This window comes from Centruroides vittatus, unplaced genomic scaffold (genome assembly GCF_030686945.1).
Source record: "Centruroides vittatus isolate TY-2023 unplaced genomic scaffold, ASM3068694v2 contig_628, whole genome shotgun sequence".
NCBI classification, from domain to species: domain Eukaryota; kingdom Metazoa; phylum Arthropoda; class Arachnida; order Scorpiones; family Buthidae; genus Centruroides; species Centruroides vittatus.
Genome location: NW_027122385.1, coordinates 5,145,807 through 5,434,164, shown reverse-complemented (window position 1 = coordinate 5,434,164; position 288,358 = coordinate 5,145,807). Strand labels below are relative to the sequence as shown.

The 288,358-nt window shown below is 31.1% G+C and overlaps 4 protein-coding genes and 2 long non-coding RNA genes across 6 annotated transcripts in view; 5 read left to right on the top strand and 1 right to left on the bottom strand.

Annotated features, from left to right (window-relative positions):
• The first annotated feature begins 54,174 nt into the window (after positions 1–54,174).
• LOC136979531 (uncharacterized) lies at positions 54,175–54,761 on the top strand. Its single transcript, XR_010881396.1, has 3 exons — positions 54,175–54,194; positions 54,277–54,617; positions 54,698–54,761. It is a non-coding gene; the product is annotated as an uncharacterized lncRNA (long non-coding RNA).
• Positions 54,762–75,244: 20,483 nt separating this feature from the next.
• LOC136979484 (uncharacterized) lies at positions 75,245–76,455 on the top strand. The gene is made up of 2 exons (XM_067275492.1): positions 75,245–75,394; positions 75,831–76,455. Exons 1-2 carry the CDS (start codon positions 75,279–75,281, stop codon positions 76,453–76,455), a joined length of 741 nt encoding a protein of 246 aa, XP_067131593.1. The 5' UTR covers positions 75,245–75,278.
• Positions 76,456–76,836: 381 nt separating this feature from the next.
• On the bottom strand, positions 76,837–77,952 carry LOC136979530 (uncharacterized). Its single transcript, XR_010881395.1, has 3 exons — positions 77,700–77,952; positions 77,445–77,555; positions 76,837–77,204 (listed from the first exon to the last, which is right to left on the bottom strand). It is a non-coding gene; the product is annotated as an uncharacterized lncRNA (long non-coding RNA).
• A 64,473-nt stretch (positions 77,953–142,425) lies between these two features.
• On the top strand, positions 142,426–150,551 carry LOC136979483 (glutamate receptor ionotropic, delta-1-like). Its single transcript, XM_067275490.1, has 8 exons — positions 142,426–142,440; positions 142,507–142,607; positions 142,693–142,780; positions 142,851–143,009; positions 145,182–145,332; positions 145,558–145,787; positions 145,924–146,183; positions 150,344–150,551. Exons 1-8 carry the CDS (start codon positions 142,426–142,428, stop codon positions 150,549–150,551), a joined length of 1,212 nt encoding a protein of 403 aa, XP_067131591.1.
• An 8,993-nt stretch (positions 150,552–159,544) lies between these two features.
• On the top strand, positions 159,545–280,444 carry LOC136979482 (uncharacterized). Its single transcript, XM_067275489.1, has 33 exons — positions 159,545–159,605; positions 160,540–160,589; positions 160,662–160,759; positions 160,824–160,914; positions 160,977–161,139; positions 162,454–162,632; positions 168,925–169,075; positions 171,779–171,828; positions 171,905–172,002; positions 172,071–172,161; positions 172,229–172,387; positions 179,680–179,939; positions 180,673–180,850; positions 194,166–194,263; positions 194,353–194,443; positions 194,509–194,667; positions 224,704–224,790; positions 224,867–224,970; positions 225,041–225,131; positions 225,696–225,854; positions 226,060–226,210; positions 226,933–227,162; positions 227,360–227,613; positions 228,833–228,977; positions 229,098–229,153; positions 240,183–240,327; positions 246,984–247,163; positions 247,514–247,683; positions 248,689–248,899; positions 261,865–262,083; positions 271,254–271,476; positions 274,222–274,326; positions 280,347–280,444. Exons 1-33 carry the CDS (start codon positions 159,545–159,547, stop codon positions 280,412–280,414), a joined length of 4,575 nt encoding a protein of 1,524 aa, XP_067131590.1. The 3' UTR covers positions 280,415–280,444.
• Positions 280,445–287,974: 7,530 nt separating this feature from the next.
• The window catches only part of LOC136979576 (monocarboxylate transporter 12-B-like), a 20,109-nt gene continuing 19,725 nt past the window's right edge, over positions 287,975–288,358 (top strand). Inside the window, exon 1 of the mRNA XM_067275592.1 lies at positions 287,975–288,207. Within this exon, the coding sequence (XP_067131693.1) occupies positions 288,183–288,207 (25 nt within the window). The 5' untranslated portion in view covers positions 287,975–288,182. The remainder of the gene's footprint in view (positions 288,208–288,358) is intronic.

Here is a 288,358-nt window from a genome sequence, read left to right as displayed (position 1 = left end):
ATAGATTAATTAAATATAAAGATTGTACGCGAAGTAGTCACTGTATGGATGATGATGTCTCTGGTATTGGATAACTTGTACAGTACCTATGTTTACTTGTGAAAGAAAAAAGCCCTATTGAAGAGTCCGTGGAAGGCGAAATGCATTTGGGGTAATGTGGATGATGATAAAATATTTTTCTCTCTCATAGATTGCCTGTTTGTCTTATAACCTTTTTATTTGCTGTTTTTATTCGGATTTGTTTTTTTTTTTAAAAAGCAGATTAGAATACTGTAGTAATTTTAGCCACCGAACGTCGAAAAAGAATGGAGATAAACTTTCCGTGTACTGATATATACAGTGCAAATAATATAATTTATTGTTATTGTTTAAATATGGAATATTTAAATCTATCTTTATTTATATCTTTATATGAATATATTTAAATCTATATCTATATCTTTTCCACCTACCCGTGCACCTCTCACTCCAAATTTCTCGCGAATGATAATTACGCGGGGTAATAAGCGTTAGAAACTGATTACCTGGTGTCAGGAAAAACAAACTTACAGGGGATCTTTTCAGACCCTTGTTTCTCATTTAAGTCATAAGAAGCCATCCTCATTTGACGACCGCGGGCCTGTTTTGCCAGCAGGACAGCCGATTAAGTTGCAGAAAGTAGTATCAAGACTCTCTGTCCCCAAGTAGCACCTCACAATTGCATTGATTCACTAACCAAACTAATCGTCGTAATAGTTCTTCGTATTCCACAATAAAAACTATATCAAAAGAAATTGAAAACATAATTTCGTGTAACATATGAAGTTTGAAAAAAAATTATATTTCTTTTATTGTGAAAGAAAGAAATTGTCAGAATCGAAAAATTTCTGGTTTAGTTATTGTTATTTTAATTTTCTATGTCGATTTTATCTAAAGATTATAAATATTATATAGTTTAAAAATTTTTTATACAATGCAAAGCTGGAATTGGTTTTATAAACGAATGTGTATTTATATGTAAGAGACAATTGTAATTATTTTCATAATATACTGAACTTCATCTATATTAATTCATTAGTTGAAATAAACGTATTTATTATGTCTATTTGTTATAAACTAATTTATGGTCTGCAGACTAGACACTACTCGGCATAAAATGTGAACTGTGCATATTAGAGGAAATTACTTCATAAATGTTATCTGCCTAAGAAACGACAGTAGTCATTTGGTGACATGAATAGCCTTAAAACAAGTTTGCTTCAGCAAGGATCTGCACACTCACAAATGAAATGTGAAAGAGTCTACTCAGCAGATCTGAAAAAACAGCAAAGAGCTGTAGAGTAGTGATTTTGTTTGTGTAAAAATTTTTGTGCGCTTAATTTTTTGACGAGTCCCTCTTTTATGTTAATGTTTGTTGAAAGGGCATTTAAAATTTATAAATTGCCTCAAGGTCATTTCTTAACTTCACTTTATTCTATACTGACAGCAGCAACTGCGCAAGCAAAGTCACTTCTAGTTAAAATGTCTTAATAAAAAAAACAGCATATACATATTATACAAAAAGTACATTGTTAAAATATCCGACAATATTAACAGCAGAAAGGGAAGTGTGTTTATGGTATTATAGCGAAGCCGTTAACCTGCCAGTTTACTACTCTGGAGTCTGATCAACGCTTCTACAATGATCAAAAGACCTAAAAATGTTAATGGAATGTTTGGATTGACTGCCATTGTTTAAAGTTAGCAAAACGTGAAGCGTCACGTTGTTGTATTTTAAAAAAGTGTTTTTTAAACTGTCTGGCAGTTATACACAATATTTGTGGCGTGACTGATGCATTAGCAAATAATATTAAAACACAGTAAGAAATTTTGGAGCCACTGAATACTGAACTGGAATGGCTGGAACAGATAAATAGCAATATAGTAAATTTCAGATTAAAAGTTATTAACGATTTTGACGAAGTTTTCTCAGAGTGTAACTGAAACGTTGCATGCAAGGACAATGCCTAAAAAATGCATACGCATTTCAGAAAAACGGAATTTAATATTATTTCTTGTGTTTTCAAGTAAACAATGATAGCACTGCATTGCAACTTTGCTACAATTAATGCAGCGGTGTAGTTTTGGCATCATTGTTCAAGTTTACTGAAGAATATAAGCTAACTTGACTCTAACATCAACTCATAACTTTTAAGAAAATCGCCAGTATTGCAAAAAGTTTTAATTCGGCAATTCTGAAACCACCCGGATAATGTGAAAACACACTGGCTATGAACTACAAAAAAACTACTTCAATAATAAAAAGACTTTCGAAGAAAAATGACGAACAATTTAATAACTTAAGAGTCTAGACTTTTGATTAAATTCTATAACAATTTTACAAACTACAACAAAGTAATCGGTAAAACAAGCAAAGATTTGTTCTGTAAATTAAAATGCTTTCCCAATTTTATAAAGTGAAGTAACAAAAATTGTTTAGCAAACATCATAGATTACATGTACTTGAATAACACAAAACTTGTTCTCCTTACACATTGATAAACGTGTTTGGGACATTTGCAAAACTTCTTAATTTTGATAACAAACAGATCTCAGTAGTGTAACGTTACATTGCATAGGCTACAAAAATAAAAAGTGTTAATTAGAACAACAGTAATTGCTTCTCCTTTCCCTTTGTGATTATGCGAACAATGTTTAATAATTTTATACTTATTGTTCTTAAAATACTGATGTTAACAAGCTCTAAAACACAATAGCAAAAAGTTAATTTGTGTGAGGACATCTGTTAAGATATTTTAGTTAAAAACGTTTCATATTATAAATTATTACAAAAAACAGAAGGATAAATTGTCAGAATAATGAGTTTTTCAAAATATTTTAAATGCAAATGATACGTACCAATCATTAAGTCTGGCCTCATTCATATTATGATGCGTGAATATTACCCTGTTGAATTTTTTAAAATTTAAGCGTATCGATGCCATTTATATAAAAATAATTGTGAAATTTTCGTTTTGTGTTATTTATCCCACTCTCCGATAATGAAACAGACACATATACTTATCGTGTGTGAAATTTCTTTGGTATTTTCGGTACATGGAATCTCCACACTTCTAAATTGCGAAATCCCGAAAAGTAAAATATGAATCTCGTTATAACAGCCGAAAAAGTAACAAAAAACTAAAAATTTGAAAGAATTACACACAATTCGTTTTATTTTATGACAGCCAGGAAAGTAACGATGGCATAACTACTAAACTTCGTAAGATTAACCATATATTCAGTTATTGAAATAATTACTGCATATATATAAATGTATCTTAGAAAAATTATTATCAGTTATATTGTGCATGAAGAATAACAGCAAAAGAGTAAAAAATTCAATGTTAACTAAGTTCAAAATTTTACGGAAAAATGTCAGAAAAAATATAATTTCATTCAAAATGAGATTTCTTTAAAAAACTTTAATGTTAAGACTTCAACTATTAAACAAAAAGTCGCAAATACGTAGCCAGAAAATAGAAGTAAAAACGGACTGAAGAAGTGATCAATAGTTAATGGTTGAATATTAGCAGTATCTTCAATATTGCTTAAATCTGGAGCATCGGGATTAATTAGGCCAGCCTGTGATAAACGAGAAATGCTGAGAAAAAAATTAAATTATTATTTATATTATAATTAACAGAAATTTGATAACAGTAATAATTTATGTTTAGAAATATATAACATACATTTTGCTGATTGAATATCTGTGCTTAAAGTTCTTGTTTATTGCATATGATCTCGTAAATGTTACGAAAGAATCTTTCGAAATTATGAACTTTCCTTTTCTTTCCTTTTTGATTAACGTTACAAGATTTTCTTCTGTGCTGATAAATGAACTATAACCTTTAGTAACTTTTTTCATGCCAACATCCATAAGATGAATGTTTTCATTTTTTCTAATATGATCTGCAATAATTTTAGCAGCTCCAGCTTCAGAATTCTATTTAAAACAGTAAAGTTTATTTATTCTACAAAATTTATATATTTGTATTTTTTGTTTGTGTAGTTGCATAAAATTATATTTTTATAAACTGAAACTTCAGTAAAAAAACAGCAATTTGAAAAACAAAGAAAACTTCACTTATGCGATTTCGAAAATGAACAATCATACCATATCAACATATAAATCATTTTCAAAATTGCATTAAAAACTGGTTTTATTTACAGCAAAAGTTTACCAAATTTATTGAGTTACTTTAATTTAAGTAACATTTATTTTATCAGCATTGTTTATTTTGTTGTCAGAACAAAAAAGTGTTTTTCGCTAATTAAGTTTTTATTAACTCTAATACATATAAATTATATTGATCTGTATATGAAAGTGATGAAAGGTGTTACTTACCAATACAAAAGTACTTAAAAAACTTCCTTTTACAGTTCCACACGAATATTTTCCTTTAGAAATAGCAGAAGCAAGTTCTGAAATTGTATCTGGAACTGGATCGTAATGTGGTGAAGTCAAAGATGATATCACCATGCTGCTGTAACAGAAAATCAGCACGGTAGATGAAACTAAACACGTTCCAATAAAAATTCTACTGGAAAATCTTTTTACGTTGTTCAAATCTCCACCTGCATAATTTGGAAAACTAATCACTAAAATTAATATTACTATACTTTACTGTCACTTAGGGGCGGTCCATAAATTACGTGAGGTATTTTGGGGTGGGTGGGGGTCAAGGATTTCTTACGATTTCTTACTCAGGGATAGGGGTAATAGATCTCGTCTTATGTAATATTCTTATTTTTAATTTTTGATGTCGTTGAGTGGTGGAGTTTTGAATTTGGCTTCAATTTGGCGGTTTCTACTAAGAACGCTTGTTGTACCAATGCCATCTCATGTGACGTGGTAGAATAATAACGCTAACAGACTCACACTCTACATATTTTTTTATCATAGGAAAAAGGCAGTGTGGTGGTTTCTCTCTTTTGTTTTGTTTTGTATGACGTTTCTGTTTACATGTGTAGTAGCTAGTCGATCTGTCAAAGTTTTTTGCGTCCTTTTGTGAAAATTCAAATTAATATGAAAATGAATATTATGACGTTAATTAATAATAATAATAACGAAAAGATTGTTGATAATTAAAAAATAAAGTTCTTAAAATAAAGTGTTTATTCAAATTCATTAAATTTTTTATATTTTTAAATTTGTTCACATAAAGTCTGTATAAATAATAGTACATATTAACTAACTAATTAATAATTATATATTTTGTACTTAAGATTTTTAGGGTTTCATAAAAAAATTTGTTTTGTTAAAAATTTTTTTAATTATGCCTAAATATTACGTAAGATAAGAAAGAGGAGGGGGATCAAAGAAAATATTACGGTTTCTTACACAGGGGTGGGTGGGGGTCTAGTATTGCCGAAATCGCCCTTACCTAATTTATGGACAGCCTTTTAACAGAATTTCTGAAACATTCAATATCCTCAATTTAAAAAACAATAATATAAATTTATTTTATTTTTTTGTAATTCGCAAAAAAGTGTATTTTTGAATTTAGAATTAATAGATAAAGACAATTGGATCATAGCAAATTAATGAAGATTCAGGAGAAACTTAATATTTACATAATTTTTATTTATTTATTAAATCTGCGAATTCTCTCTAAAATGTTATAATGAGTTAACTATTTTTTTTAAATATATAAATGGTAATAAATATTTAGAATGTTTGATTTGCTGGCTCAATAAAAGCCTAAATATACTGTTTATTTTGTGTTAAAGCGAACATGTTAATTAATTTTTAATACAAAAGATCTGATTCACATAAAACTGTTTTGGCGTCTGTTGTCATTTGCAATATGTATTTAGAAACAATCCAAAAACACGCTAACACCCCGTACATGAAAACTAAATCATTACGGATATAGAAAAAATTAAACATAGAATGAAGCTACGATTATTTTAATAATTACATGACGTTGAACTTATAAGTAGTATTATATATTTTGTCAACGTGGACATTAATTATTAATAGGACAATAATACTAGTTTTAAGCTTTTACGCAAGAATTGAGGAAATGCTTAAAACCAGTATAATTGTCCTATTAATAATTAATTTCCAAGTTGAAAAAAATATATATATATAATAAGGAAATAAACGACAGTAAGGCAATAATAATTTTAAGTAGTATTTTACTGGTGTAATTAATTGACAAATGTTAAAAACATGATAAAAATCATTTTGATTTCTGCTCTAAATTAATTTAGTTGATTGTGCGTAAATAAGTTATTATTTAATCTTTTATTGTGTGTACTCAGTTTTGGTGGACGGATTGACAAGTGAAGAGATATTAACATATGAAGTTAAAGGATTTGTCTCTTTATTTAATTCTAGCTGCATATACGTACTGTACAATTATCCCTGACACTTACAGCTATATAACTGAAAATAAAGTAAACTTTTTGCCTACCTTGATTACAATGGATGCCAAAAATGTACCAAAATATTTTTTGTTATTTTCCAATGTTCAGTTGTTTCGTTGAAACCAGATGCCTTCTTTTGCACTTCGTTAAATACGCAAGCAGAGATGATTATACTAATAACAATGAAAATCCATATCTACAAAAAATATTTATGCTCTTTATATATTTTGTAATTTAAGTTAATATGCAGAAAATCCAAAACATACTTCGAAAGAAAAAGGTTCGATTACCGAAAACCAGTTCTTTGTTGAAATCGACTTTTTCACTACGAATTTGATACTACAGAAATCGACAGGAGAGGAAAAATAAACTTGTCTATATCGTTCTTCTGTTATAAAAATTGGAAAGAAAACCATAACTGCTTTCTGAAGAGAGAAAAAAACTTAAATCAATTTACTTACTTGATATTTTACTGTATTTTAGTATCACAATATATGTAATTATTGCAGTTTAATTAATACTACAATAAAAAAACGATCATTTATTACATATTTAGATTTTGTTTACATTTACTACTAGATTAATTTTAATAAAATATTATTGGTTGTGTTTATAAGTTACTGATATCTTTGATTAATACAACTCAAAAAACAAACAATAAAATTATTTCGTTAATTTAACATATATAACAACAAATATAATAAGTTAATAAAATATAAAGTATAAGTAATTACGAATGATTACATTATCAATTAATTGTCCCATAGTTCCAGTTACTGTTCCATTTTTGAGTTTCTTATCAAATTCGTTTGGGATTGGTTTCACTAATTCGTATCTAAAATAAATAAAACATATATCAGATTATATACCCAAATTATATTATAACATGAATTAACATAACGTTTTTTTGATATGTTTCAAGTAATTATAGGTTAATTAAATGTCTCCATAACTATGCAAACTGTATACTCTATTATTCAGTGACTAACAGTTCGCAGATTACAGTTCCGTTTATCTCAACGTACTGGACATAGATTTTTTTCCTACTCATTAACATGGTGAATGCATAGACAAATCAAAAGTGTTTTCCTTCGAATGTGCTGACCAATGTACGAATACATAAAAGCACAAAACACTAGTAGTCGGTCGCGAGTTCACGCCTGATCAATGCGTTAGTGTCGTTTTTCGTATTTTTTCCGTATCTAAATAGGTACCATCGTATCTTGTAAAGCAGGGATGTCCAACCTTTTTGTTTCTCTGGGCCACATTGGAAGAAGACACGGAGTTTTGGGCCATAAGTATATTTTATACCATTAGCCCGGGCCGCCCCCTAGTGTCGTTCTAGTCATTCCATGGTATAAATAATAAATTCATTTTACAAATAATAATAATTTATTGTTAATTTAAAATTATCGCTAGGGCGCCCCTAGTGGGCGTTTTAGGCATACCGTTACAGATTACACATATACTGACACGAGATCAATGGCTTATATTACTAGATACTTGTGGCTCAATTTTTAAAAGTACAAAATATATTTAAGGATTAACATGTCTAGATTATAGTAATAAATATTAAAACTTTATAACGAAAAAGGATATTTTAAAAAATTACTTCTACAGACACTTTTAATTTTTACTTAGAAATAGATAAATTCATTTATTATAAAGGAGACAAACAAAAATTTATTTGAAATACACGAATATTTGTTTTATTTAAGTCTCTAATTAATAAAAAAAACGACGAAACACCATTTTAAAGTGCATTTTTATTCAACTAATATATTTATAAATAATATGTAGCCCAAACAGTAGCCAATGCGCCAAATAATATTTTTTATGCCAACTTAAAAAAAGGGTAGCCAAATTTGGCGCAAAGTAGCCAAATCTTACAACGTTGGAAGGAATATTAAATAAAGCTGGAGTTGAAGATCTATTTAAGCTTTCTTACTACTATTTATTTTTTGGCTTTTCTCTCCTTTCCCCAAATTTGGGTCTATAATCTTTTGAGCCACAATTCCAGCTTTATTTAGTATTCTTTCCTCATTCACACATTTCCAAGTATTCGAAAACTTTTCCTTTCCAGTCAAAAGTAAAATATGTATAAAGGTTTAGGGCTTTGTGAAACTTCTTTTTTGAGTTTATGCCGTTAAATTGAATAAATAAAAATAAAATTTAAAAATTTGTCGGTTTTGTTTACACGTTTAATGGGCCGCATTGGAACTTGCCTTGGGCCGCATGCGGCCCGCGGGCCGCAGTTTGGACACCCCTGTTGTAAAGTCTTTTCTTGAAGCAAACTCGTTTGTCAGACTGTCTCAGTATTGCTTTGTGTAATTATCTAGTAACCAACCAATCTTCAAACCGTTTGCATTCTCTATTGTCTTTTGCTTCAGCCAATAAAACGTAATGAAATATCTGAACGTCGCGACATAGATCTATATATGTATATATACATATATGAAATATTTCTTTTTCCTGTCTTTCGATATCCGTCGTTTACACATGGCCCTTTTTTCTTGATCTTCTCGAAGCTTCTCTCCTTACCTTTTTTTGTTCCACGCTTGCTCAATTGTTTCAACTGTCACTGGTTTTTAGGCACTGAGGTGTGCTTCCAGTTTTGCAGGCTTATCTACACTTTTACATCCCCCACATTGTAGATCCAAGAGTAAGTTGTTGTATAAACGTATCTTGGATATATGGAGGACGTGTGAGGGTTTCTTTTTTTTTTCCCATTCTATTTCATATATTACTTTTGATACTTGTCTTATTACTCTATACCGGCCAAACATTAAAGGATCTAATTTTTTCATCTGATTGCATTTTTATTTCCAACTAGTACTAGGTCCCCTGGATTTAACATTACCTTCTGGTGTCTGTTATCGAAATAATCTTTATTTACTAGCTTTTTCTACTGGGGAAGAGCATTCGGTATGACTTGGGAGAATAATAGGACGCCGAACATGACATAATTTGCTGAAAACTCGTTACTGAATAAGGGGAGTTCTTATATTCTTTTGTTACTGTTTTCAGTAATTTACCGCAACAACTGACCCTACTGCTTTCACTCATCTTGCAGCGCAACCCGGTTACGATGGTCTGGTGAACCGTTTCACAAAAGCTATTACTTGTCGAGTAATTGAAAGATATAAATGTTAATTTTACTTCTTGTTTTCCCAAAAAACGTATGAATTCTTTTGAGTTAATTTTTTTATACTTGTCTGCTAATACCATTTTCAGACTTTGTATTTGCGTGACACTGTTTATTAAGTTCACGAATTCGTGGCAGTTTCAGTTCTGGAGCTAAATGTCCATTTATGGCCAGGTGCGCATATTGTTCTTCGAATTGTATCCCTTAAATCCTCCTACTGTATCAATTGCGATAACATCAAAAGAGAATGTGTCTGAAATATGAGACAGCTCTCTGTATTTTCGACAACGGTTTATTTTATAAAACTGGCAGATCCCACAGCTATTTAAAAAATGTCATAACATTGTAATTTAAAATTTTTTTTGTATACTAGTACTTTTTATTTATTAACAGGACTTATTATACTGGAATATATAAAATATATAATAATGGTTAATATATAAAAAGTACTAGTATACAAAAAACTTTTAAATTATGATAGAAAAGACACAAAGACATGATACTTAGTCATAACATTGTCTTTGCTCCTATGTGTCCGAATTTTTCATGGCTCTCTTTTAGCTGTTTGCATCTAAGAGACTTTGATGTTACGACTCTCGTTTTATCTTCTTTAGCTTTAACGATAATTCATATCGATTTTTCTAATATCAGATAGTTAGTTCTTGCTTTTGCGCCGACATAATGTCTTCTTTCTATTAAATTTACGATTTAGATATTGTCCAACATAAGGTTACTATCTAACACCGGATTCCTGGACAGTAGGTCATCTTCTATCTTAGTAATGCTGGGACTGTATTTAACATCAAAATCATAGACTAAGACGTAATGATCAGTTAAATAATCTGGAGTTTTGTTGCTTAAAAGACCGCAATCATTTCAAGGCTTGATGATCTGTTTTAACTGTAATTTTTTTCCATGAAAATAATAGTGCCAATAGTCGATTCTCTCTACTACAGTTAGCCATTCTAATTCCGTAACGCCATAATTTTTTCGATAATCCGATAGTTTTTTGAAAAGTAACCAATTGGATGTTGTTTTTTCGTTGTCTTGAGTTTGCTTTAATTCTGCCCCATTTTGTGTTTACTGATAACTGTATATAGATAAAATTCTTTGTCTGGATTAAAGACGCACAGAATCAGGAAACTGGTTACGTACGTTTTAATGTTGTTGAAGGCGTTTTGGCACTCTGAATCCCAGAAAAATTTCCCATTCTTCCGTAATAAATTTTATAACGGATTTAAGAGTTTCGGAGCATTGGGTATAAAACGATGTTAGAAGTTCACTTTTCTCAGAAATTTCTGTAAGTTTTTATATCGTTAGGCTTAGGAAATTCCTTAAATCCCGGAATGTTGTCACTTATTGGGCAGACTCGAGTTTTCGTGATGATATGCCCGAGGTATCGTACTTCTTTCCTCGCAAATTTGCATTTCGATAATTTTGGTTTCACACTTTTATTTTTTAGAGCGTTTATGTCTAGCCTTATATGTTTGAGGTGGGCTTCAAAACAGTTCGAATATACAATGATATCGTCCAGGTAATTGCTATAGAGACTAGCCAATTGATACCGATCTAAAACGGTGTAAATTATTTTCTGAAATACGGTTGACGTATTTTTATAGTCAAAGTGCATAACGAGCCATTCGAAGTGACCGTTCATCGTGACATAAGCTGTTTTATACGTGTCGCAAGCTTCCATCGCAATATGCCAATAGCCACAACTAATATCTAAAGTTGTGAAATACACGCAATTAAACAATTTATCTAAAATATCATGAATCCTAGGAAATGGATAGTTATTCGTCATAGTGTGGTCACTTGGTAAAATTTTCTGTAATCAATTCGCAACCTGGTTCTTTTTCCTTATTCCTTTTTTATCAGATAACGACATTGGGAAAGCTTACGTGCTCACTGATGTCCGAATAAATTTTGTGTTTCAACAACATTTCTATTCGATCGTTTATTAATTTTTTGTGGCTTAAAGAACAACGATACGGTTTTAATTGTATTAGCACGATATTAGTTAATTCAATCTTACAATTCTCAACTTTTATAAAGCCAATGTCATATTTATACATTGAAAATGCGTTTGATGTTCTAGCTAAATATTGTTCTAGTACCGTGCTCTGTTCTTTTGTTAATTCAGGTCCTCGTAGTTTCTCTAGTTCTGTCGGGTTTATGTTTCCAATTATATCAGTTCGGTTTAGTTTAAGTTCGTTGGGACTGTCTCCTAAACAAGTTATGACTAGATTTTCGTCCAGTGATTAATTAGATTGGATTTCTTCTGTTAATTCACTATTTTAACTTGACTGGAAAATTTTATAACTTTCATAGAGACTTAAACAGAACTGCTTTATAAGGTCTAAGCCTACTCGCAAACGATAATGACCATTTTTCACTACGATTAAGACTTCGTGCTTCGTTATCGAACCGATTGTCAGATTAACGTTTACCAGACCCAAATATAGGTTATTTGTTTTGAATTAAAAGTTTTGTACTTCAGGCATTCGTTCTTATATTCCCAGATTTTTAAATTTAATTCGTGATTAATTTTACTATCAACACAAAGGAAGTTTGCCCACTCTCATAGATCGTCTTTGTTATTTTCTCACCTTTATCGCCACTCTATGGTAGAGTGAAAAGTGAAAAGGGGTCGGTCCATTTGTTTAAATTAATATTTTGTAGTTCGTTGGTAATATACGCATCCGTGTCGTCGTTTTCTATCTCAGCGAGATTTACTTTTTCCTTTCGTTCAGGCGATTTTCGCTTATTCCAACAGTCTCGAGCCCAACTGAAGCTTTTTTCGTATCTGAAACTCTCACAAATCTTACTTGTGTTTGGCTTTCTTTTATGTTCCGAATTAAATTCTTCCGTTCCGTAACCAAAATCACTCCTTGTGGATATATTTATTCGTTTTTGTTTTAAATTTTCTTCGATTCTCAGGCTTATTTCATAAAATCCTACAAAAGTTTCCGGTCTTACGGATACGAAATATTCCCCCATATCACGGGCAACCCTTCTATCATTAGCTGTTTTATCTGTAAGTATTTCAATTGCGATAACTTCCCTTTGCTTTTTCTTCTTCAAAATAATTTTTTACTCTTATTTTTGGGTCATATTTTAATCCTACGAAATACACGATAGACTCGGTGGCTTGTAACCCGAATCACCCCACAAAATTTTATTTTAATTATCCCCAACTATGATTGTCCCGAGTATTTAATGTACTAGTTTAAATCTACATTTTCTAGGTAATCTCTCATTAACAGTTTTTATCTTTTCGCTATAATTCATGTACTCTGACACCGTTTCCAATCTCTTCATTTCATTTTCAATTTTAAGCCTGTCGTTATTGCCCCGAAATATTTGAATTTTTGGCTTACATATTTTTGGGATTGCGTAGCCTCTTTTTATTTAACTAATCCGTTTTGAATAGGCTTTGTCGTCTCCATAGGCCACCATTTTCTTTGATTTCATCCTTGGTCTACTTATTTAATTTCATTTCTTTGGTCTACTTGTAAGGATTTTTTCCCGTCTTTCGATATCCGTCGTTTACACGTGGTCTTTTTCTTCTTCACCTCCTCGAAGCTTCTGTCCCTATCTTCTTTTGTTCCACGCTTGCCTTATTATTTCAACCGTCACCAGTTTTTAGGCACTAAGTTGTGCTTCTGATTTTGATTTTGGAGGATTATTTACACCTTTACATATATATGTTACAGTCAAAACCCGTTTTTAGTTAGAACGCGTTTTAACTAATTGAAACTAGTTTATACTGGATGTCTTTGTTAAGACCCGTTTTGTCTAGTTAAAATTAGTTTTATCTCAAATTCATTTTTGACTATCAGTAAATTTTAGTTTTAACTAGACAAAACGGGTTTTAACAAAAACATTTATAGTGATTCGGGGTAAGATGGTAAGCGGGGGAAGATGCCTACTTTTTGATATTTTCAAACGGTCACGTAAGATTTGTCATGCATTTGTATGATGAATCGTTAGGCCAATATTGAGTGCGGAAACCTGTAGTTGGCTACCGTTACCTCATTTTCTACATCTGAGAAGAATAAAAGCAAGATAAGAACGAAGTTTTTGTTGTGAAATGTTTCTAGAATAATTTTAAAGCTAAAAGTTAAAATAAAATTTATTTAAAAATGCTAAAAACAATTAATGTGTGAGTTAAGGTTTTAAAGTTTCCATTGTGAGCTACCGCCGATGTCGATCGGACATGCTAGAACACGTGACTCCACTAGGCACCTTATCCTGACAAATGGGGAAGATGCCACATTTTTCTTGGGGTAACATGCCTATTTTTTGTTAATTGAATTCCAATATGCCTATTTTTAATAAATTTTTGTTTTCTCGTTTTATTTCAGGATATGCATAGAAAGTATATAGAGACTTCTCAAAAAGGTTTTTGGACTGAAAAAAGCTTTCAGCTAACTATAGAGCACGTTAGAACAGGCAGAAACTTAACAATACTTATACTGTGCTGTTATACTTACTATGAAGTACTTTGTACTATATATGCAATAAATTAAATTTGGTTAAGATATTCGAAAATTAATTTTATGCAATTATATTTGTTATCTTACCCTAATGGCATTTGGCATCTCACCCGGATACTTGGGGTGAGATGCCTGAAATGCTAGACAGTATAAAAGTCGTCATTGCAAACACAATTATTTTTCATATACCCCAAAATTTTATTTGAAAAACAGGCTCAAGAATATGACATTTCCGTTAGAGGCCTCTAAATTTTCGCTATAATTTCCTTCCTAAGCAAAATGTTAGGCATTTTTCCCCAAATCACTGTACATAACTATTTATTTCTGCCAAACATATTTATGTAGCTAAAATTAGTTTTAACTAATGTTGAAAGTCAAAACCAATTTTATCTAAAATAAAACATGTACAGCAGTAAATTAACTAGACAAAACCCTTTTGTCTAGTTAAAACTAGAATTTACTGCTAGTCAAAATTAAATTTGGGTTAAAACTAGTTTTAACTAGACAAAACGGGTTTTAACAAAGGCTTCCAGTATAAACTAGTTTCAACTAGTTAAAACGCGTTATAACTAAAAACGGGTTTTGACGGTAACATATATATTATTGTATGCAATAGCAAGTAGATAAATACGACGAGGAATCAACAAACAAGTTGCAATCGTACCAGAAATACAAATTTTAAAAATACAGGACAAAAATTGTATTTTGCGTAAATTTACAGTTTAAACGCGACTTTTCCACATAATCAGGTATACTTAAAAATTTATTGCAATCTGCCACGAGTTTTTCTATTTATCCTCGAAAGTCTTCCCTTTCGAACTTCAAGTAACATTTAGTATTCGAACAAGTAACATTTAGTATTCGAACAAGTAACATTTCTCTTATTACATTTATGACGTTTCAATCAGACTCGTATAGATTCGAAAGAACGTATCTCATTGGGCCGAACGCATTAAAATCACAAGGGGTAAAGTATGGATTGATCGTGTGCAAGAGTTCAATGTTGTATTTCGTTGTCCAAGTTGATGGGCATTACGCCATTGATTGTAATCTGTGGCCGTTCGCCAATTTTCGAACAACCTGCATCATTTTTCAATCTTCTGGTTAATGCAAATGGCACAACAAATTTCAGGACTGAGAACACAAAAACCTCTGCAGTTATGTGGAAAAATCTGATAGGCCCTGTAGCAGGATGTATTATTATTGGTGACACTAGATCTCATCTAAATATCGTTCAGGATCAAACTACCTTCACCAATTGCAACTCACTTTTTGACTCTCCCTTGTATAAGAGCTTGTTTCGAAAATGCCAATTGTTTCAATAATATTTCTAAAACATCTAAATCTTATATAGAATTAGATAATAAATTATAATTATACTGAAATTAATTTTTATACTGAAATTTCAGTTTCTCTTGAATAAATTTGAATGTCTTAAGACTTGGACTCCAAATAACTTGCTTCTGCGTTTCATCTACTCTCATAACATATTCGTGCTGAAATTACAAATATTAATGTTAATACGTCGTTCATATATACTTTTCATTAATTAAATATAATGGCGTACGAGATACCTGAAATCCTGCTATTTTCCAAATGGATAGGTCAGTGTTAACTACAAATAGACGAAGACAATTATTATAATTACCATATATTTCATATCTTACATTATATTCTGCATAACATTCTTTACCAAACTGGCCAGAAAATCTATGTAACGTGAGCCACGCTTTGCATATGTTGGCTACTTTTTCAATGCACACGTGCTATTCTGTAAAATTTTTTTTGTGACTCAGAGTAAAATGTAGTATGTGACAACAACAACAACGGTTCTGTATAAAATCGTTCATGTCTTCGACCTTAGCTATATGCTATTTTAATTAAAAGATAAAACTGCAGTATCGTGGCCAATTCTTCTCCAATAATAAGTAAATTAAATTAAGTATGCTGCAACAAGTTTTACTGATAAATGCAAAAATTGTATATCATATCTCTCTTTTTTAGACTATATAATTACCCACATAAATTAACTCATTTTCATACTACATGTTTTTGTTACATATGTCAGAAAGACATGTAAACTTAACTCGCTAAAACTTAGGTTTAATGATTATAGACATATTTTTTTTAACCAGTTCTCAGTGTGTTGCTGGGGTTCTAGTTCATAAATTTGTGAAAACATCGTCACATTGATTTAATTCTCATAGCTTAGTACCCGTTTTTCTTGTTACTATGTGCTTTTCCCAACATTTGTGAAATAATATACTAGAGGTCAGTTTGTATTGTACAATTTATTTCAATGTAGGTATTGGTGAGTTTGCTTGACATGAGTTTTGTTTTCTTCACGATAAGATAAGAATATTCAGGATAAGTAAATATGACAGTTTGTTTGATTACGTGTAGATATGTTATATTGATATATTTATAAGGCATATTTGTTTCTATCTTATAATATAATGGAGATGAATTGATGATGATAATCATAATAATTATTATTACAATTATTACCGACTACATATCTTCTTCTATTTTATCAACTTTTGTGTAAATACTTTTGTGAGATCGATACTTAACGTTAAATTATAAAATAATGTTTTATAATATTTGGCAATGATTCAAAAGAAGTTTCCGTTGAAAAAATTCCTGGTCGATGACGTCAAGATACATTAGAACTTTCGATTTCATTTGTATGGGTAAAAATCCCAAATGTTAGAATCTAAGAAAGATACAACTTTAATCAGCATTCATTGTGGAATGCTGTACGATAACAATTAGGTCAATAAGAATTTCAGGCATTGAAGAAAATCCACAATATTTTAAGGAACTATGCCTTCAGTATGGCTTCTCCTGTCTCCAGGACTGCGCGTTTTGGAGCTAAAACAGCCCCTTTTTATAGAGACGAGCTGCCTACAGCCGCCTAATGATTCATCTCAGCTCTGTCGATGAAAGCAAGTGTACTTGCGTGGTTTTCGATAGAACTTTCGTTTTTACAACTTAAAGACCATACGCCATACAGTAATTAGACATACTTCTTAAATGCAGCCATATCAACATTATCGGGGCAGTTTGTGAAGATGGAATATTACCGCCATTCTCAAGTCAAAGTGTTTTGGTAGTAGAAATTACCATACGTTTGTAAACTCTCATTTGTCCGCGCATTAGTGTTAGATATAGCGCGAAATAGGTTATTTTTGAATTGTCAGTTATTAGTTGATCTCCATGCAATTTATTCTCGAATAATATTTGAAATTTAGTTGTTTTAATTTACTTTGTATATGTTTTGTAATTATTGTAGTTTAAGTTCCAATAAATATAATTTTTGTTAAAATTTCAATTGGACTTAGAATAATTCATTTATCTCGCACTCTCATATGTAATACCGTAGCCCTATTTAAGATAGATTAATATGCATTGGTGATACCGCATACAATAAAACCGATCACCTGGTGTCAGGACCCTGGAAGTAATTAGGAGAAAGAGGATTTTGCGATTTTCGATCTCCGCATTATAATTTTACTTTAATTTTAAGTCCCTCCTACCGCTTCGGAACCACAAGTTGACCATCCCCCTAAATTCGGATTTGACATTCAGAGAAACTGTTTCACTAACAGGTGTCGATTAAGTGTTACCCTAGTTCAGGAATGGCGTACCTTTTTGAGTCCACGTGCCATATTGTAAGCGTAATTAGCTTTAAAGATGTTAATGTGTGCCAATGTTTTAGACTTCGAAAAATGATATTTAAAGAGATTAAATGAATACACTTTAATTCGAATAAATGTAAAAAATCTGATTGAAAAAACGATGATCAGGTGATAAACAGAAAGGATGATTGAAAAAGACAGAAATCATATGATACATTACGTGCCAGATGATTTCTCTTATGTGCCACTTTGCGCACGCGTGCCATAGGTTCGCCATCTCTGCCCTAGTTCTTCCCGAATTTAGGTAGGTGACCCCGATTACGATCTCACAGTTTATAATTTATGTATTAGTTATAATTTGGACCAAATTAACTGCATTACTCCTAATGATGTTAAAAAGTGTGTGTATTTGTATGATAAAAGAAATAATTTTGTTCATTAAAGTTAAGCTTATTGAGTACTGAAAACTGTTTAAAAATACACTCAAACCTGTTTTTGTGCGATTTTTTATACGTGCAATGTGTTTTGTGCAATTATTTTTGTGCAGTATACCAATTTGTTTGAAATTCATATACCGCACACAAAAAATCACAAAAAACAAAATCGCACAAATAAAAAATCGCACAAAAATAGACCGCACAAAAACAGGTTTGAGTGTATTTTTTTATAACTATTACTGTTTATGAGTAGAAAAGTTAAGATTTCAGAATATGTGTATATGAGGTTAATTTCTTTTTATAAATTTTGAATAACATCAAAATAGAAAGTTATTTGATCGTAGTCATATAATATTTAAGTTGCAATGGTTTTGAAATTTCATCCGCGTTTGTTCCAGTATGTAGGTTTATTGTCATACATAATAGTATATTATAAATAACGAAGTATTATGTATTGTGACATCGTCACTATTCCAGGCTGCAGTTTTTATTACACTTTTAATTTATTTAATTTAAAATATATGCTTTTCATCTCAAATTAGTACTGTCTTGGCGCTGCACATTGTACTTTTTCGTTTGCAAAAGAGTCGTGCTGCTCATCTATCTGATCTATCTTTCAGAAAAAATATTTTAATTTGAAATATTTTTTCTTTTGAAATATTTGAAATTTGAAATATTTTAATTTGAAATATTTTTTCTTTTGAAATATTTGAAATTTGAAATATTTTAATTTGAAATATTTTACTTTTGGTTTGTATCGGAAGATCATATATAGTTAATCGGCGCTTCATGCCCTTAACGTTTTTTATCTGTGTAACTGCGTTCTCGAAATTAACAAAAAAAACGGACAGACGTTCTCGAGTATTTATAGGACTACAATTTTTTTTAAAATTTAGCACAATAAATAACGAAGGAATTTTGGCACAAGTGAACTAATAAATAAATTTTCTGCGTATCTACACAATGAAATTCGCGATCTTCTCTTACAATCTGAAAATTTTAAAACTGTTTTTTTTTTTTTTTTTTTTTTTTTTGTTTTTTCGAAATTGTCAGTCTTACATTTATAATAGTTAAATTTCAATGATAAAAACTGTAATTAAAGTGAGTTATTTCTTACAAATGGAAATTGGCCCCAATTGCTCTTAATAGAAACGTACGCAACGTTATATTTATTTTTTTAAGATTTATCTATTATTTATAATTTTTTTTCGTTATATAATAAACACTTACTCCATTTTACTTCGTTATATTTAAAATTTTAACTATTTGGGTCGCGAAACTATTACAAATTATATATTATTGCTTTTGTGAGCAAAGAGTTTGAGAAACGCTGCCATAACACACCCGTGTCTCCTATCAATATAATTTCTACAATTTTCTACGAACCACACATCCCCTGCTATTATTTCAACTTTTGCGTAAATATTTACTTCTTAATAAAAGAAAATTATTTTTAGTTATAAATTGATCAAATTAAATGCATCACTTTAATAATGTTAAAATGTGTGTGTGAGAGTGTTTGATAGGAAGCAGAAATGGTTCCGCAGTGGTCAAGCGGGACCATTCCCTGAACATTAAAAGTTCGTTTGGGTGTTCGCCCAAACAAACAGGGCTGGCCACGTCGAGTTATTCGGGTGTTATCCACGTCTCTAACGCATGAATAGCAGACAATTACCCTAAAAGACCTCCCGGAAAGTATTATTCCTAGCGTAACGACGATCATTAACGAAAACAATTACTGTTACATCATAATAAACCACGGGGCGATATAGCCTAAAAGCTTATGCCCAAGAAGACGATTGGAGACAAGAGGTTCAGAATTTTCTTCATCGAATTTGTAACTTGAAAATTTTTGTGACGTTTATCAACAATTTCTGAAACTTTTCATGGTGGTTTCTATATTTAGAGCATTGAAGCAAATAAACTTTCGTAGTAAAAGCCAAAGCAGTGAAGGGGTAAAAGGAAGTCGTTTGTCATATCTCAAGTGAAATCTATTTCACTTGAGATATCACAGTTTTCTCGAAATCAGCATTTGCAATTTAAAATAAAACCTCTCTACTATCAAAACTAATCTTTTTCACGTTTTATAATATAAAAATATTTTTAATAGAATCTAATAATAGATGGCACGACACACGATTTTAACTCTTGCTAAGAAAGATACACAACTTTTTGTAAAAAAATTCATAAATTCGTATACATACATTACTTTGTTATATAGATCTTTATTCAACAGTATAACTCTATACTTTACGTAGCAGAAAGTTTATAATTTTTTTCATCACAAATGTTTGAATAATTATAAATATCGATAATTACTATTCTAATTACCTGTTGGCACAGTAAAACTATATTTATTATAATAGACGTCTTTTCGAAATGATAAAAGCAATAAACACTTATAATAAAATTTTGATTTATAACTATTAGTAGTCACGACATTATCTACAATAATAGTATTTAAATACAGTGTTTTGTTTTAGTCATTTAAAACCATATGGTTAAGTTCGAATTTTACTTACGTTCGTTAACTAATATAATATACAAGCACTGACTCATTACAATTATTTAATAATAATATATTTGGAAAATAGATATTTTCGTCTTCCGTTTTATTAGGAAAACAGTAATTATTTTAATCGCTTTTTTCTAATCTGAAAAATGCAAAATAGTTACAGTCGTATTTTCCATTATAATAGTTTAGAGCAGTGATCTTCTACTGTTGTGCCACGAGAGGATCCAAGGTATACTGCGAAAATTTTTGGAGATTATTAAATAAACTATTTTGAAAAGAAAGAACAATAAGGGTACATATTAAAATTAAAACCTTTTAAAATTTACTATACCAGTTTTTCATTGTTATAAAAAATAAACGTATACATAATGTAGTAATATGTATATATAAGAAAATTTGTATAAGGGTTAGGCCTACTTCATTTTAGATAAAATTTTCTTTAAATCAAAAAATTTATTTATACTCCTATATGGTTCAAATTAAATTTTGAACTCAGAAATAGCGAGACATTGAACAAGTTTCTTAAAACAATTATTATGCCACTTTGAATGCAATTTTAAAAAGCGTTACTGTTAACACTTTCAACAACTCATGCCTGCTTTAAAGATACTCAAAACAATATTATTGTTAATTGTCTACTTGAACTTTACTTATTTACTAATTTGATAATTTATAAATTTCTTTACAGAAAGAGTTGCGAGTAGACAATTAACAAAAATATTAGAATTTAAGGACAGCAAGGCTTTTACAAATACTAAAAACAGTTTATAATTTTACCATTTTCTCAAATTTTAGCCGAATTAGATAAAAAGAATTTTTATATGTTATCTTGGTTCTAAAATTTGAGAAAATACAGTGTTTTAAACTTATCGCTTTGGAATATGATTTAAAACACGATGTATTTTAAAAAATGCGAAATAAAATTTTATATTCAGTAATTTTTTAATAAGATAAAACAATTCATAAAACGCAATAAACTATACACCCCTGTTATTTCGTTAATATAAATTAAGTTCATCTTCTATTAATATACATAATTAAAATTTCAAAATCTACAATATGCTAGTTGCTGTGTAGCACGTTGCAATCAATTATTATTGTCTTTACTTGATGTCGTGAATCTAAACTATTTCTATGAGAAATCTATTAGTAATTATTCTGTAATTTTTAGGTTACAAAGTGAGAAATTAAAATAATTGTTTTTCAATACAAATGATTAAACGAAAATAGTTATTTTCTATGTGTATTATTATTGGAATAATTGTGATAAGTCAATGCTTTCATATTAGTTAAGAAACATAAGTAAAATTCGAGCTTAAACATACGGCAATAATCGAATAATACAAAACATTGTATTTAAAAACAATAATTTTAAATATTATCGTGACTCCAAATGGTTATAAATTAAAATTTAATTATAAGTGTTCATTGCTTTCGACATTTCAAAAAGACATATCTTATAATAAATACTGTTTATCTGTGCTAACAGGGAATTAAAATAGTATTTTTTGTTATCTATTATTATTCAAATATTTAGGATAAATAAAATTATAAAGTTTTTTGCTACGTAAAATGTTGAGTTATACTTTTGACGACAGATCTATATAATAACGTAATGTTTGTGTAGTAATTTAAAAATTTCTTTACAGAAAGTTGTGTACCTTTCTTAGCAAGAGTTAAAATCTTGTGTCGTGCAATCTTCTATGAAATTCTATTAAAAAATTTTTTATATTATAAAATGTCAAACAGTTTAGTTTTTATATTAGAGACGAGCTTCATTTTTAAAAATTGTATATGCTAATTACGAGTAAACTTTTCACTAAGTCGATTCCACTAGAGATATAAAAAACGACTTCTTTGTTCCCTCTACTTCTATGACGTTCACCACGAAAGTTTAATTGCCTCAATGCTCCGAAATCAAACGCCTCCCGAAAATTTTAACGAACTGTTTCCAAACGTAACAGGAGTTACTATGAGTTGCGTCTACTGTTTTTAGTTTTTACTGAATATATCAGTAATATAAGTATTATTATTATTTTTAAAAAGATTTTAGATACCTTTATTGATATGAATTCAAACACTTTAGTATACAGTATATGGTGACAATGTTTGAATTCAAAGGAAATTAAACGGATCGCATTATTAAGCTGAATGATAAACGACTAAAATATTTGTATATCTAAAAAGCATCACTGATAGGAAAGATATATAAGAGAGCGAACGTATGACAGCATGTGGTAGGCACAATAAATAAATTTACGAAAAATTAAAAGGTGTCGAAAAACGTTTGTATGAAAGTGTTGTCGTGCCTGTGTTCATGTTTGGCAGAGAAATTTAAGTATAGCAGAAAAGTCAAATAAGTCTAATTACTGCGTTGCAGATGAGTTATTTGATAGGTGTATGTTGCAGAACGGCGAGTATTTGTGTTAAAATAAACAAATGCTGGAGAAAATTGGCTCTATGATGGTTCGGTCACTTTGGAAGAATGAAATAAAAACTGTTAAAAAGAATTATATCCGGGAAGAATGGACGACAAGTTTAGTAGAGAGAGGGTGAGAAAGTTTTCTTTCGAATAGCTTAATGAATATATAAAAAAACGCAAGGTGTTATATCAAAGAAAGAATGTAAGGAAGTATGGTAAAAGCGCATGCAAGCTTCCGAAGTAAAAATGTGTGTCTAGACAGGAATGTGTAATGAAAGTGCTGAATAGTAATCAGTAAAATTGTCGTTTTTTATTTGGCCTGTTGCGCACTCAATTTGAATCACTTGCATAAAGATGTGTGAAGCATTATCTGATACATATGAAACCCGGTAGCTCAAAACATTTTTAAAAGTGCCTATTTACTATAAATTAACATTTATAGCGATAACGCTTGATAAATATATTTTTAGTTATATACAATAAAAATATACAACAAAAAATGTCAATACGTACAAAACAATAAAATAATAAAAATAGAATATTTTAATATTTTCTTAATGTAAATTTATTATAAGTATAAACTATATTTAGCATAATTCGATAAATTTTAAGACAATAAAAAATTTAGTAATAAATGATTTTTCACGTTACAAATTTTACAATCAGTAATAAAAAAGTAACCAAATTTATATACTATTATATTTTCTATAATATCGTATATAACTAATTTTGATAATATAAAGTATTGTAATGAAAAGTCTTACATACCACACTCCACACGTCTCACGATATTAATAATGATAAATAGCAGAATCAACTGCAAAATCTTCATAGTTTCTGATTAGTTTGCAATTTTATTTTTAATTTTTGCTAAATTTTGAATTTCGTTAAATTTCTGCTTTTTATAATTCTGAAGACCACAATTAATTTTCTTCTGCCAAGTGTTTTTAACAGTCCACTTGCTGCTTCCCGCTGCTAAATTAGTATAAATAGAAGTTATTGAAAGAAAATCTTAAGTGTTTTCTGAGTTATGTTTTACAGTATTTTGAGTATTTTTACTTAAATTATTAAGTTGAATAATTTTATAGTTTCATTTATTAACGAATAATGTAACTTCATAGTTATTCCTTAAAACGACTTTCAATTTATTCTACAATGAATTAGAATTACTAAGATTAATTTGAAATTTTCATATTTGTATTTATTTACGATGAAAAGTGCTATATATATTTTTTTGTAATTTTTCCATTGCTGTTTCTAAATAAATGTATTGTACTTTTTGTTTATGATGTAGTGGCTTTTACCTTGTAATGAGTATTTGTTCTTAACCTTATTCTTTTTGGATGTTCTCTTGCAGTACTAAAATTAAACAAAAAGTAAAACGGCTAAAAATTCAAAACGCATTCTTTACCTTGTCTCAACTAAGTTCTTTGTGATGTAGATTCATAGACAAAATGAAGTAACAAAAATTCCAGTAGTTCACCTACCTTGGTAGGTGAACTACTGGAGAACTCCAATATGCTTATAAACAATATACTTCATTCTTGTAATTTATTTAGCGTCCGTACATTGTATAATATTTAACATTTATCACTATAACACTTTATTTATTTTTAAAAGTATTAACGAGTAAAAACTGAAAACACAGTAAACATACAACTGCTGTTACACGTCAGATTAATTGGAACAGAGAATAAGAGAATGCAATAATATTTATATTAAATGAAAACCTTAATAAAATTGATAATACATACCTTGACAAAAAAATGTGTGATTGAAGTTCTAGAAGATTTATCACAAACGGAACTTTATTGCTGACCTTTATCTTCTATTACAACGAACGTTAATGTGACATGATTTCATCACATAATGTTTACTGCCATCGTTGCTATAGAAACCAAATATAGTTTCAAACTAGTTTTTTGTTCAGATTCGTGAGAGTGGCTTTTCAAACTTATACAATCGATTATTTAACCGCAGTTTCACCGTCTAAATTCAGATAAAATCTCTTTGATATTTACATTTTTGTTTAAATCACAAGTTAAATATATACAATAGATATAACTGAGCATTGATATAATATGAGTAAACTATCTGTTACCCGCGGATTTGCCCGCTCGGATTTTGCAATTTGATAGAAATAACCCTTCCTCGGCATTTCATTAAGGTTCTCAATCATTAGTTGTTACTAATTTGGTAAAATTACTGATTTTTGTTTGTTTCAAACTATGGACTGATAATGAACCTAAATTCAAATTTCAAATATTACGGGATCCGAGATACGATAAATCTGAGTTTAATTTTTTCTCGAAACATAGAATGACGTTATCTGAAACTTCCTAAATTTAAATAAATAATAAAATGTAAAAATACGGAGCATTCACAAAGATAAAACCTTTTTTAAATTAAATGTTATATAATATCGGCAACGAATTTACTTTGTTAATTTTTAAAAAAAATATTATTGTGATAGTGGCGAAAAATACCAGAGGACGTTTTACCATTGTTGCATATTTGTTGCAGAGGCAGTAGCCTAAGAATGAAGGTCGTCTCCGTAATTTCCGATGGACTACTGATGGTGTGCAACGTCGAAAAGGAAAAGGCAACGACAAAGGTTTTATCTTTGTGAATGTTCTGTATTTTTACATTTTATTAACACGTCGGCCACGATTTTACTTTGTTAAATTTATAAATACTTACAGAATAATAGAGTTTCAGTCACCCCAGTACTTTTTTGTAAACCACGTTTGTGGTACATCCTATCGGAGCTAAGATGACCAGACTACTCGCAGAGCTTACTCTGGAACATGCGACTTAGAACTGTCCGTGAGAAAAACAGTCGTCACTCAAGTCGATGCCAGCCATTTTCAGTGACTGTCCTTGTGATTTATTAATAGTCATGGCAAAACACACCTTCAGGCGGAACTGTGTTCTTTTAAACTCGAACGGATATTCTGATGGTATTACTGGTATTATTGGGATAAAGACTCTCTTCGAGCACATCCAGTGATCACTTTAGCTTCTACAGTGTTCTTATGAAAAGCTTTTACTTGTAGTCTCGTACCATTGCATAATTTTGGCGGATTAAGATTTATTTGTTAATAAGATTACAGGTGCTCCGACTTTAAGAATGAGCTTATGTGATGGCAGACCAGGAAAATTCAGAGTATTATGAAATTTTATCGGATAGTGGATGGCGTCGTCCGTTTGGATCACTGAATCAAAAGACCTGTATTCAAGATCTTGAGCTTCCAAGGACTTTAATAGAATATCATTAATTGCGGCTGCTTTATCGTTTCTCGGAGTTAAGATAGCATGCTCGCACAACCTTTCTATGGGCTTCTTTTTGATATTACTCATATCAGGTTATATTTTAGTAGTTAGCTTTGATAAGGCGGTGTAAGGTATGGAATCGCCAAGACGCGCGATTCCCACCAGTTTGTTATAACGAACTTTCATAACGGAAAAGTCGTTAGGATCGGCCGGTAGAAACGAACGTTAGGAACTTCCGTGGGAAGAACCGTTAAGTTTCGAATCGTCAACCATCGGACGATTGGCCGGCGGGAAGTGACCGTTGGCGGCCGTTGCGGGAACATTCAAATTTGATTGGAGCAGGGTTCGAACGCCGTCGACTATTTAAGCTCGGATCGAGCTCGTATCGGGAGTTCGGATCGGATGGTGTGATCGTATCGGAGGTGATCAGTTCGGATCGGATGGTGTGATCGTATCGGAGGTGATCGGTTCAGTTCGGATGGTGTGATCGTATCGGAGGTGATCGGATCGGATCAAGGGAGATCGTCGTTATCGAGGTGCTAACTAACTCTCTCGTTGGAAGTTACGTGTTTGTGTATGAACTTGTTCCTGACTCGGAGGTTTTGTTAATTACAAGTCTGTTTGTTCGTAAGGAGTTCTTTCGACGAATTTGTACGGGAATAGTCGGTTGTCGTTGGATTATTGTTTGTGCATAATTAATTGTAACTCTAATTTGGATTATTTTGTACATTTACTGTAAATATAAAATTTGTGTTTTTCGTCAAACCGACTGAGTGGTTATTTTGAACATTACTGGCGCAGTCTCGACAGGATATTTTGGATACTTTGGATTACGTTGGATTATCGTGGATTATACTCCAAAGAATCGGAAGAACTGAGCTACGACAGAGAAGCAGACGTACAGAGCATCACCAGCAATTAGACCCAGGTAAATTTTTTGTTTCTCGCTAGCACACAGAGATGCCTAGACGCGCGAAATCGCGGCAGCTAGAGGCTAGGGACTGGGAGGATGACGAGCCGAGTTCATCGCGTAGGACAAGCGGGTCGGGAGACGACCTCGAAGCGCTTAAGATACAGCTCGAGATCGAGAGAATCAGGTCCGAGGCAGAGACAAAAAGAGCGGAAACCGAGGCAGAGACGAAAAGAGCGGAAATCGAGGCAGAGACAAAAAGAGCGGAAATCGAGGCGGCAAGCAAAGAGAGAATCGAGAAAATCAAGGCTGAAGCAGAGGCGGAAGCGACAAAAAGAGCAGAGATCGAGTCCGAGACGAGGAGAGCAGCAATAGAGTTAGAACGACTTAAGTTACGGCTGGGGATCACCGGGAAATTAGACGATACGAAGCGGCAGGAACGGCAAACACGATCCGAAGGACTTAAAGTCGAGGGGAATCACGACTTCGGGGATAGAACAAGCTCGATGGGAAAAAAGCCGCAGGGGGAATTGGATAGGCCAAGGGAAACTGACCGGCAGAAAAGAGGGTGTTCTGATAGGCGGGTAGACGATGAGGCCGAACGCAGGCGACCCAAGGCAGCGGACCGCGTGGTGGTGGAGGTGAGAGCATCCAAACTCTCTTGCCCACCGGGGAGCGGGGAAGCAAAGGATCGGGTCAAGGCAATGCGGGGAGAAGGAAGGCCCACGTACGTAGCCGGATCGAGGACGGGAACCGCTGGGGTCAGGGTGGCCAAAGTCCCCATGCTAGGAGTAGAAAGTAGGCGCAACTCACAGGTAGACCGGGACATTAGGGAGTCTAGTGGAGTCGCGGCAAGACGAGAAGAGGCAGTTCATAATATCCAACCCGAAGTCGGGAGGTCGCTGAAGGAAGCGGAGACAGTAAGCGGCAGAAATGGTCCCCCAATTAAGGACGTTTCGGGAACGAAAGCGTCGGGGTTAAGGGAGTCATGGGTCCCTAAAGCGGTGACGGGAACGAAGGAGAAAAGCCAACTCGTTGGAGCCTTCGGTCACCAGGTAGAGGCAGGCGTAGCGTCAGTGCCGCTTGGATTGTGGGAGGAAGGACGCGAAGAAACGCCGGGATCGGCACGGGTGACGTGTGCGATCACCAATAGGTTAGGGAAAGCGACAGACGCACTCTTAACGGAAAGGGACTTCCGAGCGCTGGTAGAAGCGAGAGAGAAGGCGGATTCCGAGGCAAGAAAAAGGGAATTAGCTGAGGAGCAGAGTATATTAAGTGCGGTAGCGGGGATGTTCGTGGAAGCGAGCGAGGGGGTTAAACGAGAGCCGCCCGACGACAAAAACCGGGGGATGGTCATAGGACCGCTTGACCAGACACAAGAGCGGCAGCGCACGGCCCAGTGTGAGCGTAGGGCGCAGTCTGAGCAAAATACAGCAGGGGACGCGACTCCTATTGCGAGGAGATATTCCGGTAGCGAATCGGATAGCCGAAGCGAACGACCCGCCGCGAACAGGAAACTGGAGGGCGAGGACGCTGATGAAGGGATGCCGGGAGTCAGAGCAGTAAAGAATGGGGTAGCTGGGACGCCTCAGGGTCAAAATTATGGCGTCGGGGAAATAATCGACTTGGAAGATATCGGCCGGGAACCCGAGACTCAGTTGGCGCGACACGCCGATGACCAAAGACGAGCATCGGGGAAACTAGCGAACCGCTGCTAGGGTTACCGAATACGACACGGGATGAGCCTCTGGATGCTACGAAGGAGTGTCATTCCGTGGACGACTTGGCCGGATTGATTGGGCAACAGGCGAACGTGATCTTGGCGACCGTCACTCGGGTTCAAAGAAAACACAGCGGTGAAGAGACCCGGAGGTCTCGGGCCACGGCGGGCGCGGCCAGTGGCCAATCGGAACCACCCACACACGTGCTAAGCCCGGAGGGAGGCATATCGCCGGTCCGGAAAACGACGGACAACGGTCACAACCGAGCTCGCGGTAAGAAACCCAAATTCCGTGAGAAGGGCCGAGCGACATCTGGTGACCAACAAAACCGGATGACGCGCCGAAGGCGACGGGGACGACCTCCTCGTAGGGGGACCCGCGCGGATAGGTCTCGGGGATCCAAGAGGTCCTACACTATCGCGAGGCATCTCTGTGCGCGGGTTATAGCGAGTTTGCCCGGTTGTACCGGAGGTAAGGGTCAGTCCGCACGAACGGACATGTGTAAAATTGCTGAGTGTTGTTGGATCAAACAGGCTTGGACTAAGCTCAGTTTGATCCTTGGCCGCGGAGGTGTAAGGTATGGAATCGCCAAGACGCGCGATTCCCACCAGTTTGTTATAACGAACTTTCATAACGGAAAAGTCGTTAGGATCGGCCGGTAGAAACGAACGTTAGGAACTTCCGTGGGAAGAACCGTTAAGTTTCGAATCGTCAACCATCGGACGATTGGCCGGCGGGAAGTGACCGTTGGCGGCCGTTGCGGGAACATTCAAATTTGATTGGAGCAGGGTTCGAACGCCGTCGACTATTTAAGCTCGGATCGAGCTCGTATCGGGAGTTCGGATCGGATGGTGTGATCGTATCGGAGGTGATCAGTTCGGATCGGATGGTGTGATCGTATCGGAGGTGATCAGTTCGGATCGGATGGTGTGATCGTATCGGAGGTGATCGGTTCAGTTCGGATGGTGTGATCGTATCGGAGGTGATCGGATCGGATCAAGGGAGATCGTCGTTATCGAGGTGCTAACTAACTCTCTCGTTGGAAGTTACGTGTTTGTGTATGAACTTGTTCCTGACTCGGAGGTTTTGTTAATTACAAGTCTGTTTGTTCGTAAGGAGTTCTTTCGACGAATTTGTACGGGAATAGTCGGTTGTCGTTGGATTATTGTTTGTGCATAATTAATTGTAACTCTAATTTGGATTATTTTGTACATTTACTGTAAATATAAAATTTGTGTTTTTCGTCAAACCGACTGAGTGGTTATTTTGAACATTACTGGCGGTAATTACGTATACAAATCTGAAGGGATTGAAATTTTACCTTTCAGTGAAGAGTAATTTCCATCGCCTATTTTTAGTAGCACCTCAGCGAAAAGCCTAGCGGTTATATCACCATTTAAATGGACTCTCATATTGTTATGGAGTGCAAGTTTCCGAATATGTGGCCACAAATATGAAGTTTTTAAACATGCTTTTACTTCATCTGCCCGTGTACCCTTAGCTATGACTGGTAATGTTTTCCGAAAATCTCCAGGGAAGAGCACAGTGACCTCTCCCATCAAACTATTGTTTTTTCTTATGTCTGTTAATGTTCTACTGAGAGCTTCAAATCCGCTCTTATGGGCCTTTGTGCATTCATCTCAAACTATTAGTTTACAGTCTTTCAAAACTTGTACCATGTTATCCTGTTTTGAAATATTACAGATAGGTGTTTCTACTCGCATCAGGTTCAAGGGCAGTTTGAAAGCAGAGTGAGCTGTCGCTTCCAGCAACGTAGCAGCAATGCCTGAAGAAGCAACGCCAATGCTATCTGGCGATCTTTTCGCATTCTAGCTAATAAAAGACTCAGAACAAATGTCTTACCGGTGCCATCAGGAGCGTCTAAGAAAAATGTTTGACCAGTGCCTTTTTCGATGCTTTCTAAAATTTGGCTATAAACGTGAGACTGTTCATCGTTTAACAAATTTTTATTAGTAGTTACAATTTGTGTTAAAATATTTGAGTCGTAGCTCATCTCTCGGAGATAGTCTCTATTTTGTAACACTTCATCACATCTTGATGGCTGAGGTAAACCATACTGTTGTAAGCATTGGCCTGTTAAAGACAGCGCTGTATCTTTAAGGCACACCAAGCATTTATTGTATACTTCATTTAAAATTAGATGAACATCTCTGTTGTAACTCGACTTGGTGCCGTGTATCTTCCGAAAGGCTATCCTTATATTTCTCTCAAAAATTTGAAGCATCTGACAATTCACAAAATATCAAATTTACTGCAAAAAGTTCGCGTAATATAAACGGACAATCACAAAGTGCAGCTTCTACCATAGTTGCATCCCAGTTCCTTTCGTCTTCTAGCAAACATAGAATTTTACATGCTGACTGGTACGTGGGTTGAATAGTACCATTAACTGTTTTCAATTCCATGAAAGATGTAGGGCCTCGGATTTCATGTAGTAAAAGGCGAAGATAATAACACTTAGTATTATTAGAGTAGATGGTATATATTCTGCCTAATGTCTGATCTTCTTTCACTCGCGGCAAGCCATCGACATCTTTACCACGTTATCTTCTCTCAAATCTGTTATTTTTCCATACATAGAAAGCAGGAACTTCAACATGAAAAATTGTTTTTGCGAAATTATCTGTTTTGATTAAGTCAAAAAAGGCTGTAAGCGTAGTTTTTGCTGGAATGTTAACTACGTTTATTAAGTGTTTGGGGTCATTTCAATTAAAATAGACACGATGGCCATTTTCCAAATGCACAGTGAGATGAAAAAACGGAGGAAACCTCTTATGAATAAGAAAGGCCAGAATTATCCATACAGCGTCGGTCTTCAAGAACTTGAAGGTTAGTTGACAAAAGTTTGATGTGACGCTGTGACGTTATGAAATAACAAGGACGACATATTGAAGGCCAGTGCTGTGGACCCTCACATATGTAATGAAATAAGAGAAAAAAGGGTAGTCAACGGATAAGCTGACACACGAATATATGTTACTGTAAACGTAAAATAATATTTACAAAATTATCGTATTTTGGGGTCTATTATTCTCTTATAGCATGAAAAAACTTCCATCTAAACAAACAAGTTAAAATACAGGATAAGGTTGTCACTTGGACTTTTGAAATAGCAGTATTTCGAACTGATCCATATTCCTGACATTTCCAACTCTACATTCCCAGCCGGAACAAAAGTACAATCACCAGCTGATGGGATTTCGAACTATCTGAATTCGTCACTTTATTTAGATCTGAAGGACAACTTTAACCTACACAAACACCTTTACCTTTCAGATCATTAATCACGTGACAATTTTCCCGCTGCGAAATTATAAAGGCCGATTTTCTCCCCTGCCAGAGAAGACGATCGTCGACCAGGACCGTGTCACAATAGACTTATATTTTTACCCTTGTGCCTATTTACCTACGGAATATATATATATACGGATTATCTAAAAGATATAGATCCCCTTTGTGAACTCTCTCTCTCCCCTTCGCGTATTAGGGATTATAACTCCCCTCAATGTTAGATTTGGTGTAATGTCTCATTAGTTATGAAATAAACTGTTGTTTCATTGTTAATTGGTGTCTTCCTTGCTCGAATATCGTCTGTCGCCTTACCGACGACCCCTCTTCTCGTCTTCCCCGCGGGACTGAAGAAAACAATCCTGTTCCCGTGGGACTATTAATTCTGCGTTAAGCGCGCTGGGGAATTGAACACGATTGGGCGCACGGGGTGCAAGTGCACCCCGCGCGCTTAAAGTTGTTAATGAAAAAATCAAAATTTTTTTCGCGATTTTTTTCGTTTTTGACGTTAGTGGGATATTGTTTCTGATTTATTAATCAACAATACTGCTTAAAATAAATCATTTTTGTTTATTTATAACGAAAACAAAAAAGTATTACGTTTCGCGAATTTTTCAGGGAAAAAATCGTCAACTTCAAAAGCCTATTTTTCAAACTGTAAACAAGTCTGTGGCTATCTAATCGTTGAATCATATTCCCGTATGTGTTTTTAACTGTTCCAATCATTAAATGCTTTGTCACAAACCCCGGGCCAAAAATATTCCAGTATTTCCAAAAGTACACCCCCCCGAAACTCTACAGCGACCAGAGATAAAAAGGCGGATTATTGCCAGATAACATCGATAGTTAACTTCTTTTACACTGTAATTGGTTACTTTCTTTGTCTGTTATTAGATCCACCAGTAAAAACAATTGTCGGTAAAATTCCCGCTAAATGCCATGCCTCCGCCTACTACCACTTTGACTTATGTAAACAGTCGCTATAAAATTGCTTGTTTTAATCGTTCTTTTACTTCTAATTTAGTAACGAGAAATTATTTGACATTATTTAGACAAATAAACATGTTTTCAAGACAATTTAGCAATAAATGTTTCCAAAAACGCCACTTTTCAAACTTTCAATGCTAAGTCTAAGAAACGCCTTCTTTCCGTTTATTGGCCTTAAAAATCTTATTTATACGCCTTCTACGCTCTTATTCGTCATTTGTATTATGACTGATTCGATATCAGGTAATGACCGTTTTTTCAGTACACTAACTCGGGTCTACCCCCTCCAGTTGTCTTAACGTAAACATCCCATCTTGACAAGTGAAAAGTCAACGACCTGTTGCCGGAAAGGGTTGATACAACTTCCTCTACTTCCCCGGCAGTTCACAAGAGGAATACCCCACTAAAACATCGTTGAAATGCTTTGTCATTGAATTCATGTAGGGCTATGTCATCAAAATTATTCTCTCACATGTATAGAATCTACGTGTCTTTCTCGAGTGTCCTTTACGAAAATAAAATAACACACTAATTTTATCTAATTTAATGATATTTCAAATAAAGTATCTTATAAATTTTATCTCGTTGTAGTATTTTTAAAAGAATAGAATACCGGGTGTCAATCTGCAGTGGTGTTAGACTTAATGAAGATTTTACTCGTACTAGCATTTACCGTAATTTTTTATAACACACTTCTCTTCAAATCGTTATGCTTTTTGCCATTTCATAATAATTAACAATATAAAAGTTTGTTTTAACTAAAACATTATAACAGATAGCACCATCAAAATTTTAAATTTTTTGCTTAAAAATTAAACGACTTTATCACTTTATATTTAACACATAAACTATTAAATTAACGAAAAGATATACATATATATAATAAGATAAGCATTTAATTAATATCATTTGTTATAGAACAAATCATGGAAAATATACCCAGTAAAAGAGTGAATAAAATAAAAATCACTGCAACACCTGTAAGTTTGGTTTTTAATTTTCCTTAATAAATATTTATATAAAGTACATCTAATTTCTATTTTTTAAATATATTAAGCTCTCTTCTTATTTAAAAGTGAAGAAAATTAGTAACACTATAGTGTTTGATGGTATCGATTTAAAATTTTTAAGTCTAGTCATTCAAAATTTGAAAAATGTTCAGTAAGTAAATTTGTTTTATTTATATATAAAAATACATGATATTATACAATATTTATAAGATATTTTACATAGATATGAAATTATTGAACCTGTTGAAAAAGTATTTGGAATTAAATTACACAACGGCACGTGGAATGGTGTGATTGGAAAAATACAAAGAGAAGTATGAATGGTGATAACAGTTCAATTGAATTAATTTGCGAAATTAATTATATTTACCTACAATAAAACGTCATTTATATATATAAGGAAGCTGATCTTGGTGTAATCTCGTTATATGCGACGTACGGCAGATTTCAAGTAGTGAAATTCACAGCATCTACTGATTCTGCTCGAGTTATATTTGTTGTTTCTAGACCTAAACAACTGTCAAAACTAACGACAATAATAAGGCCACTTTCATTTGTAGTGAGTAAATTTCTGTCATATTCACTTTTGCTAAAATTACGTTTGCTTAAAAAGAATCTTTGCATGAAATAAACGAAAATTTGTCCGAACCAGAATGTTCCCGTTGCTGAATTATTTCGAAAATATCTGGACCTGTTTTTTTTTTTTTTTTTTTTTTTTTTTTTACCGACCGAACCAACCATTGCCATTGTAGTCTCGTTCGAGACAAACGAAGTGTTTGTTAAAAAGCTTTTATATTTCTCACGAGTCAAAAAAGTAAAACCAAATATTCAACGTTAGAACTTTTTCCATTGATAAAAATATATTTAAAAAGTTTACAATATTAATGTGCAATCGGCTCTTTATTTACAATTTAAGCTATTATATTAATATATATCATGTTTACACATCGCTGCCTAGAATAAGTATGTAAAATTTTCGGTTTGTACCGGAAAACACATTACATCAATTCAAAAAATTACTTTTTAAAGGAAACGTATGATACACAGCGGAAAATCACTACTAACTCGAGGTGGTAGACATAACTTATAAATTGAATAAACTAAAAATATAAAAAAGTTTCAGGTCACTATGTCACAATAAATAAGTGCTCATTCATACTAATTTGTTTTCATTATATATTTTGTAGGTGTGGATCTGTGTTTTTACTTCTACCTTCGTTACTGCAATTGCGTTTTATTGTATTGTTAGAGGAAACGTTTATTTTCTCCATAAAACAACTTCATGGACCATGAAAAAAATTTGTTGGTTTCTCATTCGAAGCTTAACCAATCATGGCAAGGCAAGACATAACAAATTCATTAATTTAAAAAAAACAAATTTTATTACATAAAAATACATCATTAACATGAAAATAGCTATAAAATTATGTAAGTATAATACACGTTTTTACATTCTTATTAATTTATTAAACTTTTTAACACAATTCCTAAAAAATTTGTTGAAGGTACTATTAATAAAATATATAATTTAAAATACACTAAATACTTTTTTTTTTAAAATACACTGTTTACATTTTAAAAATATAATATAACATTTTATTATTTTAAAATTTATTCATTTCTCTTATTTCAATAATAATGATATGTGAAAACAAAGACTGTGATTTACATGATTTTAAATACAAAATAATATATAATAATTATGATAAAATTATCATACAAATATAAAATTAAATTACTTAGACAGCATAATTTTACTACTATGAATAATTTAATAACAGTAATCACTTTATATACCCGGAGTTGCTCGGGCAAAAGTAACGATAGCGAAGATTACTGTAACATTATTACATTAGAGCCAATCTTAACCGTTTTTACCGAATGCAAGAATTAGGTCCCCCTATATCCAGTCTGATTAGAGAATTTTTAGATGGGTCTAAAAATATGTTCGATTTCCCGAAAAAACGCAAAAAAAAACATCTGCGACTATAAATCTTGCACGTCGCTTTCTCTTAACACCTCCATTGTTAAGGAATACACTACTTTTATTCGCACGTGGTACCCTATTAAAACGCTGTTAAAAAGAAAAAAATTGCATTTAAAATAGTACAGTACAAGCCGAGATCTTTAGAATAAGTCATAATTCTTTCCCTCTCCCCCGCGGGGGAATTTCTAAAAATCTCTTCTTAGTGTACGTTCTCGTGACGTACCCTAACTGTGTACCAAATTTCATCTTTCGACTCTTAACCGTTTGGGCTCTGCGTTTATTATTATTTATTTTTTATTATTAATATCATCAACCCATCTCGATTTTGTTATAAAATAAATTTACCTTTCAGTATTTCCATAAAAACCAAAAACTTTCTACATTTATGTAAAATCTATTTAAAAGTTTGAGTTTTTTAGAATTATTTTTGTTTTGTTTTTTTTCAGAAGAGGAGAGAAGTTTTATACGATTGTCGAATTGTTGAATATCGAAACCAAAAAGCTGACAAATGCTTATAAATTTCATTAGATTAAAAATTAAGAAATCCACTTATGTTTTAAGAAAATCGCAAACTGACCTTTTAACTGAACTTTCTTTGTACAAATTCATGAAATACAGGTCATAAAAATTTAAGAAAGTCGTATAAACCAAAAATTTCTTATGTTCGATATGAATACAAAACAAACAGATTAAATTACCTTTTTACATCAAATAGCAAATGACCGGTTGTTTCAAAACAAATTATTTCTCATATCTACAAAAATATAATAGCACAAATGATAGATTAGTGAAATTTACTTCTTATACTAATTATACGGAAAATTAAGTAATTACTACAAGCATAACAAATGTGTTAAAATGTGAAATTCGCAAATTTCACTCGTTAAAACAGTAAATTTCGCTTTGTAAAATTGATTGTAGCAAGTAAAAATAAATAAATAAATAAATAAATCATTGATAGACACTTAGAGTGGTGTCAAAAGTAAATCAAAAATAGAAAAGTCAAAATACGATTGTGAAATTCTCAAAAAATATGGCCCTATATTTATATTCTTCATACACGGTAAAATAGTATACATATTCGATACGTGATTTCTTCCGTAATTGAATAACAGTCAACTTTAATTATTCTAAAAACTATTATTGTGTTATTGTCTTGAGTTAAAAATTATTTTTTTGTTAACCGGATATAATTTTATAACGAATATACTACGACAAATTATAAAAAATAACGGAAGACATAAAAAGGTGCATTACTGCATCATTCATATTTTTACTGTTATATTTTATGGAATTCTTGATGTTAATTTTTTGTAGGAAGTGAAATACATCAAGATAAATGCACTTCTTCGAGAATTATAATTGGAATTTGGCTACTGGCAACAACCGTACTTATATCAGCATACAGTGGTGTCCTCTTTTCCTACATGAGTTATCCCGCTTAAGAAAAAGTACCGAGAACAATTAAAGAACTCAAAAATGCAGTTAAGAATAATGAATATTCTTGTGAAACTATTATTTTCCGCTTTCGAGAAAATGGTGATGGTAAATTCTTCAACATCTTTAATATATTTTTACTTATACATTTTGTATTAGAATAATACGTTGATTTTCGTAAGTAAGATAGTGTCGGTAATAAAGCGGAGTATTTAAAAATATTCTAACGATATAGAAATGAAGTGGAAAGATGCTAAGGAAGTTTTTTGAAGCAAATTTAACATAAGCTAATAAAACAAGATGGTTTTTATTATTATAGGATGTTCCCAAAGGTATGGTCAGTATTTTAGGTGATTACATAAGAAATAATCCAGATAAGAGCTTTCCTTCTATAAACGAAGGAAATGAATGTACTCTGAAACATAAACATGCATACATTATATCTGACAGTATTGTAAATTCATTATCGATTGGACAGAAAAAAATATTAGTAAATTCAGAAGAAACGTTTACAACTTATACAATAGCATATCCTATGAAGAAAGAATTTAAATTTGAAAAAGAATTTAATAAAATGTAAGTAGTTACTTTTATATAGTTATAAAGTTTTGACTACTTTAATGTGAAATTTTTCATTTTGATATTTTATTGCTTATATTTGTACACTCGTTAACTTTTTCATATATTATAACCTCGTGTATCGTTGCTTGCATGCACAGTACATAGAAATTAATATTTGAATTATTTCCATGCATTTCAAACATTTACGAAGTAGAGTAAAAATTATGACTTTATATCTTTCTTTTCTGTTTCATTATTATTTATTTGACAATTGACTAATATGCACTAATATTATTTGATGCCTGTCCAGAAGCAGTGTAAAGAGTTAATGAATTTTTATAAATCTCTTAATAATAGTAACATTCTGTTCAAAGGAAAACAGAATTATTGTTTTAATTTATTAAAAAAATTTAAGAAACTTCCCATTTTTGAGAAATCACTTAGCGAAGTTCCTGTAGCAGATTAACGTGGCAAAAACAAGATCATACACCAAACAAGAATTTTTGTATTTCATAAACAATTTTAAAAAATTCATGTCAAAAAGAATTGAAAATGCTCGCACAGAAATTATTAGTATTAAACTAGGGCTGTCGGAGTCGTAGAGTTTCGGTGTTTTAGTCGGAGTCGTCAAAAAATTCGCCGACTCCGACTCGTTTTTACTTCCTAACTTGTTATGTATATAAAACGGAAAGGTATTGAAATCGTATCAAATTTGACCCTCTGAGTTTCTTGCAAATCTACATGTTTGGAGACCTCCTGAACCCCCCAATAAATGTAAATTAAAAAGAAAAAAACTTAGCGCGCGCGTGTTGGCATCTAATTCTTTAATTTCTTAATTCTCTGTTCTGAGATTTTAAACAATATCTGAGAATGGGTAAAGTTTAAGGAACGAAATTTGGCACCATAACTAATGTACAAAGTGGCATTAATGCTATTAAATTTTGGTTCTTAATTAACGGTCGACAGGGTGAAGATATAAAAGGGGACATGTGTCATATCTCTAGTGCTGTCGAATTTAATGAATATTTTACTCGTTATTCGCATTCACAATTTTTTTTTTAAAAAACAAAAGTCGTCTTTACCCTCAAAATTAAGCTTTTCTTTATTTTATAATAGTACAATATAACCTGTTAAGATGTTCTCAAGTAAGATGTTAGAATGTGTATAGGGGCAAGATTTAGTTCAACCATTTCGAAGCTTAATAACTCCTGTGTTAAACAATCCGATTCCAATTTAAAAACCAGAGAAGTTATTAGGATTTAACCAGTTGAACAAAATCGTGCCTCCCGCACACAGTCTAACATTCATACATACAGAAAAAGCCAAATCTTTTGCATATCTCGACATTTCAAGGTGTCCTGACTCCAAAAATGTAAAAGTTCGGAAGTAGTCACTTTTTTTATCGATCGGTACACTTTCCCTCTCTCATATATAACTGCCTGGAAAGTAAAAATTATCGAACACATATTTATATATTTACTGAGTCCTTACTTAGAGTAGTCTCTTAGTTTTGGAATAAAAAGTATCTACGTTATATCTTTATTAGAACTCTATTTATTTAAATGTTGTATGTTAAGGTCATGTTACGACATCACACATTCCGGTTCTATTTTGGTAACAAGTCCGTCCCTGGTCGAAGTCGGAGTCGGTAGATTTTTACACGACTCCATAGCCTTGATTATATCTGTTATCTTCATTTGGAGTACTATGTTTTAGTGTGGTTAACGATTAATATTTTGGTTGAAAATTCAGCAACGAGTTGCATAAATTTTCCTGCAACATTTGGTAGCACAATCTGTTATGATATTTTATTTCAAAATTTTTATATTTTTAACTTTTATAAAATGGCGAAAAGCTTAATTTTAAGGATAGAGATAAGTGTTTTAAAAAATTGTAAATCCTAACAAGTCTGGCTCTACTGGAAATTTTCACGTCCTACTGATTCTATCTATTTTTTCGACCTTTCACTACCAAAATTGAACAGCATAAGTTCCCCCAATAATCGAACCTCTTCGTAAAATTTAACAAATTTTCGACAAAAAGTACAAGGATTAATAAGTTTCAAAGAGAGTGAACAAAATCGTGCTACACAGACAAACATCTATACTGTACACGTATACTTTTCTAGATTTTTGACTGATTACCATACTTTCCTTCTGCTATACATAACAGCCGCGAAAGTAAAAATTATCTTAGCTATTGTGACATCTATGTAAGGATATTCTTATATGTTAGGTTTTAGGAGAATGTTTATTAAGCCACAAATTATATCTTATGTGCGTTTTTGATATAGTTATTACTTCGTTGTATTGTACATTCAATTAGCACGTGTTTATCATCATATTACATTAAAACTACTTTATTAGATAAAATACATTAAAACAAGTTATACTTGTGCATTGTTCCTGTTCAGATTTACGTTCAATTAATTTTATTTTTACTTAGCAAGGTTTAATAAATTTTAAGAGAACATCGAGAATAAATCAGTGTAAAATAAAAGTAAATAGTAAATATTCTTGCTAAAGTTTTACTGTAATTGAAAGGGTTTTTCATCTTATATACCAATTACAGTTGTGTAACAAACTCTATTTTAGACTTCTTTACAACTGTTTTTTGAAAAGAAGATAAATAACTTTAACTTCTCAAATAATTTTTTCTTAACATATTATTTAAATGTATGTTTACCGATCTATAAGAACAATAGACTTTTGTACTTGTAAATTTAGTACAATATCAAATATGAGTTCTAGTAATTTAGAAAATCAATTATTAAAAACTTTTTTGACAACCGGTAAATAATATAGCATATAGTTACATTGAATTTTTATTTTTATGTAGAATTAGAAGATTAGTAGATAATGGTATATACGAAAAATTGAAACAGAAAGATTTGCCTGCAAAAAGAAGCAACAACAAAGAAACATATCATCCACTTAGTATGGAAAACATTAGCAGCGCCTTGATATTATTGTTGCGTGGATGTAGTATCTCTATTATAATTAAACTTGTTGAGAAAGTATTAAAAAGAAAATAGTTTAAATTATTTTAAAAAAGTATAAAGCAATATCAATGCTTGAAAAATTTAACACAGTATTTCTGTAAAAATGCTTAAGCTACAATTGCAGTTAAACAAAGAAGTAACGATCATTTTCAGACAAAGCAATTATCATGTGTATTATTTCACGGTTTAAATAAAGTTATTAGATTATATTATATTATACTATTGTGAAGATGATTCACCGACGTGTTACTATCCAATAGGAGCTAACGAAATATTTACTTCTTAAAATAAAATAAATAGACTTAGTTACATCTTTAATACAAGCAGCCAAAAACCTTCTGGTAAATACTTTCCTAAAATAAAGATTTCCAGGCACAAAACAAATGGAAAGGGTACTTCATACAATGAAGTCACGCAACACGTAAACAATCCGTGCAGGCAATATGCAAAATAAATAGAAAATTAATTTGTACATCTAAATCGAATTATATAAATAATATATATAGTAAAGGGCGCAGTCAAGTTTAAAACATAAGATGTGTACACGATTGACGACCGAACTGGTGCGCCAACAACATTTGATAAAGTTTCGAAAGTTCAATTATAAGTAACCGCTGATCAGGTTTGTCAGAAAAACACCTTGCGACGATTTAGATGGTTGGTGTCTGGTAGCTATCTTTCGACGCCGAACAAACAAAGCCATGGGTCCTGTTTCGACTCAAGCTTTGATGTCTTGACTGCTGTCCAAGCTGAATTCGATGAATATTTTCTGCTGCTAACGAACTGTCCGGATAGCGTAACGTCCCCGGGCGAACCTCCTGACAACCCCCGTCTATCTGTTCTTTCTCACATTTCTGAGAGTCAACTCCCCCTTTCCCGCCTCGACCTTTACCCTCTACACTCGTCCACGGCGGGTCGGATGACCAAACGGTGTTTATCCGTCCAAATTTCAACATGTCGCTTTCTCAACCCTCTTCTTGTAATGGCGACCGTTGCCAGTCCAAAAAAAGGCGGAAATTGTGTCTATTCGATTCCATCCCACAGGCGCTTTCGTAGATTAGGTCGTCATATTATCTGATTATTCCCAATTTTACTGAATCTACCACCTGGCACGAAGACCTGTTACAAGAACGTAACTGCTCGACTTACTTAAACATTGAATATTTATTTTTACAGTTATAATTGAATTAAGCTTTCTTTCTTTCATAAATTCAAACTATGCTGAACACACATCAACAAATCTACGAAAAAAGAATAACTTGCAGGAGTACGTGTGAGAAACTGTTTCTTTAAAAAAGTTGGAAACGTGAAAAAACTTGAATCATTTTTACGTGGCAAGGTGTTACTGAAGTGAAACTCTTATCCTATGTTCAGTGGATTAATCTAGTTGTCAGTAATAAGTTATTCTACAGAGGAACAAGGTATACTGAATGCTAAATAACTCTAAGATTTTATATAAATTATTCATAAAAAGTATTTTAGTGATTTTCTATACTGTTGCTTGATATGTTGCTTATAAAAACTTTAGCATGCAATATTAATTTTTACGTATTGTTGAGAGCATCCTGTGTTCGAAACTGTTTTACAGCTCAATATATTAACTGTACACTATTCAAATTATTATTCGTAATTAGAAATCTTGCGTGTTGTTTTACAAATGTGAGAAGTTAATAATATTTGCTGTAAAATAATTTATTAATTTTAAGCCTGCTTATTCCTTCTTTTAAATTTTTGCTTGTTATGCCATCTCACAGATATTCAATAATCAACATGTATTTGTAGCAGGACTGAAAATTCTTTACTTGTCAGAACCTGTAATATCTTGAATAATTGTGCCGATATCTTAACTTTAACTATGCCCAGTCGCTTCAATAACTGCAGTATGCCAGATTGTGCAAATTGGGCAAAAATAGAAAATATGAGGTCATGAAGTAATAAAAATATGAGGTCATGAAGTAATAAAAATATGAAGTCTGCAAATATGATGTTTTTCTTCATAAACCTAATTGTTAAAGCCAAACGAACTGCTGAATTATCGGGCTATACGCTTGATACCGCTATTAAAGCAGCTGATGTAGACAAATTAAGAATAGTTTAGAGGAAGAAAAGCATGGCAACGTATCTCGAAAACGAACTAGAAATGTTCGAGGCTACGGGTGAAAAAACACGTAACATTTGTCTTCCTATAAATGCATTAAAGACGATTCCACCCACAATAATACTTTGTATTGTTTTATTTAAAAAACGAAAATTAGCTTCTACGTTAGAAGTTTGATTTAAGTTATTTTTTTCTATAAATTTTCAACAAGCTTTAATATATTTTTTTTATTTGTAAAAATTTCTACGTAATTCAAAGATAATTTTAATGTATATTTTTTACAGCATTATTAATATTATGATTTTGGAGGTTGCAGAACGTATTAAATTACATTCAAAAATGAAAATAATTATATCATTCGATTTCAAGATATTTTTTATATCCTAAAAAGAATTGATTATATCCCGGGATCAACCCGGGAAACAAGTCACTTTTTTCCGAAATCTCGGGACAAGCAAAAGACTGGGAAATGAGAAACCCTAGTGTTCACATAGTTAGTGGCTTCTGTGTGTCTTTTTTCAATTATTATAATATATTTAGTATCTGTTTTTTCCCTCACGAACTTTCCACGTGTACAATCTTCTCTTATGCCTTTGAAACCAAGTTTGTAATCACCATACTTTGTTCATTGCAAACTCAATCAAAATTTCTCCTATTCTGTTTCTGTTTCCCAGTTTATGTTTCACAATATTTTTTTTTCTTTTGTTACTCAACAGAGCCTTCATATATTTTTCACTTAATTTATAGTTAATTTTTTAACTTCTTAGTAATATTTACTTTAATTCTAATGTAACATTATTCAAAACATTAGACATAAAAATAACAATAACACAGATGCTACGATCAGAAACGAAAATGAAACTATGTATTCAAATAACTATTGTGTATACGTTCACTGTTTATGGTAATCAGATGAGGCGATCAAGGCAGTGTCTTCACCAGAGGAACTAGAAGAGAAAAACTATCTATGTTAAATAAATGAATTATAAATTTTATAGTAGTTTATGCCACAAAATTGTTTATATATTCGAGAATAACCGCTTCGTCATTAAACGTATTTTATGTATACATAAGTGAGGGTATAAAAGTCAAAGAAATCTTCAAACTAAATAGGTTTCGTGTCCAGCTTTCAGTGTTAACTTGAAATAATATTAATTATTTTATAATTAATGCAATAACTTTAGTTAGTATATCGCTGTATTTTAACTATTTGCATAAGTTTAATAATTTATAATTTGCCAATAAAGTATTTTTCATAAATCGAACAACAAAGTCGAAAAATTCAATTCTGTGCACATATTTTATAATATAATCTGTTTGATACTCATTTGTTTTTTAAATAACGCTTTTTAAAAAATTCGCCGATTAAAAAAAGAATGGAAATTGAGTAACCAATTACAAAAAGAATGAAAGGACTCATCATATCGTTTAATATTAGTAGTATATATAAGAGAGACTCTGGGATAATTTGTTAAACTTTTAAGACTTTATAACTTTTATCCTAGTAACACTCAACATTCCGAGGGAAAGACGTCGACCAGGGGCTGAAAATGGCAATAACCGTTGAATCGTTCGAGCGTTTCTACGATATTTGCATTCCAAAAGCTCTCATAGAAATTAAAACCACGCCCATTTTTGTTGCTGTTTCGGATATACTTCACCACAAAATGTGAGCGAGCATTTTTAGAATACGCCGCCGCCGAGTCTTAAGAGTAACGATATTTTTATTAAGAGATTTTTTTGTTTATATATAGATCTCTTTACAATACGACGAGTCTTAAGAGAAACGATATGTGTTTTAAGATTTTTTTTTCTTTACAATACGACGATCGCCAACGAGTCTCAGATCTCTCTTAAGAGATTCTTTATTTAAGAGAATTAATATTATTATATATATAACTTTAATATTTAAGATATTTTCTTCTTTTCGTTAAGCCAATGCCATCTGTTGGAAAAATATTAAATTGTTAAGTCGAAGGTGCCATCTGTTGGCAAAATATTAAACTTCATTTTTTTAAAATTATTTTCCTTCGAAATTTCGAAGGCGATTAAAAAAATAACAAACAGCGCAAACCGTCCGTCGCTATTCGGATCGCGCCATTTGCTATTTGGTTTTTATCGATTCTTTTACGATATAATATATATTTTTTCCCTCTTTCTTTTATTTATTTTTATATTTTTATATATTTTTTATTTTTTTATATTTATATATTTTTATTTTTATAAGTTTTGTTTTGTTAAGCCGGCGCCATCTGTCAACAAATATGTGTTGCAACTACGATTAAATAAACGACACACAATTTTCTCTCTTGTTCTTTCTTATTTGAAAATAGCAAAACTAAATGATATTATAATTATTAAAAAACAAAATAAATATAAAAAAAGTCATAGTAAAAAAAATGCTTATATTGCTAACAGAAATAGATGAATAGATGAGGTGATCTTCGTCAAATGTGCCTAAAAAAAATAATAAATATTATGTTGTAAATTTATTTTTAAAAAAATTCTTATTATAAATAGTTTAAATTAGAAATTAAAAGTAGATTGTAAGGAAAATCCGCAAAAAAAAGCAGAGGGCGTTAGTCGTTCTTCTTTTTCGAAAGAAAGAAGATTGTCAAACAAAGAAAGATGGTTAGTCATGGTGTCTAAATGCAACTGTTGCTTTTAGACTTACAATTGTTTTTTAAATATAAGAGACGATCGATAGGATTAACCGATGTATTGCCATCAACCGCGAAGGTAAGAAGTTTAAGATTAAAATTATAAAAAGTGAATTAAAGCTATAAAAAAAAGTTTAAGAACTAGCTTTAGGAAGCATTAGCTTAAATTTATTTCGAATATTAAAAAACTAAAGAATGAGCTTATGCCTAGACACCAGTCTTTCTTTGCTTCGAAAAATCTTGCGGAAATATTCTTACATCTATTATTTAAAATTTTATATAAAGTTTTTTGGAAAACTAACCTTTTATTCTTCAAATAAAATTATTTTTCTATGTCCCATTATTATTCTAAGTTTTTTAAAACAGTCTTGGAATATAATTATATTTTTTTTAAATGTTGTATTTAAATTAGTTATTTTGGAATATATTTTTCCTGCATGATAAATTGTTTTTTTTTTAAACACGGCTATTGTTACTTCTGATAGGATGTTTAACGGAATAGAAATTCTCGGACGCACGTGGTATATGTTATAATTTGGAATTGATGTTTCTGAAAAATTAGCAAATACTTTTTAAAAAAAATACAAGTAAAAAAATTTTACTAAAATATAAAAAAGATAATTACCATTTCTGTCTAAAATTCTCCACACTCCTTGGTGGAAAAAACAAATTCTTTGGTCCTCTTCTTCAAAATTTTGTAAAAGTTGGGTCGTATCCCATTTTTCACTGAGAACGTGGTTGCCGGTGTACACGCAGTCTTCGAAATTTACTGAATATTTAGTGTAATATTTCGTTTCTAATATTGACACATTTGACAGAGATCTCATCTTGGAGAGGGTTAAAAAATTGGGTAAAAGCGAAAGTATTTATACTCTAGGTTTATTAATATATGCGTTCACTTTCGCTAGTCCCCATCTTAGCCTACAGCATCTAAGTCGCGTCTTATCTGTCCCTCTTTATCATTTTACATTCTAGGTCAAAGATAGGCCTCCTAATTCAAAGTCAAGAATTCGAGGTGACCCGATTCCCACACAAAGCGACTAATGTTTTATAGTTTCAATTAAAAAACGCATTTTTTTAAGTTTTTAAAAAAATTTTATTTGAGTAAACTAATGCTACATTGGTTACATTTAATGAATATATTTGGTGGTATTTTACCAAAACGAAAATTATTGCGTATAAAAGCGATTACATAGTTATCATTAAAATATTTAGTATTAGGCTGAAGAATTTTTAAGTCTTGGTTTCTCGATATTTTGTAGAGAAAAAATAAGCAAAAGTATCCGCACGTAGAGCTATACGGACCTTGGAGCGTTCTTCGATTCCAGCGCAACTCTTTGGAATTCTGTCTTATGAACTTTATAATTTTCGGGATTTTTGGCGGTAGGCCGTATGAGTCAAAATAATAACAAGTCGAATTTCGGAAAAAAAGAGCTATCCAGTGTCGTCTGGGATTTTTGCTGTTCTCTGTATTAACGATAAAGCTTCTCTTCTTTTCGATTGTTTGAGGTAATAAATCCGAGGGATAAACGCCACTGAATGTCTTGCTAATTTCGGAATCACCTAACGCCAGTTTCCAGAGCGTAATCGTATCCATTAGTTGTTTAGTAGTCGACGTAAATGTTTCGCGATCGATCGATTTCTATTGTATTACGATATTCTAAGAAGCATATGACGTTAACTGTTTCTGGCAAAGGTCTTTTGAACTTTAAATCGAAACTAACATTTCCATAGGTCAACACAGAGGTATGATTTTCAGATGCCGCGTGGTCGGAGTTAGGTCGAATACGGAGAACATGTATCCTTGAGCGTAGTCAGAATACGATATATTAGCGAATTTTCCGTAGGGAATCCCCCTATTTTTTCGAATAATGTTGCGTAACTTCGAGCGTAAGATTTGGCGTCAAAGTCTGGACAGAACGGGTTGGGCGGGATTAAAATCGAATCTTTTATAACAGAAATATAGTTTAAGTCAAAATTTTCAAAATTGAAAGGATTTAAATCGATCTGTCTATTGAAAGCGTTATTTTGCACCAATCCGATTATAATTCTTTTCGGGATTTGACCAATTATCGCATTCGATATATTTGAACTTAAAATCCCTTTACTTAATGTAAATACTTTAGTATTAACTCGTCGATAAGGCATTTTAATTACAGAATTTTCTAATGTGTTTTCCATTCTAATTAAGATGCTAAGGCTTACTTCTATTCTGTTTACTTTTAACGTAATATTCTTTAATCGAATCTGATAATTATCGGCCGTCGCCATTAGAGCGAAAGCGTTTTTCGAACGTTCCAATTTTATTCGAACGTCTACGCCGTTTATCAATAATTTAGGTTGATTAATAAAATCAAAATGAAGTCGTCCGTATAAATCTAATACTTGGCTTCTGCTGCTTTTCTTAAACCTGGTCACTGATCCTTCATTCTTGGCGTCTTTAATCGGGTTGGTTTCGTTTAAAAATCCGGCGGTGTGTTTGTAGAAGAAAGAGCTGGTTAAATAAGTTTTTGCGCTTCTTCGGAGGAAAATAATAGATTTTCTATTATCGCTCTATATGGGTAATTAACGTGCGTAGATATAGTTTTATCGTTAAATATCGTAGTACATTGAGAGAACATCGAATGCAAAAAATTATTCACAAGTGTTACTAAATCGGTATCGAGAGTAGAAGTTCCATTTTGTTTAGTAACAGTAACTTGTGCATTAATCGAAATACTGTTCAAATCTATAAAGTTTTTTCCGGAGCCGGGGATTAGAAATTCTACAGGAGATTTCTGATCGGTTATCGAATCGATGGGATGTAGAATAGCCTCAGTAGTATTTAAAATCGCCAACTGGGTCAGAATAGTTTTAAAAAAATCTAGTTCCGATTTTAAACACAGACAGGAAAAAGGATCCATTTTTTTAAAAGAAAATATCTACTACTTTCCTCTTCTTAGTATTCTGTCGTTTTACGCTTTTTCTTAGACATTTTCGTTTTTTACCCGATCTGCTTTGAATTTTTTGAATGACGCCATCTTTTATTTCTCGACCTGCTTGATTAATTCTCGATAGAGCCGAGTCTTTTAACGATTTTTCCGTGAGTATATTTGATCTAATATCTTTCGCAATATTTAACGCTTTTTTTCCAATATATCGTGCTCCCTGTTTTATTATGGGTATTGCTTCGCGAAAAATTAATCCGAAAAATACATAATCACGTTGAATCGGCCGACTTTTAAAGTACAGTCCTCTTCCCCATTGACAAGTAACAAAAGGGGTGTGCAGAAATATAGAATCGGGATATCCTCCCGTCTGCGAACGATAATAACTATTACAGTCTTCCGATTTAAGCTTCATTTTATCGAATAACCGATTCTTTAATGAATCCGGTTTTATATACTTTTTCGACGTAAACATAATACCAAAAGCGTTTTTCCCGAAGCAAATATGACGTTTTCACCCTGTTGATGTGCATATATCTACAATTATAGTCTCGATATAATTCGATCGAAGAGGGAAAAATGACGGAGTATTATAAATTTTAACGATTTGTTGATCTTTTTCTCCCATAACTGGAATTACTCGGAATAGTGGAGCCGAAGTATCGCCTACGTGATGCGATTCTATTAAATTAGAATATACAAATATTTCTGTTATTCCGGCGTTTAATTCTAAGGGATAAGTTTCAGTAAATTCTACTTCGGAATATTCTAATCGATCGAATCCTAATATATCTTTTAATTGACTATTAAATTTTACGGTAGTTTCTCGTGGAACTTCCAATAATAGCTTTTTATCGGAAAGCGATTTAAAACAGATTAACTGAAATGATTTAAGAAATTCTCTTTGTCCGTATAATTCAATTGGTATATGCGTCGTATTTTCGACGTTTTCGATTTTTACTTTATCTATATATCTATTTTTTCGATTAATGTAATAAATTCTTTTTTAAAATCGGTAAAAGATAAATTATATTGAATCTTTTCATCTTTTCCTCTTACTATATATTGTTTTAAATACTCTAGATTTAGAGCTGAAAGAAATGTAAAAGCATCTTGATTTATGTGTAATTCGCAATCTTGAGCGATCTGAATAGTCACAAAGCTGTCTTCTTTGTTATAAGAAAATTTAATAAGACCATCCTTTCCTAATTCTTTTAAATTATTCGTAATAGTTTCGAATATATTACTTGATTTGTTCTCTCCTATAGGATATAACGGAATTAGTGTAGTCAAATCATCAGTTTTTACTTTAATCAACTTCGTCTCTTTAGAAATTATGTTGTAAGTATTATTTTCGCTAGTTATATTAAACCACGAACGAGGTATTATTATCTGGGACAATGCCACTTCCCACGACCCGCTTAAATTTATCGGCGGATTAATTTTCGATGTGAAGGACGATTGAGTATTTTTTGGAAAATAGTCCATACTCGCCGTACTGATAAGCGTAACATAAAACCTATCCATTTTTGACTTTCTGCAGTTCTTCGTTATAAAATCGACCCGTAATCGTCTGGTTGTTGTAATCTTTTAACACATAAGTGACCGGGGTCGTCGGAAATCGGTTTTTTATATAGAAAACCTCTTTACTCCATCCTGCCAAATATCCTCTAGAAAACGTTTTACGTTTCTTAGAAATTTTAACTTTATCATTAATTTTATATTTATATTTTATTTTCGTTTTCGTTTTACCGTAAAGTCGATTAAAAATTTGTAAATGGTGTTTAGGTTTCACCTCGGTCAGAGGCATTCCTATAGTTCGATGTTTACTATAATTATATGCCTTCACCAAATCGTTTAATTCATCGATATATTTATTAGAATTTCGATAAGTAATAAGACGATAAATTTTATTTTTTAAAGTTTTATTACACTGTTCTACGACCGACGCTTTCGTTTCAGAATGAGTATAATAATGATTTATTTGATGTTTTTTAAACAAATCCTTAATAACAGAATTCATAAACTCCTTCCCTTTATCGGTATGTATCATTCTGAGTATTACTTTTCTTAATATTTTTTGAAATGCTTTTTTTATCGTTTCGGGTTTTTTGTCTTTTACCGGAATTACATACGCATATTTAGAGAACACGTCGATAGTTGCTAATAAATATTTTATTCCATTATTATCTTTCGAAAATTGTCGAACATCCATAAGATCCGACTGGAGTAGTTCTCCTTGAAGACGTTTTTTCCGGATTGAGACGGGCCCACGACGATACAACTGGACGGGTGTTTTAAACGCATTTTCTGCACAGTAAGTTAAATTCGTTCTTTAATAATTGTACACCATTATACTTGTGAGGCAATCCATCGGTCGAAAATCTTCGAATGTTGTATACAGTTCTTCCAGCATTCGTACATTTATGTAAATAAAAGTTTCTACCTAAATGTAAAGAATATTTGCAAGTAGTGTTTTTTATATTAATTTCTTTAAAATTTGATCCTTTTAATAAAAGTATAAAAGAAATTGTTAGCGAAAATATTTCTATTCAGCTTATAATAATAAAAGCGACTACTATTTTGCGAGACATGATGATCTAAAATAGCAATTAAAACCGAAATAACTGTTTATTAAATAAAATCAAAAACACTAGTGCACATGCGTGAAAACATAAAACCAATCGCGAACTTCAAAAATTATTTTATTCGAAAAGATGGCGAGGTATAGAGACGATGCACCCGAGATTTGTTGGACGGCGTTTAACCCCATCAACGAGAACTTATTAGTTTCGTACGCATTCTTTAGAACCTTCTTCCCTTGCATCGAGTTGGCAGAAAAATCTGCTAAAACTCAACAGTTTCCTCCAACCACTAAAATTCTATACTCAGTAGATTTTCGACCATGGTTTAACCCAAAAGTGAAACAGATTTGATGGATTCTGACAGCGAAAGAATCTCCCCATCATCATAGCGTACTCATTCAAGAGAAATCCAACAAAATCTTTACCAACTTCGACGAATGCGCTTCCCACGCTCTAGAAAACGACCCTCATTGTGGACAGACTGAAAATAATATTCCAAAAATGTATTTTGAATACGAAATTAAAAAATAAATAAAATTGCATTTTTTTTCTCGAAAATTTGTGTCTTGTTTTATAATTTTTTGTCAACAGATGATGCTACATAAAACAACAGTGCACATGCGCGAAAAACATAAAAAACCAATCGCGAATTTAAAAATTATTTTATTCGAAAAGATGGCAGGGTGTAGTGACGATATGCTACCCGTGATTCGTTGGACAGCGTTTGTTCCATTGAAAGAGAAATTATTAGTTGCATATGTTTTTCATAGAATTTCGTTTCTTTGCATCGAGTTAGCAGAAGAATCTGCCAAGGCCGCGGCTAAAGCTCAACAGTTTCCTCTGACTGTTAAAATTTTATACTCCGTAGATGTTTGCCCACGATTTAGACCAAAAACGAAACAGTTTCGTTGGATGCTGACTGCGAAAGAATCTTATCATCATTTCAGCCTGGAAATTTTAGAGAAATCCGACAAAACATTCGACACTTTCGAAACATGTTTTTCCGACGCCGAGAAGCACGACCCCCATTGCGGACCCGAAAATAATATTTCAAAAATGTATTTTGAATACGAAAGTAAAAATCAATAAATCCAAAAAAATGTATTTTGAATACAAAATTAAAAATAAATAAAATTGCATTTTTTTTTCCTCGAAAATTTGTGTTTTATTTAATAATAATACCGCAAACCATTAATTGTAAATAATATATATTTTTTAAATTCGTTGATCTAAAACAAATTGTAGCGTGAAAAAAAAATTCAAGACTTAAAAAAAATTATAACGTAATAAATTCGCTGACCTAAAAAATAAAATGCGTGTGGGAAAAAATTCGTGGACCAACGTAATAAATTCGTTGACCTAAAAAATTAAATGGGTGTGTGAGAAAAAATTCGCAGACCAACGTAATAAATTCGTTGTCCTAAAAAATGAGCGTGAGAAAAAATTCGCTGACTAACGTAATAAATGATCACGTGAAAAAAAATTAATTCTGTTAATAACGATATTTAAAAAACATGTTGCAACATGAAATAAAAAATATAAAAGTTCATTTGTCTAAACGATCGCATCATAAAAAAAGCTTATCGGTCTAAAACAAAACTAATCGATTGCATCATACAAATTGATTTCGTCATATAAAGCGCTACAAACTAAAATTAAATTAGTATTATATTAATATCGGAAGAAGACAAGTCGTATAAAATGGAGACAAGAAAAATAGCCCTGCTCTCTGACGAATTAAATTCGTTGGTTGATTGGAAAGATTTCTCTAAATTAAATTTAATGGAAGACATAATAAGACGACTTCAAGATAAAGTTGATTGGGATATTATTTCTGAAAAAAATCTTAGTAATGAATTTATTGAAGAATTCCAAGATAAATTAAACTGGAATAAGATATGGAAAAGCAGACATTACTCTCCTACTTTTTTAACCAAGTATAATCATCGAATTAATTGGGATGATGTTTGTCGTTATCAGCAGTTAACAGAAACATTTTTGAGTGATTATTCTGATAATCTAAACTGGGATCTCGTATCTCAATATCAAAAACTGAGTCCACAATTCATTATAAGTTTTAAAGATTCACTCAATATGCCGCTTGTTTGTAAATATCAACGATTAACCGAAGAAACTATTAAAGAACTTGAAAACCATGTGGATTGGGAGATTATTTCAGAATATCAAGATTTATCCGAAAAATTTATGAAAGATTTTAAACATAAATTGGATTGGTGTAGTCTCATCAGTAATCAGAAACAATTATCGACCAAATTTATTACCGATAATTATCAATTTGCCCTAATTCGTGTTTTGGCAAAAATATGTGAAAGACTTTAATTTTTTTAAATATAATTAATACATTTATACACGTATTTTGTATACTTACTTCTTAATTGATGTAAATGTTTTTTTATTTCAATAAAAAAATGAAATGAATTGAATATTTCTGTTGTATTTTTTTTAATTACTTAACACGAATCGGTTATAATGTATTTCTCCTCTCCCGGTGTTGGCCTCACATCCGGTTCGTTCGCTCTTTTACAAAACGAGGTCAAATCAACTCCCCCCAACGATATAAAGACGGGAGGTTTACTTTCTTCGGTTAATTCGTTAGCGAGTTTTTCTCTAAACACATACGCTTTTAATCTCACAAGGAAAAGAAAAAAATGGAAGGTAATTATCTAGATTTTTTTGTTATTTTTAAAAATAAGAAAATTAAATTATTAATAATTTTCATAGATAGACATTTTTTTAGATTCTCAATCCTTATTTGTAATCGATCATCCTTTTACTTCTAAGAAGCGAAAAGCTACAAAAAATGATGATGCGCCAGCCGATAAAAAGAAAAAATACGATTTAATTATTTCAAAAGACGAAACAACTTATAAGTCGATTCCACCATATTCTGTATATATTTCTCATGGTTATAATTTAGAAATTAAGGAATTTCGCCAGCAATTTTACATCTGCTTAGCAAAATCAAACTCTAATGCAGAGATTCAAAACAGATTTAATATTCCTATCAAGGAATTCCCTTTTTTCCAAAAAGCTTTCGCAGCCGTAGAAAAATTCTTGGAGGAGTACATGTAAATAAAAGTAAGTAAAAAAATTTTTTTCCAATTTTATAACGTTTTTTAAAAAAATTATGTAAATTAATTGAATGTTTTTTTTATCAGAAAAACAATTCTCTCCCTTCAAAGAATATTGTTCGAACAACGAGGGAAAAAAAAGCTCGACCTAGATTACATCAGGTAAAGAAAAAATGTTTTTGCTAATAGAATCCGCTTTTCAAAATTTTTTACAATGTTATCGAAAATCTAATCTCGAGTATGTTGATCCGGTCATATTTTTTAGAGATATAAAATCCGAATTATTTAATGTAATTACGAATTTTGGAAATGACTATAGAATTCGATTTGTTATTAGTCTTAAAGTAATAATGTATAAATGCGTAGAAACAGGACATCGATATGATTTTAAAGATTTTTTTTTACAAGCTATGCTGAACGAGTTTTATCCCCGTTTTTGGCTTGGAAAAATATCGATAACGCGATAGAAAAAATTCTAAGCGATATATCAATCGCCGTTACGTTAGGTAGTGGATGGATAATTTATAAACTGGCTTTTATAGATGTTCATAGATCGTCATATGATACAATTAATGGCGGGTGCGGATCGATAATTTTGCCCAAACAATTAGCAAACAAAAAATGTCTTTTAAATATTCAATGTAAAGACGATAAATGTTTCGTTTATTGCATTCTCGCGTCTATTTTCCCGCTTGCGAATAATAAAAATAAAGTATCTACTTACAGAAAATATTTAAAATTTATTAATTGTTCGAATTTAAAATTTCCCGTTTCTTTGGATCAGATATCGAGTTTTGAGAAATCAAATACTGTTAGTATTAATGTATATGGTTATAAGGCTGTCGTTTTTCCTTATTATATAAGTAAATTTAAGTTCGATAAAAATGTAAATTTATTACTTTATAAGCAACATTATTTTTTAATACGGAATTTTAATAGACTTTTACACGAAAAGCAAAGATCTCTTTATTACTATTGTAATAATTGTCTAAACGGATTTCAACGCGAGTCGAGTTTAAACTTACACAGAGAAATATGTACAAATTTCAAATTTCAAAGACTGTCGGTTCCTAAACTCGAAAATTCTATTCTTAAATTTACAGAATTTTTTAAAATGCTTAAACATGCCGTAGTCGTATATTGCGATTTTGAATGTTTAACTGAAACGGTTTCTAATGCGATGCAATCGACAGATACTAGTTTTAGTACTGTTACGCAAATTCATAAACCGATTTGTTACGCTATGATCGTATTAGATAAAAACGAAAGAATCATCTATTCTAAATTTTATTGTGGGTTAAATGCAGTAGAGGATTTCCTATCACGATTGAAAGCATTGTCGGAACATCTTATTAAAGAAATAAAACTGAACATTCCATTAGATCCTCAAACAATTCCAAATTCTATTAATCGAGATAAATGTTATATTTGCGGACGAAAATTTTCCTCTAATGATGTAAGCGTAATCGATCATAATCACCTAAATGGCCGATTTCGGGGGGTGGCTTGTCAGGGGTGCAATTTGAATTTAAATCTAAAACCATTTATTCCCGTTGTTCTGCATAATTTTTCTGGTTACGATTCGCATCTAATTTTAAAAGATATTACTAAAAAGTATATATCTTCTTTAAGTATAGTTCCCATCAATATGGAAAAATATACTACATATTCTTTAGATTGTTTTAAATTTTTAGATTCTTATCAGTTTTTAAACGCTTCTTTAAATAAATTGACAGATAATCTAGTACAGTCAAAGTACGACTTTCCAATCTTTAAACAATTTTTTTCCGATAATAAAAATAGCTATCTGTTGAAAAGAAAAGGCGTTTTTCCGTATAGTTGGTTTAATAATATTTCAAAATTAAATAATACTTCTTTACCCGACAAAAAATATTTTTATAATGATTTAACTAGAAGCCACATAAGTTCCGAAGATTACGATTTAGCTCGGCTTGTCTGGAAAGCTTTTAATTGTAAAAAATTTTCTGATTATTTGCAATTATATCAATTTGTCGATACAATTTTACTCGCTGATATTTTTACAAATTTTCGAAATTTATCATTAAAATATTACGATCTCGATCCTCTTCATTTTTTAACTTCTCCCCATCTTACATTTACTGCAGGATTAAAAATGGCAAAAATAGAATTACAGCTTTTTACGGATCTAGACATGTATCTTTTCGTTGAATCCGGCCTTCGAGGCGGGCTCTCGTTAGTATCTAAGCGTTTTAGTCGCGCTAATAACCCTTACGTATCTCAAACTTATGATAAATCGAAGCCTCATAGTTATATAGTGATGATTGATAGCAATAATCTATACGGATTGAGTATGGTTCAATATCTCCCATATGGAGAATTTCGTTGGTTACGTCGAACGGAAATTGATGAATTTGATATAAAAAATGTCCCTCTAAAATCCGAAATAGGATATATACTCGAAGTTGATTTAGAATATCCTGTTTCGCTACATAATCGTCATAACGATTTTCCCCTCGCAGTAAATCATGAAAAAATAGAATACGAAGATTTATCCGAATATCAGAAATCGCTTTTATCTTCTTTAAATCTAAAATTTAGCAATAATATTAAAAAATTAGTTCCGACTTTAAAAGATAAATTTCATTATATTATACATTATAGAAACTTAAAATATTACCTAAAAGAAGGATTAATTTTAAAAAAAATCTATAGAATACTTTCATTTAAACAATCCCCATATTTAAAACCATATATTTATTTTAATAATGAAAAACGAAAAGCCAGTAAAAGCCAGTTTGACAAAAATTTTTTTAAATTAATGAATAACAGTTTTTATGGAAAATGTATGCAAAACGTTCGTAAACAAATAAATTTAAAAGCGGGATTGGATAAAAAGCAATGTAAAAAATATGTAAACGATCCCGCGCTAGAGAGTTTCCAAATAATAAACGAAGAGTGTGGCATTTTCAGATTAAAGAGAACAAATTTATTACTGAATAAGCCACTATACATAGGCTTTTGTGTTTTAGAGTTAAGTAAATTGCATATGTATTATACATATTACGAAATATTTAAAAATTATTATAAAGATAGGGTTAGGCTCTTGTATACGGACACCGATTCTTTAGTATTAGAAATTCATACGGATGATGTCTATGTTGATTTTAAACACAATCTGGCCAACATATTCGATTTTAGCAACTATCCATCGGATCATCCGTTATTCTCCGAAGAAAATAAAAATAAATTAGGTTATTTCAAAGATGAGGCGAACTCCATGGCTATTTCGGAATTTATCGGTCTAAAAGCTAAAATGTATTCAATTTCGGGAGAATGTATTGAAAAAAAAAACAGCGAAAGGTATAAGTAAATCAGTTGTTAAACAAACTTTTTACCACGATCTTTATAAAGAAACACTACTTAAGAAAAAGCAATTTCGACACACACAAACGCAAATAATAAGTAAGAACCATGTAATTACGACACAATTTCAAAATAAAATCTCTCTTTCAGCTTTTTATGATAAAAAATATATTTTAAGTAACGGAATAGACATGCTATCTTACGGACATTATTCGATTTCTTCTTAGGTATTTAGAATACTTTTCTATCGACTTTTTTTTATATTATTCATATAATTTCTATTTTAAAATGAAAAAATGTAATCATTTTTTATATTATTGTAATCCTTATTTTCATATATGTAACGTATTTTTTTTAATTATTGTAATGAAAAAAATGTAATCATTTTATTGTTATTGTAATAATTTTTATTATAACTTTTTTTGTTCTTATTTCTAGGGAGAGAATGTTTGAAATATCAGAAAAACAAATATTATTGTAATCCTTTATTTTCGTAAATGTAGTGATTTTTTTTAATTATTGTAATGATGAAAATGTATCTCATTTTTTTATTGTTAATGTAATCATGTTTATTATAATTTTTTGTAATGAAGAAAACGTATCTCTCATTTTATTGTTACTGTAATCATTTTTATTATAACTTTTTGTTCTTATTCATAATAAAAAGAACAAGAGAAAGAAAAAATTGTGTCAAATTAATTAGTCGACAGATGGTGCCGGCTTAACAAAAAAATATATAAATATAAAAAATAAAAATATATAAATATAAAAAATAAAATAAAAATATATAAATATATAAAACAAGAAAAAACTTATATATAAAAATATAAAATAAAAATATTGATTCTCTTAAGATGATTTAACAAAAAAATATAAAGTATACTAATAAAAGAAAGAGGAAAAAAATATATATATCGTAAAAGAATCGATAAAAACCAAATAGCAAATGGCGCGATCCGAATAGCGACGGACGGTTTGCGCTGTTTGTTATTTTTTTAATCGCCTTCGAAATTTCGAAGGAAAATAATTTAAAAAAAATGAAGTTTAATATTTTGCCAACAGATGGCACCTTTGACTTAACAATTTAATATTTTGCCAACAGATGGCATTGGCTTAACGAAAAGAAAAAAATATCTTAAATATTAAAGTTATATATATATAATAATATTAATTCTCTTAAATAAAGAAATTATTGATTCTCTTAACCCTTCGTCACGCGCCTAGTGCCGATTCGGCACTAATCGATTTTTAATTAGTTCGTGTAAAAATTCTAATTGTCTGAAAAATCTGAAAAAATTATTACCTGTCTAATTTTTCTTCAATTTTACGATGCGCTATTCATTTTTTGCTTAAAGCGTTCCGTTATTTTTAATTAATTATTGGTGCCGAATCGGCACTATGGCGCGCGTTATCGCGGATTTCAATTTTCAAATTTCCCGCCAGTCATTGTTACTAAAAATAGGCGCAGTGGTGGCGCGCGCGCTTCTTTGTTTATAATCGCGTTATTTTAAAGTGAATTACTTCTAATAAACTGAAATTTGACCGGAAATAATTTAATTTCTTACAATGGTATTTTTTAATTATTTTTTAAAGTTTTATGACACCATCACAACATTTCCCTGAGTGGAAGAACACAATTAGAAAGTTAACACTTTATGAACGTATTCATTTTTTATATTATCTATTTTTCTGTATTTTTTTATTTTCTGGGTTAGGCATAAGGGCTTGCTTTCACGGATTTGCAAACAGGACCTTTTGGATAAAGTATCCAACAAATGAATGACATTTATTGATATATATATCAATAAAAGTTGTTCATTTGTTGGATACTGCATCCAAAAGGTCCTGTCTGCTAAATCAGTGAAAGAAACCCCGTATGCCTAACCTAGAAAATAAAAAAATAACTTTTTTGCACACGCTAATTATAATTCTTGCAATACAAGATGTACATAAAGTTTTAGCATTGTATAATGTAAAATGTATAAACGAATAATAGAAATGAATATTTAAATGTATAAATAAATAATATATAATATAATTTTATTTGTATTACCAATTTATACTGTTTATCTTAATTATTATTTATATAACTCTTGTATTGAAAGTAGAATAGATGTAAGCAAGAGACGAGATAATTGACATCCAGGCGACACTTAACGCCTGGATGTCAATTATCTGGTCTCTTGCTTATTCAGAGATCGGCGTGAAGTCCACCATCGTTAGGATTATTATAGATCTAATAGAATAGATGTAAAAAACATTTTCGTGTAGTATAAACATTTTTTTTTCTATTATATTTTTGTTCCGTTTTTTTATTTTTTAAATACAATCAGTAATTAATATATATTATTCCTATATAGATTTATTAATTATAATAAACATACATTATTTAATATTATATTAAAATAACCCTCTTTAATTAACATCTGAAATGAAGAAGTAATTGAATCGAGTCCCATCGCCATCTTAAGTAACGCGCGACAGTAATTAATTGATTCTGAGCGCGTCGCGTTGCATCAATTTAAATAATTTATAAAAATTAAAATTATAAATATGTTTATAAAATAATTGACGATATCTGTTCGCAATAGTATTGTAAAACACACTGTACTTATAGTTCAGCATTTCTGATAAATTTTAATAAATATTTGAATTTTCGTATATTTTATATATAAAAATCGAAGAAAAAAACATAAATTTGTAAAACTTAATAAAAAAAATATCTGCAACTTCATAACACATATAAGTATGAGAATCCATCAAAAAAAGATAGTTAATAATAATTAAAATCGAGAAAAAAAATAAAACTTTCAAGGTAAGGTAATTTCTGTGGTAAAATGTGAGGTAAGCGATCACGTGACGCCCGTCTCCCCATCTTCTGTAACCAAAACGGACGAGGTTGAAATAAAAGCCTAATCACCAGTAGAACTAAAAACAAACATCGGCGCGTGCCTAGAGCAATAAACTTGAACGGGAGCGAAGATGAAACACGACACTTTGTAATTTATGCTAATTACCTTCTAATATTAAAAAATTAAAATCATCAATAAATTATGATGAAATTAAAACTTTTTTGACTGAATTCGATTACAAACATATTAGTAAACTGGATTAAAGTAAAAATACCCGTTTTCCGATGTTAAATTTTTATTAATTAATTTTTTAAATTGGTGCCGATTTGACTGAGCGCGCGCGTGACGAAGGGTTAAGAGAGATCTAAGACTCGTCGGCGATCGTCGTATTGTAAAGAAAAAAAATCATAAAACATATATCGTTTCTCTTAAGACTCATCGTATTGTAAATAGATCTATATATAAACAAAAAATCTCTTAATAAAAAATATCGTTTCTCTTAAGACTCGGCGGCGGCGTATTCTAAAAATGCTCGCTCACATTTTGCGGTGAAGTATATCCGAAGGGGCAACAAAAATGGGCGTGGTTTTAATGTCTACGAGAGCTTTTGGAATGCAAATATCGTAGATAGGCTCGAACGATTCAACGGTTTTTGCCATTTTTAACCCCTGGTCGACGTCTTTCCCTTGGAATGTTGAGCGTTACTAGGATAAAAGTTATAAAGTCTTAAAAGTTTAACAAATTATCCCAGAGTCTCTCTTATATATACTACTAATATTAATGGATTATAGGACGATTTTTCTGTGTTTCGATGGTGGCATCGTATCACTTGTAAATCTATATATATAATTGAGACGAGTTGATAATAATAATAATAATAATCAGCGCAGAGCCCAAACAGTTAGAAGTTGAAAGTTGAAATTTGGTACACAGTTAGAGTACGTCACAAGAACGCACACTAAGAAGGAAATTTTCGAAATTTTTCCCCACGGGGGGACGGGATTAAAGCTTCTATATACATTATCGAGACGTGTCCTAACGGTTAGTAGTTGAAAGTTGAAATTTAGTACCCAGTTAGGGTACGTCACGTGAACACACGCTAAAAGGGATTTTTCGAAATTCCTCCCCATGGGCAAGAAGGACAGGATTAAGTCTTAACACTTCCATCAACAATGAAAATGTTACGTAACAATGGAAGTGTTTAGAGAAAGCGACGTGCAAGACGCAGATGCAGTTTCTTTTCGTTTTTGCGGGAAATCGAACATATTTTTAGACCTATCTAAAAATTCTGTAATTATTCTGGAAACAGGGAAAACCCAATTCTTGCATTCTGTGAAAACGGGTAAAGTTGACTATAACGAAATAATCTTAATATTCGCTAAAACAATTAGGAGTTGAAAGTTGAAATTCGGTGCAGAGTTATGGTACCAGATTTAAGTACCAAAGTGTTAAGTAACAATGAAAGTGAAAATCGAACAATATTAGAACATTCGATTTTCAAATTCGACCTTTCTTTAGAAAAACTTAGTTCGTTGACGAGATTACTCTCTTTTTTGTGACTATAATGTAATAATCTTAATCTTCGCTATCGTTACTTTTGCCCGAGCAACGCCGGGCCTACCTGTTAGTTTCTTATAAACTCTAGAATCTCTTTAATGTCCAATTTTGAAATTGAAAAAGTATTATTAAAATTCTTAATCATACAACGTATTAACGTATTTTTAACGTACTTTTTTAAATAAGTAAAACGAACATTTACTTATCTAGAATATAATTAAAACCATTCAGTTCATCAGTTTAAAATACTGTTAACTTCTTTTAATATCGTCTTGAAAATCAGATCATAATTACATAATTCCAAATGATTAGAGAACTCGGTAATCGAATTGATAAACACTTAAAAATCTATAATATTTTAATTCAATCACTCCAGGATATATATATATATATATTCGAAATAAAGTAGACATTATTTTTATATAATATAGTAATTTTAACTTGGAAACTTTTTGAGTTTGAATCTTTAAATTAAACAACTTTACACATACCGATACAAATACAAGGTGACACACAAATGTGGATACATAGGAGTTGTCTTCATTTCTGTCGTTACTTTTATAGGTACAGGAGCAGATTAGTAAGGAACAACGAATATTAGATATTTTTATAATAAAACATGCAAACATTGAGTCGTGGAAAATTTTAGCAGGCTACATGCTCATCAAAGTTGTGAATAGTGAAAAGTTTGGATGTGTCGTATTAAATGTTTTGATGCCTTTCGAGGACTGTGAATTCCCACCATGAAATTGATTTTAATTCATTACTGCTTACTCAACTTTATGATTTATTTCTAAATCGATAAAAAAAAGATCATATTGTTTTTTTCGTTCAGACTTATGGAACCACCGTATGATTTAAAATGAAAATTTCTGTTATGTATTATCTTAAATTTGTGATCTCAGTTTGAAATTCAACTACTGCTGGTTCTTATATTCCTTCATTTTTAACGTTATTCAGTTAGGTAAAGGTATATGTAGAATTTTTGACCTCTGCTAACTGATAGTTTAAAAAGATAATTGTCTTAAATTTTTAGTATAAATTATTACTTTACTTCTCTTTTTCTCTAAGCAGAATGGCGATTTTCTGGAAATTCATAAAAATTTGTCAATTCTTTTACATTGTTTCTAGAAAAAGCACGAAACAATAAAATGCTCACAAAACTACTTCTATAAACGAAATTTTCGGAAACTTGAGCATCTAGTTCGTGGCTGAGTGCGGAATAGCAGTGAGGTCAATTTACATACTGCCACATAAGTACAGAACCGCGATATTCCTTCTGAATTTCAAGTGTAAAAGTTTTTTTTTTTTCATAATGCTTGTGGTACCCATTTAACACACTTTGTTATAGAACAAATTATAGTGTGAAAAGCACTAGTTTAACTCGTCAGGCTGTAGCAAACAGCATCAAGCGTTGCAAAAACTAGTTCAGCATTATTTGTCAAATCCTGCAAATTATGCACCAAAGCATAGAAGTGGACGTCCTTCAAAGCTTACTCTGCAAGAACGCATATGTATTGTTAATGCAGTCTCTAATCCACCACGTCAACGGGTTATATTTGGCATGATTGGGGTAATGAAGTACATCACAAAACTGTTAGAATGTTTTACACGACAACAACATTGTTGAGTGTTAAGTGAAGAGTACTCCTGATTTTACGCCTATCTTGCTAGGAAAAATATGTCCAATCAGTGGAATAAAGTAAAGTTTTTGTCTCGTTTAGTCCTATCATGCTACCACAAAAAATAACAACCTTTATGTGGTATAGGTAATCTTTTGGGACAAAAAGACACTTAATTTGTATGGGCTAGATTTTTAAGCATTCACTTGGCACGATTTACGAAAAGAGCCCAAGTACTTTTCGCGAAGAACATCGGAAGCTTGAGTTTTTAGTTTGGGGTTTTTTTTCTGCATAGTGAAGATTGGATTTAGCATTCGTTACCTGTTGCATGAATAGTGCTGACTGTTAAAAAGTTCTGGAGAACAAATTGCTGCCATACAAGTACATTTAGAAGAATTCCTGTTATTTTCCATCAGGACAGCGCAGCTATCCGTGAATCAAGAGATATGAAACTGTGGTTTAAAAATAAACGGATTGAGCAATTCGTTCTTTTCAATGTAACTGTATATAAAACTTTTGGGGGATTTTGGGTGACCGAGTTTATTACCAAAATCGTCAGTATGCCGACGTTGAACACTTAAAACAAGCAATTCTTATTTCTTGGAACTTCCTTGAAACATCGAGGATAAAAAAATCCTTGGTTGTATGGCAAATCGCATTTTCTATGTTATTAGTAAAGGAGATGCGAAAATAACTTACTAAATTATACTTCACATTCGTTTACTAGTCGACGCATTTCTATGCATTTGTAGTTCTTACAATCAATTGTTTTTACAGTTTCTACTGTTTGCTGCGATATAGATCATAATCAGTTTCGACAAATTATGTTTTGCTAAATCCTACACAATATATGAAAGGTAGCTACATCATACTTGTAACACCTGATCTTCGTATAGTAAATTTGCAGCGGTTCTGCGCTTTTGTGGAGCACATTATTAGCAGATATTAATAAATCCTTAATGAAAAAAAATGAAATTAAACGTTGTAAAATGATATCAACTTAGGATCTGTACTCTACTTCACAAATATGAAATTCACAGAAAAAATTAAAATATCAATTTTTAATTATTTACAAGCAATAATGTATGAGGTAATAACATGTGGATAAAATTAGAGGAGTGTAAAAAGACAAGTAATGAAATATTAAAGTTAAATATTTGAACTATTTAAAAATATAAAAGTAACTACATACCTTTCGTTAAATCTTGTTTTAAATCTAAGTAAATCCTTTGAAAATACGATTAACATATTAGTTAACCTCTTAACAGTGAGGGACGAGTATAGTCATCCAAGGCGATCGCGTGGCAGTGGTGAGGGACGACTATACTCGCTAAATTCTTTTGGGGGTATTGCCAAAAACTAGCCAAAAACTACCGGAAAAAAAATTCACATAAAAAATGAATTATGTAACAATAAAAAAAGACTTTTCTTTACTAGACAAAACTGTTTACAAAATCTTTTTCCGAAACAGTAATGAGAAAAAATACTTGAAAAAATACTTTAAAAATTTCCCACATTTCTTCTCTACAACTAAGTGATAGCCCCACACCTGACTGTTCCACTGTTGAAAGGTTAAGAACACTTTCTCGGAAAATACTAATGCTTCTTTCTGTTTAATCGTTAATGGAGTTACAATACTGTCATATACAATATGTGCATGTTTATGCTAGAGATAATAACTCAAGACCTAAAGTGATTGTTCCATATAAATAATTAAACATACCAAAAAATATACAGCGGTATTGATATTAACACAAAAAAGTTTTTTATAGCCGACTTCTTCAACGTCTCACAAGAGTATTCTTTTTTCTTCACAACTGTTAATAATTCTTCAAAATTTCTTGGTACTATTTCGTATTTCGAATATACCAAGAAAAAACAAAACTGCCGAATATGCACACATAAATATTGTTACTAATATAATCGAAAACTGAGAAATTTTCGAAAAACAGAACCTGTGTTTCTGCGTTATATCAGGTCCCGTTCGTCACTAACAGCAGCGTGAAACTGAGTAAACGAAAAACAGACTTTGAAGCACTCTTAAGTTAATGTGCAGAAATAAAAATTAAGCAATCCTTGTATAAACAGAAATTCAGAGTTTACATTTTTTAATGTTTATTCATTGTAGACTACAGGAAATACCAACTATAGCAAAATAAATCTAATGATTCATCAATTGTTGAATAATTACGAATGAAATTATACTTGGTGTGGTTGTTCAATTAAAATAAATAACCATATGTTTTGTATAATTTTTGTATAAATATTTAAAATATATTTAATTGCACATTAAAAATTTATTTCTTATCTTGAAAATAAATTATCTAAAAAGATTAAATTTTTATAACAATAATAATCGATATTTTAGAATTTCTATATCACTGCTATATAATTTACAAATCGATATAAGTTGATTGCCTGTTTTGAAAGTAATGAATATTTAAAATAAGTTATTTTTGCCAGTAAAAACACACAGCTGGAATATTAAAATTGATTAATTTATTGATTTTAATCTTCAACTTAAAAAGCTTCTAGCAAAAGCTTAATAAACCAATAACAAAAACTAATATATTGTTTACGGTGAATAATATAAGCTCTTATAAGCTCTATGAGAGTTTTGATTACTGCTCAGCAATCACGAAAACTTCAACTAGGTAGGTGGTATTATCTATATTTCCATCTTATACATTAGAAAATAATTTTAACAAATTTCTTATTTCAATTTAAAATATTTGAAGTTTTAATTTTCTAGTGAATTTGTTTAATTATACTGGTACACTGAAAACTAGCAAAGATATGAATACGAAATTGCCGTTCGTACTGTTTCTGCTTGGAAGCAAGTTGATTACTCATGAAACTTTCGGTGGTAAGTTATCTTGTATTTTTATTGTAAAATTATATAACTATAACTTAATTTAAAGGTTTGAAGAACTACTCGATACCAAAACATAAAATAATTTGATTAATTTACAAAAACTTTTCCTAAATTTAATTAATAAGAACTTCAAACCTTGCAATTAATTGATATCTATTCGAGAGAGAATAATTTTTAGAATTAAATGTCAATGATATCAAAACAAATTTACCATAGTGAGTTAATTATTAATATGGTTGAATCTGGCTGAGATTCTAATGAACTAGTCGCATTCCGTGCACGAATTATTTCAAGGATCTAGACTTACATAAAAATGTAAACAATTCAGCACCGGATTGCTTAACTTTCGTTGCAACATTTGGTGGCACCAGCTGTTTTCAAAATTTACTGTAAAAATTTTAATATAACTAATTATTATAAAACAGCAAATATTTTAATTTTGGGGTAGGACAGGTTTTATGAAAAATTGTATATTTTCGTAATAAGTAAAATATGTAATTTACCACACTACTCCTTTCTGTTGCCGAGATAGTTTAATTGAAAAAGTAACTTTTTCAGCCTACTGAATAGGTCATCTTCGGGCTTAACGTGAGAAACTATATTGGCGTTCCATTAAATAGAATACATATGTTCAAAAATTCAAAAAATCAACAACGGAAAAAACAAGAAAATAACTGAAAAATAATATATACAAATATAAATATACAATAAAATCAGATAGTAATAGAAATAAAAGTAAAATTAATAAAAAGTATAAAAAAATAAAAAAGTAAAAATAAATCTACTAGTGATACTTTATATAAACATAGTCGTAAATTGTTAAGGAATAAATTAGGATTATGTATTAGAATATTAATTGTTAAGGAAAGGAATAAGGAATAAGGAATAATTGATGAAACATGTAAATATAAACTAAGACAAGACTACGAGATCGTGTGACATTTTTTGACTATAAAGTTCCGCGCTGTCGTTAGGCTGTCTGCGTCCCTTGCATTTATGTATGCCTCTTCCAGCTTGCTTTTGTAAATTTAAATTTTCTCAGCGGAATTTGCTAACGTTGGGAAGCGCAAGGGTTTGACAATAATCGCTTCATCTCATTTTATTGTTGAGCCTTGGGTCTGCGGCAACTACGAAAGTACCGTTGAGTAAAAGCCTTTTCTAACATTGCACTTGTGTTCTTTAAGTCTTATCCCCAAGTTTCTTGTTGTGACTCCAATGTAATCTTTTTTGATTCCTAGTTGTGTGTTCTCGTAAAGAATTTTGTACAGACCTGCTTTTTCTGGATTTCTAAGGTGATCTTTATCATCTCTTAAGATTATATATAGGTTCGGAGCTCTTCTTAGAACCATTCTTGTCTCTGCGGTTTGCAATTTATTTTATAATGCCTTTCATGTTCTTATTGTATGTAAACTTTGTGACTTTACTGGGATCGTGTTTTGAACTTCTTTCTGTGCCCATCTCATATTTTTTAACAATTCCTGCTATTGTGCGTTTTTTATATCCAAGGGATAAGGCTACTTGTACGATTCTGTCGATTTCCTTTGTTGTGTCAACAACATACAGAAAGGCACTTGTGATAAGAGCTCAGAATGCTGCCAACTTATAACGGTATGGGTTATTTGATTGCGATGAGATTAAAAGTGAGCTGTACGTTGGTTTGATGTAAACACTGATAGAAAAATGTCGTTTCTTGAACATAATGTTAATATCTAGAAAATGGATAACTAAGGAACTTTTCTGTTCCATTCTCAATTTTAGGCCGTTGTTGTTATTGTTTATCCCTTCTACGAATTTACTTATCTTACAATTATTCTTCCATAAAATAAGTATAGTACGTTGTCCACGTATCTTTTAAAATATACTATATCCTTTTTAAAAGCATATAGAGGACTTAAAGCAGTCAGGTCAGTGAAAAAAAGTGAGAAAAGACAGTTCCCACTGAAAAAAAGCTAAAATAGCTAATAGTGTTATAGTGAACTAAAATAGGCGTTATTAAAAAAACACACAAACGCACAAATATTTGATATCAATAACATTGCATATGATATTAGATTGATTATTAAGTGGACTGATAAGATTAAATATGAAAATAGTTACGCTGACTTTATACTCCAGAAAAGTGACCAGTAAGACTGCATTAAGCCAGAACAGGCCTGCATTAAGTTTTCATTTTCCCCGTACAAAATTCCCACCGTTACACAGCAAAGCAAATGAAATAGTAACATAATTACCAGAATGTTTTTCCATATAATATGCCAAATTTCAAATGCCATTTTTTGATTTTTTTATAAAAAAATGTAATTAAAGAAGAAAAAAAACAACTGGCAGAATCAGTGAGTTGCTTGTTTATTACGTAGCAATGCCACTAGTAATTGTGTCTCAAACATTTATTTGGTAATTTTTCCAATATTTTTTAAATATTAAAAATAAAATCACAGAATTCATTACTGGTAATACTAGTCTCCAAATCTATTCCCCTGAATACAATAAAACAATTTGTTAGTCAAGTAATTGTAAAAACCTTACTGTCCTTTAATTCTAATATTATTGTTAATTGTCTACATGGACATTACTTATTAATAGGACTTTATACTGGTGTTTAAAGATTGGCACAGTAATGAGAGTTAGTTCAGGAAAGAACAAAATTTCTTTATTATATCACCTGTAGTAATAATTTCTGTACACATATTATTCGTGTTTCGGGCTAGCATGCCCCTCATCAGCAGTATTACTACCAAACACTAAAAAGTAACAATAACAAAACAAATATGTTACTGTATAACTTAAAATTTCTTAGCAATAAAATACAATTTTAAAACTTACTGTAAATACATATTCCAAACCCGTGTATAACTAGATATTTCTCGTTTTACAATTAAACATTTCACTGTATAATTAAAATTAAATAAACAAAATAAATAAAAACTGTAAATTATTAAAATCTACAGACCAACGCACAGCTCACTTTTCATCTCATCGCAATCAATTTTAATGGTGGGAATTCCGTACGGGGCACATGAAAACTCAATGCAGGCCAATTAGATTTTAATAATTTACAGTTTTTATTGACTTTGTTTATTTAATTTTAATTATACAGTGAAAGGTTTAATTGTAAAAAAAAAAAAATCCAGTTATACTCGGGTTTGGAATAAGTATTTACAGTAAGTTTTAAAATTGTATTTTATTGCTAAGAAATTTTATGTTATGCAGTAACAAATTTGTTTTGTTATTGTTACTTTTTAGTGTTTGGTAGTAATACTGCTGAGGAGGAGCATGCTAGCCCGAAACACGTATAATATGTGTACAGAAATTATTACTACAGGTAATATAATAAAGAAATTTTGTTCTTTTTTGAACTAACTCTCATTACTGTGCCAATCTTTAAACACCACTATAAAGTCCTATTAATAAGTAATGTCCAAGTAGGCAATTAAGAATAATTTGTTAGTCATTTGACCCTCATCTGACAGAGAAGAGAGTTTATGAAAACAATGTAATTAAATGTTTAGCAGTTTGTTGTCCTTCACAGTAGGGAACCGGCAGAGTCAATTACTTTCAGGAGAAAAAATATACAAAGCTTTAAACTTCAAAGGTAGTAGAAACCGCGAAGTTAAAACATAATACAAATTCATGAAATTTAACAAATCTGATGTCAACAAGTAAACGATGAAATTATTTATAGAGAGTTCATATTTGATAAGTTTAAATTTTGTATTTATAGATCAAATTACAGAAATTATAAATAAAAATCTCATTTTTTAAAAATTAAAATCATAAAATTTCGCTTACAAAAGATCGAAATGCAACGCACGCTTTTTATTTTTATAATCGCTTTGTTTTTATTAGACATAGATATTATTCTTATATAAATTTATTAATTATAATAAACATACATTATGTATAAAATTACATTAAAATAACACTGTAATTAACGTCTGAAATGAAAAAGTAATTGAATTGAGTATCGCCTCCATGTTAATTAACGCGCATTGGCGTAGCCAGGGTTTTGTTATGGGGGGACTAATAGAGGCTGTAATTCTCTGGGGAGGGGCACCAGGTTAACTGGGGGGTGTGCCACCCATGCCCCTTTCTGGCTACGCCCATGTTAACGCGGCACAGTAATTAATTGATCACGTTGCATCGAAATTAAATAATTTATAAAAATTAAAATAATAAATACGTTTATAAAATAATTGGCTATATCTGCTCGCAATGATATTGTAAAACACACTGTACTTATAGTTTAGCATTTCCGATAATATTTAATTTATTTTTTAATTTTAAAATATAAGAAAAACAATTTTTAAAATTCAGTCTTGAAAAAAGTCAGGTACGCGATCACGTGATGCCCGTCTCCCCACTTTTCGTAACTAAAGGGTCGAAGTTGAAATAAAAGCGTAAACTCCAGTAGAAGTAAAAACATGAGTTTCTACTGTTAGTATTAAATAAAATCTATTTCTTTCTTTTGTCCACTGCGCTTAAATAAATACAAATGATAAAAATAATGCCGCATAAGAATCACTCTTAACGCGGAACTAGAAGTGTACTATGTCTTAATGCAGTGTGATTGTATCGAAGCGCCACGGAGATCGGTATTTCAGAAGAATACAAGCAAGAAGAACACACACGCAAATTCCTACAGCATGTGCAGAGTATCACGCTTTGGAAAGCTTTTCGTTTTGTTAGTCTATATACATGTACTGTACACTACATGTGTATACGACAGTGCCTTATCATGTCGTGCAAGATCCATAAAGTGTATGGGTGCGTGCTGGTCACTATTTCTCTCCTGAGCACATTTACGAAAAAAAAATTCACATGAGAAGTGAAAAAAGCTAAAAACGTGAGTTTTTCTCAGAAAAAGCTAAAAAAAGAGAGGGGCTATGAACAAAAGCTAAAAAAGAGAGTCACTTTAAGCCCTGCATATAGAACTCTTTTCTCCAGGTTTGTGTGATTTGGTCGTTAGAAAATATCAGAATTCTTTAGAATTCTGCGTACTTTATAATACTGAGCGATGATAAACCTTCTGGAAATAAGTTCAAGAGCAAAATTTATAAAAATGGGAAATGAAATGTAAAAAATTATTCCACATATTTACAAAAAAATAAGAAGTTATTTTTAAAAATTCAAATTTTGACAATCTAAATTTACCGCAGTACTGCTTCAGCTCGTTCCAAAACACACAACGGACACAATTAATATGAAAAGAATCTTCGATTACGGATTCATTAAAAAAACATTTAAGATCATCAAATATTTTGAGAAAAATGACCTAGTCACTTCGAGCTGACAGAGATTTCTTAACAAAATTACAATTTAGATACTATTCTGTCACAAAACCTATTTATACTGATTGACACAAAAAGTTATCGTTCAGACAAATTCTGTTTCTAAACTCCAAGTAAAAGCCAGAAATGCGAATCATATAATCTGACACACCGAAATCACCATTACTCCATCGAATATATTTGAATATAATTCCATTAAATATAACAACAACCATAATGTTTAGGAAATCACCAAGAAATATGATCATTAAATAGAACAGTCAAGCTCAAACCACATAGAATTTAGATTTTGATATATCCAACCATTACAACACTTACTTAATAATATTAAAACATTCAAGATGTCTAACTAATTCTAACACTGTGAAATAATACGTAAAGCAACAGCAGAAACTATAAGAATATCTAATAAAGTTCCATTTACTAAATACAAGTTTTACATTCCAATCATAAAAGCCATCCTCCTGTACCCTACAAAACTAACTGGCATTCCATATAAACCAAGTTTTTCTCTATATAGCCAATCTATTCTTCTCACATATCTGAATGATCTTAAACGAGAGGAATTCTGCTTTATTCTTGATTCAAATTAATGACCGATTAAATTAAAAATTGTATTAAATGTTTTCTTTAATTTTGAAGATATTTAGAATTCGACCGCATTAAAACATAGGACTCTACCCAGTAAAACAACGTTAAAACATTGCAAAGCAAATCAATAACATAGCCCGTTTCATTTGAAGTAATCATGTCATTGACTTGTTTATACAGTTGTATATTAGCTGCTAACGAAGCTATGAGCACATCGTAAATTTTAATCGTTTTGATATTCTTAGCAGATTTCTTAAAGAACTTCGTTTACTTATTTTTATAATTATGCACCCACGAGTGGCCGAATGGAAAAAAAAACATAAACACTAGTAATTAGTAAAGGGAATCACAATCAATCGTAATATTCTTTATTTCAGATCAACCAAATATTGCGTTTACCTTTTAATTTATTCTTTATAACATGTAATGTACAATGTTTTTAATTAATATTTTTTCTTTCTCGCAGTTAACAATATAACAAACAAACAGAATGCAATCAAAGAAAAAATTACCCGAATATTTCTACATTTTATGACTCTGATAACCTTGAAACATCTAAAAATACAGAGGAAAATTTAATGTTTTTTTCTGTATATATGAGTGTTAGTGTGTATAGAAGAGAGACGATTTTTTCATTTAGTTTAGAGCTTAATAATGTCTTTTTTTTCTTTTAACGAAAATTTCTTTTTCTCGGTGATTTGTGCGGTAAATAAAGTCTTTCAGTGATGTAGTGAGTATTTTGACGACACACCATCGTAACTAACGATTTAATTAAAAAGATTTACTTACAACTAGGGATTGCAATCCAGCAGTGTTTTGAATCCAGCTGGATTTTTGCTGGATTGAAATCATCCCAGCTGGATCCAGCGCGGATCCAGCGCGGATGTATTTTTGGTGCAATAAAGTGTTATCTGTCTAGCTATCTATTTATCCTGCAATTTATGTTTTTTTTAAAGGAAATAAAACATTTTTTAAAAATATTTAAGAAGCTTTTATTATTTAGACTGGTCACTATAAATCAGTAAAACTTCTTGCACATTTAGGTAGTAAACTCAACTTTGGTTTGGTTTAACACTTGAGATAGCGATAATTACTTTTAAATGTTTAGTTAGATTATAATTATAATGTAATCTTTAAGTCAAATAATAGCAAAGGTAATTCTACTGATTAATTTATATTAATATATTATAATAATGTAAGGACGGATAATCGGTGGCTAAGTGGCTATCAGTCTTACTAGTTTTCATATATAGGCTCTACATATTAGTCTGTAGTTATTTATAAGTATATAAAACTATGTACTAGAAGTAGAATAAGTTAAATAAACTACACCTCTATCAATCCAGCAAAATTTAATAAAATAATAACGTTTTCAATCGTTTTCAACGATCTTCCTCGGTTACAAAAAAAAAAAAAAATAGAACATTAAATATAAAACATAAAATGTGTTCGGAATAAATATAAAAATTAACGAAAAACACCCAAACGGACGAAATATAGATAAATAAACAAAATAAGTAGCGGAAAAAACACCCTGTATATACAGTAGAGAGTCGTAAATCGGCACCCTGGTAATCGGAATCGCCCGATAATCGGCACGATTTTCAGTCGGACTGTGTCGTGCTGAATCGAACGTTTTTGATACTAAATTTACTTCTAAAGTATAATTTTCATGTTTTTATATTCTTCAATATATTTATTTTGTTTGTACAAAATGCAGAAATAATTTTTAACGATACGATAGCCTCGATTATTATTATAAAAATTTTCGTTAGGCTTAAAATCGACGAAAATTCAACGCGAAGCGACACGCAACGGAGGAAAATTCAACAGGAAGCGACACGCAACGAAGAAAAATTTGAACATCGGACAGGTTAATATATTTTTTCGTACATAGACCGTAATCGGCACAAATCCCTAATCTGAACAACCCCAGTCACCAATTGATGCCGATTTTCGACTCTCTACTGTATTTTTTCCGCTGTCCGTTTTGTCCGCTGTAAAAAAAACACCCTGCCAGAGACATCTGTAGAGCAATCCACCCCTACCGGCATATTTGGGTACTACTTTTTTCTTCACGGAATCTCTTTATCGCGTATGTCGCGTTAAGCTTAGTTCACACTGAGCGAATAGCGAAAGCGAATGCGAAAAGCGAAAAGCGATTTTTATTCGCTTAGCGAAATTGACCCTACGACCAAAAGCGAAAAGCGGATTGCGAATTTTAAGTAGCCAATCATTTGCAAGCAAGAGAAAACGTCATCTCGAAAAACAAAAATGGCTGCTTCCGATATTCTGTTGTTAACCACGTTTGTTTACTTACTGAGAGAAAAAGATACTAAAAAAAGAAAGCGATGTTGGGTGAGAGATATTTTAAAAAACCGAGAATTACATGGTTACCATGCTAATTTGGTGCGAGAAATGAGACTGAATGACAGAGAGTTTTTTTAGGTAGGACTGTTTATACTAATTTTATTCTCTTTAGTAAGAAAATATATGAATAACAAAAAATTTATTATAACACTTTTTAGGTTTTTTAGAATGACGAATGAATTATTCGATGAATTGCTCTGTAGAGTAGGGCCATTAATACGCAGAAAGGATACGAATTTTCGTAAAGCCATATCTCCGAGAGAACGTTTAGAAGTCACATTAAGGTAGAGTTTTGAGTTTATTACGCGATCTTTACTATTTACCGATTGAAATAAAACAGAATTTGTGATTTTATATCGATAAGTAAGCAAGCATACTTGCCATTGATATAGTTCTAGTTTGTTTAAATTTTATTTGTTGCCACCAATGTAAGTTTAAAATAACTTTATCCATTGATTCACAGAATAATTTTTACGATTAGATATAAGATATAGGATTCCTTATTTTGTTTCATAATTCATAAAAAATCGTTCAATGGTGGGTTTAAATAAAAAAAATTGATATTTAAAACTTATATGTTTATAATTATATTTTAAATTAAATAAGACTTTTGAGATCTCGTTTTATATCTATATTGAAAATGTATTTATTTATTTTAATAAGGAAATATAATAATAGATTATAAATGCAAGTGATAAATGATTTGTTTGATAATTTTAGGTATTTAGCTAGTGGAGATTATCAAATTTCCCAAGCATTTGCATTTCGAATGGGTCGATCAACCGTTTGTACCATAATTAAAGAAACTTGCGAAGCTATTTGGAATGTGTTGGCAAAAGAATATCTGAAGTTTCCAAGCAGAGAGGAATTTGTCAATCTTGCTATGGAATTTGAAGAAAGATGGAATTTTCCTCATTGTGTTGGTTCTATAGATGGGAAACATATACAAATGGTTTGCCCTCCAAATACAGGCTCTTTATATTATAATTATAAAGGCAACTTTAGTAAAGTTCTCCTAGCTGTAAGCGATGCCAAGTATAGATTTATATATGTTGATATAGGAGGATTTGGTGGAAGAAGTGATGGAGGTATATTTTCCCACTCGAGTCTCGGCAGATCGCTGGAAACTGGAAAATTGGATTGGCCACAATCATCACCAATAAGTGGAATGCCTAGTAACCTACCATATTTTATGGTAGGTGACGAGGCATTTCCATTAAAAACTTATTTACTAAGACCATACCCTAGTAGACAATTAACAACAAAAAGAAGAATATTTAACTATAGACTCAGCCGAGCTAGACGTGTTATAGAAAATACATTTGGTATTCTTTCTGCACGTTGAGAGGATTTTATGCAGATGCATTCAAGCCTCTCCAGAAACTGTAGATAGTATTATAAAAGCATGTGTGTGTCTGCATAATTTTGTGATGACGAAAGAAAGCAAAGTAAATTCAGACATGAAATATTATTGTCCCCCCATTTTATTGATAAAGAGGCTGCTGATGGAACTATTATAGAAGGACAGTGGAGAAAGGAGATAGGAAGTGGACCATCTCTTCCTCAAAGACCATGTCAACAGCATAATTATTCACTATGTGCAAGAGACATTAGAGAACAATTTGCCACTTATTTTCAAGAAAATAATATTTTACCATGGCAATTAAATTATGTAAATCGTATCGAATAACAAATATATAATAAAATGTAAAAATCAGAAATAAAATAATTTTTAAATACTAGAATGTTTTATTTACAAAATTTTATTATGTACAACATGATTATTTATATAACAAATTATGTATAACATTACAAAAGAACATTTATGAATGTTCTTTTGTAATGTTATACATAACTTCCTCTATCTTAAAACGAGCCTCTGCTCGCTTTTGTGGAGAAAGGTTTCTTAACCTGTCAGCTAAACTGACACTATAATGATACAGCTCGTCTTCTTTTTGCTGTTTGTTCACCATTGCCTCTGTTAACTGAATTAAAGTGTGCACATCATCTTCCTTATTTTTTTTTCGACGCTTTGGTGGCAAAGATTGTTCTGTAGATGACGATGACGTGCAAGGTACATCTTTTGAAATATCCCTAAAAACAATAAATATATATAGGCTATACATAGCAGATAAAAAAAAATTAAACAACAAGTAATAAAATTAAAACATGAATGTAGACTTAAGAATACAGGTATAAACTAAAAAGAAATATTTGATGTATGTAAGAGCATTTAACATTATTATTAAATAACTTGAGATAAGGAATGATTAATTTACTAACAACATATAAACTATATATTAACTTTCGAATAGTAATATATAGTTATATTACATTGAAAGACTTTGAAAATTTGGACTTCCTGGATAAGACATCTGAACAGGACACATCTCTTCCACATCTTCACTTTGTATGCCATCATTTAATAAAAGATTGCTACTAGTTCTAATAAAATAAAGAAAAAATGTATAAGTGAAGTTTTATCTAAATTATTTTTCAACTTTAAAAAAATTTGTTTTTAACTATGACTTTTTATTGTCTTATATCATTATTTATTATAATATTTAATAATATACTTCTGTTACATACTGTGAAAATTGTACATCCTGTCCATCGAATATATTCATTAATAGGTGCATTTGAGAAAACCATTTCCAATTGCAATTGTGGAGGTCATCCACACCTGCACCACTTCTAGTTTTTTTCATCTATAATTTTTTTTTTCTTTTCTGTAGGTATCCACAAGATTTTTCCATTTTTTCTTTACTTCTTCAACTTCAAAATAATAACAACAGAAAAATAAAATTTCATGTTAAAATATTTATAAATAATAATCAATGAAAATTAACAGCATTGTTCTTCCTTATATTATTTTATAAATACTTATTAAAATTAAATTAAACTTTTAAAAGACAATCATTCAATATACAGTGGTATTTTGCCATTCTGTACTTTGTATGGGTATTTTTTTGTTTTTAATGATTTATGTATGCTAGGTTTGTAAACTTATTGTTAAATTTGTCTTAAATTCTACTTAAAAGGTTTTTATAAGTGTATTCTTGGGGGACTGCAGCTGATTAATTTAATTTACATGTAATTATTACAAAAAACCACCCCTCAATGTTTCACAATAATATTTGTTATTAGTAACTATCAGTTATTAAATATTTTTAGAATGTTTTGGTATTTAAATCTATCGCTATCAAAATATTGCCTAAACTCTTTGGTTAATATTAAAGTTATTTATATTTGTCTCATATTAAATATGAATTGAGTCATTATTTAACTTAGCAAATTTTATATGTTTAAAACCCAAATAATCTTATTAATAACCTAAATCTTTTATTTACATAAGAAATAATATACAAATGCATGTGCTTCAAATTTGATTGTTCATTTTACACCGAATAGTTTGTACTTGTAGTTAGGCCTACTATATGCAAACTTCACTCACCTGTCAAATTAAGATTCTCCGCAATCAACTTCCATCTATTTTCCTTCAGTTGAATATCTTTGTAACTTCGATCCATTTTTATATACAAAAATGGAGCAGCTTCCATTTCTTCTAATAATTTTTCGACATCTACTCTACTCCGAGAAGAAGTTTGTGTCGCCATCTTGTAAACAACAAGAACCACGTGACAACTAGAAGGAATCTGATTGGTGGCGAAATTTTTTCGCTAGCGAAAAAGCTCGACAGTTCCGAACTTCGAAGCGATTCGCGAAATGGTAAAATTCGCCGGAAACGACGTCATGTCTGACGTATTATTCGCTCTGTTTTTCGCTTTCGCCAGCGAATCGCGCTCAGTGTGAACTAAGCTTTAGATTGCACTACAGATGTCTCTGAGTACCGTCAGTTTAAAAAAATAAAAACACCCTTTATATAAGATCCAACGAAACCAGCATTGTCCGTTAATAACATTAATTAATGTAAAAGGATCTCCACACGGTAGACAGAGTCCGCATCTATATGGTTTATACAACCAGTTGTCATGTGCGCCTTGCAGATTTCCAATCTCTCAAGATGTTTTTTGACCGTTTGCCTATTCGTCGTCGTTTTTATAATTGCCACTTGATCCCATTGGACGTTAACATCCTTCTGTCTAGCGTATAATGCCAGCGCAGAGTTGTCAAAGTTCTTACTGATTGTATATTTGTGCTCTTGAGCCTTTGTTTTAAACTGCGCATCGTTGCACCCACATAAACAAGCTTGGAATTGAAAAGTTGGTCGTGTAAAGACACCGAATATATACCCGTTGTTGAATTCCGATCCTCTTTTGTTTTATCGTTTTTTAAAAGTTTGAAAACAGTGGGATTACGTCGGTATACAATACGAAAATTATCAGACCTGGCAGTACATCTATGTATCTTGTTTTAAAAAAATGGGATGTAATTAAGCACTATTATTTTTATATTTATTCCAAACACATTTTATGTTCTATAGTTAATGTTGTATTTTTTTTGTAACTGAGGAGGATCGTTAAAAGTGATTGAATACGTTATTATTTTATTTAATTTTGCTGGATTGATTAAGGTATAGTTTATTTATAAATAATTTAATTATTAGTGTCAGTAAAGTAGTGAGTAAGTAATTAGTAGCAGTCTAGTAGTTAGCAAAGCGGCAACGCGATGACGTAGACTTTTGCGCAATTATTTAGAAAGTTAATTGAGTATTTGCGGATCCACAGCGCTGGATCCAGCACTTGGTGCTGGATCCAACAGGCCGAAGAATGCGCGGGATCCAGCTGGATTGCTGGATGAGGGATCCAGCAATTGCAATCCCTACTTACAACGGAGAAATCTTTTGATAAACTACAACTACGAAACGAAACGTCTTATCGTTTTTGGCATCAACAGTAGAAGAACACAAAGCCTGTTTGTGTCTAACAGAAAAAAATATAAATTACCTGAACATCTTCCTTCTAGTGTCAATGTCATTTATGCTTTTTGTATGCTTTATATACAAAAGGAAGTACATTAATATTATGCTCAAACTATAGCACTGTTTGTATAGCACATAATTATGAAATATAATACAATTGTTAATTTTTTATATTTAAATTTCTGTATAGAAAATGAATTACATAGGAACTTAACCAAAGTAAGGATTACAGTTTTACCTGTAAGTTATGTTTATGTAATGTTAAAAAATATAATTTACTTAAATAACAAATACTAGTTATTTATTTTTTATATTTTATTATCAATATAGTTGTCTCCCTACGTTAAAGTTAGTAAAAAAAACTATGATGTTGTTCTTAATGGTGCTCATTCTGATATTTTGAACATTCTTATTCAGAAATTCAAAAATATCAAGTAAGTAACATTGATATTTTTCTTTTCATAAGTTCCCTTTCATGATTTAAATTGCTATTTTTTTTATACATACGAAATTGTTTTACCTATTGAAAAAGTGTTTGGTGTTGATTTAGGAAATGGATCATGGAATGGTCTAATTGGAAGAGTGCAGAGAAAAGTAAGATACTGTATTACAAACGATTTAACTTATTTTATTGTGTAGATTTCATAAAAATTGTTTAATTATTAATTATATCTATGCTTACATTTTTTGAAGAATGCTGATCTCGGTATACCTGCTATGTGTGTTACATACGAGAGATTACAAGAAGTAGATTTCACTGTTTCTATTGCTATAGATAATAACGTATTTATTCTTTCTGCACCAAAACGAGTATCTGAAATAATGGCAATAATTGGACCTTATTCACTTCAGGTAAGAATATTGAATTACAGAGTTCAGATTGTCATCAGAATGTTTTTTTTTCTTCTTACGTTTCAACAAAAATATTTCAAAATTGAGAAAATCTACTTTCTACTTGCATTAAATTTTCCTGCGTCGAATTTTATCGGTATTCTTCCAGAAAATAATGAAAAAAAATGAAATTTATAGCTTATATTTGCACTGATGTTATGTTGTCAAAACGTATAGAGGCTGCATATACAACACGGCATGTAATGAGTAAACAGTTTGAATGTTGCTTGTTAATCTTTTCACATAAATGCCACAAAAAGTAAAAAATACATTTCTTCAGCTTTCGAACTATTCTTAGTAAAAAGTTATTAAAAAGAAGCGAAAGACTGTCATGACTGTCAAGACCCATAGAAATTAATTAAAAGTGTAACTGAAATTATTTCTAAATACGTGTGCCCACGCTTTCGTTTTCGACAGCATATTGTGAAAGCAAATGTTTACTTTTCTGACTCTGTTATATTTAACACAGAGAAAGTATGACGATCGGATAATCGGTTGAATATTTAATTCGAATAATTACAGAAAACGCTTACAAGTTATACTGTATTTGACTTTTTAATCTATGTCAGAGAAATAACAATAAATTCTGTAATTAAGAAAAAAGAAAAGAATGCTATTATAATGGGACTAAATGTTTTCACTTAATGTGAAATCTACTGTTTAATTGACATAGGTTACATTTTATGTTTAATATTCATAATCAGTAACCTTTAAAATATGGAAGGACTTACCGTTCTGGAAAACCCGGGATTAAAGTTGTTTGGCTATAATAACACTCGCGTTTTTCGAGTTAATGATGGACCTTCAAATTTTGTCGAACCCAATTCCTAACCCCATAATATACCATAACAGAGCCATTAAATGAAATCATACATAAAACAATTTTTCACAATAGACTAAACATTATACTCATTCACAAACAAAATAAAATAATATACATTATTGATATATTCATTCCAAACACTCACAATGTACAAACTCACTGAAAAAATTAGCAAGTACTATTCATAGAACAGGCTGAATTCATATTGATGCTAACATGTAATTAATGTATATTATTGTAATTCTATATATATATACACATATATAGAATTACAATAATATATATATATTCAAAAATAATTTAAAATACTTTCTATAGTTAATGGATTTTAATGTGAATACTTCTTTTCATTAAGCATTTAAATTACTTCACAGGTTTGGATTTGTTTATTGGTTTCTTTCTTTATCACTGGAATATGCATTTTCTTTATTGCGGCCATACAAAAGTTATATTTTCGTGAAAGCAAAAATTCATGGACAAAAAAACGTATCTTCTGGTTCCTCGTTCGTAACTTAACTTCACAAGGTAATGTATGAAATATAATAATAAATAAATGTATTTTAACAAAAAATCTTTACTTTTGAAAAGTAATAGTAGTATAGTGAGAAGCTTTGATCACAAAATTAATTTTATGAAACATACTGATCACAAATTTAAATTAATTATTGAATGTTTTTATTAAATTTGAATTACATTAATTTTATTTTGACACTTTTAGAAAACTTTTTAGTACATTTCAGTTTTCATATTAAAAAAACTTTTCAGTTCAACTTAGTTTTCATATTAAAAAACTTTTTAGTTCAATTCAGTTTTCATATTTAAAAAACTTTTTAGTTCAACTCAGTTTTCATATTAAGAAAACTATTTAGTTGAACTGAGTTTTTATATTTAGAAAACTTTTTAGTTCATTTCAGTTTTCATATTAAAAAAACTTTTCAGTTCAACTTAGTTTTCATATTAAAAAAACTTTTCAGTTCAACTTAGTTTTCATATTAACAAAACTTTTTAGTGCAATTCAGTTTTCATATTTAGAAAACTTTTTAGTTAAACTCAGTTTTCATATTAAGAAAACTATTTAGTTCAACTCAGTTTTCATATTTAGAAAACTTTTTAGTTCAATTCAGTTTTCATATTTAGAAAACTTTTATAGTTCAATTTAGTTTTCATATTTAGAAAACTTTTTAGTTTAATCTAGTTTTCATATTTAAAAAACTTTTTAGTTCAACTCAGTTTTCATATTTAGAAAACTTTTTAGTTAAACTTAGTTTTCATATTAAGAAAACTATTTAGTTCAACTCAGTTTTCATATTTCGAAAACTTTTTAGTTTATTTCAGTTTTCATATTAAGAAAACTTTTTAGTTCAATTTAGTTTTCATATTAACAAAACTTTTTAGTGCAATTTAATTTTCATATTTAGAAAACTTTTTAGTTAAACTCAGTTTTCATATTAAGAAAACTATTTAGTTCAACTCAGTTTTCATATTAAGAAAACTATTTAGTTAAACTCAGTTTTCATATTTAGAAAACTTTTCAGTTCATTTCAGTTTTCATATTAAAAAAACTTTTCAGTTTAACTTAGTTTTCATATTAACAGAACTTTTTAGTGCAATTCAGTTTTTATATTTAAAAAACTTTTTAGTTAAACTCAGTTTACATATTAAGAAAACTGTTTAGTTCAACTCAGTTATCATATTTAGAAAACTTTTTAGCTCATTTCAGTTTTCATATTAAAAAAACTTTTCAGTTCAACTTAGTTTTCATATTAAGAAAACTTTTTAGTTCAATTCAGTTTTCATATTTAGAAAATTTTATAGTTCAATTTAGTTTTTATATTTAGAAAACTTTTTAGTTCAATTCAGTTTTCATATTTAAAAAACTTTTTAGTTCAACTCAGTTTTCATATTAAGAAAACTTTTTAGTTGAACTTCAGTTTTCATATTTAGAAAACTTTTTAGTTCAATTCAGTTTTCATATTAAAAAAACTTTTTAGTTCAAGTTAGTTTTCATATTAACAAAACTTCTTAGTGCAATTTAGTTTTCATATTTAGAAAACTTATTAGTTAAACTCAGTATTCATATAAGGAAACTATTTAGTTTAATTATACTATTTTCATATTAAGAAAACTTTTTAGTTCAATTCAGTTTTCATATTTAGAAAACTTTTTAGTTCAATTCAGTTTTCATATTTAGAAAACTTTTTAGTTCAATTCAGTTTTCATATTTAGAAAACTTTTTAGTTCAATTCAGTTTTCATATTAAGAAAACTTTTTAGTTCAATTCAGTTTTCATATTAAGAAAACTTTTTAGTTCAATTCAGTTTTCATATTTAGAAAACTTTTTAGTTCAATTCAGTTTTCATATTTAGAAAACTTTTTAGTTCAATTCAGTTTTCATATTAAAAAACTATTTAGTTCAATTCAGTTTTCATATTTAAAAAACTTTTTAGTTCAATTCAGTTTTCATATTAAAAAAACTTTTCAGTTCAACTTAGTTTTCATATTAAGAAAACTTTTTAGTTCAATTCAGTTTTCATATTTAAGAAAACTTTTTAGTTCAATTCAGTTTTCATATTAAGAAAACTTTTAGTTCAATTCAGTTTTCATATTAAGAAAACTTTTTAGTTCAATTCAGTTTTCATATTAAGAAAACTTTTTAGTTCAATTTAGTTTTCATATTAAGAAAACTTTTTAGTTCAATTCAGTTTTCATATTTAGAAAACTTTTTAGTTCAATTCAGTTTTCATATTAAGAAAACTTTTTAGTTCAATTCAGTTTTCATATTTAGAAAACTTTTTAGTTCAATTCAGTTTTCATATTAAAAAACTTTTAGTTCAACTTCAGTTTTCATATTAAGAAAACTTTTTAGTTCAATTCAGTTTTCATATTTAAAAAACTTTTTAGTTCAACTCAGTTTTCATATTTAGAAAACTTTTTAGTTCAATTCAGTTTTCATATTAAGAAAACTTTTTAGTTCAACTCAGTTTTCATATTAAGAAAACTTTTTAGTTCAATTCAGTTTTCATATTAAAAAAACTTTTTAGTTCAATTCAGTTTTCATATTAAGAAAACTTTTTAGTTCAATTCAGTTTTCATATTAAGAAAACTTTTTAGTTCAACTCAGTTTTCATATTAGAAAACTTTTTAGTTCAATTCAGTTTTCATATTAAGAAAACTTTTAGTTCAACTTCAGTTTTCATATTAAGAAAACTTTTTAGTTCAACTTCAGTTTTCATATTAAAAAACTTTTTAGTTCAATTCAGTTTTCATATTAAGAAAACTTTTTAGTTCAATTCAGTTTTCATATTAAGAAAACTTTTTAGTTCAATTAGTTTTCATATTTAGAAAACTTTTTAGTTCAATTCAGTTTTCATATTAAAAAAACTTTTTAGTTCAACTTCAGTTTTCATATTAAGAAAACTTTTTAGTTCAATTCAGTTTTCATATTAAGAAAACTTTTTAGTTCAATTCAGTTTTCATATTAAGAAAACTTTTTAGTTCAATTCAGTTTTCATATTTAGAAAACTTTTTAGTTCAATTCAGTTTTCATATTAAGAAAACTTTTTAGTTCAATTCAGTTTTCATATTTAAAAAACTTTTTAGTTCAATTCAGTTTTCATATTAAAAAACTTTTTAGTTCAATTCAGTTTTCATATTAAGAAAACTTTTTAGTTCAATTCAGTTTTCATATTTAGAAAACTTTTTAGTTCAACTTCAGTTTTCATATTAAGAAAACTTTTTAGTTCAACTCAGTTTTCATATTTAGAAAACTTTTTAGTTCAATTCAGTTTTCATATTAAGAAAACTTTTTAGTTCAATTCAGTTTTCATATTAACAAAACTTTTTAGTTCAATTCAGTTTTCATATTTAGAAAACTTTTTAGTTCAACTCAGTTTTCATATTAAGAAAACTTTTTAGTTCAACTCAGTTTTCATATTTAGAAAACTTTTTAGTTCATTTCAGTTTTCATATTAAAAAAACTTTTCAGTTCAACTTCAGTTTTCATATTAAGAAAACTTTTTAGTTCAATTCAGTTTTCATATTTAGAAAACTTTTTAGTTCAATTTCAGTTTTCATATTAAGAAAACTTTTTAGTTCAACTTCAGTTTTCATATTTAGAAAACTTTTTAGTTCAATTCAGTTTTCATATTAAGAAAACTTTTTAGTTCAATTCAGTTTTCATATTTAGAAAACTTTTTAGTTCAATTCAGTTTTCATATTTAGAAAACTTTTTAGTTCAACTCAGTTTTCATATTTAGAAAACTTTTTAGTTCAATTCAGTTTTCATATTAAGAAAACTTTTTAGTTCAACTTAGTTTTCATATTAACAAAACTTTTTAGTGCAATTCAGTTTTCATATTTAGAAAACTTTTTAGTTAAACTCAGTTTTCATATTAAGAAAACTATTTAGTTCAACTCAGTTTTAATATTAAGAAAATTATTTAGTTCAACTGAGTTTTTATATTTAGAAAACTTTTTAGTTCATTTCAGTTTTCATATTAAAAAAACTTTTCAGTTTAACTTAGTTTTCATATTAACAAATCTTTTTAGTGCAATTCAGTTTTCATATTTAAAAAACTTTTTAGTTAAACTCAGTTTACATATTAAAAAAAACTTTTTAGTTCATTTCATTGTTCATATTTAGCAAACTTTCCAGTTCATTTCTTTAGTTTTTATAAAACATCTTGTAACAGTAAAGCAAAGTTTAATTAATATATTATTTCTAATTATTAAATTTATAATTATAAAAAAATTCCATTAATAATTTTTACAATTTGTTCTAATATAAAGAGTAAATTAAAACACGACAACTTTAAATAATATTTTAACAATAAGGCAAAGTTAAATACAGAAATAGTTTAATATAATAATTATCTAAATTATATTTCGTACTTATTTATTAAATACCTATACAATGTATTTATTTTGAAAATATTTGTTTTTGTTTAATTAAGAATTGTTCGTAAGATTGATATCACAAAAAGAACATTTCTTTTAAAAATATTTGTGGTAATAATAATTCTTTAAATATTATCTAATCTTAGACACTCAAGAAGTTCGATGTCTAAATTTATTTATTCATTTATTTATTACGCATACTGGATTTTTATTCCTTGATGCGGGGAGCAAAACCATCTCCCAAACAAAACACTTAAATACAATAAACATAATCAAACAAAATTATACAATGATAAATAACAATTCAGTTGTAAAATAAATGATATAAAATTTACAAAATCAAATACAGTAATTAAATAAAGTTTAAAGATCGGGAGCATCTGTCAATATAATACAAAATACTAAAAAATAGAAACCAAAATGGCAAATTGCTTACCTATAAATAGAAAAAAAATTAGTATCGAAGACACAGCACTGACAGATGCTCCCAAACAGCACCAACAACAAGGCTAGATTTATAGTAGAGGAATCACGCCCCCTAAAACAAAATTTTAACAGATTTTCTTAGAAAACAAAATACATTAAATTTATAACAAGGTTTCGATAAAATTTTAAGGAAAAAAAACCTGGTAAGAACTTCGCAACCAAAGATTTCTTTACGTAACACTTTAAGACGCCCACATTTAGCCAGAATATGCCAGGCATCCACAATTTCTTTCTCAACACAAAAGTTACACAATTCTCTCGAGTAATTATTTAAAAAGTTTAACGAATTACACCTAGCCTGTATAAATAAACACAAAATATTAAGGGAAACATCTTGATTATATAAAGAATTATCAAAAAACGTAACATTCAAATTCTTATACCAACAATTATATACGCTTTTACTTATTTTTTCATTTATATTATATAAAAAATTATCAAAAATGTTTACAAGGAGAAGAGACCAGTCCATTAGATCCAAATCATCATTAATAAAATTAATACCATGATTATTGCATGTATCTATAAGATAACGTGTCCAATCTATAGACTTTTTGTTAAGTATAAATTTCAGACAAACCTTACTCAGACGATGATCATCGAGCTTAGAAATTCTATTAATCCAATTTCTTATCCTACTAAATATTATAAGTTTTATAGGGGTCAAAGCACATTCCATCATAATTAAATAACCTGGTGTACAACGAGGTAAATAAAATAAGTTTTTAATAAATTCAGTCTGTATACCATCACCATTAGTCAGATTAAAACCCCAAATCTCTGAAGCATATAACAAAGAGGGCAATACCACAGTTTTCAATAGACGTAAATAATCTCTCAGATTACGTAATTTGGCAGATCTCCCCAACTGAATGACTTTATTCATCAATAATCTGGCATGAGTTCTCTTATTAGTGTAATGCGTATGGAATAAACCATTAGACGAAAATGTAACACCCAAATATTTGTAATTAGAGACAACTTGAATTGGAGAACCCTTAAACCACCATTTATCTGCCCTCGCACTCTTACCTCCTCTTCGAAAAACAACAATCTTGGACTTATTCAAATTCAATTTCAAACCATTTTCATCTAAATAAATTGCGAATTTATCAATCAATCTTTGAAGTCCAATCACAGAGTCAGATAAAATTACAATATCGTCTGCATAAGCTAGTATTTTAATTTGGAAACCATCTATTTCTATACCATCACCAGAAGAATTAATAAAACCAAAGAGATCGTTCAAAAAAATACCAAACAAGATTGGACTCAAAATACAGCCCTGCTTAACACCAGTCTTAGAAAACATTAATGGCGAACAGTTCCCACCATCTCTTACCATAAACGAGGAATTTTCATACAAAGCAACAAGTAAAGATATAAATTTATAACTGAAACCATAACGCAACATCTTAGACCACAGCAAGTTCCTACAAACTCTGTCAAACGCAGAAGATAAATCCACAAAAAAAGCATACACCTTCCTCCGTTTCCGTAAAAAAGTTTTCTGAATAACCGTGTACAAAACAAAAATATTATCCAATGTGGAATAACTAGCTCGGAATCCTGCCTGATTCTCATGCAATATATTATTAACTTCTAACCACCTAATCAGTCTTCTATACAAAATAATACAAAACAATTTCGAAACACAAGATGATAGCCATATACCTCTATAATTACCAGGAACATCCTTCCTACCATTCTTAAAAATCGGAATTAGAATACTCGTCTTCCAAGACTCCGGTATTATCCCAGTATCAAAAATCTTTGAAAAAAGACACAAAATATGTGGTCTCAGAGTCTCAAAATTCCAAAATTCCATCGGGATCCCGTCAAAACCTGGCGCTTTATTTGGCTTATACCTCCTCAGAGCATCATTAAGCTCACCTGCACAAAGTTCATGGTCCAAAAGTTCATCATACCAATTCCTACAATAATTAAAAATAGAAAAATCAACAAAATAAGGGTCCAGGGAACCAAATAAATTAAAAAAGTGATGAAACCAATCATCAATAGATATAAAGCAGAAATTACAAGACTTAGTCCGCTTAACGTGTCGGAAATAATTCCAAAAAAGCCTATTATCTTTCCCGAAACAATTTTGAATTTTTCCAGCAAATAATTTTTTTTTCGCAATGCAAAATCGCTTCGCCAAACTTCGTAACATAACAAAACGCAAACGATCATTAGAATCATTACTCTTTCTAAAAGATCTCCAGGCTCTATTCCTAGCGCAAATTAACATCCTACAGTCCGAATCGAACCACGAAAAAGAATTCTTATGTCTCCTAATATTAAATCCACACTTACAAGCCAAATTAAAAAGAAGATTACTCAGGTCTTCCATTGAATCAAACCCATTCAAGACACATATTTCCTCCAAAGCCAACCTTAATTCATCCTTTCTAGATTCATCCCAGAACAATCTATTAATCCTCTGCCTCTTCTCTAAAGAAACCGATCTATCATTGCCACAGGCCAGTCGTAAAATCAAAGGGTTATGGTCGGAATCCAAAAACTGACCCATCGTTAAAGAGAGAATATCTTTCCAAATTAACGGAGAAACTATGACCAGATCAATAACTGAACAGCCACGACTAGAGATAAAAGAATATTCACCCGCTTCATCACCTAAACATCTTCCATTACCAATAATCAAATTCAAATCATCACATAGATGAAGCAACTTTCTACCAAAAGAATCAATCACCAAGTCTTTCGAATTCCTATGCAAAGGACAAACAATACCAAAAGAATTGCAAAAAGCGTCAGAAATTATATTCCCCAATCCAATCCTAGCATTAAAATCACCAGCAATCATTACATTCTTGTCATGTAATATCAAACCAATTAAAGTTTCAAAAATAGACTGCCAGTCATTTTCCCTAAAATAAACAAAACATACCAAAATATTACCAAGTTCGGCACCAAATTTGACAAGTATTAGAAAGTTATCTTGATAAATAACAACGCAGGGAAAAGAGGATCTTATTGCCAATAACCAACCTGCACAATAACGACCTTTCGTATGTAACTTAAAAGCCTTACCAAAGTAGAGATTATAACCTTGCAAACAATCAGTTACCTCCGAATTTCTATTAGTAGAACCATACCAAGTTTCAGAAAGAAATATAATATCGTACTGCAATAGATACTTCCAAAAAAACTCGGGTTTATTAAACAAACCAGCACAATTCCAAATTAAAAAGGAAGTACCCCTATCCGGCAATTGCTAGGATGAGACAGGCTTAACCTGGTCACAGTCAACATCGTAAAAGTACTTCGTTCCGTCAATAATAATTTTATCATAAACTACTTTTACCATTCGCGCTCCAGAAAGTTTTGACTGTCTACCGAAATCACGAAGCTTAAATCTAATATTTCTCAATCTAGGAGAAAAGTCATCATTTACATAAACACCATCCGGTTTTAATTCCAGAATTCGTTTCTTAAAGTTCATTTTTTCATAATAATCAACAAAAGTACAAATAATTAATCTAGGGGAATTAGCCTTTTTCTTTCCCACTCTCATTGCCCTACCAATCTTAATGTCGGGCATCTGTAAGACTCGCGTAGCAAATTCAACTATTTTCTCTTTCGTTTCTAGAAATGATTCATCCCGTACCTCTTCTAGACCGGAAATGACAACATTATTTATACGACGTTGGTTATCCAAAAAATCAAGTTCTCGAGTAATATCATTAAACTTTCTCGTAACATTACTTTGATCGCTTAAACCACAATTTTTATCAGCCAATTTTTCCAATATCTCTAATCTGGTATCTAAGTCACCCAAACCTTCATCCAAATTTTTTAACCATTCCGATACATAATTTAATCTTGAAATAAGTTCATCAACCTTAGAATTCATGGAAAAATGTAAACGCAACAGAACACGCATACCCTCTTCGAGGTTAAAATTTTCTCCTTCCAGAAGATATGCAAATTCTCGATGTCTAAATAATTGTAGTTCCATTAATAAAATAAAAATTTCTATCAGTCCAATTTTTGAGAATTTCGGTACTCCCAGCTTTTCAATCTCAAATGATGGAATTTTTATGTTATATATTGCTTCGGTTAAGTTTAAAAAATTAAATTCAATTTGCCGTCCCTTGTAATAAATTATATCGTACTTTTTTATATAAATTAAATAAAATTTCAAATACCTTACTATGAATTCCTAACATTCAAAATTATGATTTTTATATGATAAATACATCTCTTGTAAGAAATTTCCAAATTTAACAGATTTTTTATCTCGTGGTGATAAATTATCAAAAGTAATGAATTGATTAACAGTAGTAAAATTTTCTGATGGAGAGGGAACATTTGGTACATCAATGATCATTCTATATGGTCGGTAAGAAATGTTTATGTATGAAATCTTTTCGTTATTTTCTTATTTAATATAAAATAATAGTAATCCTAATTTTTATTTATATAAAATTACAGAATGCGATGTTAACAGATTTTCAAGCATTTCAACTTATCGACTGTTGGCCATAAAAACATTTAACAGTGATATACGAGTTATCCTTGTCGAAGCTTTCACGATTCGAGATGAAAATCTTTCATTAAACACCTCATGTAGACAAATTGGGTTTGTAGCAAGACATACAAACAATTTTAGAAAGATAGATTTTTGTAATAAATTCATTACATTTCTTTATGAAATTAAATTGGAAAAAATAATGATTATTATATATATATATAAAATAATAGTAATACAACGGTATATATATATATATACCGTTGTATTATATATATTATATATATATATATATATATATATATATATACATATACCGTTGTATTACTATTATTTTAATATAAATAGTGAATTGTAATTTAACTTATTGTTAAATACATCAAAGTAAAACTAAAATGTAATTGATTATAAAACAACCATTACAACGATTGTTCTGTTAAATTTTTTAATAATTTGTATTTTAATAATGTATAAATGTACTTCCCTCTCCATCAGAAAATTTTACTACTGTTAATCAATTCATTACTTTTGATAATTTAACACCAGGAGATAAAAAATCTGTGAAATTTGGAAATTTCTTACAAGAGATGTATTTATCATATAAAAATCATAATTTTGGATGTTAGGAATTCATAGTAAGGTATATGAAATTTTATTTAATTTATTACAAGGGACGGCAAATTGAATTTAATTTTTTAAACTTAACCGAAGCAATATATAACATAAAAATTCCATCATTTGACATTGAAAAGCTGGGAGTACCGAAATCCTCAAAAATTAAACTGATAGAAATTTTTATTTTATTAATGGAACTACAATTATTTAAACATCGAACTTCTTGGGTGTCTAAGATTGGATAATATTTAAAAAATTATTATTATTACAAATATTTTTAAAAGAAATGTTCTTTTTGTGATATTCTATCTTACGAAGAATTCTTAATTAAACAAAAACAGATATTTTCAAAATGAATAATGTAAAGGTCGCCTTTGGCTGCCTGAGTCGAAGAAACCGCTCGACTGAGATAATTGCTTCCACCTGGAGCCGGGGCCATAAACGGCCTAAAGGATCAAAGCTGTAGCGTCTCCACTTAAGGGTCAATGTGTTGGCCACGTGCCGGCCAGCTTGGGAAAATAAATGTAAATAAAGCGCGGACGCAAATGTAAGCTACGTCGGCGGGAAATAAGGCGGACGTCTTTGAAGGCTCTAAGAAAGGGAAGGAACTGATTGGTCGCAGGAGGTAGTACAGAATCCCTTAAATTGAAAGGGTGGCAAAAAAACGAGGAGAAAGGGCGAGCGACCGGATACGTGGCTGTCTCTAACACTAGGTAGACCTTTGAGGCGTATAGAGAGAGTGTTCTCCTCTTGGAAAGTCCTCTGGAAAAAGGTTGGTGTAGAGACGGACGGCCACGCGGTTAAGCCATCTCCGGAAAAGTGACTCGTGTTCCCCGGCCAGACAAGCCGACGTGCGGCATCACAGCTTCGATACATTAGCGTACCTAGATTTACTGCATAGTGTACATCTTTGTAAATATTTGTAAATAAACTGTATATAACTAATTATTGAGTGTGGAGGTGTTACTTTCCACGGACCATATAACGGACAATCTCGAGGCGTAAAGAACAACTCGGGACGGAAATTTGTAAAGATCACGTGACGAGTAATAAGGATCTTCACTAATACATTGTATAGGTATTTAATAAATAAGTACGAAATATAATTTAGATAATTATTATATTGAACTATTTCTGTATTTTTCTTTGTCTTATTGTTAAAATGTTATTTAAAGTTATCGTGTTTTAATTTACTCTTTATATTAGAACAAATTGTAAAAATTATTAATGCAAATTAATTGTATAATAATAAATTTAATAATTAGAAAAAATATATTAATTAAACTTTGCTTTACTGTTACAAGATGTTTTATAAAAACTAAAGAAATGAACTGGAAAGTTTGCTAAATATGAACACTGAAATGAACTAAAATGTTTTCTAAATATAAAAACTGAAATGAGTTAAAAAGTTTTCTAAATATGAAAACTGAAGCAATGAATTGAATTGATCTATTCGACAAATATTTATTTGTAACCTTAATTTAATATACTCAATAAATATTTATAATAAATATCAATTGAGAAAATAATTAATTTAAAAATGTAATTTCAAAAAAAGTAATTCCGGTATTGATAATAAAAGTATTACTCGAGAAATTTTTATTTGTAATCTTAATTTAATTTACTTGACAAATTTTAAATTATCACTACAACTTAATTTTATAATAATATTAAAATAAATCTTAAAAATTAATTTTGTGATCAAATCTTAATATTGTTAAAATAAAATTAATTTAATTCAAATTTGTAATTAGAAAATTAATTTTGTGATCAAAGCTTCCCAAACCACTACTACTAGTAATATTTGTTAATATTACCCCGTTTTACATATTTTATTCAGAGATTTAAAAGATTTTTTGTATAACTGAAATGATTGATAAATATCTTGTACAATAAAAAAATGCTTGTGATTATACTATGTTCGCGTCTTATGTCATAATAAGCATATAGTATCATTTAAGCAGTTCAATAATGCTAAAAAATGTTGATATAAGGAATGCAAACAGGCTTCCTTCACCTACATCGAAATAATTAGAATAAATAAATACATTAAATGTGTATTGTACATATATTATTCTGTTTAGTTAATTTCGCACTATGCAATTACAATATTTTTACTGTGTTTATTATTTAAAATTAAATCTTTTTAGATTATTCCTATTGTAGATATTAGAAACCCGCTTTTAGTATACCCTTCATTTGCACTGTCTTTGCTATGATTTTCCAAATTTCAAGCTTATACGTTAACTGATTCACTTTGCTGTTTCTGACACACTGATGCTTTAAATGTAGTATCAAAATATCGCGTAATACAACATGAAGGTGGATACACAATAATAACACTTTGAGATGTTATGGAATCCATATTAAAGCTTACAATTTATTGTGAAAATGTATTGGCTACATTCGTTTTATAGTGAAGGTTTTATACTGGTATTTTTTATCGTTTTCAATAACACATTTTAAAGTTCACTTCTTGAGAAATTATCATATTATTTTTTCATGTAGTCGAATAATATTACTATAATTACGATAAAGATGAAAATTATTAGATTTTATATAACACAGATTTGTTTAATAAATGATAAAAAATATAATATATACAAATATAATGTAAATATTTAAGTTAAGTTAATTAAAAAATTCGAATTTTACAGTTCCTTTAAATAAAAAAGCTTGTACTGTACATTCAAGTATTACAATTTCATAGGAAAGCATGTTTAGTATTTTTAAATAATAGTAAATCTAAATAAGAGAAAGGTTATACGTGAAAATATAACTAATTACATGCTATTAATTAATTCATTTGAAATCATTTTTTAATAAGAGTTGAACAAAAATGTTCAGTTATAAACATGTCGAAAGACACATGTTAATTAATAAAATTTATTCAGCTATTATTTTGTACTATTATTTTGTAAAACATTTTAAATTATATTGATAATATATACATTATGTATATTATCCATATAAATAATTTATACTATGCTACAGATAATATATTTAATTTATACAGGAGAAAACTTAAATTATGACGACAGTAATTCAACAAAGATAATTATCGGAATTTGGATGCTGGCCACGACTTTCCTCTTAGAAGCGTACAGTTCTGTTTTGGTTTCTTATATGACATATCCTGTTTACGAGAAAGTACCGAGGACATTCCAAGAATTATCCATTGCAGTGAAAAGAAAACAATATTCTTGTGGAACATTATCAAATTCAGCGATGCTGAATATAATAAAGGTAAAATTTAAAATATATATATTTATATATATATATATATACATACATACATACATACATACATACAAGAAAAACATCAGCCGTACACGAAGTGTTTAGCAGGCAGAAAAGAAAGTAAGGGAAAGGGGAGGGGAAGAAAAGGGAGAGGAGATAGACACTAGAGAAAGGTTTGATCTATCTGAACAGCATACATAAGGCTACAGTACCCTCTATGTTTGATGTTAGCATGCAATGTTTAGGCTGCGAGGCCATAGTTCCCTGAAGGGTCTGAAAGATAACCTGAGTGTAGCGAACACCTATAATTGAGTGCCAGCAAGAAAAGCTACGTGTACAAGTTAGTGCCAAAGTGGCTGTTAGTAGGAAGACTTATATCTACTTAATAATAATTAAACTAAATGAGATTGCAGATATTAATACTAATTATCAGCTAGACAGCAGTGGAAAACAATAAACACAATGACAGACTAGAAAAAATAAATGAACTGACAGAAGACAAACGAGCAAAACCCAAACTTTTTAAAATTAATTAATTAATTTATTTTGTATAAATACAAATAAATTATATTTATATAAATAAATTACTACATAAAATAATAAATAAATAAATAAATTTATATCTATATATATATAATCGAGTCGAGTTGATGATGATGATAATAATATTAATAACTCTCCCATGGTCACCACCTGGTCGTGGTGGGAGAGCCCAGTAATTTTACTGATCCACAGGGCAATGCAGGCTGGAGCACAAGCTCCTGGTAGGGACACCAATGCCAGTAAGGTCAGTGGGGAAAAATGAAGCTAAGAGTGACCACATCCACATTTTGTGGTGATATTTATTATGGTAATAACCAGATCAAAGTCTGATACCGGCTCGGACGTTGCCCGGGTTAACAAGGTCCGCGTTCGTGGGTTAGGCAGAGGCTCACGTTCAAAAAATAGGCCACAGTCTCCCTTGGTTACCGGTGGCGAAAGCAGCACCGGCCCAAGCATGGCTACTGCAATGCCCTCAACAGATGTGAGGAATCAACCCAGCCTTGGTGTTTCTGTGGCAATGCATCCACAAACCACAAAGACTGAAAAACCACGCCGACTGATGAAATGGACAGTAGAAATGAACGAGTTTATCATCCGTAGTTACTACACCATCACAAAACTCGAAACAAACATGACAGCATACAGACAACAACTACACCATAGGATTCACACAACAGTATCTTCATCTCACTGTCACTGAACAAAGGGTTGTTGATCAAAAAAGAACAATTATACACAACAACCTTATTCCACAAACAACACTTGAACTTATCAAACAACAGGTTGCTGATCAAATACATCAACAGACAGAAACATCTAACATTAATGAAGATCATGTAACCTGTCAGGATAATCCAGCAACAAGCATTGATAATAACACACATACAACAATTACCACTAATGATACTACAGACACTTCCTCATCCATCACTGATAACATAGACATGGATTTAGTTAATACACTCTCATTATATTTCAGGAAACACTCACTAAATATACAGGCACAGATCGCACACGACGACAACGAATACCAAAAATCAACACGTCAAAAGAAGTAGGAAAAACACTAACTTATGTAAACACTCACTTACTACCACACTACATTCATTCAATTTCTACACTCGCAGACATTCATACAATAGTTTATGCTGGGGCAGTCGCAGTAGTGACACACCATGGACTGAAAGTACAATCAGAGACAAATACACAGAAAACACAATTCTATCACAAGCCTGCCTGGCAGAGAAGAATAGAAATACAAATAAATGACATTAGACAGCAATTAGGCAGGCTGACACAATACATTAAAAACAACATAACACCCAAATTAAGGAAACAGCTTAAAAACATTTTCAAGAAAATAAAAACACACACAAAACATAAACATCACAACACACACATTACAGAATACATTGTTACACTAAAACAAAAACTTGCTGCCAAAGCACGTAGACTCAAACGATACAAAACATGTACACTACGAAAACAACAAAATAAATTATTTACAAACAATGAAAAACTCTTTTATAGACAAATTAATAACAAAGCAAACACTGATACACAGCACAGTGGCACACCAACAGAAGAAGAACTCACAACATATTGGCGTTCTCTTTGGTCCAGTGCTGTCACGCATAATGCTGATGCAGGCTGGATCGAGGAGGAGAACAGAAACTTGCACAACATACCAACTATGCCCTGTGCTGAAATAAACATACATAATTTCCAATACACTGTTAACAGAACACACAACTGGAATACACCTGGTGTAGACAACATTCACAATTTCTGATACAAAAAGTTTACATCACTGCATCAGGAACTAGCTAAATACCTAACACACATCATCATCAATCCACAGGACATGCCAAATTTTTTTACTCAGGGCATCACCTACATGAAACCTAAAAACAACAATACCACAGACCCCACACAATACAGACTAATTACATGTCTTCCAACACTCTACAAATTATTGACATCCTGTATCGCAAACAAAATATACAAACATGTTGAAGAACACAACATTCTAACAGAACAACAAAAAGGTTGCTGTAGAAATCACAGGGGATGCAAAGAACAGTTACTCATAGATTTAGTCATTCTACGGCAAGCACACAAACAACACAAAAACATACACATGGCATATATAGACTACAGAAAAGCATTTGACAGTGTTCCACACAGTTGGCTGCTACATATTCTACACATGTACAAAATACATCCATCACTCATTGCATTCTTTCAAAACACTATGCAGCACTGGAGAACAACACTACATCTCAGGGTTCATAACACTTCCATACAAACAAACCAAATTTTTATTAGGCGAGGAATTTTTCAAAAAGGTTCCTTGAGTCCTCTCTGGTTCTGCTTAGCCCTGAATCCATTATTCAACATGTTAAACAACATGCAATATGGTTACAATATCAGACACGAAAAAACAACACAGTTTACACTGTCACATCTCATGTACATGGATGACATAAAACTTTATGCATCCACACAAAAACAACTTCATCAACTCCTACAAATCACACATTCATACACCAAGGACATACAAATGGAATTTGGCCTAGATAAATGCAAAACACTTCACATAGAAAAAGGAATCCTGAAGAAAGAAGATTTTGCACTTGGAAATGGAGACGTTATTGAATACATGGAAGAAGGCGAGTTCTACAAGTATTTAGGATTCCAACAGGCCAAACTAACAGAACATACACAAATAAAGCAAAGATTAAATAAAGAATACCAAAGTAGGTTTAAATGCTATTAGAAAGCCTTATTCTATTATTATTTATAGTCATCTACGTGGACATTATTTAATAATAGGACATTATACTGGTGTTTAAGGATTGGCGCAGTAATGAGAGTTAATTCAGAAAAAATTTCTTTATTATATCACCTGATATTGCTACTACAGGTGATATAATAAAGAAATTTTTTCTGAATTAACTCTCATTACTGCGCCAATCCTTAAACACCAGTATAATGTCCTATTATTAAATAATGTCCACGTAGATGACTATAAATTATAATAGGTTAAATGCTATTCTCAAAACACAATTAAATGAAAAACATACAGTTTAAGCAATAAACACATATGTCATTCCAGTTCTCACATATTCTTTTGGAGTTATACATTGGACTCACACAGATCTTGAGCAACTCCAAAGGAAAACAAGAACAACACTTACTAAGTATAAACAACATCATCCTAATTCCGCCACAAAAAGATTAACCCTTTCAAGTAGAGATGGCGGACATGGCCTGATTGACATAGTTAACCTTCACTACAAACAAATACAATCACTGCGAGAGTTTTTTTTACAAAAAACAAGAAACATCACAATTACGTAAAGCAGTAACTCTAGCAGACTCAAATAACACACCATTAAACTTACACTCACATCATATGGACATAACACAACATATAAAAAGCATAGACACCATTAAGCACTCGTAGGCTCGAATGGCACTCCATGGCAGGCATCTTTATGATCTGGCCCAGGATTTTGTTGAGAAAACTGCGTCAAACAGCTGGTTAGCTCGGGGATCCCTCTTTGGGGAGACAGAAAAGTCAATGATCGCCATACAGGATCAGGTAATAAATACTAAAATCTACAGAAAACACATACTCAAAGATGCAACACTCACAAATGACACATGCAGAAAATGTCACATCATGCCAGAAACTATACAACACATCACCTCTGGTTGCAAGCTCTTGGCACAGACAGATTATTTACACAGACATAACAAGTAGCAAATATAATACACCAAGAGCTTGCAAAGAAACACAAATTAGCAGACATCCACGAACCATACTACAAATACATTCCACAGACAGTATTGGAAAACGACACGCACAAAATGTACTACGACAGAGCCATAATCACAGATAAAACAATTTACCACAACAGACCAGACATCACACTCATTGACAAACACAATAAAATCACATACATTATAGACATATCCATTCCAAACACTCACAATATACAAAACGCATGCACTGAAAAAATTAGCAAGTACACAGAACTCGCCCAGGAAATAAGGCATCTGTGGAGGATGGATAGGGTGCTTATTGTACCTGTTGTTCTCTCCTCTACAGGTGTCATACCACACACAGTACACAAAAGCCTGGGCACATTACAATTGAATAGAAACACATACATCACACTGCAGAAGGCCACTATATTGAATACATGTCATATTGTGAGAAAATTCCTGAATACAGACACACACACTGATACACTTCTTTAATTTCTGTTTTGGTTACTATGCCTTGACTTTGGTCCGGCATAGTACACAGCCACCGGTGTTAACCGAGTATATCTCACTTAACCCAACATAATAATAATAATAACTGTATTGCAAACAAAATATACAAACATGTTGAAGAACACGACATTCTAACAGAACAACAAAAAGGTTGTCGTAGAAACCACAGGGGATGCGAAGAACAGTTACTCATAGATTCAGTCATTCTACGGCAAGCACACAGACAACACAAAAACATACACATGGCATATATAGACTACAGAAAAGCATTCGACAGTGTTCCACACAGTTGGCTGCTACATATCCTACACATGTACAAAATACATCCATCACTCATTACATTCTTTCAAAACACTATGCAGCACTGAAGAACAACACTACATCTCAGGGTTAGTAACACTTCCATACAAACAAACCAAATTTTTATTAGGCGAGGAATTTTTCAAGGAGATTCCTTGAGTCCTCTCTGGTTCTGCTTAGCCCTGAACCCATTATCCAACATGTTAAACAACACGCAATATGGTTACAATATTAGAACACAAAAAAACAACACAGTTTACACTGTCACATCTCATGTACATGGATGACATAAAACTTTATGCATCCACACAAAAACAACTTCATCAACTCCTACAAATCACACATTCATACACCAAGGACATACAAATGGAATTTGGCCTAGATAAATGCAAAACACTTCACATAGAAAAAGGAATCCTGAAGAAAGAAGATTTTGCACTTGGAAATGGAGACATTATTAAATCCATGGAAGAGGGCGAGTTCTACAAGTATTTACGATTCCAACAGGCCAAACTAACAGAACATACACAAATAAAGCAAAGATTAATTAAATAATACCAAAGTAGGTTAAATGCTATTCTCAGAACACAATTAAATGCAAAACACACAGTTAAAGCAATAAACACATATGTCATCCCAGTACTCACATATTCTTTTGGAGTTATACATTGGACTCACACAGATCTTGAGCAACTCCAAAGGAAAACAAGAACAACACTTACTAAGCATAAACAACATCATCCTAAATCTGCCACAGAAAGATTAACCCTTCACGTAAAGATGGCGGACGTGGCCTGATTGACATAGTTAACCTTCACTACAAACAAATACAGTCACTGCGAGAGTTTTTCTACAAAAAACAAGAAACATCACAATTACATAAAGCAGTAACTCTAGCAGACTCGAATAACACACCATTAAACTTACACTCACATCATATGGACACAACACAACATATAAAAAGCATAGACACCATTAAGCAATCGTGGGCTCGAAAGGCACTCCATGGCAGGCATCCTTACGATCTGGCCCAGGATTTTGTTGACAAAACTGCGTCAAACAGCTGGTTAGCTCGGGGATGCCTCTTTGGGGGAGACAGAAGATTCATGATTGCCATACAGGATCAGGTCATAAATACTAAAATCTACAGAAAACACATACTCAAAGATACAACACTAACAAATGACACATGCAGAAAATGTCACATCATGCCAGAAACTATACAACACATCACCTCTGGTTGCAAGCTCTTGGCACAGACAGATTATTTACACAGACATAATCAAGTAGCAAATATAATACACCAAGAGCTTGCAAAGAAACACAAATTAGTAGACATCCACGAAACCATACTACAAATACATTCCACAGACAGTATTGGAAAACAACACGCACAAAATGTACTACGACAGAGCCATAATCACAGATAAAACAATTTACCACAACAGACCAGACATCACACTCATTGACAAACACAATAAAATCACATACATTATAAACATATCCATTCCAAACACTCACAATATACAAAACACATGCACTGAAAAAATTAGCAAGCACAGAGAACGCGCCCAGGAAATAAGGCATCTGTGGAGGATGGATAGGGTGCTTATTATACCTGTTGTTCTCTCCTCTACAGGTGTTATACCACACATACTACACAAACTATAGAACTGGATAACTGGAAGAAAAGAAACACATACATCACACTACAGAAGGACACTATATTGAATACATGTCATATTGTGAGAAAATTCCTGAATACAGACACACACACTGATACACTTCTTTAGTTTCTGTTTTGGTTACTATGCCTTGACTTTGGTCCGGCATAGTACGCAGCCACCGCTGTTTACCGAGCATATCTCACTTAACCCAACATAATAATAATCAGCGCAAAGCCCAAACGGTTAAGAGTTAAAAGTTCAAATTTGGTACGCAGTTAGGGTACGTCACGAGAACGCACACTAAGAAGGAATTTTTCGAAATTTCTTTCCACGGGGGAGAAGGACAGGATTAAGGCTTAACACTTCCATCAACAATGGAAGTGTCAAATAACAATGGAAGTGTTAAGTAACAATGGTAATGTCAACAATGGAAGTGTTAAGTAACAATGGTAATGTCAACAATGGAAGTGTTATGTAACAATGGAATTGTTAAGAGAAAGCGACGTGCAAGACGCTGTTGCAGTTTTTTCGTTTATCCGGGAAATCGAGCATATTTTTAGACCCATCTAAAAATTCTGTAATTAATCTGGAAGCAGGGGTGTCCCAATTCTTGCATTCCGTGAAAACTGCTAAGGTTAACTGTCACGTAATAATCTTAATTTTCGCTAAAACGGTTAGGAGTTGAAAGATGAAATTTGGTACACACATAGGGTACCAATTTTAAGTATGAAAGTGTTAAGTAACGATGATAGTGTGAAGTAACAATGGAGAACAAGAGAAAGCGATGTGCAAGATTTTCGGGCTCTGGAAAAAAAAGGAAAAAGAAAAAGTGTAATATGTTAGAACACATTTGATTTTCAAATTTAAACGGATTAGTTCGGTTTTTCTCGACCTTTCTTCTTTAGAACGTTCGATTTTCATCGAACGTTATAACCAGAACACGTGGTGAAAATCGAACAGTATTAGATCATTCGATTTTCAAATTCGACCTTTCTTTAGAAATACTTAGTTATTTGATGAAATTGCTCTTTTTCTTTTGTGACTGTAACGTAACAATCTTAATCTTCGCTATCGTTACTCTTGCCCGAGCAATGCCGGGCCTACCTGCTAGTATACGTATTTATTATTATTTTTAAACGTTAACTTACTAATTAAACTAAACTACCATAATCGAGGACAAACCTATCAGACAACTAAAGCTATCAATCCCTAATCTAATTTAATCTAACGTATCATAACCTATCTAGAAAACGAGCTAAGAGTGCCTAATCTAACTTCAGTTTAAATTCGCTTAGTTTAAGTTAGTTCTTGTTGTAACTTAAACTAAGCGAATTTAGACTGAAAAAGAAGATGGAAAATAAAAATTAAAATACAAAGTTCAAAAGCAGGTATATACTGACAGTTGAAACAAAGCAAGGAAAAGCTAATTGCCATTTGTGCCTCGAGAGTAAGGGCTCTCAAGAGCTACACTAAGGGATATGAATGCGACTAGATGATGGAACATTGCATGCGTGTGAATGAGTTGGTGCAGGTTGCAAGGCCTGTTGTACCCTTCAAGGATAGCAGCTCTCACTAAACTATCTGTAATATGATTGTGCTTTTTTCACCGAAAAACAAAGTGAGTTGGTGTTTTCCTTCTGAATACCACAATCGCATTGTGGATTGTCCCCAAGGTTAAATCTGTGCAAGTATTGCTTAAAGTTGCAGTATACTGTAAGTAGCTGAGTGAGGGTGGAACTAGGGTAAAAGTGGCAAATAATCGCAGTAGTGTCAACTTTGTGGATGAAAGTGTAGGTGAGCCTACCAGTGGTGTCATGGTCCCAGCTGTCTTGACAGAGAATAAAGATTTGCTTCTTGATGTGATTGTTGATGTATGAGGTAGGAATGTAACTAAAAGTACTAGTGACAATGACTTTGCAGCTTGTCTGGCAACATGGTCAGCGGTCTTGTTACCGAGAATCCCTGCATCACCTGGGGCATTGGAACATTGGATAACAACATTGGAATTCTATTTGAATGTTGTTGTCTTAGCGTATTGAATGTGCAGTATGAGACAATGAGTTTTACGCACCTATTAGACTTCGCAATTCTATGTAAAGCTATTCTGCTATCAGAATAAATGAGATAGTGTAAGTAGTGGCTTTTGTCTTTTATGCCTAATGTGAATTAAGCTCATATAAATAGCTAAAATTTCTGCTTGTGCTATTAAGCAGTGTTTACCTAGATAGAAGCAAGCATTGTGAAGCTCACGGCCTAATTCGGAGTTAACTACAAAAGCAGCACCCACATTGTCACGCATGTTGGAACCGTCAGTGTAAATTTTAAACATGGGATGATCACCTGGATTCTTGAAGTAAATGTCAGGGAAAAGCTGATGGGAGGGCTGGTAATCGTATGTTGAGAGAGTATTTTTGTCAATGCTGAATTCTTTGATATTATCGATCGAGGTCAAACTGGAGGAAATCTTACCTACTCTAATCATTTTGTTGACATCCGAGTTGATATAATCTTGCCAGGGTAAGGTGACAAGATTTTTCTGCCAAATAATGCATTTAATTTCTATGTCGATAAGTGTCAATCTTGACATTACCAACATGGCACGAGTGTGTTTGGTCCTATAAGACTTACAAATGTGCAGAGCTGTAATCCTTTGAACATATACCAGCATGATCGAAGGCCCCTCTAAAGTCAATAGTGACAATCAATGTGCCTTCTAATTTTTTTGTAGATAAGTGGATCATATACTTCTCTGAGCAAAAAACTTTTGCTGAGCATATGTATATAAAATGGTGGAGTAGCGTAGTGAGGGTGGCAGGGGTGGCCTGCCCCGGGTGGCACTTTTGGGGGGGCAGCAAAATCTCATAATAAATAATAACATCTTGTGAAAATTTGAATCATTTCATTTCATATTTTTGTCACACCTACAATTCGGACTGATGGAAATGAGCACGGAATATTTCATTACTTATACCTAAATAAGGGGTTGGCGAAATTTTTCTCCGCCCCGGGCGGCTGACACCCACATTACGCCACTGATATAAAACCTTATTTTTTTAATAAAAACTAAAATAATTAATTATAAAGTAGAGAATAAAATTCATTTTAAAACATACTTCTGTGAGGACCCGAAAGAGGGTCGACTGGGAGGTCCAAATGTGAGATATCAATCGAGTAATTAAAATCTGCTGTTCAGACGCAACTAGGAGGAATTGAATATCCCAATTAAACAATGGAGGTTTTATCTATTTAAACAATAGAAGGGAATAAAGTCGAGTAAAAACGCGGCTGGAGAAGCATCATATTCGCGACGTATACCTGTCCCACATCTTCCATCGAGTTTCGAATTGTCACCAGGTGACAAGAAGAGACCAATGGAGAGGCGAGTTTTGATGCAAAACGCTTAAGACCCACGCGTTCAAGGAAATCCGAGTTCTTGATTGTTACTAGTTCTTGGTTCTCAGTTCGTGCTTGTCGGTTAATTTTGTTGTTAATGCTAGTCATCTAAATTCTCTACCATGTCGAATAACCATCACCATCTAGTCAGCACCCGGATTTTACCCTCGCAGCCCGGAGATATCAGGTTCCTACCTGATATCTCCGGGAGCCTTCTCTCCATTCTTCAATTCGAGACTGAGCCACACGCCCCGGGGCTTCCATCGAACGTACGTCGACGTGGGAATGAGTGAGCCTTCAACCGAACACGGGGCATTCCATCATAAAGAAGGAAAAGAAACTTTATATTTTCTCCCAGAATTCGGTTTGTGTCCGAGCTTTGAGGAGAGTTGTAAGAACCTACTATTTTTATTAAACGGTTTTATGATGGTAACCTGTCTTAGTAAGTCTTTACACTTCTACATGACTATTTGACCGCTCGACCATCAAGACATCTTTCCACCCAATTGGCAAACCTCACACTTCTATACAAAATATTATCTTTTGTCAAAGATTTAATGTATTTAGTAATGTTCAAACACCAAATCGGGTGGACAATTCACAAACGTTTATATTGACAAAACAAAAATACAGAAAATAAATACACAGTAACACTCGATGACACGAAATAAAACAATGTTTACAAACTAGATTTCCACGTAAGCACCACATCAAAGTTATAACTGACAATAATTCCGTAACAGGTCCGTTGGAAGAACACCTTGCAACGTTCCTTTGAAAGACGTATTCGCAATTGAGTCCTCAAGTCCTTTAGACACACCTAGCACTTAACAGTTCAACGAGAGCTCCACACCTTTCCAAATTCAAAGAGGAAACCTCACACTTTCTGGGCTTTGAAAAGGGACCCTTTTCCCGCCTAGGTTCATGCTTTTATACTCGTTTCGGTTCATGCTGATCCACCAATCAGCGCCCGATGTCTCTGTTTTGTTCAGCCAACGTACGGTCTCCGCTGACCAATCGCCGATCGTAGATTTCAAAACCAACGGCGGTTTTCCCAACTGTCGTTTTTCTAACGGTCGTTCTCCAACGGACTTTGTAACGACCATCGATTTGAATTACCAAAATTACGTTATAACTGAAAAAGGCGGGAATCGTACGTCTGTGCGATTCCAATCACGACATATTTAATCGAAATATACGTAGCAATAATCATGTTGCAGACAGAGCGAGAAATAAGTAAACAACACTTCAAATCAGTGTGCATGCTCGCCTTCGCGGCACATAAATTCTCGTGCTTGGAAACAATTTGAGCAGTGCATGGCCGCGCAGCTGCACAGCTCAGAGGGAACATTGGTGATAATTGCGGAATGCTGGGGTGTTTTGTTAAGCCTGGTGGACGTAGTTAACAACCTGATGGGCGGCATCTACTGTCTCTTTGTTTTTAGAGAAGGAGAAATGATTTTGATACAGGACCCTGTGCTCGCATAGATGCCGTGTGATCCTATTAATCATTACCCCGTCTAACAATTCTCCCAGAGTTGGGAGGAGACAGATCGGCCTGTACTTTATGTAAGTGTTAAAGCTGTTGGGTTTGAGGATCAATTTGACACTAACCTTTTTCCACTCAGTAGGAAAAAGGCCGGTGTTCAAGCAGATATATAAAATATTTCTATAACCATATAAAAAAAATAACTAATTTTAAAAATATAATGATTTTTTTACATTATCAATAATGTTAGAGTAATATAATGTTAAAACTATACAGGAAATCCTCGTTAACTCGAACTCTCGTCAGCTGGTAACTGTACTTCTGTTCTGGCTTGGAATATAGAGATTTACATGTTAAAAAATTGAATTAGTTCGAAGTACGGCTACTTTGAAATTCCAAGTGGTGAATCTATCTGAAATATAATATGCGTTTGATAACTCGTTCGTTCAGATCAACGCTAGAACAGGCAGATTGTGATATTTGTAGGATTCTAATCTATAACATTTGGGCGATTTACTACTTTCTGGGCCGCTTATGAGATAATTCGGGTTGCATTTCTAGGAGATCTGCTTTGCTTTTTATAAAACTTAGCCTTTAATCTGTGAGGTTCTTACTGGACACATGCTGCATACTCCCAGTTTGTATATAATTATTAATTAACCGAAATTAACATTCTGTAGACATAGCCGTATTCAGTTTGCTTAACGAATAATAAGTTTGAAGAGTCTAAGGGGTTTATCATTGTTATTCAAGATCAGGTCATAAACACTAAAACCTACAGGAAACATATCCTGAAAGACACATCACTCAGAAATCACTCTTGCAGAAAATGCTATATTCTGTCAGAAATAATACAATATATAACTTCTGGTTGCAATCTCTTAGCACAGACTATTTACATAGGGGTAATAAAATAGCCAATATAACACACTTGCAGATAAGCCCGGCATTACTCGGGCAAAAAGTAACAATAGCGAAGATTAAAATTATTATATTATAGCCAATCTTATCCGTTATCACAGAATGCAAGAATTAGGTCCCCCTGTTTCCAGACTAATCAGAAAATTTTTAGATGGGTCTAAAAGTATGATCTATTTCCGCAAAATCGCATCAAAAATAGTACAGTAGAAGCAGAGTTCTTCAGAATAAGCTATAATCCTCTCCCTCTCCCCCGTGAAGGAATTTCGAAATATCCCTTCTAAACGTGCTCGTGACGTACCCTGTGTACTAAATTTCGACTTTCAATTCCTAACTGTTTGGGCTCTGCACTTGGTCCAGAAAATTCGAGAGTATTCGAGAGTGTTTTGGAACGTTCCACAATAATCTGGGATGTTCCGGGATGTTCTGGAATGTTGTGAAATGTTCTCGAATACTGTCGAATATTCTGAACTGTTCTAGAAATTTGTAGAGGGCGAAATTTCCAGCCCTTATATCTGCAACAACACGTCCTTCAGGTAAAAAAAGGAACCTTCTTCATGGATGAGAGGAAGAGGGCTACCACACCATATAACTCCCTTGATTGTATTGGGACTCGTTTTTAAGTTTCAGCGAAACGCACATTGTACACTTACTTTTATAATATATATTGGTTAAGAGCTTGCACACAAACACACATTATTAAAACTCCAGATGTGTGTCATTTTTTAATATACTCCACAGGCAGTATTACAAAATAACCCAGAAAATACACTACGACATAGCCATAATCACATATGAAACTATTTACCACAACAGACTTTACACTTATTGACGATTCAATAAAATCACATACTTGTGCATATCCATTTCAAACACTCATAATCAGAACTGTAACTAGGATATGGCCAATGTGGCCCCCACCATAGGCGCCAATTTAATAAAGGCGCCAACGAGAAGGTTTCGAAATAATATGTATTCGAATTAATAACATAAAAAACTTTTATATTTATATTTATATAGTATTTATGAACTGTAATTTCTACGAACATAATATGTTCGTAGAAATTACAGTTCATAAATACTATATAAATATAAATATAAAAGTTTTTTATGTTATTAATTCGAATTAAATTATATTTCAAAAATAAACCGTCATTTTTATTGTTATTGAAATATATAAATTCTTTCTTTCTTTATCCTCGCCTTTTTCCATGTTTATATGGGTCGGCGTTTCCTTCTCTAATGCGTTTCTTCCATTTTTCTCTATCAAGGGCTTCTTCTCTCTTAAGTCTCCTCTGATTTAAGTCTTCTTCCACCTTTTCTCACCTTATAAAAGGAAAGCGAGAAATGTATATACAGTAGAGCATCGATTATCCGACTTAATTGGGGACTGGGGTTGGTCGGAAAACTGAAAAGTCGGATAACCGAAAAGTATGAAAAAATACATTATTAGTATAGTGTATTAGGCCTGGTTTAAATACTAGCCTCCCTTTAATGGTCGAGCCAGTGCTGCCAGCTAAAACATGCAAAAATTTAACAAAAATAATATTAAAGTAGCCAAGACATAACCAAATATTGTAGCGCCACATCACTAGCGGAGATTTGAATTTACCGACTAGAACGCGGTCGGTTAACCGATAAGTCGGTTAATCGGGGATCAGATAATCGATGCTCTACTGTATTTCAATTTGTTAACAATTATAACAAATTGAATTATATAAATTTGGATATGATATTTTATCAACAATAGTTTACTTCCGAGAACCTCTTTGCAGTAAATACGACCACACGTATTTATTTATGTTGTTACGATAGTTTCGGTGTTTACATTGCACGTGCATTGCACTATTAACGAAAGAACAAAAGGCCAAGTATCATATTTTAGTCCAAAAATCCAAAACGAATTTATTTCTTTACTAGCATCTAAAGTTCGAAACAAAATTATATACATTATATAAAGACAGCAAAATATTTTAGCATAATAATTGATAGTACTCCTGACATATCTCATAATTTATGAATAAGTATGCCAGATTATCAGATACGTCAAAATTGAAAATGAAATGGTAACTATCGAAGAGAGATTTGTTGATTTTGTACTATCAAAATATAAAACAGGACAAGGACTTGCGATTGAAGTTTTGGATAAGTTAAAAAATGATGGTGAAATAATGATTAAAAACATAAGAGGACAAGCTACGATAACAGAGCAAACATGGCCGGAATACATTGATATAATGGCATGCAAGCGCATACAGCACGATTAAACAATCTTGCCAAATTTGTTCCTTGTGCCATGCATTCGTTTAATTTAATTGGAGGGCACGCAGCAAGCATTACCGTGGAGTTGGTTTCATTTTTTGGAACAATCTAGAAAATGTTTAATTTTTTGCTTTTTTTACCTGAAGATGAGAAAAAATTACAACATTACTAAAGACAACACTTAAAGGACATAGCGACACGAGATGGTGCTCTAAATCACGTTCATTAGATGGAAGTTGTATAGATTACTCCCCATGGAATTTCGGGACTTTGAGTATATCTCTGAGCTCAGGGGGCCGAGTTGAGTTCAACGGTACCCTCGTAGAATGCATTGTTAAAGGCAAGAAATCGTAAAAATGATGACTTTCTTATTTTTCGTCTCCGGTCCAAAAGTAGGGTGTCGTTGAACTGGTTCCGGCCCCCTGAGTTCAGATACATACTCAAAGTCCCGAAATTCTATAGGAGTAATCTATACAAAAGCCGTAAGTCATTTGAAATATCAATTTAACGAAGTTATAGAAGTCCTTAATGAAATATCGAAATATTCTTTATTTGGAGATGGTGTCGCTACAGCTAGAATTATTATTGCACATATTGAATCATACAACTTTTGGTAACTCAATCTGGTCCCAAAGGATAAATGGTGTTATATTACTTTTTTGTTCCTTGGGAGCTTGTTTCTTTAAAATTCATCTTATCTTTTTGCAATATTTTCTTTCCAGGGTATTCTTTACTCGTTCCGTTAGCCTAACTGCCCTACTGTTGATTTGTTTTAACCATTACGGATTTCTCTGGTAGACTGTGTTTTCCAATTCAATGCACTCCTTTAAGATTCCATATTTTTTGTTTTTTATCAGCCTAATTGATCTACCTAAACAGGCCTCTTGTAACTTTTTGTTTAACGCACCACACTTTGCTGGTATGCTAATCCTGTGTATAGACATCGGAATTACCTTTTTGTCCGCACATTTCTTAAGGAACTTCAACTTGCAGTTAGTCCTAACTAGTTTCAACACAATCTTTCTGTATAAATTATACTCGTTGGCCAATGCCGCCATTGAAACTATCGTCACTTCTTCAGCGGTTTACTTACAACTAAATTGAACACCAGAACAATTGCTGAACTTACCGCAATTTAATATTCAAACGCTTTCAGCCTATTTTTGTATGCCATCCTCAGGAAATTATAGTTTCACAACCGAACACAAAGCTTTCGAATACTCGTGAAATTTAAAGTTTTCGAAAATTTTTAAAAATTATTACATTATAGGCCATCCTCAGGAACTATAATTTCCTGAGGTTGGCCTATAAAAATAGGCTGACAGCGTTTGAATATTAAATTGCAGTAAGTTCAACAAGTGTTCTGGTGTTTAATTTAGTTGTAAGTAAACCGCTGAGGAAGTGAGGATCATACAATTTTATTTTTACGTTAATTATGTGGGAAAATATTTTAGCCAAAATAAATGTTGTAAATAACCAGTTACAGAATAAATCTCAAGACATTTTTCGCTCTTCTGAATTATTAAATGGACTAGTACCTTTTTTCAACATTTTAGAAATAATCGGTATGAAATCATCATGTTGGAATGCAAACAAAAATGTGAAGAGTTGGGAATTGATTCAATACCCAAGATGAAGCGAAAACGCAAAAGAACACTGTTACCTGGAGAAACAGAAGAAGGAACTATAAATTCAAGTCAGGATGAATTAAAACATTTGTTTTATGAAGTTGTTGACAATATTATGTCCTAAATAGGTGATCGATTTAAAAATATGCATACGATGTCATCGATTTTTGATTTTTTAAATGGAAAAAATTTGGTTACCATGCCATTAGTAGATTTAAAAAAGCTGCAGCCGACTGTTGCATTGTATATAGTGCAATTGGATGCTTTTAATGTCAAGCAAAAATAATATTTAAAAATTTGATATCTTTACATCATTTACAAATATTACTGGGAATGGTTAAGTGGGATCTCTGTCAGCCAATTGCAGAGACAGAGTTTACGTTAAACGACGTTTAACAGCCGAACAGCATCTAGACGTTGGTTGGATGAACCGCGATTTAAAATGCGTTGCAAAGACGACAGTTGTCTATTTCTGATCGACATCTAAACGAATCTGGGAAAAACGTTGGCTCTTACTTTCTTCGCTGTTACTTTCCTCTCTCAGGTGTCGTTTAACCAATCAGGTCATTTGTTTATGACGTCAGAAAAATGGCGACAAACAACGTGTTCAAATCATGCTGAAATTTTTCCGAAGCAGAAAAAAGTGTCCTCGTGGAAGTTATAAAAAATTATCCTGCAGTTGAGGAGAAAGGTTATTCTGGGGATAAAAAATATCGCATGGGAGATGATACAGAACGTAAATTCCGATAAGATTACTGGCTATCCTCTGGAAGCTTCCGGTGGCATAAAATCGTAATTTCGTCAACAAATGTTGTTCAGTAGTTAACGGCAATCTTCTTCGACCTAGATGCTTAATTTCGTCGTCAATACGATTTAAAATACGATCAAATCCAGATTTATAAAATCTATACCAAATTCGAAATTCTTCTTCGAAACAGATTTCTAAAGGATTATTCTGATCTCATATTTTCCTTTCTCTCTTCGTAATTGTCAAGATGAATAATTTTCTTGATTCGTCTCGTTTACAAGATTTATTAAATGAACAATATCCATTATGACATAAACTTTGGGACCAACAAATGAATATGGCGACTTCTACCCAAATAAAATGGTTTCTAAACCTGCTATCGAAGGAGTCTAGGAAGTAGGTCAAATAACTTGCTTCTAATCGCTGTTTAAACTGGGGCAAGTGAGAAACGCCGTCTCCGCAATGAAATTTTTTCTGAACCGCGGTCTACACCATCTCTAAACTGCCGTCAGCATTTAAACGTTGTCTCTGCAATCGGCTGTGTGAGTCTTATCCCGACATCAGTATTGCATTAAGGATAGTGCTTACTCTGCCTATGACTGCTGCTAAAGGTGAGAGAAGTTTCAGTAAATTAAAAATCGTTAAAAACTATTTACGTTCTACAATGTCCCAAGACAGATTGAGTAGTTTAAATTTATTATCTGTAGAAAATGATATTCTTAAAGAAACTGATTTTGAGGACGTTATAGATGAATTTGTAAATCTGAAGGAGAAAAAAGTTCATCTTGTACTTAATTTTGTGATTGTTATTCAAAAGATATTAGTTAATATTGTGAACGTTCATCAATCTGATATGTTAATTATAACTTTTATTATTTTATGTTTATTACTAAGTAATTATTATTTTTGTTTTGTTACCAGTAACATACTAATAAAGGGTTAAATATTTATTTAATTTTGACATTTAAAAGTGATATTATTAATTCCATAACAATGTTGATAAGCAGCAGTATGTACTGTACGTTGGAGTCACTTGCCTGTGTAACAAAGTGAAATCAATGATAGTCAAAAATGGTTATTTATAAAGATAAATTTTAAATTATTTACCGTATATATAGTTGAAAAATATATTGAATGTCATTAGATAATTTTTTTGGAATAGCATTTTTTTAATAACAAAAATTAAAAAGGCGCCATTTTTATTCTTGGCCATAGGCGTCCAAAATCTTAGTTACGGCTCTGCTCATAATACATGCACTGAAAAAACCAGCAAGTATACAGAACTAGCCCAGGAAATAAGGCACTTGTGAAGGATGGATAAGGTGCTTATTCTACTTGTTGTCCTCTATTCTACATATGTCATACCATGCACAATACACAAATGCCCAAAAACAGTTCAATTTAATAAAAATACATACATCATACTACAGAAGGCCGCTGTATAGAATACCCTGTCATATTGTCAGGAATATTCTAAATACAACACACACACTGACACATTTATTTAATTTATGACTTGTTTTTGTTGCTATGCTTTTACTCTGGATCAGCATAGTACAGAAGAATTGGTGTCAATCAAGAATAACATTTACTACATCCAACATAAAAATAATTAAACACTGGTAGTTGGCCAAAGGTTCAGGCTTGATGCATGGAATTTATCGGATTTTTTTTTTGTGTGTCAAACAATAGATAAAAGCCAGTTTTCTTTTTCAAATCGTACTGTGGATGATCTCTGTTAGAATTTCTTCGTGTTGTATTTCGCCTCTTAGTAGATTAAGCCATAACTTTTTCAACATTTTGAAACAAACAAACATAAAAAAATAAATAAAATAAAAAATATTTTTTCAATTCATATAACAGTAAAAACGAGCTTTATGCTATATAACATATAATATATTTCCATGTTATACATTTAATACATTTTATTTATCATAATACGTTAGATATAAGTTTTCATAAGATTTTAAGTTTTCATTTTATTCTTCAGGACAGCCCGTACAAAATTTTAAGTGATTATATAAGAAAACATCCGGAGAAGAGTTTTCCTACTTTTCAAGAAGGAATTCTTTATACATTTCAACATAAACATGCATATATCACATCTGATTACTTTTTGCCTTCATTAGGTAGAACCAGTAGTACATTTGTAATTTCAAAAGATTCGTTAAAGTCTAATTTATTAGCTTTTCCAATGAAGAAGAAATGTAAATTTAAGAAGAGATTTAATAGGCAGTAAGTATATTATTTTAGTGTAAAATTTATTAAAATATAAAATTGCAATAACAATAGTAATGAACCTGAATTGAAGACCTGTGTGTCACATTGGTTTTCAAACACTTTTCATAGATTTTATTATAATTTTCACGTTACTTGCATTTACATATGCATATTGTCAATCGTATTTTAAAAAGTTGTCTACACCTGAAACTTTCAAAATTATTCTGCCGGAATTCATTGTAAGTTAAGCAACAGATATGAGTGTAAATACACAATCCTTATCTCTTTATTGGGCTACTAATTTTAAAATTCAGAACTATACATTCCCATATTTATCCAATCCGCATGTCTGTACTTCAAAAAGTGTTATACAGGGTGTTCGGAAATTCCCGTTACAAATTTCTAAAATTTACAGAGGGGAGTGAGTACGTAATATTTTAATTAGGAACCCATATCCGGAAACGTAGTGTTTCCGTTCTACGACGGAAACCGTCGTAGGATTAATGCGTTTGAAGAATCGCGCATTAATTCTATTGAAACTTTTTATCCACTTTCTATTGAAGGTATCGTGGGCGCTTTTGCACTATTACTTACTGGTTTTACAATTCAGATGTTTAACTCTTCGACTTCTGCTTGAGGAGTTTGAATTGACCGTGACTTAGTGCAATTATTAGGTAACAATTCGAAAGGAAACATAACGAAACATTCAGTTATCACTTAAGCACATTTGTTTTTATTTTTTCTCTTTTCCTCAGCAGAATTGGAAGAGTTGAACATCTGAATTGAAACCGACGTAGAACGGAAACGGTACGTTTCTGGACATGGGTTCCTAATCTAAATATTATGTACTCACTCCCCTCTACAAGCACTAGAAGTTTGTAACGCGGATTTCCGAACACCCTGTATAGAAGAAAATCGACATGAGATTTGGAAAGCTTATGGGTTCGAGATCACAATTAACTTTATACGAAATTACGGTCTGGGCCAGAAGTTAAATGATTTTTATAAAAGAAAAGATGATTAAATATTATATTCCTGCTTTGTACCGATGTCACAATAAATAGATGCTCGTTTGTTTGTATCTATTTATACGTCATAAAAATTATATAATATGTAATAAATTAATTTCTTATTATATAATAATAATATGAAATCATGCAATTTATTTTCATCTACGATTTCTCACGTTATGTGAATTTTAGTTGAAAACTATAAACCAACTGGTAAAACTATTAAATCGTTCGATAGAATTTAAATATTGTTTATGCACATTGTTACTATAGTAAAAAATTAAACAATTTTAATATTTGGTATATGCAAATTTTATGTAAACGTTAATATAATCTATTACATGAGCTTATCGTCATAACTTCATATGTTTTAATACTATCTGTCTCTTAACACTAGAATTTTTATCGAAACTATATTTCGTAGTGTGAGTAAACGTTTATTTTAACATACATTCGTTCAAAGCACTTTATTAATACCGATTTCATTTGTTTTAAGTATAAGTGGTTTATTCATATGCAATTTTATATTTGTAGACTGAGAAGAGCAATCGAGGCTGGAATCTATGAGAAATTAATGCAGAATTTTGAAGAATCACGCATTAATTCTATTGAAACTTTTCATCCACTTTCTATTGAAGATATCGTGGGCGCTTTTGCACTGTTACTCTTTGGTTTTACGATTTCCATGGTAATTTTTTTCGGTGAATTACTGTTTAAACAACTTCAAATTATATTACAAAAAACACGTTTTAAAAATTGACTCAAGAAGCTGTATAATGCTGCTTAATAACAGTGCTCTCAAAGAATTCTTTTTGCCGCAGTCAACTATTCTCACTTATTTTTATAGCTCAATAGTACTGAATATGAATCTTGCAAAATAATTGGCGGAACTCCCAACACTTTTTAGTAAAATGAAATATTTAATTATAAGAAAACATTTTCTGTTCAAAACGTTATATTTATTTATACACATTGGCAGGCTTGCTAATTACATACAAATAAATTTAGGTTAATTACATTTTTTATAAGTCTATACATTTAGAAAATGAAACACTTATTGATATATTTTCTTCCTTTTATATTTTTCTGAACTTTCTACCTGTATAGTCCAGCAGTAATCTCATAACATGCTCTCATTCTACCTTCTGCTATACCGCTTTGCGACTTCAGAAAGAATCTAATGAAGCTTTTTACGTATTCACAATAATCAGCTCTAGGATGGGTTGTAAAAAATCTGAAATACTATTTAGATTTTTTACCCGCTACCCTAGGAACTGTTTCTACTTTATTTTGTCAGCATTACTTTTGTGTTGTCATAAGTTTTCTTCATGTAAACAAGCATAAGCCACCGGAATGGGCAAATATTTGTGGCATTGTGCAGCTAAACTCCTTTTAAGTTAAAGTTTTATGAGTCAACAAAGAGATTCCACTATGCAGGATTCTGTGACAGCTGAAGCATTTCTGACAAATGTGGTTTATCATTGCAGAAAAGTAGATAGTCCTATTTTAAATAAGTTTCTCATTTTCTGATTCCCATTTTTTGACGATTCCTGGCATTTGGCAAATACAATTTTTCTGATATTATATTTATTAAATTAATAGAAAGTTGATATAAAACAGGAATTTTTCGCAAAATAGTAGATAATGAGTTTTCCTGTATATAAAAAAATATTAATTAATGGAAGGCTTCAAATTTATGTTTCATATTTAGCACATTTTAATAGATAAAAAGTCGGATTTTTTCACGAACTGATTCTGATGCAATACATCATAATTAATCTAATATAAAAATATATCATATTCTGCTATTTAATTTCCTTTTATAATGGTTATTTAGCTGTGCTTAATTAACTTATGACAATGATGTTGTGTTCGCGATGGGTAGTTCTCCTCCTTTGAAAACCTGCTCTAACTTATATTATAATCGTTCTGATAATATTCCGGATAATTATAAAATATGTATCTTTATTTGGAACTGACCGTAGCGCGAAGTATAACTCAAATTAAACCATAAATGGTTTTCTTACTATTTAAATAATAAGACTTTAAAATACTTCAAAATACTATAAAATTTCTTATACAGGAGAAAATTAATTAATATTAATTTTAACCCAGCTGAATAAAATAAACCTGTTACTGCAGATGGATGAAGTCTTGTAGGCACATTAAGTAATATAGAAAAACTGGGACCTAGTTTAAAAAATAGTTAAAATTTCTGTCGTTATATGAATACAATGGCTTCACTGTAGTAGCATCATTAAAATGTTAATTTATCAATTTTTACAATTGCTTATATTCTTCTACACTTAATATTAAAATTTAAGATAGTCATTTTTTTTATTATTAGGAAATTGTATCATGTTTTGTGATGAAATGAGTTTAGATGTGGATGGTGCCGACTGTTAGGGGCAATAGGTTAATTGCGCATCAGGAAAAACATAGGGACTGATCGTATGTGATTGGTGGCGGCAGAGGCAAGGATGACAAGTGTCTTACAAGAACCGATTATTTAAACATGAAAATTAACTTACAAAATGATAACACAAGATGCGATCTAGGTCGTCTTGGATAAGGAGCTCCCGATGACGGTGGTTGGGTATGGAGTGATGCCGAAAGTTGTGTGCCCCGGGCGTTGGAGGAGAAGAGTCGGTATAATCGGTGGCGGACGTCAGCGTACGAAGTGGGCGGCTGGTTGACGTTCCAACGAATACTTTTTGGCAGGTGGAAAACTCTGTCTTCTCCCTCTCTTCGGCCTTAATTCAAGGATTTTATACGATTTCTCTTCGAATTTCCCCCTTTTGGTTGGTGTTGTGTTTTTTCCCTTTATCCGATTGGTCATTCTTCTGTTTTTAAGCAAGACTGAAACCAATTCAGCTGAGACGGCCCGGGGGATATGGACAAGGTCTTGATATCTGTGCTCATGATTTACTGTGGACGTTTGTTTTAACCAATTTGCCAGATGATTTGCAGCTGTTTCCCCCAGATGGTTTAGGGCTCACGTGACCTAACAGGTGTCCTCTTGGTCACTAGTTCCCTCCCTCTTTTTTTCGACTGTTTATCTTATAGACAGTTTACATCTCGATTTTTGTATACCAGCATTCCTGACAAAGTCCCGACTCACTGAGTTACATTCCCTCACCGCATTATGTTTGTTTTAGAACAAGTGTTTTTCTTTCTGTCAAGTCTACTGCACTGACACATTGCTCTTGACCTGCTTTGATCTCCGAAATTGACAATTTTAGTTATTTTTATTAATTAATCGAAATTTTGACTCGATTTTAGGAAACCTCACACATGTCGTGTTCACTTCAAACTTTATAATTCATATTTGAAAATGATTACAATAGTGGTATAGAAATAAATTACTTTTGTCTATTGTCATGTGTCAAAACAAAGATATTTTATCGTGTTTCGTGGTATCCAAATTATTAAATATACCGTACTTTTATACAATACCCGGCATTTTCATAATAGTTATTTATTTGTATAGCATAATAACGTCTTATACGAAAATCATTGTTTGCACCATGAATAACCGGTGAGCACATAAATGTTACAGTAACAAACAAACTTAATTTATTCTAATATTGTATGATTTATTTTATATAATAAACTTCTGATATTAATTCGTTCAAGATTGCATATTATTCAATACACAAAAAGACTTACTCTGACACCTTGTGAATGTGCAGCCAGATTTATTAACTTCTAACGTTTTCGGTCATGTTAAATGATCTTTATGAAGAAAAAGAAATAAGAAAAAGCAAAAGAAAAACGATAAAACGAAAGAAACTGTAAATTTCGAACGCTTAGTACATTTGCATAAAAGAACAGGCTTTTCGAACGTTTTTGAATGATATTCCGTTGCAAATTATGAATTATATGCAGTCTCGGAAGAATTGCAATTTGGCAACGCCGGCCAAAATGTATAGAACTATAGTACTGAAAATCTGCAGAAACGCTACGAAGCTTGAGTTTTTGACAGAGTGCAGAGCTCAGAACCTCTTCCCTATGTCAATTTGGAAACTAGTGCTCTAACTAGTGATACTAGTTAGAGTGCTTTGTTCTATCAGCCCATGTGAGACTAGTGAATCTAGTGCTCACAAGGGCTGATAAAACAAAAAATATGGTTATTACGAAGAAAAGGACATACGACCACCTTGTATCAAAATACATCAGAGATACATGCTGTACGTTGCGCCTCGCAATGTCATGAAGAAACTACAAGCAAGAGTTAAGAAGTTCGCGACCACACCATTAGCCAAAGAACTGGGCATTAAGAATATAATAGTCCAATGAGATTTGCTAAAACCCATAAAATGGATAAAGCTATAAGACCAGTTGTCGATAATGGATATGCTCCCACAATATTACTGGAAAAATGGGTACACAACATTGTTCGCAAACATGCTCCCAAGAATCGGTACAGCATCAAACAACCATTAGAGCTTATAAACAAAATGGCTAATATAAACTCTCATGAAGTGAAAGATATAACAGTGTTAGACTTCAAAGCATTATATCCATCCGTTAAACTGGAACCGTGTTTTTGTCATCTAAGGGATATCCTACTTAGCAAGATCAATTTTCCAGAAAAAAAAGAAAAAGCACATCTTAGAATTGGTGCACCTTACCACGTTTTCTGCTGTATCTAGCTTCAAAGGCGTTACTTACACGCAACAAAAAGGGGTGCCTATGGCCAGCCCCCTTGCAGGTACGCTATTCGATATGAACTAGAAACGCTAGAAAACGCAGTGCTGCCGAAGTACGAAACGCAAACGATAAATGTATGCTCGATATGTAGACGACGTAGTTATATTTTGGAACGTTAAACCCAACATACAGCATTTTATAAACGCTATAAATGATAACAGATTCGGTCTACAGATAGAGCTCGAGCAGGAAAATGTTAAGATGATACACTTTTTGGATCTTTATATACAAATTAACATCCTAGGAGAGTTCCGTACTAAAGTCTACAGAAAACCCACCTATAACCCGAGATTTATTCCTTGGATCTTCCATGATCCTCCAGCATATAAACTGGTAGCATTCCGGGCGCTTATCATAAGAGCCCATTCACATTGTAACAATACAAAGGCTAGAATGGATGAGCTGAAATATATATAAAGCGTGCAATGCCATAAGGTTGTAAATGCCATTTTTCTCAAAATACGTTTTATTGAAGAAAGGAATTTAAAATGCAATGTTTATTCCTACAAAAAAATATTGTGGCGATAGTGGCACCATAAGTGTCTATATTTCGAAGATGAATTTATGTGCAAGCCATAACGTTTTAAGTGCCAAAGTGTAAGCAACGTGACTTTTGGCACGTAAAATGTTACGGTTTACATTTACATCATTTTGTTATTCCAATTTGTAACGCAGTGAGTTTTTTATGCAGAACCGGATAACTGAATCCCAGTTTCTTAAAAGTTAACTTGTATCATCTTATTATTTGATATTTCAAAATGATATTCGGACTTCCATTAATCTTTCAAATTTGAAGTTTTTAAATACATTTTAACTTTTATTACATTAAATTAATACCTTATTGTTTATATTTTCCTTCATTTATCATAATTATATTACAATTGATGAAGATTACAGCCCAGTTCAAGTAACAAAACTGTGGGCCCAACATTTTTGAAGCCAGGAAGCAGTCACTAATAGATTATTGCCAGTTTTTAATGTTAAAATTGATATTGAATTTGTAAATTGTGTTTAATAATTTAAATGTAAGTTTTTGATATTCAAAACTGTTTTTCAGCTGTAGAAACATTAATTTTATGGTTGCAATTGCTTTTGGCATTTACAACTTTATTCACTTGCACAATTTTGTCATTTGCAACTTGATGCAGTTGCACAATTTTGGCATTTACAACGCTATGGCTCTAACCCTGTTTTCAAACTTTTTTTGTTTCCTTACCATCATACTTAAGTGTTTGAAATTAAACCCAATGTTTCTGTGAGGACCGAATTAAGCCGGACAGTCCGATTTTAACATTTTATAAATGAAAATTATCAAAATTTAAAATTTTATTGTTCAAACCCCTCGGGAGATAGCGATCAAAATCGGAGATAGCGATCAAGATTCAAAGGATGTGCAGCCTTCCGCCGTCAAACTCGCTTCCCTCCTCTCCGGATCCGACTTCTAAGTCACGGAGCCCGACTCATCACCCTCTGTCGCGATTGGTGATCGCAGCGGACAAGATCGGAATTATATAAGAGGGGAGATATCTGAGAACGGGGGGGCTGAACATAGGACGATGAAAACCGTTCTGTCGAACCCGAGTCAAAAGCGAGGGCCAACTCGAAGACGCCGACGCTGCCGAAGACGAGCCTGACCACCCCTCCACCCACCGCCCGAGCCCACTGACACCGCCGAAGAACAACCGGCAATCACTATCGATACATTGACGAGGTATGATTCCCCCAACCATTGTGAACTCTCTCTTCTGCGATTAGGGATGGGATGCGTAGCTTCTCTGTAGTAGTTTTTATATTCTAATAAACTATTATCTGTGTTGTCCTGTTATTACGGATATTGCCTTTCCTTATCGACGACCCCACGCACTCCTTCCACTCGACCTGACAATTCATGAACCTATCCCAACGAGTCGGGATATCAAAAAAATTTAGCCATCCTTGACAGTGGGGTGGGTCTTACCGACCTGAACGCCGAAAAGAAGGAGGTACGACTCAGTCCAACCTCACGGCGTTCCCACATATTATTCCAAAGTGTAAATTGTTAAAATAATTTTTATAGCATTTGATTAAAGTTTGTTCATTAGAAAAAGTGTTTTTTCTCTCTCCTGAAACGTTTGTGTTTTGGCATTTACAACATTATGGCATTGCACGCTTCATATACAAGTTAGCAAAGAAATGCGGGGTCAATATTAATGCTATTACCAACCAGAGCAAGTCATGCCATAAGAAAAGAAATTTGCCCAATAACGAAGGGTTTACAATGATGGATTATAATGCATCGCTGAGCAATATCTTTCGGCGCATCAGAAAAGTTACGAACAAAAGAATCATACATAAAAGAACCCCCACCATCTACCAACTATTAAGATCGGATAAAGACGAGACCGACAGATACACACTTCCCCCAGAGTCTATAAAATTTCCATTACGGACTCACGGCGATAAAATAAATTAATGTATATAGGAGTCACAGGAAGATCTATTTAAGGATAGGATAGCAGAACACCAAAGAAATGTAAGAAATGAACAACCGCGCACTGCGCTGGCCATTACGTTATAGAAGACCGACGAGACGTCAAAGCCGAATGGAACCAGGAACACTAATGTAAGTAGTTCGGGACCGTAAGCACCGGCATTATGCGGAAGCTTGGCAGATTTCTAAAGCGAACCATAAAGGCCCTCGAAATCAACTTTCGAGAATCTACGAAAGTATCGGCAGCATGGATCTCTTGCTTTATATAAACCCTAATAATCGAAGGAAACAGATACAGTGCATGCATTCTTTTTGTTTGTGATTTACCTTGTATTTTAATTTTCTGTAATTTTATTGTGTTTCTATTTCCGTTTGCAATGTTAAAGATGATGTACATAATTTTCAATGGAATATCATTCAAAAACGTTCAAAAAGCCTATTCGTTTATGCAAATGTACTAAGTGTTCAAATTTTGACTTTTTAAAAATGTTTTTTACTTTCAGAGCAGACAATTCAAATTTCATACAATTGTTAATATCGTAATGAAGGTGCTGACACATGTCAAATTACACGACACATGTAATTTCGTAAATGATGAATTATCATTTACAAAATTAAAAAATAAACTTATGTTTTATGAAAATGGCGAATTATTTTGACTGAAATGTCTTTGCACAATATCATGAAATTTATTAATATACATTTATTTAAAATTAAAAAATGTTGTTTTAATACGAAAATTTTATGTTTGATAGTAGTGCAAAGTCTTTAGATTAAATTACGTTTTCACATGAAATAGCAAATAACTCACTGTGTGAAAATAAACATTATTTTTGTCATATCTACAAAAATATAATAGCATCAATAACGGAATAATTAAATTTACCTCATATAGTAATTGTACGAAAAATTAAATAAAATGCACAAGATTAATAAATATGTTAAAAATCGAACATTTGCAGCTTTGAATCTTATAAATTTGTATAAATTTTCGACACGCGATTTTTTCTGTAATTTCATAATTAACTTAACTTTTCTAAAAACTGGAACATGTGTTATGTGTAGAGTTGAAACTTATTTTATGTTAACTGATACAATTGTATTTGAAATATAAAATTAAAAAGTTGTAAAAAATAACAGAAGATAAGAAAAGGTGCATTAATTCACCTTTCATATTTTCTGTGTTGTTTGTCTTATGGAATTCTTAATATTAGTTCATTGTAGGAAGTGAAATAAATCAAGATCAATGCACTTCTTCGAGAATTATTATTCGAATTTGGCTACTGGTTACAACCGTTCCTATATCAGCCTATACTGGAGTTTTCTTTTTTTACATGACTTATCCAGCTTATGAAAAAGTACCGACAACAATTCAAGAACTGTCAAATGCAGTTAAAATTCATAAATATTCTTGTGGAACTCTATTACATTCGGCTTTGGAGACAATAATGATAGTAAATTTCTGCAATATGTTTTTACTTTTACTTTTCATAAGTACACGAGATCATGTCAGTAACAAATTGGAGTATTTAAAATAATACAAACAATATAACAATGTAAGATCACTTAAATGACAGACATTGAAAATTATTAGTGTAAGACTATGTTTAGCGATCTATAAGAACAATAAACTTTTATAAATTTTTTACGGGAATTAAATATAAAATCTACCAATTTAGAAGATCAATTATAAAAAATATTTTGGACTAATGGTAGATAATATAGCCTGTAGTGTAATTGAATTTTAATTTTCTTTTTATATAGAATTTGAAAATTAGTAGATAATGGATATATGAAAAATTGAAACAGGACGAATTTCCAGCAGAGGGAAGCAGCAAGGAAGAAACGTATCTTCCACTTAGTATCGAAAACGTTAGCAGCGCCTTGATATTATTGTTGTGTAGATATATTATCTCTGTTATAATTCTACTTGTTGAAATACTAATAAAAGAAAATAATTTAAATCACTTTATCAAAAGTTTAAAAATATCAATATCTGAAAAATACGCTATTTCTATAAACATATTAAAGCTACAATTACAATTGCACCAACACCTAGCGTTCATTTTTAAACAGAACAATTATCATTCTTATTATTTTACGATAAAAGTAAAGTTATTAGCTATTACAGTGTATTATTGTGAATATGACCCATCCACGTGCGACTGTTCAGTAGGAGCTAACAAAATGGTTATTTGTTAACAAAATAAATAGAGTTAGTTATGTCTGCATTAAAAGAAGCCAAAAACCTTTTGCTAAATACTTTTTCAGAATAAAGATTTTCAGGCACAAATCAAATTGACAATGTGATTGGTTTATTTGATAGAATTAAGTAAAGTAACAGAACACGTAGACGATGTGTGGAGGCAATATGCATAATAAAATAAAAACTTATACATCGAAATCGCCTCATATCAAAAAATACGCAAGATGGCGCTATTGTAGATTTGGTTGCCATTTTACATGTTTTGTTCCTGATTTTACTGAAACAACCACGTGGCACGAGGACGTGTTACGAGGACGATTTTAATCACCTGCACCACGTACTCGAAATATTAAATGTACTGTATATTCTTACAGTTTTAATTGGACTAAGCTACATTTCTTTTATAAATTTCAATGTTTGCTAAGCACACATCTACAGATCTACCAAGAGAGAATATCTTCCACAAAGGGGTTTGAATGGAAAACTGATTTCTATATAAAAAAATGAAAACCTAAAGAATCACAGAAACATGTTCACGTAGCTAGATGTTGCTGAAGTGAAACTCTTATTTTGTGTTGAGTGGTTTAACCTACTTGCCAGTGATGGGTTATTTTATACGGAAACAAAAGTTACTAAATGTTAATTAACTCTAAGATTTTATAGAAATTATTGATAAGAAAATATTTTAATGATTTTCTATAATGTTGCTTGATATGTTGCATTTAAAAACTTAAACACGCATAATCAATTTTTATATATTGTAGAGAGTATTGTGTATTCGAAACTGTTATACTACTCAGTATATTAGCTGTACACTATTCAAATTATTATTTTTAATTAGAAATGTTGCGTGTTATTATACAAATGTAAGAAGTTAAATTAATACATGTTGTAAATTGAATAAAATTAATTTAATTCAATGAATATTCTGGTTTTTATTAAAATGATTACAAGTAACTCCATATAAACAGTAATATTTCTAAATTTTAAAGTACTCTTATTTGGTTTATAACTTGATAACTTTTTATTATTTAATTATTACTGAATTGAATTTGAACGAAATTGCTGCAATTCTTTCATTTATTTTTGCTTAATTTTTATTTTAATACGGACAATTTGAGTTTACTCTAAAGCAGAAGCATTTGCTTTCATCTATATATGCGAGTTTTGTGTTTCCACTATACAAAACAGTCAGCCGATGTAAAATTTTGCTTTCATATAAAAATACAAAACATATTAACAGAAATTCAACAGCTTTAAATTTGATATGCTTAAAGTAGCAAGAAAATATGCTGATGTAATTAATATGTATTCATGTTTTAATATATGTTGAACTTCTTTAAAACTACCAAAGCTCTTCGGATAATTTCTCATGTAACTACTTAATTAATTTGCCATTATCTCATTTTTACCCGGAAGACATTAAAATTGAAGCTTTCGCTTAGTAATGTTTGTAGGAAAAAAAAGCGTTAATAGTAGTGGCTACTGCATATTCAAGCAGAACAAGTGGATTAAAATACGACAAAGAAGTATTTTTCTGCAACTATTCGGCAATGTGTTTCTAATTCTTCACCGGTTTACTTGAACCAGTGAAAGAAATAAGAAATCATTGTGTACAGGCGTATTAATGAGAAAGATTAAAGTTGTGATCCTGAATAAGATTCTGATGAATCGTAAATAAAAAAAAGTATATTGAAAAATGATACTTCAATATTTACCAAATAATATTTAAAATGCATATGCGACAACACAGACAACAACTTCGAAACAAAGTGATGTTATCTAAACGGACGGTTTCGTAGATCCCGAAATTTGATAACTTACGTGTAATATGGCCGTTGCAAATACTGCTGTACACTTCGTACTAATTATCTGTTACCTTCTCATTAATTACTCTGAAGATAACTCAATTCATGACTACAATTCCTTGCAAAAATATTTGAATTCTTTTATAAGAAACCATACTACATTAAAAATACGAATTTCAAACTAATTGTTAGAGTTTAAGACAAGAAAGTAAGCAGTGTTAATAGAGGAAACCGTGAATATTCAAATGGTAAAAATAGTAAAATGGTAAAATATTTGATTTATTTACGAATATTTTAAAAGAATACAAGATTTTATTTATAAAATGAAATATTTTGTTCCTTGTACCCAAGTATTGGTAAATATAAAAAACAGCTAATTGTTATCTTAAGAATACATTTTATAATTAAAAAATTAACAATGAACGAATATTGTTGTTTCAACTTTATTTAGCACTTTGTTGGGGGTGCATCTATACAATTTTAATGTATATTAAGTATGATTTTATGTTTTGTAATGTGACATTAATGAATATCATTAAGATACTAGTTTTAAAATCTCGAAAACTTTCGCATTTATTGTGATATATATAAAAACATTAATTAGCCTACATAAATTGACATTAAAATTTATTTTATGCACATGATTTCTGAAATTTTTCTATCAACTTTTCTTTCTTCTAGCAAATGTATATTTTCTGTATAGATTCGCCATATATAGTTAGCCCCCAAAAGAAAAGACAGGAGTTATCCTCAGCTGGAAAGCTTTATGTCAGATAAAAAGAATGGTAGAAGACATGTGATCAACGCGTAAGTAGAGTTAAAATTAAAAATCAAACAATACAATAAATCTAAAGATTGTATGAAAGCGTTTTAGAAATATCAAAGACAAAACAGATGAAAAAGAACGGCTATTCATGTGGACTCGCTAGGGGTTAGCCATGTGTCTACTTCTGCCTCTTTCATGTAACATAGACTCTTCTAGCTCAGGCTGTTTCGTGTCTACTCTTTGTCTGCACGGATCATTATGCAGAAGTAAATACAATAAAACAACTGCTAATCTTTTTTATGAAATGATAAAAATGCGTTTATAATTCAAAATTATTTCAATATATTGATCCCATGGTCTTAAAAATTTTCAGTGTTTTTTGTTATTATTCAGATTCTATTACATTCAATATTGCTATTCACGAATCTTACTGTAATTTTTTAAGTAGGCCATATAGTTATTTCAATTGGATATTATTAATAAACTTCATTATAAATTAATGTTTCATCGAGATTCGTGCTATTCAGAATAATGCAAATTTCGTGCTTTTATACAATACTTAGCATTTTTATAATAATTATCTATTGTGACATGATAATAAATTTTTATATTAAAATCATTGTTCACATCCTGAATAGCTAGAGAGCAGCTGTGCATTTTAATGACACAAATAAGTTATAAATACTGTTTTTCTATTTTATTTATCGTAAGTTAGAACCTACAGTAAACGTACTAAGACAAACTTGGTTTATTGGTCCAGCAATTAGAAACTACGTTTCATCTCATTCGTTCGCATACAATAGTTCCTCGTTATTTATAAAATGATTAATGAAATACTGGTCACTTAGCAATAAGTATAAACGTACTTATTTCATAATTGCTAAATTGATATTTTTAATGATTATTTGCAATTTCTGAACTATGAGGTAAGTTTACACTATAATTATTTTTAAAACATTTTAATTATTTAAATAATACTTAGATAGATTCAAACATTACCATGTTTCATTTAGAGGTTTGCGAATGATTTTTAACAATTGCTGGAGATTCTGCTTTGTTTTTGTTTATATGTATTTAATAAAATAGTTGTGCAGTTAAAAATTCTAAATTACACAATTATAAATAAATTTTGTGTAAGTCTTAATAATATATATATATATTTAATATTAATTTTCGACAAACTATATTTAAACGATGGAAATAATTTAAACCGCTACATAAAAATTTTAAAGTAATATCTCGATGACTTTTAAATTTTTATGACCACTCTGACGTACTTTAAGACATGCTGAGAAAGAAATGGGATTAACCAGTCAACACGTGCTCAATCATTGCCGATTGTGGTTGACCAATGACAATCTTCGACGGATTCATACCAACGAAATGTTAGCTTACACTAAATGTGAACTTACGATAAATAGACTATACTATTGTCTTTCATGTTGGGCGAGGGGACAGCTACTAGGCTATGGCATTCTGTGGTAAGTTGTAATGTCACTGTTATATGGTTAGTACGTATATAAATATTTGTTATGTACGCGGATAATAATGTCTTCTGGGAGGTCTTTTAAGGGTAAGGGGCCCATATTCACGCTTTACAGACGTAAAGAACAACCGGAAAACTCCAGGTGGCAAGCCCATCCCATTTTGGCGAAATCTGCGACCGAACTCCAAGTATTCAGGTAATGGATCCACTTGGCCATTGGTGGACTGAATACTGTTCTATGTTGTGCTTAGTTTAATTAATAAATTTGCAATTATTTTTTTAAATTATAATTGTTAAAGCTAATAATAAATGCGGGTAGTAAATGATTAAAATTATTTTTATAATACATTAAGCTTTTTTTATACATCATTTCATCACTAGAATTTATTTGATCACGTAACATACTGCGTATTAAACAATAGATTTGTTAATTTATGCAAATAATTGATGACAAAACTTGTATGCAATGTAGTGTTTTACTTGCATCCTGTTATAGCAATACAAGTGACGTTATTGTAGTTGATCAAATTTTTATCTTTCGAGATTTTTTCGATGTTCTGAAGTACATTCGTTCCAAAGCAATTTCAAATTCGTATACAAAATTCTTCATGTATTTCTACTTATATTTTAAAATTCCACGAGAACAATTATATGGGTATTGTATTATATTTTGAAAAGTACAAATTAAACAGAGAAGGTTCAGGGAGAAGAAGGACCCATTTTAAGAAAGGACAAACTTGTGAAATCCCGGACCAACGGGTCGGTTAATTTATGAAATTATATAATTATTGAAAGAAGCGTAAGCAGTGCCATTTATCATTCAAAAGGTGTTTTGTATGTGATAGAAGTTTAAATCAACTCCACAACTACTATACGTGAGATTTTTCAAATGCAGTCGTTCTGAAATAATAGAGCCACTATAGGATGATGATTATAATTACGGAATAATAAACGCATTTCGGAATTGATTTCCATACTAATATAAGGTTTTTAACGTCACCACTGGATGAATATAAATACTTTGTACTTAACATGTAATCAATCACGCTTTGTGCTAATTGGTCTTTTGATTTCTTTTCATTTGTAACTTCAACAGTCATTTATCTCCTTTGTATTTTCTTGCATAAAATATTACACAACAACAGAAGGAAAATTAATAATTTATCGTGGGAGCGTACAATAATAATTTTATCAAAAAATCAGTAAGAATAAAATTAATATGTGAATGTGGGTACCGAGGAATAAAATTAATATGTGAATGTGGGTACCGAGGAATAAAATTAATATGTGAATGTGGGTACCGAAAAATAAAATTAATATGTGAATGTGGGTTTGTCTAATTTCAGCTAACAAGTCAGAGGGACTTGCCCACGAGTCAGAGATGGCTTATTTGTCGGTAGGGTTTTCCGTAGACGCGGGACTACTTTTTCATCCGGTCGAGTGTAGGAGGGAAGGTGGAGTCGTGGTAAGGCGATAGGAAAATATTCTAGCAAACAAGACGCCATTTAACAGGATAACAACGATTTAATTTAAAAAAAAAGTTACAAAAATCTGCCATTAAAGGAGTGACACATATAAAAAGCTATATATCCCTACCACGCGAGGAGAGAGAGAGCTCATACAGATGGGTTCCATACCTCTTAGAACATCCGTATTTCAAATATTCCGTTGTTGACAAGGATCGGTAATTCCTTTAAAGGGTAAGAGTCGGTAACTCTAGAGGCACAAAGTAAAATTTTTCGTTAGGCAGAAGGACAAGATGGACTAGATCGTGACTCGATCTAGGTCGATGATTGACTCCCCCGAGAGGGGGAAGGAAGCATCTTATATAGCTTTTTGCTGGGAAAGTTGGTCACGTGAATGTGATTAGGCCATAAGTGTTCCCGGAATTGGAAACAATACTGCGAATTCGGGCGCTAACTAAAACTTAAGTTGCAAGATAATCTGTACTTAGCGTAAGAACAATGGATAGTTGACAGTTATACAGCCGGGAACGCATATTTTCTAGCAAGGAGGTTTATAATAGGAAAAATTCTCAATTCAATATAGGGAACAATTATTATAATTTTACGTTCAGGGGGATTTCCAGATCTCACTTAAATTTTATCAATAATATACATGATATCCTCTTAACAGTGAAGGACGGAAATAGCCGTCCAAGGCGATCGAGTGGCAGTGGTGAAGGACGGAAATAGCCGTTCAAAAATTCTTATAAAATACCTGGACCATTTCGTGAAGTCGTAGAATTTTCACGAGTAGTTGGGTTCTCCAACTTTGTTTTGGAATATCCTTTAGTTCTCGAGAATTTACAATAAAAGAAAGAAAATTAAAATAAATATGAAATTTTAGACGGCCATCTATCGACATAAATCGAATTTAAATCTCCCGCCGTCATCTGATTGGTTAAAAAAATTAATATTCCTAATTGGCTCGCGTCAGAAAAAAGTAGGTGTGACTTCTGTAAATGACGCTATCGGGAGTGCACCGATGCGACCGGAAAAAGTAAACAGCCTACGTCATTAGTCTAACGGTCCTTGTCTGACCTACTTTTCGTAGAATCAACATTGGAGTAAGCTGTAGTAAAAGCGTAGTAGTTTATAGTAAAACGGTCTTCTCTAATATTCATAGTACTTTGTAAAGCTCGGATTTCAATTTAATAAGTATTATTTAGTTCAGAAACATTATAAATACATCATTAAGTAGGAGAATAACGAAAAACTTTATTTTTTAGTATAATACAATTTACAAAATCGAAAGTTCGTATATCGTAATATTATAAAAAACTACATCGAAACATACAAAGTCACCTAATTTACTTAAATTCAGTTCATTATACAACTGTAGATACTCTTGCCTTCCTCAGTTTCCTCAAAACAAAACTCGAAAACTTCAATTAATTCTATAAATATTTAAGCGCCATTACTATTCGAATTAACTGTAATTACAAATATAACTGAAAAATATTTTCGACATAAACCCTAGGCAATAATTATCAAAACAAAATTCTTCAAGTGTAAATTTTTCTGATCGAGTAATATGTAATAATAGTTTTATCTATTACTCTTGCCATATTCAACTTTCTATGTTCACATCCATTTAGTTTCATCTAATTACACTTTAAATGTAAAAAAATCTACCAACAAATAAGTTTTCTAATAAAGATACTACTTGCTAATTAAAGTTTGTATTCTTCTTTGACGTAGTTCTACGTTTTAGCACTAAATTAGTAGACATGTCTAAATAACACGCTTATAAACACTAAATGCCATAAATGTTTCGAAATTAGAACTAGATAATTATATGCACAAATAAATTTACATGCCTTCATTTACATCCAAACAAAGATCAGTTCTCCCAAATTGTCGAAAAATAAATTACTTTCAACTTTTCTTTCTGAATTTAGAACTAATTCACAGTAAACTTTATGCCTTAAAATATCCATTGCAATCAACGCAAAATGTATGAATCCACGTAATAACAAATTATCGCAGTGAACTTCGAAAAAACGAGAAACAGAATTATTAAACCGCACTTTACGAAATCTGGCGCGAACTGTCGTATACAATAAACAAAACGAAAATGCTCTTGTCCAATGTCATGAGGTGACAAAAAGTTTCTAAATAAACGCTAAAAGTTTTAAAGAATTCTTTCACAAAAACCGATGAATTTAATTAATACACAATAACTAAATCTGTTTAATAAAGGTTAATAATTTTCCATTATAATTATGCAAATTAGATATAAAAAAGATCATCGCGCAAATTCTCCCGCGAACCATGGATGACTCTTACGTCATCTGGATTGAAGTTTCCTGCAAAATACTAAAAATATTTATATAATTCTTTTACTAATCCAGTCAAATTTAAATAATATAAAATGTCTAGATCTGTTTAATAAAGATTATCACAAATATTATTACAAATATGCAAATTAGATATGAGATAGGTCACTAGGAAATCTCCCGCCAAGATAAAAATAGCTTTCGGTCACGTGTTCACCAAGAAATATGTTTAAAATTTAATTTTTCAGCTTACATAAACCGTACAATAAATGAGTATTTCTTCGAAAGAAGTCGATATACACGAATAAATAATAATTATTTAATAATGCTTTTATCCATTTTAAATTGATATTGTAAAAATTAAGCCATTTAATCTGTGTGGCTTTTATAATTTAGAGTTTCCGAGTATTTTACTGTGAAATTCAATTTAGTAAACAGAAACAAAGTTAGGTTATTAAGTATAAACAGCACAATACGATAATTTATACGTAAGTTGAGTGTAAATACAGAAAAAAAATCGAACTATATCAAAGATGGGAGAAACAAGCTTACATCCCCAGAACAGAGCTTATAATTCGTTGTTATTTTCAGCCTGTTTCTACTTCGACTGTTTTTTGTTGGTAAAAAGTTAATGTTTTAAGATGTTCTTAGTGAAGAAACATAAAAGTATCGAAATATAATATTCACACACACAAAAATATTCATGTATGTCGACATTAGAAATTTGAAATCAATTATAGAATGTCCTGGATAGAGATATCGTGTGATTGTCTGTTTCTTCTGTCTTATTTTGTTTTTCTACGTGAAAATAAGATATCTTTTATAACTATTGATAATATAAACATTTTGTTTCTTTATATATTACTTCAATTACAGCTGCAAACTTTAACACATGGAGCATGTGAGAAAGTATTATTGTATAGATTATTACATTTTTATGAATACACCTGAGACTCGTGACAATATAGGCCTATATTAACCTACTTTAAATGTCAATATTTTATTTAGAATCATTTTAAACGTTATTATTACATCAAATTATGAAATGGAATGTTCCAAGTATAGGAGTAAGAGGGAGGGGAAAGAAGCCATGCGTGGGGAAAAAATGAGTTTTTATCTAAATTATAATAAAATTTACTTATATTTACGAGAAATATTGATAATTTTCTTCTGGAGAAATGTATCTTGATAAAATTAATTATCTATATGAATGAAACTTTCAATAATACATTAGATACAATGACTGACGTTCCTTTCTTACCCTTTCTGTAGTATGTCTTATTATTAAACATACTTTCCTAGATTATAATGTGTAAAAAAAAAAATGGAAAATTCTGTTAATTTGTAAACGCAGATACTATCACATAACAAGCATACTGTATCCTCTCTATATTTAAAGTCAGTTATTCGCGTTTGAATTTTTCTAAATAAACCCGTTTAATCCGTAATTTATTTGACAGAAAGAAATTGTTTATGGCCGTATTTCATTTATATAATGTTTTTCTCGTGATATTATTTCTAATATCGGAAAAAAATATACATTTCTAATATGGACATACATCAATATTTTTAATTCTGAATATTATATTTCGATACTTTTATCTTTCTTCACTAACAACAAAGTACTTTTATTTTAAAAAAATAAGTTTTTACCAACAGAAAACAGTCAAAGTAGGAACAGGCTGAAATTGACAACAAATTATAAGCTCTGTTCTAGGGATGTAAGCTTGTTTGTCCCCATCTTTGATATAATTCGTTTTTTTCTTTATTTTCACTCAATTTACGTAAAAATTATTCTATTGTCCTGTTTATAACTAATAGCTTGTCTTTGTTTCTGTTTACTAAATGGAATTTCACAGTAAAATATTCGGAAACTAAATTATAAAAGCCAAACAAATTAAATAGCTTAATTTTTACAATATCCACTTAAAATGGATAAAAGCATTATTGCATATTTATTATTTATTCGTGCATATCGACGTCTTTCGAAGAAATAATCATTTATTGTAGAGTTTTTATAAGCTGAAAATTATTCTGTTGTCTTTGATGAAATTTGTTACAATTTACTCATTTTTACAGAAACATTAAATTTTAAACGATGACATTAGTTAAAATGTATTAATTTGTACACAAACATTAAATTTAAGGCGTATTTCTTGGTGATCACGTGACCGAAAGCTATTTTTATCTTGGCGGGAATTTTCCCACAGTGATCTTTGTCATATCTAATTTGCATATTAATGGTAGTACATTACTAATCTTTATTAAACAGATCTAGACATTTTATATTATTTAAATTTGACTGGATTAGTAAAATAATTATATAAAAATTTTCAGTATTTTGCAGGAAACTTCAATCCAGATGACGTAAGAGTCATCCATGGTTCGCGGGAGAATTTGCGCGATGATCTTTTTTATATCTTATTTGCATAATTATAATGGAAAATTATTAATCTTTATTAAACAGATCTAGTTATTGTGTATTAATTAAATTCATCGGATTTTATGAAAGAATTTTGAAAAACTTTTAGCTTTTATTCAAAAACTTTTCGTCATGTGATGAAATTATTCACAGGTGCATTAAAATATGAATCAGTTCGTGGGAAAATTTTGTACAGTGGAGTCTGGTGTATCTGTGTTTCTGGTTTTTTCGAAGTTCACTGCGAGAATTTTTTATTACGTGGATTCGTACATTTTGCGTTATTTTTAACGGATAAAAGGTGGAAATTTTACTCTGAATATAGAACTTGTTTTTCAGAATATGCTACTTTACAAAAAGAAAAGTTGAAAATAATTTATTTTTCAACAATTTGGGAAAACTGACTTTTGGATATAACATATGGATTTACATGAAAGTATGTATTATTGGGCTACTAATTTATTTATGTTTATGTGTATTGTTGTACTGTAACTTACTTTGTTTTACTATGTTAGAGAAAGTAGGTCACACGTTGGATTTCTGACATAAAACTGTCGGCTTTTTCAGAGTGAAGCGGACCTTCTCAATGAAGTGTGTTTTAGGGAAGTTGTGCATTTTTTTTTCTGATGCATGCCAATGATGAAAATTGTTTTTAAAATTAAATATCGATCAATGACGATAACATATGTTATAAATGTGAAAATGAATATAAAAATATTTCTACATTTCTTTATTGTTTTGTTGTTTCTTATAGATTAATTCATTTAAATTTATTATATGTGAAGTAAGTTTATTTACAAAATTCTAATATTTTAATCCGCTTTAATATTTCGGTGTAAATTTGAACAACGAATTTTAAAATTTTAAATAAAAGATATACTGAAATTTTCTTTTATTTACAATGATTACGTCACTTCTACAGAAAGTAGAACACGAGACGACCTTCACCCACATTTCAGTCTGGGGGGAAAGGCCGCCAGTTGTAGTCATAACAACCTTTACGTCTTCTATTGTTGTGGATGAAATTCGTTAACTGTCAATTACATTTTCTTGAATTTGATTCGCAGGTTGGAAAAAATCGTCATTACTTAAATGCCTAAAACTTTAAAAAATTTTATAAAATTGAAAATAAATTCAAAAGTTTTGAAAAAATCGTATCGGATGGAAAATCAAAAAAGAATTTAATATAAATTTGAAAAAAAAAATTTTAGCAAAAAATTACCGCGAAAAAAATTCATATATAAAAAAATTATGTGACAATAAAGAACGATTTTTTCTTTACAAGACGTAACTGTTTAAAAATTTTTTTTCCTAAACGGAAACGAGAAAAACGCGTGGGAAAATTCTTAAAAAAACTCCCACGGTTTATCTCCACAACTAACTGGTAGAGCCGAGTACGACTGTTCCACTGTTAAGAGGATATACTTGCCCAGAATGTTAGAGCCATTTCTGCTTCAACAGATAAATTTCAATTTATATCGAAACTAGCTCAGAGGATAGTGTAGAACACAGGAATGTAGTATATTAGGGGTAATTACTACAAAATATATTTTTGGAATACGTGGTAAATTAAAGGCTTTATTACAAGAAAAGGAAAATCGTTGTAATTATGTTGTGCAAATTTACGTCAATTTTACTGTATAATATGAAACAGAAAAATCATTTGGATTTTCCCTGCAATGAATTCCTGTCCATAATAGTAATTTTGAAGAAAATTTGTATGAAATTCTATAATGTTTCTGAGGCATATTACATCTCATGTAGCCACAATTGTGTGAAAACCAACTGTTTATATTTATCAAATAATCTAATTATCTACAAAATAAAAAAATCTAGCAAGGAGTTGCTTAATTTTCCCGACAACATTCAGTAGTGCCATTTGTTCTCGGATTTTGTTTTAAAGATTCTATATTGTTGAAAACAGAATTAGGATGTTTCAAGAAGCTTAATTTTGAGTGTAGAGATGGGTTTTATAATAAATTTTAAAATGATATTAATGAATGAAATCGTCATTAAATCTGACTCTACTTGAGTTAAACACGACCTCTTCTATCTTCCCACTCGTAACCTTCAAACTCCAAAATTTAACAGCGTCAATCTTTATACTAATCAACTCTTCCTGAAAAATTTCAGAAACTTTCGACAAAAATCAGACTAGTTCTTAACCTTCAAACAGGTTGAACCAAAACGTGTCCCTCAACAAACACACTAACATCCATACACAGAGCCGTAACTAGGGTATGGCCAATGTGGCCCCCGCCACAGGCGCCGATTTAATAAAGGCGCCAACGAAAAGGTTTCAGAATAATATGTATTCAAAATTAATAACAAAAAAACTTTTATATTTATATTTATATAGTATCTATGATCTGTAATTTCTACGACCATATAGTTCAAAAATAAACCGCCATTTTTATTGTTATTGAAATATATAAATTCTTTATATATCTCGTCTTTTTCTATGTTTATATGGGGTCGGCCTTTCCTTCTCTAATTCGTTTCTTCCATTTTTCCTATCAAGGGCTTCTGTCTTAAGTCCCCTCTGGTTCAAGTCTTTTTTCCTACGCATTTTTGGTCTTCTTCTTTTATTAACAATAAAATTATTAATAAAAGCAAAGAGGAAAATTTATATATTTCAACTTGTTAACAATTATAACAAATTGAAATATATAAATATGAATACGATATTTTATCAACAATAGTTTACTTCCGAGAACCTCTTTGCAAGGGCATATAGCACGATTAAACGATCTTGCCAAATTTGTTCATTGTGCCGTGCATTCGCTTAATTTAATTGGAGTGCACGCACAAGCATTACCGTGGAAAACTGTTACTTGGAGAAACAGAAGGAACTATACTTTCAAGTCAGGATGAATTAAAACATTTGTTTTATGAAGTTTTTGACAATATTATATCCCAACTAAGTGATCGATTTAAAAATACGCGTTCAATATAATCAATTTTTGATTTTTTAAATGGAAAAATTTGGTTACCATGCCATTAGTAAATTTTAAAAAGCTGTAGCCGATTGTTGCATTGTATATATTGCAATTGGACGCTTTCAAAGTGAAGCAAAAATAATATTCAAAAATTTGATATCTTTACACCATTTACAAATATTAGAGAAAATGGTCAAGTGAGATCTCTGTGAGTCTTATCGCGACACCAGTATCGCATTAAGGCTAATGCTTACTCTGCCGGTGACTGTTGCTTAAGGCGAGAGAAGTTTCGGTAAATTAAAAATTATTAAGAACTATTTACGTCCTACAATGTCCCAAGACAGATTGAGTAGTTTAAGTTTATTATCTATAGAAAATGATATTTTTAAAGAAACTGATTTTGAGGACGTTATAGACAAATTTGCAAATCTGAAGGCGAGAACAGTTCCTTGTGTTTAAGTCTATTTTGTGATTGTTATTCGAAAGATATTAATTAATATTGTGAACGTTTATCAATCTGATATGTTAATTATAAACTTTTTTATTTTTTATGTTTATTACTAAGTAATTATTATTTTTGTTTTGTTACCAGTAACATGCCAATAAAGGGTTAAATATTTATTTAATTTTGACATTTAAAAGTGATATTATTAACTTCATAACAATGTTGATAAGCAGCAGTATATATGTTGGAGTCATTTGCCTGTGTAACAAAGTGAAATCGATGATAGTCAAAAAAAAATTATTTATAAAAATATATTTTAAATTATTTACCGTGTATAGTTGAAAAATATATTGAATGTCATTAGATAATTATTTTTTAATAACAAAAATTAAAAAGGCGCCATTTTTATTCTTGGCTATAGACGTCCAAAATCCTAGTTACGGCTCTGTCCATACATATAAAAAACCTCACGAATTGTTCTTCATTTCTCGACGTTTCATGGACCTGTGAGTTAAAAATTAAAAAAAAATTAGGTGGTTATTTTTCTACGAATAGCCATACTTTATTTCTGTTATGTATAATAGAGCTGGGAAAGTGAAACTAAATATTTAAAATCTAAAATACCAAATAGTAAACCGAACGAATTTTCGACACGAAGATGTATCCTCTGTCACTGCTGTTCTCTAATTCAAATAAACTCCGATCTTCACTTCTGACTTATTTTACTTATTCGTTTTCGTTTATAGATTCTAATTTTGATTGACTCTGCTCATCAGGGTAGGAACAGATAAAATTGCTGATAGTTGGTAGTTACACGCAGGTTTGGGTCTGACCCTCTTTGAAAGTTTAGAGGTAACTAACACTTAAATAGTAACTATTTTCATTGACAAACAATGGGAGCATAAGAACAGAGTGATTGCACCTGTGATGAAATATCTTAATGTATATATGGTGTGACAAAGAGAGATCTGGTAAGTAACCAGGATGTCTTGGTGCAGTGCGGCGTGAAAGAGAATGGATTGATCAATTGGGTCAAGCGTTAGTTTCTCTCTGAATATCGAAAGCTGAAGTGTGTAAGAAGTGCATGTGGGCAATGTGGAGAAAAAGATATGGCATAGAAAACCGAGGAAAAAATGCGCCTAATAAAGGAAAAGGTTCTGAAAGAAAAACAGAGTTAAAGAAAACGCCGAAAGGATTTGAAGAGAGTCGTGAACGTGAAAGAAGCGAAAGAAGTGAAATGGCACAAGATCGTGAAACATCGGTGTAGTACATTACTTCAGCAAGTCTCACGGTGATAGTTTGAGTGTTTCTGATATGCTAAGCCTTGATTAAATGACGTTTTTCACAAAAAACTGAATCTTCAAAAATGCTGTCTACAGGAAATAAACTGTTTTCTTTGTCACCTCATTCGGCAATGCTACTACTACAATTTTTCATTAAAAATGTTTTTCTTTTCTATTCCAGACAACATGAAACAATGAAATACTCTTCACCGGTCTGTTACTGGATTCTATAACTTTTATTTAACGTCTGAAATTCGAAGAGTTCATTAACGAAAATGTTTGTGCTAAAAATTCTTATAACAACTACAGTGTTGAACATATTTACAGAAACAAGTGAGTGTAATAAAAACTTTTAAATAATAAAACATGTTTTGTTGTAATTTTAATTGAAATAATTATATTCTTTGTTAGTATTGCGTATGCTATGAATTCTTGCATTCTCTTTTCGATATAATGAACTGTACCAGGGATGTCGAACTCGCGGCCCGGCGGCCGCATTCCGTCCCATTTAATATTTTTATGCGCCCATTGCATCCTAAAGTTTTTAAGTACATTTTCATTTATTTTGAAAAAGTATGTTATAAAAATTATTCTCGTTTCACTGGATACACTTGTTGTAATGACGTAGTTGGTGCTAGAAAATTGTTGTATCTAGAAAACTGTTATGCATGTGGAGTAGTAAATACCGTGTGAACGATTTTCTTCGTGCATGAAAAACATCAACACTACTATAAAAAATATGTCGAATGATTCCCATTTAACTAACATTCTTAGAATAAAGACTAGTACCATAAACGCAGACATTGCCAATGTTATAAAAGGAAGGCAATGTCAAAAATTGCATTGCATTTATTTTTATTTTGTGTGAGTTTAATTTCTTTCTTTACTGGCAATGAACAATATATATAATTACAAAAATACTCTATTTCTTATTAAAATTTGTTATTTACATTTTAAACTTTATAAAAGAATATATTTGTAAAAGGTATTTTTGTGGTTCTCTGAATATATGTAAATTTTTAATTTGGCTGAATAAAAAAAGGTTGGACAATCCTAAACTATACGAAGAGGTGTAGTATGATGTGTTTTTCATGTAGAAGAAAACTGTTGTACAAATGCAACAAATTATAAAGAATCACATCAGGACGTAACTTGTAGATATTAGATAGATACAAAAATAGCAGTTTATATTTAATAAAAAGCAATTTAACAAGCAGCAAAAATTTTCCCATACGTTTATAATGTAGAGGTATTGTTTTCGAGAAATATTATTTGTTATGGGCGTATAACGAAAAGCTTATTGAGTTGAACGGTATCAGTCGACAGAAAAAAAAGCCAATTATAGCTGAAATCGCCTCTAACCTATCTATTACAGCAACAAATGAAATCCCAGTATTTGATTGCTCATGGTGCAAAATTGTTTCGGCTTAATAAGTATCTGTGAGTCTATGTAGAGAGGGCTCACAGCATTCCCAAATCATGTTTTAGCGTTTCAACCACTTTTTCTTTGAGTATTTTATTAACTGTTGATACCGATTTTACACGGTTTACTAACTGCTTATAACTGTGCCGATTTCTTTGTTAATGATAGCCGACATATTATGTGGTTTCAGATATGTGCGTTTCAAACAAAGGGTGACCATTCCATCCAATAGTCCGCTACGAATTATATATGGTTTGGTTAACTAGTAATTTACTACAGAATATAAAGTATGTAGAAGACAAAAGATATACTCTGCTTCGAACTTATTTATCTAGAATTTATCTACACATTGCGTATCTTTAACTTAAAACTGTTTAAAATATCAGATCAAGGAGAACACATTTGCTGTATCTATTCATAACCCTTCTATAAATTTGTTTAAATTTTTGAATAATGAAGTAACATACAGATTTCAGAAGTATTTTTCGAAGAGATGTCTAGCACATGTCATTCCCAATATAAAGGGAGTAGTCATATATACAATGGAATGTACTTTATGTGAATGATACATTAACTGTCTTATTTCACATAAAAAATTCGATAACTATTCAATTTAACTAATTTTATTGTCAGCACTATTTACTATTGGTTCATGGTTTCTTCCTTGCATTTTGTACTTAATAATCTCCAGTATGATAGATCTGAAATCATACTTGATTAAAATTATTCTTCCTTTCATTTGGATTAGGTGGTACAATATGCAAAAATGAAAGTAAAATAAAAATGGTTGCAGCTGAGGTAGGTTTTTTTCTTGCAAGTTTACATAAGATAATTAATTTACTAAATTTTATACTTGTGTTACAGCTGCCATTCTATGTTGACCTAGACGAAAAAAAGAACGAAGTTGTTGGCGGAATTGATGTAAAAGCACTTAACTTGGTGTTCAATAAATTAAATTGTGTTAGGTAAAAAGTTAATCTATTTTTCAGCAGCTAAGTTAGCTTAAACTACTATGAATTTTATTTATTTGAAAATCAAATATTTTTTCAGTTACGAAATACTTCATCCTGAAACCATATTTGGCATGGAAGACGAAAATGGATCTTGGAATGGACTTTTCGGAAAACTGCAACGACAAGTAAGACTAAACAACTAAAATAATTACCTTATTTCGCAAACACAATTAAATTTATCTCATTTTATTTAAGGAAGCCGATTTCAGTTTAAATTCATTATATATTACGCCCGAGTGTTATAAGATAGCGGATTTTTCTGTTGCTTTTGACACTGACGAAACCATTTTTATCGTTTCTTCTCCTAAAGAAGTTTCTAAACTTAGAACTATATTCAGACCGTTTTCAATTACGGTAAGTCAGTAGAGATTAAATTGTTATTATTGCGATACATTCAATTATTTAATTTCCTTTTAGTTATGATTATAAACAAATGTAGAAATCTTAGTAATGAAAACTTGAATGCGATCATTATCAAGTACCGGTACATTTCTTTCCCTCTTTGTTAAATATATTTTTTATAAGTTATAAAGATTTTAACATAAATTCATAAAGGACACTATACTCTGTGATGCTTACGTATTCTTACTGTGTGTAAAAACATATTTGTGGTATTTAGAAATAAACATTTTTTCTGTATATCATGTGATTAAAAACTTCATGGATTAGCGTAGTAATAATGGAATCTGAGTGGAATCCAAGGGAGCCACAATAAAAATTTTTCATGAGTTATAGGCTAACTGCGTCATCGTCATGGTTTTTTTTAAATATCTGTCTGAACCCATGCTGAGTTAACAAATGCCAGACATCGTGTCTTAAGGGAAGTCATAAGTAAATGTATTCCCTATCTGATGATTATCATTTAGGAGGTAGAGCTCATGTTACTATTAAATATTAAAAATATTGTTATAAAAATTTTCATGGACAATTATTTGAAATATTCAATTATTTAAATTACGAATACATTTCCTGCTTTTCTCAAAACTTTGGAACAATTAACCTTTATAAAACAGTAAAAACTTGTGTGCTAGTAAATGGACATATGAATCACCTTTTCAGTTTTAACAGTGAATTTTTACATTGAGGTTTCTATATGTTTCTTTCTTTTTCTAATTTGTTAGAACTTGGAAACCGGCAAAATCGAAATTCAACCTTCTACGATAGGATTCTTGCTATCAATTGGGTATTATAGGACACATTTCCAATTTGGGTTTCATACAACATTAAAATACGTAAGGCACAAGAGTAAGAATCACTCCGAAGAGCAAAGTACAACTCTCCCAGGAGGATTAATGTAAAATCAACTATACTCATTTAGAAAGAAGAAAGACGAATTCATTCCAAAAATAACCATTACATGAAATTATACCTTAAGATAAAACAAAGCTTACCTTAGAAAGACATCCTAATTACATACTGTAAACCTAGGGGTACCTAATCTGAGAGGATAATCCGAAACTCGCGACTCACAACATAAGCAAGATAAGAGTTGTAGCTTCTGTCTTCCCTTCAGTTCTTTTTTTATTATCTTTTGTTTGATTCTATTCTGGCCAATCATAAATTTATTTTCGAAAAAACTGATTTAACGGTTCATAATTAGTACAAAAAATAAAATAATTTATAATCCTAGTTTCCAACTAATTAAATTCGGAATTCACTTCGGAATTAGTAAATTTATATTTCATTCGGTTGCGAAATATAAAATTGATTTGAGTGAGAGTGAACTTTATAAAATATAAATATTTGAACCATGTGTGTATGAGTAAAGGAAAAACATGCAAAATTAATAGGAATTTACGGATATATAGACAATGAACGAATGAAAACAGCAATTTTATAATTATAAGTACTATTGAAACAATTGTTTGTATAAGGACAAATTGAATGTTATGTGACTTTGCTTATGTTTATTTAATCACACCTTAAATTAATCACTTTGTAATGAAGGTTCATGTCCATTTTCACTTAAATAATGCCCAGTTTAAAAAGGTTCAATCTTTTGTTAATTATTATTTACGCAAACTAATGTAAATAAAAGCGATATTAACAGGTTTTTTTTCCACATTGAAATTGGATAAACTAAGTCAGGTCTAGAAGAACAAGTAATCTATGCGTTCCGATAAAACTTTTTGTGGGAAATTAGCTGGTATTAAACTGTTAGACGTGTAAGAAACACCCCAGAAATTCCACAAATTCGGATGCAAATATTAGACTGACATGCAAGTTTCAGTGTTTTCAACTAATGAAAGTGGTGGCTCAATAATAATTGGAAAAAATTATAACTTTATATAAAATATTATTTAAAAAATTAACTATTGTAAACATTAATTTAAAATTAAATTTAGTCTAATTACATTATTATTTATTGTTATGTTAAATAATTTTATAAAAATAAAATGAAACCAGAACGTTACATAAAGTTTTTCCTTTGTTTTTAAATCTCTACATTTAATACGTTACATCATTTTATTTCTTCCGTGTCTTAAATAATTCTATATAAAATTTAGTATTAATATTTAATTTTAGGTTTGGATATCACTTTTTGCTACTATAATTATAACAGGAATAGCTCTGTACTTTATACATTCAAAAAGATGTATACAAAACCATAAGGATAAACAATCATGGTGTATCAACAAAATACTTTGGTTTCTCTTTGCCAATTTGATATCTCAAGGTAATATTTCTACTCGACATTTTCATTCTTATTAGTATTTTCAATATTTAAAACTTTCATAAAACTAATATTTGTTAATTTTACGTAATACTAGTACAAAAATAATATAATATATCAAAACAAGTAATACTGCTGCTAGAAAAATTGTTACATTAACGTGGAAAATATCATTATTGTGATATAATTAATAAGTATACGTTAATAATTTACAATGATATTTGATAGGTGGTGAAATGAGTCACGTCAGAAACAGCACAACAAGAATCACAATTGGTGCATGGTTATTAATAACGGTAGTCCTTATATCGGGTTATTGTGGAGTTCTCTTTTCTCATATGACTTATCCTCTGTATGAATCGATACCTACAACTATTGAAGAACTCGCAGATTCTGTCATGAAAGGAGAATATTCTTGTGGAGCACCGGGTGATTCGTCTTTGGAAACATATATCTTGGTATAATTACCTTTGTTACATAATCGTATTTTTGTTTTAATTTCCAAATTACCTTGAAATATTCAAATTTCAAAATTATAGTTAAAAATGCTTACATAATTTCACAATTCAACAGAATCTGACAAATTATTTTCAGGAAACAAACGAGCGAAGTGTAAAAATTTTTGGAGACCATTTAAGAAAACATCCAGAAAATTTATTTACTGATTTGGATGCTGGTATTCAACATGTACTAGATACAAAATATGCTTTTTTCTGTTCTAAAAGTGTGGTAGAATCAATGGTAAGAATTAGAGGAGAAGAACAATTTGCATATTCAAAAGACTTTTTATTCAATTACATGGTGTCATATCCGAGAAAGAAGACATTTGAATTTAAATATGAAGTGGACGAAATGTAAGTTATGTTCAGAGAGCTCAACGAATCTATTTTTTAAAAATTCTAGCAACGAATTTTTTAACTTACCTGGCAATATTTGGTGGTGCCATCTATTTTCATATTTTATTATAAATAATTTTTCCATTTTTATTATTATAAAATAGAAGAAGCTTAATTTTGATTGTAAAAATAGGTTTAAAAAATAAATTTTAAATGCAAATAACAAGTAAAATCTTCCTTAAGTCCTACGCTTCTGGAGATAGACAAAAACCCCTTTATCTCTCCACTGCTTCAAACTTTAATTACCAAAACTTAATAGCATTAATCAATCTAACAACCATACCTGCTAGAAAAAGTTCAGAAATTTCTAACATATGAAACAGAAAACATTAAGCTTCAAATATGGTGAATTGTTCTCCTTACTCACACATACACACACACAACTAACGTACATAGATATAGAAAAACCACCCAAACTTTTTTCGCATTTCGCGATGTTTCAAGTTGTGCTCAGTCCAAAAATATAAAAACCATGAAAGTCATTTTTTGATCAATCGCTATACTTTCTCTCTCATACATATAACAGCCAGAAATGTAAACGTATTATTAATGTTTATTATATTTTACGATTTTATAGATATTTTATTAGTATTTATGACGATTAAAGCATACGAATATTTTTCGTGTTTATTCAACTAATACGAATTACATTGTGTAAGAAACATGAAATATATCTTCATGTATCGATATAGTTTGTTATTCTTTAGACATGTTTACTTTATATACATAACACAGTATAATTTGTCTCAATAAATGAAGACATTTTTTTTTACCCAACGTGACATTACATATTTGAGCCGTAGAATTAACAATGCCTCTTTTATGCGACTTACAGAACTGTGTTCGTTCTCAAAACCTGTTCAATCGATTTTATTAATCTTTACTATTTTCCATTAATTGTGATGAGGGATTTAAAAATGTATAAAAAGTGAGGATCCGTGACTTCGATTTCGAGATATAAGGTTGAAGCACGAGCGTATCGCAGGAATGTGATAGTATGAAAGTATCGTATCGTAGGTCGTATGACAGTAAAACTCTTAGTTATAATTTTAGTTTTGAATTGTGTATGTTGTCCAGCGAAGAAATTAAAAGTAGACTATTTAGAGGGCTCTGAAACCGTCAGCTGTGTGGGTAACTATTATAAATTCTTTATCCATTTAATCGAATGACACGAAAATCGCTCTATAGTAGACAGAATTACACCTAATACTTATTGGGATATGTGTAGGGATTCAAAGATTAACTTAAAGAAAAAGCTGTTCATTTCCGAGTGAAAAAGCAATAATGACAAATACTAAAACTATAAGAATGTATTATTAACCGGAATAAGTCGAGCAACTTTGTCTCTTTTTATAAACCAAATAGCAAGTAAACCCGGCGTTGTGCGATAATACAATAATACAATAATTTGTGCTAAGTCCAAAAATATAAAAACCATGAAAGAGACTTCGATGTATTATTGTATTAATAATACAATAATACAAATAAATACAAATCATTAAGATTATTAGATTTTTTCGTACTTCTAACCCTCATATTATATTGTAGTATTTGATTTATATTCAGAAAAGGTAACTTTTCTGAATATAAATCAAATACTACAAATATCACACCGAGTGACCAATCTAACACATTATAAAAATTCTTTAAATTGAGTACATAATACGAATAAAGCATTCTTAAAATGTGTTAGATTGGTCACTCGGTATGATAAGCGCTTGCCTAAGATAACCTTTGAGGTTATATAAATAATATAATATAACAAATATTAAAGCAAAAACCATATAAAGAGTTTGGATCTTTTATCCATTGTCATGTTTTTCGCGATACTCAGATGGTGCGAAATAGCACAAATTTAATGGTAGCAGTAACACACCCTTTTATTCACGGCCAAATATTATATGGTCTTCTACCAACCAATCAAATTTCGCAAAAAATAGACCAAATATGTAAACTCAGCACTTTTGAAAACTACATATTCTAATGCCACTGTACTCCTGGTCCAATAGGAAGAAGGGACTGTTGTACTGTAGAATAATTTCGCTGAATGATAGAACATCTTCAGTAGTATTAGTGAAAGAAGTTAGGGGCAATGGTTTTATGAGTTAGTAAGGGAGATGAAATGAAGGTAAAGGGCAAGGTGTTCAGGGCGGGATGTCCATGTTCCAGCTATATCCTCAATAATTATCACGTTTATAGAAAAATTATCAGAATTGACTTGGTTTATTTGGTTACAGCAACACGACACGAAAAGAATCTGCCAAGGAGGATGTATCCTGGAAATACTTTTATATAAATCTGACCACACTTTAAGTGATGTAAACATGAAATAAACTCAGGAATCTCCATGAGGCCAGTCTGTTGGCCATGCGCGAACCCATTACTGACTACCAGTGTTCGGTGGTTGGTTTCATTCACTCGGTTAATTAAAGATATTTATCGGGATGCAATTTTAAAAAAATTGCAGGCCTATTTGTTTCCACTGGTGTCTATCCGTTACTATACTTGCCATTAACGCCCGAACATATGAAAACTCGGGCAATGTGCATAGCGTTATAAAAAACCGCGTAAATAGACTGCTCTCGAAATCGAAATTAGAGAGATGAAAAGCATGATCAGACATGCAAATCTTAGAGAAAGAGGACCAGATTAATTATTTATAAACTTCTGATTTGTACCACAAGTCACATTATTTCAATTCAAAAGTGTTTTCTTGAACGGAATTAGATAAACAATCAGCACCATACTAAGCTAACAGAAAAAGTATGATGTACAGTACAAGGGTAAACACTACTACACTTTACCCAGGAATCTGCTATTACTACCTGTCACAGTAAAGACATAAAAGCAATTCTATCTCATGCTATATTATTGTCTCCGTCATTTCGTGAATATAATATATATATATTTAAAATTATATTCTTTTTGTAAGAATTATACTTGCTTAATTATTTTGTTAAATGTGTTTGTCAATAGATGGTACTACAAGTAATGCCAGCAATATATGTAAAAATCCAGTTAATATTTTCATGTGTGATGTACAGTACCACATTTTCTAAGTATGAAGTATCTGAACGTATAAACTTATACACGGTCTAGGTGTGCATAGCGAACAAACAAACAAACAAACATCCTCATTTATTATAAGGTTATTAAGTAACTTATTTCTAGAATTTTTAGTTAACTTTTCTAGCAACATTTTATGGTGCTATCTGCTATCACATTTTGTTTTTAATTTTTAAAATAGAGGGTGGGCCAATGAAAAAGAAACGGCAGAGTGTTCGTGTTCGTCCAAGCAAATCGCTCGGACAGGTCGATTTTATTCTCCAGGGGACATCTTATGCAATAAAGTTTTTGCGAATCTGAATATTAACTAAACAAACATTTTTTTCGAAATAAATGTTTGTTTAGATAATAGAAAATAAATGAGGTTTTAAAAATGTTTGTTTAGTTAATATTCAGAATCGCAAAAACTTTATTGCAAAAGATGTCCCCTCAAGAGTAAAATCGACCTGTCCGAGCGATTTGCTTGGACGAACACGAACACTCTGCCGTTTCGTTTTTGTTGGCCCACCCTGTATTTTAAACTACTATAAAGTGAAAAAGCTTAATTTTAAATGTAGGAATTGCATTTATAAAGAAACAAGTGCAAATGCTAATAACAACTAGAATCGTCATTCAGTCTGACCCACTGGCGATATACACAGCATTGCCTTTATTTACTCACCTCCTCGATCTTTAGTTAACAAAATTTAGTAGAATGCATCAACTAATAAACAGACCTCCATGCAAAATTTCAGAAATTTTTTTGACAAAATACGCAAGAGTTATTAAGCTTCAAAATGGGTGAACAAAATCGTGTTCTTTCCACACACACTTACATCCTATATATACAGAAATTCCCCCCGAATTTGTTTGCATTTTTTGATGCTTTAAGATCTCCTAAGTGTAAAGTTGAAAAAATGTGGAAAGTCATTTTTTCATGTATTATAGACTATATGACAGCCAGGAAAGTCAACCGATATAATTGTATATATGGTAAATTTGATCGATTTTAATTTCTTATATAGAAAAGTAATATATGTTACATAAAAATATTTTTTGTTGCTTATTTTCAGAATAGGATGGATAAGAGACACAGGTATTTACAAGAAGATGGTAAGAGACATTATGCCACCATCTACAAAAGAGATCGCTAAAGACACTTATAATCCTTTATCTATAGACGATGTCTTAAGTTGTTTTATTCTTCTCGCTGCCGGATATGCATTTTCTATTGTAGCTTTTGTAATAGAATTGCTTTACAATCGTACAGTTAAACATTGAAATTTAAACACTGAAATTAAATTGGAAAACTAATTTAACAAATTATATCAATTATAATACTTACGGCTGAATGAAACATCAGTGCTAATAATTATGTAATGAACGTAAATATAATTTCTTAATCACAAGATGCTTTGAAATCCCTATGCAGTTTTACCAATACTTAGAATGAAGGTAGGAACAAAATAATAATGTAATTGAGGTAAGGATATAATTATTTGTTTATTATATGCATCAACCATTTTTTTCCAAGATGAGATTCTGTTTTTTCAATTTTGTTGGTTACTCCATATATTCTAATAGGTTCTTTAGGAGCATGAATAGTTCAATGATATCTTAAAATTAATTGAATAATTCTTTCGTTATTAGAACCTATTCTTATTTCGGGTTTTTGATAACTTCTCAGTATTTCGAAAGAAACTGAAGGCAATTGCTTCATCATTAGATTCTTTTAATTACTACCTTACCAATCAAACCGTCTGCCACAGACAATTACGAACTCAACAGAAGTGGAAAAAGCACACCACCAAATTGATTTATAAAAGCTTGATTTTAGTATTTGGAGAAATACAATTCCAACTAAATTTTCTTATAACATTTTTGTTTTCTTAGTTAATGGATATCAGACGATATATTTCCTCTTAATACATTTTGACATATTTCACATACAACGTTGATTTGATCAGGTAAAGCTTCTTTCTGTATTATTCTTTTCTACGACAGTATAGTCTTTGAAAAATATGACAATATATGATAATATTGTTTTACGTTCTTTATTTTATCGGTAAGTATATTCGAAAAATACCTTGTTTATCGAGTAAACTTAAATCTCTAACAGAAAATTTATTATTAATTTTAAGATGAAAATCCAATAAGAAATAACTAGACTTTTTGTCGCTTTTTTATATGCATTTAAAATGAAATTAAATTTTTCTGCATAAGCTTGATGAACCAAACCATTTACTTGAGTTTCATCACGATTATTTTTAAACAAAATCAAGCAATGAGTATGTGTATTATTTCTTGAAACAAATAACCAATCACGAAATATATCCAAAAAGTGTATCGAATCAGATTTCTTAAAAACATACCTCAAACGTTATCAGTCCTTTATGTGTATATTTATAGTTAAAATAAAATATTCCCCAAAAGTTATCGAATGACTACTACTTATGTGATATAAATTTAATCTTTGAAATTATTTATTTGTGCATGAATAAATATACAGATAAGAAATAATAAATTGCATTATAAATGGTATCAAGATATGAAGCATATAAAAATAGAAGCTATTTCTGTTCATATCGTTTTTATTATCATATGATAGCAAAATTTTAAATTAGCTGACTGTTGAATGTAATATAGTTGAAACCAAAAACTCACCATAAAAATAAAGACAAATTCTTCTGTATTCAATAACTATTAAGCAGAAGTGATTAGAAAAAGTTTCTACAATTTCGGTTAAATTCAATATAATTCAGTAATAATTAAGTAATAAAGAGATTTCATGTTATAAACCGTAACTCAATGGTGTATAATTAAAGTGAATTAATTTGATTCAATTTCCAATAAATACTCATAAAACCACTAAACATAGTATGAGAGTTTTATTCCAGTAACACTTAGCCAAGTGAAGATGTTCTGGGTATCTTCACGTTTGAAACTTTTCTATAGGGACCAGTTTTACATTCGAACTTCTGCGAGTTATTATCTTTTGGTAGATTTGTGCTTAGCTTAGTTTAAAATTTGTAGAAGAAAATAAGCTTAGTCCAATTATAACAGTAAGAATAAATACTTAAAATTTGGAGTACAGTGTGCAGTTGATTGAAACGTTCTTGTAACAGTTCTTAGCGCCGCGTGGTTGTTTCAGTAAAATCGTGAACAATCAGGTAATATGACGACCGGATCTACAAAAGCATCTTTTACTGTATTTATTCACATCGGGAGATTTAGATGTATAATTTATTTATTTATTTATTTATTCATGTTGCCTGTACATATTGTTTACGTGTTGCATTATTTTATTCTATCAAATAGACAATGCGATTGGTTTGTCTATTTGTTTTGTGATAATTCAGAATTATCTTCTGAATTATCTTTTTCAGAAGATAATTCTGAAAAAGAATTATCTTTATTCTGGAAAAGTAATTGCCAGAAGGTTTCTGGCTGCCTTTAATGGAGAGGTAACTAACTCTATTAATTTTATTTCGTTTGAACAATAGCACGTAGGTGAATCATCTTCACAATAATAAAATGTAATATCTAATAACTTTTTATATATTGTGACATAATTAAGAATATGATAATTAGTTTAACTGAGAATGAACGTTTGTTCCTGGTGCAATTTGAATTGTAGCTTTAATATGTTCATAGAAATACTGCGTTTAATTTTCGAGATATTGATATTTTCTTATTTTTTCACAAAGTAATTAAAATTAGTTTTTTTAAATAGTTTTTCAACGATTAAGATTATAAAAGAGATAATATATTCACAGAACAATAATATCAAGGCGCTACTAATGTCTTCGATACTAAGTGAAGTATTAGTTTCTTCGTTGCTGCTTCTCTTCGTACGCAAATCATTCTGTTTCAATTTCTCATATACGCCATTATCTACTAATTCTCCAATGCTACATCAAAGAAAAATTAAAATCTCAATTTAATTTTATGCTATATTATTTACTATTTGTCAAAAATATTTTTAATATATAATTTTTTAAATTTCCAGAACTCATTAAATTCACGTAGTAATTTATAAAATTGTACGGTTTTTATAGATCAGTAAACATAAATTTACAAATATAATTATTAATGGCTGTCATTTGAATGAAGTTTTAGAAAAAATTATTTGAGAGATGATTGGTCTTTACTTAAAAACGTTTCAAAACTAGTACAGGAAAAGAAATTGTTCCAAACTTTTAATCGATATTAAAGATGAAAAATTCCGTGAAATACAGTAGACCTTTAGCAAACAGATGCAAAATTTACTTTTATATTATAACCATTTATTTTAATGTTCTGTGGAAATTTATTAAACATTGCCTAGTAGAAATGGAACGAATTGAACGTTAATCAGGACAGAAAAAATACACAAGCAAAAATTTTTTAATGCATTTTATTAATGAAGTAGTTTTGATGTAATATAATGAGGAACAATGATTAATTTGGAGGATTAAATAAACGGTTAAAGAATTTGGCTTAATGTTTTTCTTTGTGTCTAATACACACAAAGACTATGAGCCCTGGCTTCGAGAAAAAACTAAAATAAGCGTAGTAATAGAAATACAGCATTAAAAACAAGAAAAAATCTTACAATAATACAACAATCTTTTGTGTAAAGCAAAATTCTCAAATTCCAATTATAAAATGATATAATTCAATGTTGTGTAAAATTGGATTCTCATGAGAAAGTAGGCAGAGAGACGGTCAATGATTGTGAGAAAGCAAGAAGAAAGTGCCAATGGCACCACCTGCGCCCTCCAAGAGAGTGGGTTGATGAAGCCTGGTCTCGCGGAACGACGGGGCATGATATGAGCTCGAGGAGACTTCTGGCATCTCTGTGCGTAAATGGGAATTGTCCTCTTGGACGTTCCAGAAAATAGATAGATCGTTCGTGTTTCTGACAGACTTTACTCCATAATGTTGTGAATATAGAACATTGGGTTTCAAACAGGCTGAAGGGAGCTGAGTTTGATCCTCGTTGGGGAGGTGTCGTGATGTTATCGTGTAATGACACAATTTGTCAATTTTTACTGGTAAAGCATGCTACCAGGGAGAGATCTTGGAAGAACAAGATTGGTTAAATTTGAGTTGCAGAGGCATGAGTCTCAAGGAAGAGACGGTTAGCAGAAACATTACGCCATGTGGCAGACCTGGAATAAAGCAGTGACCGGCAAAGCTGCTGATTGATTGGCCGTCAGTTATCGACGACTATATAATGTCGACCAGGAAACGGGAAATTTGAGTTAGATCTGTCTCGCTAAGCATTTTGTGATCACCGAAGAAAGTACTACGGCTAGACAACTGCTTTTCTGTCATAAGGTGTCTTCTTGGCGGACAAGTCTGTGAAATACAAACAATTTGAACTTTACGTTATGACATCAGTGTACCGAAACGGACGCCAATTGTGAAACTGTTGTAATTTTTAACGTCACTTCGCAAATACATGTAGGTTCAGATAAGTGTGTGCATTTTCCGGATTGTTTTCACGTGTAAAATATAAAAACAGAAGGAAGTTTACCTATAAAAATTCATGTTTAGAAGTTTCGTTGTCATAACCCATCATTCTAATTTAACATTACAAATATATTTTTCATTCGAATTATGAATATATTTACGAATCACTTCAAGTGAAAAGTCCAAAAACTGATTCTAGATTTATCTGTAAAAGTACACGTTAGCACATTAGAATGTACAATAACAGTGGTAACGTAAAAACTAAATCAAAAATGGATATAAAATATGATTTGTGGTTTAACAAACATTCTAATAAAACCTTTCATGAAGGAAATATCATCACATGATTGTCATGGTTGTCATGGTAATTTTCACTTTTACGCCTGTGATATTGAAGTATGGCAATTGTTCAAGAAATCTTGAAAGATATGCGTGTACAGTATAAACGTTAGTTTGTGTGTGTTTAAGTGAGTTCATGTGTCAACGATTTTGTTCACCCTCTTCGAAACTTATGAAATCCTGTACATTTTGTGGAAAATTTCATACATTTTATGGAGAGGTATGCTTATTCGGGGAACTAATGCTGTTAAATGTTGGTAGTGAATAGTCGAGAAAGATGGAACGAAAAAAAAGGTATCTCCAGTAAAGTCAAACTTAATAACAAGTTTACTTGTAATTAGCATTGAAAATTTTTTATAAAACCCATTTCTATCTGAAAATTAAGCTTTTCGCCATTTTAAAAAGATGAAAATAAAAATTTTCAAATAAAAAATCATAACATAATGTGCAACGAAAAGTTGCAGGGAAAGTTATGAAACTTGTTGCTGAATTTTTCGACCAAAATATTAATCGGTAAGCTCACTAGGACATAGTACTCCAAATAAAGATAACAGTTATAATGCTAATGATTTTTGTGCAAGCGTTTTCAATTCGTTTTGATATTAAATTCCTTAAATTTTTTCTTACGAATTACTGAAATTATTGTTTGGTGTATAATCTTGTTTTTGCCATGTCACTCTCAGATCATTTTGATACAGGTAGGTACTTGTATTCCTTTAGCTCATAACGTTATTAAGTAATGTAAAAGTATATGAGAAACTAATTATAGACTACTCCTAACTGATTTAACTAAAAAATAGGAATGTTTTTACATTCTTAAAATAAATTAAAACAATTTTTCTGTTTTTCTCTGAACAGAATGTTACTATTTTCAGGAGATTCATAAAAATTTCTTCATTCTTTCAGACTGCTTCTGGTCAAGCATCGAATAATATTAGTGCATATTAGTAAATTGTCAGAATAAAAATTATAAAGCAGAAAAGAAAGATATAAACTCATAATCTCTACTCTACTTCGTAAATGTTTGAAATGCGTGGAAATAATTCAAATATCAATTTTATGTACAGTACATACAAGCAACGATATATGGGGTAATAATATATGAAAAAATTAACAGAGTGTACAAATAAAAGTAATGAAATATATTAAACTTAAAATGTTTACATTTAAATAGTCGAAACTTTTTAATAATTTGAAACTACTTACTTTCATTTTATTAAATTCTTTTTTAAATTTAAAGTGCTTATTCATGGGATATATTATTGTATAAGTTGAAAAAGATTCCTCTGAAATTACTAATGATGCTTTCTTTTCAATCGTTAACGCAAGCACAACACGGTCAGATATAATGTATGCAGGTTTATGTTGTAGAGTATATTTAATTCCTTCGTTTATAGTGGGAAAGCTCTTATCTGGATTATTTCTTATGTAATCACCTAAAATACTGACCATACCTTTGTGGGCATCCTATAATAATAAAAACCATCAGAAACTTGTTTTATTAGCTTATATTAATTTTGTTTTCAAACATGTAAATATTGTTATAATTACCTTAAATACCCTATTTTATTACCCACATAATCTCACTTAGTTATGTAAATTAACGTATGTACACTTTCTAATACAAAATGTAAAATTAAAAATATATTGAAGAAATTTACCATTACGATTGTCTGTAAAGCTGAATTTGGTAGAGTTCCACAAGAATATTCATGATTCTTAACTGCATTTGAGAGTTCTTCAATTGTTTTCGGTATTCTTCATAAGCGGGAAAAGTCATGTAGGAAAAGAAGACACCACTCTATGCTGATATAAGTACGGTCGACACCAGCAGCCAAATTCGAATAATAATTTTCAAAAAAGTTCTTTTATCTTGATATATTTCATCTCCTAGAATAATTTAACATCAAGATTTCTATAAAAAAATAACATAGAAAATATGAAAGGTGAAGTAATGCGCCTTTTCTTATCTTCTGTTATTTTTTATAATTTTGTCATAATATATTCGTTGTACAATTGTATCAATTAACAGAAAATAAGTTTCAACTCTAGAGAATAACACATACTGTAGTTTTCAGAAAAATTTCAGTGAATTATTATTCAATTACGGATGAAATTATGTGTCGAATATGAATATTATTTTAGATGTATGTGAAGAATATAAGCATAGAGCCATATGCTTGAAAAATTCATATTCAGGTTTTGATTTTTTGCACGCGATTGGTAAGTGTGCACTACAAATTTATGTAATATTCCACATTCTTGTTCATAATGTTTTAGCACCACTGTAAGTGACCAGCGATAATTTATTAGTTTTTTCATTTTTTTTTTTACCTGATACAATCAACTTTACAAAATTTACTGTTTAGATGATTATAATCTGCGAATTCATGATTAGAACATATCTTGTACTATTACTTAATTTTTCGTACAATTACTGTATAGAATATATTTCATTAATACGTTATTGGTGCTATTGTATTTTTCTAGATAAGACAAAAGTAATTTTTGGTTTCTCACAGTGAGTCACTTGCTATTTGATCTGACAAAGTAATTTTATCTAAAGATTTTTCATTTTTATCAAACATAAAACATTTCATGTGACACGACCTTTTTGAATTTTAAATAAATGTACATTAATATATTTCACGATTTTTTAAAAAAAAACAAGTTTAATATGATACAATAGCAAAGTATAAAATCAACAAAGATAAAGACAACTGTTTATGTCTGAAAATAGTTTAATGGTTATTTCTTTAAATTTTTCTTCAAATAACATCTAGAAAAAACCAGCGAACAGTACATGGAAAATTTCATGTAGCTAAAAAGTGACCAAAATTCGTCAAAGAAAAGAACAAAGAAATAAATTATGATTTATTTAAACATATATTAACTAAAAACTTTATTATAATTTATGAAAAAGCAAAAAATATATACATCTGAAACTTTAAGTTACTACATGTTTAAATTACCATGTTCAAGATCTGCGTATTGGAGTATTATGTGAAAATTCGAACCCGCCGGAACCAAACGCTAGCAATAAAATGTTTTATTGTTCGGTTCCCACGGAGAAAACATGAATCATGAGGAACAAAATTCGAATAGTGCTGGTTGGTGAAGGAGAGGAACGTGACCGAGTAGATAAAGGGGCGACGAAAGAGAGAAAGGAGGTCGGTTACATAGTGTCCGTCCGATTGACTCGAAGTCGGTTACATAGTGTCTGTCCGATCGACTCCAGGTCGGTTACGTAGTGCCGATTTGACAGTATGTGTGCGTCCCAAGTCTCGAGGGAACCCGACATCGAACGAAGGAATACCTTGCCGAGGATACTTTAACTGGTAGCAAGATCAACTCGGATTAAAAGGTATGACTTCCCCAAAATCGTGTAAACTCTCCCTCCGCTTATCCGAACTTAGGCGATAGTAGCTCGCCCCTAATCTGTATCTGTATCTGTAGCTTTAGTCTAAATAAAATGTTGTTGTTGTTATTATACGTTGTTAATGTCCTTTATTCGAGTATCGCCGCCGCTCTACCGTCGGACCCATCCTCTTTCTCACTCTCACTCGCGTAACGCGTGACGGGTAACAAAACCGAGCCGCCATCTTGACGTGGGCAGGTCTCACTGACCTGTTAGCCGAGAAAAAGCAGGTGCGACTCCGTCCACCTCCCGGCGCAACCACAATTATAAGGAAAACCGAGTACATTTAGGGAATAGTGAACTCCTAGGCAATTTCAAACACTATAAATCTCTCCAGATAAGGTCTTTTCCTATTTACATTACGTTATCTGATAATTACTTAAAATACGAGTAAAACGCATTATTATACACATTCAGACAGTTAACTTTCTTTGTCGTTATGCAATACTTCGAAAACAACGACATTTGAAATGAGGTTTATAAACACTTCAATCAGTAACACGAAGAGTAGCTTCATCCAACTCTTGTTTTTTCTTCAAATTCCCTTAAACTAATTTTACTGGTAAATGCTGCAAATGCTGTAAATGTTATTTCTGTTTTTAACAGAAATAACATTTACATTTAAGTATTAATATTAATATAAAAATTACTGAATTTTCTTATATTCAAATGTTTAAGAATATTGATTAAACTAGTTTTTTCACATACTAATTATGAACACATTGAAGTGTCTTTTAAAATTAATATTTACTTACTTAAAATGATGTACATAATTTTTCTATCGATTTTAATTATCTTTTACATGTTGGGCAATATATAAATTGTTATATTATGTCAGTAAACTATTTGATGTGTACATATTATGCCATTAATATAATTGACAGCGAAAACAAAACTTTACCTTATTTTCTTATTTTATTAATTGCTTGCGATAAGTACATTATAAATATATAAATATTTTTCAAACTTCTTCATGATAATTTTTATGGAAAGTAACAGTTAAGTAGAAGAAAGCAGGTATTAGCTCCAACAATTCAGTTAAAAACTCTATGAAGTAGAAATGAAATTCTTCATTTTAATTGCATTGCTACCAGCAATAGTAGCATGTGTGAAAGCACATGGTAAGTATTTGTTATATTAAACTTTTAATAGATATTAACTCCAACCCTTTAGTGTTATTTCACATGACCTTCCATTAATTTCTCATTTCATTTTCAATTTCATTATTTCTTATATAAATTATTATATTTATTTTAATCATTTAAATTTATCAATACATTTTTTGTAATTTGTTCGGACTTGAAAACAAATTATGATTAAAGAACATATACAATTTTAATTAATTCAGAAAGAACAAAGTACTTTATATCAATTGTTTATAAATATATATTAACATTAAACATGTTTTATAACTATTTAATTTCTATAATCTACGCCAGTGTTAAAAGAATAAAGCTCTCACTAAATATTTTTATTTAGAACTTTTTTCATCAAAAATTTTATTACCAAAAAAATAAATTACAGATTATCTTTAAGATAGGTTAAAATTGTTAATTATAACGTAATACCTAGTGAAAAGTATACGTAATGCGATGTAGTTCTTATCAGATTTCATATTAAAATGTATGTAAAATTAATATAAATTACTTTACTATTTTATTATACAGGATGTTTCAAAAGATGTTAACAGAAATACTGAAATAACTTATTACTCAGGATTTGTCGTGGTAGGTTGTTCTCTATGTGGTTCTCCATAACGTGGAAGTAGTCGAGACTTAATTGTTTCTAGAGATATTTGGGGGTCAGAAAACTCTCTGAATATGGATCCCGTTCATCACGTCGGGCCAACCCGTTGTGACTTTAACCCATAATGGGCATCCCGGAATAACTCAGTATGTGCTCACTGAGTTAAAAAAAGTTAACACATTGCTTGTCACTATGACTTGCATATCTTTTTCTTATAACTTTTTGAAGCACCCTGTATTCCCATATTTATTGCATATTTGAAATTAATATTCATCATAAAAATCTAATTACGTTTATTTACTTACTTAGATAATTCAACGTTTAAAAATCTTACAAAAGTATATATTACTGCAGTTCCGGTAAGATGAAATTTTTATGTACATATGGTAAATAAAAATTGATAATTCCTTTATTATTCATACACTATGTAGATTTATCCACATGTATTACTGGACAGCAAAAAGAATATTGTGGGAGGAATCTCATTTGATTTATTAAAATTGATAGCAGAAAAATTGAAGTATATAAAGTAAGTTGTTTTAAAATTATTTATATATAGGATATTGTTTAACTACAAAGAAATTTATTTATAGATTCGAAACTGTTCAACCAGTTGAATCTAAATTAGGAATGAAACTAAAAAATGGCTCTTGGAGTGGCTTAATTGGAAGAATACAAAGAAAGGTAACTTAATATTTAATCGTGATATAAATATATTACAATTAAAGTTATTCTATTTGTTTCAGAGTGTGGATATTGGTTTGCCTTATCTCTTTGTCACTCTTGATAGACTTCAGTCAGTGGATTATCTTCAAGAAGTACTTTTTGATCCTTTAACATTTGTGGTTTCTTCTCCTAAACAAGTTTCTAAGTTTTCTTCTGTAATTAAGCCATTCTCATTCGAAGCAAGTATATACATTTAAATATTAAATTTAAAAATAATTAAATAACATGGAGGATAGACACATTAAAATAGTTTTTATGTTGAATTAATTCACAAATCGGGCAAGTAAGATTTAAACACTCGTGACCACTAATTTTCCATTGACAGGCCTTTTATCCTGTACTATACTTAATTACGTATGACTTGTGTTATGTTCAGCAAAAATTCAGGTCTGAACAGTATTATACGAGAAACTTGAAACTTGAGATAACATGTTTTCTGAGGTCTTCGGTAATAAAGAATACAGATAATTTCTTCAAAGATTAAATAATACTAGAAACCTTTAAACATTAACTACTGTTTGTAAATTAGTCATTTTATACACACCTTTAATTATTATAATATGTAAAATTTACAGGAGTAGTTCACGAATTTCTCGCGAGTAACTATTAATTAATTGCACTTTTTATGGCTTGAATTAAATAAAAGATCATTTTGTTCAAATCAAGCCATAAGAAAATGGCCATGTGTAAACAGCATCCACTTTTTGATAAACATTTCCTATTACAAGTGATAGAAAAATCCTCAAAAAAAGCCACGTTCGGAAAAAAAGACATTTTTTATGTTCGTGTAAGAGTCCCTGGTTCAGAGGTTAGAGACATTTGCTAGTACCTAATTATTTTATCAATTAATATACATCATATAATAGATTTTGTTTCGCGTTATAGATAAAAATTTACATTATTTCGGAATATTGATTTTAATTTATATCTAATACAATTATTTTAGAGAAGTTACTTTCAATATTTAAAACGTTTAATATTTTTATCTTCTAGACATGGACTTGCGTATTCTTTTCGGTTATATCAATTGGAATGACACTTTATTTACTTCAAAATAAGACATTATCATCGATTAACAAAATAACCTGGTTTTTGTTCCATAGTTTAACATCACAAGGTAATTATTGAATATAAGTATTGAATTATTGAATTATTGAATATATTGAATAATATAGAGATATGTATTATTTTTATATATACTTTATTTTGTATTGTCTTAACCTCCTATTGACAAGTAATCATTGTCGAAAACTAAATTTTTTTAATCTAAATTATCAGTTTTCATTTGCAACAATTCTGTACAAATGTTTTCATTAAGCATTTATAAGTTGTTTGATAATATAAATTTATATCGTCATAGTTAAGATTTATTATCAAATGTTAACTTTTGAATGCTAAATTGTAAATTAGTATAACTGTGAAATGATATATATTGCAAATGTTTAGGTGCGATTATAAATACGTTAAAGAAAACAAGTACGAGAATTACAATTGCAGTTTGGTTCTTGGCAATAACTGTCTTGGTGTCTGCTTATGGAGGTGTGTTATTCTCATTTCTAACATATCCCTTGTATGAGAAAGTACCAACAACAATTGAAGAATTAATTACTGCAGTGAAAAATGGTGAATACTTTTGCGGAACAGTGAAAAATTCAGCACTAGAAGAATTTTTTTTGGTAAGTATGTAAAATATTGAAATTGCGAAATAACTGAGTAACTAAACAACTTATCTCTTACGATTACTTTTTAAGACTTAATTCCAAAAGTACAAATTATAGACTGATCTTGTGATTATAAAATTTACTTAAGTGTATCTGAAAAACAGAGAGTATTGATGAATCTTTTCACTATTGGATACATAAACTTCTGAAAGGATTGTTTTATAGTTGAACTGTTTATATTTAGTCTTTTATAGTTACACCTGTTCTAAAAGTGGAACTAATTAGATCGTCTTACTATGGAGAAAAAGTAATCGAATATACTGTATTTACGATAATCACGATATTTCAATTATGGAACAGTTTCGAATTTCTGTTATTTAAATATGTTAGCGCAGGATATCAGAGTAGAATAGGTAAAGTATAACATTATTACTGCTTAATATTGTATACGTCTATTTTTATTATTACACATAAAAGAAATCAGTATGTATTATATGTATTAGAAAACTTTAATTGTATGGTAAATGTTAATAGGAAATACAATACTTATTATCTGTTTATTCTATTGTGAGTCTGGTTGAATCCATAATTGGCATGACATAATAGGCATGAAAAATAATCTCTTTGAGTGCAGGAAAAAACATTTGAAAATTTATATATTGTTTTAATTTATATTTGAAAAAATCACTTACATTTCTGAAAATGTTTAAATAAAACAAAAACTGGAGCATTATAATTTCAGAGATATATGCAATTTCATAATGAATAATTCTTCTAACATTCAGTTATGTGTGTGTTTCATGTAAAATATACTATATAAAAATAGTACAACAAAGTATATTAAAATGAACCACAACCTACTGAAGGCTATTTTTTCAAATTGTAAATAGGTCTTACTGTTTACAGGAAGGAAAGTCAAAAACAGTGAAAATATTTGGGGATTACATGAAAAAACATCCAGATAAAAGTTTCTGTACTTTTACCAAAGGAATGGAAAAAGTTATTAGAGAGAAATTTTGCCTTTTTGCTCCTTTCACTGTACTAAATATCATGCAAAAATTCATGGGAGAAAAGAACTTTGCTATTTCTACAGATTATCTTTTGTATCACGTGGGTGCGATTCCAATAAGAAAGAACTTTAAACACAAAGAAGCATTTAACAAAATGTAAGTATCGATATTATTCTAATATTTCAAGTAATTTTTATTATGAGATAATATTAACATTGACATATTACAATATAATATTAATTATTTAAAAAATCGTTTACACAATACTCAATTTTATGCACGTAGACATGGAAAAGCAGCCGAGAGTCATTGCCTCCCTACATCTCAAAAAATTACGTAAAGTATTACAAAAATTACAACATTACAGAATAATAAAAATTAAAAATACAAATGTCACCAAAATTCAAATACAGTACTAATGGCTAGAAAGAAATATTCATCGAGTACTATTTGTAGAATTCGACTATGGCAATATTGGTGTATTATTTCGATTAAGTTAGGAGGTTAAACAGAACCTGGATTATAGCCTAATCTCTCTCTGTGTTCTATTCATTAATATTTAAAATTGTTCATATATTTTTCTTGGATGTGTAAAGATCGTTGATCGTATTCATCTTAAAAATGTGTTTTTGGGCTTCAGGTTTAAAACCTGTAGACTTGCAAATTCTCACTGTTGTTTGTTGGTCAGTCCTTCCGTCTCCTGTTAATCTCAAGAACGGAGTTGAGATAAAATATACAACGATTAGAAGAGGTAGACGCGTAGTAACTAAATAAGAACATCTGGTTTTAACATAAGTCACGTTCAGGGGCAAATCTACATAGAGACTAATAGGACTCAAGCCCTGGGCTCCCAAGTGTTAAGGGCCTACCAAAGTTGACTTATTATCATAAATGTTTAATACTTTTTCATTAACAATGAACTTTTATCGTAAAAATTAGTTAATATTAATAGTTCAATAATAATGATAATTTATAGTATTATCTGTTTTATTGTAATCAATGTAACGTAATTGGTCAGTAATAATTCTTTACTTCTTACGGTTCTCATATAAGATATAAAATTTGTCATTCAACACAATTTTATAAATAAATAACTTTGATTTTGATGATATTAAAAATGAATTTTACACCCCAAATAAAGAATCTGAATTTAACAAAAATTGGGTCCCATTGGACTTCAATATGCCCTTGGCTCTGAAAAACCTATATCCGCCACTGGTCATGTTATTTCAATTAAAATATTTTCTTTTGAAAGGAGATAGAGAGATGACTGGCGTAAATTTATTGCTAACAGGAAAAGTATAACGTACAGGGGCAAGTCACTAGTAATTTGAAATGGAGAGCATGTGTTTCAAATTAAATAAACAAAAAAATACGATGAAAATTTCAGCCCGGCATTGTGTTTGAATTTAAATTTCTTTAGTTTTCCGATTATTTATTAAATAGTTTTTTAAATCTTTTTATAGATATTATCAGGCTTGATTTTTCACATGTAATAGTGAGAGAATCGTGCTGAGTGATAGAATGTTTTCTGATGTCAATAGTAATAAAATATTAGAATATTTGAATGGATGAAAATTCAGTAAAAAAGTTAGAAGTTATTTACTTTATCACCATGAAAATATTTTATTTCCAAACATTAATTTGAATGCTTCCAACCGATATAAAACATTCAAGAAATAAAAACATGCAACTGCAAGATGAAAAAAAAAATTGATTCGAAAAGGTTCTGGAAAGTTATGAAAAATTTTGGAATTTTTCTTGCATTTTGAAAATTTCTGGAATATTTAATACTTTTAACAACTCTCTTGTTGATATTTCTAATGTCGAGAGTAAAGAAGCGTTTAGTAATAAAAGTTTTGTTTCAATGCACTTTTGTGAATCATTACAACTTCTGAATACAATTCAATTCTTATCAAAGCCAATTTATTTAATGTAATTTTTGTGAGATTTGGAAATCCCCTTGACACAAAATTATAATAAATTATATCCGAATTAATAATTACCCCTTTCTTATATCCGGATATAAGCCGAATATAAAACGAATTATAATAAAATTGTTCCCTATATCGAATCGAAAATTTTCCTATTATAAACATCCTGATAAAAACTGTCCTGCATATAAACATCCTGTCTAAAAACGGTCCTGGATGAGAAAATATGCGTCCCCGGTCGTATAACTGTCAACTATCTATTGTTCTTACGCTGAGCACAGATCATCTTGCAACTTAAGTTTATAGTTAGCGCCCGAATTCGCCGTATTGTTTCCAATCCCGGGAACACCCATGGTCTAAGCACATGCACGTGACCAAATTTCCCAGCAAAAAGCTATATAAGATGCTTCCTTCCCCCCTCTGGGGAGTCTATCATCGATTTAGTTCGAGTCGCGATCTTACCCTTTGTGCCTACGGAATATATTTGACTATTGTGCCTCAAGTGCCACTGACCCTTCCCTAGAAAGGAATATTCGATCATCGTGACGAACAGCATATTTGAATTACTGATTGTCCAAGAGGTATGGAACCCATTTATGTGAACTCTCTCTCTCCCTCGCGTGATAGGGATATATAGCTTTTTTTATATGTCACCCCTTTTATGTCAGATTTTTGTAACGTATATTTTGTTTTCCATTAAATCGTTGTTATCCTGTTAAATGGTGTCTTGTTTGCTCGAATATTCGCTTATCGCCTTACCACGACTCCACCTTCCCTCCTACACTCCACCGGATAAAAAGTAGTCCCGTCCCTACGGGATCCCTACCGGCAAATAAGCCATCCCTGACACGTGGGCAAGTCACTCCGACTTGTTGCCGAAATTAAACAGAGGTCTGACCTCGTCGTCCCTCCTCGGTACCCTCATTTTCGTCCAATAAACAAAAGTCTTGTATTATTTTTAACATCCAGTTAATTTTACCATTTTCTTAAGAAAAAATTATGACATGTTATCCTCTCCTGTAATACCTTTTATGAAATAATGCTCTTTTAATATTTTAATGAGTTTTAACTTATTTTATTTGATTATAAAATGCAGTTTTCATGTATTTTCAGAATTAAACGGTGTCTTGAGAGTGGAATTTTTACGAAAATTTTGAAGGATGCTTTACCTGATTCGGAATTAGTAGACGAAAACTTCGTTCATTCGTTGTCCATTGAAGATTTAATGAGTGCTTTCATTCTCTTACTTTCTGGATATGGAATCTCCATAATTTTCTTAATAATTGAATTAATGATTAAATATAATACTATCAGGGAAAGTGTTAAAATGAACTTATATTTTTAATGTAATTTATTTTCTTATGTTTTTATTAAAGTAATATGTATATCTGATACTGTTAAATTAGTAAATGAAATTTGTCTCACTTGCTATTCTTTCTGTAGTAAATTCTCATAAACTTTGTGAAAAATCGCACGTAGTTAAGAGGATCTGAATATTAATTTTACAATAAATGTACATGTAGTTTTTGATTGATAAAATATAAATTTGTTCCTAATAATTTCATGTTATGTTTATGATAAATGTTGTATACTTTATTCTATTGTGTAATAAATATCTCGGCGTGCAAATTCTGAATTTAATATTTATTTCATTATAAGCGTGTTATTTCTTTTAAAAAGTAAAATATTTTGACATATTTTATAATTACATTAAATTATTATGCAGTAATTTCTTAAATTATTGGTATATGCTACTGTAAATATTCATTTCTGTTTGCATTTAAACGCATTGTTCTATGCTATAAGAAAGTGAATTTGTTTTCCACTAGTAACTTATCGCCGGTGGCGCGTAACTAAAAAGCTGGCTCGGCACTTAAATATTGAGCAGTTTGTCATAGAATGTTCTCCGGCAATCATTTTTAGCTACATCGTTGCTAATAATAATTGCCGCACTATCCTTGTTTTCAGACATTCTATACATTAAGACTTGTGAAAATTGATTACTGAAGGGACTAAAAGAAACTGGTCAACATAAGTTACAACTGTACGTATATCGGATGTCCAAGCGGACAACATGCAGGCCTACCGCATAGGGAAACTTGGACGGTTGTGATCTGTCCAAATATGTCTGGCCTCGTCCCTCATCACCTGTCTGTCCTATTCTTCCATATAGATTTGTTGGGTTTCCAGGTTTTATAACTTTTTTTTTACATAAAATTCAACACTATTTTAAATTTAAGCTCTTTTCCATATTATAATAGAAATTGATAGTACAAATTTCTTTTTTATAATAAATTTTATAATATTGAGTCACAGGCAATTTTGTTTGTTAAGATTAATAATATAAAAGTTATTTTTTAAATGTAACTCATAAGAGCTGGTACAGTTTTAAAAAATCCAGGATTTTTTAACTTATGAAAATATATTTATCCTATCTATTGCTATCTGAAGTTGACATGACGATAAAAATTGAATTTAAAATCATAATGATGCGTGTTATTTGTCACAGATCTGATCCTTACAATTAACTATAAAGGAAGTATCAATTATTAGTAATGAAATTAAATTTTAACATGCAAATTATTTAATTTTTTATCAAATGCTGAAAGAATACAAACGATTTAAAGTTAAACAATAAACAAATGGTAATAAAAATCAATTCTATTCTATGAAAATATGCAAATAATGTTTCTAATGTTTATGACTTTCATAATATATAATCTTAAATTAATTAAATTCGATTTTCACAAATACGTTTTTAATTAGTTTAGGAATTCAAAGTAGAGATTTCGCTCCAGTAATTTTCGAAATTTTTTTTGTTTTGTATTCAAAATATAAGTTTTTAACGTCTTACAGTGGAAAAGATATGCATGTATGTTAATGGTTTATTTAGAATTACTTAAAGGTGTGTTTGAATTTTTTAAAATTTAGCTTTTATGTTAACTTTTATTGGCTGCTGGAGTGTTGAGAACCCCAATACCCCAAGGTAGAAACGTAAGTATATTTATATTTTAAATTTTAACGTTTTAAAAGGAAAGGCTTGCATAACTTTATTAATTTTCGAAATGTCAACATTCTGTTAAACTTATATTAAATTTTCACTTTAAAGTATGTTAAACATTTTTGTATTCTTCGGTCTATAAAGGAAATAAAATTTTATAAGCTTATATACCAGTTTTCCTATAATTGAAAATTTTCTTGACTAATTAACATCATTTAACCATTTACTTCTGTTATCGTTGCGTGACCATACAAAGTTCCAGAAACCAAACAAAGAGACAACGCAATATTTCTTTACTCTGCATGTAATTGAATTTTAATAAATTATGATTATAAATTTATAAACATTATTATGACTTCAAGTTTCATGCAGAATACGTCTTCATACAAAACTTCAACTACACGAAACACACTACAGAGGAAAAAGAAATCCTCGTATTATATCTCATGCATATAAGAATATTTCAAGTTGTAATTTTCTCAATACTGTGTCTCTCATTCATTAAAGTTGAAGGTAAGTCATTTAAAATGTTTAACCTTGTATGTACAGCATAAAGACTATATAATCTAGTACAAAATTCACAGATTTAATTAATAATAATCTTATTATTCTATTTTTCTATAAGGATAATATATGTTTATTATTTTTATCAATTATTGATTGATACTTGAAATGAGGAATTATTTAATAATTTGGCGTTCATTTAACCACAAAATGCAAAAAGTAGCGTTTATTTTCTTTCAAATAGTTTTAGAAAGCAACTGGCAATGAATGAAACAACTTTTTTTACACATTTATTGATAAAAAAGTTCAGGATGATAATTTGCATTGAATAAACTATGAAATGTATAAACAATGTATCCTGAAAATTATACTGGTTTTTTTCAAATTAATCGTTGCTGCAATTAATCATTTGCAATCTAGTAAATTATATTTAATTGAAAAATGTCAGGAATGTAACTAATTTTTTAAAATCGAGTTCTCTTCAACAACTAACTAATTAACATCAAGTGTCCTAGAACAATTGCGTTAAAATTGTTGAAAATTTTGCGGGATCGAAGTAGGAAATTAATTAGATTAGATCAGGATATAAATTTTTCAATGTACTTAAAATGCAATTACAGTTTCCAACCAGATTGCAAGACACTACTTCTTGCTATTCGAACTGGCTTTTCCGCGAAAGTTTAGCTGATCTGAAAACTTAACCATTTTAATCTCGGACTCCTTTCAAATAGCTATAAAATAAAAATGGTTAAGTTTTCAGCTTTCTTACTGTTTGTGTTTTCTTTTGCCAATTAAATGTGAGACCAGGCTTAATTTCGAAAAATTTTAATCAAAAATTTTTCGAAAGAGAAAAATCAGAGATGATGATTAAAGCTTCTCCCACAGACTTTCTTCCTTGTTTGAAGTGATACATCGAATGTGTCACCCGGAACCTACTGTACGATTGAAATTGAACAATTGAACTGTTGTATGATGATTCCTAATGAAGACGTGAAAAAAACCCACGAGAAACCCCCGAATACAAAAAGAACGCAATCGCCATCATCGTCAGTTTGGTTTTATGTGGTGTTCGCGCCTGATCCTGTTTCGGATACTGCTCAAGCGTACCCGATCCTCTGCCCTCTGAACACATAAAAACACTTTCATCCTTTTCGAATTGTCAATTCCACCTCCGATCACCTGGAGGACCATTTGATTCGCCGATCCTGTGATTCCCCAAGGAATCAACTACTACTAAGGTATTTATCAACGTGCGATCGATTTGTAAATTTTCTCTCTCGGTTAGGGACTATAATTGATATCTAAAATTAGCTGCTAAGTGACTTCACTAACTATGTACCAAATTGTAAATAGTATCGATAAATAAACGGGTATTATTAGTTGTTAAATTCGTAGCAGCGTCTCCATCCCGATTCCGAGAGCCTATAAACTCAACCGCTCGCATGCAAAAACGAAATTAGCGGCCATCAAAGTTTCTGTGTCTGTCCTTAAAGACACAGTGCTGTCAGTCCTTACGAAATATTCATTGCAAACGCGGTGTCTACCCATTGAAACCGTGGTGCCGAAGCATAGGTGGCGTTCCTGCATTGTCACATAAATATATATATATACTACATGATATCAAAATACAAACTTTGTATTGTACCTGACATGAATTAAATGTCATCGCAAAAGCAAGTTTTTTTTTGGTTCAATTCATCATATCTGTCACTCGTCCAGTGGAAGGAAATGCAAACGAATGATTCCAAACTTCAAATAACTGGATGGAAAGTGAACTACAAATATTTTTATATAGGTCTATTCACGTTTACAAAAAGAAAGCCGGTTTCTGTGTTTTATAAATGATGTATCAAATATGTTTGCGGGCCAAACTTACACAAAAAATCAGTTTAAGCAGCATTAGTCAAGTTCAGGGGTCACCAAACTTTTTAACAGCGCGCCAGATAATTGAGAGAATCTGGAGCGTGTGCCGTATAACCATTTTGTTGAATACAGCACATTCAATACAAAAAGAATAAAAAAAACTAATATATTTATTTACGAATACACAAACATGATGGCTGCAGCAAGATGGTAATCGCTTTCCTCAAAAACTTCATTACAGGCACTCATACAAAAAGAGCCTTGATATACAAAGTAGCCGAATTTTTTTAACTGATTCATCTAAACATTATATTACTGTCAGATGCAAAAATCAAATTAGACCAAGTTTGGCATTTTTACTTACACTTTTTTTTATTTTTTTCGTAGTAAGTTTCTCTTCAATCTATGATATTTCCATATAAATAAATACATTTTAGCTAATTTGTGGCATAGTGAGGCAACGGTACCCAGTTAAACTGACCTCGCGGACCGTAGTTTCGTGATTCAGGTCTAGTTGATAAAACTATAGAAAACTGATAAATCTTGCCAGAATTATTATCTGTATAATGGGCTTTTACTTGAAGTTTTTAGAACTTTTTTCACCTATCTAATATTTAAAAGGTGCCAGTGTTTCACATAACCGTTATTTAAGTTCTCCCAGAATGCTTTTTCTAATTGAAAGATAGTCCATGGATTGCACTGTCTTACGTTATCACTCCCAATTCTACATTTATTCAATATTATTTTTCCACTGATTACGGTCGATTTTAGTTACTAAAGGTATTAAATAAATTATACAATTTATTGAAAATTCATAACTCTAAATCAATTATGTATGTATTTATTTAGATAATTTACAGAACATGAAAGAAACCGTCATACGTCTAGCAGTAATGCGGGTAATTTTTATTCATTATTAAATAATACTTTCCAGTAATTGAATTAATAAATTGGTGTCATTACAATTTTATGTAGTTGCCACCGCATGCAGAAGTTAATGAAAAGAATGAAATTACAAATAGTATTTCATTTAATGTATTGCAAATCATAATAGAAAAATTAAGGCATATCAAGTAAGTATGGCATTAAACTTTTTGGGAAATTTTAAAAAATACAATAAAAATAATTAATTAATTTATAGAATAAAAACTGTTCAACCCATTGAATCTATTTTTGGAAAAAAATTGGAAAATGGCACGTGGAATGGTTTAATAGGAAGAATTCACCGAAAGGTAACATGAAGAAGTAAAAGTGTGTAATTTCAAATAATTCTAATGTTAATTTTATATATTTCTAAAGGAAGTCGATATTGGTTTGCCATATGCATACATTACATATAATAGATCTCAAGCTGTGGAGTATCTAACCCCTCTAATTGCAGATAATGTGATATTTATAATTTCTTCACCAAAACAAGCTTCCAAACTTGTTACAATATTCAAACCATATTCAATTACTGTAAGTATAATTTTATAATAACTGATATTGAAAACGTAGATCAGTAAATAAAATTTATATGTGCTGAATGTGTAAGTAGATAAATTACCCAATTTGATAGAAACATACTGAGTTATTGTAATTGGATATTCTGTATTCAACGATAACTTGAGAATGATAATTAGCGTTTTAAATGCAACTAAATTTGTTTTCTTTTCAAGATATGTATAAGTCATTTTCGTAAATCAAACGGTACTAAATCACAACATTACGGAGCTTTTGGCGCTGGAAACAACAAATGCCTTTTTACACAAGACATTCGAGCTAGATAGAGAACAGAGATGCAAGAGATGGATTTTCCATCGAATAAGGTCCTTATCCTGGATTCATGAACAGTTTGTTTAACAGCTGACTGTAATGATCTGTGGGGAGGGGCAATGCGGTATTGTCTTTCTAGCCTACATTAATTGCTGCATGTTCTCGATAAACCAACGTTTAAAATATTTCCAGGAAGAAAACACACTGATGAAGACTGGACTCGTCTTTTGTTGTTGCAGTACCAAAAGTACCATAGTGGTAAGCTTTGGTATTCAACATTTTTAGAAAAAACTGCTCAAGATTTCATTATTCCAAATTTGGTTGCATTTAAATTTTTAACTAGCTATATTTAAACAGTGTAAAGTATGGATAAATGAGACTAATTTTTGCATGCAGAAAAATAATTAACACACCAATGCTAATTTAATTTGTGTACTATAAATTCTGTTTAAATTATAAATACCTTAGACAAGGATTAGCATAACTCTTATTCTTCAGACGTAAGTAACTATATTGTATACCAGAGGTCGCCAAACTTTTTGACCTCAAGGACCAGTAAATTCATAATTTAAATCCCGCGAACCACTAACAGGATTTTTTAAGTGTTAAATATATTTATAAAAAAAATTCTGATCTTAGAACACATAAAATGTACCTAGTTAACAAAATGAAACTATTAATTGTAACCAAATTATTAAAGCTATATAAATAAACCATAATAGAGTAAACAAAAACTGTAAAAAAAAAACAATTAAGAAATGGTTTAAGTATATCAAACTTTTAGCATTATACATTCCTAGTGTAATGGATGTTCCCGCTTGCTTGAAATAAGATTATGGATATTTGGATGCAATGTTGTTACTGCAAGACGGAGAACTGCATTTATTTCAAGCTGAGATCGCTACCGTGTTTTGATGGCTGTGGAGATGAAAAGGCCTTTTCACATAAATAAGTTGTGGAGAATGGAATCAGAATTTTTATTGCCTGTTCACTAAGAAAAGGGTATTCACTTTTTATGGAAAGCCAAAACTGAGATCTCGATAATGATGAATGAAATTTAAATTTGAGAGTTTCGTCAGACGATAGGTCGATGAGGCTTTCTTTTAGATGCATGCTTAAATTATTATCCTGAATTTTCGCTGCAAACGGATCTATTATCCATATATTACCATGTGCAGGATCTTCATTCTTTGGGTAATAACGAGCATAAGATTCTGTAAGTGATTCCAAGTGCTTTTTAACTAGGGTTACTACTTGCTGGTTAACATCATTCTCCTTCAGGTATTCATCAAAATTAGAAAACATTTGCAGATCGTCTTCAACCAACCGCGTTTGCCACAATATTTTCTTTTGAAACGCATCCATTTTACTTCATAGTGTGAACACGTCCTTAAATTGTCCTTGCAAAGATATGTTTAGTTCATTTAACAGGGAAAAAATATCTGCCAGGTATGCAAGCTTTGCTAGCCATTCATTGTAGGACAAGACTTTTTGCAATTTCGGATGATTTTGTTCCTGGAAAAATAATTTGACTTCTTTTCGCAAGGCGAATAGTCGGGACAGTATTTTGCCCCTCGACAGCCATCTCACCTCAACATAAAGAAGAAGATGAGTATACTCGGAACCTATTTCTTCACAAAGTGCCTCAAATATTCGAGAATTGAGTGCTTTGTGTCGAATTTCCTTTATAATTTCAATGACATTTGATAACACTTCGTGTAGTTCTGGAAACATTTTTTACGCTGCAAGTTGTTCTCGATGTATAATGCAGTATGTAGATAAAATGTCTGGGTGACCAACCTTCTTCACTTTTGCAAAAATTCCTGAAAGATGTCCAGTCATATTTGCGGCACCACCTGTGCATATCCCAATACATTTTTTCCAGTCAATTTCATGTTCCCGGAAATAACTATCAAGAGCTTCAAAAAACTCAGAGCTGGTTGTTCTACCCGGCAAATTAAGTGAACAAAGTAGTTCTTCATATAACTCCTTCATACTCAAACCTCACAAAACAAAGAAGAAGTGCTTTGTTTGTAATGTCCGTAGTTTCGTCTACGGACATTACAATGCAATACAAGCATTTCGTCTTGTATTGAATAAATTGTTGAATTTTTCACCATATTTATTATCTGATTTTCAATGTCTTCGGCCATATATTCTTCTCTTGATAGTATTAACAGACATAGAAATTATTTTCAATTTCTGAACAGCCTGCATTCCCAAAATCTGTTCACAGGCTTTTAGCATGCAAGGCTTAATTAATTCTTCTCCAATCGTGTACGGCTTTTTGAATTTCAAGATATGATTTGCCATGAGATAGGAAGCCTTTAGTAATGGTTTATCTTCCATGTCATTTTTCTTAAAACAGTAACTTGCTTTTGCATATTTTCATGCATTCTTTAAAATCTTCTAGCGGTTTTTTTGCTAAATCCGGGTGTTCTGAATTCAAGTGTCTTTCAAGTTTGGAAGGTTGTAATGCATCGTTAGATCAGCTTTCAGAACATACAATACAGAGAGGCCGTGGATCCAGCTCACTGTCAGGGTGTTCAATGAATCCAAATTTTAAGTAGTAGCAATGATATTTTCTTGATACTTTGCGTTTTTTCTTCTCTCCACCTCCCGTTCCAACGTCTTTTCTAACGGTGCCTGATGAAGACAGTGGAGAGTCTGATTTATTGATCAGTTCACGGTTAGGTGAAGTACTATTAGTGTTATTATTATCGTTCTCAATACTTTTTGAATTACTAAAGAAATGCAGAATATTCTTTTGCTTTTTTTCACTCATTATGGGTTTAACTTATTTGAATCTAAAATAAAAAAGAGAAGAAATTTAGAGAAGTCAAACTAATTTTATCCCAATAAATCTTCTATATATATAAAAACGAATGTCTGTTTGTGTGTGTGTTTGTCCTTCATGCATTACCACACTATTTATCCGATTGCCATGAAACTTTGGGAGGTTGTTTAATACACTCCCGCGAAGGTTTATGGCATATGTGAAGACCACCATTTCCCCCCTTCCAAAAATATCTTTATATATGGATTAAGGCTTTTATGTCCAACAGATGGCGCTAACTCTGACAACCTAAGTTTGCTTTCCTGTGAGGCATTATGCTTTTATGTGAGAATGGACTAAAGCAGATCATTTTCTATCTATCTATATAAATAAAATATAACGTTCGTTTGTTTCTACCAATTCCTTTGAAAATTTGAAACAACGTTGCATTCGAATACGCACGTGTTTTTATATAATATACATGTCGAAATTTCCCCCACTGGGGGGAGAGGGACAGGATTAAGGCTTACTGTAAAGAACTCGGCTTTTTATACTAATTTAGATGCGTTTTTGTTTGCGTTTTAATAGGGTACGTCAAGAGAATGTATATTAAAAAGGAATTTTTTGAAATTCTCCCCACAGGGGAAGTGTTATACATTTATAATAGATACATTTTGAGCGTGGCCGGGTCAGCTAGTATCAAATAAAAGAAAATATGCACATGGTTAAGATTTAAGATCATACCCCTTTTAAAAAACACCAATATTCAAAAGAAAATACACAAAAACTTCCTTAATAACCCAACTAATATATTAAATATATTTTATATTGAACTCAATACGTCCGTAAGCCCACCTTTAAATGCTTCAACTGATATACATATGCGACATACAGGAGAGTGAAACATTAGGTGCGAAACGAGACGACACAAAACATGTAGATAAAACAATGCAGCTACAGCAGTACGACTTATTTACCGTGGCGTTATTCTACGCGACAGAGATAGAAGACCGCTCATCCAATGGCCAGTGTGTACAGAATGCGACGAAAGTTTTTATAACTTTTCACGTATTGTTATGAATTGAATTATGTTTCAATGCATCTTAAAACATAACTTAACGTGATGAGTAAGTATATTTCACATTTTTCTGCGGACCAGCGAAATTTTCTCTCGGACCACCACTTTGGCTACCTGTATTGTATACTAAACGATTAAAAAGTATTTAAATGATACTGTATTAGCTGTTTTAAAATTATTATGTTAGTAGGATTAATATAGATTACGTTTTTCATGAATTTATTTTTAAAAATATTTAATAACTTAATGTATTTCGGAATTTCTGTTTGTTTTTTCATTTCATCCTGCGTGAAAGCTACAAAATTTTTATGAACAGTATTATTATAATTGCAGGTGTGGATTTGTATTGTTTCCTCAATTTTCGTCATAGGGTTTATAATACATTTCCAAGAAGATAGAAAAGTATGGACTATAGAAAAAATACTTTGGATTTTGTTTCAGGCTTTGACATCACAAGGTAAGTGCTTTAATACGAAACACAAACAGTTTTCGATTTGGACATAACGAGTTACTTAGACTCTATACGAAACGGAAATGCTAGAAAGTTAGAAAAGAAAATTCCCAGAAGAAGAAAATGTTATAATTTTTTCAGTTAATTTAAAAAGTTTTTTCTATTACAATTTATATGTAATAATATAAAAGACGTCATTTAAAATGTCGATACTATAGATTAAGCAGAAAACAGACAACATTAATTTTATAAGTATTTTTTAATGTTATGAAACCAAACGCAAAACTGTTAAAAGAGAGATACTGCTAGTTTGCGTAAAATTTGATTTCTTGGGTTGAAAACATAGACGTTATCGCATAAACGTATCGTCAACTAATTCGAGGTATGATAAAATTATGTTCGAAGGAGTAAGTTGCTCGAAAATCGGTGAACATATTGAATATTCAAATCACATCAGATAAGCTCAACAGTAGTTTTGTGGATAAAATCATTGACCACTACACATGTATTCGTACCAGACAAAAGTAGACTTTACTAGGTTTAATTGCCGTAACTACCGCTGTAATCAAAATCAGCTTTACATAGAAAGACGTGTATTTTTTACTTTCTACCATTTCAGACGTATATTAATTGCACTTAATTTACTTTGAATTAAGTTACATCAAATATTCTACATTTCTTTCACCAGTAAATAATAATGTAAAATATTTTATTTACTAATCACCAATTATTTGTGATAGTTATATTTGTTATAGAGGAATATTAATTTTTCAATAATTATAAATAGAATAGCAAGTATTAAGTTTTGATGAAATTTTCAACTTTAATTACATTTAGGAGCGAACATAAATAAATTCAATAAACCTACTACGAAGATTCTCATAGCTATTTGGATCCTGTCTATAACAATCTTGGTATCCGCGTATTCGGGAGTTTTATTCTCTTTCTTAACATATCCCATATATGAAGTAGTTCCAAGAAATTTTGAAGAAATGTCAATTGCTATACAAAATGGTGAATATTCCTGTGGAACGTTGCTGGATTCAGCTCTGGAAGACATTTTTATGGTAAACTTATATTTTAGCTTTTTACTTAAATCATTATCGTAAATATGAATGAAATTACTTGTAAGAACGTCTTTTTTAATGGAGCGAAGCTGTTATAAGTTCTAAGTCTTTAAGGAAACATAACATTTTTATTAAAGTTTAATAATCACGCTATATTATTCAATACAGATTAACTTTTTAACGAGATACATATTAAACTATATGAGCAGATAAGTAGATAGATTTATCTATGATGAACGAATTAGCACAGGTGAGTTGCAGAATAAAACTTTTGCCATACCAGAAATGATAAAGCATGCTGAGGAATAATCCTGAATCTCATACAACTGTGACTTTCAGCGCAGTTATGAAGTCGACATGTACAGTACAACAGAACCCAATAATTGATTTTTCAAAATGATATGAGCAGATTTTAATTTTAAATTTGTTTACGCTAGAAATTGGTACGATATATCTCTGAAACCGAAGCATGCTTTGAGAATTATTTATGGATTTGGGTATCCCTACCTCACACAGGATAACATGGTTCGTTTGATAAATATGAAATTCTAGATAAATATTGTTACACCATATCTATATTGAGTATATTTGGCATGCAAAAACTACGTTGTACATCCCAAAGTGAGGGCGCGTAAACGCTTAAGGAGGCGGAGAATCTTTCCATTTTCTTCATTTAATTATCATAACAATTTTCCATATTAAAATGTACGAGATTATTGATTTTGTGATTTATATAAGTATTCTTTACTGCTTACTTGTAGAAAAGTTAATTTTTTTTCCTGTTTCATATTTTTCTTATAAGCGGTATTGACGCAGAATACAAGCTATAAACTGGATACAATTCAAAAAAGTGTGTATCCCTATCGTATAACATAAATATAAAAGATATTGAATAATATATTTTACCTTGCCTGCTTTTTTATTATCACTTAGTCAATTGTATGAAATTCTGCGTAAAATTCCATATAATAAATTACATAAATAGACGATTTCAATTGTAGTATATTTATATATCCTGCATCCATTGATATCTGATTTTCTGTGTCAATTTAAAAAATATTATCTCTTCTCTTAATACAGATTGCCGATTAATGGCCTGTACTAATGATAACAACCGACAAATAGTATTATGTAAAGTATGTAAATGACCAACAATTACTGTCCTCCAATGTCTGAAGAGTAAGTCACGGGTTCACGCACGTGACTTACTCTTCAGACATTGGACACATAAGTGACTAAATTTTCTTCGCGTATCTGACACTTGAATAGGAGCAGATTTTCCACAGAATGTCTACTCGAGAGACATTTCAGCTTTGATAATCGTCCACCTGTTAGCATTTACTTAAACCCAAACCAAACAACAATTACTAACATTTTTGGTTACACTAACACTTTCATTCATATTGTAATATTTACATAATATTTTCATTAATGAGAGAAATCTTTTAAGTACTTTTTAACGTTCTACGTTATACTCCTGTAAACATTTCAGAACTATAGACTAATACGCGTTATATACAATTTTCACACATTTATAAATGCATCTTTTTTACTCTTATTGGTTATATACAAATTTTACACATTAATTGTCACAAACATGTTTACCTGCTTTTTATGTTTCAGGATGGAAAGACAAGAATTATTAAAGTATTAGGAGATTACATTAAGAAACATCCTGAAAACAGTTTTGATTCTCTAGATGAAGCGATGCGACGTGTATTAAGTGAAAAATACGCCTTTCTTGGTCCATCAGTTCCAATAGACTTTATAAGAAAACAAATTGGGGAAGACAAGTTTTTGATTTCTAATGATTTTCTATCAACTCATTACTTCGGAACACCCGTGAGAAAAAGATTTGAATTCAAGAATAAATTTAACAAAATGTAAGTACAATGATATTACGTTTCCTTTGTAATCGATCAAAAAATGTGAAATAAAATACTTTATTTCTCTGAAATTAGTTCGGAATTATACTTTCGTGTAGTTATTTTATTATTTTTATGTAGAAATCTCTAATTTTTCATTACAAAAAAGTTATTAAATTAATAAATGGATCAAATTGTAGTTCGCCATAAAAACCTCAAAAATATTTGAATTGGTAATGGAAAAAATTTACATCGTAAATTAAGCAACAATCTTTTTTTTCTCTCAAAATATATAAAATAGATGCAATTGTAGATACACAGTTTTTAATGCAAAAAAAGTGCAGGAAATAACAGAAAAGTCATTTTGTCATATACATAAATTTTCAATCACGTACTGTACTGTACTTATTTCTGTTCTCCCCTTTATACATTTTTATATACAACTAATAGCATATTTTAAATGTGTCTGTAAATTATTCAAAATGAGAGTAAACGACAAGACATTACTTTAGATCTGTCTTTTGAAATGTTTACAAAATTTAGAAATTTGATCTATCGTAAATTGGATAGATCAAATTTCTGATCTGATAAAAATAAATCAAATCGTACGGTGTATTATATTAACTGCTATTTTTTCAATTTAGTTAATTATAAGTACTACTATTTTGAAGTAATTCGATGTTTTCATAATATCTTGCTTCTTCGTTGATTTATTAAAAAAGATTTTCTTTAATTGACTATACTTTTTCAGGATAAGAAGAATGGTTGATACTGGAGTTTTTATGAAAATTAAAAAAGACGCTTGGATTTCTTCAAAAGTCTCTTTAAAAGATCCCACACAACCACTTTTAGTGGAAGACATGATGAGTATGTTCATCTTACTTGGAATTGGTTACGCAATTGCAATTATTTCTTTGGTACTGGAATTAGTAATTAAGCACTTTGCAAAATTATTCAAAGTTAATTCGAAACGTAGCATTATTTTATTTAAACAATTCCGAGTTTACAAGTAATGTCACATCAGTGCTAATCTCAATTGAAATATATATATATATATATCAATCACTGTCATGTTTATTTTGATTAACGTAAAATATTCTCATTACTTATAATAAGTTATAAAAAATATATTTTTGTTAATGTTAATAAAACTTTTATAGTCTCAATCACATCAGTAAATTTTTCAAATCCCATAGACAATGCTGTAACACAAAAAGTTCAAATTAAATATTATATTGCCATATTCTTCATGTGTAAGTTACTGATTTATTTATAAGTAGCTCGTATGGATCCAAAAACGCAAATTTCTTGATGAAATATAATCTACATTAAAAGAATACTTAAAAAGGACTTTCTAATTTCATCAGGCTTTTTTGCTATGCTGACCATATATCAAACTTGGAAAAAAATTCTTTTCCTGTAACACAAAGATAATATATCACTTATCACACTTCCTACTGACGTAGTTCAATGTTTTAATAAACACCATTAATTTATTTTGATTTTTCAAATTTGCATAATGATATCTAAACTTAACATCAGTGTTGTATAATGATACATCTACCAGCAAATATATATTTTTCCTTTAAAAAATAAGCGAAATGATTATAAGAAAAATGTATATTTTATTACATTAAGTAATAAGCTAGCAAAATAAATTGGAGCAACTATAAAATAAAGTATTTTATTGGTTGCAGAAAGATAGATTTCCTGAAATATTCTCTGACACAGCATAGATATGTCTAATTTAAGCTCAGTAGCACCAAAGACTGTAGTATCTTTGGTACCACTGAGCGTTATTCACGAATTCAGCTGTCGTTGTAGCAGAGTTACAACATAACAACATCGTCAACATAAAAAGAAATAGCCGCAAAAATCAGCTTACGAAATAAGAAAAACTCAAACTACATTTTCAAAAGAATGTATAATGTTAAATACAGTAGTTACGAAAACTTTTAAACGATCACGTATCGCTGTGAATAATTTTATGCGATTAAACATTGTTTATTGTGTTAAAAATGTCGTGAAAGTTTTGCAAAATTGTCTGCTCGTTAAAAATTGGGTTGTGTATATTTGAAACGGTTCATCTCTACCAGTAAATTTCAAAATTTTGCACAGACCCGGATTTCTATCTTGATCCCATCCGACATTTGTATTAAGCCTACATTATCACAGTGTACTGTATATAATTTATTATAAGAAATGAAAATAAAACTTATTATTAATAATTTGGAACAGAAATAATAAAAATACAATAATAAAACATGAGTTTATCTATTTATAAATACAGAAAATATTATTAATTGTATTTGAGTAAATAAAATCTGTGTTTTTGTTACATTTCAAGAAAAGTCAACTTGTAATTTTAAATGAGTATTTTGTTAAAAATACTAATGTAAAAAATCATAAGGTAGACATTTTTTTAATTAGTTAATTCGTTTATTTATTTGGATGTAGTAACATATAACATAGTATAGTGAAATTATTAAAAGACTTATTTTCATAAAGTATTTTTAGATTAATTAATACTCTCAGCTGTTATGCTTTGTTTAATTCTGTTTCAATACGTCACATAAACGAAAAAAATCACTCTAATGTCGGGATTTCCAATAAAAACGACATCAACAGCGTCATTATAAGTTAAAATTTTCCAGCGCAATACATCTCTTGACCCTCCACACTACATGTGATTTTGTACTATTCTCTCTACAAAATTTAAAAAATTAGTGCAAACAATTTTTTTAATTTATTCATTAAATAACCTAAAAAATTTTTTATGAATGTATATTTTAACTCGACTGCAATTTAAAAAAAAAATGTAGACGTATGTCCCACTGTCTGTAATGACAGATTCATTAATAAGAAAATCTGGCAAACAGTGGCGTAACATTTCTAGTTGCTATTATGTTTAAAAAGTTACTTGCTTTATTTATTATAACTACGAATTTACGAGTGTGGTGTCACCTGTTATAAGATTTCATTATAAAAATAATTTTATGTTACTAATTATTATAAAATGAATTAACGCTTAATTTTCAGGTAGGAATGAGTTTTATTCGTATTTACAATGTTTTAAATAAGTACAATTTTCAATAATAAGATTACATCCATTTAGATGGTATTGTAATAGTGTAATAAAACGAATATTCAAGGTAAACATGATTTTAGGAAGAATACCTCGTGGCACAGTAAAGGAAAGTGAAATCTCAGAAATAATCACATTCTTTACTTTCTTTCGTATTCGACGATATTTGACGTATTCTATAACCCAACAAAACAGAGTCCACTGGCGTAAAGTTATTTAAATGGTTAAAGAGTTACTTTTCTAGACCTGCAACATATAATCTGCCGGTGGATCTACAATGTCAAGGCAAAATAAACTTATAGTCGAAGTAGACGAGTGGCAACATAAATTCGCAGCGATACGACAATTCATTTAAAGCCAGACAGTAGCAAATGGTATATTTTGAGGGGATTGTTTAAAATGTTTCAGTATGTAATAAAAAATTTATTATTTTTTCGGAAATTTATATATTACGTGGTACGATATAGACTTACCGTTTGTTTAACTCGGATACACTTTATTATTCATTTTGTTTTGCTTTCTCGGTACAAAGTTACCGACAGGTGAAAACTACGAGGACTTTCTTAATGCCCTTATACATCATAAATTTAGTCATGCCTAAAATAATGTTGGCAGAAGTTGAAAAATAAAGCATTACTCCTGCCATATTACCCATAAAATTATTTTAAGACCATTACTTAAATTGAGTGTACTTAAAAGCAGATTTTAAACGCGAAAAAGTGTACGTCGGACGTTCAGCGCCGCCTTCCTTTAAGCCTAGAAGTTTAAGAAGTCAATGGAATCATGCTCGACATTCCAAACACCATTGTCAAACTTCTAGGCTTACAGGAAATCGGCGCTGAACGTACGACGTACACTTTTTCGCGTTTAAAACTTCGGCCTTAACCTCGCTAATAGTTTTAAGTAATAACTTGGCGTTGTTGTGAGAAAATCAACCGGCACGGATTAAAGTGATTTTACATACAACTGTATTATACATCATCTATACTACGTAGACGGATTACAATTTACGACATTAAACTCACTAAATAATATTAAATTACATATTTTTCTGAACGATTCAGCTTATATATAAATATAATGATAGTAATATACTTGAATATTATTACAAATATTATACTAATTAATTAAATTTAATAAGTTACATTGTCATATATAAAAGTATAACGTATGAAACATTTTTTAAACTTAAATGTCACTTTTATTTCTTTTATATAAGTTTATAACACCTTCTTAAAGCTTTATAATTTTATAACGTTAACTTTCGTGCCTAATAACGCATGAAAAAACTGAAAAACCAACACTAGATATAAATTTTGTTTACTTTTAATTGCAGTGTGCTGCATGATAATACATCAAAGTCATAGTTTCATTAAAGTAATTATCTTTTTTAAATATTTGTGCAGCATATTGCAGTATATGAAACTTGACACAGCAAGAGTAGAAATATATCAAGTGATATATTGAGAGATTCAGACGGTCATGGTCATGCATAATGGAATATTTCAACTCATTTTCTCAATGTCATTTCTTTATTTCATAACAGTACAAGGTAAGAATTATACAAATTTATATACTAAATATTTTTATACTTTCACTTTCATAGCAGATACTTACATAAAAATATTATTGAATACTTTTACCGTTATTTCTTTATTTCAAATGTTGCGATATTTTGTATTTCATAGGAAAATTAGAGAATCGTAATTTATAGTGAAAGATAGATTATAATTTTTTAATTTAATAGTTACTTTATGTTATTGATCAATATGAAATGAAAATTTTAATTATTTTGATCTTAGTTTAGTTATTAAACTTGAAAGTAATAAATCTCATACGAATAGGTTTCTTCACGTATATTTCTGTAATGTTTTACAATTGGCCAACTTTTGCGTTGCAGCAGCGTGTTGGAAAGCGAAACTTGAGTACCATTGCCCTAGACAAAAAAAAAAAAAAATACAGTACTTAATAAAGTTGCTGCCATATCTAGATTTAAAACCAGTTCATATTTTAAAACTAGTTCATATTTAAAACTAGAACCTAAAACAGGTTCTAGTTTTAAATATGAACTGGTTTATGTATTTTAAACTACAATATCTAAGAAAATGAAATATAAATAGCTAGGATTTGGTCGTATTTTCCATTTAAAATATGCTCTCCATCTGAAATTAGTACTGTAGTGTAGTGCATGATGTACAGTACACTACAGTACACTACAAAAGTATGATGTACAGTACAAGGTTCCTGTACATCATACTTTTCCGTTAGCAATGGAGTTGTGCAGTTATCTATTAACCTGTTTCAGGAGAAACATTTTGAATTAAAATATCATGACTCCCGGTTTGAAACCAACATTTCTCTACAGATAGCCGGGGCCTCCTGCCAGTACAATTTTCATACGTGGTCTTGAGTTTAATCTATTTAACTCACTTCTCGAGTTTAAGGAAAGACGACAGATACACGAACGACAGAAAAAATTTATAGATGCACAATATTTTCAAGTTCTATCTCAAATAATACTTCTAAAAAATGATAAAGGATGATCTAATTAACATGAATACATAACGAAGTCTTTCATAGTTTTATGTGTTTTTACTTTTTTAAATATACGCATAAGCAAGCAAATAATCAAAGATATCACAGATATTAGCGAGGTTGAGGCCGAAGTTTTAAACGCGAAAACGTGTACGTCAGACGTTCAGCGCTGCTTTCCTGTAAGCCTGGAAGTTTGACAACGGCGTTTGGAAAGTCAGTGGAATCACACTCGACATTCCAAGTACCATTGTCAAATTCCTAGGCTTACAGAAAGGCGGAGCTGAACGTCCGACGTACACGTTTTCGCGTTTAACACTTCGGCCTCAAACTCGCTATTGCTTCCATCTTTAATGGCATGCTCATTTACATATTTAACCGGATGGCGTATAAACAAATCCAAAACTTGAAACTTTGTTGCATACGTCCTATATATTCGTTTGATGGTAAGAACCAATCAATACAATGAAAACACATCATTTCCGATGAGATTTAGAAACGAGCACCTTTTCTCAAATGGTGTAATTATGATAAAAGGCAAAAAATTTATTTTTCCATTTGTTATGATTAAACTCAAATTATCTATAAAACCTTTTCAACATATACTTGATTTCAACTTAAATAAGAAAAAAAAACTATTATTAGCACTAAGGCCGAGACTCTACTAGCGTAAAAACCGTTGCCGTTAATAATTTCAATCACATGACCTATTTGCATTTGCGCTTGGATTGCAGTGGAGGTCTCTATTCACTAGTGCAGTTTTTACTTTTAGGGAACTATCAAGTTACTTTTGTTGTGTACACAATATATCTATGTAAAGACAATGATTATATTCTACGAGTTTTTTCTGTACTATAATTGCAAATGTAGTAAAAGTAATAACTTACTTTCATATAATTACTTTCATTATCGTATTATTAAGATAATATATAGCGCTTATAAACTTAGCTTCTTTATTATATATTCATATAAATTGAAGGATTTTCCTTTGGCTGTCTATATCACGTGTGTTAGGTATCCATTATTATAATCGGGATACCTCTTGTCGTAGATACATGAATACTTTCTGATGTTTTCGATGAATCTTTCCAGCTCTATTTTAGATCTTTTTGAAGTAGCCACGAGAGAACATACACAAAAGTTCGTTTTCCGCTATTTTCGCACCATATCAGAATAACCTAGATTCCACTCACTTCTAATTGATGGATGGTCCCGTTTAACGAAAGTATTCGCGTCAAAATTTGAACACTGCTCAATTCGCTTTACGCTGGTTTTACGATCTGCTTCGGCGTAAAATATCATGATTACGTGAGTAAAAGTTTTTACGGCGAGGATTTTACGCTCCTTTTTACGCTAGTGGAGTCTTGGCCTAACTAATAATTAAAACCGTAAAGTTTTTCGTTTTGAAACATTTTAAAGTATTTATTCGTTATTATTTCTGTACTTCTCTTTTGCTATCCTTCAACCAACTTTTAAATTTCTTATCCTTTTGAAGTAGTTTTATTTGGGGACCAATAAATATGTGCCCTCCTTGATTTTCTCTAAGATAATTCTGGAAAATCACTGACACACATATATAAATGAATCGTCATTCCTATCAAAAGGCTTTACAATCTGAGTACGAATTTAATCTGTAAAGGAGGAATAATGACTTTATCTGACACGACAAGCAGCTAGTTCACTTCATTTTTCTGGCCTGAAATAAATGCTGATTAATAAGGCCAGTCTTGATTGTAATAATTTACTCTCACACGACTGTCCCATTCCCAGAGACCAAAATATTGAATAGTTCTGTTCTATTGTAATAAAAATAGATATAGTTAAAATCACAACACATGCCACTCATGATCTTGTACTGTACAATGTATGTCTAACATGGTGTTTTATGGTTGCATAGAATTTTTTAGTTTGAGTTGCATATCCCAGGAAACTAATGGCAGCAGGTTTGCCGTTGTGAAAACACAGCGCTCAAACTGACGTTCGATCAATTTGATTCTGTAAACAAGCGCCATTCATTATGACTGTGCGATGCCCAAGCTGCCCAAATACCATTCACATTTTTACAGATAGTTAGATCACCTTCTTCAGAATAAAACTGAGCAAAGCATTGTTGCCAAAAAAGAACTTATCTCTTATTTTCAATGTTAGTTTTATGTACAGCATCTCAAAATTATGTTAAATTACTTGCTTAATTACGTGTCCGTTACAAAAGTTTCTAATTTTTGTAAAACAGTGTTATTACAGCTTAATTTAGTTGAACAAAATCATGTTTCTTCACACACACAAACGTCCATACATACAGAAACCTTCCAAGTCATTTGCATCGTTCGACGTTTCGCATTAACACGACCAAAAAATATAAAAATCACGGAATATCATTTTTGAGCGATTGCCGTAATTTTCCTCTTTTACATACAACTATTATCAAAAAATTCAATTTCACTTAGGATACTCTTCTCATCTAATAAGAACTTTTGAAACGTAGAGATAATTTCCTATTTATATTTATTTATTATTGCTCATTCTCAATATAAGTATGTAAAATGGCATTGTTATAGCAATTTTATGTGGTTAAACCATACTATCGATGATCGTGTCTCTTTTATGTCAATAAAAATAGTAGGAAATGTTTCTATTATTTTACAAACATTAACAATGTGTTTTTTTCGAATCTGTACTTTCTTTTTGAATGTTTTTGTTAATATTATATAAATAACATACACAATAACATAAAACTAAAACACGAAATGTTTAGTTGAAGTCAAATTTAAATTTTTTGCCATCATAGATTCAGTGCCGTAACTAGGGCGGTGCCAGCCGTGCTCAGGCAGAGGGCGTAGACCCTGGGGGGCGCAGAAATGACCCGGACCAAGTTTTGGGTCATAGTTTTGGGGCTTAGTTACAGATGCTCGCACCGGGCGCATAAAAGGCTAGTTACAGCGCTGCATAGAATATCGTAGCGCCGTGTCGTTCTTATAATAGCGGTTGAAAAGTATAATATTTGTATTAAGATACTTTAATATACACTTCTCTTAAATGGTAATTTTATCATTATGTTGGTTATTTTTGTTTTGCAGAATAATTCACAGCAGCATCATATTCCACTAGTGACTTAAGCCATCTCACTTGTATCAAATTTCTTTATTTTAAGTTTTCACTGTTTTCACCATACAAAGAAGATTTTATACCATGTTTCATTGAAATGGACTTGTCTCTTTTCGCTCTTTCGACATCAAATTACCTTACATACTCGTCATTGGAATGCTTTTTCTATCTTTTTGTATAGTATAAAATACTTGTAAAGATAAATCATAGTATTAGATAATTAACTATAAATTTAATTATGTAATTGTTTGTCTCCAAGTTTTACCTTCTGGAAAATCTTCCACGGGTGCCCAAGCCTGTTAGTACAGAGTTTCAGGTTACGCACAATAACTATCAAAAATTTCGTAAGTGTAACAAAGAAGAAATATTTTTTTGCTAAAAACAGAGGTTATAATTATAGTTATTGTGTGGCTGAAAAACGAAAATGTACCAGATCACATATTTTACTCAAGTATGATATCTAAATGAAATGTTGAAGCAGATGTTATCATTCAATAAGCTATCATGACCTTTGATATTTGATGCATTTTAATAGAGAGAGCAAAAAAAATGTTTTTATACCATATATTTTAATAAATTTTGGCATTAATAAGTACTTCATAAACAACTTACATGTAAGGATTGCATGTTCATTTATGACTACACGTTCCATTTAATGCGTAGGCCTAATCCAAATTTTATTTAGTCTGTATTTCATTACTTGATAATATAGTGGAGTACAAATTTTTTAAAATTCATTATTACGTTTAGCTAGCATTTTGAAGAAGTATATATGTAAACTTTAATCAACTCACTCAAAAAGTCACTATATAAGTAAAATAAGGAAATTTGTTTTATCCATAAAAAAAAATAAGATGTGAAAAATTTCAATGTGGATTTACTTATTTTTCTTCCCTCGATGGAGAAAATTTTTTTACAGGATGTCATTTCATTTTTGTTCCTTTGCATATTTTATTATAACTACAATTTCAATTGCATCAAAAACCAAAGTTTAGTCCTAAGTAAACCAATTTTCATATTTATTTTCTCTCGATATAACTGAAACTATCAAATAATAATACAATAATTTATTCTAAAGATTATTCACCCACGGGTATGAGGTGGGTCATCCAATGTCAACTTAAAAAATATATACTAGTTAAAATAAAATAAACAGTTTTAATTAAGATTTAATTAGGAACAGCCAGGAAACTTATCGTAGGTTTCCTGGCTGTTACTGTTATTGGAAGTCTTTATCAGAATAAAGAATTAAAGGCGTACAGCAAATATACCAAGTGGATGTTTCGTTTGTTATTTTGAAAGAATAAGGAAACGCAAAATATGTGCAATCTATCAATGGTTTCCGGGTGATTTTTCTGTTGTAAACTGAGTCCTATTTACGTGTCGGAAATGCGAGAAAACCTTGAGAAACTTCACATTGGCAGTCGTTCCTGATGCTCATCTGTCAACTTGCGAGAGGTGGGCTTCTATATAAAAATACAAGAAGTAATAAAATTTTTATTTATATTTAGATTTTATACAAATTATTCATAAGAAAATCGTTAATGATTATTTTATAAGGTTGAGTGAAATGTGGCTTATAGAACCTTTATCACGCAAAATTAATTTTTACATATTTTGAAAAGTATATAACGTTGGAAACAGTTATACAATTCATTATATTACTTCTACACAAAAATTGAATATTTGTTATTTTAATAGAGTTTTCAAATAACTAAACGACTATTTTTTGTCATTGATTATTGAAACAAAAGGAAACATTTCGAAAATAAACAATTTACTTATCTACTTACAAAAAGAAAAACTGATTTGTAAAATGAATTTCATTAAGAATCGATAATATTTAATTCACTAAATAAAATTTTTCCTTAATTATTTCTGTAAGCCGTTATAATATCAATAATTTTAAATAAATTTCTATTTATTAATATGATACGTTTTGACGTACGAATTATTAATTGTTTAGTTACGAAACAATTAATAATAAAAAGAGGACTGATTATGCTACGTCACACTTTTAACGTATGACATCATATACGTCTACATTTATGCTCCTAGAATGTTACATTTAACTACAAAACGATAAACTACAAAATACAGTTATGTTTAGATTTGACAATGAATGCATTCATTCATAATCTGATTTTCTTGTTTATAACATTTTTTCTCTTAAACAATGAAAGTGGAAAGTAATTATGTGAAAATTTCATTAACCCTTTCAAATGCAAGCATTTGTGACTAATTCCGTGATTTATCTCCTGCAATTAATTTAACTTCAGAAATTAAAAAAAAAAACTATAGAAAAAGTTAAAATTAATCGAAATTTACGTTTATATGCAAAAACAATTGGTTCCTTGCAGCTTTATTTATCATTTTACAAGGCGCGAAATTTCACACCTGGAGTCTACATTGTTTAGTCTGGATAACCTTGAGAACGGCTGGTTGCAGCATTCCCGGGTCGGTTATATGTACTGTACGCCTCAGGGGAGGACCGGTATAAAGCAGAAATTTATCTAGTTTACTGCGTCTATCCAAATCTAACACATAATTTTCGATTTTTATGCTATTAATATACCGGGATTTGTAAAAGAGTATATATAAAAAATTCTACTGCATAAAAAACAAAAAAATCCTGCTGATGTCATAGAGAATCTCGAATAGCGTTAAAAACAACTTTTACCGATGTCAAATCGTTCCAATAGGAGTTTAACATCATTTGATGAATTTGAATAAAAAAAAAATCCCTTAAAGAACAATAGTGCAATTAATTAGCTAACTAAAACGTATAATTGTTAAAGTAGCATAAAATTAAATACTATGATATAAAGCAGAAAGTTATTGCATTGCACTTTTCAAGCTGAATTTAATATTAGGTTGTTGCAGCTGCGACTAAGGAATATGAAAGAAATTTTCGAAATTTCAATTTTCAGTATGAAAATGAATTTTGTACAACCTATTCTCATTTCTCTTTTACGTAAGGACAGAATTGAAAAGTAATATGATTCTTTGATTGGTAGGCCGGCGACTAACAGAGTGGTAGTTTTATAGCATATATCTTGTTAACACTAGAAGGAGTAGAAATTTTTCATATTTTCGTGAACCTTTGTTAACGAAATTTTCGTTGCTTGTTTTATACAAAATAAACAATTATGTTATCAAATCCGGGGAAAGTCATGGCCTCCGACATTTATACAACTAATAAAGGCAACTAATTTAGCAACGAAACTAATTAGATAAATTACACTAAAGAGGAAGCTTACTTTATTTATAGTTGCAACTCACACAAATAACTTTTTTCATGCTACTTGTGCATATAACTCGCCGAGTACATAACAATTTCTTTTTTACATTCGTTTCAGTATAAATGTTTTTTTTTCTTTGTTCTGCATCTGTTGTCATGATGGAAGAGTGCAGAAGCCGGCACCTGATAGGACAGGATTCTGTACTCTTTTCGCAGTTGTTCAGCTAACTGAAAAATGAAGTACCACCTAGTCATTTTAATCCTGTGGTACAGTACATTATCTATACATAAATAGCCGAAAAATGAAACACGTAGGAAACACGTATCGGTAATCTCGAAAAAATATTCAACGAATAAGCGAGTCATTTGATCCACCACTTCACTACCGAACTTTGTGGAACTGTGGAAGTGTCTCAGTTTTTTTTTTTTTTTTTTTTTTTTATTATGGAAGAATCAATGCAAATAAAAAGATGTAATGTACTGAAAATTGTCACATTCCTCTGAGGCTTTCAAGCATAGATTTTAGTCCAAAGACCGAAGCGAGAAAAACGTGTTGTCAAAAAGCGGCAATGACTTATTTAAAATTAATTGGGAACGGTCCTGTCATTGAAACCAAAAGAAAAAATAGAATGTGTAACATTGTCAAAAAAGTTAAATATTCTATATTGTTATTTTTTTGAATTGCAATTGTTGCATATAACAATCGCAGGAGTGAAGCGCTTTCATCTGAGAGAGAATTTATTGCAGGTGGTAGTGAGGTATTATTCTTTGTAAAATTTCTCTGTAAATAAGATTTGCAAACCACTGTGGACATCTCTTTAAAACATATTATTTGAAAACAATTATAAAACATTTTTTTCGTATGTAGTTATTCATATAACACAACTCACGATGTAAGTGCTCTTTTATTTAAGAATAATGTTTATGATTGGAAATAAGGATATACACTTTCAGTAGATTCTTTAATAATGTATAAACAAATGATATAAACAATTTATTTCAATTCATTTATTTTTCATGGTTTCCAAAATTATTAAAAATACCTTCAGTAAAATCATTCCTAAATACACCATAGAAAATAACCGTAAAAAGTTTAATTAATAATTTAAATAAAACATAAAAGTTTATTATTTTTTAGAAATGAAAATAGTAATTTCTCTAAAAAAATTCTTATTGGTGCGACTGCAGCAATTTTTCAATACTGCATATATTGAATGTCTGTGAGAAGTATAAACAAATCATTTGAAATAGTTCAAATAATCTACCAAAGTGTAACTCAAGACTTTGAAGTAAACTTAAATGAACTGTCAAAAAAAATTTTATAAACTGTAAAATTTTGTAATTAAAATTGTGAGGGAAGATGCAATTATTAAATAATCAATCAAATTTAAAAACTTTTGAAAAAATAAATGTGGGGTTTGGACGACTAACATTCCTAACCGTTAAGATAATAAATTAACGAGGGAGTGGAGTAAGGGAATAAGCGTGGGTGACAGCAAGACCAAGACGATAGTTGGTGACGGCGCGAAACAAAGAAAGGACGAAAGATGTTACGAAGAAGATTATCGTTCTATCAAGACGGTTGCAAGACGCTGGAAGACTGTTGTCAATTCTGGTTCTCTCTATTTCGATCTCAATTACTATTCCTACATAAATATAGATGTAAAATTCTCGGGTCATTGTTTACAAGATGTATATTCAAATTAGCAAGCTACAATTGGCATATAGATCTTGGAGCAGGCTGCCTACCCTTTATGGTAGTAATAATCAGTTTTTTTGTTCGTTAAGTTATGGCAACGCAACACTTGGCCGATTTGCATAGAGCTGATGCTTTCCGGAAGGTCTTTCTAAAAATAACTGGCCTCTATTCAGATGTTATATACGTAGAGAAAACCTGGAAAGTTCCATGTGGCCAACCTGACTTGGCGAGGCCCGAACCCACGACCAAACTCCCTGTTTTCAAAAAACGGAATCGCCTGGCCACCGGTAGGCCGATAAAAGATCTGTAATAATATGTAACATAACAAGTTCAAACTAATATAACTGAGATAAACTACATCAAATAACATTATTACGAATTATCTTTTATCTTTTCAATCTGTATTTTAAAATGTTTTAATTACTTAATTATTTTTTATACAGACAATTTACAGAATGCGAATGCGTCGATTTTACGTGTATCGACGGTACCGGTAAATTATTTATTTATTTTTATTTTTAATATGTTAATTTTAATATGTTATTCAATTATTGTATTATTTTTACTTTATCATTAATATAGTTTCCTCCTCATACAAGAATAAATGAGAAAAATGAAATCACCAATAGCATTGCATTCAACATGCTTCAAGTTATAATACAGAAATTGAAAAACATCAAGTCAGTATAAAATCGAATTTCTTTGAAAGTTTTAAAAAAATGAAATTAAATTATTTATTATATAAAGAAAAGATTAAATTTTATTTTAGAATAAAGACTATCCAACCCCTTGAATCTATTTGGGGAACTAAATCTAAGAATGGAACTTGGAGTGGTTTAATAGGACGAGTACAAAGAAAGGTAAAATGAAGTTGCAATGAATAATTTAAAAAACATTAAAAGTAAATTTTATTGTTTTTTAAAAGGAAGCTGATATTGGTCTCCCATATGCATATATCATATATGAGAGAATACAAGATGTGGACTTTCTTATTCCTCTATTTGCCTATAATATGATATTTGTAGTTTCTTCTCCAAAAGAAGCTTCAAAACTTACAACAATAATCCAACCTTTTGCTCCTAACGTAAGTATAGTATTTGAGCACGTTTTGTATAAAGATTTTTAAGTAAATAAAGTAAATATGAGCGTACTTTCTCACTTAAAATACTAGAATGCTGTATGGGAAAACAACTTGAATAAAAATCGTTTCATTTGTTACAAAATTTTGAAGTTTGTTACACTACAATATCGGTGTCAACCATAATTTATTTTACATTGGTTAACTGAGTCATGGGTTATAAATTTGTTCCCAGAGTAACCTAGTGTTTAAACCATCTAAGACTGATAATCTGCAGCAAATTTACCCCTCATTAATGCTCTCTGGATTTCTATGTGATTTCTTCACATATCTACTGCCTAAATACGAGTATGAGCCACTATGCTGTAGGAAGTTATTCCTGGAAGCACTCCTTTAAAAGATGTCTTAAATGTTGCATTGTCTTATTCCATCAATCTAATTCAATGCAATAGATCGCATGGAGTTTCGTTGATGGAAGAACGCGATTAACATTAAATTTTATAAACACAAAATTGGGCACAATATATTCTATGCAAAATTTATATTCACAAAATGAAAGACAGCTGCATGCAATTGATGAGAAATTTATTGCTACCAGACAAAGAAACATCCAACTGATAGAACAACATTGAACATTCTATTTAATTTTTAAAAATTATTTTTTCCATAAGTAGATATTACGCAAATTTATTTTAAAATTCTTTCTGCCCTGTGGGCACTAAGAGGGCCTCTTTTAGTAGGCCCAATATGGGTTCGACCAAGCCCACAATGAGGCGACCGGGTGATGAGGGAGAAGGGCCTGATATATCCAAACGAATCTCCTCCTCGTAAATATCTGGGGATTATGTGACCCATCCGGATTCGTTTACACATTGTATTCTGAACATATCATTTTGCGTGAGATATTTAGTTGTGTGAGATATTTACATTTCGTTTAAGTGTACAATGCAACTTTCAACTCGGGAAAGACAATATAATAGTTCTTATTTTTGCAACTGATGGAGCCGACAGAGATATTTCTTCTTGTTAAAGTAAGGAAACATTTGCTGTAAAAGTAAACGCAATGACATTTCACTTATGATAGAGAGGGTCCTTCTGCTGCAGTGTCTGATTTTCTGCTTCGATTTAAAAAATCACACACGACCCATATTCTCATGGAACAAACGTAATAATTGGTGAAATGTTGATTGTATTTAGATGACAATGCACATTTAGAATGTAATGTATTTTCCAAACAAAACGGCAGTATATTCAATGTCTGGATGATGCAAAGACATTGTATATCTTCGACAAATGTCTATATTGTGAAAAACCACAGATAGACTGAGACTAATATCAGAAGACAAAAATTACATTATGCGTTCTTAAGTGTTATTTTTATACGCAAATATTTAACTTAAACGGGAACGAAACACCTCACAAGTTCGTATTTATCAGTTGAAAATTAACTCGTTAAAAAATAGACACACTTTTTTCTAAACTCTAAAGAAATTAAGTATTCAGATTTCTCGAAAAATTTTGAATCTGGGAAAATATTACTTAGATGATAATTTATTTGTATTTAAGAAGAATAAGGCGATTGTTTCGTATGTAGCAAAGAAACAAGAGTCTGTAATATTAACATCAACTATGCATCACTGAAAGGTGTTTGATTTATCTGGGAAGCCACTAATAATATTGAATCACAACAAGGCAAAAGGTGATGTAAATAATCAGGAACAAAAATGTTCAATTTATTTTTTCAGCAGGATAAGGAGGTCGTAAATGAATATTTTACCAGATAATTAAAATGATCTCAGTTAATTCATTTATTCTCCATCAGCCACTCTCAAAAAGGCACACACTATCAACATTTGTATTATTAAAAGCTGTTGTTAAGCAATTAATGAAATCAACCTTTCATGGACATGCCATGAATGTATGAATCTCGTGAAACATTAGAAAAACAACAGACCATGTGATCCGTTTCATGACTACAGAACCTACGCCTGAACAGCTCAACCAGGATTACATGTTGTAGTGCATGATGTATATTCAAGACAATGCAAGCAAATTAAATAAACACGCAGTTATTATCTGTCGTGTTCATTTTAAGTATTTGAGGCAGATATAAAATTCAGAAAAAAATTAGAATGTGTAACATTGTAATTTACATACAGCAGAGTTTTTTCCAGTAGCGATTCCAGTCACATTGAGTGTTCGTTTTCTATGTAATACACAAAACTCCAACTCTTCAATTAACTAGAAGTTACTACTCGCTTGGTGATATGGTAGTAGAACTTGACGTTTGGGCCAAGACATCGGATAAGACATCCCTGGCAGCAGTGATGTCTTATCCAATGGGCAAAAAAGGAAAATTGCCTGGGCACTGCTTGTTGCTCCACTGTAAGTGGAGCAACAAGCAGTCTATTTTTTTATAAATATTTTTATTATAAAATTTATTACAATTTATAAAAAGATATTTCCCTGCAAATAGTTCTCCCAAAAAAATATCTGAAGTAAACACTGTACGTGAGGCTTGCTAATACATTCACATGGGATGGAATTTATGCGAAAAATTGATGACTCTATAAAGTACCACTGTCCTGCAGTTAAGTTACTCATGTAAACATTATTTCGTCATCTGACAACTGTTTCACCGCGAAACTACGTCAAAAACGTAACAATACGTCATACTTTTAGTAAATTAATTAATTTTCAAATGTAGTAATTACTTCTTATTATTTAATGAAGTTCGCGTGATTCTAAAAGAATAATGCTTGATGTATCCAAATACAACGATTTTCTAAATTATTTTAAAGAATCTTGTCTCGTCAAGTTTGGATAATAGCGTTTTCACTGTATTCTTTATATAAAATAGAATGTCGGTATTTATAAACCCTACTTAAATGCACAAAAATAATTTTGGAAATTTTAGGATAATTAATGAAATATGCGTTATTTGCAATTATCAGTCATTAAATTTTTGCATTTGTTTTTGTGTTATCAATAAGGAATATAATTGCATATTATTATTAATTGCAGGTGTGGGGCAGTATTTTTTCATCGATTTTCATAATAGGGATAACAATTTACTTTCAAGAAAACAGGAAGTTATGGAGTATAGATAAAATTTTTTGGATCCTTTTTCAAACTTTGACATCACAAGGTAATATTTTCAATGTATAATATGATATGATGAATGAATAATGTCATCCTACTGCTCTTAAGCAGACAGTATGTTTGTTTTGTTAAGTTATGGCAACGCAAGACTTGGTCGATCTACCTCGGGGGAAAAAATTTTAGGCGTTACAGAATCGGAGAGAAACCTAGAAAACACCACGTCACCAGCTTGTTTTGGCAAGGTGCGAACCTACGACCAAACTCTTACAACCGATTGCAAAGACAACGTTTAGAGGCTGACGGCGGTTTACAGATCGTGTAGACCGCGCTTCAGAAAAATTTCATTGCAGAGTCGGCGTTTCTCGCTTGCCACAATGTAGACAGCAATTAGAAACAAGTTATTTGACCTACTTTCTAGACTCACTCGACATCAAGTTTAAAGGGTTTTTAAATTCGAGTGGTAGTTTTGTTGGTAGAAAAGTTTAAATAAAAGTGGATATCATTCCTTTGATAAATATTGTAAACGGTACGAATCGACAAAATTATTCATTAATTAATTGCTTGGAGCAAAAATAACAAAATTAAATACTTTAAATTTGTTTTAAATGTTCAAATTTCGATATTCAAATAGGAGAAGACTTAAAACTACAATTAATTTATATTAGATGCATATATTTACAATTCGAATATCGTGTCGGTTATAAAACGTTAATGCATTTCGGGGTCATTGTAGTCACAGAACGTTCTGTTAAACAAACGAGACAATTTTAATAATCATCGAAATCTTTTTATAGAAATAAAAAAAAAATCCATAATAGTAATAAGAAAATATTTAAAATTACAATAGAGCGTCGATAAGTGGAACCAATTGCGGACTGGGGTCTTTCCAGTTAATGACTTGTTCCAGTTTCCGACTTTGTACGAAAAAATACATTAACCTGTCCGATGTTCAAATTTTTCTCCGTTGCGTATCGCTTCCTGTTGAATTTTTCTTTGTTGCGTGTCGCTTCGTGTTGAATTTTCGTCGATTTTAAGCCTAACGAAAATTTTTATAATAATCATCGAGGCTATCGTAACGTTAAAAATTATTTCTGCATTTTGTACAAACAAAATAAATATATTAAAGAATATAAAAAACATGAAAATTATACTTCAGAAGTAAATTTAGTATCAAAAACATTCGATTCAGCACGACACAGTCCGACTGAAAATCGTTCCACTTTCCGGCCATTCCACTTACCGACGTTCCACTTGTCGACGCTCTACTGTATTTATTTCTACAGTTACGAAGGGTGACAGTAATCCGATGTCGAAATAATTCGTTAAAAATCTATTCTGAAGACGAATTTCGAATTCGGTATAAATTTTCTAAATATGGATTTGTTCGTATTTTAAACCGTATTGGCGACGAAATTAAATATCAAAATGGAAAAGAGTTGTCATTAACTGCCGAACAATGGTTGTTGACGACCTTAAGATTTTATTTCCGGAAGCTTTCGGAATATAGCTGGCGACCTTTTCTGATGTCATAAACAAATAACTCGATTGGCCGAATGACTCTTAAAACAGGAGAGTAATTGCCAAGAAAGTAAGAGCCAATGTTTTGCCGAAGTTCGTTTAGAGGGCGTTTAGAAATAGACACTCGTCGTCTTTGCAACGCGTTTTAAACCGCGGTTCAGCCAACCAACGTCTATAGGCCGTTCAGTTGTTAAACATCGTTTAACGTAAATTTTGTCTCTGCAATCGGCTGATAGTGTTCAGGAAATAGAGCTGCTTGGCCACTGGTAGGAGTTAGGCAGACAGAATAGAATCCGGAAAAAAAATCCTATAGTACTTTTTATGTGTCTGTCCTGTATATGTTGAACTCTATCTCACTACTCGAACATACAAGTTGTGAGCTTAATCATGTGAGAAGCTCACTTTAGTGCTTACATACAAACATACATACATGAAAGACATCGGATGTTTACAAGGAGTTTAGCCGGTGGGAAAAGTGAGTAAGGGGAAAAGGAGGGAAAGAAGGGATAAGATTTAGACAGTACAGAAAGACAGATAGTTCCCTCTGAACAGCGTACTGTACATATAGATACATACCCTCTATGTTTGATATTGGCATGCACTTTTTAGGCTACAAGGCCGTAGTCCCCCGAAGAGTCTAAAAGAAAACTGAGTGTAGCAAACATCACTAATTGAGTGACACCATAAATAAATAAGTGTAGAAGTTAGTGCCAAATGGCTGTTAGTAGGAAGACATACTTACTTAATACTAATAAACCTGAACGCAAGCGCGAATCTTAATACTATTAACAGCTACACTCGCAACGTGAAGAACAAACGAACAGGATGACAAACTAGACAAGACGAACAGACTGTCAGCAGACAAACAAGCAAGACTCCAATTTTTTATTTAGTTATTTTTATTTTTAATTTTATAAACATTAAATAGCTCTCTAACTAACTAATCTACCATAACCTAGAAAAAACCTAACCAGACAACTAAAGCTAACAACCCTAGTCTCATTTAACCTAACGTATCATAACCTATTTTAAAACCAAGCAGTTCCTAAACTTACAACTAGAACTAACTTAAACTAACCAAGTTTAGACTATAAAAAAGAGAGAAAATTAGAATTAAAGTACAAAGTTGAAAGGCATCTACATACTGACAGTTGAAACAAAGCAATAGAAAGCTAATTGCCATATGTGCCCCTGGAATAAGTGCTCTCAACAGCTCCACTAAGGGTTATGAATGCAAGTAGATGACGGAACAATGTACACATGTAAAAGAGTTGGTGCGGGTTGCAAAGCCTGTTGTACCCTTCAGGAATAACAGCTGGAGCGGTTAATGACAGCTGCTATTGAACAACGGATATATCTGTCAAGGGCGATCACATGGCACTGGTGAACGACGTCGATATCCGCAAAAAAGTTCATATAAAATATCTCGATCATTTTGTGATGTCGTAGAATTTTCACGAGCAGTTGGATTCTCCAACGTTGTTTTCGAATATTCTTTAACTCTCGAGAAATTACAATAAAAGAAAGAAAATTAAAATAAATATGAAATTTTAGAGGGGCCCATCTATTGATATAAATCGAATTTAAATCTCCCACTATTATCTGATTGATTAAAACAATTAATATTCCTAATTGGCTCGCGTCAGGAAAAAGTAGGTGTAAATCACGCTATCACGAGAGCGTCGTTAAAACCCAAAAAAGCCGCCAGTCTACGTCATCAGTCTAACGGTTCTTGTCTGACCTTTCTCTCCTTCTGCGCGCCATATAAGAAAATTCTGATGAAAATCAAAAGTTCGTATATCGTAATATTACGAAAAACTACATCGAAACATACAAAGCAAACTAATTTACTTAAATTCAGTTCATTATACCACTGTCGATACGCTTGCCTTCATCAGTTTCTTCAAACAAAATTCGAAAACTTCAATTAATCCTGTAAATATTTAAGCGCCATTAGTAATCGAATTATGTATTCTTATATCAAGACTGAATTTTACATAATTTATTACTGTGAATACAAATATAACTGAAAAAGATTTTCGATATAATCACTAGACCATAATAATCACAACTAAATGGGTAAAATATAAATTTTTCTAACATTTTCTCATTGAGTAATACATAATAATACTTTTTTTTATATTAGTCTTGCCATATTCTACGTACACTTCTATATTCACATCTATTTAGTTTCATCTAATTACACTTAAAATGTAAAAAATCTATCAACAAATTAATTTCCTAATAAAGGGACTACTTACTAATTGAACTATGTATTCTTCTTTGACGTTGTTTTATGTAATAGCACTAAATTGGTAGACACGTCTAAATAACACGCTTATAAACACTAAAAAAGATAAGTTTCGAAAAAAAGGACTAGATAATTATATGCACAAATAAATTAGTAGGCCTATAATACATATTTTCACTTACATCCAAGTATTATATCCAAAGATCAGTTTTCACTAATTGCCGAAAATAAATTATTTTGGCAATTAGCTTAATAAGCAATGTTGAATTAAATTAAAATAACTTAAGAATAACTTACTTACTAGTAAGACATGAAAAACAAATCGACAATGCTAGATGAAAGAAGCCGCAAAATACTGGAATGCAGTTCATACAGAATAAGCCAAAACTCTCGGAAAAACAATATAGAAGTACGAAAATAACAGAGGACGACTAACACCTAATTATCTAAAAAATTACAAAGAAAAAATAATCTAATTTAAACGAAACTAGAAAAACTAACTAACTAACTAACACGTTCACAAGGAAAAACGGAAAAACGCGAGAGGAAGATAAATACTAGCCTAACGAATTCTAATTAATTATTAACGAAAATCGTAAGAAACCAAGAAACAACCCATAAAATGTAAAATTCCAAAATAATGCAATGCAGTAAATATAGGAAAACAAGAAAAACTTGAAAACTATGGGAGAGAGAGTCCAAAATTGTACAGAAATCTAAATACCTAAATATGAAGATAACTATAAAAGAAAAACTAACTATCTTAGACCAACATAGAGAAAAAGACCAACTAGCAGAAAATCACCCGAAAACTGCAAAATGGCAAAAACCAATAAAAAATAGACGAAATGCGATTAGTTACTAACTAGGAGTGGGAATTGACTTAAAAAAAACCAAAGAAACTAACAGTTTCTGCTTGGCGAAGTCAAAACAGACTGAGCTAGCTAACCCTAACAAACGAAAAAAACATAAAAAGGAAAAATCTATCCTATTGAGAACGAAAAACTGACTCAAAATCTATGCAGTAACACAAAATTTAACTAGAATAATAAAAAACAGCAAAAAAAAAAAACATTCACGTAATAGAACTCAAGAAAAGTTAACCTCAGCAAAAGCTGCTCATTAACACTGGCAAGAAGCAGGCAGAGGAATTAATGCTCACATAGAAAAAATCCTCAGAAAATTGAAACATAACTTTCAGATGCTGAAGTGATTAAAGAACAATCACAATTTAGAAATGTATAGAAAATATAGTTCATCAGTTTGTTTACTGAAAGTAGCATTTCTCTGCAATCTCAATTATTGAAATTTCTTGGACCATGTGTCTCCAAACTGTGTAAGTTTTTAATTCCATTTTTGGTTTTTTTTGGGAAGTATGCAGTATATACAACGAGATGGGCTTTTTACCTTTTTTACTTTGTAAGGCTATGTTATTAAACAAATCATGGATATTATCTAAATACTAGATGACCCGGCCACACGTTGTTGTGGCTCAAAATGTATCTATTATAAATGTATAACACTTCCCCCGTGGGGGAATTAAAAAAAATCCCTTCTTAGTGTACATTCTCTTGACGTACCCTATTAAAACGCAATCAAAAATGGATCTAAAATAGTATAATAAAAGCCGAGTGAGTCGTAAGCACAGTAAGCTTTAATCCCGTCACTTTTCCCGCTGGGGAATATCGAAAAATCCCTTTTTAGTGTATATTCTGTTGACGTAACGTATTAAAACGCAATTAAAAACGCAAAAAACCGCATGTAAAATAGTATAATAGAAGCCGAGTTCTTCAGGATAAGCCTTAATGGTTAATGTTACCCTAGGATCCAAAATGGCGGCGGGGGTAATTTTTCCCTACGTTGGAGACTGAGACGGGGAAAAAATTTTCCCTCGATTCAAGATGGCTGCGTTTCCGGCCGCCATCTTAAATTTCTCTGCACACTCCGCGGATATTAAGCGAAATAAAGAATAAAAAAAAAAGAATTTTTTTACTCACTTTTCGATGGTGGTTGCCTGCTTCTTCCTATCTTTTTTTCCTTTCCGAACGTATTTTTAAATATACGCCCTTTCTCGTACTTTCTTTTACATATTACGGTCTCGTGGATTTCCACCGTTTTATTCGGCACTCCTTTTTTAAACGATGTCAAATTACTCAAAGCTATAAGCAATACCAACCATATGTGATTGGACCAATCGACTCCCGTTTTTCTGGATTTGCCCGCCGCAATCGCCGAGGTCGTCGCCGTACATTCCAGACATAGTTAGTGCCATATAAACGACAGAATGCAACTCCAAGAAATGTGGCCAAATTTACTTTTAAATGTTCCATCAAAGACAGAGGTCTTCGTTCCGCACTTACTATATCGCAAGAAACAGCTTTCTCTATTACTCCGATAGTATAATTTGCATAAAGAATCGCAATGAATGCAAACGGACTCGGTCGGCTGTATGCCTAATTTTACAGCAAATTTCAATGCGTTATCGATACTGGGAGGCAAACCTGGTTCCAAAAAGTCGTCTTCAATTAACATGGAGAAATCACGGGTGGTGCATTTCGACCAAAATTCGTCGTTGCAACTCAAATCTGCAAAACTACTCATTACCGAACAATTGCAAATAAACTATACGTTTACCGATAATAAATTGTGCGAGAATAAAATATCGTAACGAAATAAAACAGCAATTATTCCAATACGCAATTCGTCGCAACACTACAGCAAACGATTCCAACTGGAAACTAGTCGATTTGCATAAAATTGCCCGGAAAGGAACAGAACACGTCGTAGATCATGCATTTGCATATTCGTTCGTAACACCCCTACGTATTTCCCGCCGATTTTACTCTCGCACGACGCTACGAAAAAGCTCCCTCTACCGTCGCAAATACACACTACCGTCCGTTTCGAGGTTACAGGAAACTCAGCCACGTCGAACGCAGGGTCGAAACCGAACGGGGAAAAGTTCTCAACGGCGTCCACGTCACGACTCTAGGGAAAATTTTTTCCCCGTAGTAGTCTCCGAAGTAGGGAAAAAATCCCACCGCCGCCATTTTGGATCCTAAGGTAACATTAACCGCCTTAACCCGTCCATCTGCCCCCACTGGGGGAATTTCGACATGTATATTATATAAAAACACGTGCGTATTCGAATGCAACGTTGTGTCAAAATTTCAAAGGAATCGGTAGGAACAAACGAACGTTATATTTTATTTATACTTATATTATACGTTATACTTATATTATACGTATTATACGTTATATTATACGTATTATACGTTATATTATACGTATTATACGTTATATTAAATATTTTATTTATATAGATAGATGAAAATGATCTGCTTCAGTCCATTCTCACAGAAAAGCAGAATGCTTCACAGAAAAGCAAACTTAGGTCGTCAGAAGTTAGTGCCATCTGTTGGACATAAAAGCCTTAATCCATATATAAATATATTTTTGAAAGGGGGGAATGGTGTAGGGGTATGAAAAATAGATAGTAGCCGATTCTCAGACCTACTGAGTATGCATACAAAATTTGGTAAAAATCGGTAAAGCCGTTTCGGAGGAGTACGGTAACAAAAATTGTGACAGGAGAATTTTATATATAAGACTAGCTGACCCGGCTACACGTTGTTGTGGCTCAAAATGTATCTATTATAAATGTATAACACTTCCCCCGTGGGGGGAATTTCAAAAAATCCCTTCTTAGTGTAAATTCTCTTGACGTACCCTATTAAAACGCATTTAAAATAGTATAATAAAAGCCGAGTTCTTCACAGTAAGCCTTAATCCCGTCACTTTTCCCGCTGGGGAATATCGAAAAATCCTTTTTAGTGTATATTCTGTTGACATAACCTATTAAAACACAATTGAAAACACAAAAAACCGCATGTAAAATAGTATAATAGAAGCCGAGTTCTTCACAGTAAGCCTTAATCCCGTCCATCTCCCCCCACTGGGGGGAATTTCGACATGTATATTATATAAAAACACGTGCGTATTCGAATGCAACGTTGTGTCAAAATTTCAAAGGAATCGGTAGGAACAAACGAACGTTATATTTTATTTATACTTATATTATACGTTATACTTATATTATACGTATTATACGTTATATTAAATATTTTATTTATATAGATAGATAGAAAATGATCTGCTTCAGTCCATTCTCACAGAAAAGCAGAATGTCTCACAGAAAAGCAAACTTAGGTCGTCGGAAGGTAGCGCCATCTGTTGGACATAAAAGCCTTAATCCATATATAAATATATTTTTGAAAGGAAGGAAATGGTGTAGGGGTATGAAAAATAGATAGTAGCCGATTCTCAGACCTACTGAGTATGCATATAAAATTTGGTAAAAATCGGTAAAGCCGTTTCGGAGGAGTAAGGTAACTAACATTGTGACACGAGAATTTTATATATAAGATATAAAATTACTTATCCTGACTAAGTGACTGACTGCTCTATCATCGTCCAGAACAAACCGCTGAACCTAAAGAAGTGAAATTTGGTTCACTGTTATGGTACGTCATGAAAACGCACACTAAGAAGGAATTTTTCGAAACTCCCCCGCGGGTGGGAGAAGGAGATCATTAAAGCTTAACCTGAAGAACGGCTTGTCGGATCGCATCTAAGATAGAACTATTTTAGATGCGATTTTTTGTTTTCAACTACGTTTAGTCTTCATTGTGTACTTAGGTGTTTTAAATTGATAACATTTCGGACATTGTTATAAGTATTTTTATATATTTCGATCTTTACGAAATGTTTGAACCATTTTAAATTAGAATTTGTTATTGCATATTGGTTCGATTATAGAACGATTGTAAACGTTTCAGAAAATTATCAAATTGAAAACAGTTCGTTTGATTTTCAGCAAATCTCATCATTCTCAGCGGTAAGTGTTATATAACAGGGGTGGGCAAGCAACAGTTTAGTGGGAGCCAAAATGTAGGTTTGGCAAAATTCATGGGATCCGCAGTTCTGTACTGTAGTGGCGGATAGTATGGTAAGACGCGCGATTTTATTATATAATATAAATATAATATGAAACAAATATTGAATTTTTAATAAACATATTTTGACAAAATTATAAAAATAAAATTGTAAAAATAATAATAAAAAACAGAAATTAACACTTTCAGCAAGAGCCGCATGTGCCTCAAAAAAGAGCCGCATGCAACTCTCGGAGCCGTATTTGCCCATGTCTGTTATATAATAATTATTATGGTTGTTGAAATACTGAATATAAATTCTGTTTGCTTGTAAAATCCACCCAGACAAGTAACTGCTAGTTTATAATATTTTTAATTGCCAATTATATTAAATGGTACAAATAAAATAAACAATTTTAAATTGTAATGACATTTTTTAACATTTTTACTCAGGAGCCAATATAAGTGCGTTAAGTAAACCTGCTTCGAAGATTTTGATAGCAATTTGGCTGTTATCAGTAACAATACTGGTGTGTGCATATTCGGCAGTTTTGTACTCTTTCTTGACATATCCGATATATGAAACGGTACCAAGAAATTTTGAAGAATTATCAAGAGCTATAAAGAAAGGAGAATATACTTGTGGGACGTTAAGGAAATCGGCTATAGAACACTTTTTTATGGTAATATCAATATATATTTCGTATTTGATAGCTTGCTATTCTCTCGTTTCATTGAATGTTTTTTGGAATTAAACAAAAATTTTCTACAAGGGAACTTATTTATAGGAATAATTTTTCGATGGAAAAGTAGATTTTATTTTCTCTTTTATAAAAGGAAATGGCCATGTACCTCTGTTCAGATTTTATTACATATGATAATAAAACTGGAATATAAGTAAGGGTGATATCTGGAATAAATAAGTGTTTAAAACATAGGATGAAACTAGTAAAACTGTAAAGTTCAAAACTGGCTATAATAAATATATAAAGAAAAATTGGCAAATATAAACAAAAAACATTAAAATATTAAAACCAATAAAATTGGTTATAAAACCGAAATATATTCTAAAAAATAGGAAATAAAATTCACTTTTTCGAAGAAAAAAGTGTTCCTGTGTAATAAATTCTCCACAGCAAATTTGTGCTTAATTCCAAAGAACATACAATACTGTATATTTTTAATTATTTTTATTTCAAGAATCACTTATTTATGTCATGAATTATTATTTGTAATATAAGTTACAAGTACTATACATCATTTATTACTTTAATACTAAGTTATTTAGTTGTTTATTAGATAACAAAACTGTATATGTAAATAATAGATCTATTCTTTGCGTTCCTTTTACTTGTGCAATGCAGAGTATACTTAAAAATATATTTTAAAAAGTTATGTTAATTGCAGAAATCTAGTTCAAAAAACATCTAATAAATATAAGTGTAAGTATAAACTGACATCGGTTTCAAATTTATACAATTATTACTTACGATGGAAACCTTCCAACCTGTACACGAAATAAATCACGCTTCAGAGGCAATTGCCTATAATTGTTTTTAAAAAGCATCGGTTGATTTTTGTACCCGGCCCTCCAAGTGCCCATGAAATGTGCTACATGAATATAAACGTATGATATTATTGCGCTTAATTTATTTGGACTAGGACGAGCCGGACACACACACACACACACACACACACACACAAACACACCCTACCACACGCACAATCATATATATGTAAATGTAAAATGGCACATTGATATATAACGAAAAGTTTCTGCAGTTGCTTCTATGACAATGTTCTGTTGAGAAAATATTACTTGTTTATTTCTAATATCATAACAGGTGCATCACATAATCTTAGTTATAATAAAATTTTCATATGAACAATTACAAAAACAAATTTTCAGTATCAGTTGTCTAACGTAGTAAACTTAAAAAATAAAGAAACACTATTTGTAAGTAATATTATTACAGAACACTTACGTTTTATTGCTGAATGACTTATTGTTTCAATAAAGATTTAGGGCGTCTCAATTAAACGCTTGTGTAGCATTCCTCTTTGTAACCTTATAAATTTTAACTGCACAGCGTAGTAGATCCTGTGTAAAAAACAGCACATAAAGTTTAATTTAAAATTTTCGAGAATTTCGTAATCCTCTGTGTGCAGGTGTATAAGAATGTAACTGGTGATTCAATGATCAAAACTTACGGTTTAATTATGTTTATTTTGACTGATTACAAACATGAGCAGGTGCATTTCAGGCTGACATACATTTAACGGTTCCTCATCAGTAACTAAAATTACTAAGAGCAAGGTGTATGTACGAAAAGTAAAGTGTAAGTCGTCCCGAGGTGCATCTACTTATGTTTGTAATAAACCAAAATAAACATTATTATATCAAAAGTTTTGTCATTACATTATCGGTAAAGTTCCTATACACCTGCATGCGCAGAATTGCGAAATTCTAGAAAACTAACTTATTAGAATATAGCCAATGATGTCAACAAGGGCACATAATGTTTATTTGTTACACAAAGAAATTACGTTTCTAGTTCAAATGATAACTATTTTTTATAGTATATTATAAATTACAACATTCTTCTGGATAGCAGCATTGAATATTGAGTAACAGAACAATCTTGTACAGCCTGCTTATTCAAAATTACAAAATTTCCTTCAATGTTATTAGAGAAAATATACGTCTTCCTGTGACATTGATACTGTAGGCATGTGGCTTAATACAATAATATAATTGATTCTCAAATGTTACGTTTTGATAAATAAAGATACAGTAGAGCATCGGTTAACCGACCGCGTTCCTAGTCGGCAAATTCAAATGTCTGCTAGTGAATGGTGCTACAATATTTGACTATGTCTTGGCTACTTTAATATTTTTTTGTTCAATTTTTGCGTGTTTTAGTTGGCAACATGACTCGACCATGAAAAGGAGGCCAGTTTTTAAACCGGGCTTAATTTTCTAGTTTCTTTATTTTCATATTTATTTTGTGCAAATTAAAGAAATAATTATTAACGATACAAAAACGACGATTATTAAAAAAAATTTTTTTAGGTTTAACATCGATGAAAATTCAACGCGAAGTAGGTTAATAGCGATATACTAATATACTAATAATGTACTTTTTCATACTTTTCTGTTATTTTTTCCGTTTTTCCAGTTATTTGATTTACCCCAGTCCCCAATTAAGTCGGATAATCGATGCTCTACTATAATTTTAAATTTCAGAATGGTGAAACAAAAACTGTCCAAATGTTAGGAGATTACATTAAAAAGTTTCCCGAGTTTAGCTACGATACTCTTGAAGATGGAATGCAACAAGTATTGCATACAAAATACGCCTATCTTGGTGCATCCCGCCCACTGGATTATACTAGAAAACTAATGGGAGAAGAGAATTTTGTCTTTTCTGATGACTGTGTTTCAACTCATTACATTGGAACACCTATAAAAAAAGGATTTAAATTAAAAAATAAATTTAACAAAATGTAAGTATGATCAAATTATATTCTTTAGAAGTAATCATAATTTAAATACTCCTGTTCAGCGATGTGAAAGGAATTTAGTAGCTCAAATAAAACTAACTTTAAAATTGTGACAGTTCAGGACATTCGGAAATAATAGTACCAAATTTCGTCACTAAGACAGTTTTGTTTCGGCATACAACGAAACAGCAAGTACAGTACATTTGTGGGAACTGTTAGAGTATGAAACAACTTACTACAACACTTTGTGAACGTGCAGCCCAATTTTATTACTTCCAAACATTATGCGGAAGTTTGGCAAATTTGTAAAGCGAACCATAAAGGCCTTGCAATCAATTTTCGAGAGTCTACAAAAGTGTTGGCAGCATGGTCCTCTAGCCTAATATAAACCGTATTATAAGAAAGATAATATGCATTATTAAACAATGCATTTGTATGAAAAAAATAATAAGGGGTCATAACTCGGCACGTATTATTTTTCGGTATTTTAATTTTCTGTAAGTTTATGCTTTGCATAATCCCGGTTGCAAGGTTATAGATGACGTACGTAAGCTGCAACGGAACCTATTTCAAAAAATTCGAATAGCCTGTTCGTTTTTTGCTTTTGTACTAAGAGTTCGATTTTTGTTTGTTTTTTTTTCTTGAGAAAGTTCATTGAATATGAACGAAAACGTTTGGGAGTAATAAAATTGGGCTGCACGTTCACAAGGTGTTGTAGTAAGTTGTTTAATAATGAATAATATGCAGTCTCGAACGAATTAGTTAAAGTATGGTTCATGCGGTACATGTTGACAATTTACTAGCTTTATAAAACAATATCACATTGCATTTCAGAAGCACCGAAATAAGTTACATTGTTCACCACCTTAGGTTTTTCATTTTCGGAATAGGTACCACATTGAGCACTATCATCTACTTTATTAATTAAGGTCTCTGTATGGCATGAGTGTCTTGTGTAAATGAAATATTCGTTTTCTGCAGCACCAACAGCACGATAGTGTTAACTTATGTAGTAAGGTTTTACAGAATTATGTTTTGCACTTGCTGGAATATCATAATTCGAAATTCGGATGCATTCAACTTTACACGGCATTAAATATAGGTACTTTACGCTCACTGAGTGAATACATTGATTGTTTAAATATGTATTGTAACTTCAAAGTGTTAAAACATTTTCAATATACCGTATGTTTATGTATTATATTTCTTATTTGCCTTAACTCTCATTATCTTATCTATTCCGCACATTTAAGAGAAAAAATACGAGTAAATGGACGTTAAACAATACAGTTGACTTTTTTATTTTTTCGTGTTACAAGTTTTCACGCTTATTAATTTCTGGACAAGGGGTTAATATTAATATTAATTTATCCCTAGTAGATATTACTGAATAAATGCACGTAGTATTTTAGTTTCTGTGCTAAGTCGCTAAGTAAAATTTATTGTAGATAATAATTCATAATAATTATTAATTTAAAAACAAAATATGTACGATTGTAAACAGTGAAACCTTTTAATGTGGTCACTGAAGGAACCAGCTCAGTGTGGTCACTATATAAGATAGTCACCTTATGCAGGTGGTCACATAAGTATGTTTCACTGTATAAGATACTACATATTTTTAAATGAGAATGAGCCATGTGTAAAATACTATGTTATGTTTACAGCTTAAGAAGAGTGATTGATACTGGGATTTTCATGAAAATTGAAAAAGATGAATGGATTAATTCAAAATTTTCTGTAAAGGAAACTGTTCGTTCACTGTCACTGGAAGATATAATGAGTGTTTTAATTTTCCTTGGTGTAGGCTACGCGATTTCGATGATTTCATTTGGATTTGAATTATTAATTAAGAAATTTAGCGTATTAAATGGTTGTCAATATTACATTTAAATAATGAATTAGTTTCAAAACATCGAATTTCACTATAATTTGTTATTTTAAACAGCTTAGAAATGCTAAAAGTTTTTATACTATTTGTGTTAATTTTACAATAAATTTAAGCTGAACGAGTAATTATTTGTTGTGACATCATCAAAATGTTCGTTTGCAATTTTTTCATCTAGAATATGTATAGAGTGCAGTTGTATAACTTTGTAAGTATCTGCGCTCAATAAATTTTTTCTCTCTACATAAACTCTGTCATGTCACTTTTACCCATACTGAGTATAACTATTTTGCTTACAATCGTGTACTTATCTGACTCGCCTGATCTTGTAATTCCTTTTTTCATGCTATATTATTTTATAAAAATTGTAACTTATAAATTTTGGAGAAAAAGAAAGCATTCCTGTGGCTTGTTAAATTGGACTCAGATGCAGACCGGTCATAAAATCATTTACAGCGGTACGAGAATATCTATAACTAAACAACTAAACATGTAGGTGGCTGACCACCCACGTAAAAGAAGGCTTAACGTTTGGCCGTTTGGCCATCTTTATGATTAGTCAAATGTTGGCTCTCAAAAAACATTTAAATTGGGGAGAATATTGAAAAATAGGGGTGTAGGATAAGGCTCTGAACTGATAGCACTTAAATCAGATGGGTTGTGGTTACTCAAGAAAGCTGCTTGAGTAAACAGATAACAGAGGAGAATGTTCAGTATTATCTTAACTGTGTTTTAAATTTAAATTTTTATTTATGATTCATTGTTTCATTCACAGAATGAAATTACACGCACACACACACACACACACACACACACACACACACATATATATATATATACATATATATTTTTTTTACTTCTCTAAATGTAGCTTGTAAACCAATTTTTATTGGATCACTTCTAACTGTTACGATTGATTGCATCAAAATCTTTTTATATTCAAAAAACATTGCAAAAATATTTTTATATCAGGGTGTTATTTTCTAATTTTTAAATCTCTATTATATTGTGTATTCTGACATCATCACAGTGCCATCTTCAATTTTTAATCATATTTTTAGATTGTTTACTTTGAAATAGCTCTCCAGCTCAAATTAGTAGTGACATGGTCCTGTACATAATACATTATCTACACCCGAATGGCCGAGCAGTTAAGGTATCAACCTATTGCTCTGGGAACCAAGAATCGAATCCGGACAGGTCAAAAAATCCCCAGATATTTTTCGGGAGTGGTCAGTCCGGATATGTTGGTCCTTGTCCCTCACCACACCATCCCTTACAATCCAATTGTGAGGCTGGCCACACCCATAATGGGCTTGCTAAAAAAGGACTTCTTAGGGCGAAAAGAGTTTTAAAAAATTTTCTTGTGAGCAATCTCCCTGTACTGTACATCATAAGTTTCCAGTTAGCAATAGTCATGCATGTCATCTACCTAATTCCTTTCAAGGAAAAACTTTCGATTGAAATAACGTTACTTCCTGTCCAGATCAAAATTTTTTATATAGTTAGTCAGGGTCACTTCCTGCTTTACCCACACTGCAGTGATCGACAGATATATCCGTCAAGGGCGATCACGTGGCAGTGGTGAACGACGTCTATATTCGCAAAGAAATTTTTTCGGATATCACCAAAAACTAGCCAAAAATTACCGCGAAAAAAAATTCACATGAAAAAGGAATTATATGATAATAAAAAAGATTCTTCTTTACTAGACACAACTGTTTAATTTTTTTTTGAAATAGAAACGAGAAAAACGCGTGGGGAAATTCTTAAAAAATTTCCCATCTTTATTCTCCACTACATCGTGGTAGATCCGTATCTGACTAACCCACTGTAGAAAGGTTACTTTCCAAATTTAGACTCGGCTTTCATCTATCTAACTTAATTCTGAAGAATGAACTAGGACACGCATGCAAACAAATGACAGTGGGAGTTTAAAGGTCTACACTTTTTTTTAAATTGCAGTCCAATCAAAACATTAAAATTACTTTAACACAAATTGTCCGAACCAAAGTATGTCAAACGTATTCCACGCGTGCTCAAAATGACATTTTAGGAGAAATCAAGTTGCATATAACATGTCATAAGATTTAAGTTTATAACCCAACTTTTTGTAATTATCCTTTCGTTTTATCATCTGATTTTTATCCAATCACTTTCTTTCTATTTATTCTATTTAAAGCGTTTTCATTTCATTTTTTTAAATATCGTTATTCGAAGTCTAAACCTTCGTCACATATTATTATTTTTAAATAGAATAATGCTATGTGACATGCGGACTGAAAAAGTTTTGCCATCCTTACCATACACAACATTAAATAAAAATTTTCCGAAAAGTAGGAATTGATCACTAAGTTTTTTTATGGTCAGTGTCTATAAAATAAATTAAAATCATCCCATAATCGTAATCTCAATCAAACTATAATAGTATTTAAACCAATTGACGTAAGAATTCGCCCCTCATTATTTGAGAAAAATAATTGTTATTGTTAACTAATAGTTATTATAAAATTTTGGACTATAATCAACAAATTGCTGCACGTTTATATAAGAAATGATGTTTCTTCTGTCCTCCGATAGATAAAGCTGTTGTCGTAAAAGCAAAATTAACTAAATTTATTTTATTTATTTTCAAGTTAAAGGTTGCAGAAGCAATAAACACTGTATTCGACGATTTAATACGAAAATGTACTGTACATACATTATATATAAATAAGATTAACAAAATCCAATGAAAAACATCTGAGATGTGAAAAAATTACGCCAATTAAAAATTTATGACAATTAAAGATTAGCAAATAGAAGGCTACTCTTTTGTCGAAGTTTGTTTCTTCTCGCGTGGTTTTGCTACATTACTTTGGAAACTGTTGGGATACAACGATGCAAAATATGCTATTTTTATTGTGCTTGGTCTGCTCTACATCATAATGAAATGGAGTTGTATGTAGCTGCTCAAAAACAGTAAAAATAATTTTTTTTATTTATTTATTTTTTGTCCAATCTTTTAAAAACACATAAAAGTGAGAGTAAAGGTGCAGAAGCGTGAACGAGCAAGCAAAAGGGATAGATTTGCAAAAAAGTACAATATAGTATGTTCATTTCTCTTTATTTCAGGTTTTAAAATATACGAGGGTCATTCTAAAAGTAAAGAACGTTTGTCTCTCTAGATATTTTTATTTAAGATAATGAAACAAAACTTATTTTACAACACACATGATACCTTAGCTATTTTTCTGCGTAGTCTCCATACAAATTTAAACATTTGTCATAGCGTATCACCAGCTTTTCTATGCCTTCTGCACACTCAGTTACCGCTAAGTTCTTGAACCAGTCATTAACAGCTTCTTTCAGTTTGTTGTCACTTCCATAGTGATTCCCAATCAAAAAAGTCTTCAATTTGGAAAAAAAATGGTAATCACTCCGAGTGCTGCCTATAAGGAAAATGTTCAAAAACTTCACACTTAAACTGTATAAGCAAGTTCTTCGTCAACACAACGGCAATAAAGCACATCTGCGTGTTGCTGGACCTCGAGCCAAAACTTGGCTCGGAGTGTTCGGAGTGTGAACATATCAATCGATTTTATGAACTTTAGTAAATTTATACTGCTTTGATCCACAATTTATTTCTCTAAATATTAATATATTCTTTTTATTTTTTTCAACATAAACTTCGTCCATAACATCCGAACATTCGTCAAACGAATTTATTACTAACTTCGTTAATTCTTCCCTTCTGGTCAACAATTACAAAACCGAATTTTCCATTTCCTTTTCATATTTCTCCGTTAACTTTAAATTAACGTGAAACAATAGGAAAATTATCAGGAATATCGAAGGAAAAATTATTTATCGCAGCAATACAGCTATCCAAAGACTTGTACAAACGAGGAGAAACAGAGTAATTTCTGTCGCTGTCGTCGATAATAATAAAACCGTTTGCTTCCATGACCGATCCTGGCGTTAAAATAAATTCTAACGTATCTTAAAATTTAATTTATATCAAAAAACCAACCAATCACATTTCTTATGTAATTAATTCAAGTATTATAAAAGGTAAATAAACTACAAAGGGAACACAGTGATACAATAACACAGATAATTACTTTTTCGTTCTTTTGCATCGGCACTACTAATGACATTAATTAATATTATTCTTACGGAAAAGGCAAGATTGGTACTATATTTTACGAAGTATCTACAAAATTTAAACATTAAAAAAACTGTATAGTACCAAACGCGTTATTTTCAATTTTTAATGGTTACTACACAGATATTACTGAATGTTCTTATAAACTAAAACAAGATGGCACCCATAAGCGTACGTTCTTATAAGCGATGGTGAACAAGCCTTTCAAAAACGAGTAAACAAGCTTCGTTCATATATAAGTGAATGCTATTGTATGCATGGAAATACATTAATTCGTTTTTAAAGGAAAGCTTTAATCAGAGAGGACCTTCTTTGGTGTTTCACAGAACATTTTTTCAAACCACAGATGATGCATAACGAACTTTCTTCACAAACATTGAAAGATCTAAATGGCCCGGCAATAAAACAAACTTGAAACTGACGTTTCTCTACTACGTGAAACGAATTATTCCCTTTCAAATAATAATGAGTGTTACTTTATTAATTTTTATACACTGTAATATACTGCCCGAAATCTTCTATAAACGAAATTGTTTAGTAAACTCTATGACATTGATGTATCATCATACAAGAAATTCAGATTAAAAGTAAACAATAATTTAATTTTGATATTGTTTACTGTATGCAATTTTCAATAAGCACAAAAAAGTAAATAGGAAATCGATCAACTGCTAGTTTTGACGTAGTCTAGTTAAATGTATAAGAGTATTTTCGTTAAATTAATATTATTCACCACAATAACAACTTAAAAACAATTCATTACATTAACAAACATTTTCAACCTGCTCCACAGATCAGTTTAGAATTCTGGAACATTTATAAGCAATCCTTACCATATAGAACATGTGTTTAAAGTTACAAAGACGTTTACATATACACATTTTGTATCATATATATTTATTTTGAATTCGTATAACGATTTATTCGAACGTATTTGTAATTTTAAATACTGTACACGTTCCATACGGTACGAAATGTTTCTGAATGTTCCAAAATTCTAATCCTGGTCATTGTCTGTGAAGCAAGTTGAAAACGTACATTGATGTAATGAATAGTTTTTTCAATTATTTAAACTACTATCAGTCCAAAGATAACAAAGAAAACAACTGTAATAAGGAGACTTATCATTCCAGTTGAAAGAATGACTCCCTGTAAGGTAGGTAATTAATTCTTGTAAATTTTTAAAGTAAAAAAAAAGAGTAGCTACAAGGTGCGTAACTTTTCTGGTTGTTATGAGATCCTATTTTAGAAATTACTTTTAAATATTAATCCCAATAAATAAATAAAATTATATGTAAAGATATCTGTTATGAGATTTTGTATATAAATTTTTTATATTTTTAATTATTATCGAACTAGCAGATGAGCCCGGCGTTGCTGAAGCAAGAAGTAACGATAACAAAGATTAAGATTATGTGATTATAGCCGATCTTACCCGTTATCACTAGGTGCAAGAATTAGGTCCCTCCTTTTCCAAGACTAGATAATTTTTAGATATCTGCTTATCGCACCAGAATAACGATAATTAAGGCTCTGTGCAATCACTAACCGGTTCGTAGTACCACTAAGTGATGAATAACCAACGTTTCCGTAACCCCTTCTGGGGTTTTAGTAAGGTTTAATTAATTCCAAAAATAGGCTAGAACTTTCAGAATCATTCATAAATATAGCATCCAACATTAAAACAAAAAGTTCGAATACAGCGAACTTACTCCCCGTGTTACCTGTAAATACGATAAAACGCTAAATGTAGTTGAGAATTTTTAGAAGGATTAAAAATATGTTCGATTTCCTGCAAAAATAAAAAATGGCATTTAAAATAGTACATTAGAAGCCGAATACTTCGGAAATAATCTTTAACCCCCTCCCTCTCCCTCTCCCCCACGGAAGGAATTTCCGAAAATCCCTATTTTTAATGTGCATTCTTATGGCATACCCTAATATAACGCCTCTCTTCTATCTCCCCACCCCTCGACCTTTCACCACAAAAATTTAATAGCACGAATGTCCCTTATACACATGCTGCGATGCCCAATTTCATTTAATTATCTTCATCCGATCCTGAGATATTAAACGCAATAGACTCCAATACACACACATAACTATATATCCACGGTATTATTTGCCGTATGTTTTATTACTTTTTTTGGATTCAGGAAACTTCAAAATTTGAGTCTTTTAAAATATCCACGTTTTCAGAATGCTAAGATTTGCAAAAAACTCAGGATGTCAATTTTGACACAATTTCAACATTTTTTGTTATATATACATAACAGATTGAAAAGTAAAACACAAAATGTCTTACATATAATTCAGTTGTAAATAATTTGCATAAATTAACAATACTAGTGTTTATTATGCAATCATTTATTAAATCTATTTAATTTTTTAGTGAACAGATGTGCAAAAATATTTTAACGTATTATAAAAAATAATCATAATCGTCTACTGCATTCACATACATTAGTTTTAGTAATTTTTATTCAGGATAAAAATGAAAACGTTATCAAAATAAGCAGATATCAGGATGGTATTCATAATTTAACTATTATATTGAAGGAGAAGATTGCCTTCTATCTATTCCGATTGCAAACAGTGACATTAACACAGGACTCTATTTTGATGGCATAATAAATAATTATTATAAGACTACCAACTACTGTATTATAGTATAAAAGCACGCTATATTTATTATTTTAAATGTCACAAAACACAATAATTCTAACTTTATATACAATAATTTAGAATGGTTTTTATGTACGACAATGAACGAAAATATTTTATTTCCATATCGCTGACTATTGTTTGGAATTGAATACAATAGTTCGTATCAGAACAATAACTGTATTCTATTAATTCACAAAGTATAGAACAATTTCTTTTGCAAAATAAATTTTATGAATGGAAATGTTGACTGTATGAAAATCTCAATAATAATTAATTAAAGATGATATATTTTTAAGTCACGTATTCAATATAGTTTTTATTTCAATCTCGAAATGCATTAAAAATAAACGACTGACCCAGTTTTAGTGAGTGTATGAGATATTTTTAACACATATTGCTTTGTTGTAGTAATGAAATATGGATCATATTCCCTTAAAGATACCAGACGCTTTCGTGGATAAAGTCTGAGTTTCAATGCTTCATATTTGTTATTACCTTAACTTCAATTTAAAATTTCTGAAGTTTACTTTTTTTTTTTTTTTTTTTTTTAAAGTTAGAAATCAATTGTCGATAAACTTCAAACTTCCTTCTTAAGATGATAATGTGTAATTTTTCTGGCAAGAGTTAGAATTGTGTGAGCCACCCACTGTCATGAAATTTTATTAAAAATCTTTTAATATTACTAATTATTAAAAATGTCAAAACGCTTAAGTTTAAGGGTAGAGATGAGTTTTATTGAAAAGATTGTAAATGCCACTAAAAATTTGAGTAATCTGACCATACTTGAGATATGACACATGATCCCTTTCCATCTCTTCGACCTTTAACCACAAAATTGTAATATTATTAATCCCCATTCACACAAACCATCCTGCAAAATTTCGGAATTTTTCAATAATACCAGAAAATTTATTAATTAAACATGAAGCTGATATTACACAATACTCTGACATTTTATCAGAGAGACATTAAAAACAATTTTCACTTCTTGCGATTAATGATGAAAAATTTGATACATTAGCTGAGATTTTATTATAACAATTAAAATTAGAAAAGTTATGGAAAAACATTAAGTTCCAGTAAAAGCATCTTCCAAACGTTTTTTTCACAATACGAAATTAGATAATGTAGTGTGAGAAAGAAATCTTCTGGCATACAAGTCCTTTAAAATAATGGTCCAGCATACACCAGGTTTGATCAGACTGTATATGCATGTCCACGAGTAGAATATAATATACTTGCAAATAATTAAATGTATGTATACAAATCATATGTAGAAGCTATAAAATAACTGGAGAACACAGTATTCATAGGCTTGTGTGGAAATACTCATTACATATTTTTTATATTTTAAGGAAATAACTTACTGTATATTGACTTCTCGGTTAGAGAAATTTCTGAATTAATTAATTAATTTCATATTGGAATTAAGATAAACAGTTTTGTTTATAATAAACTTTTGAAAGAATTGTAAAATAACAAAACATATGAATTGCTTACTGTTCGAAATTAGATGATAATTTTATTCAGAACAATAACATATGTTCAATTCTAAAATACTTTTATATTAAATATATGGTTATTTTATTGATTTTAATCTTTGAAAGTAGAAAGTAATTACTCTTCACTGGGAAAAATATAACGTCACGTAAGATATATACATATTGAAACGCGATTGTTATACATATACTTCTTTTTAGCTGAACATTCGTAGAAGAAATGACGTTTCGAGTAAGTTAATTATTAAATTCACTTCTTTTAATAATTAGCAGTAGCATTTTAAAATACATTCGTAAATTTTTTAACGAATATATGTTTAATTGAATACAATAGATATTATTATGTTTCGGACATTGTTATATATAAAAGAGGGAAAGTATGGCAATTGGTCAAAAACTCACCCCAACAGAATTTTTACATTTTTGGACTCAGGGGACTTTAAAATGACAGAAAATGCAAAATGATATGGCAGATTTTTCTGTTTGTATAAATGTTAGTAGGCCAGTTTGTGTGCAGGCACGATTTTGTTTACCCTCTTTGAAGCTTAATAATTCCTGTGCTTTTCGTTGAACATTTCTGAAATTTTTCAGAAAAGTTTGCTTATTAGGAAAATTGATACTGTTAAAATTTTGTGGTTAAAATTCGAAAGAGATGGGAAATAAAGGGGTCCTGTTTATCTCCAGTAGGGTCAGATTTAATGAAGGTTTTACTCGTTATCAGCATTTAGATTTTTTTTTTTTTTTTTTTGTTTTTATAAAACTTATTCCTACCCTCCATATGAAGCTTTTTCCATTTATAATAGTGAAAAATATAAAACGATTTTTAAATAGACTTTAACAAATGACGCCAAGAAGTGTTTCCGGGATACTTGATCGACTTTTTACTGGTTTGTTTATCTGTATAAATTGTTGCCGTTTTCAGTTACTAGAGGAGAAAAAGTCAGTGAATTTATTGAAATAGTAAATTACTTTTCTGTCTTTCACATATATATATACACAATCAAACCTTAGGTAACGAAGGTGCCGAGATTCTCCTGGCATCATTAGACGTCACAACACTAGACATCGATGACAATAACAAAAATTTATTGATATATATTTAAAATATAATATTAATGTTTAATATAATATTTATTCATACTTGGTAGCCGGTTAATTATAACTAAAAACGATAAAATGCTAATAAAAAATTCAGTTTGGTGCTTTACATAGAAACTGAAACTTAAACTAAACCTAAAAATAAAATTTGTATTAATTAATTACTTAATTAATTCAAATTCAAATTTAAATTTAAATCAAAGCAATTACATTAACAGTTACATTACCGAAAGTAACACTTTTTGTAAAGTGTTCGGTTTGTGGTGACGAAGTATTTTGCTTTTAATATATAAATATATTGGATATAGATATAGATAATATTATATTGCATTTGCACGCATTTGTGAAAATCCGGTTGGGTTAGAAATGGTTTTGCTTAATCTTGATTGGCCTCAGATCGGATAGATCCGCCCGCAGGGTCGTTAGGATAAGTTTTAAGTACAGTATTGTAAAATTTGAGGACAAGAAGTTCCTTTGATCTACCTGTCTATTTTCATGACCCCAGCCTAATTAGAGCGTTAGGCACGCTAATTGGATAAATTAATAAAGTTTTCCGAGTGGGAGGGATCGTTAATCCGTGATAGAACATTACCGTGGATTTGAGTTCAGTAACGAGACCATTTAAAAACAAAAAAGTGTTTAATAAATACAACTAAAATATGGATATACAAAAGATTCTAAACCTCTATTAATTAGCGTGAGAAAGAGTTTACAAACATCAAACGTATACTACCTCGACTGTTGATCGTGTTAGTAGTATCCTCTTCTTCAAAGGCTGCGAAGTGTTTCGCCGGAATTCAGTGACGAACGAGGTCTGGGAGGAAGATGATGTTCAAAGCGGGAACGTTTCAGGCGGAAACAGGCCGAAGACAAATTCTTGCTCAGAGGGACTCGGTGTTCGAAGCACAAGGGAAATCTTTGGAGAACTCCTGTCCCTCTTAGGGCATTTTTTGATTCGGGTAAACTGCCTCGAATGGCCGGATAATCGCCCTTTTCTCGTACTTTCTGACAATAACGTAAAAGGATTGACGGTTGCTACGGAATGTACAGGGGGTAGATTCGCAGATGGTTGTCAAAGTTGGAGATACGAGCGTGTGAAAGGAAAGTTGATTTTCCTTCTTTCCTTAAAAAGTGACACTGTCTTCCTTTTTTGTAAAAAACTTGAAAAAACTAGGTATATTTTCCACGGTAATTAACTAATAAAATCTCGATTCTCACACATTATTATGCAGGAAATACTGCAAAAAGCATTTCCTGCAAATGCACAAACGCTTTTTGGGGGTCAGAAACGAATTACTCCATTTTGCATCGTTTCTTATAAGAAAATTTATTTCGGTTTGAGAACAAATCGGTTTCCGAACAACTTTTATAAACGAATTATGTTCGTAAACCAAGATCTTACTGTGTTGATATACGCAATATACGATATTACACTTGTGCATTTTGTTTAATGTGATAATTCAAAGTTGTCATCCAACCTCGTCCCTCCAACCAGGCAAACCTATTGAAACAACTATGATAAAGATAAATAAAACACTCCTAGTTCTCACAAAGAAAAAAATTTAACACCATTTTATTACACAGAAACAAGAAAATGTTTAGCTAAATTTTCAAAATATCAGCATTCTAATTACAGTCAGACCCCGTTATTAAGTTATCGATTAATGCGCAGTTTGCGTTATACGTTTAAAAGATGTATTTTTATAAAAATTTATGAAAATTAAGTTTTGAATGCTACAATATTTGTGTATCTGAGACTATCTAGTGATCTATATTTATGTTGATCAATTTTATGCTAGATTTTGAAATTGTACCAAAAAAAAATAAAAAAAAATACATAAATAATAAAGTGCGTATTGTTAATGGAATTATTTATTTATCTACAGAATAACGAAATACGAACGTGTAGAAAACTACCATTTTTTGTGATTTTTCTCATAATATATATTACAAAAGATGGAACTAAATGCGGTATGTATATTACGTTGTAAAAACTATAAATTAACCTTTAATGATACATTCTTAATAAAAATTCAAAAAACACTCCTTATGAATAAAAACTTTTGACTACTCTATTCTATAAAAAATCATGTTTAAAGGGGCTGACCACTCGTTTCAGATTTATAGGGAAAGATTCGTAACGTTTTATTCTCAGAGACGTCTGTAACTTGAAATTTCGATCTATCCATTTACTTACCTTTTTAATTTATTATGTCAGATACAGACAACAATGTTGCAAAGGGGCTGAATACACACTTGTCATTAATAGTGCAGAAAACCACCCTGAGTGTGGAATCTGTTCTTCTTCATGTTGCTCATTTTTACATTTACTGAACAAATTGTAAATTGTGGACATAGAGACAACATTTTTTGTCAAAAGATTGAGTCATACGGAGATTAAGTTTAGTTGCTTTTATTCCAAATTGATATCGCAAAGGGCACACGAAAAAATTTGGTGGTGGAAAATGTTGGAAAACTTGACAAATTTAAAAATTGCCTATCGCCAGGCAGCATACATTTTTATATATGATTGTGTTCATCAACACACGACATTTACGTACGCACACAAGTAACTTCCAGACTTATAAAAAATCAGGAAAATCCCAGAAACCTTTGCATCAACCAAATAGATTATATATAACGATAACTGAACTGAGATCTTGAAAATTCTTATCATATTCTATACCATAATACTGTACTTTCCAGATAAATATATTTTATATATAAGACAAAGTTACGCCTTTTTAATGAATAATTAAATATAGTTTTGGTACTAATTTTAAATGAATTGATGCAATTATAAAAGTTCCGATCGCTAAATATTACTAAAATGAACATTGCGAATGAAAATCAAGCATGATATCCATGTTATTGCTTTTTGATATGAGGTTTTAGAAAGCCAGATCTCGAAAACGATGTAAAATTTGATAAGGTTTACAAGGGATTTTAAGGTTATTTTTTACCATAAAATCTATCCGTGAATCAAAATGGCGCATCCGTAAAATTATCTATAAGTTGAAAAGTACAATTTAAAAGGACTGTGAAAATACACATCAGGTTCTAGAAAAAAACATAAAGAAACCAGGGTTAGAAAGTCGATGTCGAAGTAAGAAGTTGAATCTTTTTATAAGAGTTAGGAGAATCTTTTCCGCTGACTTTCCATCTCTGAAAGAAACAAACACGAAGATCAAGAATTGTTGCTTGTCAATATCGACTTAAAATCTGGCTTCAAAAAAGATATTTTTCTGGCTGATTAAAGATAGTGTATAATGTCCTAACATATACAATGTTATTCAGAAATTGCTTTCTCTGTCAGAGCTTATCTTTTCAATTTATTTCAGGTGTCGAAAAGAAGTTATACTGTGTATAATAAATATTGATATCCGTCATTTGTAATAGAATTTACTTTTCTGGTTAAATTGTTATATTATAAGCATTTTGCCATTAAATTGTTATCAAATTTTCATTTAGAACAAGAATTAGTCAGAAATTCAAGTAAAATAAAAATAACTACTATGGCTGTAAGTACTTTATGATTTAAATAGATGAAAATATAAACAAAACTTATTTGTTTAAAATTATTTAATTAATATGTAGATTTCTCCTTATTGCGAACTTAATACGAGGAACAACGAGTTAATTGTTGATGGCCCCGATTTTAAAATATTAAGCATAGTTGCTCAGAAATTAAAAAACATCAAGTAAGTAAAAAAGCAGTTTATTAGCCGTAATTGAGGTATTTTACAAATAAATATATACTGAATTTCACAGATTCGAATTTGTTCAACCTATTGAAAAGACATTTGGAAGTAAATTAAAAGATGGATCATGGAATGGTATAATTGGACGAGTGCAAAGGAAAGTAAGATAATGATAAAAATAATATAATTTCCATTTAAATAAAGACAGGTTTTGGTTTCGTTATAAAAATAATTACAATGGTAATATGTTCAAACAATAACATTTTGATTAGAATGTAAAAAATAGATATATTAAAAGATAAAAAAATTGTTTTCATTGCGAGCGAAAGTGCAAAACAATTAAACCATCTTCTCTGCGAGAGAAGACAGCTTTCGTTCCTGTTATTCGGACACGATAGAAACGATAATGACTTAGTGTAAATAAATAAATTTACATATGTATATATTTTAAAAATTGTTATCCGTTTCTAAAGTACTCTACCTCCCACGCAAGTATATACATGTATATAACACTAAAAAATACAACTTATATGAATATATGAATATATATTATTTTTATATATTTATATAAAGTGTGTATTTATTCTAATAAATTAAATAATATAAAACATTTCAATAAACTCAATAATTTTATATTTAACTTGTTTAAAGCTTGTAAGCATATTCAACTCAAATAAAGTGATTGATTGTTTTAATTCTTTAATGTAATGTTATATTTATTTAAGGAAGTTGATCTTAGCACCCTTTCATTGTGCGTCACTTACGACAGATTTCAAGTAGTGGATTTTACAATTCCTGTTACTGGTGACAAAGTAGTGTTTATTGTTTCTAGTCCCAGAAAACTTTCCAAACTAACAGCAATAATTAGACCATTTTCACTTAAAGTAAGTATAATGAATTAGTTTCTTTTCAAGTTTGTAATACCTAACGTATGCCGGTAGTTTTTATAAATGAAGTTGTTTAACTCAGAATCACTAATACTTCTCTCAGTTCAAACTCTGAAATGTTTGAAGAATCAAGTACTACTGTATTTATAAAAGTAAATTTTTAATTATTAACACTTAATTATATTATTTTAAAATTTCACAGACTTGGATTTATATAGTTGTTTCTACCTTTGTTACTGCAATATCGTTTTCTTTCATTGCTTTCGTGAGAAACAATTATTTTCCGGAAAGAAAAACAGCATGGACTACAAGGAATTTTACTTGGTTTCTATTACGCAGCTTAACGTCTCAAGGTAATTAAAAAGTACAACATAATAATTATTATTATCGAAAATAAAGAAACTACTATTTTATATAATTGCAAAGTTTGTGAAATTACATTCAAAACAAAGAAATAAAACATGTTCAGTAATCGGACACTCCGTCGTAACAACTGACTACTAAAATAGCGCTGAGTATGTGTAAAAGTGATCAATTGTTGGAAACTCTGGTTTTGTCGTTTGTGTGTTTGACGACAACTTTACAGGATAATTTTTTAATGGTGATAAAGCCCTTATTTAAACGTAAAACACGTGAAAAATATCTGAAAAACATCACGCGCCAATTTGTGGTTTTATTCAAATCAACATTAAAAAGAAACATATTTATGAAACGAATAATCTGATATTTATCAATCAAGCTTTGTTTATTAATATTAATTCATCCACTGTTGTTTGCCTGTGTTATTATTAAAAGTTGGCTTATAAATATCATAAGAATGAAAAATATTTAATATATTATACTGAAAAAAAGAAAACGCTTAGAGGATTAGCATGACTTTCAAAACACCAGTTTAATTCTTATTTATTATCAAACACACGAGTATTTTCACGCTGACTGTGAAAAAAATTAATTTTTAAATGCGCATTTTTTTGAACATAATTTTAACTATAACAGAAAATCAAAACGCAAAAAACGATTTATTGTAACTTTACGTTAACTAACTGGTACTGATGGTCTTTGATAATTTATACAGGAGGAGAAATTGATTATGATAAAAGTACTTCATCAAGAGTTATCATTGGAGTTTGGTTGCTAGCAACAACTGTCCTGATATCTGCATACGGCGGGATTCTGTTTTCATACATGACACGTCCCGTTTACGAAGAGGTGCCGAAAAATATCGAACAATTAGCCATTGCAGTGAAAAACAAGGAATATTCTTGTGGAACATTGTCAAATTCGGCGTTATCAGAGCTGATGTTGGTAAACAATTTGAAAGAATATTGTGGATTTTTATTCATTATGTTAATTAGTTATTGTAAAAAATTAATTATGACGTACTTACTGTTAATTGCTGTAAATATACGTTTTAAATTTCACACACATACTAAATTACTTTTACCTTTAGAGATGATATATACTTAAGTCTCCACAATTACATACTTATATATTATTTACAGGGAAAAAGTGAAGGTACGGTAAAAATTTTAAGTGAATATATAAGCAGTCATCCAGAGGAAAGCTTTTCTACTTTCCAACAAGGAATTCAACACATGCTACATCACAAATATGCATACATTACGTCAGCATATTTTTTCGCTACCTTAAATATGAGAGAAAATTCATTTGTCATTTCAGAAGATTTATTCATGTCTTATTCAATTGCATTTCCAACGAAGAAAAAATTCAAGTTTAAAAACAAATTTAATAAAATGTAAGCATACTTTTCTCATCGAAGGTGCTTGAATGCTTACATTATTAATAATATTTCAGTACAATATATCTTTGATTTATTAATTTAACGAACAAAATTCCTGGTTATTTAGCCCTAAGTATAAATTTATTTTTATTAATTTTAAAATGCTGTTTATATGTAATTAATATGTATGTAATGGACTTTCGGCTTTATCAAAAACTTTCTCGCGCGAATTAATTTTTTAAATCGAGATTTCGCTGTACTTTCCAGAAAAGACCCAGCAAGTTATGTATTTCTAAACGTTTATTTTATAACAGGTGCAAAATACCATCACGCGAATTTGATTTCAAATTCATTATGAACTGTAAAATAGCTATTAGAAAATGTAAATTTATAAAACAAAAATTTCTGTACTCAGCGCTAATATATTGTCTTCAATCAGCCATTATTTCACGAATTTATCGATGTAGTCAATACTTTTCGTTTGATATGTTGTATATTTGAGAACTTCTTAAAATAGTATTATGTCTTTTGCAGAATTAAAATACCGCTTTAATTATGAACTTATTATATATAAAAACAACCAGTTGTAGTTTGGAAGAGACAAACGAAATTTATAAATTAAGCACAGTTTCTGAACTTCTAATTATGGAAATAATAAATTCATACATCGAGATTTAAAAAATTTATATAGCAGAAGATTTTCCCGATTGCCTATTAAATGTGTAATTGTAAAAAGATTTTTCACATTTTTCGGATAAATAGGAATAATAATTTTTCATCAAAGTATTAAAACCTGTTCCAAGTTTTACATTGTTTTCTTAGCAAATTGAAATATCTATTGTACATGTAAAACAAGAAAGAAATTGTTTTAATGTTTAACCTTAAAGTTATCGTTTTAAATAAACTAAAGTAACACATATGTATGCATATATATATATATATATATATATATATGTATGTATATATATATAATATATATATATATTTAAAATAAAAAGCAGTGTTAGAAATTTAAGACTAACATCACACTTCAACCGAAAGTAGAAAGGTTTAAGACATAGGATATGAAGACGTGCGAGTGATCCGTTGTAGAAAGTATTACAGTTTCATATTACTGTGAATTTAACATATGCACTGTAAATTACGTTAGCTGTATTGATTTCTATGTAAAATTATCAAAATTTTCTACTTTATATATTTCTTTATATTTATTTCTTTCTGTTTATTTATTCAGGTTGCGAAGATTAGTGGATGCTGGAATCTACGAAAAATTGTTGAGAGAGGCAAAACAGGCCCCAGGGGTCGGTTACACTGACATTCATCATCCTCTTTCTATTGACGATGGCATGAGTGCTTTCATTCTGTTAGGTTCTGGCTATGTAATTTCAATTTTAATTTTCTTTGTGGAATTGCTACGAAAACAACGAAATTTCGAATAATGTTTTTAAATAATTGGATCTGTAACATGAACAGCAATTATATTATAACGTTATTCTCAGATTCTTTCATATATTCCATTAGTTAATTTTTATTTTGATAATGTTAAGCATATGATGTAAGATATTACTTAGTAAAATATTTAGCTAAATTCTTATGACAGGATAAGCATTCAGCATAGAATTTCAGATATGAACTAAACTTATTGAACGGTATTTCTATACAGTACAGTAATTACCAACTACAATAACATTTGTTTGTTCTTTCATAAATTAATAAAATTGAACCGAAATAAACTTGTGTAACGTTGTTGTAACGAATTTTTATATAAGTAAGTCCATAGCAATGGATAACTAGATTAAACAACATAACACATGGTTACTGGTATTAGCCTGAACAACGGTCTGATGACGTAGTGATTTGCATGGTGCCTTCTGGTGTTCTAACACTTACAGACGGCTATTTTTCCGTATACAATCCGTCAGGCTAGGGATGTCTCGAAACTGCCGATAATAATACACGCATCGATACTTTCTCTCGGGTACCGGATAAGGTATCGTTACGTTTTTCACAAACCGGTAAAGCCCGAAAGCAAATTTTGCAGCCGAACCAGAAATCGAAATGAAATTGTAGACTATTTTCTGTAAATTTCTTTGCATGTATTATTATACGTTTGGGTATTGGTGTCTGTCGGTAACTATACAGGGTAGGCCAGCGAAAACGAAACGGCAGAGTGTTCGTGTTCGTCCAAGCAAATCGCTCGGACAGGTCGATTTTATTCTCGAGGGTACATCTTTTGCAATAAAGTTTTTGCGATTCTGAATACAACAGACAACAAAAAATTTTAAAATCTCGTTTATTTTGTATTAACTAAACAAACATTTATTTCGAAAAAAAATGTTTGTTTAGTTAATATTCAGATTCGCGAAAACTTTATTGCATAAGATGTCCCCTCGAGAATAAAATCGACCTGTCCGAGCGATTTGCTTGGACTAACACGAACACTCTGCCGTTTCGTTTTCGCTGGCCCACCCTGTATGTTACTTAAGTCTTAGTGAAGTCTGTATTTATGCTTCGTGAATATAGATTTAGATTTATCTCTCTATTCTTATTATAAATTGCATAACAAACTATATGTAAATATAATTCCATAAGTTTAATGATTTAAAAGTAATGCCAGAAGAGCATTACTTTTTTCTATACTAGACGAGTTGGTGGCGATTTAAGCTCTAATTGGTTTGTGTGTACGAAAACAGACACTGGGTTCGTTCTCACCAGGTGTATTTTCAGTTTAACATGTATTCTCAATTAGCCTATTAAAATTCATGGCGGCGAAAGTTGAAATATTAAAGCTCCAAATTAAATGTAAACATATAGTTTTAATTGAAAGAATTTGACATATCTCTTTGACAACCTCTAAGCACATTCACCATATATGAAATTAGAATTTACTTTTTAAAAGTAATTTAAAATGGAAAGATTATCAATTTGTTTAATTTTTATATAGCTACAAAGATCAGGCAGAAAATAATATACAACTATGAACGTAACAACAAATATTCAGAGACATCATATTAGTGAACTGTTCGGTAAATTATTACACATTCCTATAGAAAAATTATGTAGCAACTTTGAAAAAAAAATTTTATTAATACCTGTATGACGTGTACAAAGATTTCTTTTTTTTATCATTACGTACTTAAAATTATATAACTCAATTTCCAAAACTTCGCAATTGACTTTTTTATGTTTCTGTCTTTGTTTCGTCCTTAGAGCCTCTGTTATATAAAAAACAACGTCTCAGTAAAAATGATTTAAATTTCCCTTTAGAAATGATTAATTTTTGTCTGTATCGAAGTAGATATTTTCATTTCATAATAGTTTATAATAATCAATAGTGACATTACAAAAATTTAGGACTGGCTTAAAATATTCTAAATTAAAATAATTCAAACTATTTACAAAAAATTTTCATAAAATTAAAATATTAATTTTATTTATTGTTATCTTTAGTTGCTGAAACTTTTCTGCTAAATACAGCACAATTTTTATAACAAAGAATAAAACTATTAAAACTAGAGAAAATGAACCAAATAAGTAATATTATCTATCTATATCTATATATACATACATATATATATATATATATATATATATATAAATGGACGTGTGTGTGCCTGTATCTCACTCTGCAGCCAAAACTACGCATCGCACATGAATGGTGTTTCTGTGTGGTAGTAGCCCAAGTCTCCCATCGTGCACTATGGTGGTTGCGTCTCGATAGCTGTAAGGGTGTGAGTGATATGGGGGTTGAAAGTGGTTGAAAACATAAATGTATGTTTTTTCTAGAAATTTCCAGAACCTAGATGTGAAATTTGATACACAGTTAGGATACGGCATGAAAATGCACACTAAGAAAGGATTTTTTGTAATTTCCTCCGCGGGGGGGAGAGAGAGAGCATTAAAGCCTAACCTGAAGAACGGCTTCTACTGTACTATTTTAGATGCGATTTTTTGTTTTTAATTACGTTTAGTCTTCATTGAGTACTTAGGAGTATTAAATTGATAACATTTCAGACAGTAATATAAATCTATATATATAATCGAGACGAGTTGATGATGATAATAATAATAATAATAATAATAATAATAATAATAATATACAAACATGTTGAAGAACACGACATTCTAACAGAACAACAAAAAGGTTGCCGTAGAAACCACAGGGGATGCAAAGAACAGTTACTCATAGATTCAGTCATTCTACGGCAAGCACACAGACAACACAGAAACATACACATGGCATATATAGACTACAGAAAAGCATTCGACAGTGTTCCACACAGTTGGCTGCTACATATCCTACACATGTACAAAATACATCCATCACTCATTGCATTCTTTCAAAACACTATGCAGCACTGGAGAACAACACTACATCTCAGGGTTAGTAACACTTCCATACAAACAAACCAAATTTTTATTAGGCGAGGAATATTTCAAGGAGATTCCTTGAGTCCTCTCTGGTTCTGCTTAGCCCTGAACCCATTATCCAACATGTTAAACAACACGCAATATGGTTACAATATCAGACACGAAAAAACAACACAGTTTACACTGTCACATCTCATGTACATGGATGACATAAAACTTTATGCATCCACACAAAAACAACTTCATCAACTCCTACAAATCACACATTCATACACCAAGGACATACAAATGAAATTTGGCCTAGATAAATGCAAAACACTTCACATAGAAAAAGGAATCCTGAAGAAAGAAGATTTTGCACTTGGAAATGGAGACATTATTGAATCCATGGAAGAGGGTGAGCTCTACAAGTATTTAGGATTCCAACAGGCCAAACTAACAGAACATGCACAAATAAAGCAAAGATTGATTAAAGAATACCAAAGTAGGTTAAATGCTATTCTCAGAACACAGTTAAATGCAAAACACACAGTTAAAGCAATAAACACGTATGTCATCCCAGTACTCACATATTCTTTTGGAGTTATACATTGGACTCACACAGATCTTGAGCAACTCCAAAGGAAAACAAGAACTACACTTACTAAGCATAAACAACATCATCCTAAATCTGCCACAGAAAGATTAACCCTTCCACGTAAAGATGGCGGACGTGGCCTGATTGACATAGTTAACCTTCACTACAAACAAATACAGTCACTGCGAGAGTTTTTCTACAAAAAACAAGAAACATCACAATTACATAAAGCAGTAACTCTAGCAGACTCGAATAACACACCATTAAACTTACACTCACATCATATGGACACAACGCAACATATAAAAAGCATAGACACCATTAAGCAATCGTAGGCTCGAAAGGCACTCCATGGCAGGCATCCTTATGATCTGGCCCAGGATTTTGTTGACAAAACTGCGTCAAACAGCTGGTTAGCTCGGGGATGCCTCTTTGGGGAGACGGAAGGATTCATGATTGCCATACAGGATCAGGTCATAAATACTAAAAACTACAGAAAACACATACTCAAAGATGCAACACTCACAAATGACACATGCAGAAAATGTCACATCATGCCAGAAACTATACAACACATCACCTCTGGTTGCAAGCTCTTGGCACAGACAGATTATTTACACAGACATAACCAAGTAGCAAATATAATACACCAAGAGCTTGCAAAGAAACACAAATTAGCAGACATCCACGAACCATACTACAAATACATTCCACAGACAGTATTGGAAAACAACACGCACAAAATGTACTACGACAGAGCCATAATCACAGATAAAACAATTTACCACAACAGACCAGACATCACACTCATTGACAAACACAATAAAATCACATACATTATAGACATATCCATTCCAAACACTCACAATATACAAAACGCATGCACTGAAAAAATTAGCAAGTACACAGAACTCGCCCAGGAAATAAGGCATCTGTGGAGGATGGATAGGGTGCTTATTGTACCTGTTGTTCTCTCTTCTACAGGTGTCATACCACACACAGTACACAAAAGCCTGGGCACATTACAATTGAATAGAAACACATACATCACACTGCAGAAGGCCACTATATTGAATACATGTCATATTGTGAGAAAATTCCTGAATACAGACACACACACTGATACACTTCTTTAATTTCTGTTTTGGTTACTATGCCTTGACTTTGGTCCGGCATAGTACACAGCCACCGGTGTTAACCGAGTATATCTCACTTAACCCAACATAATAATAATAATAACTGTATTGCAAACAAAATATACAAACATGTTGAAGAACACGACATTCTAACAGAACAACAAAAAGGTTGTCGTAGAAACCACAGGGGATGCGAAGAACAGTTACTCATAGATTCAGTCATTCTACGGCAAGCACACAGACAACACAAAAACATACACATGGCATATATAGACTACAGAAAAGCATTCGACAGTGTTCCACACAGTTAACTGCTACATATCCTACACATGTACAAAATACATCCATCACTCATTACATTCTTTCAAAACACTATGCAGCACTGGAAGAACAACACTACATCTCAGGGTTAGTAACACTTCCATACAAACAAACCAAATTTTTATTAGGCGAGGAATTTTTCAAGGAGATTCCTTGAGTCCTCTCTGGTTCTGCTTAGCCCTGAACCCATTATCCAACATGTTAAACAACACGCAATATGGTTACAATATCAGACATGAAAAAACAACACAGTTTACACTGTCACATCTCATGTACATGGATGACATAAAACTTTATGCATCCACACAAAAACAACTTCATCAACTCCTACAAATCACACATTCATACACCAAGGACATACAAATGGAATTTGGCCTAGATAAATGCAAAACAGTTCACATAGAAAAAGGAATCCTGAAGAAAGAAGATTTTGCACTTGGAAATGGAGACATTATTGAATCCATGGAAGAGGGCGAGTTCTACAAGTATTTAGGATTCCAACAGGCCAAACTAACAGAACATACACAAATAAAGCAAAGATTAATTAAAGAATACCAAAGTAGGTTAAATGCTATTCTCAGAACACAATTAAATGCAAAACACACAGTTAAAGCAATAAACACATATGTCATCCCAGTACTCACATATTCTTTTGGAGTTATACATTGGACTCACACAGATCTTGAGCAACTCCAAAGGAAAACAAGAACAACACTTACTAAGCATAAACAACATCATCCTAAATCTGCCACAGAAAGATTAACCCTTCCACGTAAAGATGGCGGACGTGGCCTGATTGACATAGTTAACCTTCACTACAAACAAATACAGTCACTGCGAGAGTTTTTCTACAAAAAACAAGAAACATCACAATTACATAAAGCAGTAACTCTAGCAGACTCGAATAACACACCATTAAACTTACACTCACATCATATGGACACAACACAACATATAAAAAGCATAGACACCATTAAGCAATCGTGGGCTCGAAAGGCACTCCATGGCAGGCATCCTTACGATCTGGCCCAGGATTTTGTTGACAAAACTGCGTCAAACAGCTGGTTAGCTCGGGGATGCCTCTTTGGGGAGACGGAAGGATTCATGATTGCCATACAGGATCAGGTCATAAATACTAAAATCTACAGAAAACACATACTCAAAGATACAACACTCACAAATGACACATGCAGAAAATGTCACATCATGCCAGAAACTATACAACACATCACCTCTGGTTGCAAGCTCTTGGCACAGACAGATTATTTACACAGACATAATCAAGTAGCAAATATAATACACCAAGAGCTTGCAAAGAAACACAAATTAGTAGACATCCACGAACCATACTACAAATACATTCCACAGACAGTATTGGAAAACGAACACGCACAAAATGTACTACGACAGAGCCATAATCACAGATAAAACAATTTACCACAACAGACCAGACATCACACTCATTGACAAACACAATAAAATCACATACATTATAGACATATCCATTCCAAACACTCACAATATACAAAACGCATGCACTGAAAAAATTAGCAAGTACACAGAACTCGCCCAGGAAATAAGGCATCTGTGGAGGATGGATAGGGTGCTTATTGTACCTGTAGTTCTCTCCTCTACAGGTGTCATACCACACACACTACACAAAAGCCTGGGCACATTAGAATTGAATAGAAACACATACATCACTCTACAGAAGGCCACTATATTGAATACATGTCATATTGTGAGAAAATTCCTGAATACAGACACACACACTGAATACACTTCTTTAATTTCTGTTTTGGTTACTATGCCTTGACTTTGGTCCGGCATAGTACTTAGCCACCGGTGTTAACCGAGTATATCTAACTTAACCCAACATAATAATAATAATAATAACTCTCCCGTGGTCACCACCTGGTCGTGGTGGGAGAGCCCAGTAATTTTACTGATCCATAGGGCAATGCAGGCTGGAGCATAAGCTCCTGGTATGGACACCCATGCCAGTAAGGTCTATGGGAAGAAATGAAGCTAAGAGTGACCAAGCCCACATTCTGTGGAGATATTTATCATGGTAATAACTAGATCAAAGTGTGATACCGGCTCGGACGTCGCCCGGTTAACAAGGTCCGCGTTCGTGGGTTAGGCAGAGGCTCACGTTCGAAAAATAGGCCACAGTCTCCCTTGGTTACCGGTGGCGAAAGCAGCACCGGCCCAAGCATGGCTACTGCAATGCCCTCAACAGATGTGAGGAACCAACCCAGCCTTGGTGTTTCTGTGGCAATGCATCCACAGACCACAAAGGCTGGAAAACCACGCCAACGGATGAAATGGACAGTAGAAATGAACGAGTTTATCATCCGTACTTACTACACCATCACAAAACTCGAAACAAACATGACAGCATACAGACAACAACTACACCATAGATTCACACAACAGTATCCTCATCTCACTGTCACTGAACAAAGGGTTGTTGATCAAAAAAGAACAATTATACACAACAACCTTATTCCACAAACAACACTTGAACTTATCAAACAACAGGTTGCTGATCAAATACATCAACAGACAGAAACATCTAACATTAATGAAGATCACGTAACCTGTCAGGATAATCCAGCAACAAGCATTGATAATAACACACATACAACAATTACCACTAATGATACTACAGACACTTCCTCATCCATCACTGATAACATAGACATGGATTTAGTTAATACGCTCTCACTTATATTTCAGGAAACACTCACTAAATATACAGGCACAGATCCCACACAACGACCACGAATACCAAAAATCAACACGTCAAAGGAAGTAGGAAAAACACTAAATTATGTAAACACTCACTACTACCACACTACATTCATTCAATTTCTACACTCTGCAGACATTCATACATTAGTTTATGCTGGGGCAGTCACAGTAGTGACACACCATGGACTGAAAGTACAATCACAGACAAATACACAGAAAACACAATTCTATCACAAGCCTGCCTGGCAGAGAAGAATAGAAACACAAATAAATGACATTAGACAGCAATTAGGCAGGCTGACACAATACACTAAAAGCAACATAACACCCAAATTAAGGAAGCAGCTCAAAAACATTTTCAAGAAAATAAAAACACACACAAAACATGAACATCACAACACACGCATTACAGAATACATTGATACACTAAAACAAAAACTTGCTGCCAAAGCACGTAGACTCAAACGATACAAAACATGTACACTACGAAAACAACAAAATAAATTATTTACAAACAATGAAAAACTCTTTTACAGACAAATTAATAACAAAGCAAACACTGATACACAGCACAGTGGCACACCAACAGAAGAAGAACTCACAACATATTGGTCTTCTCTTTGGTCCAGTGCTGTCACGCACAATGCTGAAGCAGGCTGGATCGAGGAGGAAACAGAAACTTACACAACATACCAACTATGCCCTGTGTTGAAATAAGCATACATGATTTCCAATACACTGTTAACAGAACACACAACTGGAAGACACCTGGTGTAGACAACATTCACAATTTCTGGTACAAAAAGTTTACATCACTGCACCAGGAACTAGCTAAACACCTAACACACATCATCATCAATCCACAAGACATGCCAAATTTTCTTACTCAGGGCATCACCTACATGAAACCTAAAAACAACAATACCACAGACCCCACACAATACAGACCAATTACATGTCTTCCAACACTTTACAAATTATTGACATCCTGTATCGCAAACAAAATATACAAACATGTTGAAGAACACGACATTCTAACGGAACAACAAAAAGGTTGTCGTAGAAACCACAGGGGATGCAAAGAACAGTTACTCATAGATTCAGTCATTCTACGGCAAGCACACAAACAACACAGAAACATACACATGGCATATATAGACTACAGAAAAGCATTCGACAGTGTTCCACACAGTTGGCTGCTACATATTCTACACATGTACAAAATACATCCATCACTCATTACATTCTTCCAAAACACTATGCAGCACTGGAGAACAACACTACATCTCAGGGTTCATAACACTTCCATACAAACAAACCAAATTTTTATTAGGCGAGGAATTTTTCAAGGAGATTCCTTGAGTCCTCTCTGGTTCTGCTTAGCCCTGAACCCATTATCCAACATGTTAAACAACACACAATATGGTTACAATATCAGACATGAAAAAACAACACAGTTTACACTGTCACATCTCATGTACATGGATGACATAAAACTTTATGCATCCACACAAAAACAACTTCATCAACTCCTACAAATCACACATTCATACACCAAGGACATACAAATGGAATTTGGCCTAGATAAATGCAAAACACTTCACATAGAAAAAGGAATCCTGAAGAAAGAAGATTTTGCACTTGGAAATGGAGACGTTATTGAATCCATGGAAGAGGGCGAGTTCTACAAGTATTTAGGATTCCAACAGGTCAAACTAACAGAACATACACAAATAAAGCAAAGATTAATTAAAGAATACCAAAGTAGGTTAAATGCTATTCTCAGAACAGAGTTAAATGCAAAACACACAGTTAAAGCAATAAACACATATGTCATTCCAGTACTCACATATTCTTTTGGAGTTATACATTGGACTCACACAGATCTTGAGCAACTCCAAAGGAAAACAAGAACTACACTTACTAAGCATAAACAACATCATCCTAAATCCGCCACAGAAAGATTAACCCTTCCACGTAAAGATGGCGGACGTGGCCTGATTGACATAGTTAACCTTCACTACAAACAAATACAGTCACTGCGAGAGTTTTTCTACAAGAAACAAGAAACATCACAATTACATAAAGCAGTAACTCTAGCAGACTCAAATAACACACCATTAAACTTACACTCACATCATATAGACACAACACAACATGTAAAAAGCATAGACACCATTAAGCAATCGTGGGCTCGAAAGGCACTCCATGGCAGGCATCCTTATGATCTGGCCCAGGATTTTGTTGACAAAACTGCGTCAAACAGCTGGTTAGCACGGGGATGCCTCTCTGGGGAGACGGAAGGATTCATGATTGCTATACAGGACCAGGTCATAAATACTAAAAACTACAGAAAACACATACTCAAAGATACAACACTCACAAATGACACATGCAGAAAATGTCACATCATGCCAGAAACTATACAACACATCACCTCTGGTTGCAAGCTCTTGGCACAGACAGATTATTTACACAGACATAATCAAGTAGCAAATATAATACACCAAGAGCTTGCAAAGAAACACAAATTAGTAGACATCCACGAACCATACTACAAATACATTCCACAGACAGTATTGGAAAACAACACGCACAAAATGTACTACGACAGAGCCATAATCACAGATAAAACAATTTACCACAACAGACCAGACATCACACTCATTGACAAACACAATAAAATCACATACATTATAGACATATCCATTCCAAACACTCACAATATACAAAACGCATGCACTGAAAAAATTAGCAAGTACACAGAACTCGCCCAGGAAATAAGGCATCTGTGGAGGATGGATAGGGTGCTTATTGTACCTGTTGTTCTCTCCTCTACAGGTGTCATACCACACACACTGCACAAAAGCCTGGGCACATTACAATTGAATAGAAACACATACATCACACTACAGAAGGCCACTATATTGAATACATGTCATATTGTGAGAAAATTCCTGAATACAGACACACACACTGATACACTTCTTTAATTTCTGTTTTGGTTACTATGCCTTGACTTTGGTCCGGCATAGTACACAGTCACCAGTGTTAACCGAGTATATCTCACTTAATCCAATAATAATAATTATTATTATTTTAAAATTTATTTTGTATACTAGTACTTTCTATATATTAACAGGACTTATTACACTGGAAAATATGGATGCAGATATTTAGTCTTACAGATCAAAAATAATGTTCTTTATTTAGTTCACCCTATTTTGTTCAACAGGTGAACTAAATAAAAAACATTATTTTTGATCTGTAAGACTAAATATCTGCATCCATATTTTCCAGTGTAATAAGTCCTGTTAATATATAGAAAGTACTAGTATACAAAATAAATTTTAAATTAAGTTAAAAAAGGACACAAAGGCATAATAATTAAATAATAATAATAATTATTTGTATATTTTCAGATCAGTTGGATCTCACAATTTAAGTGTAGTAAGTCTGTCAGGTGTACAAGATGCAATGTCGAAACATGTTGGAGAAGACAGTGAATTTAAAGGAGTAAAAGTACATTTTCATTTAGATGAAAATGGAATTTTAAAAATCGATCATGTAAGTTATATTTTGAAGCATATGTTTTGGCTTATAATAGTGATTCTTAACCTTGAATTTTTAAAATCAATTTCACACCTCAAAAAAAAAAATGTAGGCTTGGTTTTATAAAGGATAGGGTTCCATTTTCTCAAGTGTATTTTAGCTTAACTTTAGGAAGATAAAGGGATTAAGAAAGTGTCTGTAAAAAAAATCTTCAAAGTTTTAGTAGTGTAAATGTCAGTTATAAAATTAACAAGAGTTTTTACAGTTGTAGTAAGGTAATTAAAAACAGGTTCAGAAGAAATTTTTCATTACGAATTTGATCAGTTTATTTCAAATACAAGTTGAATGTGATCAACTTTTTTAACATCTAATGTTTTGTCTTGCAACATTAGAAAGATTTTTCACTCTCTAAATTAAGAACTACTGTTTTATAAAATAATAAAAATTGTGTATTGTGAATTTTTTTTTTGATTATTTTTATTTTGTTTGTTCAAATAGTTGTGTAATAATTTATTTTATAAATATATTATTACTTCTTAAATAAGTATTGTTTGTTAATTTGATAGTTTATTTTTAGTAAAATATTACTCCAAATAAAGTTTTGTGTTAAAAAAGATGTAACCATTATATTCAAATATATTTTATATTGTAAAGTTTAATATTTAATTTATTGTCATAAAAGGATTAAATATTAGTAGACACTAAGTATAGATTAACAATATTCAAACTGTATTCCATATCTTCTAAAGACCATATTTTGATATTTTTTTAAACATAGTTAATTTAATTTAGAATAAATTTATTTTGACAATATTTTGAGTTAATTTTTAAAATAAATACAAATTACAATAAGGTTTTAAGTTTAGAAGCAAAAAACTTCAAAATAAAGATTGGCTTTCAAAAGTTGATTGTATTTAGTTTGTTTCTAAGGCTACGTCCTACGTGGCCACATCCAGCGACTGCAGGCAGAAAGAATCTTTGTACGCGTTTCCAACTGGTGAGCGACCTCTGTCCAGCTTAGGCGCATATTGTTTGAGATTGCGGCGAGACAATTTTGTCGAATGATTGCCATGGAAAACAGTTTTCTACGATACTCTTCTACACTTTCTTATTGTGTTACTGAAATGTCTTGTAGGCAGAAGACACACGATATTTATAAGAAACATTGCGAGTTTGGTGAATTTCATCATTTGTATCGTGAAATAAAAGACGATCCAGTGAAGTTTTTGAATATTGCAGAATGCTACCTGCAACTTTCGATTACGTCCTAAAAAGTATTTTTCCCTACATTGTGAAGACTACTAAGAGTTTCCGGAAACCTATATCACTTGAAGAGAGGCTTTTTGTTATGCTAAGGTAAAGTACTGAATTTCTCTTAATTTAATTAACCTCTTTTCTTTGGGTCTCATTTTCGTAATTTTGAGTATCATTTGAGCCCTAGAAAAAGTTATCAAATTGAAGGTACTGTACTGTGACACAAGAATTGCTGATTTTCCTTCAATTGGCAGTTTCACGACCACTTTTCTAATACAGTTTTTTAAAAAATGTTATAAAAAGACTTATTGAAAATATAGTGTTGCAATTGTTTCAATTGAAGGTAATGCTATCACTAACTAGATACACAGTAAATAAGAAGAATCTTCATAGAATAAGTTTAAAAACTGTTTTATTTTCAAAATGTCATATTGAATTAAATATAAATGAATAAAGCAAGATAAATTTTATACAATATATATACACAAGTTAATTAATTTTATCAATGTCTTTTAATTGGTCAAGTACAAAATTTTGAATTTTTGATCTGACAGTGAGTTTTTTAATTGGTGGTAATAGCTTCATATAAGGTAGTAAAGATTTAAAAAAAGTTCAAATTATCATCATCATCCTCATCTGCTTTTCTATTGCCAGCATTTTTTTTGTAAATCTAAATTATTCATCTTTCTTTTTCGTTTTTTGTTTGTTATAGATGGGCATGATCCAGATGATTCAGATGAAAAAGTCGGTTTGTCATTTATATCTATAATACATCTGTCTGTCTCATCATTTTCTATGTGCCAAATTGTATGTTCTTCAATATAATTTGTAATTTCATTATCAACAACAAGTTCCATGACAGCTCTCAAAAATTCAAGTGAACTAAAATGTATTCACTTTGTTCGTTTTGCTGGAGCTGCATCTCCTGATCTCATGCTTTGAATTTTTCTTATCTCTTTTTGGAAATTGTTGCGAAGGCTTTTCCACTTTGATTTTGCCAGCTCCTCTGAGATTGAAAGGGAACATGAAATTATTATTAAATTATAAGAACCTTACTGTAGTAATAATTACCTCACTTCAAATATGTATGTATTTAGAAAACATATTACATTGCACAGGAAAATAATGAAATTGATGATTAAAAGCTGATTGATGTGATTACATGTGCAGTGTAAGACTTATTGTTAAACTTTGTTTACTTACACAGAGATATAAATATTCAATATGTAAATAAATCAAAGAATACTAAATAAAAATAAAAATATACTAAACTCAATAACACTATTTTACATAATTACTCTTCTTTCCAGATGTCTTTCAACAGGAATTTCTTTTAGACAGCTGGCATTTTCTATGAGAATTGGTAAATCAAGTATTGCAAGTATTATCAAGGAAGTGTGTGAAGCCCTTTGGTCAAGTCTTCAGTCAAAGCACATGCCTATACCAACAAAGGAACATATGACAGAAAAGGCTGAACAATTTTACAAAAAATGGAACATTCCTAATTGTGTGGGTTCCATAGATGGAAAGCACATAAGGATTAAGTGTCCACCAAATTCTGGAAGTCAATATTATAATTACAAACAATTTTTTTCTTTAGTACTCCAGGAAACATTTGAAATTTCTAACAATTGATGTAGAAGCATATGAAAGGCATAGTGATGGTGGAGTATTTAAGTATTCTGCTCTCTATCAAAATTTAGAATCAAGTATATTGGAAGCCATTAGATACAGCATTGCTCCATTCTAACATAAAAGCCCCATATGTTTTAATTGGTGATGAGGCTTATCCTCTTACTCCGTACTTATTGAAGCCCTACAGTAGAAAATCCCTGGATAAAAGTAAAAGAATATTTAATTACAGACTATCAAGAGCAAGAAGAGTAGTTGAATGTGCTTTTGGCATCTGCACTGGAAAATGGAGTATTTTAAATAAATCTATTGAAACTACCGTAGAAAATACTATAAATATTGTAAAGGCTGTAACTCTGCTGCATAATGTGATAATAGATATTGAAGGTTGCAGGGAATCTCATGCCATAGAGACAGATTTTAGCAAAAGTAAATGCAAAAATTTGACAAAAGCAAATAATGCAGCATCAAATCAGCAAAAGTTATGAGATAAGTTTTGCCAATATTTTAACAGCCCAAATGATTCTGTTCCATGGCAAGAGCAAGCTCTTAACAGGATGTAATGTAATTTAAACAAAGTTCTTTGCATTTTGGATGTGCCACTGATATTACATACCATATATTACCAAATACACAGTATATATTAATATATTACATTAAGCATCAACAAATCTGGACATTGTTCAGTTATGATATAATGTAATTTCATATTTATACGGAATAAATTGCATTTTTAGTTTGTGTATGGTACTCAGCGCCGGATTATGCCTCTAGCGGGCCCTAGACAAAATTTAAATTGGGGCCCCATTTAAATAAATTGCATCTAAACAAATCTTATATAATGTGACATTAGCGTAGCTAGCATGGGTGACACCCAGTGCGGATATTGTGGTGTCACCCATAACTTTTTAACTCTTTTATAAAACACTATTGAATTGTAATTAGTGTTGCAACGAATAGTATATTCGGCCTCAGGCCGAATACCGAATATTCGGTCAAGAGCATGGCCGAATAGCCGAATATTCGGCCAAAATATTAGGCTTGATTAACGCACGTACGAAAATGGGCATGCAAACTGCATTATGGCAAGGACCCTGCTCTCTATTGGCCTGCTGTCATTACTCTTCACCAATCGCATTAATTCTTGATAGTTGTAGCGGACAGACAAGAGCGTCATGGCAGTATGTGATAAATGATGATATCAAATGTGGATAACAATGAAATGAGCTACACGTGTAAATAACGGAAAAAGAACAGAGGACCGCAAAGTGAAAATGTGAAAATAAATATGAAACTGAGTTGATAACATAATCAAACAAGTCGAGGCAGCTTATTGGCGTGAAATTCGCGGCTGTCAATGCCAAATAATTGTTCTCATAGACTTCGGAAAGCTAAATGCTTGTAATGAAAGTCACTTAGCATGCACGGGCGAAAGCCCGGGGCCGTTCGGGCTGCCAAGCTGTCTCGAATCTGTGAAATCATAGGACGTCGGTATAAGTCACAGTTATCTGTCTCTTTTCTCCATTATCACCAGGCTATGAGTCATGTAATTGTAAAATGGGAAATCTACGACGGAAAAAGTGACGAATTGAAAGTATCGTGCGCGCACATTATGATGTATGCATAGGTATACGTGGACTAGAGCGATAGAGGAAAGAGAAAGGGAAGAGCAAAGACAAGCGCTTAAAAACAAGGATAGGCAGGGTCAGACCCTCAGATGTGCGATGATTCTCGAACGAATAGGTGTGTACGTGTGCTGATCTTTGTAATTATAAATTGTGAATACATGTGACTAATATTATTTTATTTTTTATTTTGTGCAGGTTATAAGTTATAAATAAATATAAACAAACAACACTAACCTGATAACATTAAATCTAAATACCAAAATGATTAATTTAATGTGTTTTTGTTATTTCTTACTCCTGTTAGGTATTCGGTATTCGGCTGAATAGCGAAACATAGGCCGAATACCGAATAGTAACCGAATATTCGTTGCATCACTAATTGTAATATCTTCGCATTCGAGCAACTTGAACGCTATATCGAATATGCGATGTCGCGACGTATAAGTGTAGATTTAGAAAATAAATCATAACTATCCATACATCAGTACTACCACGAGATGCGGCCCTAGGAATATTTCTAGATGGTGCGAGAGATCCCGTGGTGTACATTACTTCTGTTGACCTTTTTTTTTAAGGTAATGGCTAGTCGAGCGGAGCTTAGTAAGAATTGTTAAATACAGCCTTTTCTGTCCTATCGAATTTTGATTCAAGTTTCGAAATCGGAACAGAGAAATCTTCTGCACTGAAGCCGGGCCCCTCCGAATTACGGGCCCTAGACATTTGTTTACTTTGCCTATTCAATAATTCGGCCTTGATGGTACTGGCTACACATTCTCTTTTTATGTAATTATGATCTAGTTATTAGAAATTATTTTATTGTAACAGTTTATGTATACTGAAATTTCCACCTTTTTAAATATATTTTTTTCAGTATTTTATATATATAATGTTCTACATCTGAATCCCATTAAATCTGACCATGTGGTTTGTACATGATTCATATGAAAAAGTAATAAAAAAAATTACTTACTGCCTATATTAAGTCTTGTTGCAACATTATCCCAGTTCTTATCAACGAGGTCTCTATTGTGGTACTCCTTAAGTTTTGAATTCCATAAAATTTGTCTTTGGAATATCTCCAATATTAATGAGTCAACAAAGTTGGCCATTTTCTTGTTTGGAAGCACGAGCAATGGAAGCGATGATCAAACTAGCTTGGTAATTGCATCCTGGACGTGTGTGTAGAAGTGTCGTCTGGTGGTTGCTACACACTAAACGCGGTTACTCCGGACATGCACATTTGCTTGAACCGGTTTGTCTTCTTCGCTTGGAAACACATTCACGCCCACAGTCGCTGGACGCTGCCACATAGGACGTACCCTAAGTCATTATTACTGTAGATTTCACAGAAAATCATATGCAAAATTGCAATTAAGTAAATACTTTTTTATTGATTATTCTATATTATAAATCTTAAAATTTTCAATAACCATAGTATATTTACTGAATAAGACTACAATCATAATTGTAAAAAACTAACTGCTTAATCTTGTAAATGCTAGAAGTATCTCCACTGTTTTCTTGATTCAGTTAGATCCTTCTTATTTTATTAACAAATATTTTGTAGTGTCTTATCTGAGATAGATTCCAGGGAATTATTACTTTTATATCTTTCAAATTATTTTTGTAAACATTGCTGGTTAGTAAATCTTTAAAAGTAAACATTAATAAGCATGAGATTGGATGATAGGCAGACTGAATACTTTAAAGAGTAATTTGTTCTTCAAAGATAGCCTTTATTAATTGTATAGAATAATGAGCTGTGTATACTATAAAACTATCTTGCATGAAAGTATGCATTAGATTTTGTTATTTAACTAGTTTATAAATGGATATGAAATTTGTTTACAAGAAGTAATGTTCTTAATTGAAGCTTTTGCTATTGTGTTATGGTATTTGAATAACAATTAAAAATTATAATATTTCACTATTACTGTATAAAGACTTCTTGATCATCCTGTGTGATATGTTGCATGTGTTATAAATTATGAATTTATTATCATCATTATTCCTTATTATAAGTAATATTATTATTATTAAAATTTAAAAATTTTATAGAATAGCAAGCAATATGAATTGAATAAAAAAACATTAATAAAATATTAGACTTTGCAGTTTATATTTTTATAATTGATGATGATATTTTTCTTAATTTAGGCAGAATCAATCTTTGAAAAGAAATTAGAAGATGAAACTAGTGATGAGACAACTGTGGAATCGACTTTGAGTAAATTAGGAAACACTATTGGAAAACTATTTTCTACAGACAGCAGTAAAGCTGATAATAAAGAAGAAGCATCTGATGAAAGTCAAAGTGCTAATAATGAAACAAGTGATGTTAGTAAATTTAGAAAACTTTTTAAAAAAATTTCAAATTCTGTATAAACAAAAAACAAATCTTGATAAAATAATAGAAAAAAAAATTGATGATGTATCAATAGAACAAAATGCTTTTTAAAAGTAGCAATATTAAATTAACAATTTTGACACTCAAAATATAAAGGATCCAAGATATATTCTTTAAAATGCCTATTTAAATTATATTTTCTATTTTTGATAATTAAGAGGTATCATGTTTTTTGTGTAAAATTTTATTTTTTAAATATATTAGTATATATTCACTAATTATTTAATTTTTTAATTATGAATATAAAAGCAACATGCTAATTACTGATTTTAATTATTAGGATAGCAACATAAATAAAAATGTTTCAGAAAGTACGAAAAATGAAACCCAAGATAAGGTTGACAAGAAAGGTCCAAAGATCATTACAATTAAGGAGAATGTAGTAGTCAACTACCTTTTGGGAGATTTTCATGATATGGAAGAAGCAGAAACTATAGAATCTTTGGCCAAGTAAGTGTTAAATTTATAAAATTGATATATTTTAGATAATGCTGAACTGAAAAAAAAAATGTAGCAGTTATTATTTAATTGATGATTTCAATTGTCATATAGAATAGTTAATTTCATACTTCTTTGAATTAGAACAAAATCTTATTTATGAAATATTCTGTTCTAAAATGTAATTTTGTTATTTTGCTATAAGATTCTGATATTGCTTTATACATTTATATTTAAAATTTTTCCTCAACATGTTGCCAGAACAATGTCATCACAAATAAGATTCAGAGCTGCCTGATTTTTTCATTGCTCCATATCCAAAATTTTTTTTTCATACCTATTTTGCAATAAATTTTGGAAAATTTTTGGCTATGTTCTTATATTTATAAGAACTTTTGCAATTTTATCCATTTTTGGAAAGTGAAGATTTGTCCAGAATATGGCCACAGTTACTCTGGGTGTAAGAATAAATTGTGTATACCTAAATTTGCCATTTTTTACTCATAATTTAGAAATCTAGGCATCTATATGCTTATTTGGCAGCTTGATGAGACTCATGGCCTTCAAGTTCACCTAGGTTTATGAGGTTAGGACTTTGCAGAGCCAATCCATTAAGCCTATAGTCATACATTTCTTAAACTTTACCCAATAAATGGCAACTCAATCTTGGTTAGATTGCTGGCCACTACAACATATGGTGTTTGCATAGTCAGTCCCATATTCTCGCATATCAAACATAGCATACTAATAATCAGAATATCAAGTTTCAGTGAGTCACAAACTAACTCACAAGTGGAAATGTTGAGTCAAAGTCATAGAAATATTAAATTTGATGCATAAAAAAGTGAATAAATAAAAACTCTGATAAATATAAAAAATTTCAGTTTGTTTTGTGTAGTCTGCATTTCTGATAGTAAAACTTGTTTCAGAAAGAATATTCTAGTAAAATTTGTTTATTATAGATTTATATTTAGATTTATTATTATAGACTCTTCAAACAGATTTTTAATATTTTAGGCTGAAAAAAATTGATGATCAAGAGAGAGAGAAATTAGCACAAGAGAAGGCAAAAAATGCATTAGAATCATTTATTTTGGAAACAAAAAACAAATTGTATACTGAAGAATATGAAAAAGCAGCTACAAAAGAAGAAATAGAAAAAATATTAAGCAAGTTATCAGAAGAAGGTGATTGGCTTGAATATGAATCTGAAGAAGCAAAAACTGAAGTAAGTTATAATAAATTTAAATTATCATTATTTAAAAATTGTACTATAAAAGTTCTTACAAACTTGGTATTAAATTTTTGATTTTATAATAACTGATAATCATAATATTAATGTACCAATTTAATAATAATAATAGTCTTAAATATTAGAATGATTATAATTGGAAATATTAATTTAAAAAATTTAAAGCAGCATAATAGAAATAAATTTTGAATAATTTCATGAACTGTCTAATGTGAGTAGAGATGTTAGAACATAATGCTGATTGTTTGTTGCTATTTAAAAAATCTGTTATTAAGGCCTTAAAAAATCAATTAGTATCTTTATATAAATCATTTTTAAATTTCTGTTTTAATTTATGTTTTCTGATTATGTAAGTCTTAATTAATTTAGATGATTAATGTTGCTTCATGGATTCATCCATTTATTAATTTATTTAATATATAAAGTCTATTAAAATTATTCCAACAATTCATATAAATGATACTTTACCATATATTTTTAATAATGTAATTTTTGGGTTAAAATAGAATTCTGAAGCTCACAGTTAATTATATTAAGACTATAGGTTTAGACAATGAGAATAATTAGCTGTGTATAGCTGTTACAATTTATAATTACTAAATTTGCCTAGTTTTTATTTATTTTTTTTTAGCAGAGAAAATAATTACTAGTATTATATTAAAATTGTACAATAGTGAAATAGAGATTGAAGGTTTTAAAATGAAATATATGTTACATTTCCTTAATGATTATAACACATGATGTTTAATGTGTGCTGGAGAAATTACTGTGCAGGCAAAGGAAAATCCTGCACAGTAATTAATTTTTGTAATATTATGAATTTAACATTAAACTTATGATAGTTGTAGTAAACAAAACATAAATATTGTTGCACATCTTTCTAAAAATGATTATTGTCATTACATATAGGGTTAGTTTTATCAACCTTCATTAAAATAGCAGTTAATGTACCATTTTTGAATGTCTTGTTAGAAAGTTTTATTACACCAACATCCTTTAACTAAATAAGCCATTTCTTAGCAGTTATTTCATTTCTCTGCTGTTATATTGCAAAATGATTGGCTCTGTAATAATTTTGTACTAGTTCTTTGATATCAAATGTCTTTTGTGACTATTCAAGAATGTGCAGTCATGACTAAACCAAAATAGAAATGAATAAGAACTTTGACAAATTTGCTGCCAGTTGACAATTCTGCAGCACATAACCTTCAAATGACTCAAAATTGTCCCAACTGACAGTGAACATGTTAAATTATAGAAATGTGGAGAAGTGTTTTTATTGATTTGATTTAAAAATACAAAAGTATAATTTAAAATATATAAACCTGTGGTATTACAATTAAATGAAAAAAAACTTATTCTTGACTTTGACACAAATGAATGTGTTATTAAAAGATCATTGAAGAAGTCATCTAAAAGTTCAAAATTGCTTTGTAAATAGTGTTTTAGTGTTATACATTTTCAACATACTCAAAACATTATAGCTCTGCCTCAAACTGACCATAATTTGCCATCTTTTATATAAACATAACAAGCCATTAGAGATTTTAACACTCCAAAACCAGATCTTTAAAGTAAGTCAGTTTAAGTTTGAAATAATGATCATTATTATTAATAATTTGAAAACATTTTCTGCTGCTGACCAGGTTTAACCCATATACAAAATTTTAATGACGTTTTTTATGAAACCAATCATTAGACCATTTTTATACTCTGAATTAAGATTACAGATGATAATATCTTCAGAAATCTTGTACATCTGATATTATGCAAAAAAACTTCTATTAACTTTTACTTGCAATACACACAAATTAACTTCTGTTTGAAAAATGTTTTTGTTGCTTTTAAAAATTATTTTAATTTAATTTAGAATATAAAAATTTCATTCGTTGATTTTTCCTTGAAATGTTATCAGCTAACCAAATACATAATGTTGTTTTTTAGGAATATGAATAAAAATGTTTGTATTTTTTATTTAAAATAATTTTCATAGATTTTTCAAACTAAGCATAAATTGAGTGTGCCACTAGAAGAAAGTAAGTACCCAAGAGTAAAGTCTGTGTTATTTTACATTAACTTTGTTAATATTTAATGGAAAAAATTTATTAACACAAATTTAAATTTTATTCATTGTTGCTGTTGATGCTACATTCCAAAACAGTTTATCTTATTATTATTTTTTGGTTAATGTGAGCCTAGGTATACAAAATGGCGGCGCTTCTGGTAACCTCAATGGCAAGTGTTTTTAGAAAAGAAATGTAGATGGCGCTGATAGTAATGATGCCTTCGTATGCAAATATCCATTAAAAAATTCCGTTCAGGAAACATGAGGGATAATGTGAATTTCGAATTTTGGTTACGATGTAGACGGATTATGTACAATACGTTGTTAATTTTTTAAAAGTGTCTGTGTTTTTTTCAAAGTTTGTACGATTTACTCAAAGTCTAAAGTTATCGAGGAGGAAAGTTTGTCAATGGTAAACATGATAAACGTGTCATTAATGTGTTTAATGCATGTTAAATGTCATAAAAGTGTATTAAAGGTGTGTTAATATTGTGTAAGCGAGGTAAAAATTTTGTAAAGGGTTTATATGTGGTTCAAATTTGCGTTTAAAGTGTGTAAATGTGTTTAAAAGTGTGCACATGTGGGTACAATTCTAGGTTCGAATGACGCGGTTGTAACTTTAACGGAGCTGTAGAGCATACTGATAGGAACAAAAAAAGTCTAATGAACCATGGTTTAAATGTGTGTTTATAGTGTACAAATGTGTGTTAAACGTGTTAAATTTGTCATAACCAAGGATATGTAATAGTGATTTCCGATACAAAAGACAACGTGAACGACACATAGAAGGTTAGGTGGCCGTGGATCGCAGGTGCCAACCTCTATGGAGATGCTGCCTATCGTAGATGAAAAGTCGAGGGATGTGAATTGTAAGACTGCAGTTCTTAAGAGGAGTAAAATTTATGTACAATACAGACGAATTTTGTAGGAACCACTGATGTATAGAATCTCGCAATTCACTTCGTCCATGCATCGATTGAATTTATAGGTAGTATGACAACTTTTTTATTTTTCGTTTCTGGTCCAAGAGTAGGAAAAGTAACCAAAAACAGGGGAAAAAGTAAGTAGCAAATTTACGTTTTAAAAATGTCTTAGTTTTAAAAAAGATTAAATATAGGCGCGTTTATGTTATTGTCGACGGTTGCCATCTTGTTTGCACATTTGCGTGTGCAAACAAGATGGCGGTTGGAAGCGCCGCCCTTTTTGTATACCTAAGCTCACATTAACCTTTTTTTTTAATTGGTTTGAAATTACTGTCCTCATCATTCAAAATATTTGATAATTCATTACCAACCTGTATCTTTTTGGATGATTATTTTTGGTTAAGTTCTCATAAATTTCTTGATACTGTGAAAGTGTATGCAAAATTTGAAATTACCACAAAAGCAGACAGGATATGGTAAAAATAATAATTTTATATATTTTTACAAATAAACAATTTCACATATTTTACATAGATTCTTGATTGGGGATTCAAACATCATGGAATGTTACAATAGTAATCTAAGTTACTGCTGGGACAATGGTTAGTGTTGCCGCCTCGAGCGCCACCGTATTTTTTGTGAGAAGAAAAAATGATAATTAAAAAACGTTTGGAGACGAGAGTTTTTTGTAACGGCCAAGGGCGTCAGCCATATTGTTTTTTTTTCTTGTTCTTGTGTAACGACCCGCAAACCGCATTAAACTTTTATCAAACCGCAAGTGTTTTCTTTCATATTTATACAGTCCATTAAAGATCGACAAACATCTGGTCCGTCGAGGCGGATGAGAAGAAAAGAGACAATTTCGCAAGCAAATAAGATTGAGTTCAAACTTCATTAAGTCGCCTATCCAAGGTAGGAAGAATTTATTTGTCCGTTACACGTGGTAGAGAGTTTAAAATGGATCAGCTCGAGAAATTAAGGAAAAAACGCGCTTCGATAAGAGCTAGTGTGACGAGATTAATTAGTAAAGTCGATAGTCTAGTTGAAAGCGACGATAGAGAGACAGAAACCTTTCTAGAAATATTGGATCAGTTTAGTCGAAAGGAAGAGTCGTTGAGAACGTTAAACGGGGAGATTGAGGGCCTCATTACTAGCCCAACTGACTATGACACTGAGATAGTCAATAGTGAAGAATATGAGGACAAAATTATAAGTTGTAAATTTAAGATCCAGTCTCGTATTAAACGATTAGAAGCAGATTCGTCCGTCGTTATGGTGAGTCAGGCCCCCGTAGGTCGAAATAACTCCGCTAATATTAAATTACCAGAGATTCCTCTACCGAAATTCTCTGGAAGATATGAAGAATGGAGTAACTTTAAAATGCAATTTGATAATATCATTTCGTCAAGCGAGCAACTATCGGCTGAACAGAAACTACATTATTTGAAAGCTGCTCTCATAGGGGAAGCTAAGAGTTTAGAAACGTTAAATGATTCATTTGCTTCATTGTTTCAAGCGTTACAAGAGAGGTACGAAAACAAGAAATTAATAGTAGAAACCCATGTTAATGCGATTCTGGACTCTGTAAAACTAGCTTATGAGTCAGCAAAGGGTTTGAGGAACTTAATTGATCTTGTGAATCGGAATATGCGAGCTCTAAAGGTCCTGGGATATGAAAGGAATGAGCTCTCCGATATCTTAATTCTAAACATTGTACTTCAGAAACTGGATAAGGAGACTCTAAAACAGTACGAGTTCAGTATTAGTTCGAATGACGTTCCTAAGCTAGATAATTTGATTTCATTTTTGGAAAAGCGTTCTCAGATTTTAGAAAATATTAATAAGGCCACGTTCGTGAAGCCAAGGTGTAATCAAGATAGAGTTAAACCGAGAAACTTATTTGTGAAATGTAACAATTCTATGTCTCGTTGCATTTTATGTAAGCAGAATCATCCTGTTTACAATTGTGATTCTTTTCTACAGTTGGAAGTCTCCCAAAGAAACGATGTTGTGGCCAAAAACAACCTCTGCTTCAATTGCTTAAGTGATCGGCATAAGTTATCACATTGTAACTCCAAAAGCTGCTGTAAGATATGCCGAAAGCGACATAATACATTACTGCACCAAGAGAAACAAGCTATAATTGGTTCAAATGCACCAGTGATCGACAGCAAACCGATTTCAACCAAGCAGGATCTTAATCCCGACGCAATAGAGTTTCGTGAGAGTATACCTCACTCACTATCATGTATTGACAAGGGAAATAAGACAGTAATTCTCTCGACAGCCATGGTTTGGGTTTTAAATCATACTACCGGAGCCAGCATTCAAGCGCGCGCAGTATTGGACTCGGGCAGTATGTCAAATATCGTAACTAGAGATTTCGCAAGTCGTCTGGGCACACCGCAAGAAAGAATCGACCTCACAGTCTCTAGTATAAGCGGAAATAAAACCTCGGTCAAGTTTAAGCTGCCTGCTACAATAATAAACGGTAATGGATCCTTTTCTAAGACGCTAGAGTTCTTAGTGGTGCCAAGGATCACGGATTTACTTCCGGTTTCCTCTCTACACGTCAGCAAAACAGAAATACCCCGTCAGTTAGCTGATCCAAGATTTGCTACACCAGGCAAGATTGACATGCTTATTGGAGCTGAAGCATTTTTTGAAATAGTCAAGAACGATCAAATTCGTCTATCGTGCAACAATAACCTAACATTTCGCAACACAGTTTTTGGATACATCGCTACTGGGTCCACAGACTCTAATGATCAAGATAAATATTGTGGACTAATATCAGAGTCTGAATCAATCGATAAATGTTTACAAAGGTTCTGGCAAATAGAAACTCTTACAGAGGCTCCAAGTTTGATGAGTAAAGAAGAAGAGTATTGCGAAGATCATTATCAAAGAACTCACAGACGTAATGAAGATGGGAGATACATTGTGCAGATGGCAACCAAGGAAATACAAAACTTGGGAGAGTCAAGGAAGTTAGCATTGAAGAGATTGAATCAATTGTGGAAGAGACTATCAAGGGACAAACAATTAAAGGAGTTATATCAGAACTTCATGAAGGAGTATTTGGACTTGGGCCACATGGAAAGGGTGCAGGAACCTCCCGCTGATCAGACAGCATACAATATATGTTACTACCTTCCGCATCACGGTGTGTTTAGACCAGACAAAACCACTACAAGGTTAAGGGTAGTCTTCAACGCATCTGCTCCCACAACTTCTGGGCTGAGTCTAAATGATCATCTCTTGAAAGGTGAAGTAAAGGAAGATGTTTTCGAGATCATGACAAGATTTCGAAAATACAAGTACGCTTTTACAGCAGATATCCAGAAAATGTTTCGTCAAATTCTAATTGAGCCCTCGCAACGAGATCTCTTAAGAATTGTTTGGAAGAACGAGGAAGAAGAGATGCCAGTCACCTACAGACTGAAAACTGTGACTTATGGAACCGCCAGTGCTCCCTTTCTGGCAGTGAGAACCCTTAAGCAGTTGGCTTACGATGAAGCAGCAAGATATCCTCTGGCCTCTAAAACCATATTACGAGATGTCTACATGGATGACATTGTGTCAGGTGAGCAAGATTTCGATGCTGCCCTCGAACTACAATCTCAGTTGTGCAACATGTTGAGCACATGTGGAATGACACTACACAAATGGAACTCTAATTCAATGAAATTGATGAACAGTAGTTCACCAGAAAATAAGGAACATTGCTTTTCCTCAAGTGCGGAACCAACAGTAAAAACCTTAGGCATTATTTGGAAGCCGGTTGAAGATCAGTTCATATTCAGGGTATCGATTCCAGAAAAATTGCTTTATACAAAACGAGAAGTATTGAGTGTCATCGCCAGACTTTATGACCCCTTGGGTCTTCTGGGACCAGTTATAACTCGAGCAAAGATCTTTCTACAAAAGCTGTGGCTCAGTAAGCTCGACTGGGAGGATACTCTACCAGAAAACCTTAACTATGATTGGGTGAACTTTGTGTCGTCCTTGAAAGCCCTGGACGATCTTAAGATCACTAGATATATTTTAACAGATCCACTTCAAAGGGCTGTCTTGCTAGGATATGCAGATGCCTCGGAGTCAGCTCATGGAGCAGTAGTTTACATGCATTGCATAAAGGAAGATGGAACTGGCAAGACACGACTTATTGCTAGTAAATCTCGTGTCGCTCCTCTTAAGGTTATGACAATCCCTCGATTAGAGCTATCAGCTTGTCTAGTACTGTCTCAACTTGTCAAAAAAGTACGCTCATGTCTGCAAATGGATATAGCTGAAGTGATCCTACACACAGATTCAACTATTGCCATCGCTTGGATCAACACTCCCGCATATCGCCTGAAGACCTTTATTGCGAATCGTGTGGAAAAGATCCAATCTATTACTGAAGGCTGCCACTGGAAACATATAACTTCCCACTCCAATCCTGCAGATGTAGTTTCTCGGGGTTTAAATCCGCAAGATCTACTATCCATGGAATTATGGTGGAGTGGAGTGCAGTCTCAAGTAGCACCAACCGTTCAACGTCAGGATGAATATGCCATCGACACTTCCTCCGATGAAAAATATCTATCTGAGCTTAAAAAACAATCGCATGTTAATTTGGTGTCAGTGTCAAGCTCTGACCTTGACAATACCCTGTTTGAACTTAGTAATAATTACATCAAATTAATTCGCATACTTAGTTATATTTTCCGGTTTCTACATAACATAAAACACGTAACTCGTCGATTTGGCCCTTTATCAAGGAAAGAACTCCAAGAGTCCAAAATTTATTTGATCGGCAAAGTACAAGGAATGGCCTTTGCTGAGGAAATAAAAACATTGCAAATGGGAAGGAATCTAACGAAGGGTCAATTAAGCAGATTACATCCCTTTCTAGATAAACAGGGTCTAATGAGAGTCGGCGGTAGATTGAGCAATTCAAATTTATCATTTGATAAAAAGTTTCCAATTCTGCTACCTAAAAATCACAAGTTAACCCACTTGATTATGAGATATTATCATCTGAAAAATTTGCATGTTGGTGCACAGACTTTACTTTACCTCGTCAGACAAGAATTCTGGCCTTTAAGTGGAAGAAACCTGGCCAGAAGGGTGGTACATGAGTGCCTCGTTTGCTTTAGAAATAAACCCAAAGTCATGGAACAAATCCTAGGAAATCTTCCTTCGGAGCGAATGACTCCAAGTCCCCCCTTTAAACATGTAGGGATTGATTTTTGTGGTCCCTTTCTTATTAAATATAAGGGACAAAGAAAGGGCACCTATCAGAAGTGCTACGTCGCAATCTTCGTTTGCCTTGTGACTAGGGCAATTCACCTTGAAGTAGTTACCGACCTAACAACCGAGGCAATGATAGCAACCTTGAAAAGATTTTTTAGCAGAAGGGGTAAAAGTGCGTCACTTTGGACAGATAATGCCACAAATTTTGTGGGTGCCAGTGCGGAGTTGAAACGCCTACATGACTACGTAAAAACACCTCCTGACAGTTTAGCTGATTATCTCGCCAGCGAGGAGGTCACTTGGAAGTTCATACCGCCCAGATCACCAAATTTCGGTGGCCTTTGGGAAGCAGGAGTGAAGTCCTTTAAACATCACCTAAAAAGAACCGTAGGTAACTCGCATCTAACTATAGAGCAGTTTATAACTATCACCACGCAGATAGAAGGAATTTTGAATAGCCGACCGCTCACTCCTATGTCCTCTGATCCAAGCGACTTCCAAGTTCTAACTCCAGGACACTTTCTTATCGGAAGACCTCTGACTAGACTACCGGAGTCAGATCTCACCAGTAAACCAGATAACTATTTGTCTCAATGGCAAATGTTAACTAAATTTGTTCCAGTTATATGGCGTAAATGGAAATTGGACTACCTAAACAACCTACAGGCCCGACATAAGTGGCAATTTGAGAAGGACAATATAACACCAGACTCAATGGTCGTCTTAAAAGATGAAAACCTCCCACCCGGAAGTTGGTCGCTGGGCCGTGTACAGGAAGTTATCAAAGGACCCGACGGGAAGGTGAGAGTTGTTCTGGTGAAAACCCCTCAAGGTGTTTTTAAGAGAAGCATAACAAAATTGTGCCTGTTACCATCCATCTAGAAAGAAAATGTGATTCTCCTTGGTGACCTACACGCGTCATTTCTGTTGTAATTGTTAAATTTAAATTTAATGTTTAACATTGTTTATTGAAGTATTACTTCAACGCGGGCCGGGATGTTGCCGCCTCGAGCGCCACCGTATTTTTTGTGAGAAGAAAAAATGATAATTAAAAAACGTTTGGAGACGAGAGTTTTTTGTAACGGCCAAGGGCGTCAGCCATATTGTTTTTTTTTCTTGTTCTTGTGTAACGACCTGCAAACCGCATTAAACTTTTATCAAACCGCAAGTGTTTTCTTTCATATTTATACAGTCCATTAAAGATCGACAAACAGTTAGTTATATACACAATGTGCAGTATCGATCCCCTCGCAACAATATCAAGCCCAATCTTAAATTTAAACTTACAATCTAGATTAAACGATAATGAAAGGAAGGAATAGAAAGGAGAGGACGAAGAAATAATATATACAGTAAAAAACAGGGATACCCAGGATTTTTGTTTGGATGTTGGTGCTGTATGTACTGTTGGGTGGGATACCACATGATATTCACGAAGATTGACTCGTTGCCATCTTCTTCTTCTATACTTATGGTTCTTTCTCTCACTCTCGTACAGTAGAGGTCTTCAGTTGTTGCTAACACAATGGAGCGTTCTCCTCCCATCTGTACACTTCAGAGTCTGGTGTAAGAATGACCCGTTCGTTATCTTCTTTGTCTTCAGGGTCCCTTCGAGTTCTTTGTTTCACACATTTCTGGGTACTGGTCATCTCACCCTCAAGGTACTGAGATAATATAAGAAGCTTCTAGAAGGAGAAGGACAATAGGACAAAGGGTAGAGAGAGGAACTAAACTACAATTTATATTTATATAAATATGGCATATAGCCACAATACTTGCTCCAACAGTTTGTCTTGTTAAAATTTCAGAGGTCTTAATGTTGAGATCAATAATTAAAATTATACTTTGTAACTTTTTGGCAAATTCAACAACTTTGTAAATATTTTATGCAGTGAATGAGTTTCAGATATGTTAACTCATTATCAGTTAATTCATTGATAACATTCATATTTAAATATTTAATAGTGAAATCAATTGCATTGTTTAAAAAATTTTTGAAGCAGTTTTATAAAGTAATCAAATCCCTCCAGGTTCTAGAATAGTTTTTTTGTACTAAGATGCTTAGTAAGCTATGCACAGCTCTAATCAATTAAAACAAGTCAGAATGATGAAAACTTCTTACCGTATTGTACTTTTTACATTTTCCAGTTATCTATTATATTTATTGAAATTATTATGATGATCACTAGAAGCCAGGTCGGGACTGTAGGGTGGATGGTCAAGCCTCTTGAACCCACACTTCTTCACAGTAGCCTTGGCAATGGCAGCCATGTGCACTGGTGCATTGTCCTGCAAGAGGCAAACATGATACAAATTAATGTAACAAGTCTAAATAAATGAATGTTTCCAAGTGACTTATGCAAATTATCAAGAAAAACTGTTTTATTAGCCCACATACAGATAGTGCTATCTGACACCATTGTCATTTTATTGCTATCATGTCTAAAATATAGTTAGGCTGGAAACTTTTGGCACCTATCACATGGATAATTCACTTTCCATTATATCTATTTTCAGAACGTGAACAATATTCTTTTTGATAAACTTAAACAGCAAATACACACAATTTAAGATAAAAATAACACAACTAAATGCCATAAATAATGTATGTATTAAAACATGAAAACAATAGATGAACTATATATACACACCATATAATAAATGAAAATTGCATTTACTGTACCTTAGTGAGAAGTCGTGATGTTGAATTTCTTTAGGTCATTATGCAGTTTGCTTGATTTTCATACAAATAATCTTCTGAGATGATATCAGCAGCCAATTACATCCTTGTTCTTAAGAATGGTGCATATCATCAACTCCAGTACCTTAAACATAGCCACCATATTTGGACCACTTTTATGCTTTGGATAAGTTCTTGTTTTACCTCAATCATCAATACTACAGCCTTCCTTTTAGGCTTCATTGCTTCTATACTCATAAAATAAAATAAACAACCATTCAAACTTCAGCAAAAATTCTTTAATCTTAAGAACGTTTTCAAACGCATTAAGCGTTTATCTTCAGTTACTTCTTTAAATCAAATATGAAATTCGAACAAATATTACGTAAATTAACGGTACGATTACAATAAATAAATAATAAAATAAAATAAACAGGATTATCGTAATTTACAAAATTATGCCAATATTTCATAAACAAATAAAAATAAAACAAAAAATAAAAAACAAAACAAAAAACCAACATGAGGTTTAAATCAATCACGGATTATCGCAGTACTTTAAAGACTTCAAAGGGCTAGAAAGCCCAACAACATAAAACAAGACCAGCACCAGCTCTAGGATTATTGTACTTCTGTAATTAGTCCAAATCATCGCACAAAGATTTCCAAGCCGTGGAAAGCCCATCAGCGTCCCTATAATTAATGCATTGTGTACTTCTCTGCGCTCTGTGGATTTCCAATTTTGCAAAAAACTTTATCACGCGTTTCAATCTAGTAGACCTGATGATAGAGGCTTGGTCCTAAAAGACCGTGATGCCCTGCTGCTTAGCATAATTGGCCAGGACTGTACTATCAACCGATTTTTCCACCGACTGCTTGTGTTCATTAATCCTCTTTTAATGGGCAACATTGAGAAATTTAAAAAAGAGGATTAATGAACACAAGCGGTCAGTGGAAAAATCGGTTGATAGTACAGTCCTGGCCAATTATGCTAAGCAGCAGGGTATCACGGTCTTTTGGGACCAAGCCTCTATCATCAGGTCTACTAGATCGAAACACACGATAAAGTTTTTTGAAAAATTGGAAATCCACAGAGCTCAGAGAAGTACACAATGCATTAATTATAGGGACGCTGATGGGCTTTCCACGGCTTGGAAATCTTTGTGCGATGATTTGGACTAATTATAGAAGTACGATAATCCTAGAGCTGGTGTTGGTCTTGTTTTATGTTGTTGGGCTTTCTAGCCCTTAGAAGTCTTTAAAGTACTGCGATAATCCGTGATTGATTTTAAACCTCATGTTGGTTTTTTGTTTTGTTTTTTATTTTTTGTTTTGTTTTTATTTTATTTTTATTTGTTTATGAAATATTGGCATAATTTTGTAAATTACGATAATTCTGTTTATTTTATTTTATTTTTTATTTATTTATTGTAATCGTACCATTAATTTACGTAATATTTGTTCAAATTTCATATTTGATTTAAAGAAGTAACTGAAGTTGGACGCTTAATGCGTTTGAAAACGTTCAGCAAAAATTCTTTAATCTTAAGAAGTTTGAATGGTTGTTTATTTTATTTTATGATATTGTCTCTTTAGTAAGCAAGTATAGTTTTATTTCTATACTCATCTTGGAACACAAGAGATACTTTCACAGCAAGAGAAAAAGAGAAGTAGGGTGCACAACAGATGGTATTTATCAGCAAGTGCATTTTTTACTTTATGCTCAGTTTGAATGTAGATGCATAGTTCAAACTATGTTGAATCTCTCTTGTCTCTTGAATTTAGCATTTAAAGACTAGAATGTTCAAAGTTAGAGCTGTGTGAAGTATGAGGTACCACTGTATTTTTTTTTTTTTTTTAATTATGTAAAATGAGATTGTGCAAAAAATTTCATATGAGACAGTATGTAAGAGTGTTTTAAAAAAAACTTATATATGGAGTGATTACTTATTGTGTAATAAAGTATAAAAAGTACTGCATAGATTGAGGAACAAATGTATATACTTTATAACTATATATCATTTTCTTTTAGGTATTCAAAGAAAAGCTATCTGAATTAAAATCATTAACAAAAGAGTTATTTAAAAGAGTACAAGAACACAAAGATCGTCCTGATGCAATTAATGCCTTGAATGATATGATCAATATAAGTACAATATTTTTGAAAAATGCTCAGAAAGTACCAAAAGAGGAACAGATATTTACAGATGTTGAGATTACTACATTAGAAAAACTGATAAGTGAAACAGAAGTAAGTTTTTCTTTTTCCTTTTTTGTCTAATATTTTTTTCTAAATGTTTTTATACTTTTAAAATGAATATATGGTGTACTGTACATTTAGAGATAACTTATAAGATGACTATTAAAGTTTTAATTTTTGTTTTCTATTATATCTATTAAGGGATAATTAATTACAGAAAAGATGATAAAACATTAATACTTTTTAATAACATAAAATAATGTAAAATATGATTCTAGATTTTTTCCTTATAATTCATCAAGGACTTTAATAGCATATATCTTGCACACAATTTATTCATTAATTTTTCATTTTACTTTTTTGACACCTTGATCACAATATAACATTTCAGAAAACAATTTTTTTTTCTATTATTTTCAAATTTTTAACTGTTAATCATGTAGGATTAACAGTTGTATGCTTAAGATAAGTTCAGGTAATCATGTAATATTCTTAACTGAATTATAAATTATATAAATTACAATTCAGTTAGGAATTACAATATTCAAGTATTTCTATTAATTAAAATTATATACATACTTGATAGTGCATACACATTTCATTTCACATTTAAACAAATCCAATAATTTGTGTACTCCATAAAGCATTCAATATTTTTACAAGTTTTCTTTGTAATGCATTAAATCATATTAGGTGCTAGAAATTCCCCCATCAAGCATGATGGATGAGAAAGTAGATATTGAAGAATTGAGATGAGTAGAAATTTCAAGAGATTTAAGAAGACTTGTTAATATTAATACAAATTAAGTAGTTTGTACTAACTGTTGTAACATATAAAGAGAACAAAACAAAATTTCATCTGGAGTGAACAAAAATTGTAGGAGTTACACAGAATTTACTTACACATACATAAACAGATTTAGGTCCTTATAGTAAAATAATAATCATCTTCCTTTGTACACTACATTCTGAGTAAACACACTATTGTCTTTTAAAAGATTTTCTTGCTGTCTTCCATTAGAATTAGACATCTTAATATCGTTTTGATTATGAAACATGACATCTAATATGACAAATTTTGCAAAATTAAACATCCACAATGTCCACACAATAAAATATGAATACAGACACAGGAATTGGCCCTTTATAATATAACCACAAACAGCATTTACATTTTTCCTACAATATCTAAGAAAGAAAATTTTCTTACAAAAGATTAACTAGGATTAACATTTGACCGGAACCTGTAAGAAATAACATTTCCAGTTATTTATAAACTCAAAACAAAAATGTGTCTCCCCATAGATAACAAACTATACATTTAATATTTATTATAATCAGCACAAAATGAATCACTTCACTAAAAAATATTACAAGTGATATTATATTTAAGCAACTCAAATATTAAGTAAGCAAAAAAAAAAAAAATACAATATTTTTTTTGATTAAAATAATTTTGATTACAGTGTTTATTTTTGAAAATTAAGAATAAAAATACTATCAAATAACTTAAAAATAACTTTATAATTAATATTTTTTTGTAGGAAATTAATAGAATTACTCAGATTTTTATCATTCAATGATAATACTTCAATAGAATTTTTAATACTTATCTTAGACAAAAAATTTGGAATGATTGTTATTGACATATTGTTAATGAATTATAAATAAATAGTTAACTCTATTTTTCTATTCATCAATATGAATAAAACTGAAATATATTTATACAACTTAATCTATAGAATTATTTTTTGTTGTTTTGTTATTTAAAATTTCAATTTTAAAATCTATAAACTCTATAATAATGTTGATTAAAATGACTACCTGGTGTCTGCAGAAAGTAAAACATTTTTGTCAAGTTATGGCATTTGGAAAAGTTTCTTGTATTCACTATTCTATTGAACTTAAATGTTCAAAAGTAAAAAAGAAATGATGATTATTTTTGTACAATGTATGTTTAAGTATGTTTTAAAAATAAATATGTACACAGAAAAAACATTTATACTTAACTATACTTATAGAATTGGCACAATTGTTATTTTGATGACAGAATAATATCATATCCCACTTTTCACCTTTTTTTCATATATTTCACACAGTATGCTATATTCGTTTGATTTAATATTTAACTGAATATTAATAAATGAAAATGATCTGAAATTGAAAAACTCTTTCAAGACTTTCAAGACTTTATACTTAAACATATAATGTACTTTTATAAATATTTTAATGTGTTTGAATACTGTTTAAATTAAATTAAAATTGAAAATATTTTCTATATGCTTTATAAACACCACACTGTCATTCATATACTGATATATTTGCTTAACAAAAAACAGAAACAAAACTTTTTTAAACAAATATATCTATATGATTAATTTCATTTTCTACAATGAATAAACACTTATCATTGTTTACTTCTTGTCTTTGTAAGGGGAGAACACATCACATTTGTTACAACTGATGATATTCCTTGGTGTTTGTGGAATGGTTTATTTCCCACCACAAATGGATTTCAATCCATTTCTGGAGGAAGTTTTAAGTGCCACAGATGAAAGAACTATACAAACATTTAATTCACGTGAAAAATTTGTCATATTATTCTAATTCCGTTATGGTAACAGATGATGTATGAGAACTTTGTGGCCAGATTTTTGGAACTGGGTTTTCAGTCTTCTGCTTCAGTAATAACAGGTTCTTGAGTGGAGTCTTGTGGAAATGAGTGATTGTGTTGAGACTGGCATGGGTTAGATATTGGAGTTATTGTTACTCCGTTGCCTATGTTGAATTGAGGCACATTTGTATTTCCGGGAGTACTAAAACAAAAAGTAGTCTTGTTGTTGTTGTTGTTGTTGTTGTTGTTGTTGTTGTTTAATAAAATGTTATTTCCAGCCAGCATGACCTCTCAAAACAGATGATGCATACCGAGCATTATTTACTGGTAGTCTTTGGCTAGTAGTAGTTATGACAGGTATGCGATTGTTTGAAAGTAACTGAATGTTAATTGTAGAAGGTCCTCGAGGTCCTTGTTGTAGAACATTCTGAACATTCCCAAAGCTGGTGATTGTCCTTGAGATGATGTGCCTCTGGTTAATGTTATTTTATATGCCTGTGTTTGATTTGCTCTATTCAAATGATTCATTCGATTATTTTGATTCCATGGAGGATTACGAAACCTAATTCCTGCAGCTGCTTGCTGAGCCTGATGTATTTGCGACTGCTGAGCTCTTATTGTCTGCAGAAGTTGAGTTAACTGTTGAATAGACACATTTAGGGTCGAGAGATATTCATTTAACTGCACTGGAGCAGTCTCGTTTCGAGCCATATAATCTTGTTTTTGACGAACAGCAATTACATGACATTGTTGGTAATGAGCTCTAAGCATCACTAGAGCACTTAGTAAAGCAGAATTCATTTCATTTGGAACCATATTAGGTCTTCTTAACTTTAAGTTTTCCACAACTTTAGCAATATCTACATGAGCGTCAGGTAATGGTCTATATGTTTCTGGATTCTGATCTGGAGTTGGCACAGGTTGATGTTGAATAATTATTGTTTTGATTATTGATGATGTAATGTTGCATCTACACCCCTTGACAAAGCCATTTCTTAATTCCACATTGATGAAACAAAGATAAATTGTATGTATGTTAGTTAGATGAGCAGTAACACTTTCTAAATAAAGGGTTCATTATATTGTTAATTTCCGATTGGATAATAGAACATCATGTGGTCACTATGGAAAGATTTTTTTTAAAAATTTGTTATAGAAGTGACAGGATATCTTTTTTTAAAGTTTAAATTTTAAATTTAACAAAATAAGTTTAAAATATGCCATTTGCCAAAATATTTAAAAATGCAACTTGAGGAAAATTTTCTCGTCAAGCATGAACTAAATGAGGTCACTGATGTCATTGCAATGTAAGTGCAATCACTGATCCAAAATCTATAAAACGTTTATTCTATATCTAATATTTCTGCAAAATAAGTAGCCTATACTTTTATATTAATATTAGTATAGGGAGGTCAAATAACTAAAATTTATTTACATTTCCAACTTTTAAATTATTTAACTGTGACCTTGCTTTTCTCAAAGACGTTCCAAAATCCTAGAGTTAAAAATTCAAATACACTTACAAGTTGGTTATAAGTTAATTTATATCTAATAAAATTAAATTTACAGGAAAAATAAATTTAAACTTTAACACCTAAAGTTTTATTTTTTTAAATCTACTTTTGTGGTCATTTTTAGCAGTAGGTAATAGGTAATATATTTTATAGATTATGCTTGTTTTTTAAATTGTTTACTAAAAGGTCTAGAAAAGGATAGAAATTTTATTGTGCTGTAGAAGAATAATTTTTTATTTTTTGCAAATACAGGTTACAATCATGAAAATTAGTATCTGGTCGTGAATTTTTTTCAACTTGATAATGTTTCAATTATTTATTAGACTAATACAAACAATAATGGCACTTATCAAAATAAGATTTGGCATTTATCTTTTCTAATAAAATATAAATAAAATTTTTTATTTTTAAAAATGAGTTTGAAGAATAAATTACCATTCTAGATACTAGAAATAGGTATATCAAAATAATATGGGCTTAGAAATATTACAGATATCTTAGTAATTAAATTACTATTGCATCAAAACATTTATTTTAAGTAGACCTAACTGAACTTAAATATTAAATTTAAAATGAATAAATAAATTTTGAGTTTTTTCTACATAGAAATAAATTGAGTGATGGATAAAAATATAAACTAATTTTATGTTTTCTTTGTATCAATATGTGAATTGAAAATAGAATATTTGATTTTTATTAACATTCTGTTATGGAAGAATTAATTAATTTATTTATTATTACTTATCATATTAGGCCATAGCCTGTCATTACAGGGTGTTATTACATTGTATTCACATTCATCGTAACAATAATATGATTTGGTATCACCGGTTAGTTTTAATACATTCATTAGTTGTATTGGTTCAAGTACTGTACATATAACTTTAAAAAGGTTGATTACAAAAGATTTTTACATAATTGTATACCGTATTTTACGGACTATAAGACGCACTTTTTTCTTCAAAAAATTGCCTCCAAAATTCAGGTGCGTCTTATAGGTATTTTTTTAAAAAAAATTGCTTAAAAATTAAGGTGCGTCTTATAGTCTGTAAAATACGGTAATTTGTAAATTATTACAGAATTTGTATAGTGAAATAAATGATACATTTGATTTTCTTCTTTAAAGGTATTTAGTTGATTTAAATTCTCTGTTTCTTAGTTCGTATCCCTTTTTACACTCACAAAATGTGATATTTGGTAAATAAATCTTGGCATCTTGGATAGATTATTTTTGAAAATTCATATATTCTGTTGTTAACTATAATCATTTTGCTATTTAATCTAAGTTGTATAAAAAATTTCTTGTAAAAATTGATTGTAAACAGCATATTAGATAACATATAATTATTATTAAAAGGGTAGTCCAATATGATATTATACCATTTAGATTCTTTTCTCCTATGCATTTCTTCAATATCTTGAGCTAAAGTAATTTCTAATGTATTTTGGATTAGTTGCTTCTTTATTAAATCACTAATTTCTGAATTTTCTAACAATGGAATTATAGAAACTCCATATTCATTGACAATATTTCTCATTTGACTAATCCAGGAACTTTTTGGGGATTTTGACAAGATGTTTTATACAGCAAGTGTAGTAGTTTTGTTGGTAGGTTGCCATTGTCTCTGATGTTATAAAGAAAGTTAATAAATCTTTTAACAAAGAAGGGAGTTAATTTGAATCTTTGGAGTTCAATTCTGAGAGTGTATCCAGCTGTTATAGTCCAGAGTAAAAATTTTTTGAATGAATTTATTTTGGATTATTTCAAATTTTTATATATTGTTAGACTCCAAATTGGTGAGGTAGGCCATCACATTAAGGATTATGGAAGTAAACAGTTTAAAATGGATATATATGTTTTTTTAGCATAATTTGAGCAAAGAGTTTTACCATGTTATTAATCAGTCAGTTATATCTCTGAATAGATTCTTTATATTGCTTTTCAAAGGTTAGTGTGGAAGTCAGTATAATTCCCAAAAATTTAACTTCTTGTGTTATCTTAAGTTGTTCTTTGTTCAAGTAGAATGATGTCCTTTTTTGCAAGTCTGGATCCATTTTGAAATATCATAATTGAAGATTTGCTTGGATTAATAATTAATTTTATACTATCAACTTTTACACTATTCTTGGACTTTTTCATTTTCCTATGGAGTCCTGCAGCTATGGATGCGACTATTACAATATCATCAGCATAGGATAGGGAGTGAATTACTTGGCCATCTATATCGAAACCATCGTCTTCTATCTCAAAACATTCATTTATATCAGATAGGAAAAAATTGAAAAGATGTGGGGACCATGGGTCTCCCTGTAGTAGTCTTCTGTCCACTTGCAATGCTGGCCATTTCTTGTCAAATTGTTTTATTGCTACTTCATAGTGACCTAACAATTGGTCAATTATTCTAATCATACAAGTATCTGCTCTGTATTTACTCAACTTATTTAGCAATACTGCAATAACCACAGTCATACGCTTTTTTCAAATCCAAAAATAAGGCATAGATTTTCTCTTTTTATATAATTGCAATTGAACTAGTGCCATCAATGTGAATAATGCAATTTGAGTACCTCCGTTTTTTTGTGAATGAAAACTATGTATAATTGAGGAATTTATTAGTATCAGTCCACTCATTAAACTTTTCCATTAATACTGCTGTAAACAATTTGCAAAATCTAGACGGAAGAGTGATAGGATGATAATTAGCTGGGCAGTTTCATATTCCTTTTTTAAATATCATTTGAAAAATGACTCTATTCTAATCTTTCAGTATTATACCCGTGTAATAGAAATTATTATATAGATTAGACAATGCGTGAATACCTTCTATCGAAACATTTTTAATTATCAAGTTGGTATCCTGGTGCTGACTCCATTAGTCAGCACCAGAAGCTGTTTTCTCTCTCAAATTTTTAATACATCTATGTAAATTTTCTACATTAAATATTTCTATTATTGGTTGGATCGTGGTCAAAATACATTGTAGTTTCTGCTCTTTGTATTTATTTATATAAGTAATAGAAAATTCCTCTAGGTATTGCTTTCACTTATCACACACAGCACTTGGGACCTGTAATTTGCAATTTATTACAGACTTGATTAATAATAATCCAAAATTTTTTGGTATCTCTGGCCTTCAATAGTTGGTCACTCATTTCCGAAAAATATTTTTTTTTTGCTTTAATTAAATTTTGATAAATTTTTTTTGTTCCTTATATATTCTTTCAATGCTGACAGGATTTGATTAATGTGTGAAATTAATTGCAGCAATCCCTTTATATGTGTGGCAGAAGTTTTAATTTACATAGCTTTACCAGCTGTCTTTACTTAACAATAGATACCATATTTTGATATATATGGTAGGATCAAGGGATTAATTAATTGCATTAATCAAGGAATATCTATACTTATTATGATGACTTACAAGTTGTTGGATGATACATATCATAAGAGCATGTAAAAAGCAACATTTGAATTGTCTCAGTTCTTGAATGGATTGAAAGCATATTTTTTGTTTACATTGTTAAATATGTTTTGTTGTGTAATTAGTTTCAATGCAAACCATGCATATTTTATTACATCTTCAAAAACTGGAAAGGATAATTGATAATGAATAAAGAAATGGTTTTTTTTTTTCATTTTTCGTAATAGATAATTGGTGTTTATTCTGCAACTGGTGACAGTTTCTGCTTATGCTGCTTATGCTCTTACTTCAAAATGAAAACAAAACTGCTAGAAATATGAAGATTAAAGTGATTTTTGGATTATTTATACTTTTATTAAATATGCAAATGCAAAATTTTTTTTATATTAAGTAAAATTACATAAGTAACACACACACACACACACACACACACACACACACACACACACACACACACAAAAAAAAAAAAACTGCATTCAAAACAAAACTATAGCTTGTCACCATTAATTAATGACTTTTTAACAAACTGTGTTACATGGTGCTCTCAAATATATGTTCAATCATGGCTTATAACTATATGCTACAAATCTTTGAATTTTCAAAAATCAAAAATTAATATTTTTAAGGCACATTGGATGAAAAGCTTGGACATGTATCAGCTAATTTTTAATGTGGTTTCACCATGTCCCAATTGATCAAAAATCCGTGGGTAGCTAGCCATGTCCTCTCATTGTTAGTAAATAATTTTTTATTAACGGAGATGATGATGATGATAAAGTATATGTCATTTTTTATCCTGTGTTCAGGTTATAGGTCTGTTGAAAATTACATTATTTGTCTTTTTCTCCATAGTCAGCAGTTCTTTATTTGCCCTACTACAAAAGTACTTTGATATTTTTTTTTTTTGAATAAATTGATCTAAATATTCAGCTGTCCAAGATCATTACACCTTTTTAGGTCCAAGCTACTTAGAGCTAATGTTGGATTTCTTGTTTGACTCTCCTTTGGAGTAATCTTTGCTGTTTCTTTGTTCTTTTTTTTTTTATCAATAATTTCTATTTATAACAAAATCTGAGATCTAGTAAAGAACTGGGTCTAGGCAGATTTTTATTTTAGTATCTGCCTCTCTCAGAAGTTGAACTGCTGTTAAAAGTCCTATATCCATTTGAGAGTTTTCTTAACGGAAATATGTCCACTGAGATGGAAAGCAAAATTGCTACATTTCATAGTTCATGTCTCTGCTTGCATCCCAAACCCTTTATGATGATATTTATAGAAATAAACGTTTTAGTGAAAAAACTACTTGTTGTTTCTTAATATTAGAATAGTTGGTATTATTATTGTAATTTTGCCTGTCTGTCATATCCAGATAGACATTCAACAATTGGAATTTTAAATTCTTTTTTCATAATTTTCTATGATTCACAAAATAAAAGATGCTAATGTATTTTGTTTTTCACATTATTTCCTCGTCTAGAAAATATTGTTGATTATATAATGAATGATAATGTATAAGTCAAAGAAAATAAAATTTATAAAACTTAACATTTTAAAAATTTTATGAAAAATAGTAGAAACCAAAGTAATTTACAATATTAGAACATTGTTACATTTGATGGTTAAACTATAATATTTTAATAATTTAATATTGTATATATTTATATTTTTTAGCAATGGAAAAATAATAGTGTAAAAGAGCAAGAAAATACACCACTTTATGAAAATCCAAAGTTAACAATTAAATCAATAGCAGAAAAAATTGCTGCATTAGATCGAGAAGTCAAATATTTGTTAAATAAAGCAAGGTTTGCCGTTCCAAAAACAAAACAAACTGAAGAAGGTAACAAAGAGACTTCAAAAAATAATACACAAACAAATGAAACAGAATCTACAGGTAATATATAATTTAAAAGATAAATAATTAAAGTTTAAATTTAAAGTATAAATATGATCAAATATTAATTTAGATCGCTCAGATGTTTATTACCATTTGTTAATTTTAAAATTATTTTGAAAAATTATTAATGTTTGTTACTCAATTCAATTAGATTGAGATGTTTTAGAATAGTCAAAGATACAGTTTCATTTTAAAATTATTTAAGTATTTTAATTAAATTGAGGACTAAAGTAGTAGTTACATTAGTTCTTATTTTAATAAAATTTTTAAAAATTTAAAGTGGCAAATAACTTTAATGGCATTCAAGTGACAAATAATACATAAATTCATCTTGACTATTGTATTATAGGATATATCAAATTTTTTTTATGTATTGAAGTATAGGATGAAGTAGTATAAAGAATCTATATATGAATAACTAATTATTAAAATGTTTATAGAACAAATTTTATAAAAGAGAGCATGACTAAAAAGAAAAAATTAATTCCTAAAATTAAAACAGAAAAAAGTGGCACATGCATTTAAAATAACTAACAAAACAAAAAAGACTTCAATGTAATTAAATCACAGTAATTATTTGAATATTTTTTGAAGCATATTACTACTGTAATAATAGAAATCTATGCTGCTTTTTCTGGTAGCCAAATGTATTGTATATGTTTTATTGTATGTAAAATCATAAAAAATTAAAACTTTAATTTTATTTGTTTCGTAATTATGTTTTATTTAGATTAATTTTAGGTACTATATTAATATGTCAATTTAAATTTAATCTGTTATTCAAATCTGTAACATTCAAATGTGTCATTCAATTCTGTAACATTCAAATGTGTCATTCCAAGAATTCTCTAACTGAAATAGGCCTACAAAGGCCAAAAGTATTTTTACTTATGCTAAAACATTTGGCTACCTTAAAAGGCAGTGTGGATTTGTTTTTCACTAGAAGTACTATTAACTTAATTATAATACAACAGAAGAAATGTGCACTATTACAATTTTGCTTTGTTACTAGAATTCAAAAATTTACTAAAATATTTCAATATAGTAATTAAATTTTCAATAAGTTTATAGTTAATGATTATTTATGTATAGACTCATGTATTGTTTCCTACCTATACCTTATAATTTATAATACAGTATTATAGTGTAACATAAATATCAATAGAAAATGATGTTTTAGTAACCAAAAGTATGATTTTTCTTTTAAATATAAATTTAAAATTAGAAATTTACTTCTATGTTTGTTATTCTTTTTCTATAGATATTGATAGTCATCATCTAGATAAATAATAATTATTTAGATTAGTTTTATATACACTCATTGCTATAAAAATTAGTACAACAAGAAGGAGTTGTCATCTGCATGCCAAGTTTTGCAGTGATATAAATCTCAAGCAGGTATGGTGATTAGTTATAGCATGATGGCTCATTGCGTAATGCTAGTAGAGGCATTAAACTGCATACTCCTTGGCCAATACAAAAAGCATGCAAAGGCACCCTACCCTGTCTGTAGTTTACCTTTAGAGAGATGCTGTATCACTAGAGAGGCCTTTACATTGCAATGAAAGACTAAATCAGGAACTGAGAGGGGAAGGATCATTGGGTTGAGAAAACCTAGATGGTTATCTAACTGGATAGCCTGCCACCTAGGTCATTCTAACAACACTCTGAGGTGGTGTTGGGACCCCTGGACAAGAGAGAACTCTCACACACAGTCAACTATATCATTGTCACCATTGGGATATGAATGGCATCGTCATTACAGGTCTGTGTGAGTCCATATCATTTCAAGACACCTGGATGAGAAACATTTGATATCATTGTGGCCATTACATGTGCTGCCATTGACCCCCACTCACCATTGCCTCCATTTGGAGTGGGGTTTCTCCCAATGGGATTGAACTGCAACAGAATGGAGCCAGGATCAGTTTGGGCTCATGATGGTTGTGTTCATGTCTGGAGGCCCCGTGGTGAACGCCTCAATCCTGCCTACACTTTTGGGCAGCATATTGCCCCACTGCTGGGGTGCCATCACATACAACAGCTGGTCACCTCTAGTAGTGATCCAAGGGACCATGTTAGCCCAGCTGTATGTTAGCAAACCCCACAGTCACTTGTGTTGATTGTCATGGCAGGGCTCCCAAGAGTCATTTTCCAACAGGACAATGCTCGACCACATACAAGGTTGTCACAGGATTGCATCTGCCATGTAGCCACACTTACCTGGTCTACCCAGTCTCCTGATTTGTCACTGATTGAACATGTCAGGATCACCTGGGACACCAAGTTGGACAGCCTATGAGTTTGGCTGAAGTAGAGGACTGCTTACAGCGATTGTGGACTGTGATGCTGCTGGACACCACACAGCACCTGTATGCCTCCAATCTCATCCTTATCACATCATGTATTCATGCTAGAGGAGACCCAACAGGGTACTAGAACCTTTTTTCATTTGTTATTTTTTCTGCAATAAATGAACCTTTTGCTTTCATTTTGTAATCACTTACTTATATCACTTACACTCACATGTACAATTTCATTTGATTCTGACACCTCCTTCTTAGTGTGCTAATTTTTATGACAACAATGAGTGGTGTACATACGCACGCGCACACACACACACACACACACACACACATATATATATATATATATATATATTATATATATATATAATAACACCATCATTGTCATAAACACTATATATAAAATAAAAGATAATTTGTTTTTTTTTTTTTATAGAAGAAACACAATCTGATATAGATTCTGAAAAAGAAATAGAACCAAATGAAAAAGAAAACATACCAGAAAATTTACAGACGGAAGAAAATGTTGCTGATATTACAGGCAAGTTAATTTTATATTTTAGTGCATACAGTGCTCCACAAAAGTATAGAACTGCTGCAAATTTACTATACAAAGGTTAGGAATTACACATATGATGTAGCTACCATTGCTGCTGCCTGCTTCTGGTGGAACTACCCAGATGGCACCTTCGTTTTACCCTAGATTACCCTAAATTCAGAAAACTCTCCGAGCTCGTGTTCGGATAAAAAAATCGGACAACATGGAAAGGTTTGCTGCCTGGTGCAGTCAAAATGGTTCGCTTGCAGGCAAAATTTGTGTCACACGTGTTGTCTGCCACAAAGTGAGATAAGCTGATGAATGACATAAAAGTTGTTTACGTCATTCAAAAGTTGTACTTATACTGTAGTGTGTCAATGGCCCAATGACATGAAGGTGGAGAAAAGCAAAATCCTACTCCGTGTGTATTATACAGTGTACACCCATGTACCTAGAGCCAATCTGCTTTATTTCTTTAGCTTCTGTTGTCCTATCCTAAAAGCCTCCAGTTATAGGGAAAAAGAACGGTTTTTGGCTAAAACAATTTCCAGCGAAACTTGTGTGATGGGTAATAGCATCAGATCATAGGACAGTTTTACCCTAGAATTACCCTAAATATAAGACTACCTTAAACATTACCCTGAGAGGTTGAAAGTACTCTAGAAACGGCAGCACTGGTAGCTACCTTATTTATATTGTTCAGGATTTATGAAAACATAATTTGTTAAAACTCATTGTTTCCTATCCCACAGCAATCAGCAGAAATTGTAAAAAAAAACTGATTTTAAGCACCACAAAAGTATAGAATTGACTAGTAAATGAATGTAAAAAGAATTATATACTACAAAATAGTTTAATTTAATAATTTATTTGCATACCTCCTTTACTGATAACATTGAAAATGCAATTTGGCCTGCTATCAACATAGTTTTTTATGATCGATGCCTCGAGAGTTCCAAGTAGTGACAATTGCTTTGTTTTAACTGTTCAGTGTTGGCATACTGATGATTTTGGTCATAAATTCAGTCAACCAAGATCTCCCAAACATTTTCTATAGGGTTGCAATCAGGAGAATGAACTGGCCAATTCATTTATTTTCATAACCAAATTTTCCAAACCACTGTTTCATAGATGCATTGTCCTGTTGAAAAATAAAAGGAATTCCTCTGAATCTATGTTTGTATGGCAGTAATTTGTTCTCCAGAACTTGTTGATATTTGCCACTGTTCAATCAACAGGTAATGAATGCCAAATTCAATTTTCTCAATGCAGAAAAAGCACCCCAAACCATAACACTCCCACTACCGAAGTTCCTTTGCAAAAAGTACTTGGGCTTTTTTTTGTAAATCATGCAATTAGAATGCTAAACCATCTGGCCCATCCAAATTAAATTTTTTTTCCACCTGAAAAGATTATCTATACAACAAAAAGGTTGTTATTTCTTGGTTTTTTGTTTCATTTAGACAATAGGTCTAAATGAAACAAAAAATGTACCTTAATCCATTGAATGGCCATATACATATAACCTAGCAAAATTGTGTTAGGCAGCTTTGTGCTCAAGCTTAAGAGCAGGGCACTTCTCATCCGAAATCAATGTTGTTGTTGCCATGTAAAACCCATCAAACAGTTTCATGATGTACTTAAATATCCAAATCATCCCAAATTTTATGCGTGGAATTAGAAGCTGCATTAATAATTCATCTGCAGTCTTACAGGATATGTATATCGCTGTACCTGCCTCACCAGAGGCAGCCCCTTGGGCGTCCGTACCTTTCTGTAATTTCTTTATATTCACTATTTGCTTATGGGCTATGCCCCATATTTTGTACATTTATTATTTTCAATTAATAAAACTGACTGAGTGCTCTGAGGTCTCATGTTTCACACTTTCCTATTAGTCTTTTCTTTTCTCCCTTCTTCTCATTTCCTTTAAAATTCTTCATCCTTCCTTTCAAAGGCTATGCTGTAAGGTTGGGCCTTCTACTCCTTTCCAGTAAAGTCTTACAGGGTAAGCTTTGAAGCTTGCATCCACTTCTACGCTTTGGTCCATAATTTGCAGAATTTGACAAATAATACTGAATAACCTTTTTTGAACATTTGATGCTGTTGGCTACTGCCTGGTGACTTAAATCAGTGCTTCTCAAAGCTACAATTTGTCCTTTATTAAAGTCTGTTAAATGGGTACCACGAGGCATGATGAAAAAAAAATACTTTTACACTTCAAACTTGCAAGAAAGATGGCAGTTCTGTACTTATGTGGCAGTATGTAAATTGACTTCCTCGCTATTTTGCAGTTAGCCACAAATCAGTTTTCTTAAATTACGTTTTTATAAGTTAGAAATAGATTTTTTTACATGTAATTCAGCACCTATCTATTAGTGCATGTTCTGACCTCAAAAGACAAATTTTTTGAGCAGTTCTATACTTTTGTGGAGCACTGTATAATTTAATTACACTAATGACGCAATGTAATGTAGCTCTTAAGATTTAAAAAGTTCAAATATGTTGTAATGAGGCTGCATTGTAGGAAAGAACCTTTTCTATCCTTTAAACAATCTACATCACACATGTGACTGTTACTGTTTATCCTTTTGTCCTACTCAGATATACTCTACTATCCATTTTGTTGTGGCTTTTCTTAAGACACCAAAAGATAAGCTTGTTTTACATAATGGCTAAGTATACTGACTAGCAAAATATTGAAAATTGAGACAATTGATTTTGAACTGTTCTGTTAACTGCAACTTAGTAGCTTACAGTAAAATGAAATAAAAGCAGCAGGATCTGAAGAGGTAGAATGATAAATTGAGGTTCAAAGCTGTCTGTGTTCTATTGAAGTATATATTGTATTGAGCCATTAATGTAATTTACAAAAATCCTAAATTTAAAGTTAAGATTTAGAAATCCAGAGTTTGGTATTTGTTATTACAGTTGCTAATCATATTACAATAATTTGCTACAGATTTATATCTAATAATTCAAATTAAAATATGTACACAGATTACTGTAAAATAAATAATTTAAAATAAGTTTTAAGAAGATACTTCTAAAAAGAAATGTTTTAATAAATTGTCACTTTCCACATTAAACAATTTAAATTAGTATTAATTTCAGAATAAATATTTTGTTTTTGAATAGAAGGAATTTTTGGAAATTTAAATTTATATGAGTTTAACTTCTCGAACAAAAGTACATTAGAAAAAAAACTTTTATTAAAAGTTTAAACTCAATTTAAAGTCAAACTGGATATATATAAATAAGCACTACATACTAGCAAGAAGCTACAAAAATCTATGAAACATCCCTGTTGAACAATTATTGTCAGACTAAAAGATCTTTGCAGTTCGAATGCAACTGTTAAAACAAATGGTTTGAACAGAAGAATTACACAGTATAGTGGATCACTGTCCACAATGCAAAAAGGGGGAGACAAAATAGAAGGGGTTTGTAAGACTAATTGTCATAGATTGACTTCCACACATGAGAAGGAGTCTACATCTCTAAAGTTGATAACTACATTTTTTCTTGCAGCTTTATAAATTTTTAACTGTTCTAAATATTTAAATTACTCTTTATGGGAGGTGTTATTTAGGAGACATGCTTGGTCAAGACATGCCTCAGTGTCAGGATCAGTAATAAAGGTTGCTAATGCTGTGGTGGCAAGTGCTGATGAACATCCAATATTCTCTGAGGTGGGTGTTCAAATGTTGCCTTGTAGCACCTAATATTCTAAGTTGTGGTTAGCTCTGTGATCTGTAACAGGGATAGTATCTATACCAGGGAGGAGGTTTATATCTGGATAGTTGTAGTGTTGCAGAGGAGGGTGAAAACTGAGGGACGACTTCTGAAAGCTAATCAAAAGTTATTATTTTGGGCAATCTCTTTGTAAGGGCACAATTTTGTTGTTGTTTGTAACAGCTTTATTTATGGTTTCATGGGAGCAATTGTTAGGCATGACAATAATGGTGGAGGAATAAAGATGAATTAGATCTTTGATGGTGTTTGGAGAATACCCATGTTGTCTGGCATATTGGGTGAATGTTCAGAGTCCCTAATTTGTTGAGCCTTTACTCATTTGTCCATCAGACAAATGAGTGAAGGCTCAACAAATTAGGGCATTGAAGCTGGCCATCTTGAAAAAAAAGGATTGAAAAATGGGGCAGGGATGAAAATCAATTTCTTTATGTTGATTTTATGCATGTAATCTCAAATACAGGTTTTGTGCTGCTGCAAGATAAGAATGTTGTGGATGTAACATGCATAAAGGAGAATATGGTGGTTAAAGATGGGAATGGTGGAGGCCTCAGGTTGTCAAATGATCAGTTTGCAAAGGGTACCTGATTTTGGTAGTTTCTTGCTGGATATTGATTTTGTGTAGTGCTTATATTTGCATAAATAGGTGTAAGTATTTGACATATAAATATTTTCATACTTAATTTTTTCTTTTAAATTTGTCTGAAAGTGAACTTTGTATGTAGAAACATTCCAAAAATGAAAATTTAAATCAAGTACTAAAATAGAAATAACATTTGATTGTTGGATTTCTAGGTCTGTAGTTATTACTTATTTCATTTATTTAATTATTTTTTTTTTTAATAATATAACTTTTTGCATTATAACTTCAAAAATTTAAGCGGCCGGATGGCCGAGCGGTCAAGGCTAGGAGCCTGCCGCCCTGGGGGACCCGGTATCGAATCCGGACGGGTCGAAAAATCCCCAGGAATTTTTCGGGGGGTGGTTCTTCCGGATATGTCGGTCCCCGTCCCTTACCACCCGGTCGCCCCATTGTGGGCCTGGCCGAACCCATAATGGGCTTGCTATAAGAGGCCCTCTTAGTGCCCACTGGGCGGAAAGAGTTACAAAAAAAAAAAAAAAAAAAAAACTTCAAAAATTTTAAAGAAAGAGGTTGGGCTCACTCTTGAAGATTTAACATATGCACTTACATGCTTATATTAAATTGAATATTGTAAATATTTATATGTAACTTTGAACATGTTCATAGTTCTTACTTTAAAGTTCAGTTCTAGTTATATTTAAGATTTAAGCTTTTTCTATAAAATGTTTAGTTTTACTAGCAATCATTGTTTAACCAGTGGCTTCTATTACTGCAGATATTTCATTATCATCCCAAAAGTAATTGTGGTTTTTGTAATGTAATTTGAAATAGTAAAACAATTAAAATTCCAAAATAAAATTTTCATTAGTGTCTAATATAAAATATGTGAATTTAGGATTATTTGATATACCTTTAAGCATTACTATGTTAAAAACTTAATCATAAAATAAAAACAAAATCTATTTTTAAGTTTTAATATTACATCAATTATTGTTAGTTATACTAATTTTGTTTTTGACTTCTTTCTTGGTAGAATATATTCTGCTAATATATTGTAGAATTATTATACTTATATTTATGTTCAAATATTGTAAATATCTTAATTCACAGTCACTCATTGATTATAATTTCAATTTGTCCACAAGAGACTACATTTTGTGTAGAACATGTGTTTTTTTATTCTATATATCTATAATCAAGCTATCATTTGACTTTTTGATTTAAATTGTAAAGATCCTCATAATAAAATTTAAGTACAATTAAATTATTTTTTACTTTCATCATTGGACTGCAATTTTCAAATTGCAGACTTATAGATTTCCACTATTATCCATCCTTCCTTAATCTCAAAAATAGATAGATAAAAATGGGGATCAGATATGCAAAACTTAAGGAATAGAGCCCATGATTGGATTTTTAGTCTGGATCAAAAGTCTTTTGATCTTTTAAATTAAAATGATTAAACATTAAAGCATTAAAAATTGCAGCCCAGCATTGTGACACTGTCACAATAAGAATTGTAGATACATTTATTTCCTCCTAATCTTATATTTTTGACATCTTGAAATCATATTTATTCATATTTTTTTTCAAATTTTTAAGTTTATTGTAAATACATTACTAAATATGATGATATTTCTAAACTAATTTATTATTTAATTCATTCTCATGCATCTCTATTTTACAGGTACTAATGAAGAGCCAACAAAATCTTCAGATGAATCTAAAAAGTCAAATGATCACAGTGAATTATGAGGTTTATTAAATATTAAAAATTTTAATTTATATCATTGTTCATTCCATGCATTTTCAAGCAGTTGGTTTTCTGCAGTTATTTTTCTACATAATGGAATAAATATAGAAGAGAATCTTCATATATTTGTTAAATATACTGTATTTATGAAATAACATTTTCAAAAAAAAAGAAAAAAAACATTCCATAATGATTGACTATTTTGCAACATTCAAATATTTTGTCACAAAATTATCATAATTTGACACTTCTTTAAAATTATAAATTAATTTTTTTTAAAATATTCTAATAGATAAAAAAAAAGGACTTTGCTTTAGGACATTAGGATTAAAATTGAATAAATTTTACTTTAATTTCATAAATTAAAGTCTTTGTAAAGATTTAATTCTTATTATAATGTCAATTTAAAAAAAAGTAAATTTTTATAGTATTTAAGAAGTCTTTAATCTTCTAAATTAAATACTAGAACGTATTTTAATTTGCAGTAGTTTTATTATTAAAACAATAAAGTTTAACATCATTTTATAGAGTTTATTTAAAAAAATTTTTTTAAAGATTAATATAATTTCAATATTTATTTACTTTTTTTAATGAAAAATGGCAGTGAAGTATGGGTTTTTCTCACCAAATTATATGTGATAAATATATATCTATATATATATTAAATTTGAATGAGCATAGTTGAAATATGTTGTTGTTAAATGCATTTCTGTTGAAAATATTAAAAGCATTTGAAAGTTATTTGATAGTATTTAATTGAAATTTCATTTTTTATTAATAAATGAAATGTCAGTATTAAAAAATCAGCTCATTAATTCTGTGAAAAGTTTTTAAAGTATGTGGCATTAAAATTCATAAAAAATAAAACTTTGTACCAAAGAAAAATTGTCACATACTGAATATCAAAAAATTTAATCATTAAATTTTATCATTTTTAAAAAATTTCTGAATTTTAATGATTTATTATTTTACTGTACTTAATATTTTAATGGAAAATATGTAATAATAATGATTAATTTTAGATTTTTATTTAAATTAATTCAGAATTATATAATTTCTTAGATTATATTCTGAATAAATTCTTTAAACATTTAGAGGGTTTTTATGGGCAGAAACAAATGATTCACTTTAACAGAAAGAAATTTAAGTATCAGCTTGGATTCTAAATTATTACAATTTTTAAATAATCATGTTTAATTTCCTGTTTTAAATAAACGTTTAAGAATCGTTGCTTTTCCGATTAATTTTTTAAATCAATTGTTTTTCTTTAACATTTTTCAAATATTAATAATAATAATTTGTTCAGAATGCTAATTTCTGAAATTTGAAAATTTTAAGCTTTTTGTGGGAATATTTTCTTTATAAGGATAACTAAATTGCGTTCATAAGAAAGGATAAAAATTAAATTCTTTATTGTCAGCGAATATTTTAATGGGATAGTTTTAAAAAAAATTAAGTTTTTCCTTCCTGTGTGCAATCAGAATTCCTTTTGAATATTTTTTTTATGGGTTTGGTAAGGCTCATAATAGTCGGCCATGCGTATTAGTAGTAGTTCCGACATGTCCAGGTAAACCCATCTATGAAAATTCGAGAATCCGCCCTGGATTCTGAGTTGTAGGATGGTAGCCTTTTCTTAATCATCCGTCATCCCTGTTGGTATACTAAGATCATTTTGATTGATTGTTTTGCTATAAAAACGTAAATTTGATAAAGTATACGAATTTCTAAATTTCGGTCAGAAATCTTTTAAGAAAGATTCGAGCACAGAATTCGATATGGTATCCCATGCTGTTGGCTGGTGACTCACCACACACGACTTTTTTTTTACAATCATTATTTGTGATACATTTCCAATACCATTTTTTACTTAAATATTTTAATATTTTTAAAGTTTGTATTTAATTTCCATTGATTTCTATTTAAAAAACTTAGTTCGGACTATATTATAAGCAAAGTGTTATGCAAATGATTATGTATTTAACGATTAATCCGAAATCAATGTGAATCAGTCATTTCCATTGCAAATACTGTGAATAAAACTTAAAAATTAAAATGTTTGATAAAATTAAGCTTTTTCTAAGTAAACATCAATATGTGAATAGTGTCTAATCAGACTCATACTTCGCGAAATTGCGACTATTTATTAATGTATCTGACATCTGTTGCAGCTGTCACTATGACTAGTTAGGGTTTAATGAAATCTGGATGAAACCATGTTAATTCAACTATTAGTTCATTATATTGACTTGTGATCTATACACAATAATAATAATAATTTTGATAAACTAAATTAGTCATGAACAATCCGCGGTCCAGGGCTTTGGCAACGTAATTTTATTTACCTGTTTTCTGCCTCGTGCCATTATACAACCCTAATTGTTTTTCGTCGCGAATATCAGATTAAATTAAACATGTCAGTAAGAGAATAAACTATATTACTAGTTTGCATATCGTTAGCATATATTAGTATCAAATATAGTGGCGGTTATGTAGTATGTTAGTATTCAACAGAGTTAAAGTTTACAGCTTCGTAAAAATATGCATGACTGCGCCTGCATTTAGAAAAAGTTGCTTATCGCTGATCTAAATGATGAATCTATAAAATTGAAATGTTCAATTTGTAAATATCTAAGGATACAAAATTTCAATAAAGATCTAATGCACTCTGGATAATAATTTATAGGGGATGCGAAAGCGTGAGGTGTCAAATTGCCATCTGCCTACGGGGCATTCTCCGTCGATGCTACGTTGGGATACAGCGCCAGTCGGAAAAATAGCTATGGTAAATGAAACAAATTATGAAATTTATTTTGGCGGTCATTTTTAATATTCTAATCTGAAGAAAACATCTTCGATTGCAAGAAGGTAACCGATGATCTTTGGGATAGTTATTTTAATCATGGAGTTCAAATTGGGGGGCAATCACAAATGAGGGAAACGCTAAGAACTCTAGTCTCAGTAGTATTCGACTAATGTGCTGGGAACTTCTCGCATGGATACCATGGAAATTTTAGTTGTTATATATTATTTGTGTATTTATTATAGTTAAGAAAATGCAGATCTTCAACATCGCTTTTCGTTTAAACATGAGAGCATCTTTAATGTAACACTGGCTCGTTGGTGCATCGTCAAAAATTGTGAATGTGCCATATCTCAAGAATTGAGAACCATTGTTCTAAATAAATCACACGAAGAAATGCCTTAATTGTAATCATTTAAGTCGTTTATGAATAATTTAAATTCCTCAATTTCCGTTCACAATAGTTTATTTTGCTATGCATTGATTTTTTTTTAACAATTTCTTTGTATAAGAGAAGATTTACTCAATTTTAAGAATACTCGTTAAGGCAATAAAAATCTTAAACACAAAAGAATTAAGTACAGTAGTGAACCGAAAATCGGAATCAATTGGGGACGGGTTGTTCAGATTAGGGATTTGTTCCGATTACGGTTTATGTACGAAAAAATATATTAACCTGTCCGATGTTCAAATTTTTCTCCGTTGCGTGTCGCTTCCTGTTGAATTTTTCTCCGTTGCGTGTCGCTTCCTGTTGAATTTTTCGTCGATTTTAAGCCTAACGAAAATTTTTATAATAATCGAGGCTATCGTATCGTTAAAAATTATTTCTGCATTTTGTACAAAGAAAATAAATATATTGAAGAATATAAAAACATGAAAATTATACTTTAGAAGTAAATTTAGTATCAAAAACGTTCGATTCAGCACGACACAGTCCGACTGAAAATCGTGCCGATTACCGGGGTGCCGATTTACGAGTCTAATGTAATTCTTTTAATACTAATTGTGTTTAGAGCAAACAAATTGCTCTTTATGCTCTTATACTCTGTCGGAATTTAAATTTATTTTAATAGAATGTTGTTCTCGTTATTCGGGAAATCAAAAAAAAAAAAAAATTATCGAACAATTAATTTATTTAATTCTTTTTATCATTCCTGGCGATGGAGGGGAAAAAGACAAAACAAAATTTCAAAGTGACCCATACTAAATTTTCCGCCTCCAACTTTTGAAAAATGACTATTTCTTTCCAAGCATGTGTTTTGTAATAACAACGCATTAACGTATTAATAATCGACGATATTGCCCTGCAGTTAAACTAGAACGTATTTGAATTTGTATATTCCAGGAGCTTCTCATATATAGGACGTACAGTACCATAAGAATTCCAAGCACAATCCTCAGCAGACATCTCGTCTAGACATTAAATCTTGCAGCAATTTTCTGTCAAATTAGTGCTGATATATCCATTAATGGAAATACGAATAAAGATCAATGAATTAAAGATTTCATTTAATGCATGCATTGTGCATATGGCGAAAAGACCTATTCAGAAATAGTTACACAAGATCATTTCAATCTTGAACAGTTTTGCAGATATTCAACTTAATGGTTAATATTGTGTGTTTAATACACCCTTTGATATTAAGAAAAGTCACACTAGGTTAGTTAATGTAAAATTTAATGATCGAATTACATTAAGCCTACTTGAAGAGAAAAGTCTGTCAGGTGTAATTCTATTCCTGTCTATAATGAATTGGTTGACGTTGAGCATTCATCTCGAAACATTTTAAACAATTTTATACTACGAATATACAGATAATTAAATTGTTTCTCTATCAACTTCATTTATTAAGATATGCTGTAACGGGTTATGCCAACAGCCTTTTTTGTCCTAGCTTCCCATGTATGGAGGATTTCGAAAACATTTGTTACAAATCATTTATTCAATTGTATTTCTTGTATGTTAAGGAACAACAAACATTAGCGAAAAATTTATTCAAATTTTATTTAAAAATAAGCCTGATCAGCTTACTTTCTGAGGCCTGTCAACGTATCTCGAAAAACTGAACAATCCTGATCAGGATTGTTCACTTTTTTTTCTTGAATAATTATTATAAAGAAAAGCTTGCACTACAATATGTGAATGGTCTTATTTTCAATTCACTGAATCGTACGTGAAATTAGAAACGTCAAACTAAAGAATCGCAAAAGAACTGAATTTTATTTCAGAATTATAATTTAAACTGCATCTATAAATTCGAAACTTGGTTTCAACATCACCGTCTACAGCAATATATTAAGTATTGTTTCATTTTCAAGTTTACCATCAAATTATGATATTTTCCTATATATTTACATGCAATTCTCTAAAATATTTGAATTCTCAGTATTTTTTCAAATTTTATATAAAAAGACTTGGCGATTGCTTAACAAAGTTTTAAACAATACATCATATTAAATGTAACAATTTAAGTATTAACAGTACAGATCGCGTTTTAAAAATAATCAATGTTTGATGTAAAATACAGTGGAACTTCGCTTAACGAGCATAATTCGTTCCAGAGTTTTACTCGTAATGCGAAACGCTCGTTAAGCGAAACGATTTTTTCCATAGAAATTATTGTAAAATACGATAATGCGTTCCACACCGAAAAAATGCTCAAATGTTTTATGTATAACGTTTATTCAAAAAACATTGTACAATATACACTGTTAAGGAGCGTGAATCATCATCATCATTTCCTCTAGCGCGGAATGAGAATTCGATTTGCAGAAACAAAAAAAAATCACAGATAATATGTCTGATAAACACACTAAACGATATGCCAAATTCTTGGGTTAGGTAAAGGCTATAATTAAATATTAGAAATTAATTAGACTAGAGGTGGGCAGTTATGTTTCCGTCTCGTATTAAATTTAATAATTATAAACAGTTATTTTTTAATTTAGATATTTTTAAAATTTAATTTGGAATCGGTCATTAAATTTAATGACCCAAGGATTTGGCATATCGTTTGGGGTGTTTATTATATAACGGGCTATGGTTGTTGATGTTTATAAGTAATATGCGTGAACCAAGTTTGGAAAGACATGTGATCACAAGCGACACTAAGATGCTAGCGGAACGAGTGCTAAACACAGACTGATGGAGCAGGCCGCATGCACACAATTCGGGACTTCCTCTCTCCTCATCACTCGTTACGTGAAACCTCACTCGCTAAGCGAGGCAAATTTTTACAATTTGTTTTGCTCGTTATGCGAGGTGATCGTTAAGCGAAGTTCTACCGTACTGTGTTTATAATAAACGAACTGACCTCTTTTCATATAAATTTTTTAAAAATAAAATTCCGCTAGACAAATTATTTAAATTTCATTTTTATAAAATAAAATTTTATGATAAATGAAAACTTCTAAATTATGTAAAGAGTAAAACATATTTTACGTATATTAACATAATCGGATAAATATGTTTGCAAATTACAGGATATGCGGTTCGATTAACATAAATTCACTAAATTTCATCTAGGTCAACCTGAAAATAAGCTGAAACCGCATAATTGTTGACTAATTTTTTTTAACATGGTAAACGTTTATTATTTACAGATCGGTCTTCCTCTTGATATAAGTTACTAAAAAATTTCTTTTTTCTTGTTTTGTTCTTTCTCAACAAGAAGGGACAATCGAATTAAGTAAAGTAGGCTATAGATCGTCTGATTTAGTAACTCGTAAAGTGGGATGATCTGTAGTTCGATCGTCCCCTTTCGAAGATACAAAAATAGTGGCAATCAAATTTTAATAACTTATATTCAGTTTGTCTCCCCTCTTTTTGCACTTTAAGAAAAGGAAGGACGAGTGAACTTGTTATCATTTTATATAAAGGGGAAATCTAGCTTCAGTAACTTATTCAAAGGGAGGAGATCTGTACTTTAGTTATATCATTTTTATTAGTTTGTCACGTTTCTGAAGGTGCAAAAGGAGTGAACACAATCGCATTTTAATAAGTTTTTTGGTACCCTTAATAAAAAAAAGAGAGGAAGAGGGATAAGCTAAACTGGATAACAGTTATGTAGTATTACTCTTATCGCATTTAAAACTAAAATATTTTTTACCATCCGATTCACATTGGCAACAAAAATATGGATTAAGTCAAGTGGTAATCTATAGACCAAAGTTTTATTTCTATTCACCTGCCCGAGTGACGAAAAGAACGGTGACCCACTTCGATTCACGCAAATGTTAACTGAAAATTCGATATCGGTTAACTCAACCTTTGTTTCGAAATCCTTTATCGAATTTCTATTATTTTAGCGTTAAACTCGAGTTTTACAAGAATTGTCACGTTTGGGAAAAAATCCATGTGTTGCCCATCAAACGTCAGACGTGAAAATTTAGCAATTTCGTTTCAATTCTCGAAAAATTTGCTGTCGAATTCCCGGAATCTCTCTGACGACATCGCTGGCGCCACGTCACACTTCATCCACCTGTTTCCAGTTGCTACCTCGTGTGTCTATAAATAACTTCATATGTTTGGCATCGTCTCCGCTAGATGGCGATTAGCCCCCATATTTTTAAAAGCCAAACTTTGGATATATATATTAATAGTCATATTCTATAATTAATAATTAAACCCGCGCTAATTTTTAGGAATTATTTATTAAATTTTAATCAAGAAATGATAGGAAAAAAGAAAGAAAAAATGGCGGAATTTTGCCGTTAGTGCTATTACGTCACCGTTCGATTCTGATTGGTAGACGGCAGCACGTACGAATATCCGTTAGTGACAATTCGGCTGTGGTCGATCAGCTGATGGTGGAAATCGGAGAGAGGAGAAGTTCGCCAGCGGTTCGCCTCGAAAGGCACTGGCCGAGGACGAGTCTCGTTATTTTAATTTGGCCATGGCGCTATCAGAAGTAAAAAACATTTTCCATTAATTGTTTGGCCAGTTCGATCGTCGTCGTTTCGTCGGAAACATGGCGCCTCTCAACATCAGTAACAGTAAGTATCCAATGGTTTCTTTTATTATTTTCCATTTAGTAGTATAGCGGCTCGTTCCGCTATAACCGGAACGGACACGTCGCACGAATATAAGTAGGAAAAATCCCCAACGACGTAGATACAAGACGTATTTATTAGGATTTTTGCCAAG

Excerpts from the sequence above, each read along its gene's own strand:
- LOC136979484 (XM_067275492.1), top strand. The coding sequence starts at position 75,279 with ATGACGAATGAATTATTCGATGAATTGCTCTGTAGAGTAGGGCCATTA. Across the intron at positions 75,395-75,830 it reads CGTTTAGAAGTCACATTAAG|GTATTTAGCTAGTGGAGATT; the intron begins GTAGAGTTTTGA and ends TGATAATTTTAG.
- LOC136979483 (XM_067275490.1), top strand. Across the intron at positions 142,781-142,850 it reads TCGGAAAACTGCAACGACAA|GAAGCCGATTTCAGTTTAAA; the intron begins GTAAGACTAAAC and ends ATTTTATTTAAG. Across the intron at positions 145,788-145,923 it reads CTTTGGAAACATATATCTTG|GAAACAAACGAGCGAAGTGT; the intron begins GTATAATTACCT and ends AATTATTTTCAG.
- LOC136979482 (XM_067275489.1), top strand. The coding sequence starts at position 159,545 with ATGAAATTCTTCATTTTAATTGCATTGCTACCAGCAATAGTAGCATGT. Across the intron at positions 159,606-160,539 it reads AGCATGTGTGAAAGCACATG|ATAATTCAACGTTTAAAAAT; the intron begins GTAAGTATTTGT and ends TTACTTACTTAG. Across the intron at positions 225,132-225,695 it reads TTGGACGAGTGCAAAGGAAA|GAAGTTGATCTTAGCACCCT; the intron begins GTAAGATAATGA and ends TATTTATTTAAG.